The sequence below is a fragment of the Leptonotus elevatus genome, chromosome 21, assembly GCF_054856555.1.
Source record: "Leptonotus elevatus isolate MCC_2025b chromosome 21, RoL_Lele_1.0, whole genome shotgun sequence".
NCBI lineage: Eukaryota > Metazoa > Chordata > Actinopteri > Syngnathiformes > Syngnathidae > Leptonotus > Leptonotus elevatus.
Genome location: NC_141259.1, coordinates 3,574,596 through 3,862,953, shown reverse-complemented (window position 1 = coordinate 3,862,953; position 288,358 = coordinate 3,574,596). Strand labels below are relative to the sequence as shown.

At 40.0% G+C, this 288,358-nt stretch overlaps 3 protein-coding genes across 6 annotated transcripts in view; 2 read left to right on the top strand and 1 right to left on the bottom strand.

Annotated features, from left to right (window-relative positions):
* The window catches only part of zfhx4 (zinc finger homeobox 4), a 93,857-nt gene extending 4,422 nt beyond the window's left edge, over positions 1 to 89,435 (top strand). For both annotated transcript variants that reach the window (XM_086065734.1, XM_086065733.1), the window contains exons 2-12: positions 19,131 to 21,660; positions 21,811 to 22,023; positions 22,458 to 22,749; positions 24,853 to 25,394; positions 44,582 to 44,816; positions 69,484 to 69,582; positions 77,332 to 77,465; positions 78,522 to 78,722; positions 78,954 to 79,071; positions 79,211 to 84,598; positions 85,068 to 89,435. In XM_086065734.1, the coding sequence (XP_085921860.1) occupies positions 19,177 to 21,660; positions 21,811 to 22,023; positions 22,458 to 22,749; positions 24,853 to 25,394; positions 44,582 to 44,816; positions 69,484 to 69,582; positions 77,332 to 77,465; positions 78,522 to 78,722; positions 78,954 to 79,071; positions 79,211 to 84,598; positions 85,068 to 86,620 (11,259 nt within the window). In that variant the 5' untranslated portion in view covers positions 19,131 to 19,176 and the 3' untranslated portion in view covers positions 86,621 to 89,435. The remainder of the gene's footprint in view (positions 1 to 19,130; positions 21,661 to 21,810; positions 22,024 to 22,457; positions 22,750 to 24,852; positions 25,395 to 44,581; positions 44,817 to 69,483; positions 69,583 to 77,331; positions 77,466 to 78,521; positions 78,723 to 78,953; positions 79,072 to 79,210; positions 84,599 to 85,067) is intronic.
* A 27,094-nt stretch (positions 89,436 to 116,529) lies between these two features.
* pex2 (peroxisomal biogenesis factor 2) lies at positions 116,530 to 127,072 on the bottom strand. 2 transcript variants are annotated; one of them, XM_086066192.1, is made up of 2 exons: positions 126,971 to 127,072; positions 116,530 to 118,637 (listed from the first exon to the last, which is right to left on the bottom strand). In XM_086066192.1, exons 1-2 carry the CDS (start codon positions 126,972 to 126,974, stop codon positions 117,682 to 117,684), a joined length of 960 nt encoding a protein of 319 aa, XP_085922318.1. In that variant the 5' UTR covers positions 126,975 to 127,072; the 3' UTR covers positions 116,530 to 117,681. The 2 variants fall into 2 exon arrangements, with proteins under 2 accessions (XP_085922318.1, XP_085922317.1); XM_086066191.1 differs by lacking the exon at positions 126,971 to 127,072 and adding an exon at positions 121,526 to 121,743.
* Positions 127,073 to 127,232: 160 nt separating this feature from the next.
* On the top strand, positions 127,233 to 271,404 carry LOC147155590 (uncharacterized). Of its 2 annotated transcripts, XM_086066231.1 has the most exons (24): positions 127,233 to 127,654; positions 155,675 to 155,733; positions 159,411 to 159,531; positions 163,031 to 163,151; positions 165,857 to 166,036; positions 192,292 to 192,375; positions 213,730 to 213,897; positions 216,416 to 216,595; positions 221,952 to 222,023; positions 223,386 to 223,541; positions 223,627 to 223,710; positions 226,430 to 226,660; positions 226,738 to 226,968; positions 228,849 to 228,950; positions 229,127 to 229,203; positions 229,535 to 229,679; positions 232,377 to 232,614; positions 240,039 to 240,123; positions 242,617 to 242,707; positions 257,504 to 257,613; positions 259,956 to 260,049; positions 260,119 to 260,159; positions 267,124 to 267,226; positions 270,548 to 271,404. In XM_086066231.1, exons 3-24 carry the CDS (start codon positions 159,482 to 159,484, stop codon positions 270,710 to 270,712), a joined length of 2,808 nt encoding a protein of 935 aa, XP_085922357.1. In that variant the 5' UTR covers positions 127,233 to 127,654; positions 155,675 to 155,733; positions 159,411 to 159,481; the 3' UTR covers positions 270,713 to 271,404. The 2 variants fall into 2 exon arrangements, 1 of the variants encoding a protein (XP_085922357.1); XR_015092119.1 differs by lacking the exon at positions 260,119 to 260,159 and having other exon boundaries at positions 270,548 to 270,589.
* The last annotated feature ends 16,954 nt before the right edge of the window (positions 271,405 to 288,358 follow it).

The following is a 288,358-nucleotide window of genomic DNA, read 5'->3' as shown; positions in this document are numbered from 1 at the left end:
AATTAATATATTTCAACACATTTTTAATTTGATGTATCATTTTGCAAATCTATTCTATCAAAAAAAAACTGTAATGACTCTCTAATTGCATTGAATTTCATCAGTTCATGATTCTATTGTCTCACTCTCATTTTCTCCTCTTGCAAATTAGTTCTTTTTTTAAAGGTTTGTTTGCAAAAGCGAGTCCCTTGTTTTTGTTTTTCCTTTGCATGATTTCTTAGCTCTATCAAAGGGCTGATCGTGTATCTCTGCATGTTAGTTAAGCAGCTCGCTGTATTCATTTAACTCATAGCAGTGGAAGGGAGCGATGAGGAGGGGGTCGAATAAAAAAAAACAACGTGAGAGATGGGCTGAGGACAATAGCTGTTGGCTTGAAAATGCTTCTTGATTATTAAAAGCTAATGCATTTGCAGTATTGCAGCCTTCATTAAGGGTGCACACGACAGGGAGGAGGGGTGGAGGGGGATGAGAGGTTACAGGGAGGAGGAGATGATGGGAGATGGAGAGAGAGAGCGAGAGGGGGAGGCAAGGGGGGGTGGGGGGTGGATTCTGTCCTATAACTCCTGGGCCCGAGACACATGCAGCAAGAAGATTGGCTCGAGCCTCTCCTAGGGGTCGACAATGTGTCATTTCCACCCAGCTAGATTGCCCTCTGCCTATCTGATATTAATGTGCAAATCAATATTTCAGGGATTAAATTTCCCTTCTTCATTTTTTATGGTTTCTACCTCAATAAGTCTCCCGTCTAATAGAGGAGGCTGGATGATTTAGAAGCCTTTGCTGCCGCTGAGAGAGAGACAGAGAGGAAAAAGCGAGTAAGCTTTGCAACAAGGCTATCGCTGCATTTTAATGTTCATCTCAGTGAATCCCCATAGGCCTTCAGTAAGGAGGACTATATCGCTGCTTTACACTGTAAAGACACCCACTTTGCCTAAAAACGCAGAAAGAGAAAATATGAGTCCGGTTGAATACATAAGACGCTGTGTAATCCAAGTCGCAGGTATTAGTAAAAGCGACCCCCCCTCCCCCCCACACACACACACACTTCCCTACACACACCTCCCCCTTCTCCATCCAAACTGTCACGGCTGAGCGAACACTATAGCTTACCACACGGCGGCCTGCTCGCTCTAACCATATTTCTCCATCGTCTCACTCATCCTCTTTTGATATTTGCATAGAATAGCGTGTCAAGATCAAGCAACATCTGGCGTACGTGTGCACGCTGCCACACAATGACCACAGTGGTGATTAGTGAATGGAGGAGCATATTATGACGAGAGTCATAACGCCGCATCTCATTGCGAGTCCACTAAATGAGCCTTTTGACTCCCTACAGACGTTCATTAAGGAGCGTGTGCGCCTATAGGTGTGTGTTTATTTAATCCTTCTTCCTGTGCCATCTGCTGGGTGCCTGCATACATATGTGTCCAGTGCAGGGGGGAAAGCCCCCTAAATATTTTCTCCCTGCTTATTCAGGCTTTTTTAGATGCACGTTTGATAGGGAGTGAGAAAACAAGTGAGGAAAGGGAGAAAGCAACAGAGGAAGAAGCACAAAGGAGCTCTAATTGTAGCACGACCGCTTGGCTTCCTCCAGATTCACGGACATTACAATGTGAAAAGCACGACCGCCTTGTCCCGGGCACACAAACACACACACTTTCATCCACTTTTGTTTTTGGACACTGTCTCGTAGATCCCGATGTCAGCATTTTTATGACATAAATAAACAGAAGCGGAATGTCAATGATTATGTTAACATGTTACTTATGTGTATATGGCCGTTGTGCTCAATTGGAATACCCCGTTCGAAAATGTGACGCACAAACAATAATTTCATAAATAGACGTAATTTCCGCTTTGAACTTTCTACGGTCAATGAATGACATTATATTCATGTCACTCACCACACTAATAAAGTAGTCGGTTTCCTCTTCGCTCCAAAAGTGTACTTCTGTGCTGCGTCGCCATGTTTGTTTACCTCTCTTTTGTCTTCACAGTGGGTTGCGAGCTGGACGCATGGAATTATATACACACATGTTGTGTGTATATTTACACTCTGTGGCATTTTTGCCATAGAGACAGAAATAATGTGAAAATGCCGCAGAGAAATCAGTGTATTCAAGTTAGGCTCGCTTAGCGAGTGGCAACGTAAGATGGCCGCCATGCATAAGATTCTTTATCAAATAGAACATGCGCAGAACACAAACCAGAGATACCCCAATTGCATTTGACCAAATATTTGGGTTAGAAAAAATTGTAACCCAGGGGGTCTCCTTATTCGGGGTTTTATTTTTTACATTTATCATATCGCAAAACTTCGACCTCCAAAATCATCACTTCTCAGGAGACCCCAAGATGGCATGTTTGTGCTTTGCATTAACAAAGTGAGCAAGCTATTTTCAACACTTTACATTGGTCAATCATTTTAAAAAATGGCACCCACATGTGTATTGACCAAAATATAGATGTTTGAAAACAAATTGAAATTTGTCAAATTGTGATGAAGGTTTCGGCCCCGATGCCAGCAATATGTTTTAAGGCTGTAAACCCCCTCACCACACATTTTACACACTTTTCTCAGACAGAAATGAAAATTTGTACACATTTCTCTCTTGTTTGAACATTCTCAATGTTCAAACCTTCCTAGATAAAAAAAAAATAGACACAATACTGTAAAATAAAAAGTATGCAAAAGCCCACAAAAAAAAATACAGCGACGCCTCAAAAGGTTATAATATTATAGTGAGGGGACACTGTATTCGGGTTCTGCGCGTAAACGTACGAAATGTATGAGGTTAATTGTGAATGGGCAATTTCAGTTGGGCTCTATCAGGTGTGTTTATGTTGCTGTGTGTGTTATGTTTCCTTGTTGTGAGGGGCAAAGGAAGCTAAGAAGTGTGCTGCAGCTCAGCGTTACGCCTCAAGGAGGGGAGGGCTGGCGGCGCTGGTGGTGATTGGGTGGGTGTGGGGGGTTCCTGTGTCAGGCCTGGGGCACCACCAAGCGAACACACACACACATGCACGGCCTTGCTATCACAGAGGAGGGTTAAAGACTTGGAATAAGATCAAGCCTCTCTGTAGCTCCTGGGGAGGTTGCTTGTGAATATGCGAGTTTTAGTGTAATTAGCACTTAATTATATTAACATATGCAAATTGTCAGGCGCGAGGAGGGCTTGTAGCGCCGGTGGGTATGTGGGCTGTGATACAAGTGGTTCTATTGTAGCGCCACGGCAGGGAGAAAGAATAATGGCGAGCACATAACCAGCTCGCTTATGTAAATCTCTGGCTGGCCGCTTTGCCAAATTTCATTAGTCGCCATGACAACCTGCTTAATTGTGCTGACTAATGTCCCATGATCTGCTGCCCGTCAGGATGGATGTCACCCTCACCCCCCGCACCCAGACACACAAACATGAGAAGGTTAGAGTGCGAGAGGCCCAACTGTCCAGATTAAAGCGGCTCCTATTTGCACACACGCTCCTCTTGTACCAACATTTGCATATTCAAAAAAAAATCCCCCACCATGTCTGCTTGTCTGCTGCGTGTGCGTCGCATGTGGTGTCAATGTGCGGCGGGTGGGGTTCGGGGGCGGGGGGCTTTGGTTGGACGACAGCGGTTCAGTGGTGTGTCACATGTGTAACGTCTGCTCAGACTGGCACTGAGACATCGCGGAGTTTGTTTTTGATTATGAGACACGATTGGGATTCTGTCAAGTCAAACAAACTAGCATTAAAACAACATATGGCGTTCTGCCTTTTAAAACTTGGATTCCTTACAAATATGTCATTGTGACACGTTTTTTAAGTACCCCAACTCTCATCTGGTGGACAAATATAGTAGCCAAAGGTGGCTAAAGATTGGGCCTTGCTAGTAGTTGCATGCTAATCCTGTTTTTTGACAGCAACGTAAACTGATATAATTGCTTTTCAGAGGCAGGATCGGCAGTTTATACAAGTGTGAAAGCACGGGAAAGGGGATTAGCATTATTTTGCATAATGCTGGCCGGGCGCTGAATGGGGCATTGAATGCTTGACTGGGTGACAGAGATGAAAGGGAGATGAAATGCTCTACCCAGACCCCCCCTACCCCTTGCCTCAGTCCTGCTGTCTCGAGACGCCGTTGTCGGTCGTGAACCGGCAGCACGGAAATACCGGGCCTGTGTTTTCTGGCAGACGTGAACTGTCATCTAAGGCAACTCTTCAGTTAAAAGCTCTTGTGTAATTATGTTTGTGGCTTAGATAGGTTCTACAATCAATCAGACTGTTGCCACACTGAGGTGGATTTGTTGGGATATTGTCTTGTTACTGTGGACGAGAGAAGCAGGTGTGTTTTATGTGAATACCATGTGGGTGAGCTCTTGTGGTACAAGGGGGGTGACACAGCTTCAAATTGCCACCGTGACTTCCATGTGACCCGACTTGACTTTTGTGACTAATTTATGATCAACCGTCATCATCGGCCATTGCGTCTGCTGTATGGAAATGATCCCGGGATGAGTGGGGGTGAGATAATATGGTGGAGGGGGAACATGCAACGCCACAAAGGCCGACGCGGCCTGTTTTTGTTGCCTGTTATTGGACAGGATCCTCTTTCTTTGACCTTTTGCACGCCTTTGCTCGCCTTTCATATGCAAATGGTGGCCAGGCCAGAGGAGGAAACACGCTGGAGCAGAGTGGAAGAGGACAAAGACTTCCTCTTTCTCTCTCTCCTCTGCATCTCCACTTTTTCCTGCCTTTTCCCATTCTCAAGCAACTTGACAGAGTTTGGCGTGAAAGGAAGCGCTGACTGCGTAAGAGAGGTGGCGATAGCAATCTGGCTGTGACTCTTAGCACTTGCTAGGATCAAGTAGGCTGTGGGAGTGTTTGGGTGGAGTGGGCCCTTGTTGTGTGTCATGCACATGGGTGACCGCTTAAACCGTGTCACAGGTAGCGAGCGGTATGGTTATGCAGAGGAGCCATGGCAGATGGATCTGAGCAATCACACAGGCTGATAGTTTTCTCTCAGTAGCCCATAATGATGCAGGAATCATGTTTCACCCGACCGTACTAGAATCATGTGGTTTTTCATTTGAATCAGAAGTTATAATTTTATATGATGACAGAAAGTGTCATTATTTGTTGCTGTAATGCGGATCGGATAATGGATGGATGGATAATGTAATGTAAAGTAAATGACGCCTCGGGAATGTGATGGTCATTTACATACACATGCAGATATTGTGTGCTTAAAACATGTGTATTTTGCTTTTATTTTCACTTTATGTTTTAGGTTACTAAGACATACGCTAAAATATTCTTGATGGTTGAAACGCATGTTATCCCCTTAAATAAGTCACGTTTAAAGTTACATTAATTAATTTCCCATTAGCATTAGCATTCTAGCGTTGGATCTCCGTTCACCTCAATTCCCCATTGTTGCTTATACAGTCTTCAAAATTGCCTTGTTTGGTTTTCTAGCACCACCTGTGGCCTAAGACTTCTTGTTTTAAAACATCATTGCTGTGGAAAGAATAAAAATAAAAACGTATTATGTGTGGACATAGCTTAAATCACATTCTCTTGTGGGGTAAAAAGATACTAATGCAGTTAAAACAACGCCGCGCTAGCTAGCTTCATACGCCAGTACAACGCTGTTTAGCGTGACACAGTTTCAGGACTCTTTTTCAAGGCTGTGTTATGGGAAGGGGGCATGTTATCTGTAGGAAATGTAATTTTTGTCCTCATTGAAATCGTACATTATTGAGCCCGGTTATCTAAATGTTTTTGTTGCTGTTGGTCTTGCGCCAGTCGGGATTGTGTTACCCCCTCTCTCTCTCTCTCATCTCGCTGGGCCTTCATCAATCTCTTTAGGGAAAACAGAAAGGGGATTTTTTTCCCCCTCCTCTCCTTCGCTCTCACTATGTTCTCAGTCCTTTTTCTCAGGCTCTCCTGCCTGCTCAGCATCTACTCCAGGATATTAGCTATGGGCCTGGCTATTTAATGCAGAATAATGTGCTGATTCTTTGCGTTTCAAAGTGGAAGTGGGGAGATTTCATGGACCAACTGCGCCGTGGTTCTCAGTTTTAGGTCAAACAAAATGGAGTGCTGGAAGGCAAAAAAGTGGCTTCCCCTTTTGTGTTATATTGTCTATTTGCTGGTGTCGGTGGCATGTTCTTTGTCATCTTTCATTCCGTCCCCTGCATGTTTTTCTCTTTGTTGTCAGCCATGTCATGTCACGTTGGCAGCGGTTGATAATCGCAAACACTCATCCACTTCTCCAAACGTTTTCTTTCATGCCGCACATTTGGCCCACTGCACTTCTTGTGTTTTCTTTAGCACAACAGACTACTTTTAAAAAAAATGTTAATGTCAAATCTCCAGCTGTTGGTTAAAGGTCAAGCCAACAGAGCTCGGAAAGATGCCCTAAATTAGAATGGGAAAGAAAAGCTGCTGAATGAATGACTAAGTTTGCAGAAGGTTGGATGTCACAATAGCACAAGATGTCTCATGACAAACGATACATTCTCCTCCTTGTTTGCCAAAGACAAAGGTGCAGATTGAAGAGCGCAGTCACAGGACGTTCACACATTAGTGAGGAGAAGATTGCGTTGTGAATCAAATTAATAAAAAACCCGCAAATTTGTATACGCCATCCGCGTGAAATCAGTTATCCTCTCCGCGCGTCACTCCATGCTTGTTCTCCAGTGTTAATGTAAGTGGCCGCCGTGATGATTGGCATTTGCTATTCCTGCAGGCGATCGCACAGGAATACCAGGGCCATTGGCGGGGCTCGTCAGGGAATAAGTGGCTAATTAATTATGCATGACTGGTGGGTTTAAACAACAGTGTAATGAAAAATGAGACAAGTTTACCAACAAATTTAGCCTGAGTCATGAAGACATTACTACTAATAATGATAAGAGAGAAATAATTAAAATAAATATTTCCTTTAACAAGTTAGAATTGAACTACGGTATATGGAAAGAAGAGTTACTGTTTTGTAAAAAAGGCCTGAAGATCTCTTTTTTCTTTTTTCTAGTGGAATGATCTAAAACAGGCAAGCATGTGTCTCCACATCTCCCCTGGGGAGACTCCAGCCAACACTATCCCTCTCAAACCCGGACTTTTCCTGCCTGGCACCAGCCATGGAATAATCTTTAATTATTTGCTTTTTAAAAGGGAGGGAAAAAATTAGGCTTTTTGTGTGACAGTGGAGAAAAAGAAGAAGAGCAGAGCGGGCGCAGGAATGTTCCTGTGTATGAAATTGTAGGTATTAACAGGGGCGGATTTGTCAGTGGTTTTGGCTGATGAATCAGCTCTCTGCCCCTAGACTAAATAAAAGAGGGGGAGCTTTGTCTTGTTTCATCCCCGTTTGGATGAGCAGATAGAAGAAGGCTGTGCTGGAATTGTTAAAAAAGCAAAGCATGCCTCTTTTGCCTTGCACGTGAAACCAAACAAGTGTCAGGAAGTGCTGATGGAGTTTTTATAGTGTTATTATAAATGTAACAGAAGAAACTATTACAAATTAACCATTTATACCATACACCGCTTGTCTAAGATGTTAGTAATAAACATATTTGAAAATGTAAGGCAGAAACCTGACTCTATGGCTGTATTTTCTTGCATCCTATATATTATTGACATATAAGAAACAAAAAGCTAGGACTTGCTTAGTGTTTTTATAAACATTTATTATACAGTGGGTAAACTTTTTTTTGTTTGTTAAATGTCAATATTTTGCACGTCAAGTGTCATTTCTTAGCGAGCAGAAAAGTAATGGGTCCATTTCGTCTTGGTTCTCCTTTCAGCAGGCTGGTCCTGAATTTTGCGTGACATGGCCTTCTTCTTTTTCTTCTTTTCCTTTCGGCTTTTCCCTTCAGGGGTCGCCACAGCAAAATCAGTTGCCTCCATCTAACCCTGTCCTCTGCATCCTCTGCTCTCACACCAACTACCTTCATGTCCTCTTTAACTACATCCATAAACCTCCTCTTTGGTCTTATTCACATGGTGTTTATTTGATAAAGGGATATTTCGGCGCTAATCTAAAAAAACACACTTACTGCATCTGACAGTTGTTTGTTTGTAGTGAAATCAAATTAAAACATACTTTTTTTTCCATCTCAACCATCACCAATTCACCCCCCCCCCCCCTCTTCATTCTCTTCATTCTCTCTCATGGTAACCACAAAAAGTAACCATGATGGCCTAAATAATGCTTTCCTTGTTTTTTGTGTGTGAGAAGAAGGCAAACTAACAACAGCTGTCAGAAAGGGGGAAAGAAGGGGGCATCGAGTTGTTTAAAAAGCAAATGGCTTTGGTCTAAAGTTCATTTGGAGACCTCTCTAATTAAATATAGAGCCAAAAGCTTAAGTTAATTAGTAATTCCCTGGGTCCAGAAATTAGACCTGTCACGAGTATTCAAGGCAAAAGGTTTGTGTTGTTTTGTTGTCTGCACTAGTATCCAGCAACATACTGTATTCATGCTTGTTGTTTTAGTTTTCTTTTCTTTATTCTTCTGACGGCTAAGTGAGATGCGCTTAGCTTTTGGCGTCTGTCAAGGTACCATTCCCTATGATTATTTTTATGAAGAAAATAGCGAGACCTGAAGAAGGCGGAGGTGTTGTTGAACCAACATTCATGATAACCTGAGAAATAAAAGTAGGATTGATCGCTATGTATGACAGTTAGCTCTAGAAGTATGACAATGACAGAGTTTTGGGTATTTAATTGTGTATTGGATTTAACATACTAAAATAATGACTACATGAATGCCTACTTTAATTTAAGAGATTTACCACTGGATTAGGTTGACCAAACATCCTCTTTTACCCAAACACTTTTACATCCTGCCCATGCGTTTGTTTAAAATAAAAAAATTAAGTCATGGCACAGCAAATGTAAGACGGAGTGCACCGTGTTACCGCAACTGTTAGACCGCGGACTGCTACCACGTAGATTGTGAGGGGTGTAGGGGAAAAAAATGAAAGGTGGATTTTGTGCGTGTGTGTTATTACTGCTATACGTACATGAAAAAAGTATTTTACTCTTTTGAAAGAAAAACTAGGTCAGCGTTGTACGTGCCGTACTTCTTAAGTGTTCAAATAAGGTTTAGCTATATGCGGCCCAAACTTAAGCTCACTGGTAACGCTCTGCACTGCCAAACAGGAGGGAGTTTGATCAATCCCGGCTCGCCCCATAAAAAAAAGAAAAGACGAAAAAAAAAGGTTGATCGTGGAGCAAAATAACATATGAGCATTAGAACATTCTATCATTATTCATTAATTTGTCAAGTAAGACTTCAAAAGAGTTATGACCCCCCCCCCCCCCCCCGACCCATGCAGAAGAGGCATACAGTAAAATAATTATGATGTATGGCATCTTTAAATAAACTTCGAGTTTTATTTAAGTATTTCAAGGCCGGCCCGAAAGTCCTCTTTTATAGAAATGAAAATATGGTCACCCTAAACTGGATGGAAAATAGTAGCTACATTTTCAGCATTTGAAAAGCATTTACACAATTCAATCACATGAACTTAATTTGCTATGGTATGATTCTTCAGTACAAAATAAAATCATTGAACCACTATTGAAATCAACGAAACCTGTCATTGTCAAATAAATATAGGATTTACAAAATCCTGTAAACCACTGGTAACATTCAAGAGAAGGGAAGCCAAAGTAGACCTTGCAGGAAAAAATCTAAAAAGGCTCCTGAAATCTGCACAAAATGTCTGTAATTTCCTAAATGGTAAATATATATATATATATATATATATATATATATATATAAAAAAAAATTCAAATCCTTTTTAAGAGTGTAAAAAGCCATTGTCCAAAAACATTTGGACTCACGTATCTACACTTTTACCTCTTTTATCTTCCCAGAATTTTTCCATTCTTTCCAAAAAAATGCTTTTTATCTTTTTTTTCTTCACAAATCAATGAGTCAGAAATACGAGTTGCTTCACAAGTGGGCCAGTTGTGATAGCACAAAACAAGCAAAGAATTTGGGGCTCTGGCTAGTTGATACAGTATAACCGGCCTTTTATATTTGCCAGGTGGATGTGAAATGCCTGCGTCAGAGACTGCGCTCTGTGTCTGTCTGTGAGTGTGTGCTATCCTTGACTGACGTGGACACTGTTTGCTTAACCTCTTCTGCGCTGCGCTGCCATGGCCTTGTCAACTTAAGTGTGTGTGCGGGTATGCGCGTGTATTTGTGAGTGAGAAGGAGCAAAGGTAGTTTTCTTTTTTTTTAATATTCCCAGCAGTTTTTTCGCTAAACAAACCTGCTGAGAGGCTGAGTGAGAGTGTGAGAGGGGTCTGAATCAACACAAATGAGTGATATGTGTTGTTTTTTGCTCCCCCTCGCGCTGGCACGTAATTGTGTGCATCCGCACACTCCGAGAGAAAACATTTTTAGAGATTTTTTCAGGGCGCTGTATTTAGCAGGATTAATAATTTCACTTGGCAAATAATCCCAGTATGGAGTGTGTATGTGTGTGTGTTGCCCCATGCTTTAGCTTCATCCAAAAGATAAGGCCATGATTTATGTAACAGCTAAGCTCTTTCATATTGTGTATGTTGTACCTTACAAGAGCATGATGAGCATGCTAGATTAATATTTATTTAGTACGGGCAAATCAAGGATTAAGCAGTCATCGTTTTAGCGCTAATCCACGTCTCTGGTGAGATACAGAGACAAAGCTAGGCAGATTACCATAGACAACGCGCCACCAAGTCACAATTAGTTGTCAGCTAGGACCAGAAATGGACAGAAGATGTGCTAACATGCTCGGAAGCAGTTCGGCTTTTGTTTTTGTTCTGGATCTCCCTCATTAAGAAACTCACATTGGCATCAGCAGTCTTTTGCCTGACACTAAGGTGTCTCATGATCTTTCCGCTGTTCATGCATAGGCACTCACACACTCAGGCCTACACACATGCATGAGCAATGAATACTTCTTTCTTAGCTGCAAGCACGTGGGAGCAGACGGATAGCTGGCTCGTACCGTGTGAGAGTGCAGGCGTGTTGCGAAGTTTCATGTTGAGTCGGCAAATCAAATTACATTCTTTGCTAATTGAGTTAAACCGCTGTGGTGGAGAAGTGGCGAAAAGATGAAAGTAATGTGGGCATGTGTTTTGTTTCTGTATTTTTTTTTCTTTTCTTTCCAGGCGCTAATCTTTTTAGCGCTTAGCACTCTCAGGTGGGTTTTCTTTTTAGGGCCTAACTAAAATAGTGCCATTTTGGGTCCTTGTTTGCATAATAACAGCTCAATTAGTGTCACAAATCCGGACAGTCCCGTTTGAGCCTTGTGTCTCGAGTTCCATAGATTTCGGTAGCTATGTTATTTCGTCGCATTTTACGCAGGTCCTGTCCCAGTGTCTCACTTTTTATTAGTCCAGTCAGCAAGCCAATTGTTTGGGCCATGTGTACGAATGTGTCAATCACAGTTGTCATGGTAACTTATACGATAAACCAATTAAAAAGGAATATAACTGTTAAATACCTTCCTATTTATTCTCACATTCACGTTTGTGTTCTCATTCTCATTCACATCGAATGGCTTACTCTACTACTTTCTGCTTCTTTGACTAAGAATCCTGGGAAATGTAGTCCTAACAGCCAAATGTTAGAGTTACTTACAAACTTACAAACATTTCAATAAAGGTTCGGAAATTCAGAGAACACAAAAACAGTGTGCCAGTGCGCTCCGATTTAGGACAGTGCGCCAGAGCTTGGGGCAGTAGGAGATGGAAACGGTACTAGCAAGATGCAAGTGTTGTGGTCTGACAGGGGATATATTACAAACGTCATTCCCCACTAACATTCGTGTACCATGGATAATTCTCAAGTTGGTAAATTATTAACTTTTTTTGGAGGTTTTTGGTTTTGTGGCGCTAGGTTTGGGGCGTTCCTTAAGGTGGTGGTTGTTAGGCTGGTTTACGTTGTAGTTAGCTAGCTGTGGGGGCTAGCAAGTTGATTACTACTGAACCGAGTTGTCAACAAAACACACTGGTGCGTTTGGAAATTAATAGGAGCGGACCACACTTTTCCTCACTGAACATACACACTCTCTGTTTAGTGCACAGACTTCAGAGCATATTGTCTAACGTGCCCAAAATGTGGGACTCCGAGGCAAACAATGCAATCAGCTTCCTAAATACTGAGCAAAAAAGGTTGAATAATGTTGAGTGCATTAATTGTTTAGTGCTGTTGAAATGTCAGCCAAGATAGCATTTAGCATTAGCTAACCTAATATTTCAACCACCGGTCACCAGATTGACTAGTGATTAAATATGTTATAACTTTGTAGTTCCTCTTGAGAATTTATTTTTCAGTGAAATTGTAATGTCCTGGTTCTTAGTTTTTAAAATCTGGTCACCCCCCCTTAAAAAACTGATTATAACAGCATACCTGCCCTAGTGGGGGCACTGTTCACATACAAGTGTATACGACATAACACTAACAGGGTTACTCCAACGAACAGCAAAAGGGCAAAAGCAGGATCACCGCAGGGCTGAAGCTGTGCACTAGGGAGGGGGCGCAGGATTTAGGATGGAAGGAGGGGGTTCCAAAGCAGATGTGAGCCTTAAGAAGAGAAATACATAAAAAAAAAGGATGCACAGACGAGTCTTGCTGCGATTGGAGAAAAGCCAGGGAGAGCAAAAAGAGAGAGAGAATGCCATCCTTACTTCCCCTTTGCCCTCTTTCCTCTCGCTCACCCGGCCGCTGAATGTTAATGGATTTTCTGCCCCCTCATCCAAACACATACACACACTCTCCAATCCCTCCCCATGGACACTGCTGCATTGTTTGTGGTAGTGCCTCTATTCTTTCAAACTTAATTACCTTCTTGCCTTTTGTGGCATTGGGGTGGAAGTTTCTCTCTCTCTCTCTCTCTCTCTCTCTCTCTCTCTCTCTCTCTCTCTCTCTCTCTCTCTCTCTCTCTCTCTCTCTCTCTCTCTCTCTCTCTCTGTGGCAGTGGAGGTCGTCACACATTCTTTTGGCTGTGCATTCCCTTAATCTGGGGTGGGTGGGCAGTACGAGTGTGTGTGTCTATTGGGGAGGGGGGGGGGGGGTTATCAGGGTGAGGGTCCAAAGAGGGGAGCTTCTTTTCTGCTCCCGAGGTGGCTAAAGCCCCCACCCTCATGCACGCGTGCATGCATGTGCGCAAGTCATAATATTCAGGGCATAGGCTGCCCTTTGTTTGTGCGGTTCATTTCCAATCAACCTTAATTAACTGGAGAGTGTTTCCAGATTGCCAGCAAAAGAAAAATCCCCGCTTCCACCCCCAACACCCCCCCACCCGCTTCATTCCACCTCCCTTTTACCCTCAGCCTCTGCTGTTTTGAGTTGGAGGACGGAAAGAGGAAAAATTGGAAGCATTAGCTATGTAGATTGGCTTCTCCTTTGATGCTGAAAAAAAAATCTTTAGCAAGGGCCGTAATTGCAGACTGTGACCCAGCAGTGTCTGACTATTTATTTTAATGTTTCAGCTTGGGTTCATTTGGAAATATTGCTGAGTTTTTACACATATTTAGACTGGACTGTTTAAGCCCATTTGGATACAAAATGAACTCTCGTCAAAGTTGTCTTGTATCTGTTCAAGTATTACCTTTGATAAGGCTCGGATTGAATCACAATAGTTTTGTTTTGTTTTATCAGTCTTAAGCAACAACTGGTGGACCAAGGAGGTATTTTCCCACCATCTTGGTTAACTTTAGGCCTACAAATGAGCTTGTGAAATCTGACCCCAGCAGCTTTTCTGACCCATCCTATCTCTTAACGTATCCACACAGCCGGTAGTCAGCAAGTTTAATTTTGAATCTGACTTTTTGGGGCAGAGGGGCTTGTTTTTTTTTTCCGACATCAGCCTGGTATTGTCTTTCACTAACAATGACTTATCAGGTGTGGAGCTGAGGGCAGTTTAGTGTAATGTTACCTGAGCATGCAGTCAGGCCAATTTAGCTGTCATCAAGCTGAGTGATAGGTGCTGCATACCTGTTCCTGCTCCAGCGTGAAAATAAGGAGCCCCTCATCTTCTTTTTTCCCCTACATAATTCTCAAAAATACTTAAAATTTTCCCCTGCGTGGACTTGACTATTGACACTTTTCCAGTGGCGGAAGCAGATAGCGAGGGTTCAAACTCAAACCTGCAGAGCGGTATTTTTGACATGGTTGCTGATTGGTTGAGCATATTTATTTGTAACCTTTGATTGACAGTATTGTTTTACTTCAGTCTTCTGATTTCTACCTGACTTCTCTCTTCACTCCAGTAAACTTGGGCTCCTTACTGGGGATTAGGGGTGTGCTCAAAAAAGCGATACGGGAATATATCGTTGTCTATGCAATACATTTATCGATACGGAGGCGTCAGGCGTTTTGGCCAGGTACGGTGTTGCCGGTAAACCAGAAGTGCTGGTAACATTAGAAGAACACATTTTTGCCATCCAGCATAATAAAAATGTCATATGGGTATACATAAGTCTTTGTTCATAAAAATGTATGTTAAGTTATGTAAAATAGCGGGATTTGTATCGCTTGAAGGCCATGTACCGAAATACATGTGTATTGCGATACACATCGTATCAAGACCCCTGTAACGTGGTATTTGTTGTATGATGAAATGGATAACAATACTCAGCCCTACTAGGGATAGACTGATTATTGACCTGGCTGATTATCAGTGCCAGTATTTGGCATTTTAACAGAATATCGGCATTGGCCTTTTTTCAGATCTTCCGGCCGATAAGAGATCATATTAATTCTTTTTTATTTATTTATTTATTTTTATGTTCGAAGAGATTCTGCTGAGCCCTGCACTTTTTGTTTTTGTTTAAACTTTAAACAAATCTAAGACAACTAATATTGACATTTGAGTTATACTGAAATTTTGGAAACTTTATTTATCGGAAATTATAAAGAACTATATTTATTTGTGGAGGTGATCATTAAATTTTCAGACATGCTGCTGCACTTTTACCTTAGAATTGGAGAACAAAGACATCTATTGCCCAAGATAGACACTAAAACTGTTAACATGTTGTAAATTTGAAAAGCTAAAAAAGCAAATAAACATGTTTAAAGGCATTTTAGGTAACAAAGTGTTGGTGCTTGTATAAAACAAAACTTTGCCATAAATATTTTCCTTTTTACTGTGAATGATATCCGCCTCCTTAACTGCTAATAATCAGTATGGGCCCTAAAAAAACAAAAGATATTGGTCGGTGAGTAAACAAAAAGTCATACTCTTGTTCACCGCGATTGTTTTTATTTTGTTTGTGTGTCTTGTAACTAATAATATGGAATTAGTGAAAGAACAAAGAAAGAAAGAAAGAAAGAAAGTTCAATGCTGTATGGTTTTCTCAGCATCTCGGGACAATATTTTGAAGTGGACAATCTGAGCTGTACAGATATGATACAGTATTATTAGCCCCAGACTGTACCTTTCGGAACAGAAATGAAAACCTTTTTACTATGACCTCACTGTTTCTTTAGTCAATATCTGTACATATGTGGTATTGTTTCATAATATTGATAGGGATCTTTTTTTAATATGAAGAAGGCCTGTGTTTGCAATAAAAACAGAAAAGAATGAGATGCTTGGCTAGTAAAAGATTTGTGATGCATCTAACTAGGTTAGGTCTAGTAACTGGTCTTCTGCCTTCAGGCAACAATTTGGTCACAACAATGTCATTCCCATTTCTAATTTGCTCCTGTTTTCTCTTTGATACATAAGAACGAGACTTTGTTCTGTGATCGAATGCATATGTGTCCATTTAGCCAAAGGAAGATCATTCTCCTCCTCCTCTATCCACTTTTGTATTTTGTCGCTTGTGCTTATGCATGGCAGCAAATAAACAGGCCTAATTAGACCAGAGTTGGCCTATTCATGCCAATGTCAGTGGGAGATGGATGCACAGGCTTTCACAGCAACCTCGGCCTTTGTCTTTGGCTAACGCTTGCTGACATTTTGATAGAGGATTTGGTGCTGGCCTGAGGGGCCACATGGTGAGAAAGGATGACCTTCTGGGAAACCTCAAAGATTGTGTAAATGGCCACTCTTTTGACTTCTCAACATTAGGATACAGTTGCAAATGGACAATTGGGAGTTAAAACGGATTCCCACATATGTAGAGGTGACAGTGTGGCGTCACCATAATTACAGGTTTTGCAGGTAGCAGGCTAAGACTGCAATTTATGCATGATAGTGCGACAGGAGAACAAAAGCCGGAGGAGACTGTGACATCAACAGGAGCTCAGTTTCTCAAGTCTGAAATTCCACTTGAGTCTTTTGTCTTGTTTTTTTGGTTCATGTGATTTATGACAGGCCTAAAAACAAACACAGACTACTTGCAAACTTTATGAAACACGTTTGCTACGTTTGTTTTTGAATAATATTTGATCACCAATATAGAAGCACTGTCAAAAATGTTGACTTCTCTTATGATTAAAGAACAAAAGTGAAAGAAGAGAAAAGCTGGACAAACTGGGGAATACTGTACTGGTAATTAAAAAGAAAATCTTCCTGCGTTAGACTGACTGTCTATGTCTTAGTAAGGTACTGAAAGGTAGATGGATGGAAAGGGCTTGAGCGATGAGTGGGAGAGAGGAAAAACAATAGGGCCAGAAGTCTCTGAGCCCCTCTCTCCTATTAAAATACGCAGTGTCCAAGGCCGAAATTCCTGGCCTATTATTTGCCTCTCACTGGATCCGATCTGCCACTTTAATTATCAGAGTCTGTACCGCATGTGTGTGCATGTGAGAGCATGGGGACATGCTTAATTAAAAAAAAGCAGAGGTTGATTGGTTCTTTTGCTATTTAGCAATGTGTACGTACAGTATGTATGTGTGTGTGTGGGGGGTGTGGGGGGGGGTGCGTGTGTGGGTGTGTGTGCGTGTGTGCAGTATACTGCATGTTTAACTAGCTATAGACAACTAATACATTCAGAACTGTCAATGTATAGTAAACATTTTTGAACTTATTTGCGAGTACGTTCGAGCATATTTAAATATGTTCCAAGTCTTCCAACGTACTCGTGAATACGTTCAAACATACTCACCAGTCAAAATGTTTTATTGCACATTGGCAGTTCCACGCTTCCGTAAATACAATACAAGACATGCAGATGTTTTATAATTGTTGCTTTGGGAGCATGCCTATAAGCAGCTATTAGCAATGGAGGCTGCCAAATGATCAAAAATGCATTGGCTTATCCATAAAACATACTTTAAGCCCACATTGAAGTGAAACATGCATTTTATGTCTGGGCTACAGCTTAAGTGGTTGAAATGACAAAGTGGTAAATACCGATGTGTATGTTTTGCTGTCAAGCTTGTGAAGAGAGGAGACATTTCAAAAAAATTATTTTTCATTACAGCAATTTCTGACTGCATTATTATTATTATTGCTCACTTTCATAGTCAAATACAGGCAGTCGAAACCAGTGTCCTCTCGAGGAACAGAACCGTTGAAAAAAACGGATTGTTACATCGTGTGATAACGTCATGCATTCCAGTGACAGAACACATATTTATGATGTGTTTTAACTTGTGGCTTGTTTAGAAGGTAAAGCTTGTTGTTACTAATTTTTCCACAATTACAAGGGTGCCTTCATAGGTAGACGTGTGTGAGCTTGTTTTTCTTTCTTTCTTTTGTTGTTTTTGATTTGCAGGCCTATGAGGGTCAGTGCGAGAAGTGTTGTTTCTCGTAAATCCAAAACACAATTTGAAGTTTAATGAATACATTTTATATATTCAATAGGCTTGAACTTTCACCATGGCTCAAAAAAGCTAAAATAATTCATACTCAATTTATTCATTTCCTCTTGCCCCCTTTAATCTTACTGTATAAAACGACAGAACCTGAGTGAGACACAGAGAACGAAAACATAATTTCTTTCTTTTAATCTATCACTAGTCCCCATGGAATCATCTCTTGGATATGTCAGATTAGACCTGATTATAGCGCGTGCACATACACACACGCTCCCCCACAAACATACACACGCGTTTGATTTCATTCCTCACGCTTTCACTGTCCCTCCCACTGGCTTTGTTTGGCCTTGGATTGGTACGGATTAATCCTCTAATTGCTTTGTAGCTTTGTTGTGCGGCATGGGAGAGAGTAGCAAAAGCCAGTCAGATTTAAGCAGCAGGTGGATGGGGGTGAAGGTCAACATAGCTCTTTAAAGATTTCTTTTAAAGTCAGCTCATTTACACGCAAGCTACCTGAGAGGAGTGGGACTGTATCAAGTAAAACAACGCACTGTTTCTCATTTGTAGCTTTTGACTGATCAAGACAAGCGATTTTCGTTAGGTTAGCAGTCATGTCTTTTTGTCTATTCTTATTTGTTTTTTATGTCATTGCGATTACAAAATTAAATAGGTCAACTGGGTGTGTTATTTTAATCTGCGGTAACACAAATTGACTTGGAGTGAAATCTGGTTTTATTTCATTGAACAGAAAGCTGACATATTAGCAGCAAGCATGACTTATTATTTTGTACAAATGGCAACGGGTTAAAAACACAAGTTAAATGTACTTTTCTAATAGCATCTAATTTAGTTTTCCTGCCTGTCACTATACGCTGCTGGTATAGATAGATAGACAATTATGTATTTGTAGTAAATAAACTCTTTAATTAAAATAATTTTCAGACTTAGTGGAACTGCATGATTTATCGTTTCACCCCTGCTCTTGTCTCATGGCACATGAGTGAGCCATGGCATCCTGGTTGTGAATCACATCCTTTCAAACATCGTTTTTGTGGTATCTCTCATTCTTTCTTGTTTTGCCCTTTGTGCCTTTCTGCTTCAATGATGAAAACACATTTTAGAAATATTATCATCATGATCAAACAAGATACTTTAATGTTAGGAACTATCAGTATTTCTAATTTTCTTCCCTTGTCCACGTAGGCTCAAATTTATGCCTCAAGGGACTTAATGGGCTAAATATGTGCTGTCTAATTAACAACCCTTGACTGTTAAGAACATGCTGTGACTGAGGTAGCAAGTCACTGAAGGCTCCTTTCAATCTAATCCAGTTCTGGTCTCCAGTCTGGGTGCAAGCCTTAAATGTTCTATAACATTTTCTGATTATTTATCAATTATCATTATGTTTTCCTCTCTTTTCTCCAACTCAGGTCCCTGCTAAGCTGGATGCGATGAGATCCCTACGTAGTGGACGCCATGGCAACTTGTGACTCTCCCCCTATGGTCTCGTCACGGCAGCAGGAACATGGTGGCCAGAGGCTCAGTGCTGCTGAGGACAACTCCGTTGTGGCCATGGAGACTGGTGTCGCCAACAGCAACAATGCCAATAACAACCAAATGTCACCTGTAGCCAGAGAGATGGAGAATGGCCTTGGAGAGCCCACTGTCAGTCCACTGAGGTCCACAGCTAACCTCACCTCTGTCAGTGCAACCATTGACTCTATTACAGAACAGAGTCGAAGAGAAAGCTTTACAACCGGTAACAAAGGGAGTGTTACTGGGACTTTACCAGGAGTAGGAGGAGGAGCAGCTTTGGGTTCAGACTGTTCTGCCCCTGCCACATCTCCTGTGGCACAGGCAAAGGAGATCCCCTGCAACGAATGTTCCGGCTCCTTCTCCAGTTTACAAAAATACATGGAGCACCACTGCCCCAACGGCCGACTGCCTACCACCAAAGGTCATGAAGATGTTGATGAGATCGAAGGTATGGTAGGGGAGGAGAGTGAAGACGATGGCGAGCGTGCGGAGTGTGGGGCTGATGGAGGGGGAATAAACAGTGAGATGGAAGAGGAGAGCGATGTGGAGAACCTGTGCGGTGAGATCATCTACCAGCCGGATGGCTCCGCTTTCATCGTGGAGGACTCCAAAGAGCAGCGTTGCAACCAGGAAGGGCTCACTGGGGCTCTCCATTTCAGGGGCCTGCTATCCTCCCAGACCTTCCCCAATGCCCAGGCTACCACTGGCCAAAGTGGTCTGGGCCAAGGGGGGGAGCGGTTGGAGCAGCCTGCTGCACCCATGTCCTTCTATCCCCAGATCATTAACTCCTTCCACATCGCATCATCCTTGGAAAGTAAATCGTTGGTGGTCGACCCACCCTCCATATCAAATACCTCAACTGGAGGGCGGGCTGGCGTTAGTCCTGTGTTGCACAGTTTTCGTGTTTATGACCTCCGCTACAAGAATGACAAAGACTATTTGACGGGGGATGGTGCAGCCAAAAATTCTTGTGTGTCCAAAGATGTCCCCAACAATGTGGACTTATCCAAATTTGAGGGCTGTGTGGCTGACGGGCGGCGAAAGCCAGTGCTTATGTGTTTCCTGTGCAAGCTCTCGTTTGGCTATAGCCGGTCATTTGTGACACATGCTGTCCATGACCATCGTATGACTCTGAATGAGCAGGAGCAGAAGCTGCTGAGCAACAAGCGTGTTTCTGCTATAATACAGGGCATCGGCAAGGACAAAGAACCTCTTATAAGCTTTCTGGAACCAAAAAAAACCCCTGTATCTGTGCTATCCCACTTTCCCACACCTGCCAACTTCCTAGGACCAGACACTAGGCTCCGCGGCTTGTGGAACGCGTTCCACAGTAGTGGGGAGAATGCCGAGTCTCTTCAGGCAGGCTTTGCTTTCCTGAAAGGCAGCGCCAGCAGCTCCTCCAATGACCAAAATCCCAGATCCCAAACCATGCCAAAGGCTGAGACCAACCCAAACCTCGGGGGTGGGGCTGGTGCCCATAGAACCTCCAGTGGAAGTTCTGCTGCTGCTGCCATTGGTGGCAACTTGGATGGCCGGAACTCTGATCTTGAAAGTAAGGGCCACATTAGGGACACATGCACTTTGCAACCCAATGGGCCGGACCTGAGCCACTACCCGCCCATCAAGCGGGAGCCCGGTGCAGTGGGAGAACAAAGTCCGGAGCAGGATGAGGACAGTTACTCCAATGGTGGCACAGAAGAAATTGAGGCAGAGGACGAAGCGGAGCAGGCAATGAGTGTAGTTATCAAAGACCAGAGGGCCAACAGCACCAGTAGCAAAGATTTCCCTCTCTTAAACCAAAGTATTTCCCCTCTTTCTAACAGTGTGCTAATGTTTAACAGTGACAGCAAAGGTCCTGCATCCACCTCCTCTTCCTCCCTGCCTATATGTGAGAAGCTGGAGATGGAAAAGACTCGTCTGTCTGTTGCCCTGGTTGCTGCCAGAGAGCGGGAGAGCAGTAATGACTCCACCAGTGAAGTTTTCATGGGGCGGGACGGGTCATCGCCATCTTCCCATCCCCTTGACTTGATATTGATGCGGAGGGATGATGAAAGTCCCGGACCTCCTCATCCACACACTGGAAATCCCAGTACCCCTGGGACCCCAGGCACACCTGGTACCCCAGGTCCAGGTGAAGGGTCACCAGGAAGTGGTGTGGAGTGCCCAAAGTGTGACACAGTCTTGGGATCCTCACGTTCTCTTGGGGGCCACATGACTATGATGCATTCGCGGAACTCCTGCAAGACGCTCAAGTGTCCCAAGTGTAACTGGCACTACAAGTACCAGCAGACACTGGATGCTCATATGAAGGAGAAACATCCAGAGTCCGGAGGATCGTGTGTTTACTGCCGTACAGGACAGCCTCACCCTCGTTTAGCCAGAGGGGAAAGCTATACCTGTGGATACAAGCCTTTCCGCTGTGAGGTCTGTCTAATTTTACATAATTGTTTTTTTGTGTATCTGACAAGGACATGATTACAGGGGTGAATCCTTATAAACTGCAAAGTGTGTGGATTGCGTCACTTTTAGTTTTTATACCCAATATTGTATATAATAACAAATCTTCCATTTTAGGTATGCAACTACTCAACTACCACCAAAGGCAACCTTAGCATCCATATGCAGTCGGACAAGCATCTGAACAATGTCCAAACACTCCAGAATGGTGGAAGTGAGGCGCAATTCAACCACAACCATGCCAACCCAGTAGCTAGTGCGGGCCTTGGTGGCGGCTGTGGGGCACCCTCGCCATCGAAGCCCAAACAAAAGCCGACATGGCGATGTGAGGTAACTGAAAAAACGAAAAGATTAGAGCAGTATTGAAGTACAGTGGTAACAACATACACATTTGCAACACAATGAGGCCTTTTTTCACCTGTGTCACTATTAGATTTTTTCCTCCACAAAACTCATGTGATCTTGAATAAATAAAAAAAATATTTTACATACAGTCTCCCATTACCTCAGTGTTAAGGGAAACTTTTTTTGCCCCAAGAGTTCGGGAGCGCAGCGCAGTGCAGTACAGTGAGCTGACATCTTTTTTTTTAAATGTCATGCAATGTTATGCGATCTACCAATACTACCTTTGCGATTGATTGGTCGACATATTGAGCACCCCTGGTATAAATCATCTTCAATTCTCATGGTGTAGTCATTCATGGTTGCATGTTCATTAAATAGATGCAATCAAATATAAAGAATTTAATGCTTTCTTCCTACAGGTTTGTGACTATGAGACCAATGTGGCCCGAAACCTGCGAATTCATATGACGAGTGAGAAACACATGCACAACATGATGCTGCTGCAGCAGAACATGAAACAGATCCAGCACAGCCTTCATTTAGGGCTGGCACCAGCTGAGGCTGAGCTTTACCAGTATTATCTGGCTCAAAACATCGGCCTGGCGGGTGTCAAACTGGAGAACCCCGGCGGCGGTGGCCCAGATACCCAGATGATGATCAATCCCTTCCAGCTCGATGCTGCGACAGCAAGTGCTCTTGGATCCGGTCTTGGTAAGTGACGTGTAAATCCAAATAAAACACTGGGGTTTAACTTTGTTTTATACATAATCTGTGATTGGTTAAATGGCACTTCATTTATATAGCGCTTTTCCACCTTGCAAGGCCCTCAAAGCGCTTTACATTCGACTCCTCATTCACCTTTTGATGATGCAGCATCAGGAGCAACTGGGGGTTCAGTGCCTTGCTCTAGGATACTTTGACGTAGTTACAATGGCATGGGATCAAACCCACAACCTATGGGTTGTGAGACGACCAAGTTAGTGTGGAAAAGAAAGAAAGAAAATTGCAAATTTCAATTCGAGTCAAGTCATTACTTGGTTCAAACAAGTCGTATCACATACTCTTGCTCAGTCACAATGTATATTGTAGTGATAATAAAATATATTTTATATAAATAAATAAATATATTAACACAAAAAGGCACATTTGTAGCTCTACCATAATATTAAAAAAAGAACAAAAAGGCCATTAAAAAATCTCTAAAAATCAAAAATTTTAGAGCATGAAATTATATATACTTTAGAGAAGAATGCATTTTTTCTTTTCTTTTCTTTTTTTTTTTTTACTAACACTTGAATGATTATCTACAATTACCATCCTACACTGTTACTGTGATGATAAATACTGATGTGTTCGTCAGTGTGTATGGGACTTTTAACGTGTACCATAATCATCATTTAAAAACCTTACGTTGTTTTTGGTGCCAATCTGTTTTCAGAATCTGTTAGTGAGTGTAAATGGTTGGCAGTCAATTTGTGCACTTTGTAGTTGTCGCTTAATGAAGTCCAGTCATGTTGACGTGTGTTAGTTTATGTGCCCTGCCACTTATGGTGGACACACTCACAACCAGTAAAGCAACTCAATCTCTATCATGCCTATGCTTAAATCGGAAGTATTGGTTATCTCTTTTTAATGTCTCTGTTATCATCTCTGTATCTATTTTTGTTCCTTTCCATTTTTATCTAAATTCTTTTTAACCCATCTTTTACCACTCCCATTCTTTTTCTCTTTTTTTTTTTTACTGTCCCCCCTTGGCTCCAGCTCTTTTTCCTTCCCTTATCTCTTCTCTCATATTGTCTCTTTGTCAATATCTCCTTGCTCTGACCCCACACTGATTAAAAAGATGATTATGAGACGCCACACGAGAATTATTCTTAATCTTTCATTTGTAATTTTCTTAAATCAGCTTAATCCTCGCCACCGTACACACTACCCCACCTTTCCACACTCCAGAGAGAACACACATACGCACTCACACACTGGCACGCAGCAGGAAGTGGATTCCCGTAGGAGTGAGGGAGATTTAACAATGACCCTGCAGTGTTACACACACTCCCTGCGCCAGTGTTGAGGTCACAGCCCAGCCAGCAGATGTACTCACAGTGATTTACACCGATATCACCCAGCTCCCTATAGTGAGCGCAGCTGTACATTGGTTTAGAAGATGGTGCAAGCGTAATTGTTTTATATTCAAATACTGAAGAGGCTCATTGGGAATATACACCCCGTGATTAATATAATCTATTTCCTTAATCTATTTCAGTCAGTCGTTTTGTGCTCCAAACAGTGTTAAATTATGTAAAAACAGACGTTGCGTGCTTTGATAGCATAAATGGGGTCAATGAATGGATCAAACAAAATATTTAGTTACATTTCTGTGGTTGGCTTCTTTTTTTTTTCATTTTCAGGTCGAGGTGGGCAAGTTAATTCTTTTCACATCTTCGTGTGTGTGTGGATGAGAGAAAATCCCGCGCTTTAAAAGCGTTGTCCCACCGCTGCTGAGAGGAGTAATTAAAGCTACCTGATGAGCGAGTTAGCAAGTTGAAAAGGATGATTGTAATTGATCCTGATTCAATCCTATTAGGGCTTTTTTATAGACGAGACTTTGCAAGGAGCCCTAGACGTCTGCACTGCTTTATTTTATCAAATCCTTTTGTGTAAAAGAGGCCTCCATTCTCCCTCCCTGTCTTTTTCTCAATGCTTTCTTCAAATTAATTTTCATGCCCGTTTGATATTTTTGTTGTTACACACTATTCTCCCAGTTTCATATTTATCTTATTGTTAATATCACCTTCCCTTTCACTGTCTTTGTAGTGAACAGTGACCTATCTTCGGAATTGCGTCTCGCCAGTGGTCAGCTGATGGCTGACGACCTCTCGCTGGTGCCCTCAGGTGGAATGGGGGGCATGTCCTCAGTGGAGCCTTCCCTCTCCTCCCTGTCGCCGCCTATTAGTGACCCCTCGGTGCGCCTCTACCAGTGCGCCGTGTGCAACTGCTACTCCACCGACAGCCTGGAGGCTCTTAATGCCCACGTCAACACGGAACGCTCGCTGCCGGAGGAGGAGTGGCGCTGCGTGGTCGGCGATGTCTACCAGTGCAAGCTGTGCAGCTACAACACGCAGCTCAAGGCCAACTTTCAGCTGCACTGCAAGACGGACAAGCACATGCAGAAGCACCAGCTGGTGGCCCACATCAAGGAGGGAGGCAAGGCCAACCAGTGGAGATTAAAGTGTGTGGCCATTGGCAACCCCGTGCACCTCAAGTGCAACGCTTGTGACTACTACAGCAACAGCGTGGATAAACTGAGGCTACACACCACCAATCAGAGGCATGAGGCCGCCATACGACTTTACAAGGTAAAAATGCTCTTATCTAATTACAGTGTTTTTGCACATCATATCACTTCGCAATCGGTCCGCTTCCTATGCACTATAGGGGGAACTTGATGCAATCCAAGTTTAGATTCGGTGTGTTTTTGTTTATAAAGAGTTTGTATCTTTAACTGAGGATAAAAAGTTCCCATGAGAATGCAATGACAAAGATGAAAAAAGGTCACTGTGTGGTTACGGAATGATTCCAATCAGATAAGGGCATATTTCCTGCCTGGTATCGGCGGGCATTACTGTTGCTGTTAATTAGCTACGTAGTTCAAATTCTTCAGCTCAACCTTTCAGATAAGGAAACAATTTTGATATAATTGAAGACATTGTTTTTGTGCTCATAGTCATATTAGTAGTATAAAAGAGTTCAAAAGGGATCTGAGGTAAAATTGCATTTAATTTTAAAATGCAAAAAATATATATTTTAAATATACATTTTTAACATTTGTAAAAATGTGCACACATAATTTAGTTTGCCCGTGCATTTTCACTGGTGGTTCGAGGAGGGTGTCCGAGTAGTGTATCTCTATGTCCGTCCCTGTCCCCAGAGGGTGGATACTAAGCAATACCTTCGTAAGGTTTCCATTACATTGCATCATTGCCATGAGTGTATCACATACTGACTTGATATACTGTGACGACATAGAGTGGCATTAGATTAAGACAAACAATAAAGTTAATAAATATCATGAATAAATAATTACAGTGAAGCCATTTAGACAATGGGTTTGTGTGTGTTTTAGTGTGGGTGTTACCCCAGGTCCTAGACCCCATTCATTTAAAACTGTCTGTTTTACTGAATTTTATGTATGTCATGGTGAATTTGTTTTGGTAGTACCATATGATAAAGTGAATTTGGTGCATGTCTTCTCGTCAATTAGTTTAAGGCGGTAACATTTACCAGATGTCTCCCTTTTAACAGGAAGATGCTGCAATTTCCAAGCCTTTAACCTCTATAACATTACATTGACTTTTTGTTTTTTGCCACAGTACAAAATTGAAATCCAAAACCAGACGACATAAGACTTAAAAGTTTAAAACTTTAAATCGTTAACCTTTAATAAATATAGTTATAATTCCTCTTGTGAAACACTGAGATGATAATGAATGCATAGCACAATAATCTTCTCGGAATTGACTTTCTTTGGAAATGTGGGACTGATTCAAACTTACTGTGCTCAGGATCAAAATGGTTATGTCTGTTGCTATTCTTAGGAAAAAATGTCTACACTGACAATTATTGAGTTGAATATGATGTGAACTAGGTTGAATATTAGATTCACTTTTTATACACAATGTATTAAATGATTAGTATTTTTATATAATTTGTTTTTACATAAATATATTTGTTGGCATCCTAAACCATAGACCAGCTGCATTAGACAATTTACTATTAAAACTTGAAATGAGAATTTAGTTGGATTTAGTGCAAAAAGGAGGACACTGTAATTAGCTGAAAATTAGCTAATCGTCCTAATTAGATTTTCATTGAGTTGGACAAAACACATTGTAACTCTTTCAAATGCATTTTTGTGGCAACATTTAGCATTGTCTGTCCACCATGTCAGCCATGTTGTGAGAGTGCCACCACACTTAATACTTGTGATGGTTGTCATCTGATTGGGACAAAATAATTATTGTTTTTTTTAATGAAAAACTAAACAAAACAGGCAGGGCAAACATTGGCCACGAGAAGAGCTTTTTTGTAAAAGCACTTCTATTTCCGTCCTTTTTTCTCCCTCAAGATATTCCACTCAAGCCAGGCAGTCTTTTAAGCATGGCAAGTGAGGGCCAGCCCAATGCCCGCTCTGTGCACCCTGAGCACCGCAATACCTCATCTACCCACCCACCGACCCCTACAGGCCTCAACAAATGTGTTCCACAGATGAGGCTTTTAATGCCTCTGGCACAAGTCCCAATATTTTACCCTTGGACATGTGGTACATGTGCTAGTAAAGCCAAGCAAGTGGGAGAGAAGGCAACGAGTGGTAGAACTGGAGTAGAGGAAAAAATCATTTATTTTATTTGATCAGAAAAAAACACCTCCTCTTTCATGTATTGGCAGAGGTGAAAAGCACATGGGAATGTAGGTAGCTTGGCCCCTGCGCATAAAAGATCCGAGTGTTGATGACTTTGCCATCTGTTTTTTTGGAAACACAGAAAATCTTTATGGCACGGGAAACCATTTGAAGACACAAAACAAAAAGCATATTCAGGAGATTTTATGACCGCTTTGTAGCAGGGATGGAGCACTTCTAAGGGGAATTTGAAAGTGTCTTATTTTCCAGACTTTGTAAAAGAGAGAGACAAATGACATTTGCAGCACATAGACATGAAGTAAACGGGTATCCCGGGACCGGCAAGTGTCGAAAGTCATGGGCCTCATTCAAAAAAAAAATCCTCTCAGCTGGTGCTTAGGAGAGAAAATGCTCTAACTACCGTATAATTTCTCAAATATGATATGCTCTCGTGTATAATACACTCCCCCATAATAGCCCCTTGAAAATTGTATTTTCCATCTTCCTATATTCTATACGCCATATCATCAGCATAATAATTTGACAGACTATTAGATATTTTTGTGTAAAGAAAAGTTCTCTTACCTTGCTACGATTTTGGCTGTCATCACTCGAGACATCCTCGAAAGTGCTCAGTTCCACTTCCTGGTGTGACATGAAGCACTCGTGTGCTCATGCGACAAAAAAAGTCCCGGATATGTGCCAAGTGTTGCAGAAACTAACGCGAGGATGTTGTAAAAATGGCGATGTGGCGAAAAAGACTTGCTTTGGAAAATTCTTCTTGCCGTCTGAGGAACCTTCTTTTTTGCAAAACACGACTTTGGTTAAGACGTTTTGTTCCTCGGCACAACAAATCCACTCAACATGCCACAGACCAGTTAAAATTAGGTTTCTATATCCAGTATAACTTTGTAACATTTGTTATCACTGGCATCCGTGTGCACCAATCACAATTTTCTGGCCGATCACTTTTCTTTAAAAAGCCTGACCTGATACAGATTTTTTCATAACCACCACCCTCCACCTTCAATGTTCCAAATATTTTTATTATAAAACATTGAACAATACCTGTGGAAAAAATACAATCAGGTTGTTTTAACTGCACAAGAGATACTTCTCTCAATTAAAAATGAATAATAGTCATCTCACAAAATTGTTTTTATTTTAGGGGCTTGGCCAATCACCCATCCCCCAAAATTAAGTAAATCAGCCCCAATACTGATTCTAACCGATCGATCGTACACCTTTGCAAAAGCGCCAAAGTAGTCAACTTTTTAGGAGACCTGAAAAACAGCATATTTGTTCAACCATTTGCATCTTTACCACTTTTGATTGGTCAATAATAAACAAATAAAAAATACACCCATATGTGTGGACGGACTAAAAGGATAGATAAAATGAAATTTGCCAAATTGTGACAATGGTTTCGGCCGATGAAGGCAAAAATTACATAATAATATTGAAATGAAAGTACACATTTTACCATGTGACAAATTTTCGTACGCATTTAATATATGCATGTAAATTTGTGTTGTTTTTCTCTCTCAGCAAAATAAATAAATATATTAGATAAATAAAGGTACGAATACACATAATATATGTAATTAACTGTCGATCAATTGGGCCTTGAGGTAATTTCATAGAACAAACGTAGTGTTGTTTGATGGGCTTAGTACTTTATACTTTATAAATCAGAATGTGACACCAGTTTTGGGAAATTGAGCTACATAAAGTACATACTGAGGCTCATCCAGGCACAACAATTCTGGGCATTAATCCCATTAAATATGTTTTATTATTTATCACTTTTTCCCATTGTTGTGCAAGGACATTTTGTCAAATTCATATCCCTGGTTCAAACCGATTTATTTCTTACATTTCTTAGAAAGTTGTATTAGTTATTATAAATTACACCTATGATTAAATACAGTATTAGCACAGCTGTTGTGTGCAAGTCTTTGTGCACATGTTGTGCCAGTAGCCTGTGTGGTTAGCTGAACATTAAACACTGTCATAGCGTAGCATGTCTGTCGCTGGCCAGAGTTTGTGTTTAGCTTAGCATTGAATATGATGATGTATGGTTTCGTTTATGATTTGTAATAACAAACAGTGGCCTTTAATACGCACAGGAGACGGGAGTAAATCTGTCAGTGCCATTCACAAGTGTAGCAGGGCTAAGTAGGGGGGTCAGTTTGTAGCCAGTGTGTGTGTGTGTCCGCTGGGCTTTGAGGTTGCGATCAGGGCTGTGCCCTTGGGTCATTAGGAGTGGAGAATGTTCATGGTCAATGTTGCATGGTCAGGGACCACACACACACACATATACAACACACAGACACACTGTCTCATAGGCCATAGCACCTGTTTCTCAGATGGCTGTCTGAATAAATCTTCAACTGTCCTCCGTCGCCATTACCCCTCCCCCGTCCGTCCCACTGTCTGCCTGTCTGTCTGTCTGTCCAGTTTTCCATCATTATTCAAGCAGAAATGGACATCCGGGATCAACTGTGCATTTCCATATTTCTTTATTTTCCCACTCGTCTTTCTGTCCCCTGTGTCCTTCTTTGAACTCTGCTTTATATGAAAAGCTCAACATTTTTATGGGCCAAATGGAAAGAGAGAGCAGAAGACATCCCGCTCCGATATATAAATGTCTCCACATACGTTTGCGTCTAACACTCATTTTCCCTTTTTCCTCACTTTGACATAGTGTGCCTTCTCATTACCCATAATTCCCCTGGCAAGCAACAGGTGCCAATTAAACAAGAGAATACATTTGGTGAAGCATCTTAAGATTTTTCATTATCATCAAATCTTCCTATTTTATTGATATTTTTTGCCTTTCTTGCATACATATTGGACTCAGCCCATCTGTTTAGAATGCAGATAGCTTGGTTTATGCATTTGTGCTATTAAGTCAAGCGCTGTGCCTTGGCTATTAGTGAGGGTCAACCCTTCCCACTCTCATTTGAAAATCAAATATCTCTATATATATGCAGCTCAAATTATCAGACTGTCATTTAGACCAGTGTGATGGGGTAAGAGACAGGAGATTGACTTCTGTTGATTTGCATAAAAACCCATTGTGTTAGTCCTCAGGAATAGTAAAGAGTCATATCTATTTCAAACGGATGACACCGTTTATGACACAGTCCCTCGTATATGCTCGTTCATATATCGTTGCATATATTCATGGAGGCGTATTATATCTACAGTTAAGTTTCGTGGTCTCCATTGTGAAGTCTTCCCACTTGAGCCGCTGTCTGCTTGATCGGCGCATCCTTGTCTGCCATTAACTCAAATAGTTGTTATTCTTCTCTAAACGCGATTGAGCATCGCGACCTGTCATGATGCGGCCCCCGTCAGCCGACCTGCCTCACCTTCTGTCCCCTCATTTTTCACCTCCTCATATCCTCGCCTTTCACCTGTCGCCATTACAATGGATATCTATGAGAGCTTTGGGTGAAGTGGGGGAGGGTGACGGGTGATGGCTAATTAAAGCGTAAATGCAGGTGCTTGTGTGTATGTGTGTGTACACTGCGGCTTTGTGTGCTTGAGTGGACAGCTTTTATCCCTCAATAATCCTCCTCTATATTAATAAGAGTTTCTTCTTTCCAGGTTTCAACCAGATGGTTAGCAGAGCTTTAGTGTGTATGAGTTTATATGTGTATAATGTGTGCAATCTAGAGTTTGCCAGCCAGTAAATGGTGAGTCACTGGTCAGTAAATGGTGTGACAAAATAAAAAACACCCTTACCTAGTTGATACTCCAAATAAAAGGCCCCCTTAACTGCTTGAGATAATTGAACCTGTGTTGTGATACTGTTAGGGTGAGCAGACAGCTTTTATGCAGTTTTCTAAGTCCAGTCAGCAAGCCAATTGTTTGGGCCATGTATATGTCAATCACACACTAATCCATCTCCATCTAATCGCTAACAGTTTTCGTCATAACAGAACTAGAACCACTTCCAGTTTCCGTATCTAATAATCATGGAAAATGTAGTCATATTTAGTTTAATGCTGTGGTTGCCGGTCAGACTCAATGCAAGCTAAGCTTTCTGGCAGCTTATTTCTAATGTTACAATGCTGCACCAGCGCGAGGTAAACGGCACAGCTTCCAATAGCTGCCGGGACCGAGCAAAAAAGGTTGGATAATGTTGAATGCATTGCCTTGTTTAGCGATGTTGAACTGCCAACCAAGTTAGCATTTAGCATTAGCTAAAGTAATAACACAACCGGTCAGCAAATTGACTAGCGATTACAATTGTTATAAGTAGTTCCTGGTGAGAATTTATTGTACTTTGGATTTTCAGCGAAATTGAAGTCTCCCAGTTACCCTAGATAGTGTACCAAGGTTGAACCCAATTTATTGATTTACCAATCTTTCAGTTGTGCTTTCTAGTACAGCCCTAGAATTCCTTAGGCAGCATGTGTTTTCCCGAAAATGTCAAGCTTAGTGTTGTCACATTCCTAAATTTCGGAAAGCTGGTTGGGCGGTTTTGTGTTTCACAAAATAATATGATTATCAGAGAGGAATCCAGACTCCTTATTGTAGTCAAATATGTGTTTATTAGTGATGTTAAAGTAGGCATCCTATTTTACAACATAGATATTTAGATCCTCACTCTCTCACGCTTTTCTCCTCTTGTGAAACCATAAGATATTGATGTGAAGTTGAGCTGAAATACTCCTCAACGCCCCTACCAAATCAATAATCAATCGATTTGGAGGTAATTGTGCCTCCCTTGGACTGGTCCCAAGTCTCTTTCTCGCTCTCACACGCGCTCTCTGTCATTATCAGCATGTGGCCCAGTATTCGGCATTTCAGCATTCCAGCTCTAATTGATTTTAACCATTAGGTGCTCAGTGAATAGATATGTAGTGGGAGATATTCGATTATATGGTGGAAGAGAGAGGCAGGAATGAAAAGAGAGCTAGAAGGCTTGAGAAATGGTGTTGGTGGCCCAGTGGAAGGAGGGGGAAGAGGAACCGGCTTGTCCTGTGGTCCATCCACCTTTACCCACTGCAGCCCCCGATGCTCCCAACAGCAGCACAATGCTCCTGACCTCCAGTGAGTTCAAGCAGCTTAGGTTCTGTGAGGTAATCCCTAATGCTTTGAAATAGACCTGATAGAAAGCCCACTTACTTGTTCGGGATTAATGTGGGTCGAATGACGGGGAGGATGCTGGGGGGTGTCGATTTGTTGGTTTTCTGCACATTTCGGAATAATCACATTCACAATTAATTATGATTCAATGGTGGATTTTTTTTAAAATTAAGCAGTAAAAAAGATAAGAGCTTTTAGTTTAGCGTCGTTCTGACCCATGCTTAATAGGATTTGGTGCAAAAAATGCTGCAATTACTAATTTTTTTCAGGATTGCTTGATTGAGGTACATTTGCATTTATGAAGGGAATATTGTGTGTTGGCTTGCTTGTGCAACTTTTAAACAATGGCTTAAAATAATAATAATAATAATAATGATAATAATAATAATAATAATAATCTTTCAATAGTCGGATTTTGACTACCTGTAGGCTGTTACTAACAGTTGGTATGGTAGAATATAGCACAATAGCTTCCCGAGTACAGAACACACAAAGGCAGATCAATAAGGTTTGAACTTTGTGCCCTGTGGTCATGTAGGCCTACTAGTGTGTGAAAGGAATAGCTCAAATGCTAACATGCTTACAGTTGTGCCAAATCTTTAGCAAGATAACCACCCAAGTGGAGAAAGCTCCTCATATAAGGTTTTTACATTTTCCCTTTTCTTTTATGCTATTTGTAGTCATAATTAATGCCATGTTAGCATAACCATGCTAATATTTTAACATGTGTTATACAATTATACAGTAGAGTAGGAACTTGATTACGGAAAGTGCCAAGGCAGAGCAAGGATTTTACATTGTTCCCTTGTGGTCAGGTACTTTGTGATGAGCTGAAATACTAAAATGTTAATAGCTTGTATGCTAACATATAGCAAGATGGCAACCTCAGAAGAGAAAGTGTGAAGGCAGGATTTTACATTGTGCCCTTGTTGTCCTGTACTCTTACAGGAGATTAGCTCAAATGCTAACAACAGCAACAGTATATAGCGATACGGGTGGAGGCACATCGATGAGCATTTTCCACTCTGCCCTCTGGTTAGATACTTTTTAAAAAGAAGAGCTCAAATGCTAACAGTTGGTAGGCCTATGCTAACATATAGTAAAATGGCATGCTAATAGTGCTAGGGCACAGCGTAATTACATATCTTGACACATTTTGATGTCTCATTTCTTGGGGTATGTTCAGTGGTGAGTGACACAATTTGTCTGTGGAATTTTTTTTTACCATTCGAATAATAAACAATGAGATGAGGAATAGTAATAGGGGCTGCTTAGCTGCCCATAATTATCACCACAACATGTCTTCCATATTTGTGGAGTTAGTGTGGCGTGCTCAACTTTGTGCACATTTGTGCTGATTGATGTTATCTTGCTTTGCTGTTGTTTAGTTTTCTGATGGACAATTTTATTGATTCATGGATGTGTATCCTGAGCAGAGGCCATATGATGATGCTTTTTTTGTACATTTTCTTGATCCGTCCGCCTCTTCAGTCAAGTAGGAGTCTAGGTTAAGGCTAGCGGACTGGGCGGTTGGGGGTTGGTGGGGGAACAAAGGCAAACATTTGAGTAATCTTCAAAGAGTCCATTGGTATGTTGAGTGGACGCTGGTATGTGGACTACGGCTAAGGCTTTTTCAAGGGAAAACAATATCCTTCTTTTACACGCCGGGGCCTGGGCAAACACCACCAGCCAGGCAACTCTACCCTATGATGCCGCCGCTATCATCTTACTGCTCCCTGATCATCCCGCCGCATTAGACTCCTCTATACTTTGGAAAGAAGCATTAACTTTATGGTGTTAGACTAAATAAATCAGGTTGTTGAAAATGCAGTTGGTTGAGTTTGTGGCATGCCAGTAATTGTTACAGGAATTATCTATGTGCGCTTACAGACACAGTCTTTTTAGTCTCGGCCTAGTACCGGTAATACTGTAAGTATTCATACTAAGGTGGTTGGCCTTCTATAATAGTGTGCTGACTCTGTAATCACGAAACAACAACAGCTCATCTTAAATAAAGATTGAAAGGTGTGATTCAAGTATGTCATGTGCAAAGTGTTGCTGCATGATGAGAGCCTCATTTAATTACTGCGCTTCTTAGAGGAAAGAGACAGACAGTCTGACATTTGTGACAGTTTCAAAATGAACTTCCTTTGTCCTGTAATCACCACCCGATTTCTCACGAGGATCCACCCCAGGGATAATTTCTCTCATTTCTCTTTCATTAGCAGGACTCTCGGTATTAGACGTGTTTTGTTCCCTGTACCTTTTGTTTTGCGCTAAGTGAAACCATGTGACAGGGTAGGGGCTAACTGGAAAACAATACTCCCTTCACAGGCTCAGGAATGTGTAATTAGTGATTTGAACCCGACTCTGCTTGTCTAGATTCTTCCCTATCATTCTCTCTCCTTTCTGTCTGATGTTCTTTTGTTCTCACCACTTATAATTTCTTACTGTCTTTGTCTCTCAAACCAATCGGTTGCTGTAGTTTTCCTTGCCATGCATTTTTAGCATTCCTTCTGTCTATCTATCATTAATGGATATTTTTTTGCAAGCATGCATCATGAAGAGAGCAAAGAAAACCAAACTTGGCAAAAATAAAAATAAAAAATGCAGCCCCTCCCGGCGCCAAAATTATTTTCCCTTCTCTTTCGGTTTTAGTTAAATATAACAACATCAGTGTAGTACAAACCTCTTTGATGGTACCAAGCAATTAGCTGAAGCCCCAGATTTCCATTCCTTTTATTTTTGTTTTTCTTGACGTCGCTCACAGATCCTGTCAATTAGGCCTTGCCTTGATTTTCACCCAAAGCATCTTTGCATGTTAGGAAAACTGGAAAATGATTAACACTGCCCAAGAGCGTGTTAGCATTTGCGCAGAATCCCTCCCCTTGCACAGCATTTGGAAAAACAAAAAAACATTATCCTGTGAGCATGTTAGCATTTCAACCATCTTGATCTTGGCGATTTATGATCTCTGTCCAATTGTGAGATGACGAAGAAGATGGTTTAGGGACATGGGGAGGTCTGGTCAGAGTCACCTGGCAGCAATGGAGACAAGCGGGAGCTTTTAGACCCTAATGGGTTAAGGTCAGGATAGCTAATAGGGAATAAGTGGCTGAGCCTTGCTGTCTAAATCTAATGCTAATGTAAATACTCATCCATTTTGGTGGGGGTGGAGGTGAACTGGCTTTTAAGACACCTAACACACACATACACACACTCAACATGCACACACACACATGCACTGATGAGTAAGTAACCCCTCTTCTGGCGTCTGCGTTTCTTTTAGTCTGTTATTCCCAATTGCTGGCTCAGTACAACGTAAAAAATGTGTGACTAGGCCTCATTGACTAAAACCAGAAGAAATGGATCATGTAAATCCTTAGCAAGGCTGTTTGTCTCCTCCTTTTGTGAGGGGGTGGCTGCGCGCGCGCGTGTGTGTGTGTGTGGGGGGGGGGGGGGGGGGGGGGTGGAGGGTGCTTGTGTAAAAGGGAGAGAGAGAAAAAACGAGAGCTCGGGAGACTGAAGTGATTTTTCCAAGAAAGGGGGCCAGGAAGGTCAGGAAGCTGTGAACTTCAGATTGACCTTTGGCCCATATGTCAGCTATACTTACATCACTACTGCAAGAGTGTAAAATGTATGCATGTGTGAGGAAGGGAGAGAAAAGGAAATCCGGTTGGTGGGCCTGGGGAGTTATATTATTTTTCCCAAAGCTTTATCGCCTTTACGTCCTCATTGTCTCTGCTGACAAGTAGCAAAGAGTAAAGAGAAAGAGGGAGGGAGAGTGCATACTAGCAGACGGATGGCAGGAGGCTTTATACGAAAGACTCAGTGTGATAATTCATTTATTTGCCTTGGCAGCCATTATGCAAGGGATGCTTATTATTATTGGGTGACCTAAGCTAAGCTCGCCCACGGGCCCTCATGCACCTCATGGAGAGGCCTCAGAGCTGTGATTACACGGGACGGCCATCAGCCAGGACTGAGACACAGGAGAAGCAATTTAGCTTGAGGAAATATTTTTCTTAGCTTTTATGATAGTGGAAGCTTTGCAAGCAAAACAAGGAAAGAAGATCAGCAAGAAGGAAAAAAAAAGTTGTTTTTTTATTATTACTATTTAGGTTTTTTATATTCTTAAACATAGCAGTTATACAAAAGGACAAAGTTGCCTTGAGGGAGTGAAAAATAAGGCAAAAGATTTGCATAGTGTGTAGAGGTACAATACAGATCTGATGACAAGCATGATTTAAAGTGAGGTATTTCATGTAAAGATGCCACTGTTGCAAGGCAAATGTAAATTTATATTGTCATAGCCTTCCATGTGAATGTGTAAGCATACTTGTCCAGAAAGTTCAGGTCTGAAAAGGGACTTGTGAATAAGTGTATAACGTTTTCATCTTTCTCTCACTGTATAATGTTTAGGGATGTAACGATGTCCAAACGTCACGATACAATATTATCATTATATAAACCTGACAATACGAGATAATTATCACAAGATTTTGAAGAAGTCGCCGATTTAAAAAAGCTCACTATACTGTATAAAAACTCACAATGTTCTAAGTAAACGTCATAATGTAAAAAAAAAAAGAAAAAAAGACACATAATTGTGATTTTGTGCATAACAACAGTGACAATGAAAGAGCCTTGGCCAGTCCTTTTGTTGTCATGTGTTCTTATTGACTGAGTGGCACAAACCATCATGGTCTATGTCAGGGGTGTCAAACATATGCCCCACGGGCCGGATTAGGCCCGCAAAGGGGTTTAATGATGAGCAATGCAACTTGTACACGATATTGCTTTGGATGTAGTTATTTTACATGCAATTTAAAGTTAACTTGTTTAAAAAACTAAAAAACAAAGACCAACATAAATCAAACACAAACGTGCCGAATAAGAGACACATTCAACTACACATATGAAAAGGATTAATGTCCTTATAACTAATAACTAATAATGTTTTTCTCAATTTCAGTTTTAGTTACAGTATTTCATATTTTTGTTAACTAAAATTACCTTGGTCCAAAGCAGCAAAAGCTAGTAGTTAAAAAGCTGGCCGCATTATTGGCTATCAAATTTTTAAAGCAAATTTTGTGAAAATTACCAAAACGAACATATGGCTTATACCCGTTTACGTGTATTTTGCGAATATTGAGATTGCGCCATGGGATGACACCATATGAGAGCATCTCACTGCCACAAGACACTCGGCTGACTGTAGACAAAAGATTAATGTTTGCTTCTTTTATTAATTCCAGAAATATTTCAATTTCTTACTTCTTACTATTTATAATACCTTACTTTATCGTCCACCGTCATTTTTCGTGACTACAATATGTAATATGTATGTGTCACGTACTATGTAGTCAAAACGTGCAACGTAATATCCGCTCCTATCATTATTTATTCATAAAACTTATTTCCATAGCCAAAATTTGCATTGTTCTTTTATCGAGACGCTGAAAAATTCAGTGTAAAAAGCTTTCCGTAAAGAAAAAAATTCCTTTGTTCGAATTTCTAGCATTTAAATTCAGGCTTATTTTCGCAATTCTTGAAAATTTGAATAGAAATAGGTCGGTGGAAACCTACCTATTGTTTGTTTAGTTACTCTGTTTTAACAATGCACACAAGATAGCACTGATAATCTTGTTAGCCAACTGCACATTTTTATCTAAGTCGATTCAGTCACAATTTTTGTATGTGGTTTCAAAATAGTTTTTCTACTCCTTACTTACTTTCGCTACTCTTGCTAACGTTTAAAGTAAGGTGGCACGTACCTGGCGCCCTCAGCTTCTTTTTTTAGCACCGCGGATTCATCAGCAGTGATCTCGCTACTCACTCGCCTTTGTCCCGCGGGCTGAGTGGTGGTTGGCAGTAACGCTTTTGGGAGATAGTAGCGCAGGTTGGAATTCTACACTTGGCAGCCTTCCAGGCAGCGCTGGTATGTGTTTAAAATAGTTTGAAGGAACAAAACACGCTTTTGTTGTTTGCCGGGCCAAGTGGGGCTGTTTTTTTTCTCAGTGGCTCCCAGGGGGGGCCCATGGGATAGCACCGGAAGCTGGTGACGCTCTACAAGGAGTAGCTAACTACTTGCTCCGTGCTTCCACAAAAAAACTCTGAAAATAAGATAAAGAGATCTTTCTTGTCGCAGTGAGACGGGGGCAAGTTAGCATGTGTGCAACCCACTCCTCAGCGGACACAATAACGTACGTACATGTAAAACATGTATGCACATGCTCTTACACACACGTAGCGGTTATTAAGACATAGCTGCGGTGGCTGTATGTGTTCATTAATGGCCTGCTTCCGCACTTAATGATAGGAAGGAGTCATGTTTGTGAATACCCTAATTTGTCATACGGTTTATGGAGGAAATAGCCGTTACAAGTTTGCGCACACAATCAGAGGCAAAGACAAAAAAGGGAGGTACACAGTTGAAATTATATAGGCAGACACAAAAACACACGCAAAATGAAAAAAAACGTGCTGTGGAAATGACTGATGCATAAACACACGCGCACACAACAGAGAAGAAGAAAGATAAAATAAGTTTTTGCGGGGCTGTATTTTGCCTTGCCTTATTAAGAATTCAGTTAATGAGACAGCTTTGCCACCACAGACAGAACAAATGAATGTGATGCAGCGCGGCCGCTTCCCTTCCCCACGAACCAAGTGCGCGCTGGGGTGTGTGCACTTGTGTTTGTGTGTGCCAGAAAGGTGTTTTGTAAACATCTCATTCAGAATAATGAATGTAGTCCTCTGTCAGCATCTCGCACACACAAGCAAAAACACCGCACGGGAGCTTCCCACACCTGTCAAATTAACTCTCCTCCAACCTCTCCCAATTTGTGTGTGTGTGTGTGTGTGCGTGTGTGTTTTATGGACAAGACTGACAATGTTGTGTTTCTGACAAATAAACAGTAAATCCCTCGTGTGGTAATTTGCATTCCACGTGAAGGGCTGGGGGGATGTGAGCATGCACATCCGCCACCATCCAGAGAGGTGTGTGCGCTACAATATGCTCTGCCCATGACAGGGGGCTGTTTATGAGCTTGATTGGCCCACCGGGAATGTTAGCTTATTTGGTTGTTTGCCAAACACTAATTCCCAACAATTAACCACCACCAGGAGCTGTGATGAGGTGCCATAAACTACAAGGACGTGTGAGTGTTTTTGTAATTCTGTGGAACAACACAGGCAATAATGTGGCACTAATGCTTATACGTGTTAATTTAAAGTGCTCCCCTGAGAATTTGGTAGAAAATTTTATATAACCAGGTATTACATTGCCTATTATTTGACTTCCTTCAGCATGCAAGATGCTGTGACCCTTTCATTTTAAATCAAGAGCCACTTTCACCCAAATATGATCTCAAGTGAGCCGGACCAGAATGTTCATGGCCCAATCTATAAGAACAGGTCAAAATTTTCCTCTTTTTTTTGGGTGCAAATAATGACAAATACATTCTGAAAATATTCCCATTATTATCTTACTACAGATTAATCTTGACATTTAGTAACAAAAATGAGCACAATTTGTTTGTATCAAATCATGAGTAACAGCCAAATTTCAGAATACCATTTAAGTGGTCATCAGTGCGCTCAGCATTGGACAACATTACCAACAACAGTTAATTTTCGTGAAAAACTGCAGTTTCTGTTCTGTCCTCATGGCCAAATTGGGCCCCCTGACAGACCGGATCTGGCCCACAGGCCATATCTTTGACACCCTTGGTTTATAGGTAAACAACTTTTATGGTACACTCACTGTTTATACTGTATACCAAATCACAAATGGGCTGGGCGATTATGGAAAACAATAACAATCAAAGTTATTTTTGATTCATGATATTAAAATCATAATTAATAAAAACTATTTTTCATTGGTTTCAAAACTTTGTTTTAATTAAAATGCTCAACTCAACTTTAAATATAACTTAAAACTACAATCAGAAAATAAATTTGTAACAAGTACAATAATAAGAATTAAAGTAAGAGCAATAAAAAAGAATATTTTTCACAGATTAGGAAGACTATATATCATTATGTTACTTGTCTGTATTTGTTACTTCAGCATTTGTGTGTGAATATTCATTATTTGAAGAAATAATATTCCCAGATCTCAATGCTAATTTTCTGTGAGCCAATCAAAAGGCTTTCCCATTGAATGCTAGCATGAGCATTGGGGAAGTTTGTAAAAGAAGAAAGTGTTGTGTTTAAATACAATGTGTATAATTATTTTTGTTGTGTGTTTAGTTTTTAATTAAATTGTAACTCGGTTGTCATTAAACAGCTGAAAACATTCTCAGAGAATTCAGAAAAACATACGTCACACGCTTGTTACAAGCAACACAGTGTATATAGGGTGCGGAATTTGCATGCACACATGGCACTGTTCGGCATCGTAATCGTTTTTGTTTGATTATGTTTATAAGATCGTGAGAAGAAAAAATCAAAATCATGATTATAATTAAATTAAATAGCCAGCCTTATGAGAAGCAGACACCGTGATCATCTAAAGCCACACATTTGTAGGCTAAGGATTAGATTTTATTGTTTTCATTACGTAATTAATCTGCCATGGTCATCTTCTTTCTCACATCACCCCAAAAATTTCAGTTTCTTACTAATTCCAAACAACTAAATCCCGCTGATGTCTCCAGAGAGCAGGTTCATCCATTATATCCACATTTAAATGGAATACAGACACAAGCGCAAACCCAGGAGCAGGAACAGTCTGTTTGTGTGTTTGAATATGCATTACACAGCCCACGCCTGGCAGGAGTCAAAGTGCTCCTTTAAACATTCATAAATCATGGATATTCTGGCCTGCGATCTCCAGAGCGCCTGCCGAGTGCCAGAGCGACAGACAGACAGCCCTCTAGTTTAGGTCTTAAACAAACTCTCTGGAATGTGCTGATGGCGGGAGAATTAATATTAGGTCTAAACCTAGCTGGCAGCCCGCTTCAACCCCAAGTGTATCATTCAACTCTGTCTGACTGACGCTTCATATCCCTAAAAGCAAATAAGTCAAAACGTTGAACCACGTGAAGCATTTTTGGACCGCTGCTGATTTGTATGAGCGTTTTAATTTCCAACAAGTTCAATTACCTGAATGGCTTTGCCAGTAGAAACATTTAAAAACCAGTCAAGGATGACTCCAGTTGAAACCTCACTCTTTTTCACAGACTTATCAGTGGCTCAAGGCTGAAGAAAAATAACACAGGCTTTGTTGTCACTGGACAAAATCAAGGCCTTTGCTATTGCTATTCAATGCTAACGACTTGCATTCATTGTCGCTAGTTTCCATTTATGTACAGAATAAGTAACTGGAGTGAAATCTCAAGTGAATCAAGAAAGGACAAAAACGAAGGCACGGTGAAAGGCGCCATTGTTTTTACACTGGAGTACTAATGATTGATGACAGAATGAAAGACATGGCGGATCTATAGGGGCTCTTGTGTATGCTGCATAGAATATGGTGTGATGATGTAAATCCATTATGACAGGCCAGAACATGATGGTTGGTATCAGTAAAAAAAAAAAGGTATTGGGAGAAATGTTTCAGTGGGAAAGACAACAGACGTTCAACTCTTACATGTGACATATGCTTGTGAGTGTCCACCAACACACGTATGTGCAATGACTGCAGCTCAGTTGTCTCCTTCCAGGGAGGGCAGGAAAGAAAAGAAAAGAAAAGGAGTGCAGGGGAAAAAAAGAGAGGGGGGCAAGGGAGGCCTCCTTTCACAGAGAAACAAAGATAGCTGTAATTAATGGCCCTGAGCTCTGGTCTAGGGGAGCTTTCTTCTGACAACTTGGACTTAATTAAAACTTAAGACTTCTGAAAGGGCCTCTGACTGCGCAGGGACGTCCCACCGCCTCATGAGAAAAACCTGGTCAGATTTCCGACAAAAGAAAGAAAGAACAAATGAAGAAAAGATGTGTTAGCAGCTGTAGCTAAGTTGCTAATCCCTGTTTGTCAAAGACGGAAGGGGGGGGGGGGGGAGTAGTTAAAGCTCACATACCTGCAGCCCACCGCACACAAACACACACGCCCACACCTTTGTCCCCACCTGTTCAACAATGTTGTCATTATGATTATGCAACTATGTTTGGATGTAGCAGGAAAGAACACTCTAAAAACAGGTGGGTCAAAAATAACCCAATTTGGAGAAAACTTTAGACACATTGACCAAAGTAGTGGATCAGTCCATTATTGAGCTAAATTGGGTTATTTTTGATCCCACGATTTTTGTGTTGGGTCAAAAATAACCAAATTTGGGTAAAAAATGTATCAAATCACTACCTGGGTCAATGTGACCTAACTTTATGGGTTGCTGCACACTAAACAGGTTATGTTTGAAACAACCCAACAAATTGGGTCGTTTTGTCCATAAAAAAACAATAAACAACAAAAATGGGTCGTTTTGTATCAAAAAATTAAAAAAAAACTTGGAGAAAACTTTAGATATATTGACTCAAGTAATGTTTCAGTTCATTATTGCCCTAAATTGGGTTATTTTTTATCCAACGGTTTTTAGTGTTGGGTAAATAAATAAACAAAATGGACCCAAATTAGTTTTTTTTTTTGCCCAACTGTTGTAGGCTAAAAAATAACCCAATTTGGGTAATAAAAAAACCCCCGATTCACTACGTAGGTCAATTTGACCCAACTTTCAAAATTGCTTCACATTAAACAGGTCATGTTTTTTTTTATAACCTAAGCAAATGGCTCATTTTGCCCATAAAGAAAAATATTCTAAATTGAGTTTTGTCAGAAATAACTTCTCAAAGTTTTTTGGGGGTCAATTTGACTTTAATGTCTAAGTTGCATCACATAAAACAACCCCACAAGATGGGTTATTTTGTACAGAAAAAAAGTTTGTTTTATACTTTAAAAAAACTGGGAGAAAACTTTGGACATCAGTACATTATTGGTTCAAATGGGGTTATTTGTGACCCAACTGTTTTAAGAGTTGGGCCAAAAAATAACACAATTGACCGAAAATGGATTATTTGTGACCCAACTGTTTTTAGAGTGAATGAAATGAAATGCAACATTTGCCCTGTGTCTTTGCAGCCCCCACTTGTGCCTCCCTCCTCCCTCCACAGAGGATCAGATAATAAAAGCTTGGCCTGCTCTTTTGTTTTTGTGCATTGTTCATTAGCCCGGCAGCAACAACAGAAGCACACTCGATATGCTTGGTTTGACCGGGTGTATGGGAGCGGGACAAGGTGGGTTGCTATAGACCAGGGGGTCAGTGGGGGTCGGAGATGGGAGGCTCGCTGTGTTGTGCGTGCATGTTTGCAAGTTTGTGCACATGCAGGCGCTGAGGGCAGGGCAAGAGGTAGGGGGCGGCTTTGCATGGCTGCAGTGCCATTAAATAGGCAACTGGAGATGCGGGCCTTGCAAATGACAGCACACGTTGAATGCGAAACCCCTGCAGCTGGCAACAATGAAAAGAGCTGGACAATGTGAATGTTCAGAGGAAAACAGCTTTCCCCTCCCAGGCCCTTATTTTGACTTTTTCTACGTGCTGAGTCTGCACCTCACCTCAGACTTAGCCAATTAATACATACAGGCGTTTTTCTTCTCCTTTTCTTTGTTATCATAGAATATTTTATTGGAGATAAATATAATGATTTAACTGCTACACGATGCTGTCATAAAATGCAAAATTAAGCGCAAAACCCAATGTGGGTTTCAGAATATATATTTTTTGCTTTATTAGGGCCGCTTCAGCTCACATACTGTAGTGTGTAATTAACATGTATAGCTGGAAATAATAGACAAAGTGGCAGGGACGTTATCCATTGACGTCTCTGGCTCGTATGAAGCCAGGGAAGTGGGATTTCTGGGCTTTGGATCCTTGGAACTGAACTGCAACCAGAGCAGAACGAAAAGCTTTAATAGCAATAAAGTGGTAAATGATATAGGCATGATTCAGGCAACTTGCTTCACTGATGTTCCCCCAAATGTTCTTTGGTATGATTGAGGTTGCTTCTAAAAAAGCTTCCTGTCTTTTCCCTTCTCTCTAACAGCACTTGCACAAGCTGGACAGCGCCTACAGCCCAGAGTCGTGCGTCTATTACTGCACGTTGTGCGACTACTCCACCAAGGCTCGCCTCAACCTGGTCCAGCACTCCCGCTCAGCCCGGCACCAGCAGAACGAAGGCCTGAGGAAGTTGCAGCTGCACCAGCAAGGCCTGAGAGCGGACGATGATGGATTCAGCCTCCATGAGCTGTTCCACGTTAAGGAGTGTCCCTCAAGTCAAGGTCTGTGACTTGGTCTTTTAAATTTTTTTTTTTTTTACCTCAGGTCAAGGAGATAGTATAGCACAGTAATTCTTAACTCATTTGCTTCCAAAAATTTATATATACGTTCTATTTTAAATATTACCATGCTCCCAAAGACATATTTATATGTTTTCATGTTGTTGTTTTTTATACTAAAGCATAAAGAAGACTTTGATGCAGCCTCTGAACTGAAGGGAATGCTTGAAGCAATGGCAGTTATTACAAAAATGGCCAGCAGGTGGCAGCAGAGTATAAGAGATCAAGCAGGACCATGTTGCAAAAAACTCTTTCCCCACTGTTTTAAACAGATTTGTGAATAATGATGACATTTTGCTATATTCTAATGATAATTGCTGCAAAACGGAAACAGATAGAAATGTACTTCGTGATGAAAGAGACTCTAATCTTTCTTTTGGTAGGTTCCATGTTTTTATAGCAATAGAACACAATATTCTGTGGGCCTTGCAAAATCAGTCAAAATCCAATAAAACAGCCGGGAGTAAAGGGGGTTGCTTCAGTGAAAATGGCTGGAAATGAATGAGTTAAGATGGAATACAATGAAAACAGGAGAGGTCCCAAAATTGAACCCTGCGGTACACCATATTTTGCGTTATACATGTGAATTCATATTGCACGAATTCGTCCAAACACATAATTTTTTTGCTCAACCAAGTAGGAAGTGATTACTATAATAAAGAATTCACACGTTGTACCATCACAACAGCCACAAGTCAACTACTGAGTGCACCAAATTCCCTGCAGCAGACAGGCCAAGCAATGTAGCTTGATAACCTGCGGCCAATGACGGCCAAATTATCACGAATCATTTGAGTTGGGTGTGTATCTTGACCGCCGGCTAACCCAAGACTGACTCGCCGAATCCCCGGGGTTCGATTGAACCCAGATTAAGAACCACTGACATAGCAGAAATACAAAGAGCTAGATCGCAATTCATTTTGGTCCACTTTTTGACAATAATTGGATAATCTTTACATCAAAATTCTGGCATATACCTTGGAGTGCCGAATTTTTACTTCTGCAACCTTAACAAAATCTTGCTTATTTTTCCACTTATGTTATTTTTTTTCCACTGTGATTGCCCTTGGCTATAATTACATCCACCTTACTTTCCTCCCTAACAGTCCCGCTATCTCGTCTTTCTCGCACCACTCCCTCTACATGCTGTCAAATCTTTCTCCCTCCCTCTCGCCTTTGGCCTTCCTATCCACATCACGTCTCCCGATACAGAGCCGTCCTTCCCTCCTAATCTCTCCAAAATGAGCATACTGTTCCTATTAGGCTGCCGCGCTTATATCTCCCACAAACACACATACACACACATACACACAAGCTGCGTGCACAGGGACATCCCAGGCAGGCGGGCAGCTTATGAAATTTCACCTTGGGAGGATCTCGCAGCTTGTGCACACTTACAATCAACACACACACGCACACACACATACACACACACAACACACACACATATGCAGCCTCTCCCTGGAGTGAGCTTTCATTTCCTTTCTCATGACCAAAGCAATTTGGCTTTCATTTAAGGGTCTCCGTCCTGCCAGCAGCTAATAAGTGTAACAGAACTGTAAAACATTCAGAGAGCAAAAAAAAAGGAGAAAGATTAATCGTTTTCTTTGAATGGGGGGTTTGAAGGTTGGTGAGGGTGTAAGGGGAGGGGTGGAGGAGGAGAGCGGGGTCTCGTGGTGTAATTTAAACCAGAAGAGTCAGGGTCCATTATTTAGTCATCCTTATGTTAATGCTGTAGGGAGAAAATGAGCGCTTAACTTGTTTTTGCTTTGCTTGACCTGACGGAGCGGGTGGAGGGAGGGGAGGGGCTGGGGGGAAGGAAGGTAACATGCTTTGGATAGCATTCCAGCATAGCATTTGGCATGACATCCATGTGTGTGTATGTGTGTGTGCGTTCCAAAGTGTCCTTTCTTGACCACACACTCCCCACCCTGACATGGACGCTCATTACTGGTGTAACTTTGGTTTTAATTACACACAGATCACATTTCTGCAAGTTTTGGAGCTGCAGCACCAAATTCCGCTCCTTTTTTTGTCCTACTCATTAGATGCCGCAATCCCAGATAAAAGGAAAAAAAGAAGCAACATTCGACCGCTGCACCTAATTCAAAAGTCCTCCTCATCAAATGCACCATATTTGTCACCGCGCCGTTCTTTGATAGGCGGATTTGACTCCCGATGGGGAATTTCCAAGGGAAACTACGGCAATACTTAAAAGAAAGCACACAGCATTTAAACCACTTTTTGGGCTTATTTGTTTCCCCTTTTGCCCTCTTTTTGGCCAGGCTATATATTTAAAGTGATTAGGGTGAATGTCAAGGGTATTTTTTTTTTACAGTGTACACATCGGTACAGCTCCTTTTTTGTCAGCCAAAGTTCAAACCTAGTCAGTGATCAAAACAGGGAATAGCAGCCTAGTCATATGGTTAGATAAGCAGTTGTTTATGGACAAAACTATGAACATGGAGTTACTCAAATTATTTTTTACTTTTTTTCAATACAGCTGATTGCAATGGTTGTTGAGATTAGGACTCGCAAGTGGTTCCACACCAAACTCCTCCATGTCTTTTTGGGCTTTGCTTTGTGTTTAATCCTAAAAAAAACAATCTCTTCCCAAATGATTTCACCAAAGTTAGAAACAAAGAATTGCCCACAAAGTCTTGGAAAGATGAAGAGTTAAGATTCGGGGGAACTAAGGGGCCAACGACTCCAGTGTAGGAAACATTTCCAGCCAGCGGTCCCTTTAAAGAGCCTGTATTCGTCTGTATGTGTGCGCATGCTATTATTTTTCTGAGGCTACAACTCCTGACTCGAGCACTTTCGGTTCATTAGAGAGCGGTATGAAAAAGATTAATTTAAGTGCTGACCGGTATCTTTCTCTTAAAGCCGGGACCTGGCGCTGAGCCAGATAATTACAGGCCCATTTGGGAATAAGGGTTCTAATGCTCCAGACTTTATGTACATGTGAATGGCTTTCATTAAACAATTTGGGTGCTGATTTTATGGCCTAATTAAGGGTACAGCACTGTGGAGCCGCAACATAGGGGAGGAGGTGTTTTGACAGGCGTACGCAAGCAACACTTCTCTTGCTTTGTTACTGCATCTCGTTGCCCCACTGCGCTGGTTTATTTTATTGGTTTAACGCTAACTATTATAACTATTATAGTAGTGTTTTGTGCTATTCGATATATTCGGCGAAAAACATTGAAACATCACACGATACATCAAAATATGAGAATCAACAATCACATCCTGGTAAATTGGGGGCACTGTTGATTCAGTGACTATGTTTACATGCAGTCAATATTCGGGTTAAGGTCAAAATTCTGATAGGTGAAGTATTCAGGATAGCCTGTGATGGAGTTACTCCCGTGTAAATCATCATTACACAAATACACATCATTTCCACTTTTAACTAAGTTTCCCCCTCGCCTCAAAATTGTGCTGCGTCGGCATATTTGTTCACCTCTGCTTGTGTATTTTTGGTGGGTTGCGTGTCAGACGCACGGACGTATATACCAGCATATATGTGCGTATATATACACACTGTGGCATTTTCACCATAGCCACAGAAGACAACGTGAAAACGGCACAGAGAAATCAATGTATTCAAGTTAGGCTCGCTTAGGAAAGGCAATGTAAGATGGCCGCCGCGCATACAAGTAGTTCCTGACTGTAAAGACTAAGATTCCTTGTGAATAGAGCATGCACAGAACACAAAGCAATGTTCGGCAAAGGAGGTATATGACCAAATGATTCGGGCTAGAAAAGGGGTAACCCAGGCGTCATATTTCCGTGTTTTGAATATTCAAGTTTTTGTGTGTGTTTACATGGCACAATGTAAATATGCGGGTTTTGTAAGGGCTGCATGTAAGCATTGTCATTTTCAACGAGTTTGGTGTCTACATCAACTATTGAAGCTGACCTCCAAGCCTCAACTATGGTGGTGTTATTTTGCTCAATAAAACAAAAGCATGGGACCATAAGTTCAGAACTTTCAGAGATACATTCTTACATACTATAAAAAATTCCAAACCACAATTATTCATGCCATTAATTGATCATTTGTCCCATAATTCATCAAGGACAAATTCTTATGATCCTTTAGTGGTTTCCCTCAAAGACAAAAAGCTCACTGTGTTGGTATCCCTGTGATAAATTGTGCTTCTGTGTGCATAATTACAAGTGTTCCAGTTGATTCAAAAAAAAAAAGAAGCCCATCACAAGAATTAGCTAAAATGAATTGCCTCTCAGCTTGGAGGCCATTTTGCTTTGAGGGTCATCCAAAAGTTGTTGGGAAAAATGTGTGTGTGTGCTTCTCCACTCTGTAATAAAATTATGCCCTGAATGGAGCTGTTTAAACAAGTCCATGCGGAAGAAGGGAAATATGACAGCTTGCACGACATTTTTCATTTTACTTTTAGCCAAACTTGTGGAGACTCTCTGAAGTTAAGGGATTTAGCTCTGACTTGCTGCTCTGTCTCAACTGTACTGTAAGGATGTGTGTGCGCATGTGAGTGTGTGTCGTCGCCCATTAGCCGGCCGTGTGACCGTCATGTGCAAAGCTCCTCATAAGTCAGATCAAGCAGAAACACAAGGGCACACTTTTTTCCCCCCTGCATACTTGTTTCTTCTTTTCTTCACTTGTCCTCCGTAAAAAAAAGGATGGTAGATGGGATCTCATGGAGGTAATTACTTGTGAGAGCCGGGACTGTCATCCGTAGCCGCGACCTCCCCCACCTCCCACTACATGCCCCCACCACACAACATGCATTAAACAGAGAGGGAGAGGACCTTCTTTGTCTGAGTCCCCCTTTTAAACAAAAGACCTCTTCGAAATTGGAGACCAAAAATACTTTGCGTGTGTCCTTTTGTTTTCTGTTAAGTGATAAGGCTCTGGGACATGTTGGGTTCGAGTCAAATTATTGTCGCCATGCTAACCACTTTCCTAGCGGCTGTAGGCTAAAATGAGCCTAATGGACACTTATTATCCCTGGATGTGCTTGTAAATGAATGGAGATGTGGACTTGCATGAGGAGCTGGTCCTTGATGAATCCTCACTTCACCAACTGTGTGTGCGTGTGCATTTGTAAGCATGTGATCGCTTGATTTTCAGCATGGAAAATAGATCATTTTGTATGTGTGCGTGATGACATCAAGATGTCTTTGAGGCATTTTTGGTTTGTCTCGCTCACTTTCCCTCCTTTATCTTTTTTTTCTACTCGCTGGGGATGGTTTTGCCATTCCAGTGGTTCTCTTTTATTTTCAGGAAGGTCTCTCTTCAGACAGAAGTCTATTTCCAGGGTTTGTCTCCGTAATTTGTGGCCATCACATAAACATTCGCGGATGGCCGGAGGAGCGGGAGAATGGATGCAACGCAACACCCCCCCCCCCCCCCCCCCCCCCCCACACACACACACACACACCCGTCCGTCTCCGTTGGTTTGCACAGTAGGCCACATTACAACTAGTTAGACTAACTGATTGACTTACTATCTTATATACTCACCGGCCACAACATTTGATACAGCTGCACAATGTCAAAGTTAAAGCGTTAAATAATTAATTAATCACAAAAAATTATCGCATTAATCATGTATTAACGCAGATTAATCACACTATTAATTTTGACCGCAGATGATCCTTTAGCTTGACAGCGGATGGTTACGTTAAAGGTAGCACAGGTTGCGTTTGAGCAATAAACATAACTACATGCATTCAAGTAAAGCATTTAATAAATGTTTGCGTATGACATTCAGAATATTTTTTCATGTCAAAATATTGGCGTCATTTTTTTTATTTTAAATTATGCAAGTTAATTAACTGATTAGAGAAAGAGGAAGATGAGAGCGTGCAATGGATAAAAAATGTGGAAGACGTCCTCATAACATTAAATGTTGAAAGAATTAACAGATAACAGGTACTTGTCAAATTTGGCGGGGGGAAAAGTTGCTAAAATAGCCTTTTTTATTATTTAATTAATCGTGATTAATCAGAATTCTAAAATGTGATTAATCTGATTAAAAACAATAATCTTTTGACAGCTCTAATATATATATATGACAAAACCTGGTTTGAACCGAAAAGAAAAATCATGTAAAAGAGAACCGAACCAAATCACAGTGTTCCGCTTTGAAATATATCGCGACACGTATCAAATCGTCTTTTATTGGTAAGTTATATCTTAGAACAAAATGGCACATTTTACAGGATTCATTCAAATGTATGTAAAATGACAACAAACAAGTCGTTGCATCATACCCTCTCGAATAGAGCCATATCATATCGAATCAAATCGTAATCCCACTGATTCGAACCACCACAAGTATTGAAAACCGTACAAATATACATGGGTAGCTGAAAGTAATACAATTATTGTGAGACAGTTCTGCCCTATAACTAGAACATAGATTAACAAGTGAAATGATGAATTAGCCAAAAGAGAATAAGACCCTGCACGCAAATGATGAATATATGTATTATTAATATATTTTGGGCAAGCAGTAATTTACTCCAAAATTCCCCAAAACCAAGCTCTCTAAGGCAGTGTGGTCATTTCTTGAATAATTCCAAGCAAGCAAATGATAATTACTGTGTGGTTTGTGTGTGCACATACTGTAGAGAGCCTGACTGAAGAAATGAGCCTCGTTCACCATAAACTATTTTTGAAATGGTGTGTCGGGGGGGCGGTCAGAGCGCGGCCCGATTGTTTTTCTTTGAGTGGAGGCAGCTCTTTGGTGGAGGGGGTATTACCCATGCTAAATTGTTCCCTCATGTTTTCCGCCAAGGATTCTGCGCCCTGCCACACTGACAGTTATAATTTACAAAAATTGCGCTGATTATCTGAATTAGCATAGCTGACCAATGCCACATTAGCCTTATTTACAATACAAAGCCGTAGGGCTCTGAGGACGCATACTAAATATGACTTAAGTCTTTTGAAGAGAACGTCTATGATGTCACAAAAGGCCTCTCTTCAGGTCCATATGGACCCGGGAGCCTATGGTTCAGGACGTGTTGAATATAAAGTCCGTTTTGATGAACAATGCTTATTACAGCCGATGTTTTCCCTCACTTGGAGTCTCCTTCGTTTCATTTTGTTTCAGCTTTTTTTCCCCTCCTACCCCCCTCCTTTTTTTTTTTAGCCCCTGCTCTTCTTTATTTCATCCTCCTTCACCTCCATTCTTCTCTCTCCCTGAGCCCCTCATACACCCTCTGTCCATTGACTCTTAACCACAGATGGACAAAACAATGGGCTGTGTCACACAGCATTAAGACAAACAATCAGGTGATGGGAGGGGGCCCGTGCGGGGCCGGAGCCACGGTAACCAGGCAATGCTGGGGCTTGGTCCAAGCAGCCGCTAATCTGAGACGGCGATGATACAATTCGCAGATGGACATCGGAGGCGGCTGACACACACACACACACATGCAGATCCACATGATAAGTTGGTATTGTCAGGAAGAATTTCTGTCATCCCTCCCTCCTTGCTCACTCTTCTCTCTATCCTTTACTTCATCCATCAGCGGGAGGTATGGAATTGATAGAGGCTATTGATTACCTATAGCTCAGGCTAATCGTCGCTAACTGGAGGAAGCTTTGCGGCAATAGCCCCTGTCAATGGCTTGTTGTATGTGTGTGTGTGATGTGTGTGTGTGTCAGTCTTCAACGTTCGCTTTCTGAACTGTAGTGTAAAAAATATATATTTTTGGCCAAGCAAGTGTCTAGAATAAGGAAAATGCAAGTTTTGTCTGCCAAATAGTGATTCCTGCCAAGTTTCACCTCCCACCTTCAGTATGTGAAGACAACGCCCCCCTTCTCGCTCTCTCTCACTTCTTCATCTCCCTAATAGGAAATTTGAGCGCCCGATGTGAGATTAAAGCTCAGAATCAATGCCTTGTGAGCAATCATTTCCAGACAAAATCTCTTTCATCTTTGCCGCTCCCCTTTGCACCCTCCCCACCCTCTCCTTCATTCTCTTTCGTTTTCTCACCCACCTCCTAAAGCTTACCGGGGGTCTTGTGTCATGACATCCCTTTTTGCTTTTATCATGTACTAATAACACTGTGAAAATAGAGACAGACAGAATAAAATGTGACACTGAATCAGAAAAGGATGCTGGGAGAGAAAGGGAAGAAAAAGAAGAAAAATCCACAGAATGATCCCGGGGTCTCGACTTTGATGTAGGATGTCTTTGTGTAAATTAAACAAATATGCCTCCTTGGATTCATCTCCAAGCTCTTCATAAGATGACATCTCCTCGTTTGCTCTTTTATAACAAGGGACATAAGGGAGGAACAAAAAAGAGGAAACATTTCATTTAGAAACATGCATACAGATCTGAAAAATGAATAGGAGTGACGTAATAAAGAATGGAGAAGGTTTGGGACAAAATGGCATGATATGTTAATATTTCCCGCAGTACTGTATTGATACACCAGTATCAGATACAGTATATCCAGTGTTCAAATGTACACATTTGCGCACCTACGCACTAACTGCAACATAGTGTTACCATAGTGCACACTGTAAAAAAAAAAAAAAGTCAGTAAAAATACAATACCGTCATTGTAAAGGACCGTCAAAACCAAACATTTTGTTTTACTGTATTAAATACACCAAATACCCGTTAGCGTTAAAATGATAATTTACAGAATGTGTGACATTAAAAATGTCAGAAAATCATATATTTTATGGTAGAATTTGGGCAAAACTATTGTCATTCTGTTCCAAGAGTGCATTGTTATAAGGACATTAATCCTTGTCATATATGTGTGTTTGTGTTGCTATTAGTTGAATGTGTGTCATATTTAACGCTCACAGGCTGTGTGTAAAATTGTAACATCCAGGTAAATTGCTTAATCTTCAATTTGGTGAGCATTGCTGGTGAAAGATAAGTTAAGATAAAAAAAACACCCTTATTTTTCTATTAAAATTTTTTTCTACAGAAATGTAAGATTTAGGGTTACCAAACCAGTGTACAGTTTATTATTATTATTATTATTATTATTATTTATTAATATTATTATTATTATTTGTTTATTTGTTTATTTATTATTTATTTTACCCCCAAATTTAAAAACATTTTTTTTTAACTGTGTGGATAAATCATTGTCATGTTTTCAATCAACTAATTTCTTCGAGCTGAGTCTAATTGATGACGTCTTTTGGTATTTTCCTTGACGAGCGCAGGTAGAAGTTTTTGTTTGCACTGTCCTTGACGAGCGCAGGTAGAAGTTTTTGTTTGCGCTGTTGTGGGAGGGAACACAGCCAACTCTGATTTACATATATATCTTGATACAATTGTTGACAAAATATCGACATCATACCGCATCGTGAGGTACTCTGCAATTCTCAGCTCTAGACAGGAGGAAGCTGCAGTTAAATTCAGTGCTAACACACAACCGCACAAACACACAACTTGGCTAGTTCTTTGTTTCCAAACACAGGTTAATGGGGAGTGAGGAAGAGGAGCATTGCAATTTTCTGCTCTTTAGGCACCAGAGAATTCTCTCCAGTGTAAGAGGGACCGCACTCTCAACGTAATAGGCATTTTGCACCCTCATCACCCCTTTATACACACACACACACGCAGCTGAATCTTGTGGGAGTCAAAGAGGCCAGTCCCGAGAGTGCCAGTGAGTGTTACATGCATGGAGTCGGCAATGAGACAATCAGCATTTTGAAATTGAAACCCTGTTTGAGTCGCATGGGAAGGGAAGAAGAACAGCCAAGTGGGAGAGGAGGAGAAAAAGAAAGAGAGGAAATAGGAAGTGATGTTTTGTTTAATTTCCTCATAAGTGATGACAGGGACGGTTATGGCCAAAGAGAAGATGTTGTTCATAGACAGAGCCATTAAGCATCTGTGTGTCCATTGTCCCCCCCGGCCACATCAACCATGAAAGTATTACGGTTTGTGCCATTCCACATCTTTCAGTTTAATTAGCAGGAGGACACACGACTCTCATCATTTATAATCAAAATAATTACTCTGTAGCTCTGTTTAATAATATCTATGCTTCACATACCTGAGGACATGAAGACGAGCGTGTTCACCTATTTTTTTTTACTCTTCTCGTCTCTAATTGTCTTTTTTTTAATGACGATATTCCACTAATGTAACAATGAGTCAGGTTGTGTCAAAGTGCGTACCACGGAGCTGTCCGCTTGAGTTAAGCTCTTCCCGTCTACTGCAGGAGCCTCCAGCGTACACACACACACACACGTGCGTGCACACACATATGTGGCACACACACTCGATGAGACAATATCAATGTGGGAGTTCCTGTATCTGACACGAGATTAAGAAGGCCAATTGGAAGAATGTCGGGGAACTGCCGTGTTGCATTTGCAAGGAGAAAGGGGGCCATCTTGTCACACACACACACACACACACACACACACACACACACACACACACACACACACACACACACACACACACACACACACACACACACACACACACACACACACACACACACACACACACACTCGCACGGCCGCTAGAGTCCTGTGCTGTAAGTGAGCAAGTAGCCTCCCTTGCATTATTCACAGCGGCCAAGTGATCGAAGCTTGGTTCAATAGCACTAAAGCGACGCGCGCTGGAGAGATTTGTCTTACAAAACCTTGACACACACGCACACGCTACCTCACGTAGTCTGCTCTCACAAACATTGATTTTCGGTGGTGGGATTCTCCCAGGCTTTGGATAAAACGAGGGGCTTCCCCCGTTAAATAAGACCAAACACACACGCACACACAGATACAAGACAATGTATATGGTCTCATTGAAAAGTCTTTAAAGTTGTGATTTGATGATGATGATGATTATGATGATGATGATGGACTCCAGTGACGAAGGCTGACAAATATGTGCTATTGATTGAACAGTGTTTTACAATGCTGTTGATACCACCATTTTTCAGACCAGTGTTGAGTACTCAAGTCTTGGGTAGTCACCAAGACCAATAACAAGTAGGCTTCCAGTACCACTAGTATTTTTGATAAATACAATTCCCACAAAAAACAATGACAGATGATTTTAAAAAAGAGACCCAATATAGCTTTTTTCCTTAAAATTGCATGAAATGAATAGCAATCTTCTATTCTGGTAATTTCTCGTACCTGATTGCAAAATGGCCACAAAAGGATAGCCGATACTGGTATAAGCCGCCGCCTTGAGTACGTTGAAATATGGCCTGTTATCAGACCGATATCGATACCAACAAAAAATGATTATTTTTTTTAAAAAGAAAGACGTATACATCACAAAATTGTTCCTTAAAATTGCATGAAATTTATGTAATTTTCTATTTTTCTAATTTCTACTTTCTAGCTCACAAGAGAGCAGCCGATACTAGTGTTTTATTATGTAACTGTTACTTCAACAAAACTGATAAGTTTCTGCTGACTATAGAGTATTAAAAGGTTACATTTGATTGGGGATGGGCGAGAACCCAATAACGGGTATCAGGCCGATACCTGCCATATTTCAAGGTATGAGTATGCGCGACGGCAGCCGATACCATTATCTGCCAGCCTCTTCTGGCCGTTTTAATATCAGAAACTAGAAATTAGAAGAATAGAAAATTGCAATTAAATTGTATGTCTTTCATTAAATATATCAGGGTTTTTTTTACTTGATACTTGGTATCGGTAAAGTTGAGTACGTACTGTTATCAGTCTGAAAAAAATGCTTTCAAACATCCCTAAAGTCACTCATCTACCGTAGTTTTTATTTTGCATTGTAAGAAAAGAAATGGCTTTACAAATATGTCATATTGCAAGTACGTGTGTTTCCCATTTCTTGTATTGACAAGTCTGCACTCACATCCGTGAACACAAATGCACTAATACACAGATGGACACACCGCTGACCCCCGAAGACATGTGATCTACCCGTCCAAATCCCTCGTAATTATCTGCCGGACCCCCATCTAACTCACACACACACACACACGTTTTGCCTTCAATCCCAGGTAATGGTTTGGGGCAGAAGGCTTGAAGCGGCGGGCCTCTCTCCCAGTGCCCCAGTGTCTTAAGCTGCCATTGATTAAATGTTAACTGATATACTCGGCCCTGGCAATCTTGTTAGAGCCGGAGCAGGCAGGCTGCTAGACAGACAGTTTAGGACCCGTGCACCCTTCCCTGATCAATAGCGCAGATAAAGATTTCATCCATCAATGAGCTCCCAAAACAAAAGGTATCAGATACCTGATTAGCCCCGTGGGGACATACACTGCCATGTGGCGAGATGCCGCCAAAAGACGCCACAAGCATCTGAGCCAATAATATATATGGGTCCTCACACATGCACACACGCACGCACACACACGCACACACGCACACACAAATCACAACCTATTTATTTTCCCCCTCCTGCAGCCCCACCTGAAGTCAATCAGCTCCTCACCTAATAATGTAATTACACCTGATGGGCACACACACACAGTTTAGTTTGCAGATAAGCCAGCTCTGACTTTTCCCCAATGAAGGTTAATTATCCTGTGTAGTTCACTTAGTTGTGTGTGTTTGTGCATGCAGGTGCACACCCTTGGCTGTGTGTGTGTGTGTGTGTGTGTGTGTGTGTGTGTGTGTGTGTGTGTGTGTGTGTGTGTGTGTGTGTGTGTGTGTGTGTGTGTGTGTGTGTGTGTGTGTGTGTGTGCCTCAATTGCCTGTTCATTTAAATCCTCCAAGCATGCCAAAGGCACCGCAAAATGTCTGAATCAATGTCTGGGCGACCACCGCTGTTAAAGTGTATCAATAATGCTCTCCTATCTCCTTTCCCGCTATTGTGACGGCGCAGTTTGAATGTCCATGCCCAGTTGTAATTAAGACTTAATTATAAATCAATAGAAAGAGTCATTTGAATATAGATTTTTGTTTCTTTGAACATACACCCCACCACTACAGTTTTCCCATGTTTTTTGTTCAAACTTCAAGGGGAGTCGATAATTCCATGTCCTGTCATCAAAAGTGCTAATTGGAGAGAAAAGAACAACAGCGCGTGTTGACGCTTCTCAAATTGTGATTAAAATTATTTTTAAGCACAAGGATGCTGGTTTAGCTGGGAATACAGGATCTAATGTGAAGTATATTTAAAGTGACATTTGTTGGCGCAATGCTTAATTATTTATTATTATGGAATTGTGCAAAAAGTTAAGCTCTGTATATGTGGGCATATTTGTACCTGTGAAAATAAGTGTGTAATAATAATAAAGAGTAAAGACCAAAAACCAGTGGTGGCCATTAGTGGGCCGCAGTCCACTTTTAAGCAGTCCATGCCATACAGGTATACAAAAAATTACAGTGGCCCTTGAATTATTCGAGTTTTCTGTATATGGCCCTCAAAGAAAAACATTTAGACACCTCTGCCAATATTTTACCGTTAAAATGTTTTGTTTGGTTTTGCTTTGAAAGCAGTTATAGTTAGATCAGGTGCATGTTATTCTCAGAGCATGTGATTAATTGATACACAAAAATGGAACAATAACAACAGTAATAATTCGGGCTGTCACTGTCGAATATTTTTAGATAAATCAAATAATTGGATAATATTTTATTTTGCATTAAAATTTAAAAACATTTCCCTAATTGCTGCTTATTAACCAATTATTGTTGTTTACTTGGTATTGTTTAATGATTAAAAAAGGGGGATTACTGATGTTTTCACCAATTTTTTAAAAATGGATTCAGTTACTCGTTCAGTCAATTAAAAGCAGATGTTTGCATTAAATACAAAAGAAAATCAGTCTGCTATCATGAAGGACTACAGAAATCCAATAATAATTAATGTTGAGATGCTGAAATCAGAGGATTTTGATAATTTTTTGATAATAGATTTTTGGGGATAATTATTCAATTACTAAAATAGTTATTAATTTGATAATGGATTAACAATCAATGATTTTTAAACCAATAATAATTTTATTATTATTAATAATAATAATAATAATTTTCCTAAAAAAATATGATCCCAGACCAATCCAGAAAAAGTCATATCAAATGCAAGCCGCTAACCTGCCTTTCGTTTGATTAAATCATCTCGTTGCACTTTTGCTCGTCCATTTTGAGGGGCTATGGGGATTTTCAAGTGGCGTGTCAGGAACTGGGAGTCTAATGCATGGAAACACGGAGCTTTCTGTTTTCTGACGGCTAGCAGAGATAAGGGAGAGATATGGCTGAAGCTCTGGCTCAAATCTAAAACAGATCCCGCTGAAGAAGGCAGGGGTGGGGAGGGAGGCATGACGGGAGGGAGGTGTAGGAAAGGAAAGTGAGGGTTGCGGGGAGGGGGGAGAGGTAGCAAAAAAACAGGAATATTGTCAATCCTCTAAGTGTCTGGCGGTGTCTCCCTTTCTTTCCCTCTTTCGCTCCCTCGTTCCCTTCCCCGTCTCACCCCCGCTCCCTGGGTAATCTGATTTATTCGAAGCATATGTGTGCTGCTCCGTCTTTGTCTGCCTCTATTAGGGCTGGTGGGGGCCCATATGACATTGTTTAGCTAGTAATGAAATGGACATTTTTTGCATGTTTTTGAGAAGGTCTAAGGAAAGCCAACACTCGACTTTATAACCATTTGGGAATGCTTTCTCTGGGGCATTTGCCCCAGGTCTGTGCCTGCGTATTGCAGGTTCCATGTGGTCATTTCGGAGCTGATTCTTAGCAACCTAATGAATATTTCTGCCTAGAGATATTCTTCTTATGTTGAGAAGTCATGCCGCACTCCAGAAGACATAATAACACAAGGCATTTTTTTGCCCTCCTCTCTAAAGGGAAGTAACATGTCACATGACTAGTTAAATGGTAGCGCCCATCATTCAGGAATGTTGCCTTGACATGAATGCATTCCCTTGTAATGTGAATCCAACACAAGTATAGTAGATAAGGCCACAATTAAAGCGAACAAATCATTTTTCATTTTTACAATATTCAGCGGTTATCAGCAAAACAAAACTATTAACTACTAAAAAGTTTTTCTTAACAGCGGAGACTGTCCTAAATGTTTTGCTGATCTGTACGTACGCATGATAACATACCCGCCACCTACGCACACACGCTCAATGCTACTTCCGCCACAACCATCTAGCTAGCAACAAGCTTTACTGGCTACTACTGCGGCTAAACACGTTACTGACCCGCTCTTGAGTCAGTAGTCATCACCTCCATAGCGGTGAATAAGCTACACATCTGGCAAGTATTGTTCTCACGAAGGGATTGCGAGAAAAGATGGAAAAGCCATGCTAATTGCTAAACTAGCCTAAAACTGACACAGGTAGCGCATCAAAGTGCTTAGGGTGGTTGACTCCACTTCACAAATTATGTAATATAATAATAATAATATTACCAGTAATTCAAGAAATAAAAACTATGGATTATATGAAAAATAAAAGCAATTAATTTGTTATATTGTCATATTATTCATCAAACCCTTGGTTGAGGAATGGGGGAAAAAAGTTTCCACAAAATTAGAAAGTTGCTCCTTAAATTAAGTTGTTGATTCGCAAAAAAATATTATTTCAAGCTTTGAATCACATCCTTTTTTTCTGACTGTCACACATCGTTACATTGTTGTGTCTGAGGGCTCTGAAAGCAGTCAGTTTCCATGTTGCTAAAACAATACAGCGGCCTAATAGGATTAAGATCTTTTTAAACAACATCTATTCGTCTCCTTGCCTTCACAGGCCCATTTGCACAGCATAGATACACACACATTGGCAACAGAGGGCAGATGCTCTTAAAACCGCTGCTTTTTTTTAAATTTGATTTCCCCCTCTTGGCCTGGTATTAGTTCAGAGAAGAAGAAATAAACCCTGACTACATGACAAGAGCCACTCTGGGCAATTACAAACGATATCTGCCTCGCCGGTATGGCTGTTAACCAGTGTAGCGATGGATGTTCAGATAGGAGGAATAAATGGAGGGACAAATAGGATATATGTGGACGGCTAGCTGTGTGAAAAGATTAAAAAGTAGATGGATAGATAGCTAAATGGATGGATGGAAAGAAGGACAAACGTGGCGGCGAGATCTGATAGAGTCGGGCAGGTATGCCGAGAAACAGCTGCTTTCTTCATTAGGATCATCTATCGATCTGAGACCCTCGCTGTGCATGATTGTGTGTGTGTGTGCGTGTTTGGGTGTGTATTTGAGGAGCAGAGCGGCGACACAAGGCAGTGTCTATAGATAAGTGCTGGTAATAGAAGAGAATGAATTCTTATCACAGAGATGGGAACGCCATTAACCCTCAGTTCCCTGTTGTGTGTTTTTGTGGCAGTTTCTCCCTCTTTTCCTCCCTCCATCCCTCCATCCACTGGACCTGACAGGGTCAACCTCGTGAGCATGTGTGGTATTTCCGCTGTGTGTGCCACCTCGCTGTGTGCGTGCGTGGACTGCCTCGTCCACCAGATGTTTATAATCGGGGGCTGAATAAAGCTATCATAAAAGAGCAAAAAGTAAAAGAAAATAGAGTCGGAATGAAAGAGGGGAAAGGAATTCTCTTTGCAGATGATTCCTAAATCTCCCTGCGAGCTTGTCGTGCCGCCTCAACACTCTTGCCCTTCTGCCTCAGGTGATCCAGGCTGGCGAAATGCAATATGGTTGTTGTGTAAGACGCAGATGTTAATGTGTGCAAGCGCTGTTGGATAAGGTCAGGTGTTGCACCACAGAACCTTTTGAAGCCATATTGTTATCATGTCTTTGTATTTGGCATTAAAGGGGAAGTTAACCCAATAAGTTTCTTTACAGTATGTCGTATGCAGCCCCATTAGTCTAAATATTAGCCTTTCGATCAGGGGTGGCCAAGTTCGGTCCTCCAGAGCCACTATCCAGCCTGTTTTTCATGTTTCTCTCCACTAACACACCTGCCTCATGATCAGGATCGTTATCATGCTGATCATTAGATTCAGCTGCGCTGAAGGATGGAGACATAGAAAACAGGCTGGATAGTGGCTCTCGAGGACCGAACTTGGCTACCCCTGATCTAAAGGCTAATATTTAGACTAATGGGGCTGTATACGACATACTGTAAAGAAACTTAGATGATCATGATTTTTCGGCCAATCACGATCAGCGATTCAGTTAAAAAAAGAAAAAGGAAAGAATATCAATCACAGATTTGATAAGACGATGGAGCACTATATTTTTAAAACTTTCACTTTGCATATTTACTCTACAGTTGACTGCCACCATTCACGGTAGATAGGGACCAGCCCGACCCACAAATAGCGAAAACCAATGTATAATTAGACAAAGTGCAATTTCTAAAGAAATTGCGTGGGAATGCTGAAAAGCTGAATGATATTAGCTGAATGCTAAGACTTGAATCCATGTGCTTATGAAGTAAATAGAAAGATAGATTATGTAAAAATAGATATTTTTTAATTGTAGTTAAATGACTGATACAAAGAAAACTTGAACTGCAATCTGTCTAAAGTGCGATTTAATCATTTCAGAGAAATTATAATCCATTTCCTGATATGATAGTCAGTTGGTATCAAACCATCGAATGTACTAAAATGTGATCCAAGCCGGGTTTTGAACCCAGGTTCTTCGTGGTGGAAATCAAATACTCTAAGCACTGAGCTAACTTGAATTGTTCAAATTCATGGCTAATAGCGTATTCATTTTTTTAAAGCTGTCACCTGATGCTGAAAGCTTTAATAATTTCAGTGAAATTATAATGCATTTCCGGATATGATAGTCAGATGATATACATGTATATCACTTAGCATAATTGCCATAGATATATTTGCAATTTACAGTCATAGGTGAGATTCGACCCCGTGGCTTACTGGTTACTGGACAATGCACTTTACCAACTGCCCCACTGAGCAGTATGATGATCAGCAGTATGTATGGAAGTGGGTGTGGAAAGTGGGACTGAAAAAGTTCAATGTCAGTCCCATTGAAAATGAATGGAGAACATTTTATTTTAAACGTTAAATTGTGTGAAAACCGTAAGCAATGTGGAATCAGGTGATATAATTCCCGGCAGGTGTGAATTTTTGTAGCAAGTTGAAATTTGAACGATGCAAATCGGATGGATGTATTATTTGGGAGTTTTGGCACATCGAAGAAGTGTGGAAAATAAACAGTACCTGAAATTATAATAAGTATAATAAAGAATCAGAATAACATATGTGGGAATGCTGAAAAGCTTGTCATTTTCAGTCGACAGCAAGTGGCAAAATGGCCAGCCCCTGAGATGGATAAAAAACAGGTGGATTTTGTTGCTTATTTCATATTCCACAAACTAAATATTAATCAGTATGCTGTGTTTAGACTAGCAGGGGTGGATACAACATATTATTGTGAAGATTTTTTGTTGGGTTGACTTCCTCCTTAAAGAATCATAAACATTACCTCTCATCCATGCAGAACTGAAAATGAACCTCCCCCCTCTGTTAACGAGCAACAACAGCTTATTTCTGTATAAGCAAGCCTTTAATCTAGGTTATGTTTATTCAAATTCCTTTCTTTTTTCCCCCTGAACGTTAATACGTGTTTTGTTAGTTGCCCGCAAGACTGCGAAGCGGGCAATTTGAGGGAAAATGAAATACAATATGGTGTCTCAGGAAGTCGTAATTGACAACAACAAAGCAAATTTGAAGCTGCTGATACGAGCGTTTTTTCCCCCCTCTCCACACAAAAGTAATTTTTCAGCGTATTCCGGCATTGACAGTCACACCAGGAGTGTGTTAAATGTGACAATGCTTTTGTTTGACACTCCAGTTTGAGCTGAAGCTAAACCCTTTTTTTTTTTTTGCTGGCGTAATATGTTCTGCTGTGTTTTTTCGCAATAAATAGTCGGGTGTGGGTGGATTTGAGCGTGTGGATGGAAACACGTGTGTTTACATGTTAGCATGTGTGCTCTGGAACACGGCGTTAAATACATGGAGCTGTACGTGGGCGTAAATGTGTGTGTGAGTTATTCCCAGGCCCTGTTGTGCAGGAGCTGCAGCCCCTCTCCGCTGGGTTGATGTTTAGTATTTTAGACATGCTACATTAACAACATCTGGTTAAGATCTAAATGCTTGTTAAATGCGCTGAAATTCGGGGGGAAAGGTGCAGGGAGAGTGGGCCGGCGGGGGTGTAAAGAGGGGAGAGTTGGGTAAATAAAGATTTGAGGGTGAGAGAACATGAGGGAAGGAGATCAGTAAGTCTATAAGGTTATTACTCTGGCAGTAGTACCGCTGGCCCTTGACTCGGTGTGTGCGTGTACGTGCGTGTGCGTCTGTGTGGGTCAGTGTAGTGTTTCAAAGTGTTCCCCTTTAGAAACAAGAGGCCGAACTGGAGCCACGTGCGCAAAACAGAAATGTGACATCACAGGGCTCCCTTTGCATTTGTGCACGCTCAAATGCAGATGGTCACACATGACATGATTGTAAGAAGAAATCAAGATCAACATCAGCGTTAAGTGCAGGAAACATACTGGCCATGAGAGCTACAGTATTTCCACATAATGCACATACGTAAACTATCTACTGTTTTTTATTACTTTACAATTGGTATTAATGTCGAAGCAATGATTATACCTATTATTATATATCATTGCTATATGTATATACTGTATATATATATATATATATATATATATATATATGTATATATATATATATAATATTAAAGCTTTTTCTACATCATGCATGTTCCACCAATGCCTAGATGTGTACGAAGAGCCCTGACTGTTTTACTGTGACTGCACCTATCAGCTTTTATCTTCCTTTTATAGTAGAGTGTGCGGACCCTCACACTCCACAGTTTCCTTGGGAAGGGGAGGGGCGGAGTTTTTCTTACCTCATTTGAAGTCATCTCTTCGTTTGTCAACTGTGACTGTTGCTTTAAGATCGTGCACGTGTATTCGCACGCACACCATGAATGAGCCTGACACAGATGCTGCAGTTACGCTTTGGGCCAGAGGTGGCAGTCGTGAGTAAAAAAAAGTGACAAACTGCACAAAGATCCTTTAAAGTTCCTTTAACGCCACCATTTTTTTAAATTGTGCGATTAATGACCGCCCCTTACTTGGAAAGCCTGTACTAGGGGAATTCCAGTCGTAACACAGAAGACACGTCTACGTCAAAATTTAGCAGCAATACATTTAATAATAATGCATATATTTGTGGAGACTGGGTTCAAGTTGTATTTTACAATTTTTAAAATGTGCAGAATTTCACAAGTTACTTCAAGATAAAGATTAGATAATATGAAAAGAAAAATGCACTGAGCTGTCACCAATGTCTTATTAATGCAATTATACCATCTAGTGGCAGAAATATGACCTCAACACAAATCAATATCACACTAATTTTTTATAGTACATCTTTTTAATTTTAAGTAAATTTTAAGAATTATTATGAAGTTACTCCATCAATGACGAAAAGATGCAGCCATATTTCTATTAGTTTAACTTTTTTTTCATTTTTATGTTAACAAGAGTATGAAAACTAAAAATATTTTATTGTACATTATAAATTTAGAACAGATATACAATTTGGGATTAATCGTAAATTAATTATTGAAGTCATGCGATTACTTACAATAAAAAAAAATTGCTCCCTAATATATATACACATACACACACACGCACATGTATATATTTTCCTGGTTTTCCCCTTTAAAGAGCACAATCCAAGACCCTAAAGAAGCAAATTAGTGGCAGCTTGGCCCCCCCGCTAATGAATTCAGCCATTTTGGAGTCTCCGAGTTCAGTTTGTTGGCGTGTTATTGCTCTGTGGTTGTTGTGCTGTGCGACCGAGTCCTCCACCGGGCAAATAATGACCCGGCATGGTGGTTATGGGCCCTTAGGGGGAGACTGAAGGGGGAGCGAGTGGTCTCAGAGCAGGTCATTATACAGCCAGAGGAGACACACACACACACACACACACACACACACACACACACACACACACACACACACACACACACACACACACACACAATACAACCTCCATTGTATCCATCTCCCATATGTCTATTCTTCTATTTTCTTTCTAAACATCTCTTTCTTGCTTTCCGTCTTCATGCGTCATTTTTACTCGTCATGGTACTGTACTATCAATCTCAAAATAATACTAACTAAATGTTGCTTTTGTAGATTATTTCAGCCATAGGTATGTATGTATTAGGGAAAAAAACTTTTAAAAACGTATGTAGTAATAAAATAAATAAATGCGATCACATTTTTTCTGGAAAAACTGTCTATAAAAGGATTTTATATATCTTTTTAAACTTGTGGACAAAAGGCAGAACATTTTAGTTTTTAAAGATGCTCGTCATTGCCCTTGCGGATTTCTTATTTATTCATGGCCACGGCCAGTGCTTCCAATTAATAACTAAACGTAAAACCACGTCCACTTGGGTGTGTAGCTGATCAAGCGTCACTTAATTCTTCTTCCTCTCCTAACAGTTAAATATAGGCCGGCATTGGTCGCGCGGGGTAATCGGACCCGGGCCGTGTGGTTAGAATCGAGCTCACCGGCCGGCTTTAATGTTCCGGCCGAGCCACATCAAAGGAGGATCTCGCCAGGCTGCCAAAATCCAAACTCACACCCACTGCCTGACCCACTGCGAGTGTGTGCTTATGTGTGCGTGTGCATGTGTGAGTGTGTGTCCACAAGGCGGTGGAAGGTGGCTGTGAAAGTTTTGCTCTGGTTGTGATTAAGTTGATAGTCGTTGCTCTTTCACACACACACACACACACACACACGCGCATAAACACACACACGCTTGCACATGACAGCTCACATGCAAACACATGCAGTCACTGTCTCACTCACTTGATCAATGGCGCACATCCGCACACACACGCACGCACACGCACGCAGAGTCGTACGCATCTACACCATCATGTGGTGTGTAACTGTCAGGGTCAGTCAGAGGGCAGACACTGTGCTGATGTATTGAGAGAGCTCGTCTGGGAATGTCCTCAGCGTGGAAACGCATTCCCGTATGCACACACACACACTTGCCACTGATCTAACCGATGCGAGGGGGGTGTTAAAGGAGTGAAAGAAAAAAAAACACTGATGAGGCCCAGATGATGGCCCTTCTCCTCTTTCCTTTCCACTCTTATATTTTCCCGCTTCTTCCTGTTTCTTCTCTGTTCACTGTCTCTCATTCTCTTGTGTCCCATTCTGCTTACAGGTAGAGTGTCCCCTAGAGGTTTTTGTTGTGACCCCTATTGGGGAATGTAATGATCCAGGACTGCTTGAGAAGTATATTCCATCTTGCATGGAATAACTAACATTTATTTATATTAATAACATACATTTGTTTGTTTTTCCCCCCTCTGTGACTATTTTGGCAACACTTTCTCTTGCCTAAATGAAGGTGTGGAGAAATTAAAATACGAAATGGACGCACCAGAAGTCAGTCAGGCCTCTCTTGGCTGTCACTCACATATTAATAAAACATCAGCAGTTCTATAGTCTTTCTTTACACACACACAAACACACACACACGTGCATGCATTGACATACATTTGACTGTTCATATTTGTCTGTTTTTGCATAGATTGTTGTATTTGAAAGGGTTAATAGTCTCCTGTTTCCAAAGAGGAGGTGCATGTAGACACACCTGTGCTCATCATTCAATTGCCAAAATGATTTGCAGGCAAATTGCAAGATGACCCCAGTGCACCATCTACTTTATTTCTATGACTATGACCCTGGGTTTGAGTGTGTGTATATGTGGGTGTGTTTATAAAATGTGGTTTCATTTTTTATTTTTTGTAATGCTTTTGAATGAACATGAGTGCACATTTTACAAGCAAAAACATGATTCACACTAATATTCTCACTTGAAACAACTCTGGATAAAAACTGCATGAATGGTGGCCACATGTTAAAACTGCATACTGTATTTTATAGAAAATGTAAGATGTTGTTTTAGATTCTCCAGGTTTTGATGTCATTTAGTTCTTATTTGAAGGATATATTATGAGCCAAAGCAGGCGCAGAAGATGCGCAGCGCCATTTCAATTATCCATTCCGCTAAAATCTAACTCCACTAGTTTTTTTAACGCGCGATTAATAGCTGTTCCTTACTTGGAAGGCCTGTACTGGGGCAATTCCATTCACAATGCGGCAGACACGTCCACGTCAAAATTTTTGCAGTAATAAATGTATTAATAACGCATATATTTGGGGAAAATGGGGTCAAGTTGTATTTTACAATTTTTAAAATGTGCAGAATTTCGCAAGTTACTTCATGTTAAAAATTTGATTGCTCTTAATATGAAAATAAAAATGCACTGAGCTGTCAACAACATCTTACAAATGCAATAATGCCATCTAGTGGCAGAAAAATGACCTCAATCATCACACTAGTGTTTTTACGGTACAGTACCTTTTTTTTTTTACCCAATTTTATGAATTATTATGAATGACTGAAAGATCCAGCCATATTTCTATTATTTTAACTTTTTTTTTTAAATCATTGTACATTTTATTTTACATTTAGACAGATACAAAATTTGCGATTAATCGTGAGTTAACTATTGAAGTCATGCGATTAATTATGATTAAAAACTCTAATTGCCTGACACCCCTAATATATATTTATATATGTAAGAAGTCATCTTACCATACTTGCCTTGCCCCCTCAAACACACATTAAGAAGACATGACAGTCTTAACGCTTTTGCTTTTTTATTTGCATTTGGTTTTCATGTGTAAGAGTGCGTGCGCATTTGAGTTTGTGTGATTTGACGCCTGGCTGCAAGTGTTTCACTTTGGGATTTTTATTCATTTGCTAGGTCTGAAATGGAGGAGGGCTCTGGATGGGGAGATGCACACGCGCATATGTGCGTGCATGTGTTTGTGTGTGTGTGCGCGAGCGCGCCCGCACGCCTGGTTATCTGGCCTCTCTCAGACTACTCAAAATTCATTACAAAGTGACATCAGCCCAGCCGGAGACAAATGATGGCTGGATGAAAGGGAGCGCTGGAGCTCGGCTAGGATTAGTGTTAGCTTGTGCTGGCGACACATATACACACTTACACACAAATGCACGCACACACGCACGCACACACACTGGCTTTAATCCACTGGCAGAACACTGCAGATACACAGAATTATCAAACAAGGGGCTGAACTCTCAGAGATGGCTAGGCTAATCTGCTAATAGTTGTGAGCGTATGTGTGTATCTATGTGTGTACGCACGCACATGTATGAGCATTCCCCTCACACGTGTGCATGCAGAAATTGTTAGAAAGGTATACTGGATAAACAGACTAGTTTGGAACATTTTAACTTTTACCAGGTATCGGTATTTGGCCAATATCCGGGCTTATTTCAAGGTATTGAAACCAGTGTAAACAGAATGCAGTGGTAATGTAAATAATGTATGTTGTATGTATTTTAATAAAAATAATGTAATTTCATGTCAAATACAGCTTACATGTGAGGCCTATTTTCATGTTTAAAGTAATATTTCTCTTCAGTTAATGTATACTGTACATTGAGTCAACTTGACTTATGTTGCCTTAGACGATAATTGTTTGTAACGCATGTAAATGCATCATTCAATGTGTCAGCTTCCCGTCAGTTTTAGTGTCGTATCTTCCCTCTTCAGAGCATCATGGGTAATTTAGTCTGTTACATTTTCAGAGGAGACCGCTGAGGATGGTGAAAGACCTCCTGGCTCTTCTTCCAGGCCCGCGTCCAACCTCACTGACCGAGACTTGACTGACAGTAGAAGAACTGACCGTGAGTACACCCCCCCCCCCACACACACACACACACCTCTTAGCTTAAAGCATCCCATCTTTCCCAAATGATCATTCCCTCGCTTTCTCTCAGGAGTAAGTTTTAAACATGTGTGTGTAACATGTGAACGCTGCTGACTAGCCTCCATGTGACCTGCTTTAATCGTTTCCATCTGTCAGAAAGCGAGAGTGAGAGAGAGAGAGAGAGAGAGAGAGAGAGAGAGAGAGAGAGAGAGAGAGAGAGAGAGAGAGAGAGAGAGAGAGAGAGAGAGAGAGAGAGAGAGAGAGAGAGAGAGAGAGAGAAAGAGGAAAACAGAGAGAAAAGGAGAGGGACAAGTTGTGGTTATTACAAGGCAATGTCCAGGCCCCAGATTATTTTTTAATCAAATCAGTTTGCGTGCTTGTAATTTATAAGCGCCTTGCATTAATCTTTTCCCGTTCTTGTGCCCTCTCCGATGACATATTAATTTTTCATAAGCTTGAGATTAGATGGGGGGCTGGGTGAGGTGGCTGCTGTGTATATGTTTTTCTAATATTGCATCGTTGCAACCCCTAAATTAGTTTTTTTTTTTCCTCTGGCTCAACCCATCCTTTAATTGTTGGCCAATATGTAACACTCACCAGGTGTTAATTTAAGATGTAAAATAGCAGAGAAATAGTCTTTGGTTTCTAAGAATAAATTCTGGTTGGTGGTGGCATTTTAGCCATGCCCTTGTTAGATGTGATTCACCCAAATACAAATTCATATGCTCGTTTATGTATGAGATGGAAATCCAATGCCGGGGATGAATATCACATGGCACCTGGCGCCTCCATTTCATCGCATGGAATTCTCCCTTCCTCGTTCCCTCCACTAATGTCTTCCTCTTCCTCTTCCTCTTCCACCTTAACCATGCAGACACCTTCCAACTCCTACCCTCCATCCATCTCTTAAGTAACCTCCCCCCTTCCCATGCCCGCCTCCTGCATCCGAGCATGCCATACCTTGCTCCATAATGTGAGGCTCAATGAGGCAGAAGGCGAGCCGAGCAAGGCTGGGGCCTATTAGTTTGGCTCGTCATCTATCTTTCAGCTCTATCTCTCTGACAGTCCTATCTGAGCGACTGGCGGGCGGAACCACCATCCATGCGTTCACCACCGTATATTACTGCTAATGTCATTTAACACCACTGCACACATGCAAAAAAAAATCTATCTATCTATCTATCTATCTATCTATCTATCTATCTATCTATCTATCTATCTATCTATCTATCTATCTATCTATCTATCTATCTATCTATCTATCTATCTATCTATCTATCTATCTATCTATCTATCTATCTATCTATCTATCTATCCATCCATCCATCCATCCATCCATCCATCCATCCATCCATCCATCCATCCATCCATCCATCCATCCATCCATCCATCCATCTATCTATCTATCTATCTATCTATCTATCTATCTATCTATCTATCTATCTATCTATCTATCTATCTATCTATCTATCTATCTATCCTGTTTTTTCCTCTTTTCCCAACTTTGAAGTAGCACAATTTAGTGACTCCTTCCTCAGCCTCCAGTCTGTGGCGCGCTTCAGATGTGTGTATGTGTGATTCCCTACGGAGGGGAGGGATTACAGTGTGGCCAAGTGAGCAGTCTGCTGCTCGCACACTTCATCTCCGAGACGCTTTAAACAAAGAGGGAGCATATAGATGCAGAGAGGAAGCGAGAGATGGCGAAAAAAAGCAGAGATATGAGGAGGGGGGAGGAGCAAGGAAAGGCAGAGTGGGCTTTTCCCTAGCTTCATTTACATTGTTTTTTTAAATCCCATGTCACTTTAGATTAATTATAATCCATGTTACATTCTCCATGCAAATATCTCTGATGTGGATTACTTCCAGATAGCTTTGTGCTGTGTGTGTAGACAGCGCATGTCACCATGGCTCAGGGGCCTACTTCTTATAAATAACCAACTAAACAAAAGGCCCCAACATGGAAATGAGCCCGTCATGCGGTCCAAGGAAATTTGCAGATATCTACCTGCTTCAAATTAGCAGAGCTATTACTCATGGCTCCCGCAGTCAAATTTATTAAAAGCATACAAGTTTGGATTGTGGAGATAAGAGGGGAAAACAAAATGGAACTGCACACAAACCATATTAGATTTTATGTATTCCATGTTTTCTCTTTTAAAAATTTGCATCCATCTAACAAATTTGAGATGAGGGCTCCACTTGTTCTTCAGTCTCTCCGAGATGAGATTAAAATATATTAAAGATATTAGCATGTTTAATTACAGGCCTGCAGCTATTCTTGTATGCATGTGTGTTTTTTCATAAGAGCAGCTTGTTGTGCGTCATAGCCGATTTGTCAAATTTGACAAGGCCTTGTTCATATTCATCTCCTTTATCAGATGCAACTGCAACAGAAAGGAAGGCAAGTCATTAAAAAAACACACATAAATGGCAAGACAGTTGCTTTTTAACATTCTCTCTCTCTCCTTTTGTCGCCCGCTGAGTGCTTCGGTGGGGAGTTTGGGGTTCAGAGTGTGTTGTTGTAATGTTATCAAGTGACCAGGGGTCAGCCTAATGCGTAACCTCGGAGCAAGAGACAAGTAAATCATGTCAACCGACCCTCCCCGGTCCATTTTGGCTGGCTCCCCCTCGTAGATTTACTGCTTCATAACCTTAGCCAGTCTGCCAGGACTCAGCAGTGCTAAATTGAATACTAAATCCAGGCTGCCGCCACCCAGCCTGCTTCCGCTTAAGTTGTGGATCCTTTCGTATTTTCATGAAATCGTCTGGAATGGACTCTAATTGCTAAGTCACTTGCGCAAGGTCAAAGTAGGTAAATTTCCACCAAAGAAAAACTTGCCACGAACATTCTAATTTCAACTTTGATGCCTCTGACAGAGAGTAATTCATTTACCAAAAACATATTTTTGCTTGTAGTTGTAGTAGTGTCAAAATGCACCATATTGGACTGAGAGGTCTATCTAATATATTGTATTTAACTGCATGAAAGAAATAAAAAAATAGAAAAATATCTCAGCATGTTACAGCACATTTGTACAGCTTTGCAGACCACAACAATGAACATATTGTGACATTAATATCCTTGATGTCAGTAATTATCAATATTTATCATGCAACCCTTTTATTGTCTGCCATAACATAATTTATCTGCATTGCTAGGTCCCGACCAATTAATCAGCTGACCAACTAAATTGCCATTTGCCGATTATTTTTGCCTTTATATACTCTAAACCTTTAACAGCAGTTGTACAAAAGTGAAATTTGTCTCATTATTTCTTACACAGAAATCTATACCCTAACTTTGTATCACTAAATACTGACTAGATTTGTTGATCAGGTCTTTTTTTTTCTCTTAGTGTGACCTGGATGTCATTATTTTACACACGACAAAAAGTATAAATAAATAAACAAATAACTAAACAAATAAATAAACAAATAAATAAACAAACAAATAAATAAACAAATAAATAAATATTAGTAACACAAACACACATACGAGAAGGATTAATGTCAGGGATGTCCCGATCGCTTTTTTATTTTTGCACCCAAGTCCAAGTCACTTGGTTTTGAGGATACGCCAATTCCAAGTCTTGATCTGATACCCTGCACGTCCTCTGCCTAACACATTAAAACATTTCTAGACTCCGTTATCATTGTTAAAAGACGCTAGCATCATGTTAGCTTCCCACAACAACTACCACAACGTTCCCCACTGGTTGTTTATTTCTGCTGTTTATGTCTGTGTTCTGATGTTGAGTAGAATAAAATGCATAAATATTTTATATTTTGGGGGAATTTTGGTGTACCTCTGGATTATTTATAGCCCTTAATAACATTTTTTAAATCACATATTTAAAAAAAAATCAAAACCCCCATCTCATTCCCTCAATTCTGATCAGCTGAAAATGATATGATTGGACCCAATTTTCGAACAGGTGATCGGGATCGGGACATCCCTAATTAATGTCTTTATAACTTGATTAATTGAATGCATTACAACACACAATGCATTCTGTGAACCGAAAAGTTTTTTTTATTATTTATAATATGTTTACATTTGACCCGAAGGGAATAGAAGGGTTTCCCTCGAAAACTTGCCTGGTGGTCAGGGATGGACTGGGAACAAAATTCAAAACTGAGATTGACGAAAAACATGCACCAAAATCATATTTGTAGATGGGGGGAGGGAGTGCGCATGCTGTCAGGCGATTGCTATTCAGAGAAAAGCTTGGCGGTCTGCCTGGCCTATAAAGCACTTGGGGAAACCCTGGTATAGTGAAAATCTGCATATAATTGAAATGCATATTTTGTATTGGGTATTTTATGCATTATATACAGTATATTTTTCAATTTAATTTAATTGGCTAATTAATCTGTGATCTGATTTTTTTATTTTTTTGCCAAAAATCAACATCAGCCTAAAAATAAAAAATCAATATCAATCCCTACCAAAAGAAGATTTATGTTGAATTGGAATCCAAAAGTTAAGATTTTTGGGAACCCCTGCATTAGATGGCACAAATGTACCTAATGTTGTAGTAAAGACAAGCTTCTTTATCCTCCGCTTCTTTTTCTTTCATCTCCCTATACTGCTTCTCTCCATCTGAGATCACTTGCTTGTAAGTGCGCGTCTGCGACACCCTAAACACCACTGACAGTTGCAAATAAAGATGGGTTGCGAGTGCGCTGTGCTCTCCCCACTGAAATGCAAAAGTGGGGTGAGTGTCATAAATCTCCTTTTGATTTATCTAATCAAGCCAGGTCCAGCTGCATGCGGACATTTGTCATCGGCGGAGGTGGGAGGGGCGGCTTGCAGTGGTTACGGGGCGTCAGGTTTATTCGACCCCGCCGCTTCGCTAGGCTGCAGCTGGCGGACTCCACATGAGGATGGAGGGAAGGTGAAGAAGAGGGAGGGAAAAAGGGCAGAGTCATTAAGGGTAGGATGCAGACTCACCCAGACAAAGGAAAAAAAGGGGGGGGGGGCATCTTCTTCTGGATCCTGCTCACTCCCATTATTATTTTTGAATGATTCTTGCTATCCATGCAGACTTTGAGAGCAAAAACCAGCAAATGGATATTTTATTTTCTCTCATGAAACTGTAGATGGTATTTGAATTGTGCTTTTACCCCATTGTGCACAATTGGGCTTCAGGTATGTTTGAAGGACACTAGACTTTAGAAGGCATTTCTCCAAACAGCTTCATTATGCACTAGCAGCGCTCGCCATTTAAATCTCCTAAGTGGCCCCAGAGAGAATGGCTCTCTGGACATTCAAGGTTAGCCCAACTGTTTTTCTTAATGAAAGCACCAAGACAAATCCACATCAGACAGACACACATTACACAAACATACATCGCCGTTCACTATGACAGTAATCAATGGTGATGTGTGGGCTCGTTCCCATTCGCCATGTAAATGCGTTTGCAGCCTCTTGCCCGACAATCGCCTCATCTCCCCTCGCAAGGATGCAATTTAGTTGCAAATTGAGTGAGGCAAAAATTGAAAGTTGAAATTAGAATTGGTCATAATGAATAGGGGAGGTGGAGAACAGAAAGGTCAGCTTATATGATGGCGGCAATAAAGTGTCAGAGGCCTGTCATGGAAGGCATAATGTGCGCACATACATGCACGGCAACACGCATGGAAGCCCTGCAGGGGCCGCGTGGCAAGCGGCGTAAAACAAGATTACCTCGCTATTCTCAGCTGCGGTCCAATTTTCAGATGTTCTTGGAAATTCACATTGTGCCCTTGTGTTTTCCCCCTTTTCACCCTCCCTCCTTCTCTCTTGTCACTTCCGTTGACAGGCCAATATTTCAGGCTCCAGATATAGGGGATTACAAATAAAATAAGTGGAACGCCTACTTAATGCAACAGAATTAAAATGCATGAACGGGCCAGAGGAATTGATATGCAAAAAATAAAAACATGAGCCACGGAATAATATGAAATACAAAATGTTTTTTTTCCTCTCTCTTCTAACCCTCTCACCATGTATCAGTGCTTTGATTTCCCCCTTTTTTTCCTTTGTGCATCTAGCGTGAAGCGTTGATTCGCAAGAGTGAGGCTCGCATATTGCCTTGAGTGACCAGGCGAGGGAGGGGTTTGTGGATGATGATATGGGGAGTACGGGTGGCTGGGAGACTTTTTCTATGCCGGGTCTTTGTTTTGCGTTGAGCAGCGGCGGCCATATGTGAGGATGAAGCTAATGAAAGATTTATCACTAAATGCAACCAGAGGCTGATCTCCCCACACCGGGCGCTGTTTGTTAACGTCACACACACTTGCACATGCACGTAGAAATCGACACACACACTACTGTACCGTGACGACAAGCACCCCCCACCCCCGAAAATGTTGCATCTCGTACAGACAGAGCTATAGTTGAGGCAACTGGGGAAATGTATATGATCTAATGAAGTGTATAATATTACCATAACATTTAATGTATGTCGTGCTGTGATAATGAGCCTGCCTGAGTTTTCTCCATTTCACATGGCCCGAGGGCAGGAAGTGTGTGTTAGCGGATGTGCATGAGTGATACAGCCCGTGCCTGCGCACGTATGTTGTGGCGGTGTCAAAGTCTTTAAATGATCACCTATTTGTCCCCTTGTAAAGTGATCGTATGCAGTACATGAACACAGCACGGTGAAAATAGCATTGTTTTCTGTAAAAAGAAAAACAATCTGTTTAAAATATTTAAGAATAATATTCTTTTTTTTTTTTTAAATACACAATTTTTATTATTTAATCATGGAATGAATTATTTACCGTAATAATCCCGTGTTATCATACGCCCACCCAAAATCAGCCTTAAAAGGTTTTTTTTTTTTCCTCTGTGCGTTTGTATAATACAGTCCTCTGATTTGCTGGCATCCCTTTTTTGATTATACTGGCCAACATTTTTTTTCCAGAGTGCTGAAGATATGTTATTTGCGTTATTCTGGGCTGCTGAGTCCGAAAATTATATCAATTTATTTGAACTGGCTCTAGTTTTAGACATTGGGATATTTTTGATAATTAATTAAAAAAAAAATGCTTGTCATTTATTTTGTAATAAAAGTGAAACAAACTTGTTTTTTTTACAGCTAATATTGCATAATTTTCTGAATTTTTACTTTATTTTCACATTAAACAGGATTTGCATATATAACAATTGCCATTTTTCATTATTGCATTAAAAAATGAAAGAATACTGTATAGACATGCTTGAAGCGACAACATTTGCATGTATTTAGCTTAGCAACACACTATTTTCCTCTCTACAAATAGTGAGATTTTATACAAATCTCTCCCCATAGATTTTGGTTTATGGGACCAACTTATTTAGCGATTTTACCCGCTTAAACAGCAAATTTGAGTAAGGTTTGTTAAAAAGTGAGCAGTAGGAACGGCAGCTGTGTCAGGCCGCAAGCATCAAGGTGTGCAGTCATTTTTACCTATTCTACTGCATTTGAAAAGTAATCCGACATCGCTCACCTTCTTGCTTGCTTAGCGGCTAAAAGCTAGCCGCTAATGCTGGAGCGCTATATTTGCTATATGTATATGGAACAAAATGCATCTTATTCACGGAATTTTATTAATTTTAGGATACATTGGTTTTAAAATAAAAGCTTAGGCTTCATGACTTGCATTTCTTGGGAGATCACTATAACTATTATTATACAATTTATAAAGCATGCTCTTTTTTATTTTTTTCTTATGAATTGTCTTCTCTCCCCCACTTAAGGAGTGAATGCCACATCCAAAGAATCGACTGGACAGAACACAGCGGTGAAACATTCACTCCAGACCGATCACCAGATTGAAAGCCCACCCAAAAGACCCAAATCTGTTGAAGCAAGGCACTCTGCCGTTGAACAGGTCTGCAGAATCTTTCAGTTGTGCAACACAAAGCTAAACGATGCTGTAGAAATTCCCAGTCAGTGTGAAGGTTTGATCTAACTGATCCTCAAAGTGTTTCAGGCGCACTGAGGGATTTGTTACTGTTTTGTCCCTTTAACACAAATGCAGGTTTATTTAGCTATTTGTGAAATGATTTAAAATGTCTGACTGTGTGACTAAAAGGCACTATTTCATGTATATGAATATACAGTATATCCAACCTTTCAACTTGTGAACTCTAGGAGGCAAAGTTCCCTGAACTTAGTAATTGCCAGCGCTGGTTTCAAGGCCATTAGTTCTTTAGTAATTCACTAAGCTGACCGTTCACGCAGCTCAAGTGAGATCAATTCCCACTCCATTGCAACCCTTGTTATTATTGAGTATTGTCTGTTTTTCACCCCAAGTCAGTTGGGACAAACAGTACAAAAATGGGAAGATAGGACGCTCCAATATTCCTTGGAAAGGGTTAAACACAGCCCTCCATTCCCTCCTTGGTAGAGCTTTTTACTATCAAGAACACTCATCGTGCTCTTAAATAGAATACCTGCTCTCATCTTGTGACTCCCTCCCTGATGCTCCCCATTTTGCATCTCTTTAAATTATATGTGTTTTTAAATTAGATTATGAAGTATTAGCCTGTCTGGATCCTATAAGAATGGAAGACTTTGTCATTTCAGAAATGGATTCTATTAAGACAGGTGGTACAGAGGCAGCTATGTCGTGCATACTCCATGTAATGAGCACCTGGGAACAAAGCTTGGAAAAGTACCCAACTTCGTCATTTGTAATCTCCTGATTAAAAATGTTGGCCATTTATGTTTTCAGTGAAATAAAGTGGAATGAGTTGACTGAAATAAATTACATGAAAAATTGTAATCCTAGAGTTATGTTAGAGAGAGATTATGTATGGAGATTCCATGTCCCAGATGCATGGACATTTTTACCCGTAGCAGTTCAAAAGATATAGATCTTGAAAAAAATATCTGATTGGATTACAAGCAAATGTAACTCAACCCACCTACATTCTTGTTCTAGGTTCAGCAGTGTCCTTATTGCAACTTCAGCAGTAAAGATGCCAACCGTATGCAGCTTCATGTGATGTCCCAGCATTCCATGCAGCCAGTGATCCGCTGCCCACTATGTCAGGATGTCCTCAGCAACAAGATTCACCTGCAACTGCATCTCACCCACCTTCACAGTGTGGCACCTGACTGTGTAGAAAAGCTCATTATGACGGTATGTAAAGACTGTGTGCATGTGTGCGTGTAATTGCCTGTAATTGCATGGCATAATTTCATCACGACAACAGAGTGACCTCGCTGTCCTCATTGCCAATTACAAAAGTTTCACGGAACATTTGCCTTTGAAACTATTGTCCTCACTGTCAGAAATTAGAGCTGACCCACCCTGTCATATAACTGAATTTGAAGCTGTCGTAATGAAAGAAAAACTATTTGGTCTTGATAGGTTGTTGGACCTGATACGGGAGCCTCAAATAGTACTATTCATCCCCAGACTGGACAAGACAAAGGGTTGCCTTCAATAGATCCATCAGCCTCTGCTGAGGAGTCTGGAAAATCACAAGGTAATCATCACTCTCCGCAACATTTAGTTCAAATACTGTATGTTGATATCCCTACATTTGTAATAATTTCATCTACGCATAGGTATTCTGTTTTATTGATGGTGAGTTAACAAATTTAATTTGTTTCGTCTGCTTTTAGGAAACTCCTCAAAAGATGAATTGGCAAGTCAAGATAAGAATGAATTAGACCTCCAAAGCGAGGAAATGAAGCCCCCAAAGGAGGCATCAGAGGCTCCAGACTGGAGGAGAGCAAGCGGGTTAGGACATGACAGAAAGTCCCCTGATACGCTTCAGGATCATCTCAGCGAACTCCAGAGGCTCCAACAGCAGCAGCAGCAGCTGTCAGTGTCTGATCGCCACGTCTACAAATATCGTTGTAATCACTGCAGCCTGGCTTTCAAGACAATGCAGAAGCTCCAGATACATTCCCAGTACCATGCCATCAGAGCAGCCACCATGTGCAGCCTTTGCCAGCGGAGCTTCAGGACATTCCTGGCCCTCAGGAAGCATTTGGAGAACGGACATCCTGAACTAACAGAGGCTGAAGTGCAGCAACTGATTGGAAATCTCCCTCTGAATGGCGATATCACCGAAAGCGAAGCCAGGGCTTTGGAGGAAGCTCACACATTTGAGCATGACTTGGACAAGGATGATGAAATGGATCAGGAAGAGAAACCTAGTCCTACCGGAAGTGACAGCAGCTCTTTGTTAGATGACATGGGAGCAGAACCAAAACGGACCTTACCTTTTAGGAAAGGGCCAAACTTTACTATGGAGAAATTTTTAGATCCTTCTAGACCTTACAAGTGCACAGTATGTAAAGAGTCTTTCACTCAGAAGAATATTTTACTAGTCCACTATAATTCTGTTTCCCATCTGCACAAGTTGAAGAAAGTCCTTCAAGAGGCATCAAGCCCAGTTCCCCAAGAAACAGGCAACAACATTGACAACAAACCATTCAAATGCAATATTTGCAATGTTGCATATAGCCAAAGTTCAACACTTGAGATTCACATGAGGTCAGTACTCCACCAGACTAAAGCTCGAACAGCCAAATCTGAAATGAGCGGTAATAGCCCTGGCACTAGTGGTCCAGTGCCGGCAAAAAGTCCTGCTCCAAGCCCACAAGGAAACAACAGTAACACAGACTCTGCTCAAAGTGGAACACTGTCAGTTAACAAAGAAAATACTGTGGAACCCAAAGATGCTAATAGAAAAAACAACACAAAACAAACTATTGACCATGTGTCAGCACAGTCTAGCAGCCACCAGTCAGCTCAGTCCTCAGCGCAACTGCAAATGCAACTCCAACATGAACTCCAGCAACAGGCTGCTTTCTTCCAGCCTCAATTTCTTAATCCAGCTTTCTTCCCTCATTTCCCAATGACCCCAGAAGCATTGCTGCAATTTCAACAACCACAGTTCTTATTCCCCTTCTACATCCCGGGCGCAGAGTTCAATCTAAGTCCGGAGCTTGCTCTGCATTCAGCAGCAGCTTTTGGTATGCCAGGTCTTACAGGATCTTTCCTAGAAGATTTTAAGCAGCAGTTGCAACAGCAGCACCAACTGCAACAGGCTCAACAGCAACAACAGCAACAACAGCAGCAACAGCAGCAGCAACAGCAAATCTCTCAGACACAGTCACAGATTCAGCAGCAGAAGAATCAGCAAATCCTAAACCAAAAGCCTAAAATAGAGTCCAGCAATGCATCAGTCTCTGACATTCAAATGCCAAAAGAGGCAGAAGACCTTGAAAAACAAGACACAAGAGCAAAGTTGGAGAATGGATGTGATGTTTTAATGGATGGAGCAAAAGACAACAAAGACAGTAAAAAGTCAAAATTCTCAGAGCCATTGGTTCCTCCTCCACGCATTGTGTCAGGAGCTAGGGGTAATGCAGCCAAAGCACTGTTGGAGAATTTTGGATTTGAACTTGTCATCCAGTACAATGAAAATAGACAGAAGAACCAAAAGAAAAATAAAGATGGAGGTGAAAAAATGGATATGAACACTGATAAGCTTGAGTGTGGAATATGTGGAAAGCTTTTCTCCAATATGCTTATCCTCAAAAGCCATCAAGAGCATGTGCACAGTCAGTTTTTCCCATATGTAGAGCTTGAAAAGTTTGCCCAGCAGTACAGAGAGGCCTATGACAAACTCTACCCAATCAACCCTGCTTCACCTGAGACACCGCCGCCACCACCACCACCACCTCCACCTCCTCCACCTGCTTCTGTGACAGCCTCAGTGACAACACCGCAACCAACTTCAACATCAATGACCAAGCCCCAAACACCAACACCGTCACCAGTTCCTGTCCCTCATCAGACCTCACACCAAACTACTCACCAGACACCGCCACCGCAGCCACCACATCCGCCCCCAACACCTACTGCTCCTCCTGCACCTCCTCAAGTGCAACTTCCTGTTCCTTTGGATCTGCCCCTTTTCCCACCACTCATGATGCAATCCGTGCAGCACCCAGGATTGCCCCCTCAATTGGCCCTCCAGCTGCCTACTATGGATTCTCTCTCCACCGACCTTGCACAACTCTGCCAGCAGCAATTGGGGCTCGATCCGAACTTCCTCCGCCAGTCCCAGTTTAAGCGACCACGAACTCGTATAACTGATGACCAGCTTAAAATCCTTCGTGCCAACTTTGACATCAACAATTCCCCCAATGAAGAGCAAATTCAGGAGATGTCAGAAAAGTCTGGTCTGCCTCAAAAGGTCATAAAGCACTGGTTCCGTAACACCCTCTTCAAAGAGAGACAGCGTAGTAAAGACTCCCCCTACAATTTTAGTATTCCTCCCATTACTACTTTGGATGACATCCGAATAGAGACTCAGCTAAGCACCAATGAATACTATAGGACCGACTCAGCCATCAACAAGAGGTCTTCCAGAACCAGATTCACAGATTACCAATTGAGGGTTCTTCAAGATTTCTTTGACACCAATGCCTATCCCAAGGATGATGAAATTGAGCAACTTTCTACTGTCCTTAATTTACCAACACGAGTCATTGTTGTGTGGTTCCAGAATGCACGCCAGAAAGCTCGTAAAAGCTATGAGAACCAAGCCGATTCTAAAGACAGTGAGAAAAAAGAGCTGACTAATGAACGTTACATCAGAACTAGCAACATGCAGTACCAGTGCAAAAAGTGCAGCATTGTTTTCCCACGTATCTTTGACCTCATCACTCACCAAAAGAGGCTCTGTTACAAGGATGAAGATGAGGAAGGTAATGAGGAATTCCAATGTGAAGAATACACAGATGATCAACCTCCGGTTAGAATGACCCTACAATCGTTGGAGCCACCCAAATATTCCCAGGGAACTGCTACCAGCTCTGGCTCGAGCTCCCCTGTGATGGCCTCCCCTCGTGCCAGCATTGGTAAAGCCTCTCCTAAGCCAGACTTTGAAGCTCGCTCTGAAAGTGACCCAAATAAAACTGAGACTGCACCCTCACCTGTGGTCAAATCACTACCAGAACCAAGGCCATCTAAAGCTTGCACACCTCAGCCGCCTCCTCAGAAAGTTGCCCAGCCCCCTATATCAAGACCCCATTCCCAGCCACAGGCAGCCACAGTGCCCTCCAGTCCTCTCTCACTGGCCCTTTCCTCCCTCACAAACAGCCTCCCGCATCAGATGCTTCAATACCAGTGTGACCAGTGTAAGATTGCATTCCCGACAGTGGAGCTATGGCAGGAACATCAACACATGCATTTCTTGGCAGCCCAGAACCAATTTCTGCACTCACAATTCCTTGAAAGACCCATTGATATGCCCTATATGATATTTGACCCAAACAACCCACTAATGACTAGCCAGCTATTATCTGGAGGCCTCTCCCAAATCTCTTCACAAGGCAGTTCTGGTTTGACCACTGCTGCAGGGTCAGGGTCAATGAAAAGAAAATTGGATGATAAGGATGAAAGTGTCAATGATAAAGATGGTGGAAACAGTAGTGAAGAACAGCACAGAGATAAGCGCCTGAGAACCACGATCACACCTGAACAACTTGAGGTCCTTTATGACAAATACCTAATTGATTCTAACCCAACAAGAAAAATGTTGGATCACATTGCAAGAGAGGTGGGCTTAAAAAAGAGAGTGGTACAAGTTTGGTTCCAAAACACTCGTGCTCGAGAGAGAAAGGGGCAGTTTCGAGCAATTGGACCCTCCCAGTCCCACAAAAAATGCCCCTTTTGCAGGGCACTGTTCAAAGCTAAGTCAGCTCTTGATAGTCACATACGATCTAGACACTGGCACGAGGCGAAGCAAGCAGGCTTTAGTTTGCCACCAAGCCCAATGATGAATCAAGACGACAGAGGTGATAGCCCAAAGTATAATTTTTTTGACTTCTCACAGCTGCCTACCAAGACAGAGCCAAACGACTACGAGTTGCCTACTGCATCATCAACCCCAGTAAAACCAACTGAAGCGCAACTAAAAAACTTCTTAAGCCCTTCATCATTAAAAGCTGAAAACTGTGATGAAACTGATGGGCCTAATGTTAACTCAGCAGAGCTATCATCTTATGATCTTAGCAAGATGGACTTTGATGAGACATCATCAATTAATACAGCCATTAGTGATGCTACGACTGGAGATGAGGGCAACAACAATGAGGTTGAAAGCTTCACAGCTAATGGAGGGGACAAGTTGACTGACAACACGGGTGGCATGGTGTCAAATTTTGATGGTGGCAATGATCGATTCCAATTCAGTATGGTGAGCCCTGCCCTCAGTTTCTCTGGGAAAGACTGTGACTCTTACTATAGCTCCCGAGATGATGACCTAGATGATACATACGACAGAAGTGAATCGTCAAGCCTAGCTGATCCCAGTTCTCCAAGTCCATTTGGGGCAGGCAACCCTTTCAAGTCTGGTAAAGGCACAAATGCTGGGGACAGGCCAGGCCACAAACGATTCAGAACACAGATGAGTAACCTGCAACTCAAAGTCCTCAAAGCCTGTTTTAGCGATTACCGCACTCCTACGATGCAAGAGTGTGAGATGCTGGGCAATGAAATTGGACTTCCCAAGCGTGTCGTTCAAGTGTGGTTCCAGAATGCCAGAGCTAAAGAAAAGAAATTCAAGATAAACATTGGAAAGCCATTCATGATAAGTCAAGGCTCCCCAGATGGACCAAGGCCAGAGTGTACTTTGTGCGACATAAAGTACACTCCACGGATGTCTATCCGAGACCACATCTTCTCCAAACAGCACATCACCAAAGTGCAAGAAACCCTGGGAAACCAGGTGGATAGGGAAAAGGACTACCTAGCGCCAACCACTGTCCGACAGCTTATGGTCCAGCAAGAGCTTGATCGCATGAAGAAAGCTGGTGAGGGATTCAGCCTGCCTGACCAGCAGCAACAGACGGCAGTTGACAACAGTAATGCACTTCATGGCCTTAGCCTGCCCTCAGGCTACCCAGGGATCTCTGGCCTTCCGCCAGTGCTACTTCCTGGAGTCAACGGGCCATCATCACTTCCTGTTTTCCCACCCAACACACCTGGTGAGTTAGTATGACAAAATAGACTACAAGCTTTATGAACTGATTTTGATCATGCACTGTTTTATTCTCCAATACTGCTGTTTACTCTGTATCACAGTGGGGTTAGTCAGAAAGTCCTATTTTTAAATACAATTTTGAAATTACAAATGGTTGGTATAATGCATGCATGATTTTCATCACCAGTCGAACTGGTAATGAGATTTTTGTACAACAAATGTATATTTATCATGACTTTTATTTTTTTTCCATTTCCTAATTATTAGTTCAGCATATTTATAGCATTATATGAAGACTGAATAACGTTGTCTTAAAGCACATGTGACAGTTTTGATCCATAACAAAATCTGAATAAAAAGGTTTAAAGAAACATGACAAGATAAATGAAATAACTTTACAACAAATTCCCCCAATTTGTGGTTGAATGTCTAAATATTGAATATTTCCATATCTATATACTACTGTATTTCAGCTTTAGCATCTCCTGGTGCTGGCATGCTTGGGTTCCCTACACCAGCCACCCCATCTCCTGCCATGTCTCTCAGCACTATCCCAACCAAGACTATTCTGCAGACTCTTCCTCCTCCTCCTCCACCTCCTCCTCCTGTTCCCACCACACCTTTGGCAGCAGTAAATAATACAGAGCAGCAAGGCAAAGAGTCAGAGAGAGACAACAGTAAAACGACAGGAGACAAGCCACCACAGATGAAGCCGAAGGGCAGCGAGAAAGAGAGCGGCTCACGGCCCGAGACCCCCAGCATGGCCAAGAAGAGAGAGAAACTAGCTGCGGGAAAACCAGGAAGCGAGCCTCCACTGGACACAGCGAAGCTGCAGGCCCTTCAGAGTGCTCTGGCCACAGGTGATCCCAGCTCTTTCTTGGGAGGGCAATTCCTGCCTTACTTTCTTCCTGGATTCCCGAACTGTTTCTCACCCCAGCTACCAAGAGGGGTCCAACCAGGGGGCTACTTCCCACCGCTTTGTGGGATGGAGAATCTGTTCCCATACAGCCCTGCAGCAGTCCCACAAGCTGCCATGACTGCTGGTCTCTCCCCGACCGCTATTCTGCAGCAGTATCAGCAGTACCAGCAGTCCCTCCAAGATTCTCTACAGAAGCAACAACAGCAGCAGCAGAAACAACTGGAGAAACAGCAGAAGCAGCAACAGAAACCAACCCATGTGAAGACACCCCAGAGCATGAAGGGCACCGCAACCAACTCTTTCAAACCAAAAGAAGCTAATGATACTAAGGATGACACCAACACAGGCTCTTCAACAGAAAGCACAAAAGAAGAACCGAAAATAGATACCAAAAGTACCAAGGATTTTCCAGATGCTTTTATCGTACCGTCCATCAAGCATGAGTTTATATGCAGGAAGTGCCAGATGATTTTTGCTGACGAGGATTCTGTGGTGCGTCATCAAAAATCCCTCTGTTACTTTGGACACACTTTTAGTGAGGCGCAAGAGACAGTGCTTCGAAAGGCAGTGAGCAACTACACGTGCGTTGCCTGCAATGTGGTCGTCAATGGGAACGAAGCACTTGGCCAACACCTTCAGTCGAGCTTGCACAAAGAGAAAACAATCAAACAAGCAATGAGAAATGCCAAAGAGCATACTAGATTATTACCTCATTCTGTCTGCTCCCCTACTCCTAACACCACATCTACCTCGCAGTCTGCAGCTTCTTCTAATAACACCTTTCCTCATCTGTCTCGCTTGTCCATGAAGTCCTGGCCTAATGTCCTGTTCCAGGCCACCACCACAGCCCAGAAAGCTGCTTCCTCCTCCTCCCCGTCAGCCTCTCCTCCCCCACCCCTGTCCTCGCCGTCAACGGTTACCTCAACTTCCTGCAGCACCTCAGGGGTTCCAACTTCACTACCCACCGAGAGTTGTTCAGATGAGTCTGACAATGAGCTAAGCCAGAAGCTGGACGACTTAGATAACGCGTTGGAAGTCAAAGCAAAGCCGGCCTCTGGCCTAGACGCGAGCTTCAGTAGTATCAGAATGGATATGTTCAGTGTGTAGGAGTGACAAAAGGATCCCTTGCGTAAAGAAAAAAAATAAGACTTTTTAAACTGCAGTTCCAAAGTTTCTCTTAACCCAAAAAAATTCAGTACCAAATGATTGACTCAGGATTGTTTTTCCCATATTGATATGCTGGCAAGATATTGATTGATGTTTTTTTTTTTTTTTTTGTTATGGACAGAACTGTTGCAGATGCTTGACTGAGCTTATATTGTATACAAAAAACACGGAGTAGGAAAAACAATTCACAGGCTCCCTCAATGGGGGGGCTTGTTTCAAGCCAAAAACTCTCATGATAGCAAATTGCACCTCAGCTGGATTGTTTTCCAAATGCTAGCATGTACTGTATGGGATGACGATCCAGAACCCTCAAAGAGAATCTCTCTTAGTTTTTAGATAGGTGTAATTCAGTAGCTTTAAATTCTCAGGTCAGATAACATAACATTTCTCATTTGTTAAAGCAGCAAGCCTGGGTACACTTGGCTTATAACCAAAACATGTCAAGCTTTATCGGACGCATTTCCTTGGTGTGTATAGAGTACCAAGAGACAATATAACTGTTACAATGGACGATGTGCATATTCTTTTAATTGTGCCCTACAAAGACAGTGTGGTTTTGCCATTGAGGGACTTTAGGATGGTGAAGTAAATGTGTATGACGACCCCGTGTTTGCCAGTTTTTAATACAAGCTGTAACTATTTCCTTGCCCCCTTTTTGTTCTTGTACTCTATACTAATCTGTGCCAACCTTCTCACTTGTACCTCTGCTCACACCCTTTTCTGAAGAGGTAATAACTCTAGTTTTGATAGACTCTCCGATCATGTGAATAGAACATTTTTTTCTTTGGTGAATTGCTGTACTGTTACGGTACCTGCTTGTGTCTGGACTATAGTGCACTTATTTTGTTTTTATTTGTCTTTTTATCATATAAGTAGGCCATTTGTTAATTTAATAGAGATTTTTTTGTTTGTTCGTTTTGTATGTTTGTACGTATGTGTTTTAATTATTATTTGTGTCGATTGCAGCAGCATATTGGTCCATATGTGTTACATGATTGATGCCTAACAATCTATTTAACAATTGGTGCATCCATGAAAGCAGTACTGTATACTTGAAACTGTTAAGGTACAAGTTGGTCACGATGTTTTAAAAAAGAAAAAGAAAGAAAAAAAGGTATGATCATTTGTTTGCAATTATGCTGCTTTAAAAAACACAGCATTTGTGTTGTATACTCAACCATTTCATGTACTTGTAGGACTGAAAACAGTGTTACACCTACAGTATGTACCGCTAGTGAGTACATAGATGGACATCCCATCAATTCTCCGGGCACTTGTGATCATCTGCATTTAATGAAAGAATTTCAACATTGCAAAGTATTACCTTACAAAAGTTTTGCTGCTACTGTGTAATTGTATTTTGCCTGCCATTATTTCTCCCAAAACTTCTACCAGACAAAATACTGATCCATGAATTAATTTGCTTCTATTTTTTTTATGTTATGTTGTTCATTTTGCTGTGGAACTAAGAATGTGAAAACTGTCAAAGGGTGTTCAGTAAAACAATTTTTTGATTTGTTTTGTTGTTTTAAGAATCACTTTCTAGTTTGGTCATTGAAACTATGTGATTCATTCCAAAGTAACAGAAGGCTATTTGTATGAAAGAAAAAGGCTTGTGAACAAAAAGAGCAAAGCTGTTGTACATATTCATAGTTGGCTGTGCATGGTACAAATTTATTAATATGAAGAAATGCAAAAATGTATTGCTTTTTTGGTATTTCCTATTCTGAGATGAGCAAGTAGCATGTAATGCAACTGTTTGACAGGTTAAATCAAATCATGCTTAGTTATTGTTTCAAACAATTAAATCAAGTAACATTTCCTCTTATGTTTTACTATAAAGGTGTTCTTTCCCAAAGTTTTAAAGCAAATGTCCATTTTTGATTTTCTGTGTGAGCTTTTTGTCCATTTGGATTTCTAGTATTTTATCAGTTACTTTAATCCTGAAGACACTTTTCGATTGTGTTTCCTAAGAGACATTCTGGCCTCCCAAGGTGCAATTCTGCCATTGTACAAACATGAGCGACTGTCCTGATTCCAAAGGCTTTCACAACTTGGCTTTTTGCCTTTCCCCACTCGGTGGCTCAGCATTTTAAGACTGAACTTGTCGCTTGCTAGCATCGCGTGCTAAGATGCTAGCATCACAGACAGGACGCTTTCCACACCAAGGACTGGTAAAAGCTAACAAACCAACAAAACGGATGGTCCAACAGCAACTGTACATAGTTATTGCAACTGCACAGCAGCCAAAAAAAAAAAAAAAAAAAAAAGAACTTTGGAAAAAAAAAAGTGGACGGATTGTGTCATGTTTATGAGGACAGCCTTCAAAAGGTTGAAAATTGGAATTGTTCTTCTGGATGTCAAAGGGATTTTCATGGCGCAATCATATCCTACTCAATATGTACTCTTCAACATCTGGGTAACATAGGAAATGCACCCTGAGGTTTTATTAAGAAGAAGCCCCTATGGCTAAAACTTTAAATAAACTAAACCAAAAATGTTATTGATGTTTTATATATAGAGAGTAGTCGCATTAGTTTTTGTTACTGTACTGTTTGAGGTCTCAACTGTACCGTATCACGGTAATAACATGGTTTTGGAACCTTTTATTTTATTTTTTAATTTGTCACAGACCTGTTGTCATAGTTGAAATGACGTTTATTGTAGATGGTATTTGAACAACTTCTGGAAATAGTTCATCAAGTATGTTTGTTGCTCATTGTTGTGATACATTAAAAACTGTATCTGCAAACCACTATTGTCTCTTTGGTTATTATGTGTGTTTTTTAGCGTTATTTTAAGTTTACACATTTTTAAATGTCCAATTACTATTTAGGTAGGCGATGGATGGATGGATGGATGGATGGATGGATAGATGGTAGATAGATAGATAGATGGATGGATGGATGGATGGATGGATGGATGGATGGATGGATAGATAAATAGATAGATAGATAGATAGATAGATAGATAGATAGATAGATAGATAGATAGATAGATAGATAGATAGATAGATAGATAGATAGATAGATAGATAGATAGATAGATAGATAGATAGATAGATAGATAGATAGATAGATAGATAGATAGATAGATAGAGATTTTTTTTTACTTGTTACGTTTTATTTATATACCCTCTCTAAAGTATTTTCTTGTTTGAGTTGTACCAGTAATAGGTATAGGACAAGTTTATTTTAATTAACAAAATATTAATGAAAAAAAGAAAAAATCTCTAGCAAAATAAAATAACAAAAATGCTTCTTAAAAAACGTAAAACTAACTTAAAATAACTATAATTATGGTGAAAATGTCCTTTGTTTTAGTCTTTGGCAATTAATACACGAGCCTTTGGGGTTTATTTTAAAGACGTTTGAAAGTGGGCAGAAGTAATGTAATCTAGCAGCAGCCAATAGAAAAGCACCTTCAGATTATGTCGCTCATAGGCGACAGATTTGCCTGCTTGACTTTTATAGGCTCCAATGGCTCGGTTAACTAAATTTAAAAAACACAACAAAATTAAAAATAACTAAAATGAAAATGAAAATTCACAAACTATAATAACCCTGGTATAGGTATAGGAATAAAAATATATTTGTTGAAAGGTCGTCTAATCTTGATCTAAATTTTCACTACTATGATTCATTTAATGTCACAGACCTTTAAGCAAAAGGGATACCAGTGTGTGGGGAAGAATGCAGCTTTCCGTTGGAAGGTCATCTGATGCTGTCACATTGAGAATTGGTCCTGTGAAACACCTCAATCACTACAGTAGATCACATCCTAGCCTGCCAAATGTGTACGGCACCCCTGTCAGGGTCACATAGAGAGCCGACATTCACAAGTCGTTACATCCAGCCTAATGAAATTTCACAAGGGCAGCAAAAATGAAGTGAATCTTTTCACTCTAGCAAGAATGACTTGTGCCCTTTAATGTTCAGTGCCAACACTTTTGGTTTTGTGGAGAAGCAGCCATGACGTGTTAAAGCCTCAAAAACAGCTCCCCCCCCCCCTCCTTTTTTTTGCCCCCTTCCGACTTTACTCGTCGCCCTTGACAAATGTGCTCGGCTCACAGCGGGCAAGCGATTTGCTGAATGGTCCTTTGCCGTTGCCCACCCTTCAAGTGCAAGCAGTTGCCAAGGTAGGGCTCCCCCCTGCTATATTATGGGATTGAATTGCATTTGACCTTTGTGGAGAACAATGGCTCAAGGCCTTTCAATGTTTCTGGCCTTCTCAGACACCTTAAAGAAGGACCCCTGTACACTGTGTGTTCACTGAGGTTTGCCATTAAATCACTGTGTGATCCAGTGAAGTACACCATATACACACACATAATATATGTGGAAATTATATAGAATTATAAGTCCTACGGTGCTTTTCTGCTGCACAGTATCACCTCGGTTTGTGGAAGTTGGCTTTTCATTTCAAAACACTATTACTACTGCTCCTATTAGCAAGAAACAAACTGTAGAAAGCCACATTGCATTAATTGTATCATTCAGAAGGAGACATGTTAATAAACAAATCTTTGCCATTGGATGCGTAGATAACAAAGTAGGTACAGTGACTAAGTTTAAATGCAGTCAATATTCGGGTTGAGGTCAAAATTCTGGCTGAAACATTTATATGCATGTTACTTCCGTATACATATCCTGATCCAAAACACGATGCATGGACATCATTACGACTTTCTACCTTAAAAAAAAAATACATTATATGTCACTCACCACTCTAATAAAGTATTCCGTTTCTTCCTTGCTCCAAAAGTGTGGTTCTATGCTTGCGTCGCCATGTTTAGCCAAGTTTGTTTACCTCTGCTTGTTTTGTCTTATATACACACATACAGTACAGGCCAAAAGTTTGGACACGCCTTCTCATTCAATACATTTGTTTTATTTTCATGACTATGTGCATTGTAGATTCTCACTGAACGCATCAAAACTATGACGACTATCACAACGAACACATTTGGAGTTATGTACGTAACAAAAAAAGTGGACTAAAATAAATGCATAAACAAATAGCCACCCTTTTCTCTGATTACTTTTTAGCAATTGTTTTTGGCATTCTCTGGATGAGCTTCAAAAGGTAGTCACCTGAAACAGTTTTCCAACAGTCTTAAGGAGTTCCCAGAGGTAAGAATGACAAGAGTATGCAAAACAGTAATTATTGCAAAGGATGGCTATTTTGAAGAATCTATCATATAAAACACGCCACATCAGTTTATACATAGTTTTGATCCCTTCAGTGAGAATTTACAAAGTAACCAGTCATGAGAATAAAGCAAATGCATTGAATAAGAAAGCGTGTCCAAACTTTTGGCCTGTAGCCTACTACATATGTGTGTATATATTGTATACACACGTTGACATTTTTGCCATGGCGACAGAAAATAATGTAAAAATGCTGCAGAGAAATCAATGTATTCAAGTTAGGCTTGCTTAGCAAATGGCAATGTAAGATGGCCGCCAATCATACAAGTCCTTCCTGTTTTCAAAGACCAAGATTCCTTGCGACTAGAGCATGCGTGCAACAAAAATCAATGTTCCGTTCAAAGGAGGTACCACGGCCTCGTTTTTCTGTCCAAATATTCAGGTTAGAAATGGGGTAACCCACGGGTCTTATGTGGGTTTTTATTGACTGCGGGTAAACATAGTTGGTGACGTGCAAAAAAACAAATATGCTTTGTTTGTAAAAACGCAAAGAAGACAATTGGGTTACCCCTGTTTTAACCTGAATATTATCTCAATTGAATGGAGCATTGGTCTGTGTTCTGCACCTTTTGAGTACAGGAACTATTTGTATGTGTGGCGGCCAGCTTAACATTGTCACTCGCTCGGAGTGAAGAAAACGACTACTTTATTAGCGTGGTGAGTGACATTAAGTCTTTTATTGACAGAAAAAAGTTAAAAGCGGAAATTACATCTATTTGCGTAATGACGTTGTCCATGCGTGGCGATTTCAAGGTCATGTGTATGGGAGTAACGGCTGTCCGCTCACACGTAAATGGGTTATCCCAAATATTTCAGAAAACGGAATTTAGACCTACCCGAATATTGACAGCATGTAGTCACTGTAATGGAAAAGAGGCATTAGGCACCATTAGCTGCGTTGTTTAAGAAATGCTATGAAGACCATATGTCAGTGTTCTTATCAGTCAAAATGCATGTGTTTGCTTCCACTGCGTGATAAAGGGTTTATTGTAAATTCAAAATGGCATTTTCTGCAAGCCATACATCACTCATGACCATTAGGTTCCACCCTCACTGCATGGTGCGCCCTTCTCGGCTCTCTCCATGATACAGTGCAGAGGCTGATCTGGCTTTGAATAGCCTGCAGCCAATGGATTTTCTCTGGATAATACAATGTTTGGGACAGAGAGGCAGGGATTAGTCCAGACGGATACATCCAGCACCCCCCACATGGCCAATCTAATTAGACTGGAATCAGTTTAAGATGAAAGCAAGCCCTAGCATCACCACACTAAATACTGGAATTAGTATTCCCCGCATGGGAATTTAATGACAAAGACTGAAAATCCAATCACATTTACTCTCAGTTTAGCCCATCGTGCATCAGGCCTGGACAATGACAGAACCAAAGAACAACAACGCTGATTTGCCTGTCAATAGATATTGACTAGCATCACATCTGATGCCACTTGTGTATTGGCATTGCTATGTTGTCAGGATTTAACAAGGATAAACAGCTCATCATCACATATTTAGTCTGTTTCACATACACACCTTGTCTGAGTATTAGGGGACCAGAGTAGAGAAAGGATGAACAGTGAAAGGAGAGGATACCTTTAAGTCATTATTGGTAGCTTGATTTAATGCTGCTTTTTGTACAGTATGTCACCGAGGCAAAAACACAGGCATTGGAGATGTTCGGTGAAGCCATGGAAAACAACTTCCAGACAGTTTTGAAGAAATTCTGGTCCACCATCCCGTAGTTCAGGAGGGGGAAGCATTGTGCCATTCACACTGTATACAGTAGAGATGGGGTGCTGCTGAATTCGAATTTGGACGTTGTGAATCGGTGTGGAAAATACTTCAAAGACCTCCTTAACTCCACTAAGCCGTCTTCCTTTTAGGAAGGAGGTAGCCTCTCCTTTCATTGGGGCTGAAGTCACTGATGCTGGAGAGGAGGAAATCAAATCTCAGATTCAGGAGGAGCAGTGTGGTTTCCATCCTTGCTGTGGACCCATTGGAAGGGTCCTCGAGGGTGCATGGGAATTCGCCAACCAGTCTACATGTGTTTTGTGAATGTGGAGAAAGCGTTCGACCGTGTACCCCAGGGAGTTCTGTTAGTGGTGCTTTGGGACTATAGGGTGCCGAACCCCCTTGTACGGGTTGATCTGTCCATCTACAACTGATGTCAGAGTTTGGTCCGCATTACCAACAGTAATTTGGATTTGTTTCCAATGAGGGTTGGAATCTGGTTTGGTGGCCTCAGTATTACATCTCTACTTTTTGGAGATGATGTGATACTGTTGGTTTCATCAAGCCGCGATCTCAAACTCTCACTGGAGCGGTCCGCAGCTGAGTGTGAAGCTGTTGGGATGAAAGTCAGTCTCTCCAAATCTGAAACCATGGTACTCTGTCTGAAAATGGTGGAATTTCCCTTTCCAGGTCAGGGATGAGATCCTGCGCCAAGTAGAGGAGTTAAATTATTGTGGGGTCTTTGTTCATGAGTAAGATAAGAGTGGTGCAGGAGATCAACAGGTGGATCGGATTCCATATCGGTCTGGTGTGATGAAGGAGGAGCTGTGCCAAAAGGCAAAGCTCTCGATTTACTGGTCGATCTACACTGTTAACCCGAATAAATTAGCAGAACTAAAAAAAAAGTGAGGTAATCGGTTGCCTCACTTTTTTTGAGTTGTTGCCTCGCTTTTTTTGAGTTGATCAACTCAAAAGTTAAAGTTTTGCAGAACTTGAATGGTTTGATTACATTAGACTTTTTTTTTTATTAATTAAAAAATACTTGTAAACAGCCAATGAGTACATCAAAAACGAAGCATAGAAGAAAACAAAGAGGATAAATACAAAATCTTAAAAAGCTTCACGTGTCTTTTTTTAGCAACTTTTTTTTCCCACTCACTTTTACCCCACACACATATACAAACATGGTCTCTCCCCGGTGGGGAAGCGAATCCGTGCCACCTTTTCTTTCTTCTTTTTTAACAACTTGAGGTATGTGATTGAGAGTGATGTGTGTAGAGGATGACGTAAAACTTTGTTAACTGACGGCACACGTGACCGCGGAGCCAAAGAAATACGCAAATCTTCACTTTGGCCGGAGTTTTTAGAAATCTTCGTTTTTAACGAAAAAAATCCCCACGGACGTGCGGAAGACAGGACAAGCCGCAGAAAAATATCGCCCGTTTGCAAAAAACCCGGCTACTTGTATACATGGCCTTAGAGATAGGGTGAGAAGCTCAGTCATACGGGTGGGGTTTCACACAATCTGACTCCTCTCAATGCGGAGGAGCCGCTACTCCTCTGAATAGAAAGGAGTCGGATTGTTAGAATGCCTCCCAGATGTCTTCCTGGTGAGGTGTTCCAGGCACGTCCCACCAAGCCTGGAAAGACCATGTCTCCTGCCTGGCCTGAGAAAGCATTGGATATTCCCTCCGAAGATCTGGACAAAGTGGCTGGGGAGAGGGAAGTCTGGTCTTCTCTGCTAAAGCTGCTGCCCCAGCAAACAGACCCTGGATAAGCGGAAGAAAATGGGCGGATGGATGACTTAACATTTGCATTACGTTGTGTGTTCTCACTCATTCCTATGACAACGGTGTACAAAATCAAGTTATATTGGTGTCAAAGGAAGGAGACCTTATTTCTTACTTAAACTGATGACCCCCTGCAGTTCAGCAGTTCAGCAGTTCATTCATTAATCAGACCATATCAATAGTCAGGTGAAAATCCATTGATGTTTTATGTCTTCTTTTAGTTTTCCTATTTCTTTCATAAAATACTTTTTCCTTGCTTCATGTGCACAAAATACTGCTAACGCTGAAGTATTGCTAATTACCTCCCTGCCTCAAAGCCTTGATTTCTACACAAGAATTGGATCAGTCAAATCAGCGTTAGAAGCACCTAGCATCTGATATATTTGAGTTTTCATTATCTTGCAGAAGACAAAACAGAAGCTCTTTGCAGGCCATGTTCTTTTGAAACATTTCTAGTCTCTCTGCCCTTATTATTATCATCATCATTATTTCCTCTACCCAAGTCTATGTAGTCTAGGGGAGCTCTATTTAAAACCTACTAAAACGTGAGCCCTATTTCGGCATCAGGATGGTGATTAACAGAAGATGCCATTAATAACTCCACCAGCACCACCTGGGTTCTGTTCAGCATACATTTCCTCCACCTGCAATCCATCCACCATTTTACACATGAGGAATCTGGAAACCCCCTGTGCTCACATGCACGACACAGAATCTTTGTATTATTTATTGCTTCTTTGTTTGGAGGTGAGCGCCAACATGCAATCTGTAGAGGTTGCATCTAAAAAGTTCATTGTCACTTGACTTCAGTGTTTTTTGTTTTGCTTTTTGTTTAACAAGTATTCCTGTATCTAGCATATCACAAAAGTCAGCACACCCCTCACATTTTAGTTTAAAAAAAACCAACATCTTTATTATGGGACAACACTGAAAAAAAATGACACTTTACTATGGTGTATAGTAGTTTGTGCTCTAGGGATTGCATAACTTTAGAGTTCACACAAGCCAAAAAACAAGTGATTAGCAACCAGGTGACATCACAAATATACGATCTATTAATATAACTCATCACACAGTCATTAAGGTCTAAGCTACAGGCAAAAAAAAGTATATGCAAACTCCTAAGTAAGTAAAAGAAAAGATGTCCAAATTGTGGGCAAAGTGGCCACATTTACTGTGTTTTGGGTTGGGTCATGGGGGCAGTGAATTGTTATGGTCTAGTATTATGTTGTCCCTTATGATGATGAGGTATTTATCAATCTTACTTTGTCTAGTCATTTTTATTTAGTAGTTTAGATACAGTTGCTATGTCCCTTGTGATGATGAAGTTGTCAGGGTTCTCATGTGATTGTCGCTCTTAGGTCCTGTATTTCTGACTCCTATTTTGTCATATAGGCCTTCATTCTGTCATATACAAATGTGCATTGCCCTAGCGAGAGTTACTGAATAACACTTTTGTCAGTGCGTCAAGATTTTGTCATGTCTCTGCTCTCAGGCTTGTTTGTTTTCAGTTTAGCTTGATTGACAGTGGGCGGATCCTCCAGTGACACAACTGCTTGCTTGTTTGCAATCAGGCTGCTTTAAAAGGCAGCTTGTTAGTTGTCAGACTATTGCTCACCTCTGTGTACCAATTGTTAGTTTAGACTCCCTGGTCTTCATTTCCTTGCTTTGCCTCAACCTTGTCTTATTACCTCACCTTGATAATGGATATTTGTAAGTACTTTGTTAATTACTTACCTTGCACTTTTTCTGCAAGCGATTTTTGGTAGTTATTTACTTCGGCATTTTTAAGTGTGCTTTCTCTTTTCATTTTTTCCACTTGCCCTTTTGGTAAGGATGGCAGAAATGAAACATTGAAACGATCAAATCATTTGAAACGATTGATTCACAAAAAGAATCAATCTTTTGGAACGTTCAAAACATCTCCCCACAGCGACATCTAGTGGCCAAGTGTAAAATATTACAATCAAACAGTAGATCAGTGTTGCCAGCTCCCCAGTAAGGAAAGTAACTTTTGGCTGTCTGTCATCACCTAATTTACACAACTGGCAATCGGGCTATAATTGTAATGGACGCCATAAGAGAGAGAAATAATATCATGGGGAAACAAAAACTGAATAACCCCCACCCCGTCAAAATAAGTATAGAAGTACAAATGAGCTTTTTATTGCTGATACTTGGCTTATTTTTAATTTTGTCTCGTAACATGACTTAAATGCTTTGATGAAACCCCCAGTGTTATCACATTTAATCAAAAACTACATTTCAACAGGCTACATTTCAAAGGCTTTTTTTGTGACAGGGCATCAATTTTTGAGAGAAATGATTAGAGAGGAAAAAGAATGACCTGCAAACACATGCCACCCGTAGCGGGAATTTAACCTGGGTTACCTGGATAACGGATCTTTTTCTCAGCCCATTGTGCGGGTGCGTTACCATAACAATAATAATGCATTAGATTCATATAGCGCTTTTTTTGGACACTCAAAGACGCTTCACAGTGGTTGCATTATTTGTGTGCTCACACATTCACACTGTAGTGGCAGTAAGCTACTTAAGTAGCCACAGCTGCCCTGGGGCAGGCTGACGGAAGCGTGGCTGCCAGTGTGCGCCTTCGGCCCCTCCGACCACCACCAAACAATCGCACTTTCCATACACCAGTGTGAGTAGCACTAGAGGAAATGTGTGTGAAGTGCCTTGCCCAAGGACACAACGACACATGACTTGGGGAGAGCGGGGATCGAACAGCCGACCTTCTGGTTACTGAACGACCGTCTCTGCACCCTGAGCCACGGACGCCACAAATTTTGACATTTTATTATGTAGGGCGATGAATCAGCAGGGCAATTTTACATACAAAGTATACGTAGGTTGGATTTATTTTAGATTTAAGACATTTTAATATAGTGCAATGGTCGGCTTTTATTTCATTTTGAGAAAATTACTGAAACAATGTGACGTATGGAGGCGTAATAGAACGTGAAAGGCAACTGTCACGTGACATCCTGATTCTGAGACAGCTTTAGCAATGCAATTCGAATCACAAGTTCCTCCTGGGTTCCGGTACGTACCAAAACGCAGTTTCGATTTTGCCATCACTGCCATTTGGTAAGCATTTTCTATTTATACTTTTTCATTGTGTGCAGTTTTAGATTTGTTTTTCTTTTTTTTTTTGTAAATATTTTATCTGTGTCTGCGTTTCTGGGATCCACTCACTTCAATCATAACAGTTAGTTTTTTTTAAATAGCAGAGGATCTCTCTGCGTTCAGCCAACCCATTTACTATTATTATTATTAGCATTATTATTATTATTACTATTATTAAGTGTTTTCTTCGAGGCCATCTGAATCCAGCCCTTTTAATAATACTTTGTATTTTTGTGTATAAAGAATCTCCATTTACCACCTCCTGTGTCTTTTCTGCACTTGGGTCCTAACGCCGCACCTCACATCACACATATTTTGTATTGCACCAGTATTTTTCAACCCTGTCATAACCCTCTTGAGCACAGACTTCACCAAAGCTTCACAATTTGTCACTGGAACTGTTGTCAACTCATCTATGACTCCTCAGCCTTCCATTTGGGGATGTCATATAAATGCTCAATAGGGTTTAGGTCTGTAGACATGGTTGGCAAGTCCATCACATTTAACCTCTTAACAAGGCAGTGGTCAGGTGTGTTTGGGCTCATTATGTCCCCCCTTTCCTTCCTCATGTGTTTTTTTCCATTTAAGAAACTTGAGGTACTGATTAGTGAACCACGAGGCTTCTCGTTCTCGCTCCCTCACAATAAATCAGATTCTGATTATGAAATTCACCAGTGCTAGCAGCATTCATCTTCAGACCACCACCATGCCTGACTGTAGGCAAGACTCACTTGTCTTTGCACTCCTCACCTGCTGGTTGGTACGGTACCATTCGTTGATAACTTGCTTTAGTTCAGTTTACTTATTCTCATTCATGTAGCACAAAGAGACCAAGTTAAAAAAAAAAAGGCAGGTGAGAAAAATGACATTTCAGACGTGCACAGCTTCATTCTTGTGCATTACAAGATGCAATCACTGTTGGTGTTTTTCTACGAAGACAGCGAGTAAGTATTTTGAAGTGAAAGAGAAGGAGGAGGTGTGAGAAGAGGCCCGTGAGGAGTAAACGGAGACAGACAGGCCAACAGACGGAATGACAGAGAGAAAGAAAGAATGAAGGCGCTACAGACAGCAAAATGAGCAGGTGATAGAAGTGAAGTGAGAGAGAGAAAGAAGAGGTTCGACCTGAGAGGAATCAAACAGGGGCTCCGCGCAGCAGAGCTATGTCGACAAATGAGCGTGTTATGGCTGCCCGCTGGGACTTCCCCGCCAGATCGTTTGTGCAGTTTCCCAACGTGTTGTGAGGAGCACCACAGACCCACATGGGGAACACGTGAAGGCGTCAAGATGGGATTGCTTAAGACACATGAAACAAGGTGTTTTTTTGATGCCATCTCCAGCGGACAAAAGCCTGATTTCCTGTTTTTGCTTGTGACACAAAGGGTGCTGTGTAGTTTGCAGTTTGTTGTTGTTGTTTTTGATTGTCAGGGCTGTAAATAACTAAACACACAAGACGACAAGAATTTGTGGAGGGGCTGGAGATAGGAAATGTGAAAAATATCTGACACATTTTCTCTTTCTACACCTGTTACAAAGAAGCTGTTAGCTCACCTTTGTTTCTCTTTATTTAGCCTCTCATTTACTGCCCAACTGTAGTGTGGAGTCACCTGAAAATCAGATGTGATCATCTAAAAAAAGAAAAAGAATGTGAATGACCTGGGGAATGTATAGTGTCTCTTTATATTTAGGATGGCTTTCACGTCTGTTGTGTTCCTATATTATACATTTTTTAGAAGTCCATCTTACTGATGCTGTACGCACAGTATAGACCTGCAGTATGTGGTGTCTTGGATATTCTAATGTGACCTGAAGTCATTTTAGGGCCCAAATGATTAATCAGCCAGTCAATTAAATCACCCGATTATGGACTTTCAAACATCGGACAAATGGCCGATATTTGATGATAATTTTTTAGCAAATTGAGCAAGAAATTTACCTGAATGCCATTATTTTACACACAACCTGAAGTCACAGGTTGTTTAAAAAACAAAACAAAAAAAACTGCACAATATAAATTTAACGTGAATGTGGCAAATGTGACACATATTTAATTACTGGTAATACAAACACACATATGACAAGGATTAACGGCCCTGTTAGCCTCGCAATGCATTCGAATGTATTCATTTATAGGTATTTTCATTTTATTTAGTCAATCAATAAACATTACAACACTGAAACATTCAACAATTATTTCTATAGTTAACAATATTCTGCCAAAAAAGGACAATAATTAGAAATTTTATATATATATATATATATATATAGGCGAATAGCAAGAATCAGTGTATAATTGATGCTTTATGATAATAATTATGCATTATATGTTTTTTTAATTAATCTGCCAATTATTAGGTATTCTGCATTTTTTTTCTGCTAAAAATCGGCATAATCTTATATACTTCAGTCCGATTTTCAGACAGGTTTCAGTCCGTGGAAAAATTAAGAAACAATGGACAAGATTGTGCAGGAATGTTAAAGGGTGATGGAACATGTAGTCTTTGCACATACCCAAATGCGCACGCACACACACACACACCTCACAAACTGAAATTATGCCATGCGCAACAAAGGAGCAGCCGGTGAAGAAATAGAAACTAAATATAAAGAGACACTATACATTCCCCAGGTCATTCACAGAGCCTGCACCCAATCACAATGTTCCATAGCTGGTCATTTATCACTCACACACAACCACACACAAAAAAAAACAAGTACCTGTCGTAGCCAAATACATGTCTTATAATTTATCGAATCTGTGATGAAGGCCCGAATAGATGTATTAACACTAAAGCAGATGCCGTCCATTCTTACAGTTTTATCTGCATATCAACTCAGCATCTTGGCAAGAACATTTGTACCAAAAAGCTTTTTTAATGCTTAAATGAAAATTTTAATGAGGCCGTGTCTTGCCGTTCTCGTCGAGCCTTTAAGAGCCCTCTAAATCATTAAAACTTACTCTTTCTTTGATTTCAAGGTCATTTGAAGAAATAAGGCAGCCTTAAGTGGCCCTCAGACCAGAAGTGGCCTATATGCCCACCACCGCAAATGAATGTAGCCTAATGCTTTTTAATTTGCATTCGTCTTGACAAAAAAGAAAAAGAACACTTTCCAAATTCTAGCAGGCTGAGATGGCACTTGAGAGGCCCGGCGGTCATTAGCAGCAATGCAAATGCTGGGGGGGGGGGGGTCAAAAAAGACACAATGCCATTCTTGTCTTGTTTTATGTTAAGCCCATTAACCTGCTAGCTTGCTGCTCTTTGTATGCATACAATTATATTTCTGTCTGATTTTGAGTGTGCCTCCTCAGGCCAAAACACACGCAAGAATGCCGTTCAAAGCACCCAAAACAAGTGAATGTGTGGTGCGTTTAATCACATGTGCCAAGACGGGAGGTTGTGATAATGTTACACGACAATGCCAAGTACAAAACCCAACAGGAAATATGTTTTTCTCCCCTTTTATCACCGTTGTTCTCTTCTGTTTTTCATTCCAAACGGTCGCCTCAATATGAGCAGTCACATAGAGCCGACACGCAAGGCCACAGACGAACATTTTAGGCTAGCACATTGAACTGATGAGACAGCCAATAACAGCGCATCCTATTAAACACAGCAAGGCGAGTCATCCGTGTTCTCCTTTTCCCGACTATCTTTCTTTTTCAATTCACCATCATGTGTCCCTCTTCTTTCACTTTCATTTCCTTCTCTCCGTGTGTGTGGGGGTGTGTGTGGGGGTGTGTGGGTGTGTGTGTGTGTGTGTGTGTGTGTGTGTGTGAAAAACTGAACATCTCCAGTGAAATTGGTTTTCCGTGAAGAAGCTGATGGATCACTCGGCGCTACTGACTGGAGAAGAAGATTGTTTATGCCATACGGCCAAATGCATGTATGCACGCACACACAAACACACGCATACAAACATCCACGCGTACACGCAGGGGTGAGAGGACAAGGAGAATGTTTATGCTGAAGCAGAGCGAATTTTTATGAGCTGTAGACTGCTGTTTATAGGAAACTACACTTTTAAGTCGCAGAGATGTAATCTAGATTGTAACGCTCCCAACAATGAATTATGGTTTTGAGGCAAAAGCTGCGCCAGTGCTCTTTCTTGTCCTCCATTTTCTCAGTATACACAAGTTGCATGCAGATTACTGGAAAAACGGTTATTGTGTTTATAAGAAAGTGACTTCATATGTTGTGTGTTCACTGTGCACAAGGGTGATTGGTTACAGTTTAGTTATTTTTGAAAGCTAACACAACGTCACTCAGTCGACACTAGTACTGGGCAATATGACAATATTTATCATGAAGCCGATAAAAAATTGTGTCATTTTCTTCCTATCGTGTCTATCGTCATTTGTCACTTACAGCTAAAAGCAAACAAAATAAGTGACACAGAACGTTTGTTTGACGTACAAAAGCCGTCGTACATTGCAAGCTTTCAGTGCCAAAGTAAACCTAACATCCATCCATTATCTGAACTGCTTGTAATCAATAAAAATTAATAGTAAACAAGGTAGGTAAATCCCTTTGAAAAACTTAACTAAAACAACAAACTCGTAATTATTAATTAATTTTATTATTATTATTCTTCAACGCCCACCTCAAAGCATGTTGGGTACTCCTTTCGGCTCATTGAAATAACCTAGTGACACCTGTGAGAAACAAACATAGCAGTTTGCACTTTGCGGGTCTAAATGTGCAGTTTTAGCATCATTATAACACGGATTTTTATGTTTTTCTGAAAATTGAACGGCGGTGAAAGCCCCCAAAAGCTTCGCTGCTATGCTTACGTTAGCTACAAACGGGGTTACTCAATTCGAGATGAGATTGGTTCTACCACTTACGTCGCAGCATAGCAAGGAGCTTCGGCTGGCTAATACTGCACATGTTTCGCTCCTAAGTTAGTAATCACAGCCTCCGTAGCGGCGTATAAGAAGCACTTTCAAGTATTGAAGTTCTCACGAAGAGATTACGAGGCATGAAAAAAAGACGTAGAAGCCTTGCTATGCTAAGCGCTTTGCTAACCGGCTAACGTTATCGCGAAACTGACATTAATTTAAGTGGATGAGTGATCGATTACACTTTTTCGCTGGTACCGCATTAAAGCGGAGCGTGTCAAACTTTTAATAGCAAAACTGCTGCCCTTTTAATGAGTCTCTGTGGGAAAAAAGTAATGCTACACATGAGCTAAACAGGAAGTGATGTGATTGTTACGGCGTCCCATATACGTCAACCTAAAGGAGGAACATTAAACAAACGGCTTGATAATACCTTTCATATCACTAAATATTATTTGTTTTCACACTGCAGTCCTGAGTTTGATTCTGACTTGAAATCTGCACAATAAATGTTTTCAAAACAACATTGCAGTAGATGTCTTTTATTTTTAAACAATTTCTGCCTGAAACATTTTGTATCCCCTATTTAGATTCATAAATACATTTGTAAAAAAAATATGTCAGCGGTTACTGTGCCTCTTTTTTGATAATTTTATGTAGCAGCCCTACTGGATGCATTTTTCTCTTTTGATACAGACCTGTTTGTCACTTCAAAATAAAATGAGAAAATAAACAGTCATATAGTGTGTTGTATAATTTTTTTTTTTAATAGAAGAACTGAAAATATATCTTATCGTCTTATAGCATTATCGTGATATAAAATAGCCTATATCGTGATCAACGTTTTTTTCCATATCGCCCATCACTAATAGACACAATATTCGATACACATTCACAATTTAACAACATCCAATGTACGGTATCAATAATTCTAGCCGGGTACTATCGGCAGCTAGTGCACCTTTTGGATGACCTAGTTAGCCTCTTGCTAACACTTCTGAGGATTATCATCAGGTGATGGGGTACTCAACAACACCCCCAACTAGCATGCAAATATAGCACCAAATCTGAGTGGTAGAAGTAGTAGCTGTTAGCTGACGTAGTGAGTTTGGCAATGGAAAGAGGTGAGCTACATGCTAAGCTTGGGTGACCAAACACCTTCTTTTGTTCGGATATGACCACTCTTATACGACCAGTCCGGCGGTCCGTCTTTTTTGTTTTTGTTTTAAATAATAATAAAATATATATAATAATACATAATAAATAAATAAATTCATTAAAATGTCCAGTTTCATTGTTTTTCACGGGACCAATTAGCTAGTGTTGAAGCAGACTGACTCTGCGCGACAAATGGGAGGCACAGTGCACGGTGTTGTTACCACGACTGGTAGACCACAGACTACTCTGAGGTCGATTGTAAGTGGTGTAGGAGGGTTTTGTGCGTCTGTGTTCTTATTGTTATGTATTTTAAAAAAAGAGTAAAAGTAGATGAGCTATTACCTCTTCTGAGCGTTCAAATAAGATGATGAGTGGCCCAGAATTGTAGCTCAATGGTAGCGTTCATCACTCCCAAACCGTAGATGTGGTCGTGGCATGTGTTCGACCCCCAATCCCCATATGTCTTGGTAAAGTCGTTTGAATGTATTGATAAAATGTAGGCCAAAGGCTAAAAAATTAGCACATTTTCCCATAATACCACAGGGTTTTTTTCCATATAATTCCACGGGTAATGCAACAATTCTACAGGTGCAAGGCATCATAAGATTTTTTTTTTAATGTATGTACACGGACTAATGGACCAACAGTTAGTCCCTCATGGCTGAAGTCAGAGGGCAGCCATCTTAGGTTGCCATTGTTACTGATCATTTCTGTTCCGTTATCAGTACATGTTTTACACCAGGATCCCTGCATAGAATAATGAGAACCTCTAAAAGAACAAATTTCACAGTTTGCATCCCCCATCCAGAGTATATTATTTCAGTATCGTGAATTCTCTCACAAAAAGTTAGGTTTGTAGTATTATCCCATAATATTATGGGGAAATACCCCGTTGCATTAAGGATTTTTTTAAAATGTTTTTGGCCTACATTATCAATACGTTCAAACGACTTTATCAATACGTTCAAATAACTTTACCAATATGTTTGAATGACTTCACCAATACATTCGAACAACTCTGTAGACCGTTCTAACTACTTTATCAAGACGTTTGAACAACTTTGAAATACATTTGAATGACGCAGAGGTGTTTTTGCTATGGGCAATGTGGGAGAGTGCCCAGGGCGCAGGGATTGTTTGCCCAGAGCGCAAATAGCCAGGACCGCCTCTGGAATTACCCAATGTTTGTTGTAGTGTGAGACTTTAACCACAGTAACCTCAGAACTGTTTTCCAAAGTACATACACACTATAGATAGTATTGTATATTATTTTCTGCCACTTGCAAATGAGCGAGTTTTTACGTGAGGAATGGAAAAAAAAAAAAAAAGGTAAAATAGGTGAATTTGAGAACGCTGAACCGTGAATATCTGGGTGTCAACTTTACAGGCATTCACTACACAAGACCTCAAAAATCAGATGAAAAAATATTTATTTTACAATAATGTTCTAAGCGTCCTGACAGACTACTTCGGAGCTTTGCAGCGTTGGCCATAAATGTTTATGTGATGCTGCGAGTGTTGCCCTCCTCGATCGCCCCTCAGCATGGATGCATGAGTCAAATGCACCGAATTATTGATCTTCTACAAATGTCACATAAATGTCTTTATCAATGACATGCAAGAAATAAACACTTTGAGGTGATTTAATAAATGTCATTCTCCCTTCTCCAACTCTTCAGATATAAATCCCAATTAAAATACACTCTCAATGACTATTCAATGAGCAATATTATTAATACATAACACTTACACACAGGCAGTTTTTATGGAATAACATTGAACTTAAACCCATTCTGTGTATCTTTGGTTTCCTCTTCCATTTTCTTTCCTTTTATCAACACCGAGGCAATAATCGAAGCAGCATTGGCGCAAATGTATTCCAGCAGCATGTATGAATGAATATGATTAACAAGTCTTTAACCTTCTCAAGGACAAAGTGCTGCATGTGCTGTTGTGAACAAATGGGTTCACAACATGTAGTGCTTGTATATTCCTTTCAATATTTCAGATACTGTCGCTATCCATTTTTTTTCCTGTTTTGAATTAAAATTATTGAGAAATAATTTTCCTTATTTGTGTTTGTTGTGAACTTCATTTGTTAAAAATATTTATTTGGAGTTGTCTATGCAAGTAATGTTTATATTTTTTCACTGTGTTGTGCAGTTAGCAGTTAGCATGCCACATCGGTAAAGGCTGTCTTTTAATTGTCACTCGGTGTTATTGGGGCGTAGCTGCTGATTTTGCCACCGACCACTCACCAGCATCCCCGACTGAAGTGGGGGTGGGTAAGTCGGGCTGGGGGCGGCTACCATTCAAATGTAAAATCACCACTGCGGTACAGTGCGGCAGCCTGTTTGGCTCCCCTACGCTTGTCTCCAAGGCAGCCATCTTAAAATGGAACCACTGTGTGTTTGATGGTGTGTAAATGTGCATCTGTGTGTGTTTGATAGAGTGTTGGCTGAGCTGCGGCGAGGAATGGTGAGATGGCGTGAGGTTGGCACGTGTGTGTGTTTGTGCGTGTGCGTGCGTGCGTGCGTGTGCGTGTGTGTGTGAGGCGGGGGTTGATAAATCAGAGCTAGGTAAAGGCTTTTTAATGCAGCGGACCCCCTCTCCCAGCCTCCATCTTCTGTCAGGGCTCAGTAAAAGATGAGAGCCCCCTGGGGAAGTGCACTAGCCCGCAGCATAGTACAGTTACACCGCAGGTCAACACACACACACACACACACATAGAACCATAAAGACACACATGGGGGCTTACGCATGGGCCTTGTGAATGAGTGAATAAATGAATAACTGAATCTATTGAATGCATGAATATATAAACTTGGTATGAGCCACCTTCATTGATGAGCACTCCCCCGCAAATAAATGTGTTTCCTCAAATGAATTCCTAAATGATTTATAGCCTGTGATATTGCATTTATATTGGTAAAACTATTTGGGGAGAAAACCGAATGGATATTTGGAGCATTTCTGCTCCAGAGGTCAAGCAGCATTTTTGTTGATGATGTGCTTTGAGTCTTGAAGCGGTGGCCCCCACGTTTCAAGGAGCCGGATATGAAATATATGTGGAATTTGCCAACATCTGACAATACTTAGTCAGCAATATATCTTCTTCTGTCTGATAGAAAAACGTGTTCTGAATTGCAGATACGCTCCCTTTTGTAGCATGCCTTTTTTTTTTTATTCGATTGAGGTAAAGCGCTGTGAACGTGCCCAGATGCTGTGTGGCTCTTCAGTGGATGTAGATGACTCCTGCAGCTTGGTACCAGGAAGCAAACACTTGAAAGTATAATACTTGACAATGTGTACACAGTGTCAGTTTGGGGTGGTGACATAAAAACATTGGCTTGTTTGTAATCAACAATAAAAACAGTGGACGACTCTTTATACAGTATGCTATCTTATTTAGTTGTTTTTTTGACAAGTAGGGCTGAAAATGCATTTTATTGACCCTTAGATTGTTTTGAAACTACACCATTGGTTAACTGCATTCAGTTTAAAAAGTCTGTTACATGTACATGTCTTTAATTTACTGTAGTTAATAAGTAAGTTATTATATATTGTTATGTATTCTGTATTAACATTACATCATCTAAGAGCGCAAGCCATTTTCAACACTTTAGATTGGTAGGTAATTTGTAATAAATAACACCAGCACAATTTTTTTTTAAAGAACATGAAATTTACCAAATTGTGATGTATGAGGGTTTTGGCCAAATGCCAGCAATATGGATATACATAATTATTTACAGTAAACTGTGTGTGTATGGTGGGACTATTTTCCCGAGTAACTTGATTTTTTTTTCTGTCATAACAAAAAATATTCTGAAAAAAACATCTGAAAAATGGTGGGGAAATATTCAGAAAAACCAAGCAAAAAAATCATTCTATAAACACAAGGGGAAAAAATCCATAAAACAAGAAAACAATATTCCAAAACACAAGAAAAAAAATCTATAAAAATGAAAAAAAATGAAAAAAAAATTCTGAAAAACAGAATAAGAAGAATCTTAAAACAGAAACTAATAATAAAAAATAAATAAAACAAAGCCCCCCCCCCCCAAAAAAAACTCTGTAAAAACAAGCATATTTTTTTTCAAGTGAATGCGATACACTTCCATAATTTATATAGAAAACAACAACAAAGTTTATATTGATGCAGTCACTTGGTAAGCTAAGTAATAAAATAATGTAGCCAAGATATTAGAAACATATATCATCTTTTGGCTCTCACTATCATGTGCAGGTGGGCTACAGAATCTTTAATCTATATAAATAATGAATTTAATAAGTACATTGCTATACAGTAGTTTATGACAAATGCATGCAAGTTGAGGTGAAAATAAGGTTAATGTACATGTTTTAGTGCACGTGTTTGGTGATGCAGGTGCAAGCAGGTTGACACAGATCTCCTGTATGGTGTGATATTCACACACATATCCATGGCAACCACAAATGGTATATTGCTTCCTTTCCTGGAAACCCAGATTTTAGTGTCCATGTGGTTTAACATGAGGAAAAATGCCATTTAGTTTACTGCAGGCATCTGTGTTTAAAGTTCTAACCCTAAAGTTCTAACATTTGTCCATCATTCTACACTCATTGATATACTACTGGATTCATATAATACAATATGTGCCATTTTGTATTTGCAGATTTACAGCTGCCATGTGATGTGTAATCCTTTTGGACATTGGAATGAAATTAATTAATGGCATTTCAATTTATTGATTTAACATACAAGTAAAGATACAGTAATTACAAACTTTATTTTACAAATATAACCAATCATGCGCCTATATGAAGGTTAAATCAGGTAGGTTGGCGCTGGAGCCAAACACATGCCATCATTTATACGTCTTTGAGGGCAAAAAGGAATTTTGAGCCTTGCACCACATTCCTGAACAAATAGAGGTTCAATCACATTTGCAGAAGTTATCAGGAGTTTCAAAGAGCTCAGTTGGTGCCTTAAGTCACAGGAAATTCACTGGGACATCTGGAAGTATGTGTGCAGATTATTGCTCATTTAGTTGCTGCAAGACACCTGCAGGCAAAGCATTCAGATGGCCTAAACCAGTCATTCCCAACCAGGGTTCTGTGGCACACTTGTGTGCTGTGAGGGATTGTTAGGGAAGCAATTACACAACTTCACGTGATTTGTCCCAAACATATTGTCTATTTATGCCAGCAACATGCTGAGCTTTGTGTTCAAATAAGCACTAAGTAAGTAAAGTTGTGAGTACAGAAAGACTATTATTTCACTATTCATATTTTTCATGCCATTTTTGATTGGTGGTGTGCCGTGAGATTTTTGTAATGTTTAAAAGGATGTCTTGACACAAAGGTTAGAAAACATGGGCCTAAAACACAAACAGATGCGGCCTTAGACGGACTGCAGTGCACCTGTGTATAATCCCCACCATGCCCCCTGGTTGTTCAATGTTCATCCTATCCACACGCTACTTGTGTCCCAATTCATCCGACAACAGGAACGGGTCAGGCAAAGTTTGTTTCAATCTTTTTTATGCCTGCTTTAAGAGATCACAAAAACAGTAGTAGTTTTTAGTTTTATGTTTTAAACGCCTCATACACATTGTGCCAAATCCAAATAAGACCAAATAAAATCTACAATCTTTTAGTCATTATTTCAAATGTGTTAAGGTGTTTCAAAATAATATATTTTAAAAAATCAATGTTGTACTAGTTATAATGAGGAGTTGGGGTTACTTTTAAAAAACATTCCTATAAAGTTGCCTGTAATTAGCAACATAAACAAAGTAATGTAACTTGATTACTCTTAAGTACTTTTAGAATGCTCCAATACCAAATACAGAAAGCAAATAATACAAGTATGTCATAAAGTCTTTTAAAATAATGGCTGAAGTCATATTTTGACAAAAAATATTTTTAATTAATTTTGGACTACTCCAATACCAAATACAGAAAGACAGACAAAATAAAAATAAATATCACATGAATATCATAAATACTCTTAAAATAATGGCTGAAGTCATATTTTGACACAAATATCTTTAATTAAAACAATATATATATATATATATTTTTTTTTTTATATATACCTCAGGATGCTTGGCTCCCTCTGCTAAAATTGGCTACATCCTTTGTTAAAATAATAATTCAGCTATACCTTAGACATGAAATTATTAATACATATATGGTCAAAATGTGGCATTTTTTTGTATTTTCTGAAGAAAAAAAAAAGACTTGCAATTATTCCAGAAGTCTGGCAATATTTGTATATCACTAATTGCAAGGGATAGGGAGAAGGCCGGTCCGCAAATAGCAAAAATCTGACTGATGCCCACTGAAATGCTGAATAATTATTTATAGATAGGTTGAGCAACCTGGAGAGAGCTGGATGTTTGGGCCCAGATGTATGTATGTATGTATGGATGAATAGATGGATGGATGCTTTATCCATACCAGAAAGAAGAGGGAAAGAAGATTTGTTTGCTCCATAACAAAGGTGTTGTTGTTGTAACAATTTTATGAGAAAATAAGGACAAATAAGCTTATGAAGGCAACATTTGAAGCAGTAGCTTAACACACCACCCACCTCTTTCTCGCTCACCCACTCGTGCGCCGTAATTATGATACGACGATGATGATGATGACAATGGAACACATGTTAGCAGTGTAGCAGGCTAGCAACTAGCTTTGCCATGGCAGGACGTCGCAGGTCTCTGACAGCTCAAACTTCTCTTTGTAAATGTTACTCAAGATAAATCAGTCCTTCCGTGAGTAAGTTCCAATTAGTGAATAGTGGTCACTACTTCCTTCTTTCCTCTGTTATGCCTTCAAACTGGTCACATTTGGAGGACACCTGTCACAAGTGGAATTAGGCGGCCCACTGAGTTACACAATTGTGACAATTTATTCACTGGGTGTGCTGAGGGCTCAAATAAACAAGGAGTCTTTCTGTCCGCGTGGAAATTGTAATTCAGTGAAATAATGAATTTTTTTACTAAATTATATAATAAAAATATTAAATGTAATCTAATTATGTGTTTAGTATGGTTACAAAAAAATGGCGGTAAATGTATTCCATTACTCCCTAAGACTCGTTAACACATTATTTTTTTGTACAATTCTCTACAAACTAGATTGCAAATTCCAAATTTAAAATGGATTTACAGGATAGGCGTCATGCATAAAAAATGTGCAATGAGTCTTTTTGGAACAAAAATATAATTATTTGTTGAAGAGCTCTCTCTAAACAATTATTGCCAGTATGCCATTTAAAATATTTTGACAAAAGGGAGCATTTATTTTGGTTGCTTTTTGTTTAAAAAATGAAAATCATAACAAAACAATCCATAAGTAATGTCAGTAGTGTCTCAATTTCTTCCAAAGCCGCACCTAAATCTTTACTTGAACTCATCTTTAAAGTTAACTCGTGTCTTAATGTTTCAAGTTGCCAGATTCTAACTCCGGTGTTAACACATGATCAAACATTACTCTTCACCTGAGGTTGTCAGACTTTTAGAAGGCACATTATTTGACATATCTGCTGCACCTAGTGGGTCCCTAAAGGAAACATCAGACGGTTGTATCACAATACACCACAGCATTTGGTTTCATGTTGTGGATGTCCCATACAGCTGGCTGTATACAAATCTAATTGACACCATTAGAAAATGAAGCTAATTGCAGTTTACTCCAAATTCCATAAGTACATGCCAATAATGATGCTTCTTCCTCAAGGTCAGAGATGCAAGCACAGCATGGAAGCTGAGGAAATGACTTCCTTATTTTGGGTGTGATTGATTGTCCCCCTGACCTGTTAGACAGAAGAGGTGCTTAAGAGGGTGAGGAAGACGAGGATAATTGGGCCCGGTGGTATCCAAAGCCCGGCAGGTGTGCAGAGAACTCTCCAAGCTCTGAACTCTCGAGCACACCTAGGATTTAACTACCTTGGAGGAATGTTTTTCTGTTTTATTTCGGGCTTGGCTTTTATTGAGCAGATGAAACGTGAGCGAGACAGTACTATTGACATTTTAGACAAGCCACAACAGAAGAAAAACTAAACAGGTGTCAAAAACTATAAAATAATGACTTGAATGTGAGGTTTTTCATTGTTATTGTAATAATTGGTGTGCTTGTGACACATTTTAAATCAGTGGTTCTAACCTGGGTTCGATCGAATCTCGGATTCGGAGGTCAAGGCACACACCTGACTCATGATGATACCTGCTTGGCCATCATTGGCTGCAGGTAATCATGATACATTGTTTGGCCTATCCGTGCTGCAGAGAATTTGGTACGCTCAGTAGTCAATTTGTAGATGTTGAAATGGTACGTCGTGTGATATTACTTTATTATTGTAATCCCTTTATACCAGTGGTTCTCAAATAGGGGTACGTGAGATTTTAAAATATATTTAAAAGGTACAGTATATGTAAATTTCAGAAAAATATAAATGAATTTTATGTTCAGTGGGCTATTCTATTTCAGTGTCCTAAAACACACAAAAACACACAAAAATAATAAATAAAATACAGTATAGAAGTGCCCGTTATAAAAGAACGAGATTCTTTTCTGTCTTTAAAAATGATCTAATCAGGAAAATCAGTGACTCACATGAAAGAAATGGAGATGAGGTACAGGCGAATAAAGAGGCTCATCAAAGAAGGAGATCTAGTTAGGGATTCAATGCCCTATAATTCCCTTTCTCTTAAAACCTTCGTCAGTGGGGGCACACGGCCAATTTGCTCCCTAAATGGCTACGTGTGAATGTGCAGATTGCTTTGCATAGCCGCTGGGAACGGGGGCTTCTTCCTCCTTTGCTTCTCCACACGGAGCCTGTGAATTGGAAAAGATCCAAAGACAGATAGGCTTAACGCGGCCTTCACTGCCTACCTAAGTCCAGAGCCTTTTTTCCGACACGTGGCTAATTCAATCCATGCTCTCACTCAATTAATAGACTTTAATATACTCATTTGGCTTTATCTTTCCTGGGAACTGGGGGACCTCTATTAAGAGTTGTAGAATAATATCTGCAAAAAAGGTTTATGGTGTAAGTCTCATGGAATGTTAAGACAATGACATGTCCCAGTGGCATTAACGGTGATCATATATGCATCCCTCATCTCTCTTTCCGGGACTTGAAGTACATGAATGTAATGTAGTGCATAAAATATTGACAACCAGGTGCTCCTGGCTCGGGCTTTATGCGCATTACTACAGGCTTCATTAGTCAAAATGTCCCTGATGGGGAGCTGGGTGTGGGGAGCGGGGGATTTCCAAGTGTCCGCCGAATTATGGTTTTACATAACAGTTATATCAGAAAGGTTTCCAGGACTGGTGTCACAAGTGATATATTTCAAACCAGTACGTCCACAAAGAGATCCTGCGGGCTTTGCTTTGTTGAGTGCGTATGAAGAGGATGACAATGTGCCTGCTCTCAATGCCTTGAGCATCTGACAGTGCCTGATGGTATGCTGGAGCAAGCAGCCAACGTGGCTCAGTGATTTATTTATTATTATTATAATTATTTTTTGCCATTTCCCAAACCAAAAGATGACAGCTGTACAGAATCCCGGAAGAACATTTCCAGGAATGTATGAAGGCGTGGCAGAGAAGGCTGGGAAACTGTGTTAGAGTTCACCTAGATCTCTTGAAAGGGGTACAACTTGTAGTTTGGATTTGAAATGTATCTATTGCCTCATACAAACTAATCATCATCAATTGGAAGAATAACAATTTTGAATAGTTCCATTGATATGAAACAATGGAAACAGAAATAACCAGTTCCATATTGTCATCACTATGAAGACTTTATTAACCGTAAAACTGAATAACATGTTAACATTGTTCACAATTATACAATTGTAAAGTTAACCCCAGTAGGTAAGAACAAGAAATTGGGACCAGTAAATGTACTCACCCCAAATGTTGACGTATGACGAGCATCGACTGTCTGGAAAAATACTGTAGCGGGTGAGTCATCTTGATCTATCATGATTGTCACAAAAAAGTCAGAAAAAAAGTGTGAAAAAAGGTTAGCCCCAGTACATAAAAACAATAAATGATGTACTCTATGTTGCTGCGTATATGGGGAAGTCACACCGGTGTCACCTTCATACATGATACTTTTCTGCATACACAAACAGATAAAATAAGTTAATTGATGTATAATAATCATAATAATAAAACAGCCGACCTGCTGGTTACTGAACGACTGTGTCTACACCCTGAGCCATGGCCTTCACGATGTATAACTGTATTTTTGTGTTCTCACCCTCAACTTTGAAGAAGCGCGACTGTTCATTGCTTTCCTGTGCAACATCAACTTACACTGTCAGTTGTATGGTCATTATAATATTATATTAGTTTCCTATTAGTCATCGGGTATCCTTCAATAGTGGCATCATGAAAAAAAGTACAATAAAAAAAAAAACAAAGGTATAGGAAAAACTGAGTCAAGTTTCATGAGCAGAGTTAACAACTGTGTAATGCACATTAAGTAACACTATTATGGAAGAGTGGAACTGCCAAAATGGAGTAAACATTTTTGAATGGCAAACACTACAAACTTAGCATGTTTTCTGTGATACTTGTCTTATGAGCCATTTTCAGCAGTAAAAAGCTAGTATTTTGTCCAGAATTAATTTGATAACTTCATTATTTTTCATGTAGAATTAATACCTTTAAAAACTATTTTTTACACTTACTGTCGACTGAAGATGACATCGCCTGTGCTGAGGAAGTAACGGCCAATCATGGCTCACCTGTTTTCTTGGTTTGGTCAGCAAAAAGGTATTAATTGAATACAAAAATAATGTAGTTATCAAATTAATTCTGGACAAAATACTAACTTTTCACAGCTGAAAATGGCTCAATGAGTCAAGTATCCCTTTAATGCCACAGGATATTGACACACAAATGCCCCCTGGCATTGCAAACATAATAATAAGTGATACTAATTATAAATAAACAATGTTTACTTAGCCAACTTAATTTTCGAATATATTGGTAGAAAGTAGGCCAAATGCTTAAAAAAAAAATCCAGTCAAAAACCCTTGGCATTATGGGGGAAAAATGCTGTCTTATTTTTTTTTTTAAATGTATTTGCAGGTATGTATAACAAATACGTAAATTTTAACTTATTTAAATACATTGAAATGTATTTACCAGTCAAAAATGTTAACTCCACATTGGCAGTTCCACACGTATTTTGTACTACTTACATCTCTAGTTTAGTTCTAAAAGAAACATTTTTCAAAATTTTTACATTACCCTACTTCATTCTCAATAGATAATTTTGATATAATTTTCTATGGTAGGCTTCTGATTGTTGCAGCCAAGATTGACGGTTTTAGCAATCGGCAATTAAACCCCAGTGATCAGAGTGTAAAATGGGAGGAAGGGGGTGAGGGAGGGAGAGGTGGGAGGTAGCAGCCCACCTCCCCCCTCCCTTCCCAACCAAAACCCTCCTCCTCTCGTCAGCCAGGAAAGGCTTCACTCAGCTGGGGTGCGTTTCGCCCGGGGCTGGGCTCACTGGTGGAGGTTAACTCCAGCATAAATAAGCATCTTTGGACTCATTACAGGGATTAGAGAGTAATTCGCCTGCGAGGAAGAAGACGACTGCCAGGGTTTTGGTACAGTTTACGACAGTCTTATGGGGGCAAGGGCCCTGGAGATTACGAGTGGGGAAGAGATGGAAAGGCAAGCAAAAAAGAGGAGGACCAAGGGAGAAGAGAGGCTCGCTGTCAAATGTGTGAGTCAATCCAAGCCCCCGGCTGCCCCCTTGATCTCGAGGATGTTGGGGTGCTGTGAAAATGGATAATGGGAGTTAGAACGACCAGGCCTGTCTAGAGAGAAGTGTGATGATTGTTATAACTTTCCCTCATCTCCCTCCTCCACTTAACTGAATAAACACCCAAGAGGAGCCCCTAAATCAATTTTAATGATGTTGAAATACAATTTAGGCACAAAATACACAACAAATGCTAATTTGGCCATGATGAGAGGCATCAGAAATTCCTCCCATTATTTATTCAGCTGACTTTCTGCATTTTTCATCAGAACAAATATTCCCATTTCAACAAACACACACTCCAAGAGAATTCAAAGCATAAATCAACACATTCTTTAATTAAATATATGCTCTGTGGGGTTCTCGGTAGTCTGTCCAGTACGTCAAAGACAAATAGTTCGGTCTGAAGTCCAGCCAGAGAAACTGAGGACTGTCAATATACGTGCACACACATTAAACAGACGGTTAATGTGTGTTCAGAAGAAACACAGACATCATAAAAATGGGTTGTGAATCAAAAGGAGGGCTACAAACTATTTACATTCTGCTTACTCAAGGAAAATGAATCAATTCTTAATATAATAGTAGTCAACGCTAATCAAATACATCAATAATTATTTTTGATCATCAATTTATTGTGGCCAGCATGGCTCAGGTGGGAGATTGGTTGTCTCCCAAACCAGGGTGTTGTCAGTTCAATCCCTGACCCTTGTGGCCATGTCAAAGTGTCCTTGAGCAAGAGCCCCCGATTGCTCCTGATGCTGCGTATCTGAATGAGGAGTCATTATGAAGCGCTTTGTGTGTCTTGTCGGCGGAAAAGCACCCTACAAGTGAAAGCCCATTTTGTCCAATCGTTCAGAGACCTAAAATGGTTCAGATAATCTGAAATTCAGTCAGCCTCTCAACAGTTAATATTCTCAGATGTTCTTGCAGTCCTTGCAGGGTGTGCTGGAGAGCGCTTCCTCTGGGAACTTCCTCGTTCTGCTGCTGTGCTCTGACAGTGAGACCTGGAGGGGCGTGATTGGGAGGAAGAGGAACCCGATCAGAACCCGAGTGGTGTTTTGTTGGACTTCTGTGCTCGTCACGGATTGTCCATAACTAACACCATGTTCAAACATAAGGGTGTCCATATGTGCACTTTGTACCAGGACACCCTGGGCCGCAGTTTGATGATCATCTTTGTGGTTATGTCATCGGATTTGAGGCCGCAGGTGTTGAACACTTGGGTGAAGAGAGGGGTGGAGCTGTCAACTGATCCAAATCTTATTCATCCATTGATCTGTCAATTAATCAATTGTTAAAATAATCGTTAGTTTAAGCCTACAGTACAGTACAATGCAGTATATCTAATGCCTGAAAAACATCTCTATTTTGGCAGGTTCCACTTGTGATGCCTCTGTCCCACATTTTGGACAGGTGCAATTGTTTGCAATGCTCTGAATTTTGATACAATAGTAGCAGAAAACATGTGGACAACCAACTGTATGAGGCATGGTTGGCCACTCGCCACACAGCGCACACTCTTGCCACGCCCCCCCTTTATCTGGTCCACCAACCACGCCACTTCTGTCCCCTCCGAGCACAATGGAATATATAGTAGCTTTCAGTTTGCTTGTGTTGATGAGTGGCAACAGGAAAATTAGAAACTCTGCAAATCCGTGCCACAGAAGCTCACGATTCATGTATTGGTATGCAATGTCCCGGGTCACGTTAGGCTTGCTAAAAACTGCTTGAGCGCCAATGATCCTTTCAGCTAGGACTGGGTGGTGACCTTTCCTGAGGAACACAAGAAAGTTGACGAGGCTTGCAATACGGGCAACACCTGAAATTATAGTCAGGGAATTGCGGAGGGCCTTGTGGAATCCTTCAGAAACAGGACCGCCTGAAGTCAAACCGAGGCACAGTCTGAGGTTGTGGGATCGCTCTTTAAGCCAATGAGGACCTACTGTAAGCAGAAACAGAGCCAACTTCTGCCTGTGGGACAGAGGCTTATATAGGTTCGATGAGGACAAGGTGTTGTGGTAGCGTAGACTCAGTAAAGACTGGCCAACTGTGGTCCCGTCAGGATAGAGAGTGAACCTCCACACGAGCAGCTGGAGCAAAGCCTTCAGTTCGGGCTCCAGAGGGGTGAGAAGGCCTGGGCGGAAATTCTGGAAGCAATGGGAGAATTGGGTCCATAGCAGATGCTCAAGGGCTGAGTCTAGCTCAAGAGCATCTAGTTGGCTGATGCGTAGGACGTGGATCAGTGGGTCAGAAGTGATTTCTGGGAGAGATTCTACCTGGATGCCCTCCTTTTCCAAACCTGTTAAAAAACACACACAAATGTATCAGAGAGGCTTTAGGTTAATTTTGGATTTGCAACAAGCCCAAATGATGAAGTAATTGAAAACTTTGCAGGACTTGACATAATTATCATCAGAGGTGGGCAATTTACAAAACTTTGCAGGTCTGTCATTCGTCAGTGCTCTGGTCCGTCATGTTATTTTAACTGTCATCACTTTGTCACCGCTCTTTTAGGACCAAAAGACAGAGGTGGGCATTCCGTCAGTAATGATGGACGTCATATCTCAGCAAAATGTCAAAGACTGAGAGATCCGTCTGTACTTCACCTGGTTAGTGACAATTACACTGACTGAAGAAAACCCACTTCCGTCAAGGCTTAGTCCATTATTTTTTTTTCTCGTTATTTGTCAGCAAAACGGCTGTCCGTCAGCGCCGTACAGACTGGTGAAATGCCCACCTTTGATTATCATACCAGCAGCACCATAGTGGATCTATTTAAGATGCAACACTTGGGGAAAGTACCCACAGAGTCAAACAAGTACAAAACAACTTGGTTGTTTGGAGGATCAGGGCCCCTTGAGGTGAAGGCCATCTTGTTTGAAGGGTTATTTTCTCCTCATACATACGGAGGGAAATCACTTTTCACATTTAAAACCCATTCTTAATGCAACCTTTGAGCTGTGCAATGCAAAGGAACGGCTAGGGAGGGGTCTTCGTCTCCCTCCAGTGTATAAACACACACAATCCAAGAAACACACATGGCGAAGCCCAGGGCTCCTGGTGCCTGCACCCTCTGGAGATAGAAGTGTGTATACAAATCACATCACGAGGGATTAGGCTAACGGCACAGTCTCTGGTACACCGTAAACATCTGCCAAATGTGGAACAATCTCCCACTCCCCGGAGTCAACTCCATATGGGATTGCGCTATTGTGACGTCCGGGCTATTTTGTGCCGCAAAGGGCTCACAGTTCCCCAGTTTTTATCTGGCCTTTCCTCAACTGAAACGCTTAGGAAGTGGGCGACTAACTAACACAAGGCGAAACAGAGCAATAGAGTGACAGAGTGAACGAGAGAGAGGCCCTTTTTGACAGTGGCTTTTGTGTCTCGCTGAACAGGATTTGTCATGAGGCTTTTGAGATTTCAGCAGGGTAAATATGGCAGTTTTGACAGAAAGAGAGGGAGAGATGGTCATTTTAGAAGGCTTAGAGGTGGTAAAAAATATTTAATGTGATGTGTGGCAGTAGTTGGCTCCTGTCTGTGTATTCATGATGTTTCAATGGATGGAGGACGAAGTCAGAATTAGCAAATCAATGGGGGGGAAAAAATAGAGTGAATTTGTGTTGAAGTAAGCAGGTGTGACAAATTCATTGAGTTGAATTTGAAAGGCTGCCATGTTTAGTGACTAGAACCGCGCCTGTGACGGAAGAGGAGTTTGGATAAAAAAAAAAAAAAAAAGTAGCCTCCAAGTCTGTACTAACCAATAAACAGGCTCCATTTGTTTAGCTTAATCTTAAAGTTTTTCCTTGATGTGAGAAAAGGTGCAGATTATGAGCAGTGCATGCATGCAGAATCTATACTATATGTATGTTATGTGTAGCCTTGATCTATATGGAGCGCTAATACGGCACTAAATGAATCTATCAGTCCGTAGATGCACAAACACACACACAGCCAGGTGCTGAAAATCCCTATCACAGAAGCAACAACAGCACTCCCGGGAGGAGTAAAACCCAGCCGGGCCCAATATTCTTCTCAAAGCTTTTTATCGAGCAGTTTACAAGTTATGAATGAATATGTTTTATTTGGGGAAACACTGTATTGACAGCCACCTATCAATAGTAATGTGACTATTGTCAAGGGTCTGTCAATATTAATGTAATTATGATGTAGTGGGATCCGAGGGATAGCACAGAGTCGGGGGGCCAAGTTACATCTCCGGCCCACTGCCATATCAATAGCTGGGATTGCTATTGACAGTTTCCTTTCAGACTTGCAGCACTTGCCAGATATATAACAAGCAGACACTTCAGTCAATGCTGGGGTGCCTATAAAAATTAAGCATTTAAATTTACAAGGCTTATACTGTGGACAGCTAGAAATCCATGGTTCTTGTGTAGTCAAAAGTCACACATCGTGTCAGAGTACACGGGCTTAGGGCGCGCAAGCCACACTGTGTAGCAGTTGTACGCAAAAAAAAAAAGGAAGCTCGCTAGTACAAAACCCACACATGCATGTAGTCAATTTACTTAATAATTCTCTTGCGTGTCAGCCAGGCGACCAATCAATCCAGAGACAAAACACCATCCCTTGCAGAGTCACAAGGCCAGGTGGAAAAGTTCAGGGATGCTAAACAGGACAAAATAATAAAATAAATCAGAGGTCTTTCTTTTGTAGCAGGGATGTGATAAATCCGTTTTTAAAAGCATTCAGGTTATTTTGATTCAGGTCAGATGAGAGTTGTCCCCCTTGTGTGCATGCTGTTCAGACAAAAGATGAGCGCAGAGACTCAAAGCTGAATGGCGTGGCTTACTGACAACAGCAACAACAATATCCAATCTAGCAGGGAACACAGTGCAACATTGCTGCAAGCTAAATGGGGCTATGACCAGCGTGACGAAGGCAGACACCAGGCAACAGAAGCACAGATGCCTCCCAGTCTCGCCAGTCCTCTAAAAAGTCTGCTTCAGTCACCCGCAAGAAAAATTGAGCATCAAAAGGACAGATTAAAAAGACAGATATGTCAGACAAGGCATCATGAAACCTCCAGCTGTGGTGGGGCGCTACTGTTTACTGATACAGTGAGAGAAGAAAAACTGGGGGCAAAGATAGCCAAGGAAGGGAAAAAATGTGTGTGTGTGGGGGGGCAGATAAGCATAAAGGGCACAAATGTCCATAGCAGCTGACCTTGAGACTGACGGTCACAATAAACGAGGAGGAGACATTCCTGAAGCATATCTGCCATAGTGAGGTGCAAGGCATCCAGGGAGTACCCTATAGACAGAGAAAAACACCACTTTCTCCTTGACCTTGGCTTTGGCGTCTAGGGAGAGGATGATGGTGTTAAGATCAGAGGGTTAAAGAAAGGGGGATGCTAAAAAGACAACTGCATTTTGCTTTACTACAGTACACAAATGCAGTAAAGCTTGAGGATAATTGTGCCCCACCATCACACACTGAATATCTGACTCCACTCGCTATTGATGCTTTTCTATTACCAAAACCAGGGACTACTACGTTTTCTCGTAGGTCTTATGTTTGGGTGACCAGATTTTCAAAATTAAAAACTGAGACACTACAATTTCGCTGATGTTATGTGTTTCTTTAAAACACTTTCCAACAGCTGTAGCTGTCACATAGCGCTATAATAAAGATGGCTTGACTTGAAAATCAAATATACAATAAATTCTCACCAGGAACTATTTCTAACAAATTTAATCGCTAGTCAATCTGGTTGTGTTATTATACTAAATCTATCTTGGTTAACAGTTCAACAGCTGTAAACAAGTGGACTCACCACGATTAATCAACTTTTTTTTGCTAGGTCCCAGCAGCTATTGGAAGCTGGCTGTGCTATTTATATCGCACCGTTGTAACATTGGAAATATGCCACCAGAAAAACTTGATTTTCCTTTTTGAGCCTGATATCGAAAATACGCCTGGTAGCGATTAGATGTTGATGAGAATGAGAACGCAAAAATGTGGCTCACCTGTGGCGCAGTACTCGGCAGCGCTCTTTTTTGACATAGTTTACCAAGCGACTCTTCTCCTTTTCCGGTATGGACAATGAAGCTGCCGGTACTCATAAAACGCCAGCGAACAGCAAGGCGGACACTCACTCCCGTGTTTGGTGTACAGACACTTGCTTGCAGCTGAGTTTTTTATGCTTGCGTCACCACAACATCCTCTTTCGGACATATTCTTTCGGCTTGAATTTTATTTTCGGTGGCCAAATATTCGGTGCATCACTAATTATTGTTATTATTATTACTACAAAAGCAGTAAGTAGTTCTAGTTCATTCAAAAACACACCTGCTAGCGACTACATGCGGATGAATCGCTATCACAACAGTGTGACTGACATACAAAACAGGACGTCGGGATGGGACATGCATCGGAACAAAACAATGGGATTGGTGAAATCTGCCGAGACTTGGGACCCAAGGCTCAAAAACTTGACTGTCCGAGTTCATCCGGGACAAGGTCTATTTACCCTAGCTATCGCAAATGTGTGATTGCCATGCACATGGCCCAAACAATTGGCTTGCTGACTGGACTTAAAAAACAACAATGTGATGCTGGGTCGGGACCTGCGTAGTAGTGGGACAAAACATTGGGGCTGGTGAAACAAGACACAAGGCTCAAAACAAGGAGTGTCCTGTTTAACCCAAGACGTCTGGTCACCCTACCTTACCTGTTTAGCATGCCAAGCTATAAACCTACCACTTTTGTGATGTAAATACTAGTTAGCCATTAGTCAAGCAGATTTGTCACCATTCATGTTGCGCAATTTTTTTTAAAAACACACACACGTTAACATTAGCTTGTTGCTGTCTTATCTCTCAACCCTTTAGTTCTGTACCTCACAAGTTGCGTTTTCATTAGTTTTTCGCAAAAATAAATGCGATATTGTACTACAGTATTTCGATAAAGTACAATTTCAACTTGTCGGTGTTACCATTGAAGAGCGTTTTGCTTCTGAGGCGCAATCCTCGTAATGTGCCGTGTTACGAGATCTCGCACTTCTGTAGGAGGTGCTCATGATGTTTACGGAAAACGGACGCCCGGAGTTGTTAAGATTACTTCAAAACCATCTCTCTCCCCTCATCGGGCAGGTTCGGGCATTTGGTGTTGGTGTTGTATGTGCCCTCGCTTATAACTCGTGTTATGGTGCGGACGGATGGATTTCAACAACGACGTGCGCCGTATGTCGCTCGATTGCTCGTTGCCCGGGGGAACGGCCATTTCTCATGCAACGTGCAGTGAAAGGTGGCATTGGCTCTATAGCTAAATCACTTTGTGCTTAAAAAGACTTATCCTCTCAGGCAGCTCCGACACGAAAGCGAGTGGCCCCGTATACTTCCTACTTCCTTTCCTCCGTGACCGAGCGGGTGTCACATGACTATAGGGAATGCGCAAAGTGTTTCCTTTACACTTTTGCGAAATACTAGCTTATATTTCGACATGTCACAAAAAACACCTCATGAGAGCGTAAAAACCTTTCTGCGATATTTTAGTTTTTTTTTTTTTTTTAATCATGTGTTTCCATTACCAGCTTGCTTTTGCGCAACTTGCCTTTTGAGCAAAACTGAGGGTAATGGAAACGCACCTACAGTCTCCACTTTGCTGCGGCCAATTTTCTTGCCACCCTCTGTTTCTTCATCTTGGCCACAAAATGAGAAGTGAATACTGTACACAAGACCCTTCTCCATTGTTGTTTATTGTTAGTGTGCCACTGTGCTGTCCTCTACTAGATGACATGTTTTTTTAAGTTTCCTCCAACTACTGACAAGGCAGTAATTCAAAGTGGAAATCAGACAAACCAAAACAGAAACTGCAATAGAAAAGGGGACATTGGCTACGGTTCCTTGACTGCTAAAAATGGATGAAAGGCAAAAGTGTGCTGGTTTCCAATTTTCCATCTTGTATTTCTCTTGCGCATGTAAATTAATTTGTGTGAAAGCTCGAGTGAATCAAACTTATTTCCCTGAGCACTTCGGACCATCATCGCCCTCCCCTGCCTACTTTATTGCCCTTCTTTGGCCAGGAAGGCTCATGGCCCTATTAGTCAAGAGCTGATAATGTTTCTCACTATGAAAACAAATGAGGACGTTAAACTTAGAACTTTTAAAAGAGTGATGTCATACGGCAGACCAAATGCACTGTGCAAACGCTAAGATTACTCTGGCAGTAACCAGACTAATTGTTATGAGTCTGTTTCATAAAAAATGAATGTGTGCAAATGCACAGAGGGGTCTTTGGGACATGTGTGAGTATTCACACACTAATGCTCTATTAAGGCTCCTCCCTTCCTCTAATCACCCATGGCTCCTTCAAGCCATGGGGTAAGGCCAACACTCTCTGCACACCAAGAGAATACACATTCGTTACAACATAACAATTGACGCGCCAAAAAAAAGAAGAAGAAAAGTTTTATACTTTACTTAATCTGGTATGCTCAGAAGGTAAATTACTAAAGATAATTAATTGATTTCATGAGCATGAAGGAGTTGAGTTATGCTAAGGGGTGTAAATGTAATAAGTACATGGGTTTGCGAAGAAAAAAAACTAAATGTCATGAAACAGAGAGGGTAAAATGCACAATGAATGTAGAAGAAAATGTGGAGTGGATAATAAATGAATACACAAGTTTGTAAGATCACACTTGACAAAAAGCGTTCTCTCAGGGATACGATTTTTGATGTGTAAATACAAAATCATGTATGGAGCGGCACCTTCAAATGAAAGGTCACACTGGGGTAACATGTTTAGGATTGGTACACATTTGGAGGGTTGCTAATGGTTTATTGTACAACTAGGCCTGTCACGATACAATTTTTGGGATGACACATTTTCTCAGAAAAGATCACGATAAATGATAATGCCATTGATATACAATAAATTCATCTGTCCTGAACCCAAAACATTCTCCGTATTGCCATGGCATTGCTTTGGACCCAATTCCATCTATGCTGCTCAACTTTATGCGGTTGTAGAAAAAAAACCCTCTCTGCTTCAACCCTGTTCAGCAAGCAAGGTGACTGACAGGAAGGGGAAAGATGCAAGCAGCACTAAAAATGTTGATGACGTATGTATGTAAACAAACACACATGTGAATGTCAGTTGTTGAGTATGAAAAAAATATATTATGTCCATGTTATTTATCAAACGGTAGTCGATATAGTAATTATCGTGGCAGGTCTATGTTCACCACATAAATACTGGTGTTCTTAATCTGTTTCATTTGGTACCACATAAGTTATTCAGAGTGAGAGTCAGAGTTGTGATTCAGAATCACACAGGACACCTACAATGTACCAACAAAAATATCTAAAATACTTATGGGTCAATAAAGTTTAACAAATATTTATGGCTTAAAACTAGTGCTTAAAAACAACAACTAAAAATGTATTAAAAGTAGCATCACGCTTTAAAGTACTGCATTCATATAAAACCACATTAAAAACATTTAGCACAATATCTATACTATTACAATTAGTTTAGAATAGTGACGTTCTTCTGTTGTGGGTAAGAGGTTAGTTGTGTAAAAATGTTGCTGCATCTAAATTATGCGCTCACCTAGCGATGTACACAGTACAATTTTGCAGTGTACAAAAAAAAAAGTCATATGTTACATTATATTCACATTAAAGGTTAATGTAGTCTATTGAGTAGTCCAAATCTATGTAAACTCGACATGTACAAATGTAATTGTTTGAGTGAATAAAATTACCATAACTTTTTATGTTATGATACAAAATATGCAATTTAAGATCATTTATTTTACCTACATAACATATGCTCCAAGGCAGATTTTCATTTCTGGTAAAAACTGTATTGAGCCCAAATTAAGATGGACAACATAATCAAACTTAAATGACACATCGTTACGCATAAACAACAACAAAAATGCATTAACTTATTTAAATGTTAAACTCTTGAGGCATTGTTTTCATGTTTTTCCACACTACATGTACTCCTTAAAATTGCATTGTCCACTGTTACTTTGTTGTTGTTGTTGTTTGTTTTGGCACCTATCAGTTTTAAAACAAATCCAAAATCTTACCCATTTTGACAGTAAGAAAAGAGCATTATTAGATAATCACAGAGGCGATTAGTCTATGTGAGAGCAGCAGATTCAAACATGGAGGGGGAGGGGGCAGATTCAACCGTAGAACAGATAAGAGTAGAGTGATGATTGGGATGAGAAAGATGGAGTGAATAGTCTAAGGAAATCAATAAGATCAACTTAGACTTAAATCTAGATGTCGGAGACCTTGATCCCAGGCATTGATTATTTAGTACAATAACAAGAGTCATATGGGAGGAGTGTGACATTCTGACAGCCAGTGCTGCAGTTTGATCTTGGTGCATCTTGGTATAAATTACATCGAATGCTAGGATTCTCGTTGTGGTCTCATCTATCTTGCAGGCAACATATAACAAAACCATACAATAGTAAATTTGACAAAAGGCTACTTTCAAAAGATCGACGTTGTGGAGACATGCGACATTCGATATACCGTGACATAAACAACAAACATTTATGCTATTTGAAACAAACGGGAGCGGGGTTACATATGTGATCGAATAATGATCATGGCAGAAGGAAGGCAAACGGAGAATATTTACCCATTTTGAGGTATGAAAGACAAATTCAATATATACGAAGCATTCTTGAACACTGTGATCCATATATTTCCGGGATGCAAGCGGAGATCCCGCCTCAAAAAAGGAACAGATCAATAGCGTGATAATACGTCACAAAAATACGTCACGTTGGAGAAACGTAGCCAATCAGGTCACGAAACGTCATTGCAGCGGTAAACTGTATTGAGAGTGTGTCATTAAAACTAAAATTTATTGTACAGTTAGTGTTGTGGTAACCGCACGTGGAGACCATTTTGTGAACGAATACAATGGACAAAAAAGACATCCGTTTAAAACGCACAGTAACTGTAAGATATTGTATTTCCTTGGTGAAATGCCACTATTGTATTCCACTGTCGTTTAGTAAACTGCACGCCACTATTTGTATTTGCGCCTTCAGCTTCACGTGAACATTATTATTTTATTTTATTTTAAAGAAGAAAAGAAAAACAACAACAAACAACTGTACGTTTTTGATCATTAAAAAGAAGACAGAACAACGCCTAATGCGAATAAGGAAAGTGCTGCTTTGCTGTCTACGGTCATACCCTCACCCCCACCGACAAACCCATTTAAACAACTTTTGAAGGAATTCAAAACACTGCATGAGCAAGGTTGCAATGCCAGCAATGGGACATTACCTCAAGCCCACAAGTGATGCTGCAGGTGAGAAGACCACATTTCTCATTGGACGCTATTTGGTATAGTGATTGCAATGCTGAATTTTGACATTTAAAAGTAAATGAATGATAATTATTATAGTTTGTTTTTACTAATGCATGTAAAGTCAAACTTGAATATTTCCCTTCACCTTGTATTCAAATTTGGAGATGCTGTTGCAATTGGAAGGAAAAGACCAGAACACAAGTGTTTTTGCTACTTTTTCTTCCTTCTTGTTTGCTTCTATCTTCAAGAGGTATATTGTGGGGTTTCATTTGTTTTTACTTGCCTTGGATGATATTAAGTATCCTACATTTAGCAAATCTAAATTCTACCCAGAAATAGTGATATTTACTTCTAGTTTACAAAGTAGACCTACAAAATGTGTTCCAAGAAGTAGATGAGTTCATTCCAGGTAGGCTACAGTATTTGTCTATTAATTCAGATGTCTAGAGGGTTCTGAAGTCTGTGTTAAAATGCATTTCCTTGTATTATAATTTGCATTGTGAAGAAGTAGGAACATGTTGTAGTGAAGAAAGATAAATTACTGGTAAAAGAAAGTGGCATATGAATTGCTGACTGATAAGTCGGCATGTACATAATTAGACATTTCTCAGAAGCTTTTAGAGTTTCCATTACAATATTTACAACAAAGCTTTTCCACATCCTTAAGTATCAATATTATTTTAGGACAAATTTGCAGTGTACACTCTGCTGTATATTTTGTGTTGCATGACAACATCGAAAATCAGAACACACAAATGTAGACATGTAATGAGATGAGGAGAAATACCAGAGTAAAGGTGCCTATAAAACAGTACTGCACCTGGGTGACCGTACCTTTTAAAGGCTATTACAAAAGTAGTCAGAAAGCAGACTAGCATCTTCTCTCCAACAACCACTGTAGTTGCCATTTATACCATCAATGTATGAAATATTGATACACTGTACCATCCTTCAGAGAGAAAAAGAAAACAAGGCAATTTACTACCATCACCTATTGTTATTGGGTTACTATACATACAATACAAATAAAAGAACATCCACTTCCCCATGACATGGTCATAAGGAGATGGCCTCTATTCTGTCAGACAAATAGCAGGAGGATTTACAGGGGCCACTTTCATAAAGCTGTGGCAATTGCAACAGGTGGCAAATTAAATTATGTTTCAATCTGAGGGACACAGATGAGCAACACTGATCGAAACTCATATATATATATATATATATATATATATATATATATATTTTTTTTTTTAAAGCGAGCTTTCTAATCATCAGGATTGTCATGTGACATAATTTAGGGACAGAATGTAGTCTGTATGAGCCGGGCTGTGCATCAACGTAAGTGTAACAAGGTTTTAGAAATGGCTTTTGGTCAAAGGCCTTTGTAATGAGGTTATGTGTTCAGAAACCAGCAGCTTGCTTGTCCTAAAGGCTGAGAAAAACACTTTATCATAAAGTTTGTCTACTGAAAAAGATGCAACAATTCAAACTACTGTTGGTTTGTGTTCTGTATCACACCTACAGCTTTTCTAACCTGGCAATAGCCGGATTGGTAATTGTGATTCACTCAAGGGCAGGACATGCCGTACAATACTTCGAGCTGATTGGATGATGCAGCAACTTGTGCACGTCTATGTACCTTTTGTTTTGACCAATCATTGCAACAGTTGAAAATGGCGTCTTCGTTCTTGTCGTAGGTAAATTCACCATTCAACAAGGAAACTGTCAGTAATTCTGCTAGAACAGAATTAATTGCAGCATCCATTCGTCCATGTTAGATATGTTTGTTTTCCACGATCACTGCACTTACTGGTTTCCTCACAGCCACATATCCCGCCCTCAAACACAATATTGCTTTATAATTTGTCCATGCCACCTGTGGTTTGCATCATGTTTTTGAAAATCAGCGGGCTCGGTACAAGATGGATTCTCGGGAGTTTGTGAACTCACAAATACCGCAAGAATTCAGCTTGCAGAGTGAGGTTACAGCTTATCCATGTGTCATATAGAAGTTATGCACATTTGCGAAAGATTGAGAAGATTGTTTGCATTTTCAAGTTCATACCTTGTCATGAACTCATATTTGACATGGGAACATGGACCATCATTATGAAGCTAGTCTTCATGAAGACATGATGCATTTCTTTCCACAATTTAAAACGAGCAGTTCGCTGCTTGCTACTAGTAGTGGAAGCAGAGCCCAAGAAAACAAGCGAATGCCCTTAGCTTAAACAAAATGAAAGCATTTTAATTTGCTGAGACATCAATTCTCTCTGTGTATGTAGCGCATGGACACATCGCCAAGCACAAACACACCCTCTTCAGCCCCTCGGACTTCTTCACCAAGCCTTCAAAAGAATGTGGTTTATTAGAAGCTGACACTGATATACTGTAAGTCTAATTGATGTTCATCAACACACAATGTACTGTAGCTCTGTTTTCATGCCTTAGCACCACTGGATTTTTAAATATATCATTTTCGCCACAAGCACTGCATTTTATAAATAAGCCACCAAATTACACTTGTTAATTTGTGTAGTAGTGTGGCTCTTGCCAAAAAATATGCCACCCCCCCAGTTCACAAGTTAGCCAAACATTATGCGGAGCTAGTACAGGTAACACTATTAGCTAATTTTAATCTTAGCTAACACTGCGGCTGTCTTCATATTTTGGCTTATGAGTTCTGACAGTGCTTCAACAGCGGCACTTTCACTCTGGAAGTTTGTACACACTGCCTGTCAAGTTATTGACTGAGAAAATCAGTGTGTGTGTGTGTGTGTGTGTGCGTGTGTGTGGGGGGGGGGGGGGGGTATTTATCCCCACGGTTTTATAACAGTGGGGCAGAAGTTTCAAATGGCTAGCTCATCGACATACTGTATTTACAAAAATAGGCAGATGACTTTGGTTGTGTAATTTTATACTTGATGGGTGGGCAGACACTCCAGAGACCCGCCAGTATTTCTTTTATAGAACCATGTGATATGTACGATAAAAGTCATTTTTCATACAGTACATTCCCTTTTAAGAGGTTTCCCAAAACTTTGTAGAGGATTGGGGTGCGTACCAAACAAATCCTTAACATTAACAGAAATTATATTGTATGTAATTTGACTTTTTCAGTGATGTTGGCATATGCAGGAAGTGCTTGTTGCTCATTAGCTCATAATTGTTGTTTCTAGTAATGTCAAATTATGTTCTAATCTACCATAATGACAGTTGTTTCTAATAGGTAGTAGCTAAATAAGGTTGTAACAATATTAGAAATATTGAAACATTGCTTCTCGTATATTGTACATATGTACTTAGGTGACCACATTTAAGAAGAAAGAAAACCAATCAAATGATTAAATCAATGGAAACTGACTTTACAGTATGAACTTGGTATTTTTGTTGATCTTTTGTAGTAAGTATTTAGGATCTTGAACAAATTGGAAATACTTGGTGGGATACAATGTGGTCTTTACACTTCTCATCTTATTAAAGGCATGATTTTTAAAATGTTTTTCTTTAAATACAGATCTTATTTTATTGGATCTCATTATCTGGCACCCCTGTCATGCAAAGGCTGTTTGTTTATCTTATCTTGAGGCTTTTGTTTTGGTTGGTAGCAAACATTTGAAACATTAATGCCAATTCAATACCCCCTCTTGCACACGATAAAAGTAGGGCAGTCATTATGTCAAGAAACCAGCAAAGTCCTTCTAACAACAAGCCTGTGGTTATTATGATGCATTATTCAATAATACAGAGGAGGCACGAGTGGCATCGGCTTTGCACTCGTAGATCTTGATATTGCGGGGTTTTTTTCACTTTCCCTCAAATGCTACATTTAAAGGATGTTTCTGGTGGCCACGTACCTTTGGCCATTTTTTGCTCTATAATCAAGTTTTGTAGTGAAGCCTGCAAAACTTAAATATGGCATACTGTACTTTGGTCAAACATCACTGCTGTGGTTAAGTGGTATCCTATAAACCCCTTCTAAACTGTCAGTTTATTATGGGCCTGCTAAGCGGAGCAAGCAGCAGCGAAGCTGCTGCTTGCGGAGCAAGCAGGCACATATTACTATCCACCCTAGAAAAGGGTTTATTATGGGCCTGCTAAGCGGAGCAAGCAGCAGCGAAGCTGCTGCTTGCGGAGCAAGCAGGCACATATTACTATCCACCCTAGAAAAGGGTTTATTATGGGCCTGCTAAGCGGAGCAAGCAGCAGCGAAGCTGCTGCTTGCGGAGCAAGCAGGCACATATTACTATCCACCCTAGAAAAGGGTTTATTATTTTTTTTTTTATATTATCTTCCACCGACTTTTCCGCAAAAATGCGGCCCGAACCGTAGATCGCACCGGGACAAAAGAGGTATCAAACGATGCGGCTCGATCTGACTCGCTGCGCTATTATTTTTATAAGAATTCCCAGTTACCATGGCGACACAATTCCCCAAAATGTCCCCCAAAAAGTCCCATAGGAATGAATGGGAATCCGAAAATGATCACATCAAATCAAGCACCTTTTTCCAAGACACGCTGCGCGCGCATACGTTAACCGACCGATATGAATTTTAGCTCATTTTGTTGGAATTTTTGTCATCTTTAGCTCAGTGTCAAAAAAAAAATTAAGGAATGAAAGCTCTCCCCCCTGTGCGGGTTCAAAGACAGTGAGCAAAGGGGTGAAAGTCGCCTTTCTTGCATCAGTTAGAGCGTGACTAATTAAGGTCTGAGTGCTGGGAACCAAAAAATATATTTCCAAAAGTTTCACTTCAACTCGTCACCATGGCCACAATCTTTGCTCACTAGACATCAAATTCGCACATTTTGTAGCCACAAGCCTCTGCTTTCTGAAGAACTAAGTTTTATTTGGCTAAGGTGTCATTTAGTACCTTTATTTTCACTTTAAGCGAGGAGAAGTCGCACATTTTTGATCTCTTTTCAATGTAATTTTCGCCGTTTTTCCCTCTTCATTTTCGATCAATCATAAGTTTTCAACCTGCTCTCATTTGGTCATTTTTCATCCGATTAAAAAACTGAGAACATGCTCGCGTTCCCCAAACCCTTGCCGTTCTAACGAGCCATTTCTGGAATCTGCATCTTCAACCGTTAAGTCGCGAGAGGCTTTTGTTTGAGGTGAGCGTAATCCTATACAAATCAATGGAGTGTTGGTGCGTGACGTCTCCTCACAACTTAAAATCAAATGTGTGTGCGTGAATGTGCATGTTTTGTAAAGGGGCAGTGAGATACTGTTAATTATGGTAGATTCCACATTTCTTGACCGATTTCAATGGTTTGAATTTTAAACTGTTCAGCTCATTGAAATGTTACTTAAAATCAAATGTGTGTGCGTGAATGTGCATGTTTCTTAAAGGGGCAGTAAGATACTTTATTTGATCTTGATTATGGTTAACTTGCACATTTCTTGAGCGATTTCAACGGTTTAAATTTTAAACTGTTCAGCTCATTGAAATGTTAGTTAAAATCTAATGTGTGTGCGTGAATGTGCATATTTCTTAAAGGGACAGTAAGATACTTTATTTGATCTTGATTATGGTTAACTTTTACATTTCTTGAGCGATTTCAATGGTTGAAATTTTAAACTGTTCAGCTCATTGAAATGTTAGTTAAAATCAAATGTATGTGCGTGAATGTGCATGTTTCTTAAAGGGCCAGTAATACTTTTAGTTGATTATAACTTCCACATTTCTTGAGCGATTTCAATGGTTGAAAGTTTAAACTGTTCAGCTCATTGAAAAGAGTTAGCAGGCCCATTCAAAATTTCCGCGGGAATTTTTCTAGTTATTTTTTATTATTCCACGACTTTTCCGCTAAAATGCGGCCCGAACCGTAGATCGCACCGGGACAAATGAGGTATCAAACGATGCGGCTCGCTCTGACTCGCTGCGCTATTATTTTTATAAGAATTCCCAGTTACCATGGCGACGCTATTCCCAAAAAACTCCCAAATAAAAGTCCCATAGGAATGAATGGGAAAAGGAAAGACAAAATCACACATCAAGCACCTTTTTCAAAGAGACGCTGCGCGTGCATACGTTAACCGATTGATATGAATTTTAGCTCATTTTGTTGGAATTTTTCCCATCTTTAGCTCAGTGTCAAAAAAAATATTAAGGAATGAAAGCTCTTCCCCCTGTGCGGGTTCAAAGACAGTGAGTGTAATCGCCACTCTGATATGCAATTAAGGCTTCAGTGACGGGAACCAAAAAATCTTATTTCCAAAAGTTTCACTTCAACTCGTCACCATGGCCACAATCTTTGCTCACTAGACCTCAAATTCGCACATTTTGTAGCCACAAGCCTCTGCTTTCTGAAAAACTAAGTTTTATTTGGCTAAGGTGTCATTTAGTACCTTTATTTTCACTTTAAGCGAGGAGAAGTCGGACTTTGGCGCCTATCTCCTCCATGTTAATTTCGCCGTTTTTTCCCTCTTCATTTTCGATCAATCATAAGTTTTCAACCTGCTCTCATTTGGTCATTTTTCATCCGATTAAAAAACTGAGAACATGCTCGCGTTCCCCAAACCCTTGCCGTTCTAACGAGCCATTTCTGGAATCTGCATCTTAAACCGTTAAGTCGCGAGAGGCTTTTGTTTGAGGTGAGCGTAATCCTATACAAATCAATGGAGTGTTGGTGCGTGACGTCTCCTCACAACTTAAAATCAAATGTGTGTGCGTGAATGTGCATGTTTTGTAAAGGGGCAGTGAGATACTGTTGATTTTGGTTAACTTGCACATTTCTTGACCGATTTCAATGGTTTGAATTTTAAACTGTTCAGCTCATTGAAATGTTACTTAAAATCAAATGTGTGTGCGTGAATGTGCATGTTTCTTAAAGGGGCAGTAACATACTGTTGATTTTGGTTAACTTGCACATTTCTTGAGCGATTTCAATGGTTTAAATTTTAAACTGTTCAGCTCATTGAAATGTTGGTTAAAATCAAATGTGTGTGCGTGAATGTGCATATTTCTTAAAGGGACAGTAAGATACTTTATTTGATCTTGATTGTGTTGAACTTCCACATTTCTTGACCGATTTCAATGGTTTAAATTTTAAACTGTTCAGCTCATTGAAATGTTACTTAAAATCAAATGTGTGTGCGTGAATGTGCATGTTTCTTAAAGGGGCAGTAACATACTGTTGATTATGGTTAACTTTTACATTTCTTGAGCGATTTCAATGGTTGAAATTTTAAACTGTTCAGCTCATTGAAATGTTGGTTAAAATCAAATGTGTGTGCGTGAATGTGCATATTTCTTAAAGGGGCAGTAATACTTTTAGTAGATTATGGTTAACTTGCACATTTCTTGACCGATTTCAATGGTTGAAAGTTTAAACTGTTCAGCTCATTGAAAAGAGTTAGCAGGCCCATTCAAAATTTCCGCGGGAATTTTTCTAGTTATTTTTCTTTTTCTTTTTTATTCTTCCACCGACTTTTCCGCAAAAATGCGGCCCGAACCGTAGATCGCACCGGGACAAATGAGGTATCAAACGATGCGGCTCGCTCTGACTCGCTGCGCTATTATTTTTATAAGAATTCCCAGTTACCATGGCGACGCTATTCCCAAAAAACCACCCAAAATTCAAGGAAGGAAAAACCCATAGGAATGAATGGGATATCAACTCCAAACGAGCACCTTTTTCCAAGACACGCTGCGCGCGCATACGTTCACCGATTGATATGAATTTTAGCTCATTTTGTTGGAATTTTTCCCATCTTTAGCTCAGTGTCAAAAAAAATATTAAGGAATGAAAGCTCTTCCCCCTGTGCGGGTTCAAAGACAGTGAGTGTAATCGCCACTCTGATATGCAATTAAGGCTTCAGTGACGGGAACCAAAAAATCTATTTCCAAAAGTTTCACTTCAACTCGTCACCATGGCCACAATCTTTGCTCACTAGACATCAAATTCACACATTTTGTAGCCACAAGCCTCTGCTTTCTGAAAAACTAAGTTTTATTTGGCTAAGGTGTCATTTAGTACCTTTATTTTCACTTTAAGCGAGGAGAAGTCGGACTTTCTCGCCTATCTCCTCCATGTTAATTTCGCCGTTTTTTCCCTCTTCATTTTCGATCAATCATAAGTTTTCAACCTGCTCTCATTTGGTCATTTTTCATCCGATTAAAAATCTGAGAACATGCTCGCGTTCCCCAAACCCTTGCCGTTCTAACAAGCCATTTCTGGAATCTGCATCTTCAACCGTTAAGTCGCGAGAGGCTTTTGTTTGAGGTGAGCGTAATCCTATACAAATCAATGGAGTGTTGGTGCGTGACGTCTCCTCACAACTTAAAATCAAATGTGTGTGCGTGAATGTGCATGTTTTGTAAAGGGGCAGTAAGATACTTGATTGTGTTGAACTTCCACATTTCTTGACCGATTTCAATGGTTTAAATTTTAAACTGTTCAGCTCATTGAAATGTTACTTAAAATCAAATGTGTGTGCGTGAATGTGCATGTTTCTTAAAGGGGCAGTAACATACTGTTGATTTTGGTTAACTTCCACATTTCTTGACCGATTTCAATGGTTGAAATTTTAAACTGTTCAGCTCATTGAAATGTTGGTTAAAATCAAATGTGTGTGCGTGAATGTGCATGTTTCTTAAAGGGGCAGTAAGATACTTTATTTGATCTTGATTATGGTTAACTTTTACATTTCTTGAGCGATTTCAATGGTTGAAATTTTAAACTGTTCATCTCATTGAAATGTTAGTTAAAATCAAATGTGTGTGCGTGAATGTGCATGTTTCTTAAAGGGGCAGTAATACTTTTAGTAGATTATGGTTAACTTCCACATTTCTTGAGCGATTTCAACGGTTGAAATTTTCAACTGTTCAGCTCATTGAAAAGAGTTGCAAGAGTTAGCAGGCCCATTCAAAATTTCCGCGGGAATTTTTCTAGTTATTTTTCTTTTTCTTTTTTATTCTTCCACCGACTTTTCCGCAAAAATGCGGCCCGAACCGTAGATCGCACCGGGACAAATGAGGTATCAAACGATGCGGCTCGCTCTGACTCGCTGCGCTATTATTTTTATAAGAATTCCCAGTTACCATGGCGACGCTATTCCCAAAAAACCACCCAAAATTCAAGGAAGGAAAAACCCATAGGAATGAATGGGATATCAACTCCAAACGAGCACCTTTTTCCAAGACACGCTGCGCGCGCATACGTTCACCGATTGATATGAATTTTAGCTCATTTTGTTGGAATTTTTCCCATCTTTAGCTCAGTGTCAAAAAAAATATTAAGGAATGAAAGCTCTTCCCCCTGTGCGGGTTCAAAGACAGTGAGTGTAATCGCCACTCTGATATGCAATTAAGGCTTCAGTGACGGGAACCAAAAAATCTATTTCCAAAAGTTTCACTTCAACTCGTCACCATGGCCACAATCTTTGCTCACTAGACATCAAATTCACACATTTTGTAGCCACAAGCCTCTGCTTTCTGAAAAACTAAGTTTTATTTGGCTAAGGTGTCATTTAGTACCTTTATTTTCACTTTAAGCGAGGAGAAGTCGGACTTTCTCGCCTATCTCCTCCATGTTAATTTCGCCGTTTTTTCCCTCTTCATTTTCGATCAATCATAAGTTTTCAACCTGCTCTCATTTGGTCATTTTTCATCCGATTAAAAATCTGAGAACATGCTCGCGTTCCCCAAACCCTTGCCGTTCTAACAAGCCATTTCTGGAATCTGCATCTTCAACCGTTAAGTCGCGAGAGGCTTTTGTTTGAGGTGAGCGTAATCCTATACAAATCAATGGAGTGTTGGTGCGTGACGTCTCCTCACAACTTAAAATCAAATGTGTGTGCGTGAATGTGCATGTTTTGTAAAGGGGCAGTAAGATACTTGATTGTGTTGAACTTCCACATTTCTTGACCGATTTCAATGGTTTAAATTTTAAACTGTTCAGCTCATTGAAATGTTACTTAAAATCAAATGTGTGTGCGTGAATGTGCATGTTTCTTAAAGGGGCAGTAACATACTGTTGATTTTGGTTAACTTCCACATTTCTTGACCGATTTCAATGGTTGAAATTTTAAACTGTTCAGCTCATTGAAATGTTGGTTAAAATCAAATGTGTGTGCGTGAATGTGCATGTTTCTTAAAGGGGCAGTAAGATACTTTATTTGATCTTGATTATGGTTAACTTTTACATTTCTTGAGCGATTTCAATGGTTGAAATTTTAAACTGTTCATCTCATTGAAATGTTAGTTAAAATCAAATGTGTGTGCGTGAATGTGCATGTTTCTTAAAGGGGCAGTAATACTTTTAGTAGATTATGGTTAACTTCCACATTTCTTGAGCGATTTCAACGGTTGAAATTTTCAACTGTTCAGCTCATTGAAAAGAGTTGCAAGAGTTAGCAGGCCCATTCAAAATTTCCGCGGGAATTTTTCTAGTTTTAGTTTGTTTTTCACATTTTGTTGTTAATTATTTTGAACACACCAACCTTACAATTTAAGATAAACACAAAAAATAACCCATTTATTGATGTAGATTTTCCGCGCTTCTCTGTGGTCAAAGATGTGTGGATTGGTCATTTAATGGTCTGCACATTTTAGTATAGTACATGTAGTTTTAATTACCACCCTATATGTAACAGCTTGGGTTTATGCACCCTCTGTAGGCATGGCCAATCGGACGGTGGCAGCTGACTTGTGCTGACAGTGCAGGACATACCTGACCCATAATGCTCAGCTACACTAACCGACTGCCCAATGGTTATAATCCGTCCCTACCACATTGCGCTGATGGCCAAACATAGACATATTTTTTTCATGCTTATTGGCAAAAAAATATTGGCGCCAGTGAACTTTTTTCACCACTGCAATTGCAGAGGATTCCTCCTCATGACATATTTTTAGTGGATCATCAAATACTTAAGTATGACTCACAATATGTGGGGCAAACTGATTTTCAGGTACCGCTATTATAGAACGGTAGGCACACCCACTTTTCTATTGATGGACTTCCAAACATGCGTTAAGTCATAAGAACAGTATTCCGATTAAATTCCCTGCAGACTAAAAAAGCAACGCATGCTCTCGGTCTCAGACTTATTATTGAATTATTGTTTTGAATTGTGAGCCTCTTTGTCTTTGGCTCTGGCTCAATTTATCAACATACAGTATACAAGGTTTTATTATTTAATAAAACACTTAAATAAATAAATTAAATTATTGTAAAGACACTGGAAATAACATAATTTTTTTTTATCCCGCTGTGTTATTTTTTTCGTAAGAGGAAAGTAGATTTTCTCAGTTATTACCTGGATGACCTTGCAAAGTAGAAGCAGGTGTTTAGTCCAGACTGTGGACAATTTACAAAAGACAACCACACTGTTCCCTTTTTGGCAATGAAGCTACAGTTGTCTGAGCCTATTTTATTTGGTGTCGGCCCTATGTTTGTTTCAGTTGTTGTTTTTTTAAATTTAAAATGTTCTTATAGACTTTTTAAAATAAAAAAATCATAGGTGAATCTTCATATCAGTCATTAGAGGTGGGCACTTCCATCAATCGTCAATTCCCGTCAATGACAATAGCCACCTTTCGTCAAGTGCTTCTGCATTTTCGACCAACGCTTTATGACGCAAAGCCTTGCAAGAATACCAGAAAAGGAAAGCCTGTGTTCATCCCGATCAACAGACGTAAACCTGCTTCACTTGGTGCTCAGTCCGTGTGTTTTACGAGGCTTTGCGTCATTAAGCACACGCCAAAAGGTGGGCATCGTCATTGACGGGAATTGACAACTGACAGAAGTGCTCAACCCTGTCAGTCATTTCTGTAAGTTCCCTCGTTTATTCGACACAATTCTGGGTCAACTTTGAAATACATGGATTATTGTGTGATGAAGAGGACTGCAAAAGCTTGTCAGCAAATTACCACTGTGTAACTAGCTGTGCTCGGCATTGTTTGAAAAAAAACAAAAAAAAACATTTTTTCGGGGTCGTAAACAGTTAAAAAAATTAATTGAAAAATTCAGTGTGACCGCTTTCCTTGCAAATATTCCATATTATAACGTGACCTGAGACCCACAGCTAAATATGTACATGCCTGTATTTTTTTTCACGGCTAAATTTAGCTGTTGCGGCTTTTGATCAGCTTTTGATCAGCCTTGTAGTCTGGAAGTTACATTAAACTATTTTAATGACAATGGGATTTGTGTTTTCTTGTGTGTCATTTTATATTTTTCTCTCAGTTATAGTCAGTTCCTTTCAATAGAAATAGAATATAATTGATGCACATCTAAACATTTACATCAACTACAATGAGATAAGCAAGGATATTTATGAAATTTATTTATTTTCACGTGTGAAAATAAATTGGCAGTAATGTATTTTCAAAATGAAAGACTGCATGACATCAAAACTAGAAAGATGTCATGATCACTTGGTGTGAGCTTAATATATTGTTCGGGTTCGGTAATGGACAGTCTTTTTGGATGAGCTTGTCTGATTTTGCACGTCGAAATGTAGTTACGGCCTAATAATATAGCACATGCAAGTACTTACCTGCTTTTGTGGTGGAGGTCAGAAGGTCAGTGTTGCATCCTCGCCGTAGAGTTTGCAAAGGTCACTGTAATACAATGCACTGCATTTCTTTGCATTCAACAGTGTTCCTCTTTCACCTCTATAGGGTTTTCTTTGGTGTGTTTCCTGAATAGGCTGCATAATAAACATGTTTATATTGCAAAATACATACCTACTTAAAGTGATAATGACCAAGCGCTTCTTCTTTCTGCCGTGGGGTAGACGAAGACAAAATTGCAGAACGGACTAAATGACAGTTTCTTTGTTCAAAATAAAAATCCTACTGCCTATTTGTTTAGGTGGTAGAACAGTTTTGGTGTTGATCGTGACAAAACGAGATTCTTCGGGCCGCTGAAGAAAATGGTGTGAAAGATTATAAGCATCTCCATTGTGTTTTTAAATCTCAATTTTCATCCAATTTAAATGATGCTCTTGCTGTCTATTCATGTAACTTTGGATGTTTTCACCCTTTCAATTGATAAACAAATACAAACAAATTGAGTCACTCACGCAACAGTCTATTATAGTCATCAGGGGACAATCGTGTGTTTCTGCTCTGATGTTTATAATGTGAAATCTAATTAAATGAAGAGCATTTAGAGCTACTTATGGACCTTTCCAGCATGTAAACAATGCAATGAAGTCTGTAATAGGAGCTTGGCAAGCATCTGATTGAATTGTCCTGTAAGGTCTTGTTGATGTACAAAACTGTAATTGACAATATATTGTACATAGTTTTTGTAGTCAGAATTTTAAGACATTTAGTTCTTTGTATTCTGTGCATTAGATGGCGGTGAAGGCTCTATTGTCTTTCTGTTCGACATAGGCATGCGAATGTATGTCATCTTCCTCACTGACATAACACTGGCTTGCATCAGACACTACAGTACTTTGAAAGTACCGGTAATGACATTTATTGTAACGGTGATGACCTTTAGATTGTTGTAAATTTTAAAGGTTACATGCTATACTTTAGGAAACTTTTTACTTATAATAACCAATCTGACATGGAAAACCTAATTGAAGGTTGAAGTTACAATACAAATACTGTGAAAATGTGTCTACTTGGAAGAGCATTGAACTGTTAGAGAGAAAAAAAAGTTTTAAAGTCTTAAAGGCAGTAAATGTGTTTTTAATGAAGAAATATTCACGGGATATCGGCTGGCAACCAGTTCAGGGTGTACCCCGCCTACTGCCCAAAGCCAGATAGGATAGGCTCCAGCGCCCCCCGCGACCCTTGTGAGGACTTAAGCGGTTAAGAAAATGGATGGATGGATATTCACGAGATGGAGATGTTTCATTTTCTGGTGCCCGTGACAGTTCTTGCAGCCAACTATATATTCATAAGTCAAGTCAAGTCATAGCGTAAAGCATAGCCATAAATTACTAATTCTAAATAAGTCGTTTTGGACAAGACAACATATTTTATCAGTTGAAGGGTGAAGTCAAACATAATTTCATCTACCTGTTCATTCGATAAGACAATGCTGTAAAACTTTACTGAATGTTTTTTTTTGTCTGTTGAGACCCATATAAAGACTTTATATTTTCTTTTTGAGATTGCGTGCTCTTTTGATAGAACATTTTGTTCTTCTGTCATCTGCAATATGATGTATAGCTGTAATTATTTGTGTCTTACCTTTAAAATACAACTGCAGTATTTATAGTCAGTAAATCGTTCATTTACCAGAAAGACTCTGTCCCCTCCGTGAGTCATCACCTTATGGTGGTGGAGGGGTTTGTGTGTCCCAATGAGCCTAGGAGCTATGTTGTCTGGGGCTTCATGCCCCTGGTAGGGTCACCCATGGCAAACAGGTCCGAGGTGAGGGACCAGACAAAGCATGGCTCAAAAGACCCCAATGATGAACACAAACTTTGGATCTTCGTTTCCCTTGCCCGGACACGGTGGACACCAGCGGTAAGGGATGCCGTCAAGCTGAAGAAGGAGACCTATTGGGCCTTTTTGGCCTGTGGGACTCCGGAGGCTGCTGACAGGTACCGGCTGGCCAAGCGGAATGCGGCTTCAGCGGTCGCTGAGGCAAAAACTCGGGACAGGGGAGGAGTTTCGGTGAGGCCATGGAAAACGACTTCCGGACGGCTTCAAAGAAATTCTGGTCCACCATCCGGCGTCTCAGGAGAGGAAAAAAAAAGGAGAGGAAAGCAGTGCGCCATTAACACTGTGTATAGTGGAGATGGGGTGCTGCTGACCTCGACTCGGGACGTCGTGAATCGGTGGGGAGAATACTTCGAAGACCTCCTCAATTCTACCGACACGCCTTCCTTTGAGGAAGCAGGGTCTGGGGACTCTGAGGTGGGCTTCCCTATCTCTGGGGTCGAAGTCACTGAGGTGGTTGGAAAGCTCCTCTGTGGCAGGGCCCCGGGGGTGGATGAGATCCGCCCGGAGTTCCTAAAGGCTCTGGATGTTGTGGGGCTTTCGTGGTTGACACGCCTCTACAACATCACATGGACATCGGGGACAGTGCCTCTGGATTGGCAGACCAGGGTGGTGGTCCCCCTTTTTAAGAAGGGGGGACCGGATGGTGTGTTCCAACTATAGAGGGATTACACCCCTCAGCCTCCTAGGTAGGTCTATTCAGGGGTGCTGGAGAGGAGGGTCCGTCGAGAAGTCAAATCTCGGATTCAGGAGGAGCAGTGTGGTTTTCGTCCCGGCCGTGGAACAGTGGACCAGCTCTACACCCTCGGCGGGGTCCTCGAGGGTGCGTGGGAGTTCGCCCAACCAGTCCACATGTGCTATGTGGACTTGGAGAAGGCGTTTGACCGTGTCCCTCGGGGAGTCCTGTGGGGGGTGCTTCGGGAGTATGGGGTACAGAGTTTGGTCCGCATTGTAAGTCAAATTCGTTTCCAGCGAGGGTTGGACTCTGCCAAGGTTGCCCTTTGTCACCCATTCTGTTTATAAGTTTTATGGACAGAATTTTTAGGCGCAGCCGAGGCGTTGCATCTCTGCTTTTTGCAGATGATGCTCTGCTGTTGGATTCTTCAAGCCGTGATCGCCAACTCTCACTGGAGCGGTTCGCAGCCGAGTGTGAAGCGGTTGGGATGAAAATCAGCACCTCCAAATCCGAGACCATGGTCCTCAGTCGGAAAAGGGTGGAGTGCCCTCTCCGGGTCGGGGATGCGATCCTGCCCCAAGTGGAGGAGTTCAAGTATCTTGGGGTCTTGTTCACGAGTGAGGGTAGGTTGGAGCGGGAGATCGACAGGCGGATCGGTGCAGCGTCTGCAGTGATGCGGACTCTGTATTGGTCCGTTGTGGTAATGAAGGAGCTGAGCCGAAAGGCAAAGCTCTCGATTTACCGGTCGATCTACATTCCTGCCCTCACCTATGGTCACGAGCTGTGGGTCGTGACCGAAAGAACAAGATCCCGGATACAAGCGGCCAAAATGAGTTTCCTCCTCAGGGTAGCCGGGCTCTCCCTTAGAGATAGGGTGAGAAGCTCGGTCATCCGGGTTGGACTCAGTGTCGAGCTGCTACTCCTCCGCGTTGAGAGGAACCAGTTGAGGTGGCTCGGGCATCTGGTTCGGTTGCCTCCTGGACGCCTCCCTGAGGAGGTGTTCCGGGCATGACCCACCAGCGGGAGGCCCCGGGGATGGCCCAGGACACGCTGGAGAGACTACGTCTCTCGGCTGGCCTGGGAACGCCTTGGGATCCTGTCGGAGGAGCTGGTTGAAGTGGCTGGGGAGAGGGAAGTCTGGCTTCCCTGCTAAAGCTGCTGCCCCCGCGACCCGACCCCGGATAAGCGGTAGATGATGGATGGAAATCTCTCTCCACATTCTTCTTGAGAATGACAATTTTTTTGCTTTACGAAAAAAAAGAAAAGAAAAAAAAGAAAGAAAAAGAAGGTATACTTTCGTTCCAATGATGTGATATTTAATGTTTCATATTACTCTCTCAATATAATTTTTGCTTCTAAACATGGATCACAGAGCATCATGGGCGCAATCATATTATATGTTGTCATATCTTCCAAGGATCATGTTGAGTCATTCCACTCTGTTTATTGACAGTAAAACACATCTGCTGTTGAACTCTCAAATGAGCAATGGGTCCCTTTCAGTGGTGGCCCTCTGCACTCCCTCTGGCCCCGTGGTCAAATGGCCAGGCGTTAGTTTCTTTGGTTCATACCTTATGCTACAAAATTGTTGGTACGCATGTGCAATTTGATGCTCTTTGTAGTGCTTACACTAGCCTTTCATCCTGCCGGCGGCCCTTTCTCCCTGGGCCGGCGTCAGAGGTGTCTGCTGTCCCAGCCGCGCCGTTGTCCGTTCATAATGACAACAGTCTTTCTTTAAACCAGGAAAGTAAGCAGATTGAGATTGACCAAAGCATTGAATTAAAGAGTGACTTAAAGCCACCATGTCTTATTGTATAGTGAGACTGTGTTAGAGGGTGCATTCAAAACATTCAGTCACGCAAGTGTGAACAAGTGAAATTTCTATTCACACATGCTGAAAAAAATGGCAGCATATGCATAACATTTTTTTGAGCATGTGTACCAGCAAATCAGGACATGAGTAGAGATAAAACTGCTTGTGAACAGTGATTTGGGGGAGATGTAACATACAAGGGTGTGTGTTATTCTTGAGAAGTTACGGCATATAGAGTCAGGGGTCTAAGATATTGTGTTGATTTTACAAAACTTGACGTAAACTTGAAACAATAACTCATCCTTGAACACAATTGTTCAATTAATGTTGCAGGGTATTTTCAGCTTTGGATGACAAGTGAAGAGAACTGTTTTTTCTTGCTCTCTGCTCACCATAAAAAATACCCATTGATACTATTATTCTCTTACTTTTTGTTTGATTCCGCTTTTTTAGTGATGTCATTTCATTTTTTTCTGCACCTGCGCTTGCACAAGTGATCAAAAGGGCACTTAATCCAATTCTAGCATATAGAATTGTAACACTCCAAATGCCATACAAAGCAATCTCCGAAACAGATGATCGATCGAATACTAGAATTTTTTTGAGTATTTCTTCAATGTAAAGGGATGACTTCAAATAGGCATTCATAATTGTGCACACCATCGTTGACGGTGATCAATAGAAGCAGTTTACATGTGATTAAAGTTCATGTAGTCCTATTGTGCAAGCCTGAGCATGGGGAGCGTATTTAGACTTCAGGCAAGACAATGTAATATTAATATGTACAAAAATAATACTGTTATATTGTTGAAGTCAACATGATAAGATGTGAATTCAGTTATACGCTCAGCATTAAAAACTCCCTTGTGCAACTCTTACACAAATTCACACATATGTGCTGAAGGAGCAGCTGCTTGGACAGAAAACGAAACAGATGTGCGAGAGATCACGGGAGGTCAAGGGGTTGTGGTGGTTGACTATGTTAATGTTGTTGTTAATGACTTTTCTGTGAGTGATAATTTATCGTCTTCATTACCATATTAACTCCACTGTCCCGCCATGACCAAAAGAGACCCTCCCTCACTACCGCACCGCACACACACATGCATACACACAATTCCCATCACTGTGAAGTAATGGATGCCCCCAGTTGATCCTGAAATAATTAACTAATTAACCTAATTAAAATCAATAGAGGTGCCGATACCAGCGTAGACATTTCAGGGACGCTGTCTCTATCTGCAGTCGAAGGAATTTTCAAAGTGAATGGAGTAGGGGGTGTAATAGGTGTACAACATAAACAACTGGTAGAATGAAACATTTACAAGAGCATCTTTTTCAAGTAAAGCAGAGTTCAGACATTCCAGTTGTGTAGTATTTAACTATTAGGGGGGAAATCAAAAGTGAGTTAATCAGGCAAAAAGATAGAATGAAAGACAAGAAAATGTGGAGATTTAAATGAGAGTGCAAGGCTGAGAGAGGTTCCTAATGCTGATTTATGAGTGCTTGGCGGTCTTTAGCTGAAATAAATGGCTTGTGGGAGTGGCTGCAGCATTACTCCCTGTACAGGATACTAAGTGCATTGTAAGGTCAGTCATAAGGCCAAACTTACATATGTACTGCTCTGCCCTCGTAAACCTTTGTTAATATATCAGCCTCGGAATGGAACTGTAAGTACTAGTGCATCTGAAACACTGCAACGGTAGAGGCTGTCCTATTAGCGGAATTATTGTTTTATAATGCATATAAAATCAAATTATTTAGTGGACACATTTTTAAGGTAAAATTTGGTAACGACTGTAAGTAAAAATTGTACGTTATGACTTTCTTAATAAAAGTTAGTAATGGTTCTCCGACTTTAGAGTTTTTCGAGATACAAGGCTGGCTTAGCTGATTTTTTTGGTTATTTTTCGCAGTGATTTGCAAACCAATTTATGCACTCTTTTATCATGTTTTTAATATTTATATTTTACAATTAAGTCTGCCACTAAAGGTCAAACTCACACCCAAAATCTCCATTGGTCATTTGTGTTATTTGCAGCGACCCAACCTAAATAAAAGTTTTCCTTGTAGTGGAACTCCCAGTGGAATTCCCAAAATTGAACAGTACATTCAGAGATCCTGGCTGATCTCAGTTTTAAAACTAAAGTGTACACACCCATGTTCAACGTTTTTTGTGAACAAAACAACCAATCAAAAACAGGTGAGCCGTGATTGGTCGAACCCTGAGCAATTGTGATGTAATGTTCAGTCGACAGCAAGTGGCAAAATGGCTGCTCTATCAGAATGATTGATTCCACAAACACAATATTGTCGTAATCAGAACCTAGTGTTTAGACTAGTGGGGCTGCATAAAACATATTACTGTACTTTTAGAAACATTTTAGGTTGACTTTCACTTTAAAATGCCACTTTTGTCATCATGGTCTTATGTGGCCCCCAGTACACAGTAAATTCGTTAGAGTAAATTTGACTATTTAATGTAAATTTGACTCTATTTAGAGTGGGAACAAATAGACTCAGTTTTGAGTAAGCTAATATTCACACTTGGAAGATAGTATAATAAAGAATTGGAAAACAAATAAAAGTCAGGGTTGAGGAATTAACTCACGACCTTCAACTTGGGAGCCTGCCACACTGCCACCTGAGCTATGTCCCTCCTACTGTTTGCTTATCTCCAAGAGGAGACCAAAATGATGTTAGGAAGATTCCAGTTAATGAGCGATATACAGTGTTCCCTTGTTTTTCGCTGGAGTAGGTTCCAAAAAATACCCACAATAAATGAAATCCGCAAAGTAGTCAGCGTTACGTTTTACATTTATTATGAATGTTTTAAGGCTCTAAAACCCCTTACCACACAGTTTATCCACTTTTCTCATCGAGGCATTTACATTTTCTCACATTTATCTCGTTTAAACATTCTCAATGTTCAAACTTTCATAAATTTTATAAAATAGGTACATTACTGTAAAAAAAAAAAGCATGCAAATTTGCACCCAAAAAAAAATCAGCGAAACGAGGCCGTAAAAAGTGAACTGCGTTATAGCGAGGGAACACTGCTAGCACACATCAGGAGCTGTGTGGCTCAGGGAGTAGATCGGCTGTCTCCCAAACTGAAGTGAGTTTGATCCTCAACCCTTGATTAGGGATGGGAATTGATAAGATTTTTACAATTCCAAATCCGTTTTCGATTCAGTTTAACGATTCGATTCATTATCGATTCTCTTATTGATTCTTTTTTTAAAGGTGAATAAACATAGATTAGCATCCACTTTTTTATGTCGTAGTTGTATTTGTAAACAAGAGACATGTTTAAAAGTAACATGGCCTTACAAATCCAACAGTGAAGTTTTAAGAGGTCCGCATTCGAGGACTCCTCAATGGGGTCCCCAGAAAAAAAAGTAAAGAAAGAAAGAAAGAAAAAATATTTGAAAATAAACATAACTACATTTAAAAAATGACCCCAATGATGAACACAAACTTTGGATTTTCGTTTCCCTTGCCCGGACGCGGGTCACCCCTCTGGAGCTAGGCCTGGAGGTGGGGCTCGAAGGCGAGCGTCTGGTGGCCAGGCCTACACCCATGGGGCCCGGCCGGGCACAGCCCGAAAAGGCAACGTGGGTCCCCCTTCCCATGGGCTCACCATCGGTGGAAGGGGCCAAAGGGGTCAGGTGCGCAGTGAGTTGGGTGGCAGCCAAAGGCGGGGGCCTTGGCGGTCCGACCCTCGGCTACTGAAGCTTGTTCTGGGGACATGGAATGTCACCTCTCTGACAGGGAAGGAGCCCAAGCTGATGTGCGAGGCTGAGAAGTTCCGACTAGATATAGTCGGACTCACCTCCACACACGGCTTGGGTTCTGGTACCAATCCTCTCGAGAGGGGCTGGACCCTCTTCCACTCTGGAGTTGCCCACGATGAGAGGCGCAGAGCAGGTGTGGGCATACTCATTGCCCCCCGGCTAGGCGCCTGTGCGTTGGGGTTTACCCCGGTGAACGAGAGGGTAGCCTCCCTCCGCCTACGGGTCCTGACTGTTGTTCGTGCTTATGCACCGAACAACAGCTCAGAGTACCCACCCTTTCTGGAGTCCTTGGAGGGTGTGCTGGAGAGCGCTCCCCCCGGGGACTCCCTCGTTCTGCTGGGGGACTTCAACGCTCACGTGGGTAATGACAGTGAGACCTGGAGGGCCGTGATTGGGAGGAACGGCCCCCCCGATCAAAACCCGAGCGGTGTTTTGTTGTTGGACTTCTGTGCTCGTCACGGACTGTCCATAACGAACACCATGTTCAAGCACAAGGGTGTCCATATGTGCACTTGGCACCAGGACACCCTAGGCCGCAGTTCGATGATCGACTTTGTAGTCGTGTCATCGGATTTGCGGCCGTATGTGTTGGACACTCGGGTTAAGAGAGGGGCGGAGCTGTCAACTGATCACCACCTGGTGGTGTGTTGGCTCCGATGGCGGGGTAAGATGCTGGTCCGACCAGGCGGGCCCAAACGTATTGTGAGGGTCTGCTGGGAACGTCTGGCAGAATCCCCTGTCAGAAAGAGTTTCAACGCCCACCTCCGGCAGAGCTTCTCCATTGTCCCGGGGCAGGCGGGGGACGTTGAGTCCGAATGGACCATGTTCCGTGCTTCCATTGTTGAAGCGGCCGATCAGAGCTGTGGCCGTAAGGTGGTTGGTGCCTGTCGGGGCGGCAATCCTAAGGGATGGCGTCAAGCTGAAGAAGGAGTCCTATTGAGCCTTTTTGGCCTGTGGGACTCCGGAGGCTGCTGACAGGTACCGGCTGGCCAAGCGGAATGCGGCTTCGGTGGTCGCTGAGGCAAAAACTCGGACATGGGAGGAGTTCGGTGAGGCCATGGAGAACGACTTCCGGACGGCTTCGAGGAAATTCTGGTCCACCATCCGGCGTCTCAGGAGAGGAAAGCAGTGCGCCATTAACACTGTGTATAGTGGAGATGGGGTGCTGTTGACCTCGACTTGGGACGTCGTGAATCGGTGGGGAGAATACTTCGAAGACCTCCTCAATTCCACCAACACACCTTCCTTTGAGGAAGCAGGGTCTGGGGACTCTGAGGTGGGCCCCCCTATCTCTGGGGTCGAAGTCACTGAAGTGGTTGGAAAGCTTCTCGGTGGCAGGGCCTCGGGGGTGGATGAGGTTCGCCCGGAGTTCCTAAAGGCTCTGGATGTAGTGGGGCTGTCGTGGTTGACACGTCTCTACAACATCGCGTGGACATCAGGGACAGTGCCTCTGGATTGGCAGACCGGGGTGGTGGTTCCTCTTTTTAAGAAGGGGGACCGGAGGATATGTTGCAACTTTAGAGGGATCAGACTCCTCAGCCTCCCAGGTAAGGTCTATTCAGGGGTGCTGCAGAGGAGGATCCGTCGGGAAGTTGAATCTCGGATTCAGGAGGATCAGTGTGGTTTTCGTCCCGGCCGTGGAACAGTGGACCAGCTCTACACCCTCAGCAGGATCCTTGAGGGTGCGTGTTCGCCCAACCAGTCCACATGTGCTTTGTGGACTTGGAGAAGGCGTTTGACCGTGTCCCTCGGGGAGTCCTGTGGGGGGTGCTTCGGGAGTATGGGGTACCGGGCCCCCTGATACGGGCTATTCGGTCCCTGTACGACCGATGTCAGAGTTTGGTCCGCATTGCCGGCAGTAAGTCGAATTTGTTTCCTGTGAGGGTCGGACTCCGCCAAGGTTGCCCTTTGTCACCGATTCTGTTCGTAACTTTTATGGACAGAATTTCTAGGCGCAGCCGGAGTGTCGAGGGGGTCCGGTTTGGTGGCCTCAACATTGCATCTCTGCTTTTTGCAGATGATGTGGTGCTGTTGGCTTCTTCAAGCCGTGATCTCCAGCTCTCGCTGGAGCGGTTCGCAGCCGAGTGTGAAGCGGTTGGGATGAGGATCAGCACCTCCAAATCCGAGACCATGGTCCTCAGTTGGAAAAGGGTGGAGTGCCCTCTGCGGGTCGGGGATGAGGTCCTGCCCCAAGTGGAGGAGTTCAAGTATCTTGGGGTCTTGTTCACGAGTGAGGGTAGGTTAGAGCGGGAGATCGACAGACGGATCGGTGCAGCGTCTGCAGTGATGCGGACGCTGTATCGGTCCGTTGTGGTGAAGAAGGAGCTGAGCCGAAAGGCAAAGCTCTCGATTTACCGGTCGATCTACGTTCCTGCCCTCACCTATGGTCACGAGCTGTGGGTCGTGACCGAAAGAACAAGATCCCGGATACAAGCGGCCGAAATGAGTTTCCTCCGCAGGGTAGCCGGGCTCTCCCTTAGAGATAGGGTGAGAAGCTCGGTCATTCGGGAGGGACTCAGCGTCGAGCCGCTACTCCTCCACGTTGAGAGGAACCAGTTGAGGTGGCTCGGGCATCTGGTTCGGATGCCTCCTGGGCGCCTCCCTGGGGAGGTGTTCCGGGCATGTCCTACCGGCAGGAGGCCCCGGGGACGACCCAGGACACGCTGGAGAGACTACGTCTCACGGCTGGCTTGGGAACGCCTTGGGATCCCATCGGAGGAGCTGGCTGAAGTGGCTGGGGAGAGGGAAGTCTGGGCTTCCCTGCTAAAGCTGCTGCCCCTGCGACCCGACCCCGGATAAGCGGAATTGAAGACGGAACGGAATGGAACGGAACAGAACATTTAATTTTTTTTTATCTTCGGTAGAAATTTACAAAATACAATCTAGATTATTTTGTGACAATAATGTCCAACTCCAGTAACATTTCAACACTCATATGAAATGAGCACTCAAAAACTCCTCTTCTCTTCCTCAGTCAAAACAGACGCAGCCAGTAGACTGGTATGTGACTCCTGTGAGTTGCCCATGAGCAGAATCAGAATGTTTGGAATTCATGGTTCGTTTTGTACGTCTTTGCACATTTTGCACGTTTTGCAACCTTGAATGGACCCTGATGAAAAAACAACAACACAACACTCGCAGGCATTTACCCTCTCAAGCCGGCGCCATTTAGTGAGACACGGGCTTTAACATTAGCAGTTAGTAACTAACTGCACGTTTCACATAAAGGCAAACTGGTGCTAATATAGTTACTACCAGTACCGGAACGCTTGCATTGCTGGCGGCCGTTGCTGCTGTGTTGATCCCTCCGGACTCCGGAGCGCTCACAAACACAACAGACAGTTATCGCATGCTGTGTGTGCAAATGCTCTTGCATCGTAGTAGTATTTCCTCCCTTATAAGAAATATCCAATTTGCAAATATTGCAAGTTGCTCTGTTGTTAGCTTTTCTTGGAAATGTCAACAAACTTGGCGCCATGTTTGTTGCTCATGGCGCACGGAAATGTCGCGCGTGTGGTGACGTCATCGGAACTGATTTTAATTAGAGTCAAATTTATTCTACAGAATTTTACTGTGTAGCACTGATGAAATACTCTACCCCCCAACCCCCCACTTCCATCATTTAAGTTGCCCATCCCATGTCTATTCTATCATCCTTGTTGCATTTCACATGCCTCTAGCTAAATAATGAACAAAACTATCCTCTTAATTTTTGTAAACACTCGCTTTAAACGTGCAGGCCTTGACATTTTCCAAAAGGCAGCTTCTGACACAAACACATGCACATTTCTGCTTTTGTTTTTTTTTCCTCCATTGGTTGTTTTCAGTTGACCTAGCTCCAGACAAAAGGCATGGAGAAGAGTGGAAAAATGAAATGATTGCATTAATGGATAGCTATTTTCAGTTAGAGAAATAAACAAGAAGAAGATGAGAGGGTGAGGGGCAAGTGGATGAGAAAGGACAAGACGGGAATGTTACACGGTTGGACGCTGCTAAGAAAGGAATAAAAATGAGGGCAAAGTGGAAGAAAATATGAACAGTGACAGCAGAAGAAAGTAAACTATTTCCATGAATGATTTCTTGGATTTGTTATTTATCACAATGCCATCAGTGTCAGTTCATCTACACATAGAACCCTTTTATAGACGCAAATTTATTACCTGACTTCAACAATTAATTTTTCTGCAGATCCTAATAGTCAAATGCTGCTGCTGCTGTTGATTAAGCAAATGTACCCTTCTGCTTTTTCTTCAATTATTTATTTAATTATTTAATTGAATATTTTAATACAATGCAAACCGTATGAACATCTCATGCAGTATGCATTTTACTTAGCTTTGGTAGCAGAGTCAATTTTGTTTGTCTTAATATAGTGTCAACATTGTTTATTGATTGCCAAGGACGTTATTATATTTATTTTTGTGTGTGTTTATGTTCCTTTCAAAACTACAATACTGTATAGTATTAGGTATATATGGGATGCAACTTATATTCAATTGTCCATGCATTTTTTCCCCAATACTGATGATTTTGAATGTAACTATAATCTTATATTTTCTAATTTTTTATTATATCATTTTATAAGACAGGAAACAAACATAATCTCATAAATCCTGCCACAAAGAAATGGGTTTACCACAGCTATAACCTTCGTGGGGATCATTTCCATAGGTTGCAGGACTTTTCATGAGACTGCGACCACTGGTGAAGGATTACTAACAGAATGCACATGCGCACGATGATCCGTAAGGAGACCTTATTCCGGACACCCGGCCTAGCTGCCTGTAAATTATGTCTGTCTCTCTGCACGTACATACTTAATCAGCTAATGTTGTTTTATTCCTTATTATTAATTTTCTCCCTTTTCTGATTTATCTAAAGTGCTCTGCATCACACCGATATTTTGTCTCCTTTACAGTTGAGAGCAGCCGAGCATTAGAGGAGGCCGTGCGCTTATTCATGTACTTAAGGGATTGCATCTGTAATGAATTGACTAGCTGTTTAGGCCACCCTACATAGCCTACTACTCACCTTAATAATGTAAGCAGGTCATAACTCCTTCTAACCCAAGGGTATAAGGTATGCTTATAAAGACATGCACATATTCATTCAGTGCTTCTATATTAGCCACTGACCTCTACGTGTGCCAGGTCCTCTCAGTGGAATATAAATTTTTATGTTTGGGGGGTGAAATATTGTGTGGCAAGAAGCACATGTGTCTCTGTTAAGATTTATTTCAATTCTTGAATTCATTATAGGAGTTTTTTTTTCTCATGTTATGCTGTTGTAGCAAAAAGCAAGATTGAATACAAATATGAGGCTGCATTTAGTTTGTCACATTCATATATTCTAATAATACACATCCATTATAAAAAAAAAAAATCACACACAAACACAGACATGCACGCACACACACGTTAACCAATGAGTCATTGCTGTCAGTATTGATTTCCTTTTCTCCGAATGACCCCTCACACCTCAACGATAGAGTACCAGATATTTCACCAGTAGAGTACCGGATCTCGATCTCGCTCTCGCTCTCGCTCTCGCTCTCGCTCTCGCTCTCGCTCTCGCTCTCGCTCTCGCTCTCGCTCTCGCTCTCGCTCTCGCTCTCGCTCTCGCTCTCGCTCTCTCGTTTTTTTCATACACTCCATTTCATGCAATTTTTTTAATTTTGTTAATAACTATATTTTGAAAATGCTTTGACTCTACCTGTGTTTGCTCACTTGTGGGCTTCTATGACTACCACAGCCTTTGGCACCCCTGTGCTTCTGTCATACAATATATGCACCACTTCTCCTAAAAAAATTATTAATTACAAATTCTTAGGTATTTATTTATTTATTTAGCATTGGGAACCCCCCCCCCCCCCCAAAAAAAAAACAACAACATCACAAAGCCAAATCTGATCATTCCACACAGAATATCAAATATATGCTTGACAAAATTGTTTGCATCTTATCAAAATTGTAAGAAATAATTGTAGTGCACGCATCCCATGCATGCTCCTTTAATTTGTAGTTAAACTAATCAATGACAAGTAACAGGCGCTAGCAATTTAGAAATCACACTTGCAGCCAGTTAAAAAGAGCAGAATGTGTGTCTGTGTGTACCACACTGATTTGGAGAAAAGTAAGAAAAGCAAAGAATTGTCAAATGATTTGAAACCCCAAATTGTAGCAAAGCATGGACAATCTCAAGGCTACAAGTCCATCGGCAACGATCTGAATGTTCCTGTGTCTACTGAAATTTGCAGCCCATGGCACTGTAGCCATCCTCACCTCCATGTTCAGAAGAGAATGATGAACTGATGAAAGATTGCAACAACAAAAATTTCACTCCTCACTCCACTACCAAATAAATTCAAGATCACCTACACACTACACAGGGTACAATGTGGGATTGCACTCTCCATCACCATTTAAAAGGGACACAATGGTAGGAGACCCATCAAGTCCCCACTGCTGACACAGACACCAAAATCAAAGTAGAGATTTTTGGTCAAGCACATCATTGACTGTTTACCGAAATGAAATGAGACCTTCAGAGAAACACAATCCCTTTGGCCAAACATAGTGGAGGTTTACTCAGTGTTGTGGTCACCTTTCTGCTTCTACTGGATGCCTTGATGGTGCAATATGAAATCTAAAGACTACCAAAAAAGTTTGGGGGCATTGTAGGGGCCAGTGTTAGAAAGCTGGTCTCTGTCAGAGGTCATGGGTCTTACAGTCGGACAGGTACCCAAAACACACAACCCTTCCAAAATGGCTTAAGACTGAGAATGAAGAATTTGTCCAGATGTGGTAAGATTTCAAAACACCAGTTGGGAAGAGGCACTCTTCAAATCTGATAGCTGAGAAGAATGGGGCAAAATTCCCACTGAGATGTGTACAATTTCATTTCTTTCTTTTTAATTGGTGTTCTACCAAATATTGTGTTGAGGGTGCCATTAAATTTGTCTAGTCCGTTTTGGGGGTTCTATAACCTGTGTGGAGCCTATCATGGTCAGAGAAAATCAGAAGTCTTCTTCTTGATCACTTTTTGAGTGATGCAAAACATTGTAATTTGTATCTGAATTTCATGTCCTTCTCTAACTCGCATCCTTTTGCCGCTGTGATCAAGATGCTAAATTTGAGAAATAAGACAGGGGGAGTGCCGTTTACACCTCAGTCCCTGTGTGTGCTGTCAAGCTTGATTGCACTTTACGGCACCAGAAAAAAAACATTCATTACCCTAAAATGAGCAAAATTACCTCTCTGTCAATATGTCAGAGCAGCTAATTTAAAATGTGAATTGTTTTTGTTTTTGCACAGATGGCCGAGATTGAGTTGACGACTTTGTTACTGGATCAATTTGTTGGACCGTCCCAAAAGTATGTATTCTTTTCATGTTTCAAAAAACACTCTAGCATTAACTTCATGAGAGACTACATCACTACATGCACACAAACACAAATCTCCCCATGCGGTGACAGAGGGGGACAGTAAAGTTGGCCTTAGGGACTGGCTCCTCCTCCTCAGGGAGGCTGAGCTCCACAGCAGATAAGCGCATCAGTACGCTCCCCATGGCAATATGTAAATCCCTAAATGATGTTTCCCACCATCACGCAGTGCTGCAAAAACCCTAAAGACTTGCTAGGCCTCTGTTTTAGGCCTCCCTTTGAGAGGGTGATTTTTTTATTAAGTTTCACACTAAACAAGACAATAAAACAACAATAACTTTTTGGGATTGAATTCTTAATACTCATGTACTTGAGATTCCCACAACTTTAAGGATTCATCTTTTTTATTTATTTGCTTGTAATCCATTAGAGAGAACATTTGAGACTCTTTTGTGATTGAGGGCTGTATATAAATAAACATGACTTGACTTGACTTAACAGTTAAATTCAATGGTTTTTAACTATGTTGGAGATACTGAACTCCACCAGTTTCCAATACACATTCACTGAACCCTTTTGTATCGAAAATTTAAATGTGATTGTTTTTTTCCCCCACAATCACCACTGTTTTTGTAAGTTGAAACTCAGGTTCCAGCAGTTAGAATGAAAACAGCAGAAACCCCAGAATTGAACCTTGTGGTACACCATACCTTTTGCTATACATGTGAATTCATAATGCACATATTCGTCTGACCCCTTTCTTTTTTTGATTAACATAGTATGAAGGGATTATTTACAATAATAAATAAATCACACGACGTACCATCACAACAGTCACAAGTCGACTATTGAGTACACCAAATTCTCTGCAGCACAGATAGGCTAAGCAATGTAGTGTGATCTCCTGCAGCCAATGATGGCTAAGCGGGCATATCATCACAAATCATTTGAGTCGGGTGTGCGTCTAGACCTCCGCCAAACCCCTGAACCAGTGGTTCATCAAACCCCAGGGTTTGATGAACCACTGGTTCAGTTATATAGGGGCCTAATTTATAGTTGATTTTTCTACTTGATGCAACGTTGCAGTCTGATCATTTGCACTACCATGCGTTTGTTTTTATGAGCTTATTAAGCCAAAGTCAAAAGTTTGTGTGGAGTTTATGAGAAAATCCCAAATGTTTAGCTGTCATTATATAGAAATTAACACAGCATCCATTATCTTGTGCCATCAGCTGATGTCATATGAAAAATTAAGAACATATCCCATTATAGAGGGAGAGTGACCAGAGGGGGTAGCTTGGCAGTATACAGCGTAGCCAATTAAAGCTCCCAGCCAAATCAGGGTTGTGGCACACATCAAGTTGTTGGCATTTATGCCATATTTGAACTGAGGGGCATAATGGATGCCAAATACATGGGAGGATTTACATTAGCACCTTGAGCGCTTTAAATGGCTGCACATATAGTAATAATAAAATAAATGAAATGAGTAAATCAGATCTCATGAAATGAAATGACAGACAGGTTGAAACAGCGGGTGAGTTGTGTGTGTGTGTGTGTGTGTTTCTTGCCACCAGCGTCAACATTAAACACATCAGATTGAAGCCACCCTCTAGGGTGGCATCACTCAGCCAGGTGTGTGTACTTACGTGCACAACTTTGTGGTGAAATCCTCAGTCTTTTATCTACTCTTCCACTCCCTCAGTTTTTTGTTTATCTACAGATTTTATTTTTATATTTATACATTCCGTTCAAATGGTGTACAGGGCACACACACATGCACACACTGATCTATCAATGTATTGATGTATGAGTGAGTGTCATTTTATTCTTCTTTCTGCCTCCATCATATTTTTTATTTATTTGTTTAATTTCCTTTAGTAAAATATCCCGGAGAGTTTTCTCGGGTGCTGTTTTCCTTATCCAGAAAGTGTTGGAAAAGTTAGTCAGAGGGGAAAAAAAAACTTTGATTGAATTCATAATCTCACTTGATAAAGGTAGATACATGCATAACTTGTTTTACCCCCTGACAAGTCCCCCTGTGTGACTTTTATAATTTAAAGAAACACATGATTGTAAAATTCATTTTCCTTTGTTCTGTTAGGCAGTTTTCATGAACATTAAAAGTGCAAATATCAATGGCATCTGATTATCTGCAAAAAGTTTAAGCCAAATAAGTATCAATCACTATGACATGGATTTTCACCAAAATATATTTGTACATGTGTAGACATTTGATAATCGTAGTCTGAAAATAATTGAAAGGAACTCACAATATTTTTTTATACTTTTCACGTCGTAAGGATCGCTCTCCAAGTTGTCTCGTACACAAAAAAATACTACGTCACAAAATTTCCCAAAAATGTGTACCCATTGTCGCCAAAATATATTTACCAAAAAACATGCACATGTGTCACGTTGACAGCACGAGTAGTTGGGGTCTGTTCTAAAAAGAGCTTACCATTGATGGGGCACTGTGACTTACTACGAAAATTTTAAACAGAAGAAGATTGGAAACATTTATTTACACTTAACATTGGACATGTTTGTTAACGTACCAAATACAGTATTCTATATTTAGTTTGAAAAAATAAATATATTGTGAAAAATGCTAATTTTGTTTACCCACATATTTCAAAAAAAGGAAATTGTGGAGGTGTAATTTTAATACATGATACCGTGACACAGTGATATTTTTGCTCACAGTTTTCATACCGTCAGAATGTAATATTGACAAATGCCTAGTGGCAACTTAGAATCATATGAAAACACAATACATTTTTTGTATTCTGCTACATAAACATATAATGAACATTATGCGACAAATATGCAAATTCCCACAACAATTTTTTTTTTTAAAAAGGAGGCAACTGTCAAACATGGCAACATAGCGTGCTGCCGTCGGTGTTTTTGTTTGGGTCTGGTGATTTGGTGTTTTTTTTTCTCTTTGGGCAACCTTAGGACGTGAATAAAATAAAACAAATATTGTGGGTTATATAATTAGCACGTCTGAACATGTCCACATACATTTTGGTGAAAATCCATCACTGATTTCATACTTAATGGACTGGTTGCACACCTCTGAACATTACATGGGTTGGTCAGTCACTTCTGCAATATATGTTTTTTTTTTCTTTGTCAAAGGAAGAATATGAAACCTGAGATGGTTAGGAGTGCAATCTAAATTATGGCAATACTTGATGATCCCATATGGCCTTTTTTTTTAAATTACATAATAGACAAGGAAACAAGTCCAAACTGAACACGTCATTTGCAAGGACTCAAATTTTACCCTCTCCCCCATTCTCAGTCACTGCCATGCACGTCTCTCTCAGAACAGGATGCGGATGTGTCTCATTTTCTCTATATTGACTTTCCCAGGTCAGGCTCCTCTTCCCCTATTAGCTCGAGCTAACTGATCAATACCCGGCCCTGTGGTAGGCCGCTCGCGCGGGGACCCTCGCAGGATATAACCACTCTCCCCGTCGCACGATCTCATAACTAATAATCAGATCATATCCATAATGTTACAGCTGACCTAGCTTGTGCTACAGCAGCTCTAATGACTACATCAATCAATCACGACCGCTTTCGTGCATACTTCTCAAGAGATGCCTCCTCTCTACGTGATTCAACTCGTCTCTTTTGCTTCCCTGCTGTTTCCCCAGCTGCCTGCCTGTGACGTGCCGTGATGAGTCATGGATAAACAGCTGCCAGGCTGACAAGTTCATGGAGAAAGATGGAGAGCCATGAAAGACAAACGGAGCTCTGGGGATCAGCAACAGTTAGGTGTGTCAGGGTGAGATGTCCGTGTGGTTGTATGTGTGTGTGTCGGGCAATGTGCCAGGCGGTGCCATCTGGCTGCTTGACAGAGCTTCTCTCATTAACAAGGGGGTTAATTGCTGTGGCAGCACCCAAGCTGTGTCAAATATCACCCTAGGGAGACGGAGGCAACAGACCAGCTACTTGTTTGTGCGCGTGTGTGTCAATAAAATGTGCAGGAGAGAACTCGCACACATAAAAGAAAAACCTGCTGTGCATTAACCTTAACATGTGAAGGGAATAGTGAAGGGTACAATTTTCATGTGTATTTGTGTGCGTTCTTGTGCGTATATGTCAGTTAATTTCAATGTTTCTGTTCTTATGAATTATGCCCTATTGCTGTAATGGTGTAGAAAGAATTAGGTTTACAAAGCCAATGTCTATTGGCCTGAGGGCAAATGCGCATACAGGCCAACACACGCATACACACACATGCACAAGGGGCAAGGGCAGTAAAGAGCAATTTGCATGTTATTACTGCATATTCATGACAAATTTTGTTAGCGTTTGCCTAATTGGGCCGAGTGACAGGTTGAGAAATCGAGAGCCTGCTTTAATAAAACACACACACAATCACACACACACTCTTCTTTGTCACACAATAATCATCATGACACTAATGACTCCAAATAGGAATCCACCTTTCAACTGCTTTTTATGCACAGCTACTTAATAATATATAACAATCAATAGTCATATAGCCTCATTTGTTGTATGCATTAGGAACATAAAGATATGACAGCGCACACTCTTATAATCACAGCAGCTGTGGCATCAGTCAACATGATGACCTTCTGGCATTCCAGTAATGACATGCAGTATGCATAGCTAATAAACAAGAGTTTCAAAACTCAAATTTTCAGGTCAACGCTTCAATTTCATTCAGTGTGTATAACCGAAAGTTTCAAAATTGCGTATTGCAGAGTTGTAATAGAAACTATAAATATCGAGTATCTCTGGTCGCCTCTAGTAGTCACACTCGCATGTTGTGGTAATTGCTGTTTTTATAATAGGATACTCATGACAAAAGAATACATTTTGTTCGTCCTGATGAGAGCTATTTCTTTTTTTGCTCCCATGTCACTTTTGGGGCTCCGTAGATATCTAAACGATTAATCGAGGATAAAAAATGATTATAGATGACTTTGATAATTGATTAGTTGTCGTTTATTCGATTCATCATTACACCTGTAGTTGTTGTTTTTTTTATTACATAAAGCTGTGGAAAAAAAATCTAATGAATGCATTGTTCATTTTTTTTCATATTCTTAACTGGTTAGGTTTGTAATGTTTATCGGCCGGTTGCAAGTTTTACAATGCCATCAAGGACAAAGGGAATCCATTTCTTTGTCCTGGGCCCACCAAGTTGGAGGGTCGGGGGACCAACAGACTCCCCTCCACAGACACCCCCACCCAGCTTGGATTCAGGAAACTGACTGACACGAAAAAAAAAAAAAAACCTTTTTTCAGAAACCTGACTAAGTGTCTTATTTTGCAACAGAACAATGAATTATGAAATGTTATGTGTTTGCCATTTTTGAAATGTTGAATCATTTTGAAGGTGTTTCATTTGGGTGGCATATTCTCCACTTAACTTTCATTTGTGTGCACATTTTAACAGTAAAATAAGTAACATTTATTTTGGTATGTCCAACTACGTGTTTGCATTGATTTAAATTTGACCTTAGAATCTCGGTTAACATGGGATCCAAATTCAATCTAATGATTCTTCACAAAAGTCCAAATTCAACCTGGTAATTTTCCAACTCGCCTCTGTGTAACCCGAGACCGGACCGCTGGTGAGGACACTAGCGGTAGCCCACTATGAAAAGGCAGCACACGGCACGCGTGACCAATACACGCGACGGCCTCCCGGAAGCCATCGAGTCTCTCTCTCTCTCTCTCTCTCTCTCTCTCTCTCTCTCTCTCTCTCTCTCTCTCTCTCTCTCTCTCTCTCTTGGGTTAAGCAATTAGGTTAAATGTTGGATCCCATGTTGGCTTGATTAGGAAGTCCCATCAACTCGTTAAACACCGTTTCCTCTTTTCTTGTTTGTTTTTCTTTGATTATTTTATCATTTTAGTTTTTGTTTCTATTTCCTATCACAGTATCACAGTTTTGCTTCTTTTAAGTTCCAAGTAGATTTTCCAAACTAGATTAGAAAATAAACATGCACAAAATCAAAACCTTATTGTGTACTGTGTGTGTGTTTTATCAATTAATACCAACCGCTACGCTGAACAAAGAACTCGCAAAATTGTTAAAGGGCACAACCTTCATTTTAATGACTGATTCAACGGGGTTCTCATCTGTTATCCTGATAAACTTATCAAAAATAGATATAGTGCTCCGCAGGCTCGCTCATAATTTAAATATTAAGTTTGAGTCTCTTTCAATTAATGAGTCAATTGATTATTAATTTAATAATTAACAATTATTGATTTAATAATTAATTGAACCGATTTCCCTTAAAGGTTCAAGTACAAAAATTTTTTTTTATTGCAACATTTTTCCCCTGCACAATACATACATCATCTTGTTGTTGACAGTGTTTGTGTTTGTCTTGTTGTTTTGTTTGTTTTTATTATCTTGAATACAATGCTCTGCAAAGTGATCACTCAAAACGGGGGCACCTTGTTGTGATAGTCTGATAGAAAATGATAGCGAGACACATTCTTTTGCTTGAAACAGAAGCAGACTGTAATCTAAAGTCATCTTTGGCTTTCACAACATTTGACGGAAAAGTTTGTTTTGCCGAAGTGAACGATTTAACTCTCAATGCTCTCTATTCACACTCTTGTCACTTTTGTCAAACGCCGCCTTCCCCTCGCTGCTTGGCACCAACGTGCAGACGCGCTTGATCAAATGTGAGTTTTAACATTTTTAATCTGTGCAAGGTTTCATCTAAGCAGGCTAGTAAATATCGAATTGTGTGTGTGTGTGTGTGTGTGTGTGTGTGTGTATATAAGAGAGAGAGAGTGAGGGAGAGTGCACATGGGATTGTGCATACCTCTTTATGCCTGTGTGTTTGTGAACTGTGTGATGTGTTTTTTTCCCTCTCCTTTGCCATCTCGGGTGTGTGACAGCTGTCACTGGTGACTTAAGGAGTTTTCTGGGCAGAGTTAGCATATTTTTACAGTTGGGGCGCACACACACAGAAATCAGTTTTGGTTGCCATCATTTGAGACATCTTTTTGCGCCTTGTGAATCAAATTGGAACTACATAGAAGATTTCTGTTGAATTTAACGAAAACAAGACCATTCTTGTTAGTGGTGGAATACTTTTTACCTTTCCCCCTGAAAATTGAGCCTTATTGTCTTTTTGTTTAGTGTAAATTTAGTGTAGTTTTTGTGTTGGTTCTCATTTTTTCTACTGATTAAACAAAAAAATTATGCAATTGAATTGGACTCAAAGATGCATAACTGAGCTTTAAAAAGTGAACAACTGGCATGTTTATTTTCTTCCAGCTCTTGTTCTCTTGTCCAGACCACTTGTGATACGGAGGATCCAACAACCTGCCTGCAAACTGAGCATATAACATCTGATGTGGCCTGCAAATCGAGGGAGAGAACTTTACAGAATGAAGCGGTAACTCCTCACCCTAACTGCATTGTTGCAAATAAGATGTCTGAGTCCACCTCTAAAACTATCAATATTTTAGCTTTCCTCAAAGGTCATTTGAATTCCGCATTAAAAATAGAGGTGCAACAATTAATCAATTAATCAAAAACTAATCAATTACTTTTGCAACAATTATTATTATTAACTCATTCACTCACAGCCATTTTCACGGAAGCAACCCCCTTCACTCTCGGCTGTTTTACTGGATTTTGACAGATTTTGCAAGGCCCACAGAATATTGTGTTCTATTGCTATAAAAAACATGGAACCTACCAAAACAAAGATCAGAGTCTCTTCTTTTATCAGGAAAAAAACATATATTTATATCTGTTTCCGTTTTGCAGCAGTTAGCATAAGAACATAGTTAAGTTCAATTTTTATTCACAAATCTCTTTAAAACAGTGGAGAAAGAGCTTTTTGAAACAAGCCCTGGTTGATCTCTTATACTCTGCTGCTACTTGCTGGCCCTTTTTTGTAATAACTACCATTGCTTTAAGCGAGCTCTTCAGGTCAGAGGCTGCATCAAAGCCTTCTGTATGCTCTTGCATTAAAAAAACATAAAACATGTATAAATATGTTTCTGGAACCATGGTAATATTTAAAATAGAACATATTTATGCATTTTTGGGAGAGAATGAGTTAATACATTTTTGATAATTGATGAATCGTTTAAAAAAATATATTTAAAAATTGTACCTATTTTCGTGATGCTACAGACCAAACCAATAACTTAATCATAATTATTTTATGCTTGTGCACTATCAATTTGAAATAATGTACTGTTTGTTTGTTTGTTTGTTTTTTAAAGAAAACATGTACATTTACACTTTAAAAAAAATCTGATTCATCAATTAATTGGAAAAATAATCGACAGATTAAACCATTACTGAAATAGTCATAAATTGCAGCACAACGACCATGTTATCATTTTGACGGATTATGAATTTAACTCAAAGATGAAACAAGACTAAATGACTTTTTTCTTTCTTATTTCAGTGTGCATGTTATTGTTTAGACTGCTGACTTGGAGGCGGCAAAGTCTTTTCTTAGTTTTATTTTTTATTGAATTTTTTACTATATTGGTTTGGCAGCTATGCTCGAAGCGCTCCATGTGCAGCCAGGTTTAACAAGAGACTAAGGCACGTGTGCTGAATTACCGGCATATCTCCCGAGCTCCTGGTAACAAACATGGACGTGCCGAGCTGGGTGTTGCTAAATTATACCTACTGCTGTTTTTATTGTCTATGTTTAGGGCACATGTAAACACTCACTCATTATAAAGGTACTGTGTTTGTCCTGCAAATCATTCCAAATCCACAATAAAATAAAATAAAATAAGACACGGTGTAAGTGCAAATAAGCCATGTCTGCCATCTAGTGGTGAATGGTGATGTTACAATTTAAAACTACAGTCAATGCATATTTGAATTTGCATATTCAAGATATATTTTTTTCAATGTCAATATTTGTTCAGCTTTTATCAGTGTTTTCTACAGGATCTTTTGGGGTTTGTAAAAAAAAACCCATCTTGATTTATTTTATTTTTTTAAATTAATCAAGGAGCCGTATGCGGCCCTTGTGCCACCAGTTGCCTATCACTCAATATTACATTGTCAATGCATGCATGTAAAAATGTACTTTTCCCTTCCATTTTGGCTAAGTTCCATCAATCATTCCAACAATCATTTAATCAATTATTATGCTTTTTAAAAAAAAAAAATTTTTTATACTAATAAAATACTTCTCTTAGTGACAAAAAGTTACTTTAAGCAGCTTTCACCAACTAATTTACCATCACAGTTCATGCAGACCATGGAAACATCATAACCTTGAACATGTTTTCATAAGAATTTTTCCAAGAAATTGTGTACCCATGTTTGCACTGGATTCTTTTCCAGCAAAATGAGGGCCACTAGTCTTGTGCGAGCTTCATGCTGCAACCCTTGTTATGTTATTTTATTTTTTTTTACAGATTTTAAATTCAAGCAATGAAAAAACAACATACTTACTCAACAACTCAGTAAGAGCCTCCCATGAGATGAGACTCCCTTCAAAACCATCACCTTTAGTCTGCCCTTTGAGCATGTCTCAAAAATGTGAACATTTACCAACCAATGTTTTTCTTTGCATGCAGCTACAGTACTCTGGAACCTTTTAGCCCCAATTAAAACAACTTTATATCCTTAACAATGCAACCAATGCAACTTGAATTCCTAGTGATACAAAATGTTTTCATCCGCAATGACATGAGCAGCTATCATCTGCGCAGTGTTTTCATTCTTTCGCCCACACTATTATCCACTTGTGTAAGCATGCATGTTTATTTGTTGAGGCATCGCATTCCGCAGCATGACCTCGTGTCGCCCGTGTCAGTCTGACAGAAAATCACAATAACATTCGCAAATGTGCTTTACTATATATTTTTTTACATCTGTAGCAAATAGGCAATATGCATCATGAATGTGAAGCTGTTTTAAAATGTTTATTGTTTTCTGTCTGTTGGCAGCTTATTTATTTTGTGTGCAGCATAACATCTAAATGCTGCTTCACTCCTGTTTACTTTGAATTCTGGGTTCCACTAATTGACCCAAGTCTGCAGATCTCAGAGCCCTACAGTGTTTACATATTAAAATTAAATATTCTTTTTGTGCTTCTGGGTTTCCTTATTTTAGATCGCAAGTCACAAAGTTGAAGACGACGCGAAGTTAGCACACTTGCAGAGTGAGATATCCTGTCTGCAAAGCCTTCAAGGAGACAACATGAAGGAAATAGCTGAGAAAGACCTCAGCATCACTAAACTCCAAGCAAGCATTTTGCTGCTGCAACAGGAGGTTGTCAACACTCATGCTCAGGTGGGTAGAAAGTAGAAATGTGCTCAAAAAAATCAATACGGGAATATATAGTTGCGGGATCGACCTGGCACGGCACGAGCGGTAAACCGGACGCGCTGCTTAAGTTAAAAGAAGAGAGCATTTTTGTCATCCAGCATAATAAAAATATACACATGATTGTTTTCATAAAAAAATGTGTGTAATGTAATGTAAATTATCAAGATATGTATCGACTTGAAGGCCATGTGTATTGGGATACACGTACTGTATCGCGATAGGTATCGTATCGTGACTCCTGTATCGTGATACATGTTGTATCATGAGGTTGTTGGCAATACCCAGCCCGAATAGAGCCACTTTAAATGTATTCGCCTAAGGTATCAGGTATTGGTATCGAGTCAATAGTTAGTTCAAGGTATCGGTACTCGCAACGGGGTTGATACAAGTATCGGGCGCCCTCTTGTGCCTGTTTTATAATCAGGAAGTAGAAATTAGAAGAATATAATTTTGCCATTTACTGTATTTCATGCAGTTAAAGCCCGTTTTCCACTGAGGGGCTGAACGTTTGCGTAGGTAGCGAATGTTGATTTTGCGTCAGAGTTCATTAGGGTTCGCTCAAGGTCGTATCGTTCGATGCTAATTAACCTAACATCCTTGCAACAAGAAAAAAAATTAAAACACGAGGCAAACGTCTGGCAAACATTTAGCGAATGTTGCGATCATCAATGAACCCTGACGAACAATAAGAAACACACATTTGCAACTAGAATAGTCTAAATTAATCAATTAATCAATTACTAATCGATTAGCAAATGAATCGACTATTTTAAAAATCGATTAATCAACACGCAATCAACTATCAAATTAATCAACAGCTGTCTTAATTGCGTAATCGTCCACTGTTAGATTAAAAATGTCCAAATTATATCAGCCTCTCAACAGTAATTATTAGCAGACTGATTTTTTGTTTTTAATCAAAAGAGGAGTTTCGAAAACTTTTTTGGGGGAAAACAATGACCTGAATTAGTTTAAAAAAGGTTGGTAAGTATAACATCAATCCCTCTCGCGTGAGATTGCTACATTTTTGTTTAGTTGTTGTTTTCATCACTAAACAATACCAATTAAAATAAGCAATTGGTTAATTAGCATTAATGGGAAAATTTGTTTTGTAATACAATTTAATGGAAAATAAAATTGTACCCAATTATTCGATTAATCAATGTAATAATCAATAACACTTGCAAACGTTTGCCCCCCTCGTGGGATTTGGGCTTAAGGAAAAAATGCTATCTTGGGATATACTGTATAGGTCTTTTTTGTGGAAATTTTATGTATCAAAATTAATAATTGTGTCGGTATCAGTGACTACTCGTACTGATATTGGTCTGAAAAAAAGTGGTACCGAACATCCCTATTTTTTCCTTACTGAACACTCCCTGCAACTGGTGTTTTGATGTTTTATATTAGTTGCAAATTACCACTCCATAATCCATTTTCTGTCTGTAATCATAAGAGAGATTAAACAAGAAAAGTGTGTTGACCTAAAATGAATTTATGAAAGCAGACGAGAGAAGAACAAGTGGATGAGGAGGACAGACGTGCCAAATGTTAAAAAGTGGGCTGAGAAAGCTGCTATTTAGAGTGTAGAGGTGAACATATTTATACAGTAAATAGATCCAGAGCCTTTCGCCAAAATGGATGACAATGTGTAAATAAGGCTGCGAATAAGAACATTAATTCTCCTCAGCGTTCCTTCATTTTAATCGACTTCCAGGGTGAAAATGAGTAACTCCATCACAAACCCAGGGAAAATCATTTTAACTAATTAAAGACTAACATGCTTTTCCAATTACAAATTGATTAAAGTAGTTAAATTTGCATCCGTGCTGCATCTCCTCTCTGCTGTTATCTTTTTACTTATATCGTCACCGAAGTACATTTGATACATAAAATTTCAGATAGATAATTTTAAACAAAGAACTATATATCCCAATATAGAATTTTTCCTAAAAATTGCATAAAATTAATGGCATTTTTTTAAATGATCTTTTTCTATTTCAATACATACTTTTAATTATCTTTTTTTCTATTTCTATACGTATACTTATACTTAGCATTCAGCTTTCAGCATTCCCACACAATTTCTCCAGAAATTGCCATTAGTCTAGTTTAGTTTATTTTTGGTTATGGAAGTAACATGTGTTATAATCACTTATACAAACATGACATCAGCAAGGAGGAGATGAAAATTCATAGTTGTAATTCGATAAGTATAAATATAAATTAAAACAATTCGGAGTGCAATAAATCAGTTATTTTGTAAAAGTTATTGCTATGGGGAAAATACATTCAAATAATTGATTTATGGCTTTATGAATTGATATCTGATATGGATAGGAACATAATTTTGATATTGAATAATAGATTTTTTGTTTTATTATTATTCCAAAAGTCTCCAACCTGCCTTATGTTGGCTTACTCATAATGTGATTTTGTGTGTTGCATTGCATTGCAAAAAACACCAACTTATTTACATTGCTAGCATACACACTTGAGTAGTGAAACAAACAAAAAACATAAATTAAAAAACAAAAAAAAAAAAACAAAAAAAAAACACTTCACCTTAATTCAGACCTCAGAACCCCCCTTTCCCTTCCATCCGCCATCTCGCCACAACCGCTTCAAATTAATCTGCAAAATATTGATTTGAGAAGCACGGTAGCGGGGGGAGGGAAGCAGGGGCGCTCGATTGCGGCCGCATATTAATAAGAACGGGCCGCTCTTCATCTCTCCTCTATACTTTAAGATCCTCATATCTTCATAATTGATTAATGTTCCTTTGTGAAGTGGGAATGAATAATACATTAGCGGGCCTGCTGCACCCTCAGGCTGATGAGAAAATGTTTAATTTCAGTAAATGTAATGCTCGCTCTCCTTCTCTTTCCCTTGCTTTCATTTTGCCTCTCTGCTTATTTGGGAGTGCTGAAGTTTGTTTGTGAGCTCAACACTGGAGCAATGTTGTGGATTTGCTTACCCCCTCCCCTCCACTGTTGCCTTGAAGGGTATGTTAAGCATCAGAAACAAAAGACAGCAAGTTGTCTTAAAAAAAAACGAAAATAAATCACCCCACGGATGTTTTTTGCACATCAGAATGCATCATTAATTTTTGCTGGATCAGGCTGCAATCAGTGGGAACATGCAAGAAACCTGGCGCTAACCCCTTAAACGCACGATGTTGTGACTGTGGCGTCGCTGCTCATATGGCTGACAGCGCTAATTATGCTAAACAGACGGCTAATGATGATGATGATGGGGGATTTGAGAGCTTCGGCAGCGAGAGCCAAATGCTCGCATGCGTGCGTGTGCGTTGGCTTTGGCGAGCCCAGCGGGGCATCTGGCACCTGATGGCGAGCATCTGCGTATGTTGAATAGATCAACTATGAAGCCAACGCACAGACACCCACAGGTCCCACTTCATGCCTACTTAGCGCACGCAAGTGATGAAGGAGCTCGGCACAAATTGAATAAACAATACTTATCTTTTAACAAGGATCCTAATTAGTTATGCTAATGAGCCTAGATAAGCCAATTAACCTCATGGAGTGGTTTTATGTGGCTGTTCCTGAGAGCACATCAGACACTTAAGAAAACACATTTGCCTAATTAGTGTTCATCGACAGACATTCTTTTTTTTGCGTCTTTATTGTTGTTCTCAAATGCATCTTAACAGGTTTAAGTACGGAAGCATGCAACTGCCGATGTGGAGTAATGTGGCAAGTGCAGTATGTATGTTTGAACGTATTTAAATGCGGCGAGCATCTGTTATATGTTATTCAAATACATTCGAACATACTCACAAATATGTTTGAACATACTCGCGAGTACGTTTGCATTTGCAGGTATGTTCAAACATATTTAAATGCGGCAAGCATCCATTATGTTATTTAAAGAGGTCTGAACATACTGCCAAATATGTTCAAACATACTCACAAATATGTTTGAACGTACTTGTAGGCTAAATGCTACAAAGATAGCATATTTTCCCATAATGTGGGCCAAATGTTTAATAACAAAAAAAATAAAAAAATAATTCACGCGCAATACCCCATGTCATTATGGAAAAATATGCTACGTTTGTAGCATTTTGCCTGCAAGTACACGTTTGACCATATTTACGAGTATGTTTGAACGTATTTGCGAATACATTCGAGCATATTTAAATACGTTTAAAAGTACTTGCAAATAGAGCTGTCAAAATTAATCGATTAATCGACAAGTAATTGATTATCAAAATAATCGACAACTATTTTAATAATCAAGTAATCATTTGGAGCCATTTTTTTATTTAAAATTGTCCAAATCCTCTGATTTCAGCATATCAACAGTAGTTGTTCACTGATTTATGTAGTCCTTCATGAAAGAAGACTGACTATCTTCTGTGTTTAATCAAAATAAGACATTTGCAAACATCTGTTTCTACTTTGGAAAACAATTACCAAATAGGTAACATAGTACAACATCAATCCCCTTTTTTATTGATCACTATACGAATATGAATTACGAAATAAACACCAATCACAGTTTAATAAACAACAATCAGGGAAAAAATTTAATGCACTTTACTACAAAATTAAAATGAATCCGATTACAGATAGTCGATTAATCGATTGAATAATCGATATATTAAACAATTCTAAAAATATTTGATAGTGACAGCACTACTTGCAAATACGTACCCAGCAATAAAAAAATGTTATTCCACATTGGCAGTTCCACGCTTCCGTACTTAACAAATAATGAATGGACGATATAAGCACATGTCTGCCCTGCTGCCAGTCTTTGCTGTTGAATCCACATGGACGTGTATATTTTTACAAGTTTTATGGTAGATTAAACAGAGTGTGTATTTTTTCAGCGCGTGTCTGCCTGTTCCATTAGTTTAGGTCTTTGGAAGTCCTCTCTGTTTATTTAAAACCTTCAGTCCGCGCTCGCCTCCTAATAGTGAGCCATGTTTCCTCTCGTTTAGCTTCGCCACTCATTATGCGGGCCATGTGGAAGAGACAGTGTTTAGAGAAGTCTCGGAGAGGGACAAAGTTGGGTAGAAAATGAATACGAGCGAAAGCCAAGGGGAGAGAAAACGACTGGTAAATGACTGGGTGGCTGAAGGGGAGAGAATGTAAATTGTCTTTGAACCTGACCACAGCTTCTTGTGCGTCTGTAATGAATAGTGAGGAGGGAGGGGGGACATTGGACAAGACTGTCTTTGTTATGTCGATGAAAGGCAGCGAGAGCAGGAAGTAGCCTGGTTGTGTGGGGCCTTAAATCACCCAATTTGCTCCAACCTGCACCCACAGGCAGCTGAGATCTTTTACAATAATTGAATGTATTGCTCCTTTATATGTGCAAAACATAAAACCTTTTTTTCTTCCAGTCATTCTAGACGATTATGATTTTTTTTTATCAATTTTAAGTAAGTAATAACCCCAACAAGCATTACATTTTATTTTGAACATGTATATAAAGAAAAAACAGACTGGTTATAAAAGTACACGTGTAAAGACAAAATATAAAAAACATATAAAACAACAAACACAACATTAAAGCAACAAAAACAACATAAGAAAGTTTCACAGTGTTTCACAGCTACACATTTACACGAAAAGGAGTAGGAAGAAGTATAAACTTATCAGGCCCTACCCCTTTTAACATCCGTTACACAATAAACAGTAGGTATGTATAGTATACCAAAAAAAACCTGCTAGTATACAGCTAATATATCTTGATTATTAATAACAAAGGTTATTATAGTAATTATTAATAGTGAACACATTGAACAGTGTGCCTTATGCATATATTGTCATACTTTTACATATACATATATATTTTTTCCTTATGAATAGCAACAATACTAATAATAATAACATCAACTAATGTTACTTTTCATTGAAAAGCACTTCTTCCCTAAAACAGTTGATTATATATTTCCTTTTGATTTGGTCTATGTTTGGACGCTGTTGTTAATCAGTAATCAGCCAAATTTTCACTCCACATACAGATGTACAGAAACTCTTCAATGTTGTTCTTAAATACTTTGTCTTTAAGTTATGAATTCCCCTCAAACCATAACCTCCCTGTCTTTCTGAAAACATATTTTCAATATTGCCCGGCAGTAAATTATGTCCAGCTTTATACAACAATTGTAAATTATTGAATTCCACAAGATCAAAGAATTTTACAGTTTTAGATTGTAAAAACTGTTTATTGGTGTGATGGAGATATCCTACATTATGGACTGCTCTTATAGCTCTTTTTTGCAACAGAAACAGAGGTTGTAATGATGTCTTGTAAGTGTTTCTCCAGACTTCTGAACAATAATTTAAATATGGTAATACTAGAGAGAAGTACAGAATGTGTAATGATTTCTGGTTGAGAAAATGTTTGACTTTTGTCAGAATGGAGATGCCTTTAGAAAGTTTGGATCCAATATATTTGTGTAGTTTTCATCAGATTTTATTATGAAGAATTACCCCCAGGAATTTAATCTAATTTACTCTTTTTATATCTACAGCTTCAATTTGCAATCTTGCGCAGTTCCCTATTTTAACCTTACCAACCACAACTAATTTCGTCTTGTTTAAATTTATTGATAGCTTGTTTTTATCAAGCCATGTTTTTACTTTCTTAAATTCAGACGTAATTGTATCCAAAATAAACTGCATTTTCTCACCAGAAACTAAAATAGTTGTGTCATCTGCAAGTAACTTACTTTGATCACTAATAAAATAAATGACAACTATAATGTACTGATTTTAAATCAGTTGTAATGAAAACTTAGCTTGCGCAAAAAAAATTGCTTAAGTTCCATAATTAAGGAGTTAGTTATATTGTAGATCCTTCTTGTAAACCACTTACAATAACATTTGTACATAATATGTTATGTATATTAGGTGTCTGACCTGTTTTTCAGCTTTGTTTTGACGAAATAACAATCATGTAATATAATATAATTATGTTATACTTGAAAACTGTCAAATTACAAAAAAAAACACACACACAACCAAAAAACAGGGGTATAGAAAAACTGAGATATTTGGATTCTATATCTGAAAGTGTGCTAGAAAATATTACACCGTTGATTGTATTTGTCCTGAATTTCTTTTAATGCAACCAGTGTTATTTTTTTATTTAAACTAATTTTATGCATCGAAATTACTAGTGGTATAAGTTCTTGGTATCGGTATTGGTGACTACTCAAGAGTTGACCTAGAAACTTTACTAATATTAATATTAGTAAGTAAGTAAGTAAGTAAGTAAGTAAGTAAGTAAGTAAGTAAGTAAGTAAGTAAGTAAGTAAGTAAGTAAGTAAGTAAGTAAGTAAATTTTATTTATATAGCTTTATAAGTGCTTCACAGGTAAAATTTATCACACAGATAAAAAAATAAATAATCAAATACAAAATAAAGGTAAAAAAGGTAGCCCATAATCAGCAGAAATCAGAAAGCTTGGCAAAACAAATATGTCTTTAAATTGGCTCTTAGAAGCATCAACAGAATCGAGCAAACGTAGAGACAGGGTGCTTGACCATGCAACACTCTAAACGTCAATAATTTTAAAAATTATTCCGAAAGAAACTGGGAGCCAATGAATAGCTTTAAGAATGGGAGTAATATGAGCCCATCTATTGGCACCAGTCAGTAATCTCACTGCAGAATTTTGGACCTACTGCAAACGGGACAACTCTTTTTTGTTTAGACAAGAAAATAAACCATTACAGTAATTTAAACGAGATGACGCAAAGGCATGTATAATCAACTCGAGGTTCTTTTTGGATACAATTGTTCAGACTTTAGAAATGTTTCTGAAATGGTAAAAACAATTTCTTGTCAACTGTTTGGAGTGATGCCCCAGAGACATTTTCTTGTCCAAGAAAATACCAAGAGTACAGATTCCACAGAGGCAGGAAGCACACTGTTATATTTATTTTCATATTGAAACAACCTAAATGGATAACTCAGGTATTGCTTTTAAACGGTTTTATCTGCACCTAGGGAACACGAAAATACTGTTTTGGTCACGGAGAAGGTACACACATTTATATTTGCCCATAGGGTAAGATTAGTGCAGATTGCACCTAAAGAGTTTGAAATATACACTGTACTGCTATTTCTTCAGCAGTCTAACGTCAAATCAAGTGAAATAGCAAATTAAGAAAAGAAGGTTGAAATTTGAACGCATATTGATGACCGCATTCGTACTTCTTAAGGTTATTTTACCTGGCTTGACTGAACCACTTACATGTAGCCTGCTTGGCATCAAACCCATTTTATAGTTGCCTTAATAAGTATTCAAATCAGGTAATCCAAAATGACAGAAACCATACATCAAAGCCCCTTTTGATAAGATTTTATGACTCATTAAATCCCTCAGTATTTTGCTGTGTTTTGGGCTTTCACCTTTGGGCAGTAAATGTGTTGCCAGCCGCTAATAACCCAACAGCCACACCTGCTGTCTTTAGAGGACAGCAGATAGGAATAGACTGGCTTGAATACAGTCGTCTTTCTTTTACCCCCACGCCGATTGTTTTATTCTGAGTACCATCTTTGGTTTAGGAGCATTTGAAGCAACACAATGAAGAAGCCTCAAGAGTGAATTTAGGGTTGACTAACTGCTGAAAGATAGTTTCTTTTGTGACTCAGAATAGAAACTTATACTTTGGAAAAACAACAAGAGGGTATTTTGTAAGCTACACTTGTTCTACTTGTTTGAAAGTATAACAGCTTTGTCTCAATGTCAGAAAATTATACCATTCGCCATTATTACTGTATGTACAGCATGTTGTGCAGTGTTGTGGGATGCATATCCCAACTCTAACTGGGCTTGAGGTGGTACATACTGAAGAATGTGCAGACACAGCAGTCTAGTTCGTTGTGAATTCAACCTGGCCTTTGATGTTATATAACTAGATGTCTGGCTCATTTCCAAAGCAGCTTGCCTAGTGACAATGTGCATCCGTATAAAACTTTACAAAAATAAAAGCATACAATTTAGCAGTAATAGATATATACAATAATAATGCATATGTGGGAACTGGGGTCAAGTTGTTTACATTTTTTTATCTTTTTAAGAGAAAGCTCAGTATTGTTCATTCGGTAATCTTACCGATTTGACATGTCGTCATCATTGCTCTCTCTCTCTTTTTTTTCTTTTTGTTTCTCTTTTTCTTTTTTGTATGTGCGTGAGTATGTGCATGTGCGGGTGTGTATGTGTGCGTGCGTGTGAGTGTGTACTCATTAATTCACCCAAAACCTATTAAAAATCCCAAACCGTTCACCTAAACCGAATACTTCAAAATCCAGCTAGAGTCGTGAGGTTGTCAGGAGACCCGAGGAAGGATCAAAGAAAATAAAGGAAAGTGAAATCCAGCACCGACCAGACATCACCTACTACCCACCAGGTTACCAACCAGAATCTTTCACCAATCCCAGAAACATCTAAATTCCAACAAATTAGGGAGACCAAAGGAAAGACTGAGGAAAGGAAGGAAGGATAGATGAAGCAAAGTGAGATCCACAGACATCAGCCTCCACCGATTCAACAACCAGAGGAAGAAGCAGATTGTGTTTGAATTTCGGTAGATGCTGGTGTGGTGGATCTGGCATGCATGAAAACCTCCACCAGAGAGGGGAGCCGTCGACCCCGGCCAGGACAGAGCAAGCACAACCCCCCAGGGCCCCCCAGGCTACGGCAGCGCCAAGGCACAACCCCCGGCCGGAGAGCAAACCCAGGAGCCAGGAGCGCCCCCCACCCCAACACGGCACGCGCCCCAAGCCCAATGCAGCAGAACGGGGAACGGCAGGCCCGCCAGGCACCCCACCGGCCCATAATACTGCGGTCTGCCCCAACCGATGCCCCCCCCCCCCCCGCCCCAGTTAACAAGAATATTTTTTTTTGCGATAGTAAGTGCTACAAGTGTAGATTGAAATTGTTTACGTGTTTGTTTTTTGTTTGTTTTGGAAACGGGTGGAGGAAAGCCTTGGCAAGCTGTGCTGAAAGTATCAAGCAGGTCGAGTTAGTATAATGACTATTTTTGGGCACTAGATGGCAGCGATGACTCTCTTTGGACAAGATCGGGTAGGCGTCAGTAGAAGACGTGAGGCAGAGCTAGAGTGTTGAGGGGAGAATGGCTGAGGAAGCAAAAATGGCGACCGGTTGCAAGCAGCTCACGCTTGAGCATTTTTTTCAAAGACGAAAAGCATCGACCAATGCTAAAGAGCACATTGATGATGATGATGGTGACTCCGAGGTTGACGGCGAAGTTGGAAGCGTTGACGCGGCGGCTCCGATCACGTCGTAAAGCCTCACCGGCTAGCGATGCTAACGGCGGAAAACGAGCACTTCTGCACAGGCGGACGTTCAATCGGACGATGAAAAGTACCCCGAGTCCAATGCATATTCATCGGAGGAGTGGGTACAGTCTGATCACGAAGAAGACACTGGTTCTGGACTACGATGCCACCATGAATGGAGTGGATAAGATGGATCAGAACATCTCTTACCACCCGGTATAGGAACTGAAGGACATGAGGAAGCCAGACGTAACACCAGGTCACCGTATCATGATCCTGAGAGTAGACTTGATGACAACATGGCCAAACACACACTGCAGTATATACCTGCTTCTCCCCGGAAAAAAAGGCCGGCAAGAAAGTGCACGCGAAGGGGCAATCGCAGTGAAACTAATCTGTGGTGCAAATCCTGCTGCGTCCCCTTGCACGCAGGGGAGTTTTAAACAATATACCTCACAAAAAGAAAAACTGTGTCGTTGAAACATCCACACAATTGTAAATAGTACCACAGTTGCACACATTTGTAAATAGTTTGCCAAATTGTTTTGTCAAATTGTTACACTGTTGAATGTAAATAAACGTATTTTGCTATCAAAAAACACTTTTTCATTGTTGGTGGTAGTGTTTTACAGAAGTAAAGCACTGTGTAGGTGTTTGTGGCATCATTCATGGAAAAAAAAGGTGTCAAATTCACTCGAGTGCATGAAATAATATAGTTTCACAAAAAGCTTGATTTCTCCGTATTTTGGTCCAAAACATCGCATTTGGGGTGAAACTAACCTAACTAATGCCATCTCGCAGCAGAGAAATGACCTCAACACAAATGTTTCACACTCCTTTTTATAGTACAGTATATAATTTTATGAATTACTCTGAAATTAACTAAAATATACCGACATGTTTATATTTGGATAACATCCTTTTCCACTTTTATGTTAACAAAAGTATGAGCATTAGCATTTGCTAAACTTTGTATGCTCAATATCAGCTGCTAGCTCTGCTTAGTGCCTATGTCTGATTGCATTGAGTTAATTACTGAAATCATGCAATTAATTACGCTTGCAAATTTTAATGGACTGACAGCACTACTTTTTACATACATAGCCAATTATATACTTAGCCAAACTTAGCCAAGCTGATTCTGATTAGGTCACATCAGTTATCAAAACTTATCAGTGGTGAGATCTAGTGGCCAAAGCTTGCATTGTATAGTGAGGAGACTTTAATACTCGATGCAGGCCTTAAATGGGTGCAGGAGGCTAATATCAGCTCTTGCTCACATCAGCTGAGTCATCTCCTCTGTGTCCTTGTCTTATTAACCGATTTAAGGCTGATTAGATCAGTCTTGCGCAGACATGAACTGGCACACGCACACGCATAAGGCACCAAATTTGAATATCAAAATGGAATTGCTCCACCAGTGAAAACTAGATTAATTCAAAATGTTTGCATCAAGGTGTAGCTAAAACAGATGACCGTGCATATTTTTTTAATGCACCTTGCAGCGTTTTAAGCCATTTATGACATTAACTAATGCTCATGTTATGCAAACACACTTTTGCAAGTCAAAGCCACTTACGGCAAGCATACGTGATGCTCCCTTTCTCCTCCTTTGCCTTGATTTGACTTCATGAGATGATCAGCGAGCTATTGATTTTGCACTCTATATGATGAGCTGAAATGCGTATGGCATCTCCATAATAACATGCCACAATTCTGAAATGATGATGTTGCTGTGCCAGAGTGCTGTGCATGCCTGATTCTTTTAATTCTAAAGGACATGCCTCAAGAGTATTGGAGTTTAGCAGAATTTATGGGCATTGTTCACCTTGATACCACATTCCTACTGGTTGGTCAGTGCTTCACTAATGTACAGAAAATTTTAAACTAGCAAAATAAGTGGCACTGGTGACTAAAGTAACTGACCCGTGGTGTACATCATGCATGCTTGAGTTTTTACATCTTTTATATTTACCATAGAGTTGTAGTCAAGAATCAGTTTGAACCAGTTCAAAGCCAATACTGAGATCCAGTTAAGAACATAACCAAGGCATTTTAAAACTAAGACCAGGTTAGGGCTACAATAATTGAGGTAAAGGTGGGAATTCATTAACAGTATTCTGTATTCTCAGTAGCTGAAAATCAGCTAAATAGCTTTTATAAAGCCAATTACAAAATATTTTGTTGAGACAATGTCATGGAAAATTACATGTATTTTGTTTTTTTTATAGACCTAAACAAAAAAACAATCGATAATATATTTGACAGATATGGCATAAGAGGTTTAGCATATAAATGGATGAAAAATTATTCGGATAACGTGTATCAGTATTTGCAGTTCAACGACATACAAATCAAAACAATTGAAGATTATTCATGGGGTTCCCCAAGTGTCTGTTCTATATATATATGATATTTGCCGTGTCTCAAAACTACTTAAACATTTCTTAGGCTACGTTCACACTGCAGGTCTTAATGCTCAATTTCGATTTTTTGGGTGAAATCAGATTTTTTGGAGTAAGCGTTCACATTACCTATTAATTGCGACCTCAGTCTGTCTGCAGTGTGGACGTAGCAGAAGTAGATACAACGTCACTCACAACGCTGTGTTTGCGGAAGTAAATACGTATGATCCAGCCTGTCAGGGCCACGGACTTTTATAAGTCCGTCGCCGGGGCCCATATTTTTTCCATCTCATATCTACAGAGGAGTGATGCAGGAGGAGGTAGAAATTATATTTTGTGAAAATGAGGCAAGCCTGTTCGAGTGCCTCATCTCACGGAGACCTCTCCTTTTTTTCCTCCCTAACGATGACGTCACGTCATTGCCGCGCGTAACAAATGAGCCGTCTGCGTGGCTAAATTACTAATATCACCACCACAAATGTCATCTTTATACTTCATGTTTCAAGTGGGATTAAATTAAAGTCAAATGCCGATTCACGTACGTCTCCCAAGCCGTGCGGACCTAAATCAAACATAAATCAAGCTTAACGCCCCCGCCTGCGCGGAGCGCATATTGGACTTTTTTTTATGATGTCGAGGTCGGATATATGCGACCTGGCCGTTCAGACTGCGGTCGCGTTGCAAAAATTTGGATATGAATCCGATCTCGGACCCAGGTTCGATATGAAAAACGGAATTGAGCCGTTCAGACTGACATAAAAAAAGTCAGATACGGCCCAAAAATCCAATCTGGGTCGCATTTGCCTGCAGTGTGAACGTAGCCTTATTTGCCGATGTCACAACTTTCCACTGCTCTGGAGAAACTCTGAAACAGCTTCTGACTACTGTGGAAAATGAATTGAACACATAAAAAAATGATTTGACACTAACAAATTATCACTTAACTTAAACACAACAAAGGTTATAGGATTTGGCACTGGACAAATCAAACACCAGGTCAAAATTATGGTAAATTCAATTGAAAAAATTTATGAAAATACATTTCTTGGAGTAGTTAATGATAAAAACAAAATTATGCTGGAAATCATCTACAGATAATTCCAAAAGGAACATGTCAAACATTGTTGTGATCCTCTACACAACCAAAGATGTGCTGAATAAGAAGTCATTATACACATTATATTGCTCATTATTATTACCACACCTGACTTATTGTGTGGAAATATGGGGAAACACCTGCAAAACAAATACTCACCCTGTTTTCAAACTACAAAAAAAAGAGCAGTAATAATTAATAATTGGTCAAAATATAGAGCCATGGGCCTAACTGTATACAGAACCAACACATTCACTATTTATCAAATTAAATCACATTTTATGACCTATAAAATAGCACTAATAATGTACAAAGTACACAACAATCTACTCTGCCACAGTACTCAGAAGCCGTTTGAAATTAGAGAGTTGCTATGACTTAAGGGTTACAAGTGTCTACAAAACAAGAACAAATATTAAGCAAATGTGTGTTTCTGTAAGAGGTGTTCATTTGTGGAACAATTTTGGAACTGACCTAAAAAAGATGTCAATCACTTGCTGTGCTTAAAAACATGTTCAAAAGCAAAGTACAAAAAAATTACTTAAATCAGGCATGAGTCTGTAAAATTGCAGAAATATTGTTATTTTTTAGATGTAATAGTTTAAGTATAATGACAATTATATGGCGTGAGTATAAGTATATCATTTGTGTGTGGAGTAGAGAAACATGACCTGCCTTCGTCTCCTTGTCTCGTCATCTAACTAAACTAAATGTATTTGATAATATAAACAGGTAAATCACTGCAGTCGCCGTAGTTTTGGTCTTGACTGGTGTTGAGTATTGATTCTGTTTGCAGTCTGAGTCTAACACCAATTTCCAGACAAATACTGACCTGAGTACAACAACGCTATTGTCTGGAACAGAATCCTCTCACCATGTTAACTTCTCCCTTCTGTTGTCATGTCTTCCACCAGCAGAGTCTGCACTGGGGAGATGAAGATGCATCGGTGTTAATGAAAAGCCCTCCTAAACTCTCCTCCCTGCATGAATGTTTAAACATGCTTGTCATAACATTCATTCGCTCACACATGACAGCCAGCATCTGCAGCTGCCTTGCTCGCCCCTCAATATTTTATCACACCAGCCCTCCGAGCCCCCACACTGGCACAATGGCTGTGTGTTGAATTATTACAACTAAAAACAGATTGTGTTTGAGACCAACTGTCAGCACACATATTAATGGATTGAGCATGACACAACTCATAATAGCACAACTAGTCAGTTTTAAATATAAACAAGGGCGAGGTAGGCCAAATAAAGAAAATGTGTTTGCACATAGGGGGGAAGTAAATCTGTAATGGTGTGACACAATCAACAAGCAATTTGGAACACCTCAAAATTCTAATGTTATTTTAGGGGAAAATCGGCCTCTAAGGTCTTCAAAACATTTTTTACAACACCAAAATATGAGCTACTATTATGCATGCGGTTTTATGTGTCAGAGGTCAAATCATGTTATTAAAAAAATGACCTGTGCAGTTTGTTTTTGTTTTGGGGGGTTTCCTATGGTAACAGTGGATCGTGGAATGAACCGTTCTTATGCATGACTTGTGACTTTGATTTGTCATTAAAGTCACTGTCTGTTATCTTTCAAATAAATACCATAGCACACAACCATACATTTTTATGGGCCCATCCTCGAAATTAGTTGAATGAGTTGAAGTTGGATCTTTATCGTCAGGTGCAAGTACAGAGCAACAAAACTGACTTAACAGGCTCACCCCGTTCAAAAAACATGAACAACAATGACCAACGGAGGGAGACGGGACAGAAAGGCCTGTCAATACTCACTTTGCAGCACCCAGAGATCTTGGATAAGAAGGGAAGACATGAGGGACAGGGAGGGAAAAAAAAGTCAAGGCTCGAGCCATGTACCCAAAGGGGAGCATAGTTGGAACCTGGAAAAACACACACACACACATATTCCACACATAGACATTACAACATTTGATTCTTCTTCTCCTTCTTCTCCTCCTTCTTCTTTTTCTTCTGTGAGGAGTGGGAGGGATAGAGAGAGAGAGAGAAGTGCGGAATTTTGAGCGTTTTTTGGTGCTTTTTCTGGTACTTTTTTCATCTTTTTTTGATATTATGTGTAATAGTTTTTTTTCTTTATCTTGTAGTTATTTTTTGTAAAACTTAGTGGTTAGTGTTGGTGGGGTTTTTTTTCGGTGGTGGACCGGCATCGCCGGTAGGCAACATGCCGGTGGCGGAAACGCCCGCTGCCGAGTTCGAGCGTCTCACTCGCCGGCACGCAGTTAAGCTGTTGCCGGCAGTGGGCTGCTCGGTGGAGGAGGCAGGACTGGCCGTGGGGAAGGTGGTGGGATACAGTAGTATTAAATCTGCGTCCCGAATGAATGGAGCGATCGTTATCTTCCTTGATGACACTAACAAGGTGGGCCAGGTGGTTGAGAGCGGTGTTGTGATTAGTGACACCTTTACTCCCGTTCTCCCCCTCGTAAGCCCTGCAAGAAAGGTAACGATCTCGAATGCTCCGCCGTTTATTAAAAACGAGGTGCTCGCTAAAGAACTGTCGAGATTTGGTCAACTCGTTTCACCGATAAAAATGGTGTCTTTGGGCTGCAAGTCACCGCAGCTTAAGCATGTTGTGTGTCACCGGAGACAGGTGCACATGGTGCTTAAAGACACGACGGGCGAGCTGAAACTGACATGCACTTTTAAAGTTGATAATTTTCCGTATATGGTGTTTGTTTCTACTGAACACATGAAGTGTTTTGGGTGCGGTGCGGAGGGGCACCTAGTTCGCTCCTGTCCGGAGTGGAGGGCGTCCGCTCCTGCCTCGGGCGGGAGCGCCCCCGCACCCGGGGATGCGGCGGTGGCCGAAGGGGCGCCGCAGCCCACGGAGCCGGGGGATGCGGCGGTGGCCGAAGGGGCGCCGCAGCCCACGGAGCCGGTGGATTCGGCGGCACCGGAGGCTCCGGTGTTGGCCGGTCCGTCGGCTCCGGTCGCCCCGGTGACGGCGGGGTTGGCGGATTCGGTTGATACGGTGCCGGTGGTGGGCGGTGCCGCGGAGGGGTTGACAGGAGCCGGCGGTGGCCCGCCACTGCCACAAACCGATAACGTAATACAGGAATCGATAAAAGAATAAAGGGGAGCAAACGCCGTCATTCTACGACCGTGTGAAAATGTCTTTGTGAATGAAAACATGGCTGATGTGGGCGATGAGGCAATGTCTGATGATGACACACTGAAAGTGTCGCAAAAGAGAAAACTTACTGTTCTTGTGAAAGGTATTGTTAAAAATATAAAAACGACTGAAAATGAATGTGATTTTACACAGGATGACAACGTATGTACCCTACTCTGTCGAAATGATTAAGAGGTTTCTTGAAGATACAAAAGGGGTACGGCAAACCGCCGTATCCGAGCATTTTCCCGATCTCAGGCTTTTTATTAAGTCCGCAAAGCCTCTTTCACGAAGGCTTGGGGAAGTGCTCACCGACCAAGAAATTTATCGGCTCAGAAAGAGCATAGCGAAAGCCAAAGATGAATTGCACAATGATGAAATTGGTGATTAATCTCCTTTTATTGTTTTTTTTGTCATTGCTGTGTTGTCCTAATGGGTCGCTATTTATTTTCCCATTTATGTGTGATTTTAATATGGGAACTCTGAACGTGAATGGTGCCCGGGCTGATTTCAAAAGAGCTGCTCTTTTTAAGATGATGGAATTGAATGGACTGAATGTGTTGTTTCTTCAAGAAACGCACAGCACTGACAACAATGTGTGTGAATGGAAAATAGATTTTAAGGGGGAGGTAATTCTGAGCCATGGTTCCAGTGCCAGTGGTGGAGTTGGTATTTTATTAGCTCAGAATTTTTTGCCGGCTTCCTTTAGTGTAGAGGAATTTATTCCAGGTTTTTTACTAAAAGTTATAGCTTTCTATGAAAATGTTAAGTTAGTATTTTTAAACGCCTATGCTCCAACCAGAGGGTTGGAGAGGATCACGCTTTTGGATAAGTTAGGTGATGCTCTTAAAGCGTGTCGTGGTGATTTCGTGTTTTTAGGCGGTGATTTTAATTGCACTGAAAATCCCGCTCTGGACAGGAATCATCCTGAGCCACACCCTGGGTCGTCTCACAGACTCAGACAGCTCATTAAAGACCACGAGCTGTCTGACCTATGGAGAGTTTTTCATCATGACACACGACAGTACACATGGAGCCATAAGTATGAGAATTATTTATCCCTCGCCAGACTTGATCGCTTTTACTGTTTTAGTCACCTTTTGAATATTTTTAAAAGGTGCTCGATTCGGCCTGTTGGTTTTAGCGATCATTTTCTTGTGTCTTGTTCCGTTTTTATTCAGAACATTCGCTTATTGGCATTTTAACACAGCTCTTTTGAATAATCAGGTTTTTAAAACAGCTTTTAAGTTTTTTGGGTTATCCCACAGAGAGAGCAGACCCAATTTTCCCACCATCCAGCAATGGTGGGATTACGGAAAAACTCAGACCAGACAACTGTGCCAGAATTTCACTCGCTTTGCCACGGGTGAGTTGACCCGGACTGTAAGGGGTCTGGAGAGACAGGTAGAGGAGTTACAGTCTTTAGCTGCTTCTACTGGAAATCGAGGGCTTTTAGACTCCCTCAAATCCAAACAGTCGGCGCTGGCCAGCTTGCTCGGGGTTTCTGCACAGGGGGCGCTGGTCAGGTCGCGTTTTATGAACATCTCGCAGATGGATGCCCCCTCTCAGTTTTTCTTTGGGCTTGAGAAGAAAAATGGACAAAGGAAGATCATTCATTGCTTACGCACGGGTAGCCGTTCTGAAGTCTCAGATTCTTCTGGGATTAGGAAATATGCTGCCGGTTTCTACAGAGACCTTTATAGGAATGAGTGGTCAAGTAATCCAGAGACACACAGCAAATTTTTAAGCGGTCTCCCTCAGGTGAGCCAGGAGCAAACCCCCCAGTTGGCGGCACCGGTGAGGCTCGAGGAGCTGGAAGCTGCCCTGGGGAGCCTGCAGTGTGGCAAGGCTCCTGGCATTGACGGCCTTTCGGTGGATTTTTACAAGTCCTTCTGGCCGATTGTCGGACCAGACTTGCTTGCCGTGATGAACGACAGCATCAAAAATGGGAAACTCCCGTTGAGCTGCAGGAGGGCCATCATCACCCTGCTACCAAAGAAGGGAGACCTGCAGGACATTAAGAACTGGTGGCCTGTGTCCTTGCTGTGCTCCGATTACAAGATCTTGTCCAAAGCGCCGGCCCTTAGGCTGCGAGGGGTGATGTCGTCCATCATCCACCCTGATCAGACCTATTGCGTGCCGGGCAGGCTCATTAATGATAATGTCAATCTAATTCGGGATTATTTGGAACTCTGCAATTCCTTGGCTATTGGGACTGGTCTCATTTCCATAGACCAGGAAAAGGCTTTTGACAGGGTTGAACACCAGTACCTGTGGCAAACCATGGGTGCCTTTGGTTTCGGCCCTGACTTCATAGCCATGATCCGGGTGTTTTATTGTGATATTGAGAGTGTTCTTAAAATAAATGGTGGTCTGAGTGGCCCCTTCGACGTCCGGAGAGGGGTGAGGCAGGGCTGCTCTCTCTCTGGGATGCTTTATTCTCTGTCCATAGAGCCTCTGCTCCACAAGTTAAGGGAAACTTTAAACGGTGTGTACATCCCACAGTGTTGTATGTCTTTCAAACTGTCTGCCTATGCCGACGATGTAGTGGTTTTAACTAAGTCACAAGAGGACATTGATACGTTAAGAAAAGTTGTGACAGAGTTTGGTTTTATTTCATCTTCGCGAGTGAACTGGGGGTAGAGCGAGGCTCTCATGGTGGGAGAGGGGCTGAAGGACAAGCTCAAATTGCCGGGCGAACTGGAATGGAAAATTGGGGGTTTTAAATATCTGGGCATTTTTTTGGGGGATGAGACCTACAAAAAGAAAAACTGGGATAATGTGTTGGTTTTAACGGTGGAAATGGTTGCTGCCAAAAATGTCCCTCATCGTCAACAATTTAGTTTCGTCTTCCTTGTGGCACAAACTAATGGTCTTGGACCCTCCAGCCTCTCTCCTGGAAGAGTTGCAGCGCATTTTAATTTATTTATTTTGGGGGGGCAGGAGGCACTGGGTTCCACAGAGCATCCTTTTCCTCCCTAAAGAAGAGAGTGGGCAGGGCTTGGTGCATTTGGCCAGCAGGGGCGCTGCTTTTAGACTCCAGTTTATACAAAGGCTCCTGACTGGCCCCAAGGATGTTTTGTGGAGACCATTAGCCCGATGCACCCTGCAGCGTTTAGGTTTATGTGGGCTGGATTTTAGTTTGTTTTTAATGGACTTGTCTCGCATGAGCACAGCTTCTCTGCCTTGTTTTTATCGGAGTGCTTTCAAAGTCTGGAACTTCCTGAAAAAACAGCGGGCGGAGCAGGCCGACTCACTGTACTGGCTCATGCAAGAACCTGTCCTACAGGGAACCCTACTGGACTACCCTAGCTGGGGGGGAGCGACTCTGTCCAAAACCCTTCAAGCTGCAGGGGTCGCAACGCTTGGCAGAGTGGTGGAGCTGACCGGTCCCAGTCTCGAAGACCCCGCTCCGCTGGCCTCCATTCTGGGGCTACATTCCTTGAGGGTCGTCAACCAGCTGCTGAACCACTGGAAAAGAAGACTGGCTGGACATGAGCGCTCCCTCCTCAGTCTGTATGGCAGTGGTTCCCTAACTCCAAACCCGGAGGACGGCTTCCCCCACATCGGCCTGATCCCAGACTTGGGTGACTGTGGCAGTCCCCTGCTGGAGAACATTCCAGCAGTTCCGTTGGGAGCCGCGTCCGGAATTTTTTTTTACCGAACAATGGTCAAGACCTTACACAAAAACAAACTTAACGGACGCTTGGACACTCCATGGAGGAGAGTTATAGACGATAAACTGAAGCCAGCTTGGGGCACCTTATGCAAGGCCCCAGTGGTCAAGAAACACGGCGATGTTCAGTGGCGGATCCTCCACGGCATCGTGGCCGTGAACTCCTATATATCCGCGATAAATCCAGCCGTTGCGGATACCTGCCCCTTCTGTGGACACAGGGAAACAGTATTTCACTGTTTCTATCAGTGCGAGCGTTTGCAATCTGTTTTTGATTTAGTTGATAGGGTTTTTAATCAATGTAATGTAGTTTTTCACAAGCACTCTTTTATTTATGGTTTTAACCACAATGGCCAGATCAAGAAGGAAAGCCGGGTTTTAAACTTTGTTTTGAGCCAGGCTAAGATGGGTGTGTGGTTGTCCCGAAAAAGGAAAGTTGAAGATGGGGCAGAAGTTGATCCCACGGTTCTGTGTAAAAAGTTGATAAAGTCCAGACTCTTTATTGATTTTAGTTTTTACAAGAGAGCAGGAGATTTGGATAGGTTTTGTGACATGTGGACTGTTAACGGGGCACTGTGCGACGTGAATGAACAGGCGCTATGTTTTAGTGATGTTTTGATGTAAAAGCTTTTGTATTTTTTTATCTATTTATTTAATTGCTCTTGCCGAGCTGTATGTTAGGAAAAGAATGTCAATAAGAGCGGCAAATAAATGTATTTTTTCAAAATCAAAAAAAAATCTTCTTCTTCTTCTTCTTCTTCTTCTTCTTCTTATTATTATTATTATTATTATTATCATTATCATTATTATTATTACTGTTAGGAGTAGTAGGAGTATGAAAAACAATAGGCTAACTTGACTAAGTCGACCACCAAATTTACTGCCTGGAAACGGGTGCAGAGCGATTACTCGAGTATACGGTGGAATAATTGAAAGGATAATCAATTCTAAAAAGATTTGTTAGTGACAGCTCTGGTTATTATTAATGATATTGACGTATGTAAAGACACTGATCATGTTAAAAAATCCCAGATAAATACCAATATGCAGCACTTTAAATATTGACCATTGTTCAAGTGATCATGAGTACAACATTCTTAGAAGATGCCCCATCACTGGTGAACTATTTTCAAAACTGGCATGCAGGGTCTCATATGGTCCTCGGAGGCTATCTGGTGCCCACGGGCATCATGTTGGTGACCCTGCTTGTACAAAATATGCTGTTCAGAAGTTTTATAAAATGTCGGTTTAGCAGTTGTGACCTTGGTGTCTGACAGCATGGAATTCACCATGGTAACGGTTGGTTGGCAACCCTCCCAACATCCCTGCACCACCTTTCATCACTCCCCTCTACTTCTTACTGACTCACTGCCAATTTGATTGGATGCACAATTGAAATGTCATGCCTCAGTAACACACACACGCACACTCACCAAACTAACCAGACGGAAACATTGGGGTGAAAGAACAGGGCACATCAAACGATCCAAAATGGGAGAAACCTGAGACAAAAGTAATGCCGGAAAATGGTTACGGGTCTCTTCTAGCCATGGGTTTGACTGTTTTCTAGCAAGAAATGGGTCCAATCTGAATATGTTTGAATCACAGTTAGCAGGTTAACATGTTGTGGCGGAGCTATGCTCAGAGCGTCAATGTCGAGAGGCCTCTCATAGATGCTGAAAGCAGAATCAAATGAATATCAATGTAGAACCAATTACCTCAGGGAAATGCTGTCTGTAGGTTAGCTTTGCAAGTGCACATGGCTCACCTTTAGCAAAGTGGAAGCAGACAGCACAGATGTATATTCGTTTTTATCCCCACTAACAAGCCTGTCTTCCCAGCTAAAATAGAAATGTCCAGGAGACATGTCTTCCCCCCTCCTCACCTCATTTCACCTAGATACACACTGCTTAAAAAATATGAATTATGGAGGGAACGTCTGATGCAATTTTTAAGAATTCAAATACAAAAGTGGGTTTAAAATTTGAGGCATATCTGAGAGGTGAAAATGATGAATATGCTACAAATGCACATTAGAAATATTCAAACCAGCCCTGCGATTGACTGGCAACCTGCACAAAAGTCAAATTGATAGACTCAAGCTTAATCCTTAAACAGTACGGAAGTGTGGAATTGCCGTCGTCGAGTAAACATTGTTGACTGGCAAATAAGTTTGAATGTATTTGCAAATACGTACTTTAAACATATTTGCTAGTATCTTGAACGTACTGGTAGGCTAAATGCAAAAAAAATACCTTTTTCCCCCATTAAAGCCACGGGGTATTGACTTGCGAATTTGCGTACCCCGTGGCATTATGGGAAAAACCATTGAACGGAAATCATGCACTGCAGACATAGTAATAAATCATAAAAATGACCAATTAGCAGTATCTACTTACCTAATTTCCGAATATATTGGTATAATGTAGGCCAAATGCGGAAAAACATACTTTTTGTTGTTGTTGAAATGTATTTGCAAATACGTCTAAACATATTTTCAAGTACATTCAAACGTATTTGCAAGTACATTTAAGAGTACATGTAGATACGTTTGAATGTATTCGCCAGTCACAAATATTTACTCTACATTGCCAGTTCCACTCTTCCGTAAAACAGGATAGGCTTTGGAAAGTGAGTGAGTGAATACTTGTCTATAATATAATTTATTAGAAACAGCAGCAGGTCTGTAATGCTTCAAGACCAAAAGGTTGTAGGATTTCAGTTGTTTCATGATGTAGACTAAGATAAATACATTTGGACTAATAATTGTCTGGGAGATACTAGTCTGCTCCTCTCTGATTTATGACTTGTAGGCCATGCCTGTAAAATATATATATATTTTATGTGTGTGCGCAAAATGTAATGTTTAGAAAAAAATCATTATTTTTTTTTTTGCTTTAATTGAGGTTGTAAAAGCTGTTGTTCTATACTGATGTTTAACCAGCTTAGCTGGTCTCCTCCACTGCTGATCTGCATAAGTGACCGGGCCTCTTTCAAAGCCACTAGCTCCTTAAAGCTCCTTCTAAATCAGTGTTAAAGCCATGATAATAGACCCCTCTGACCAATTGATTGGCCTTCATATGTTTACAGCTCACTTTAATTGCTTCAAAAATACCGTTTATCAGGCACGCGCATCTGCGCACACATGACTGCGAGTGTGCAAATGTGTCTGTCCATCGACAAAAAGGCCCATTGATTTATCAGCTTCGGGATTTGTCCCGTTCACTGTACATAAAAATCCCCGCGTACGTGCCGCTCAAAATGGGAAATGGCCCCATCGATTCCCTTAAGTTGGAGCCCAAATGCTAAAGATTTTTGGATAAGCTTTCTCATTACTTAAGCTGAAATCAATAAGGGGAGCATGGGTCTAATGAATGAACGGGCCACAGATCAGATGGGGTGTGCTCATCCCTGGCCTGTCCTGGTCGATCTGTGTGCATGCATGTGTGTCTGTGTGCATACGTGCAAGCTTGAGGGGAACCTGCTTTTCTGATCACCAATCAGAAAAATCCACATCCACCTGCCTCTTTATGTCTTATTTAGTTTTTGCTCAATTAACCCCATAAAGTGTGGTGAGCCTCACGTCACTCTAACTTGGGTGAAACACAGCCCGATGATAAACTGCATTTTGCTTTAAATCTAGATCAGGGGTCACCAATTTTTTTGAAACCGAGATTGGGAACTGATTAATGCGAAGGCGACCAGTTTGATGCACACTTCTGAAATAAGAAATGTGTTCAAATGATTTTTTATAAGGGTATTATTATAGCCTGACCTATTTGATCTATTAAAGTAGTCAAAAATCAGTCCAAAAAAAGGCTGATTTGTATTTATTAATTTATTGGTGTAAATATTATATCTGATGTTGTTCACCCTCCCTCCCCAAATAAAAAAAAAATATGCGTGAATTCAAGCTTTTTGGCAACTTTTCTCTCTTTTGTAAAGTAAAAAAAAACTAAAGGACATAGTATTGTAAAACAATCAACTGTTCTGCCTCTACTTCACATCTTTATTGATGTAAACGATAAATGTTAATTTATTTGTTAGATTTTTTTATTTTATTTTATTTTTGTCGGAATTTTGTGCTGCCGAATGTCAGAATTTGCACATCCGGCAAAAATAAATAAAAATCTATGATGGTCGGGCTGTAGATATTATATGTTATAATATAATCAGAGGTGGGGAATTTGTAAATTTTGCTTGGTCCGTCATTCGTCATTCGTCATCGCCTTGGGCACTCTTCCGTCATCGTCATGCCATAATTTTTTTCAGGCTGAACGCAACTGTATAATCGTCAGTCCGGCATTTTATTTTAACAAAACTTCCATCATCACTTTGTCACTGCTATTTTAGGACCGACAGACAGAGGTGGGCTTTCTGTTAGTACACTGACGGACTGTCTGTCAGTCGGTCATTCACCAATTCTCAACAAAACGTGCATCCGGCGGCAGTGACGTACTGAAAGGTCCGTCTGTACTTTACTGTCTTTTTTTTTTTTTTTTTAAGTGGAAGTCAAACTCAAACGTTTCTTGACAATAATATGTTATACGTGACTTCACTAGTCTAAATATGGCATTCTGATTAATAATACATTTGTGGAATATGAGTTATACAGCAAAATCCAGACGTTTTTATTCATCTCGGGGGGCAGCCATTTTGCCACTTGCTGTCGACTGAAGATGACATCACAGTTGCTCAGGGCTCAAGCAACGACCAATCACAGCTCATCTGTTTTCTAAAGCTGAGCTGTGATTGGTTGTTATCTGAGACCTCAGCAACTGTGATGTAATTTTCACTCGACAGCAAGTGGCAAAATGGCCACCTTCTGATATTGATAAAAATTGCTAGATGTTGCTGCTTATCTCATATTCCATTAACACAATATTATCTAGAATACCATAGTTAGACTAGTGGAGCTGCATAGAACACATTACTATATTGTAAAATAATATGTAATATGTTTTGTGATTCATAAGCAAAACGGGCGCCCATCAGTGATTGACTGATGGACCTTCCACTAGTAATCTGGTTGTCGTTAGCAATTAATGGTATTCATTTATGTGAAGACACTGATCATGTTAATAATTTCTCATAATTAGAAAACAGACAAATCTATATGCAACATATGTGTCAGTGTTCACATTTTTCAAATGATCACTGGAATACTTCAGCATTCCTGGGAAATCACAATTGTCCCATCACTTGTGAGTTACTACTTATGTGGCACTTGGGGGCCCACAGGTACCACATTGGTGACACCTGATCTAGATTGACACATTTATTACGTTTTCCCGCTTTCTTTAGCATTGGGAAGTGGACTTTTTATTTTTCAATATTATCACAGAACATATCATGGAGACCTTCCTATTAGAAAAAAGTCATATCATTAGTGCTTTTTGAAATATTCCATGATATAAATACATTCGATTTTTCATGCTCTATATTATTTTTTTGTAGTTCAATTATTTGATGTTTTTTGACATTTAAATGAGTTTTTGCCGGAAGCAGTATTTAGACCTTAATGAAAAACTGATATCTTTGTAGAAGATTTCGTGCAGGGGGTTTACTTTCCTGCTCTCAAAGTGCAATATGTTGGTTTTGCATGCAGTTGGAGCTCAGCAGAAGGCAGACGGAGCAACAAAGTTTCGAGCTGTCATTGTATCAACAGAAAGAAGAGATTCTTCTTTACAAGGTAAAAACTAAATAAGAAATCTACTGCGTTGATGTGCAGCACTGTTTTCTTGACACTCAATAAGCTGCTGTCCAACAACACTTGTTGGCCAGAAAGTGTAAAATGAAAATTCATCATCAGGCCTCATCTAGCATCACACGCACCCATTTCCCCATTGGGGTCAATCAATTGTGATCTTATCTTTCCACTCTTTTTCTGGGAGAGGGTTTAAAATTAGCTTGGAGTGAAGATAAGACACAAAATAAAATGACTCCACACTGCCAGCATCTACACATTGGGTAAATTAATCCCCTGAAAGGAGACACGGCACACACACTAAAGACTTTGCCCCACATTTCATCTATTCAACATAATAATAAACCCTAAGTCATCGCGAGGAAATCTCTGAAGTCTCTGGCCAACTTCATTCACTCAACATATTTTTGTGGTTTGGCCACCGTATGAAATTCCCTTTATTAATTGATTTAAAGTTGACAGCTGCGCTACTTGATTAATGATATAGCTGACATCGGTTGCCAGCTGTTGAAAAGCTTCACGGATAAATTAGCCATACTTTAATACATTAAATTAGCAAGAAGGAGAATTATTTTTCTTTTTGACTCTCCCTTGTTAGGTATGAAAGCACACATTATACCAGCTAGTAAGATAGTCAAGATGATGTAATAAACACACCTATAAGTGCACTCACTGGACAACTCCGAATAGTATCATTAGCGCTGGTGTTAAACCTTACACAATTAGTTCTTCTTTACATGCAAGTGTGCTAGCAGCATGATTGAAAAGTTGACGGTACAACTACATCCCAAAACTTATTCATGACCCCTGCATGTTGTCCAAATATCTCAAATCATCGCAATTTTCAAACAGTAAACTCTGTGTCCTGTCTTTTAAGCTCATAAATATGGAAAGCAAAAGATGATGAGATTCATGGACAAGAAAGGAATCAAAATCTATTGTTGCGTGTCCTTTTCCCCGTGTAAAGTTTGGATTAAATGTCACACATTAGCATGTGAACTTTTAAATGAGCTTGTTTGCTCTCAGTGGGGTGGAGCATGTAAATACCTTGAGTATGGAATATGGGGTTGCTGAGCAGGGACTGGGGCGGGTGACTGGAAATGGGAAGAACTGCGTTACACTACCAATTAGGACATGTCATTCTGATGGCTGATAATTGATAGGGACTGTCAAAAGGGGTCTTGTCTGGAGGGGACTAAACAGTTTTTGTCCCCCCCTTCACGGCACTTAGTATACATGTATTTAGTTCCCTGGTTTTGTTCAGTCTTTGTTGGATCATTGTCGCTGTCACCACTGGTGTTTTGTTGTTACTTTGATTTTTGGTCTTTTCAGATCTTTGTTGGTTTTTTTTGTGTTAGTTTGGTGCAACATCTACATAGGTGAATAGAGGCTCATTTCCAGGTACAAGTTGTTTTCTCCATGCATCAGAAGGCTAATAGATACTAGAGAAAACCCTTGTGCAATAATGTTCGCAAAGGCTATATCATGTGAGAAATTGCCAAGAAACATCTAATTGCCTGGGTGACCCCAAATAAATAGCATTACTGTTTATGTTAATGTAACACTCTATTACGATTCCAAATATGTCATGCTACCAACTTATCAGCCGTGGATAACGTTGGCTTGTTTACAATGCTAATGCTAGGTTAATATTGCTAGTGTGGCCATTTTGTTGAAGGTATAGTTGTTCTCTGTAAATATTTATCATGACTATGCACATTCATAATCGCATGCCATTTATAAATGGCCATGTTCGAGAATCATGCATGTGCACATAAATGTGGGTGAAGGTGGCGGTAGGGGCGTGGCTTTTGTAAGATACTCATTTACGTATAACACGTTCTTTAAGCCATGGTTGTTTTCTAAAGTGCTTTATCAGTAAAGTAACTTTCACTTAATCCACTTGACATTCTGTGGTGCATTGAAGCGACAGTGATACGGAGTATTTCCTGTTATGGCTCGTCATATATGTATTCCTTTTACATAGTGCCCCCTAGTGTTCAGACTGCAAGACACAACGTAACTGAAAAGCCTTTTGTTGCAGGCTTCATTTAAGTGAAATTTGTGACAAGCCTGTTAGGAAAACATTCATTTGGATGTGAAAATGTCAGCAATGACAAGTTGTTACTATATTAAAAAAGAAAAGAAAAATAACATATAAACTATTGTAGACAATTTAAATTTTTAAGCAAAACCTATAATGTGCATGTTTTGGGATTGTTGTAGAAAACCCGGATTAAGTTCATAGTAATGAGCGCAGTAATAATATGCATAATTGTTTCTCTGAATACATTTTTGCTTCAAAACAATTCCAACAGAACATAACTGAGCTCACATATCCCAACTCTACATGAGCATGCATCAATATCTGAGCAAAATATTTGATTATAACAACCATTATACTCTACCTGCACATTTTATTTTCCTTCATCGACTGCGATTCCCTTTGTTTTAAAATGCGGGGCCACGTATTTATTGTCACAATTTCCTCCCAGTGAAGGGCTTATGTCTGTAAAACACATTAAAATCATAATGCAATCTCGGCTAACCCGGAAGCAACGTTATTGTTCCATTAAACCTGGAGAACAAGCCAGCAGCCCGGCCTGTTTATCAATCCAATATCTCATAATGTGCTCTCTGCCTGGTCATTTTGAATATAGAAATATCTTCCGCTGTTATTGAACCATATTTCCTATATTTAGTATTAATCTCATGTTCTGACAAGAATCAGACACATCCAATATGATATTTGATTATTTGGGCCTTTTTTTTTTCTTTTTCTTTTTCCCCTCCATAGTCTCTTGGCGATATTGGATACCTTATATGTGCAGAGCTGTTTTATCTGGGTATAAAAATGATTTAGTGTGTACTCAGCGCACAGTGTCATTGACTAGCTTTAATTTCACTGCAGAGGTGGACTTTATTACTCTGCTACTCCTCGGACAAGTGTGTGCGTGTATGTGTGTGTACAATGCCTGCGAGCACATGCTATATCTCCCATATGCTGCTATGTGCATGTAAGTGCCTTTCAATGGAGGATCTAACTAAACAAAAACAAAAACCTCTCAGATGGTCCAACTCGAGCTGTATGAGAAGTGATCCCAGTTTTTGTTCCCAATTTTTTGCTGTGACAAACCTTCCATCTGATCAAAAGCTACAGAGCCATAATCATGTTTGTGCCGCTGAATTCTTTAACCTTTCAATGACCCCGCCGAATGCCAGTGGCCCAATCACAGAACCTAATTGAATCTGCTCGGCGGTAACCCCCAAACGTAGCCCCCGCCCCCCCAACACCGCCACAACAAACCCCCACTCCCTGCTGTCCGACTGATGAAAAAATAAAATTGCAGGTGAAAAATGAATACTGCGGCGGGAGAGTGAGAGAGTGAGACTGAGGTGAGGCAAGGAGGGTTTCATTACACATTTATAAATACTCACATGGCAAACGCACCGTTTTTTTGTTGAAAATTTCAATCCTGCAGTAGGATGGAGTAAAGCGTGAAGTAGCAGCAAGGGGTTCGGTTTCTCATTACCGCATCCGTCCGTTTGGAGTTTATTCCTATGAAATAATCTGATTTATTTGCAGTTTTCCTTTAAGCGGCTCACCGTTTACCCCCAAGATTAACATTGCCCTCTGTTACTAACATCAGACTGTAATTGGGAGTGATGCATCCCACGCTGTACCACCAGACTGTTTGCTGCAAGACGTTTTTAAAAGGAAGGCAAATGCTGCATAGTTTGTATAAGAATACAAACATGTTTGTCTACAGGTGAGTTGGTGGGGGCATATTTCTTTGGTTTGTATTTGTGTGTGCATGTGCCTGTGGTGACAGTGTGATGGTCCTTCTGATTGATAAGGTGTCTGTGCAGGCTGCAGATTGCTCTGGCTGATTGCTTCTGAGAGCTCCAACTGATTTATAATCAGAGCAGGATGAAGGATTGAGCTGTGGATTGCTTATCTGTTTAGCCCCCATTGCAACATAAACGGACAAATTATCATGTGGGACACACACTCACACATATACACACACGTACATACCACCTTCTCATAGAAATGGCATCTGGCTACTCAGCGCATGATCAGTGTTACTAATCAGTGCAGTAATTTTTCCATGATGGCCCCGAAAAGTGCAATCAGTCCCACTTGTTTGCTTGTGAAAATTGAAAGAGGGCGGTGATGGATAGAGATGCTCAAAAAATTTGTGAAGACATGAAAACAGAGCAAGAAGACAATAGACAAACAATAGACAACTACATCATCCAGAATGCATTGTGACCCTTCCTGTCTGATGTCATACATATTCTTATGATCGCCATTATTTTAAGATCATAGGACTGAAAAAATCCACAGATATCCAAATTATCCAACAATAAAATATATATATATTTTTTTTTGAGTGGTGAGCAAAATAAACACGGAGAGTAGACTTTTCAATCTGGTTATCTTCACCTTGAATTCAGAAAGTGTTGTGTTCTTGTATTCTCCATGTCCATGCAGCTTAAAGGGGAAGTCAAGTCCCCCCAAAATTCTTGACAATAATATGTTATATGCAACCCCAATAGTATAAACATGACATTCTGATTAATATCACATTTGTGGAATATGAGTTAAGCAGCTAAATCCAGCAGTTTTTATCAACATGCAAAGGCCGCTTGCTGTCAAGAGAAAATTAGATCAAAGTTGCTCAGGTCTTGGGTTATAACCAATCACAGCTCAGCTTCAGAAAACAGGTGAGCTGTGATTGGTTGTTGGCTGAGACCTGAGCAACTGTGATGTAATCTTCGGTCGACAGCAAATGGCAAAAATTGCTGCATAGCTCATATTCCACAGTAATATAATATAATATAAGTAATATTAATCAGAATGTCGCGTTTAGACTGGTGAGGTCTCATGTAACACATTATTGTCAAGAAATGTTTAAAGTTGACTTCCCCTTTAAGGAAGTGTACCTTTCGATTTGCTAGATAGCTAGTTGTGCTATAATAGACTTGCTCAACTTGGCATTGCAAATCATGCAGTTAGGACACTGACTCCCATCAATCAACTCGCATACGATACAAAATAAACTCAGATTTAATCAGTGTTAATTGTTTGTTGGTCTCCACACTATATTACATGGTATACATGTATCAGCATGTTTTGTCAGCTGCAAGGTTTGGTTTCTTCCAAATGGTTATTCTACTTCTTTTCATATACAAGTTGTTGCTATGTAAAATATAAAAAATAGTATGTAGTGTAAAATATAAAAATGTTGCAGTAGTTTGGCAAATCCACGCACGAAAACACAAAGTAAAATTACAAGCACTTGGAATACTGACACACACACAACACACATACAGACGAATGGCATCAATTAGATGGGGAAGCCAAGCATGTGAGGACAGAGGAGCGCTGAGGGGGCTGCGACTGCACAGTGGAACGTGTGTATGCGTGTGTTGTATTTGTTTGAGAGGTATTCATCCCTCTAATGCTCCATCCATTTGTCGAAATATCAACACCGTCTTATATGTCACCGGACAGTGGCTGTTGGAAGGGGCGTTAACATTTTCAATCTGGAGCCGAATAAGGGAAAAAAGGCAATTACAACATTATCACTTGAGTTGACAAAAATGAATTGCTCCTCAGACCAAAAGCTGGGATGAAAATCATTGTTCTTGCTTTAGTGATTAAGAAAATGGGACAGACTGAAAAGGTTGGAATTGGTGTTTTCATAACCGCTGGTTCCATGTCTGTTTAGCTTGTTCTCACAATAATTTAATACGATTTTATGTGAATAGAAAACTCATATTTGTAACATTAACATTTGAATGTTTTGAAAACTGGTGGCACAGTCGAACATGTGGCTACCCCAACTGCTGCACAGCCAGATATTCTCATTTTAAATATCAGCTCTTCTCGCTGACTTTTCTTTAAAAAATTTGGGTTTACAGTGTCTATAAAAAGTCTACAAACCCCTGTTCAAATGCCAGGTGGGATATAAAAAAAATATACCAATATAAATCATTTGAGAACTTTTTCCACCATCAATTTGAAAAAATGAAAAACAAACTAAAATAAAATAACTGAGAAAATGTCCTCTCAGAAATAAAGATGTTGTCACGTGAGGTGCAGAGTTAGGACCTATATGCAGACAAAGCACGGAAATAGAGGAAATAGAGAATCTTTATATACAAAAATACAAAGTAATAACAAAGAGTAGGGCTAGAGCCAGATGGCTTTGAAGAAAACCTTGACCAATAACCTTGAGAGAGCATGGCTAGATGCATGGAAGCAACCTCGAACACAGCTTGCATGGAAGAAAGCTCACATGGAATAGTAGGGATAGGAAACCTCAACTTGTTGAGAGGAAACCTTGACTGAGGAACCTCAACGTACTGACAAAAGTGTCATTAAAAAACTCCAGCTAGGGCAAGGCACAATTCTAAAGGACAGAATAAAGGCCTGTATGACATAATACGAGTGACATATTGCAGGCCCATAGTAATGGCATAGCAACTGACAACATCATAAGGAACATATCAACTACGTAGTAACTGACAACGTCATCATAAGGGACATAGCAACTGTGCATAGCATTTACATGATAAGAGTGACTCGACAAAATAGTGACTTTTACAGGACCATAGTAACTGCACAGAAAATACAACTTTATCGTCATGAGGGACATGCCAACTGCATAACAACTGACAACTCCATCGCAATGAACATAGGAAATGCATAGCAAATGACAACTTCATCAACACAATGAACATAGCAACTGCATACCAACTGACAACTTAATCATCATATGGGACATAGCATCTGCATAGTGGCTACATAACAAGAGTGACTAGACAAAATAAGACTGACAAACACCTCATTACAAGGGACATAATACAAGACCATAACAACACAATGACCCAACCCAACCCTACTCTGGCTTCCAAAAACATTCATGTTAGGTTAAATTTGGACTCTGAACTGCCCGTAGATGTGAATGTGAGTGCAAAGGGTTGTTTATATCTGTCTTGTGATTGACTGATGCCCAGTCTACTAGTCCAGGGTCAGCTGAGATAGGTTCTAATTCACCCTTGACCCCAAGCATGAAAATTCTGATAGATGGCTGAATGGTTAACTGTGATAAATGTGACTGTTTCAACAGTACTAATACACTATGATAAGGGTTTCTTTTCGGAAGACGCCATTGAACCAAATTTAGCTGGAAATAGGTCAAGTTTTGTATGGCTTTGTCCTAAATTCTTGTGAGAAGATTCCTGGACTATAAAATTATCCGACCCATTTGCGTTGATTAAATTTAGCTGATGTCACCAAACAAGCGAGTAGCAACACACTGACTACGTTCACATGCAGGCAATAACCCTTTTAAAACCCAAATATTGCCAATATTCAGGTTTTGAAAGGCCATGTAAACACACTTATTCGGATTTCTAAAAACCCGAATAAGCCCCTTGGCTTACCCCTTTCATAACCGGAATACTGGTTCATATAAACGCAATCGGAATACCTGGAATCAACGGGGCATTGCTTTTCGTTGTGCGCATGCTCACAACCTCTTTTTCGTCTCCTTTTCCTCTTCTTCGCTTATTTGCACTCGCAAAGAATCTTGGTCTTTGTAGTAACGACTTGTATGCGCAGCGCTATCCTACAGGGGCCTCGCTTAAATGCATTAATTTGTCTGCGGCGTTTTCTTGTTATATTGTGCCTCTATGGCGAAAATGCCACAGTTTGTGACACGTTAACTATTCATGAGAGACAGACGAGACATCACTCGCAATGCTTAAACAATGTTTATCTCCAGCTTGCAGTGTTTAACAATACACGTCCGTGTAGGAACATTAGATGACACACACATAGTTCCGCTTTATCCAAACGAAGTAAGTCCGTGCTTCCGTGACAAGAACCGCACTTCTGAAGCGAGTAGGAAACCGACTACTTTATTTAGCGTGGTGAGTGACATGAATATAATGTATTTTATTGACCGTTTAAAGTTAGAAGCGGAAATGACGTCTATTTCTGCCATGATGGTGTCCGTCTTTCACCCCCTTACATCGGGTTATTCCAAAGGCCATGTATACAGGGGTAACTCTGTCAACTTGCGCATTTAAACGTGTTATTCCGATTGCTCCAGAAACCCGAATTTTGACCATAAGCCGAATATTGCCTGCATGTAAACATAGTCACTCTCAGAATAAACAAAAACTCACATCGGTGGGCCTGTAGGGAAGAGATACAGTGGCCTGTCATTGGTTGATATTATTTTGACCTTAGCTCATCTTGGAAACATGAATGAACTTTTTTGCGTGCTGGAGAAGGAAATAAAAAATGAATACAATAATTAGCATCGTAGGTCTCTTTTGTGTTTGTACCTTGATGGACAGACATTGAGGAAAACAAATTTTTTGACAATGTATATGTATTTATTTAATAACAGGTATAAATGTACTGTGTTGGATGCAGAAACATTTTAATACAGTTATTTAGTTTTACTGTATTTATATATGATGTGAAATGGATGATCTACTCCAATGCAGACTACTTATGCTGCTTATTAATTTCATTGTGAAGCTTTTGCAAGTCGCATGAACTGTGTATTATATGCAGCCACTGATGGATTGCTTCACTTCCGATTGCTTACATCACAGATCATGTGATTATATCACTTCTCATGCAAATCCATGTGCGTTTATATGCACACGTATGTGTTTCCAGGGAGAGGAAGAGGCAACTGATTGTACAATGCAAGCTGTTGTTTGAATACTAAGTGCTCATGGCCAGTTCTTACAAGTGTATGTGTGGCATCCACACCAGTTATGAATGCGTGTGTGTTTGCATTAAGTGTATCGCTGGTGAGCTCATTTCTCTCAGAAATCAAAGTTAAATGGGTCATCTATCATGAGAATTATGTGACTGGGACACTTGTCTCTGCCACGCTCGGTGTATGTGAGAGAGTTCAAATGTGCACACAAAAGCAAGGTATAAGGCCAGTGTGTGTGTGTGTGGGTGTGTGTGTGTGTGTGTGTGTGCGTGCCCCCCTGTGCATGTGTTGTCGCTTGTCTTTGCCTGCGCTATGATTAATGGTTTACATCGGGCTGTTCAGTCATGCATGTTTCTTGGTTTATCGTTTTATGCTGTCTCCAATTAAAGGTCCATAAGTTGAGTGATGGCTTAAGGCCAGTGTCCATCAATAGGGGCCATCAACGGCCCGCATGCACCCTGGATACGGAAGCCACACATTACTAACATCCTCTTGTTTCAGCACCATCACGCCATCCATGCGTGTGAATACTTGCTTGCAGATGTGTGTGTGCGTGTGCAGGCAAGTGCAGTGGACATTATTGATTAAACTAATCTAATGCTTATTTAAATCTGGATCTAAGTCTTAAAAGCAAAGCGGGACCGGGATGAAATACTTTTTTTTTTTTAACATGCTGATAATTATCTTTTTAAATGGGAACCTTGCAATGAGAACTAATCACTCTGAAACATGCATATGTAAAATTCAGTTGCTTTTCCTTATAGCCATGTGCATTATTTTGCATATTGGTGTCATTCTGAGTCATTTAATCAACTTTCGGAAAATCTTCCCATCTGACCATCACATAATTTCTTGAAATAAAATCTAGAATGAAGACTTACTTGTTGATAGGAGAAATCCAAAAATATTAGGTCTCTACTGTCAATATTTTTCTCATCAAATGAAAGGGAGTATAGATGGTTTTTGGCATCATACATCATACTACATCATACCAAACAGCAATATCTGGAAAACTGTTTTACCTTCCACCACCTTGCCTTCATATTTTCTACAGTGTATATATGTTACTAATAGCCTCAAGACATGGAATGTCAGGAGTGTAGCTCAAGTATAACCTAGTATGATAGGTATTTCCCCCAAATTTGGCTTGTTGGAATTAAAGCAATTCTGCCTCTTTATGGTGTCAGTTTAAACATTCTCCAAAATCGGACTAAAAATAAAACTCACAACAGATATAAGGTTAAACCATACTTTTTTGAAAGATCAAATTCCTTTTAAAATCACATTTAAAAAATGGGAGGGTGTTTTGACACAGTGTTTTTTTTTAATCCTGATATTGGTGACGTTTTCGTGGCAGTTTTTGGCACTGCATATCCAAGCCTATGCGAGTAAACATCACAGCAGGGCATTTTGAAAAAGACTCCCAAGACTTATATTTATATATATATTGAAGCATGACAATAAGAAGCCTTTCATTGCATCATCTGTAGAGAAATAATTTGCTTCCAGCTGATGATACATGTTAATGCTTTTGTAAGGTTACATTTATTAGCATATAGTCAGTCACATGTAAGTATTTGGTAAATGGTAAAAAAAAAAACACAATTAAATTGCCAAGCTGTTATATTTACCAATAGACTAATATGTCATGCAGTCCCAAAAATGACCACACAACTTTACCAATATTAGGATTCCAAACAAATCACTGTGTCAAAATGAGGCACCCTCCAAATGTTTTAACTATGATTTAAAAACTAATTTTATCTTTTAAGGCGGCAGCAAAAAGTGTTTTGGGCACCATATGGTGTAGATAAAGCAATACATAAAAAGCAGTCCATTTACTTCCTTTTTGAGCCTTAACTCTTTGACTGCCAAGCATTTTCAGAAAAGAGGATGTGTGGGTGCCAGCTGATTTAAGCATTTTGACTGATCTTGTGTTTGGACTATGGAAACACAAATGAAAGATTGAACTCTCATCTTTCATCAGAAAAAAAAGTTTGTTTCTACCTTATTCCGTTCTTCAGTAATCAACAATAGAAAATAGGTTAGTTTCACCCAAATGCTCTGTTTTGGACCAAAATACGGAGGAATCAAGCTTTTAGTGAAACGATATTATTTCATGCACTCTAGTGAATTTGACACTTTTTTTCCATGAATGATGCCACAAACATCTAAACAGTGCTTTACTTCCGTAAAACACTACCACCAACAATGAAAAAGTGTTTTTTGATAGCAAAATACGTTTATTTACATTCAACAGTGTAACAATTTGATAAAACAATTTGGCAAACTATTTACAATTGTGTGGATGTTTCAACTACACAGTTTTTCTTTTTGTGAGGTATATTGTGTAAAACTCCCCTGCGTGCAAGGGGACGCAGCAGGATTTGCACCTCAGATTAGTTTCACTGCGATTGCCCCTTCGCGTGCACTTTCTTGCCGGCCTTTTTTTCCGGGGAGTAGGTATATACTGCAGTGTGTGTTTGGCCATGTTGTCATCAAGTCTACTCTCAGGATCATGATACGGTGACCTGGTGTTACGTCTGGCTTCCTCATGTCCTTCGGTTCCTATACCGGGTGGTAAGAGATGTTCTGATCCATCTTATCCACTCCATTCATGGTGGCATCGTAGTCCAGAACCAGTGTCTTCTCCGTGATCAGACTGTAACCACTCCGCCGATGAATATGCATTGGACTCGGGGTACTCTTCATCGTCCGATTGAACGTCCGCCTGTGCAGAAGTGCTCGTTTTCCGCCGTTAGCATCGCTAGCCGGTGAGGCTTTACGACGCGATCGAAGCCGCCGCGTCAACGCTTCCAACTTCGGCGTCAACGGTTCCAACTTCTGCGTCAACCTCGGAGTCACCATTATCATCATCAATGTGCTCTTTAGCATTGGTCGATGCTTTTCGTCTTAAGCGTGAGCTGCTTGCAACCGGTCGCCATTTTCGCTTCTTCAGCCATTCTCCCCTCAACACTCTAGCTCCGCCTCACGTCTTCTACTGACGCCTACCCGATCTTCTCCAAAGAGAGTCATCGCTGCCATCTAGTGCCCAAAAATAGGCATTATACTAACTCGACCTGCTTGATACTTTCAGCACAGCTTGCCAAGGCTTTCCTCCACCCGTTTAAAACAAAACAAAAAACAAAAAACATAGTGAACGTCTTTTAACGTCTTTGGCGGCACTCATTTGGATTTTACTAAACGTTATTAAACGTTTTTGGCGGTCAAAGAGTTAATATCTGTAAAAGTGATCAACTAAGTGAGACCATATTTTGGGAATTGTTTATCCTCCCACCAGTGATAGAGGCAAGGTAATAGAAGTCTTCATTCTGCGAAACTTGGGGCTCAATAGCTCTTCAAATTTGCTATATCATTTTGACAAGCCAAATTTTGGGAGAAGTTTTAAATACCTACCATACTAGATTATAATTTAGCTCCACACCTGACACCTGACCACAGTTTGAGACTATTAGTAGTAACAGATATTGAGTGTAGACATTTTTAAGGCTACAGGTGAGAGAGTTTTCCAGATATTGCTGTTTAAAAATTTATTTTTAGAGTATGATTATCTGAACTACCCTACATTCAATGATTTTTCATAAGAAAAATATTGACAATAAAGAGCTAATATTTTGGATTTTATTATTAACAAGCGTGCCATTTTACTAAAATTTTTACAGGACATTCTGAGATGGTCAGGTGGGAGGCATTTGATTTGATGACACAAAATGACCCATAGCTCTAATGCCATTAGATCGACAAGTTTGGAAAACAACAGTGAGCTGATTGGGTTAGCCTTTTACCATTGTGTTTTCCTCCCATTGGCCTCATTTATTCTTAATTCTTAATTTATTCTTTATTCTTTATTATTTATTCATTCTGCCTCTCCATCTTCTTAGATTTGATGTAGTTATTGTCTGCCGGAGAAGGACGCTATGCAAAACTTAACACCAGCTGTTATTGTTTCATGCCTAGACACAGGTAGAAGTCATTTGATTGAGTAGGAAAAAGTGAACTTGGGTGCATATAATGTGATTACTTATTATCATATTTAATTTATAAGAAATAAGAGGGGTTGTGTCTCTGTGTAGTGTTTAGTTGTCACTATTGGTCAATGATAGAGTCATTCCTTTGTCTTTGTTGTTGCATGGTAAGAATACGTTTAAAAGAATGCCTTTATTTTACTATGCTTTTACTCTTGTTATGTTGACAGACCACAGCATGAACGCCACAAGCAAATCTTTCTCTAAAACACAGCAACATAAGAATTTTTTTCTATTGTGTTCAATCCCACGTGTGGTGATAATGACCTAGACTTGTATACTATCCAGTCGGACACACAAAATAAAATAAAAAATAAAAATATGACAGTAACAATAAGTCAGATCATTTTTCCTTTACATGTAGGCTGCTCTACTCTGTCATGGCTGTGAGAAAAATGGAACCATGGCTATCTAGAAATTAAAAACAGGAACCAATTTAATATGCAGCAGTAGCTGAAGGCACACAGTCGAAGAGCAACTTTATGGACAGGGGGCAGGTGTGAGGGTGATAAATATGAGGAAATTAATCAGCGCTATCATCTCCATGGGAGTTTAGCTAACCACTGACCTCAGTGCTTTAGTCAGCCAGGCGAGGGACCTGCTCCTGTAACAGCTGCCATAACAAAGCAAACTCAACACACACATATACTCACATAATCTTATGTGTGAAAGGTGTGTTACCAAGCAATATCACAAATTTGTTTTCCGTAGTGTACTGTTGTTTTGGTTCTTACTAATAATACAGCAAAGATGACTTTATTTAGCAAGGCCTAGAAATAAGCTATTTTACATCATAGTTTGCCAGGCAAAATTTACTGAGAATCAAGGATTTTTAAGATTTTCCAATCCACAAAGACAATCCCAACCCAGGCTCATGTAATTTAATGCAGGTATTCTGAGGTCGAGGGAAACTCTATTTACCTCACAACAGCTTGCTAGAAACACGCTTTAGATGGCTACTAGTGTGCCTAAACATGTTGCAGAGTTGCTCCTAAGTCAGCAATCATCACTTCTGCGGTGGCAAATAAGCTGCACTTCTGACAACGTTTCATGAAGGGATGGTGCTAACCTAACCTAAGATTGACCCGGCTAGCTCGTTTAATTTAACACTGGAATTACCGTAAGTGCTTGTGTGATGGAGTCTACTTTTCACAAACATCTGGCTAGAATGGCACCGAAGTGAGTACATCCAACTTGAACAGGAAAATAGTAGGAAAATTAATAACTGGAACCAGAAATGAATTAGCTTCTGTTACGATGTATGCCAGCCACAGGGGGAAGTGTTCTATGCACATAAAATTAGAAAGTTGCTCTTCAAATGGAGCAGTTTTGTGAATCAAACGGAAATAAATATTTAGAGCTTTGTTTTGTATGACATGGTAATCATTATATGGACATGGAAGCATGATGCAATATGAATTAAAAAAAGAAAGAAAAAATAATAGAAATGAAAACACTCACTCATTGCACAGTATATTTCTAAAACAATAATTTCAGATGTGCATTCACTTGTTATCCATACATCCATTTTCCATACTGGTGATCCTTATTAAGGTCATAAGTGAGCTGGAGCCAGATCCAACTAACTTGGGGTAAGAGGTGTCTACCCACAGCCCAGACAGGTTACCAACCAATCACAATTGTTTGTCATGCAACAGATAATACTAAAATAGACTGTTTTTTGAAAGACAAAGTAAGCTTCATGTCATACATTATTTTAGGGTTTACATTTATAATATAATGGCCAGCATGGAGGAGAAGTGATTACCATGTCGTCCTCAGTCTAATCAGGAGGTTCTGGGATTGAATCTGGTTTTCTTATTTCAACTGTGTGCTAGCTTTATTGAAAACTAAATTGTCTAAAAGTGTGAATGTGAGTGTGCATGGTTGTTTGTCCATATGTGATCTGCAATTGACTGGCAACACGTCCATGATGTACTTCTTCAGTCTCCCAGTGTTCCAGCTCACCCACGACCTTAACTCTTTTGCTCCCTAAAACATATAAATATGTTCTATTTTAAATGTTTTAAGTGTCCCAAAGATGTATTTATACTTTTTTTTTTAAACATGTTTTTATGCTAGAGCATACAGAAGGCTTTGATGCAGTCTCTTAACTGCACAGAACGGTTGAAGAAATGGTAGTTATTGCAAAAACGGCCAGCAGGTAGCAGCAGAGCAAAAGTGATCAACCAGGGCCAATTTGAAACAAAGCTGTTTTCCCTACAAATTAAAATATAATTGTGAAAAATTCTAATGTTAATTGCTGCAAAATGGAAACAGATAGAAATACATATCATTGCAGTTACTGCTCCTGGGTTCTATCTTGCTCCCAAAAACGAATCTTTACATTTTTTACTGTTTTTTTTTTTATGATAGAGCATACAAAAGACTTTGATGCAGCCTCTGAACTGAAGAGAACTCTTAAAGCAATAGTAGTTACTACCAAAACGGCAGGCAGGTAGCAGTAGAGTATACGAGATCAACCAGGGCCATGTTGCAAAAATACTATTTTCCCCAATGTTTTAAACAGATTTGTGAATAATCATGAAATTTAGCTATATTCTAATGCTAATTGCTGCGAAACGGAAACAGATAGAAATATACTTTTTTTCCTGATGAAAGAAGAGACTCTAAACTTTTTTTTGGTAGGTTCCATGTTTTTATCGCAATAGAACACAATATTCTGTGGGCCTTGCAAAATCTGTCAAAATACAGTAAAACAGCCGGGAGTGAAGGGGGTTGCTTCCGTGTAAATGGCTGGGAGTGAGGACAAACTCTATAGAAAATTGATAGATAGACGACTACTATATTATACAGTATATAAGGCAAGACAACGTAAAAATGAACTGTAAAGCTATGAATTATATTAATGTTTGAACTAATGAATATTTCACAGCGTTTTCCTTTAATGCTTGTGAACCCTTTTGAGCTGTACTTTATATTCCAAGGTGCTTATGCCCATTGATGCACTCACACGAATACACACTCCACAAACAAAAGCGCCACCACTTGATCTGCACATCATTACGTTTTGGGTCAAATGAGGAGGATTTCCCGCGATAGACATCAGAGTCAAATGAAAGCCTGAAACACCTGTAGGATTGTTCTCTTTTTGTGTAGGACGCAGCTGTGAAATCTGCACCTGCTTAATTGAATTAGCCTTGTTAATGTATTCACACAGGCTGCCAAAAAAAGAGTCATTAAACGAGCTTGTTAGCGCAATTAGTTAATTAATTGACTGAACAGCAGCCGCCCCTCAAAGAGCTGCTTCCTCATTATCTGATGAATGTGATCCTTGAATGAGTGCTGATAAGGCCCTGCTGCCAGACACGTTGTCGGTGTGTGTCTCCTCAAATGTCACATATTCTCTTATAAATTATGTGTGTATTCAGTTAAAGGTACAGTACAGGCTTGCTCGGTAGGCGTTACACCAGTGGTGCTTAATACGTCGGTCAAAATCGCAAGATCGCATTATATTAAAAAAAATAATAATAATGTCAGCCTATCATCCAATAAGCGTTCAAATAAGGTGCTCACTGGTAGCGCTTTTTGCTCCCAAACCAATGGGCACAGGTTCAATCCTTGAGCGGATGTCAGTGTACGTACTGCACTGAGAGGTTATGTGGGTGCCATTGCTCCCACAGGTAGATGGAGCAGTCCACCCTGCCACTTTCTAATCTGTCTTTTATTAGAAGTTAATATCTCGCCTGCTCTTTCTCACTTCGCACTCCCACCTGCTTAGAAATGGCCCCGCTCCATCTTTTTAATTCAATTATATTAACCACCCTCTCTCTCTCACTTTGCACACATAACTGTCTTTCCTTCTCTCAGCCCTTTCCCACCGACCCCTCGTTCCTTTGTCCTCAAATGTTCCATTTCTATTTGTAATCCTAGATGGAAGATAGACTTTGGCCAATCAAGGATTTGCTCAAGCCGCTCCCTCCTTTGCGAAAAAAGAAAAAGAAAAAAAACATGATCGAGGAGGAGAGAATAAAAAGAGGAAACTGAGGGAAGCACTAAAGATGGCTGTGGTTTGAGGAGGGGGGCAGATCCAGGGGGAGGGGGAACTTTGATTGCTAAAGTAATGAGACTTGATCAGATTGGGCTTTCTCTCTCAAAGGGGGGTTCTTGCTAATAGGAAAGTCCAAAGCTTAAGTACTCATATAAAATAAAATCACAAATCTGGTATTCTTTCTTCCAGACTTCCTGTTAAGGTCCACAAGTCCTCCAATGGAGAATTAAGATTTCCCAAAACCCACATGGGATCAAATTATTTCCTATGGAGACTTTTGAGATGTATTAATTATGTAACCATTTTACAGAGTTGTCAAAGTCAGTGCTGTTATAGACTTTGTATTTTGACCAGTGTTGCCAGTTTTTTTTTTTTTAAGTAACTTAGTTACTTTGCTAATTACTTGCTTTTAAAAGTAACTTAGTTAGACTACTAGTCAGGGTTATTATAGTTTTGGAATTGTTCATTTTAGTTAGTTTTTATTTCATTTTGAGCTTTGTTTTTTAAATTTAGTTTTAATTAGTTTTCAGGGTGATTCTGTTAATTTTTTTTATCAGTTTTAGTTATTTCATAAATACTTAGTTTTAGTTAGTTTCAGTTTCAGTATTAGTTTTAGATTTTTTTTTTAAAGTGTGTATTACTTGTGCGCAATATTTAAAAAACACCATTGGAGCAACGTCATCTGATGGTGCTTTTCTACTGGCTGCTGCTAGATGACGTCACTTTTGTGTGACACACTTTGAAATGTCCTTATTCCGGTTAATATCAAAATAAATCATCTCCAAAGGCTCATGCATTAAATTGATTACCAAAGACTAAAACGAAGGACATTTTTACTATAATTATAGTTAGTTTTGTAAACATAAAATGTAGTTTCAGTTACTTTTCGTTTTTTAATAAGCATTTCCATTTTTATTTGATTTTGTTAACAAAATTGTTTTTTTAAATTTTAGTTTTAGTTTTTTCGTTAGTTTTAGTTAACTAAAATAACCTTGCTACTAGCAGATATCGACAACCCTGCTTGACATAAATATGACAACCGGTTTCACCTCTTAATTGGTAGTCTGTTTTTAATAGTAATGTTTAAAAACAACTGCTTTTATTAAAAATAAAATAATGACAGCAAACTTTTTGACTTATATATCTATTTAAAAAAAAATTTAAATGATGATACACAGTCCCCCCGCGACCCTTGTGTGGACAAGCTGTTAAGAAAATGGATGGATGGATGATACACAGTAAATTTTGTAGAGTAAATTGTACTCTGAAAAAGACTATATTTGGTCCCAGTCTAGACGAGTGCTGTCTCTATTGAATATTTTTAGAATCAATTAATCGACTAATCTGATTCATTTTAATTTTGCATTAAAGTGTAGTAAAAAATAATAATAATAATTCCCTGATTACTGTTTATTAACCAGTGATTGGTGTTTATTTCGTACATCGTATTTGTATAATGATTTAAAAATAAAAGCGGAATTGATGTTGTACTATGTTAGCGGTTCGGTCATTGTTTTCCAAAGTAAAAACAGATGCTTGGAAATGTCTCATTTTGATTAAACGCAGAAGATAATCAGTCTTCTTTCTTGAAGGACTACAGAAATCAGTGAACAATTACTGTTTATATGCTGAAATCAGATGATTTGGACAATTTTAAATTAAAAAAATGGCTCCAAATGATTACTCAATTATTAATATAGTTGTTGATTAATTTGATAATTGATTACTTTTGACAACTATAGTCTAAACAGAGTAAACTTTATACTCTGAAGAGAGTCAAATATATATATATATATATATATATATATATATATATAAAATAAAATAAAACACTCAACAGTTGAGGAACGATCACAGAACCTCCAGGTTGGGAGACAGCCAATCTAACCACTGACCCATTCCACTCGTGCTCGGTGTCACTATATCACAGGTGTCAGGTGGAATCCTTGTACCGCCAATTTTGTTCTCCTTTTGGACACACCAGCAATATGTTAACTAACAACAAGTCTTGCATAGCTCAAGTGGGGAGTGGCTGTCTTCCATGCTAAAGGTTGTGGGATCGTTCCTCAATCCTTGAGTGTTTTTTTTGTGTGTTTTTTTAGTATTTTACTCTCTTCCAAGTGTAAAGTTTACTCTGTTTAGAGTGGGACAGAATATGAAATTTACTTGCAATGAATCTTCAGGATTCCATTTAGCACTTCCTAATTCAATTTATTTATTTATTTTTTGTAATTTCTGCTACTGTTTTTTTTTTTGTTATCAAGGTACAATACTGATTTTGAATAGTGTCAGACCAAAGATTGCTGAGTAATCTTACTAGTCATATAATCGTCATTCAGATTACAATATTATAATCTATAATATGTAAATTTATTTTAAATTTGAGTTGAATTAATACGCAATTAATATATACAGTATGTACTGTATGATCTAATTTTCTTTTCCTGATGTAGAAAATAATGACTTTAGTGTATCATCATATTCCAAAGTCGTTAACTCACACTAATTTTCTTGTTCTATTCATTGCACATAGGATACATTGAGATACATGCAGGGTACATAAAGAATTACAAATTAGGATCCCTATAGACAATTTTTATCGACTTTATTAAAATGACACTGCAATGAAATTCAAACTTTACTGTCCCACTTCCATACAGCACATTTTATTTCCCAATAGTCACACTAAAATTAGTTGGAGTATGCTGACGAGTCCGTTTAATTCAGCCTTGTATCATCTACTGCCTCATTTCTAATAATGTTACCAGCCATTAGCCACGCAGTAAATGAGTTAACTGCCTAAAAGTCCATTAGCTTGAAGTTACAGCATGTTGGATGATGATGTACTGTATATATACGTTCTCGAACCACAATCTAACAAAAAAGTTGCGTGACGCACATAGTTAAAAAGGATGCAGCAACCTAAGGTAGCCATGTTTTTGTGTTGCCATAGCTCAATGTGTTCTTTCATTTTATTTGGCCATGTGCATGCACATATTAGTGTGTGTGTAATGTACATGTTGTGCATATGTAAATATGTTTCTATGTGTGTCTTGGCTGTCTGTGGTGGCTCCCCGCTAATCTAACACAGAGCCCATTTAACACAGAACTAATGAATAGGGGCTTTGGTTTTGGCAGGAGGTTCTGAACCACAGACCCACACATGCGAATGCACGGGGTGAGGAGTTCAGCCTCTGTCTGCTTCCTTGCCATAGTTAGTCTCTTTCCGACAATAATGCCTTGATAATGACAGACAGTACATGCCATATCATTTGGTGATGTTTTTATTGTTGCTTTTGGGATTCAAGCATTGGAGGTTTTATTTTTTAATAGTCTTTGCCAGATAAGACTTCTGGCTTCTCACACTCTTTCTTTGATGCCTTCGTGAATAGCATTGTTCACAAAATATCGCTAAAACTCATCACTTTTCAAGAAACATTATAAGCAACTGCAGATAACATAATTTGTCCTTTTTCCCCTTTTTTTTATTAATATGCGAAGGAAGACATATGCATTCCAATATAGTTTTTTCCCTTAAATTGCATGAAATGAATGGCAATTTTCTATTCTTGTAACTTCTAATATCTAGTTCCTGATCGTAAAACGGCCAACAAAAGGGTGGCTGATACCGGTATCTGTACTCGCTCATTTTCTAATTCTAATGTAATATTTTGTTTTATTAATTTTTGCTTTTCAGACACATTATTACAGGTTACAACGATCACATCATATAATTTGCAACATTGACATCTGAAAGAAGGGCTGACGGGTAGAAGCCATGGCTTATTAGTAACCCGTCCCCATCCATTCTTACTAAACACATCAGTCATATGCATTGATTATTATAGTCATTGATTCATATCGTTATCATACCTTTTTTAGTGTTGTATTATGTCTAGTTATGTTCTCTGCTCACGAAGAGTCATGAGGAACAAGTAAATGGCACATCTTGGCAAGAAGTGTTTTTCAAAGCTAGTCTTTTTCGCCACATCGCCATCACTTACTAATCTTCTAATTTTGATTTGGCTTTAATTTCAAGAATATGAGGAGACCTCAAATAGACATTTCTTATTTTATTTTATATTATTTTTAGATGGTATATATTTCATATATTTACTATTTTAAAAGTGTTTTTGCTCATGTTTTCTGTGGCAGCTCATTGATTTCTATATTCAGGTTTTAAAAAATCAAAAAAGAGTATGCAGAGGCTTCTGAGTGAAGCACTTTGGCACACAAACACACAAAACTAATATAATATACATATTGAAGTAATATAAAGCACTGAAATATGTTTTCATGAGAGCTTTTCAATTGTGAGAGCATTTCAGTAGTGTGTGTGAAAGTTAGTACTGCAAAAAACCTTTCAGTAGTATTTTAGAGTAACAGTGTAAATAAAAGTGTTTGAATACAGTGTGTAAGAGTGTTTCAGTAGCGTGTAAGAGAGCCTTTAGTTACGTATAAGAGAGTGGTAATCCTGAATTATGTCTCTGACGGCCCCTCACCCACTGCTCTGTCTTTGCTTTAGCTTAAAATGAGCGATGCAAATGTAGAGCAGCTGGAAGAGACCACGGTGTCTTTACGGGCCACACAGGATTCGCTGAGGAGAACCATGGTACTGAATGAGAAAAACACACAACAGCTGCTTGAAGACAAAGCACACCTTAAAGCCAGCCTGTCTGCACTGCAGAGACAAGTGGGTAACAAACACACAAAGAGAAGGAACGTTGCGCATAAGTAAGGAACAGATTCAGACGACATTATCTAAATCAAATCCAGTCAGGTGCATCTGGGAATTCTCCTAATTTTTTACTTCCTTCACAGTTAATCATCCCTTCTCCCACCTCTCCTCTTCCTCCTCCTCCTCCTCCTCCTCCTCCAGCTTCCCCTTGTCCCTTTCTCACCATATTTAATAACTCTTTGCCGCCATCTTACCTTCACAGAGGCTATGCTAGTTGTACTATTAGAAATCAGGCTCCTGTCACTGAGGCATAAAGTAGATTTGTTTCTTTCTTTTGTATTTTTCTTCTCCCCAAAATTAGTGTGCCTCATACTTACCTTTTTGTTTTGGTCCACTGTGGCCCTCATCCCAGAGAGAACCAAAAGTAATGAATGGGAACATTAAAGAGTCATACGCATGATAAATGGAATAGCCTTTACAATTTTAGCTCTCTCCTTTTTTCCTTCTGCCTTACCCAAAAATATTTCTTCTACCTACTTTGGTCCCTCCAGGTATTTTTTAGACTCAAATAAAACCATTTACTGGAAGCTGTCGTTGATCAATCCTTCGTTACCAATGTTTACAGCAAATTTGTGCATGCCATGCTACTTGAAGGGGGAATTTACAATTCATTAAATAATCACTTTTTCTAATATTAGTTAAAACTGTCAGTGGTACATTAATAATATAATCTATGAAAAAAAGCAACCATCTTGTCCCTCTCGTATGACTAACAAACAAACAACATACACACACAAAAAACACGGCACCTGAGGGAAAACAACCAATCAGAGACAAATTGTGTGCCCGACGAGTCATTTGTCATCCACTCACATAGTGGGAACATCCCCACTTCGTCACGCTGAACCTGTTAGCTTGGGTTTCAGTAGCTTTGCTGAAAGTATGGGGGGAAATCAGTGGTGTGTGAAGGAAATATTAGGAAAGAACCAACTATCCGTTCTCTGAACATCTTATCCTATCCTATCACACATACGGACAATTTAAAGGGTTGAGGTAGAAAAAAGGCAGAATAATTAACATAATAAGCAACATAAAATAACATAATCAAAGATAAGATAACATATTCTAAAGTTCTACTTTTCAGTAAAAGTATAATTTTGAATTATGTTAGCAAGATGTATTATTTGTGCCATTTACATTACATTCGTCTATAAAACAAATTGTTGTGATACATTTAAATTATAAATTTGATAGTTGACATAATCACAATTGCGTTAAATGATAATACATTATGTGTTTTGTTAGCACTGTTTAGTTGCAGTGCTGTCACTACTTTAGTTCAAGACAATGATATTGCAATGGTAATAACAAGCATGATTAGCCAAAGATTTTAGAATTAAGTATTCATAAATTATGTATTGATTGAAACCATCAAGGAGGTTAATCAAAGAAGGTAACAATTATTAATAGTAAAACATAAACCTATGTTATGTCTTCATGACTCTATTTTTAGAGATTTTATATATAGAGAGATGTTTTATATATATATATATATATATATATATATATATATATATATATATATATATATATATATATATATATATATATATATATATATATATATTGTTCAGGCTATAAACCTCCAGTAGATCTCATGCACCGCAGATACTATTTATGTTTATTATTAATGTCAGTGACTAAAAATAGGAGCTTAATCATCTGTTTAATATTGGAGAATAGTTTTGTTATAAATGTGATAAAACGTTTTTTCATTCACTTAATTGGAAATAATGCAATTGGATACCGTGTGATCTTTTCAGTGGCAGGACTGATGACTGACTATTCTGTATGATGGCAGATGTCAGTGTAAATCCAGAAATGAACCTTTCTGTTTATGTAGTCAACAGTATAATGGTTATTCATCTTTCAAATTGTTACTCCAAATAGAATTATGATGCTGATTTCAATTTCTAGAAACACCAATAATGTGTGGCATGCACATAAACTTAAACACGCAAGCTTATGTTGATTGGGTGACATTACATGAAAGACCTGCGGTTTTCCATAGACCAGAGTTAATTAAATTCAATTGTTTCTGATGCTTAAAGGCAATCCAAGTGAAGAAAAAAATTACCACCACAAATCTTGTCCCAAAGTTTCAGAAGCACACTTAAGATAGGGCCCTACAACTTTATGATTTGTTGACTTGCGCTTTCATTGGTCCACAGTCAAAGCAGAAACTGTCGGGTTCCTCGGCCTGACACAATGCTTTTATGATCTTCCTTTTCACTGCTATGGAGACAGAGCAGACAGAGCTGTGGCAAGCATGCCTAAATTCTACTTTCATCTCTGTCCTCTTGTAGCTGTAACGGTTCCGTACTTCATTGTGTGCCTCTCCTTGTTTGGATCACCCTCTCTGCGGCTGGCTGCCGGCTGCACCCTAAGCTTTTTAGAAACGCTTCAAAAGCATACAACTTAACAGAGTGAACATATTCTCCGGCTGCCTGTCTTTATCTGTTGCTGCCCTCAGTTACAGACAAGCGAGCGTGCAGTAAACGACATTTGTGCAACCCTGGATTGGGCCCATGTCAGTCTGGATGCAGAGAGGCAGATGAGGCAGCAGATCCAGGAACAGTCGGAGCACGTCAGTAAAGAGGTGGCGTGTCTGCAGCAGGAACCGACTAATGTGCACTGCAACACTGAAAAGAAGGTAATTATTCAAATTCAAATGCTGTATAACTTTATTGTGTCACCTTGTCATCTGACTAGAACAGTTAGCCAAGACAAGGGTTGATTCCCTTTGTTGGCCATGTATTGTTGACAATGATATGTATTTGTTCACAAGGTTTTAGGCCAGTGGCGCTTAACCTGGGGTCAATCAAATCCCATGAGTTTGGTGAGTTAGTCTCAAGGGTTTGGCAGCAGTCAAGACACACACCCGACTTTGTATGATTTGTGATGATATGCCCCGCTTGGCAATCATTGGCTGCAGGTGATTTCACTCCATTGCTTGGCCTATCTGTGCTGCAGGGAATTTGGCGCACTCATTAGTGGCTGTTGTGATGATATGTTGTGTGCAATCATTTCATACTATGTCGAGCCAAAAGAAAAGGTGACCGGACGAATAGGTGCAATATGAATTGACATGTATAACAGTACGTTTGGTGCTCCACAGGGTTTAATTCTTGGGCCTCTGCTGTTTTCATTTCAGCTACTGCCCCTGGGTTCTATCTTAACTCATTTACTCCCAAAAACGTATCTTTGCGTTTTTTATGTTTTTTATGCTAAAGCATACAGAAGACTTTGGTGCAGCCTCTGAACTGAAGAGAACTCTTAAAGCAATAGTAGTTATTACCAAAATGGCCAGCAGGTGCCAGTAGAGTATAATAGATCAACCGGGGCCATGTTGCAAAAGACTATTTTACCCAGTGTTTTAAATAGATTTGTGAATAATTATGAAACTTAGCTATATTCTAATGATAATTGCTGCAAAACGGAAACAGATAGAAATATACTTTTTTTCCTGATGCAAGAAGAGAATCTTTCTTTTGGTAGGTTCCATGTTTTTATAGCAATAGACCACAATATTCTGTGGGCCTTGCAAAAGCAGCCAAAATCCACTAAAACAGCCAAGAGTGAAGGAGGTTGCTTCCGTGAAAATGGCAGGGAGTGAATGACTTGTGAAAGAAAGAGTTGAGGTGATTTGAGCAATGGGAGTCAGCATCCTAACTGCATGATTTTCAATGCCAAGTTGAGCATTTCTAGTCCAACACAACCAGCTATCGAGCAAAACTAAAGGAATACTTCCTTAAACTGCATTGAGATGGGGAACAGACGAACACAATGCTTTCTCAATTCAAGGTGAAGAGAGACAGATTCGCTCCCGGTAAATAAATACAAATCGTATTTAAAAAAAAAAAGAAGGGTTTCTGTGAATGTGCATAGGAAACTAGTAGGGTTGAGTACCTCCAACGAGGTTACGAACCACTGTTTTACGTATTCAATGTAGAATGGACAATGGAGTAGACAATGTCATAGTACAAAGACTTAAGCAGCAAATACAAAAATGTGAAAGTTGTGCAGGATTCACATGAAACATAATATTCACTTTAATGTAATCAACTGTCTTTTGTCACAGCAGGACTGATAAGAGGGTCACACAGGTGCAGCAATTCAGTTAAATATTTAATTTCCCAATGTAATACTGACAGACATTGTCTATTTCTAAAGTGGAGTTGATAATAAGGTTTTAGATAATGGCTAATGGAATGTACTGATATTTAGAGCCTTACTGGAAAAAATGACACAAAATTAGATTTTTCTACCTGACAAATTTTTATGCTGCAGCACTTTTTTGACCTTTTCACTCTGTACTCTTTTTGCTAAAGAACAAAAGTAAATGTTCTTGCTTGTGATTTATATTGTGTTAGAATTCCATTTGGGCAGATACTTGGTGTTTTCACATTATTTCTCCTTTTTTGAATACACACACAAGCAGTGTGCATGCACAGTAAGATATGTCCATCATGTTTAGATTGTTAACCCAATGGATGGACCATTACCTTCAGTCCAGGGATCCAGTTTCTGCTTCACATCTGGCCCTGCTTAATGCACAAAACTGCTGTTTCTATGATCTCACTATAACATGTCACACATTCACACACGCCATGCCTTCTTCATTCCATTTTTGTACAGACAGTCGTCAGGATGGGGTAACTGTTGAGACTACATGTTAAAAAGCTTATACTTCACAATTCTAATCAACACTCAAGACTGGAGTGTACTCAACTGATTCACTCCTTTAAAAATATTTGTATAATGAAATCATTTTCATGCACTACATTGTTATAATCATGATTCATCCTGTTATGGTTCACCATGTCTATTAGTAGCTCTCTCAATCTTACTATGGCAATCATCTTCAAGTACACTGTCTTGTTGTGTAGTTACTTCATTTCAAGAGATTTTTTTTTCAATTTTATTGCTTGCATTATCATTAAAAATGTATTTAGAGAAATGTGGTCAATGTTGATTTCTGTGGCTATTGCAATGTGCCTGTATGAGGGTCTATGGTCTCCAAGTGATCCCATCCATTCATCTTCTACTACCACTTATCCTCACTAGGGCCATGTGTTTGCTGGAGCCTATCCCAGCTGTCTTTGGGACAGAACCAGGGTAGACCCTGAACTATTCGCCAGCCAATCATACGACACATAAAGACAAACAGCCATTCATGCTCACATTCACACCTACGGACCATTAAAAGTCTTCAGTTATTCTAAGAAACCTCTTTTTTGTTGTTTGGGATAGAGAAAACTGTAGTACCTGGAGAAAACCCACTCAAGGACGAGGAGAACATGCAAGCTTCACATAGGTCCCTGATTCAAACCCCAACCCTCACAACTGTGAGGTGAAAAGCTAGCCAGTGGCTAATTCGGTATTGGGCAAAATGGCAATGCGGAGATCAATGACCCCCACATTTTTTGAGGAAATGTGTATTAAAATTGGTAGCCCTTTACATTTATAAATTCGTGAAAATGTCCTCTTTACATTGTGGACAAATGTGAGGCGGAATGCACTGTGTAGTTACCGTTACACCACAGACTGCTCCCAAGTCAATTGTGAGGGATGTAGAAAAAGAAAAAAAAACATTTGTGTGTGTATTATTATTGTTGTTGTATATAAAAAAAAAAAGTATATATATTTTTTTTAAATAATCAACAACAAAAAAAGCTCAGATTTTTACATACCTAACTTCCTGAGTATTCAAATAAGGGCTGATTAGATTTTTCCAGCAACATATGAAAAAGTTACATTGGTTCGTGTGATATCTTTGACTTATCAACCTTAACATTAATCCATTCCTATGTGTCTGCAGTCTTCAATGAGCCTTCCGTTTAGAGGCATGCACATGTAGTACTTCCTCCACAAAGCAGAGTGAAGAAAAGAGCCAAATTGTGCATTATGTGACACAGACTAAAGTGGCGGGGAGACTAAAAGGCGTCAGAAGGAGCATTGTGATGGCACATACGCGCCATTGTTGAAGTTTTGTTCAGATCTTCAAGTCTGGACTTGGTCCTGCTCACAATGATGATATTTATCAGAATCGCTTAACTATTTTTTCCTTTCCTTACCTCTCGTGCCATCATTTTTGTTGCTCATTTCTTTCCTTGCCTTGACACTTTTCCCTTTTATCCCCGTCACCACCCGCACCCCCAACTGTACAAATATTGTTACACCCCCTCCTGTCGTCCTCTACCCCACCTTTTTTTCAACTTCCTTCTCTTTATCTTGTCATTGCCTGTCAGTAGGGATTCTGTCTGCGCTGAGTGTTGTGTGCGTGTATACGTGCAAACACACTGAGACCGAGATACACTTAAGTGCTCATTGATTTAAAAATACCTTCGATATCGGCGGTCCCCTCCCGCCGATTCGTTCAGGAGCTTATCATGCGCGTAGACATCCGCACGCAGAGATATGCATAAAGCAAAGCTCTTACTCCAAAGTTTCTCCTTAAACTTTGTGATTGACCTAGTTAGCGTGTCATTTTGACAAGGTGTCTGTTTTGACACGACATTCTCTGGTGTTTATCAACATTCATTCTGCCTATCACGCGCTCACATTGGGAATTGAGGCACATACACTACTCAAAGATAAATGAAGCTGAGATTTAAGATTTATCAGGGATAGTGCACGTTTACGGTATGTAGTTCTAACGCCACATACGATATACTGTAAATACCCTGGTCATCGTTTCATTTGCCTATTGCGCTGTCATTATACACAATGTTAACAAAGACTCAACCTTCCGTAAAGTTATGATTAAAATTAGAGATGGGTGATTACGGGCTGATACCAGACTCGTATTGGTAAGTGTCGGTACTTGCGATGGGCTGGCAGGAACACAACACTTTCTGAAATCAAGATGAAAAGTGATTAGATGAAAAGGCTACTTTCCCTGTTCATTTTATTCACCAGTAAACCCTGTACCTGTCTTGAGTTTGAAAAAAAAAAATCCTATTTTATTTTTCATTAAAAAAATAATGTTCATAGGAAACTGGTGGGGTACGTCTCACAGGGCTAAGAATCACTGTACCTGAGGTACTGGTCCTCAATATCTGTGTTTTGAACATTCCTAGTTCAAATTATGCATACACTGCTGAATGTGTGTTCTCATTCCCTCCCCTGAAGTTGCTGTGGTTTAGTGTATCACAAAAAAAGCCTGGTTGCTGACTTCTAAAGGTGAGAGTTCAAAGAGCCAAGTTAACTCCATCAATCCCCTCGGACAGTTATAAATGAGCCCTCAACACTAGTCAAAACAATCCCTGGATCACTCCGAACCAGCAGGAGATGGAAAGTGCAAGGCAGCAGTTGGCTCAATTTATCACAATGAATGGTTTTGAAAGTTTGCACTAAATGCATTGACTAATAATGTACACATTTCACCTAAGCTTACTTTATTTATTCACTTTGGATTTAGTTGTGGTCAATTTAAAATTAATGCTACTGTATTTTACAATATATACGTGAAGTAAATTCCCACTTTCTCAAAGCTTGAAGATCTTTTGAAAAATGTGTGAGATTAAAAATCAATTTAAAAATCCATTAATGGAAAAAAAAAAATGCAATACATGGCTGCAGATATGACGACTGCCCCCGAACACAGAAATATCTTGATAACATGCAGACTAGTGAACTCGGTTAGATGAAATAAAGAAATCAATAACATTCCCCAGCAAAGTCAAGGGTACGCAGCCGTGCGCAGAGGCACGCTTGCTCGGCACACACGCGGCGTCCTTCGGTAAAAGTGGGTAATCAGGGGAGCTTACCAAGGAAACAGACATAATGAAAGCAGTTGTCAGACGCACTGTATTTCAAGAGAAGCATAAACACCAGTTTTGCTGCATAGATTGTCTTCCGCACACCACTGCGCTTATCTTAAAACACAAGTCCAATAACATGAATATTTGATCTCACATTGTGCACACAGCTGTTTTCCCCTTTACTTTGACAATGGAGAACCATGGGAAATTGAGAAGCTATTTATTTATTTTTTATTTTTAAAGGAGCTAAAGATTTTCACTCTTGTTGAGGAGCTCCATGAGACTCAGAAGAGGTTGACTGACTATCAGGAAAAGGTAAATACTGAGCAGGCTTTATATTATTCTTCTAATAAATGACTGGGAAATCAATGGAATGATAAAAACATTCAATGGACACTATATTAGTAAGGCTGGACAATCTATAGAGATCAGGAGAGTGGCTTTTTTTTTTTTTTTTTTTTTTTTTACTAGCCTCTCCAACTTGTAAAACCATTCTCATAATACAAGACACAGCAATCACTGCAACCTGCAACCACAATAACCACAACAATTGTGAAATAAATACTGCAAAGTTGTGCATTGATATTGTAGTAGATTAATAGTAGTGGTCAAGCTGCACATTTTATGCTAATAACTAGTGATGGGTGATTGGTTTCAAGGTATCGTAATGGTGGTGGTTTATGATCAGGAACTAGTAATTGTGGGAATGCAGAAGTTATTGTGATTTTTATTCTCCACACTTTTTTGCAGTGAAACAACTCCCACATAATACTTCTGATTTACACCGTTCAAATTTCAACTTGCTTTAAAAATCCACGCCTCCCAGGGTATATATCGTCTGATTCCAAATTACTTACAGTATTTGCACAATTTAACGTTAACTATCAACTTTTCCTTATTCATTTTCAATGGGACTGACATTGAAGTAGCACTTTCCACGCCCACTCCCATACATACAACTAATCATCATTGGCAGGTGTCTGATACTGCTCGGTGGCACAGTTGGTAAAGTGGATTGTCCAGTAAGCAGGAGGTTGCAGGTTTGAATTCCACCTCCAATTGTACATTGCAAATATATCCATGGTGGAGAACCTGGGTTCAAATCCCGCTTGGACCATATTTGATGGTTCGATACCAACTGACTATCATATCAGGAAATGAATTGTGATTTCTCCGAAATGATTAAATCCCACCTTAGGCAGTTTGTTTTCTTTTTATTAATTTGTCATTTAACTACAAGTACAATTTTCATATAATTTATCTTTCAATTGACTTCATAAGCACATGCATTCAAATCTTAGCATTCAGCTAATAGCATTCAGCTTTCAGCATTCCCACGCAATTTCTGCAGAAATTGCACTTTGTCTAGTTAGAATAGAAAATTTACATTACAGTGCATCAAATGAAAAATGGAACAATGCTAGATTGGGATATGTAGGTCTTTCTTTAAAATGATCTGTCACTGTTTTTAATGGGAAAGTTTATATATCAAATGTACCAAAAGTATTGATGATTGATATTGTATCGGTGAGTCCCTCAAGAGTTGAGTACTCGTACTGTTATTGGTCTGAAAATAAGTGGTATTAACCATCCCTATTAGATTTAGATTGATGTGATGTGCAGATGAGTATATTTTAGTGGCTTAACAATTTGGTTGTTTTTCTATTGGTTACCCAGGAGAAAGATTTGGAGATCCTTGGTAAGGAGAGGGATGATCTAAGAGCCAAGATGGAGGATGTGAACAGCCAGCATGGTCAACTTATTCACACCAAAGATACACTGGAGGCCGACTTTGCAGTGTGCCGAGAAAAACTGCACGCTTGTCACTTGGAGGTACATATCTCACTTGGTTTATGTGTACATGTCCCTTTTTATTTTTGTTTCCCCACAGAGTGTCTTTTACTTCTTGTCTTATCAGGTCAGCAGCAGAGATGAGTTGATTCATCAATTGAGATTGGAAATAAAGTCAGCTGATAAGATGCATCAAACAACACAGCAGCAGGTAAGGAGGACTGTGTATGCCATCCATTGTATTTGGATATCAATAATACACTATTGGGGGAATCTGTGTTTTATATGCAAAATGCATTTAACAAAATGACATTCTAATGAGCCATTGTATTAAATAATGCCTGAAATAAAACAGACTCAGTAAAATATGTTATATGCAATACTTAACTTTTGTACAATTTCAAGCTTAAAATGTATGGGTAGACTTTGAACAGTAACTTCTGATTTTCTTTCTGTTGAACAAAGCACAACGTACTTTGCTTTTTTTTTCAGTGTGCAATGCAATTGTGAATAATATTCAAATATGCTCCATGAAAAAGCTTTCTTTCTCTACTTTCAACTTTATGGATTAAACCGAATCGTAAGAGTGCTTTAAAAAGGCAGAGTGATTTTTCTTTATTTCAGTCACCATTTTAAGGCTACGCTAATACCTTTGTGGGTTTGTTAGCTTTTTCTATCTGACATCAACCTGCTTTACACCCACATCGACCTAAGGGAGGTATCTTTTTCTGAGCTGTTGCATTACAGCAGTGGGATGTTCTCCTCAATAGTTGCGAGCTAAAGCAAGGGGAATTATGAGTCACTCGTGTTTGCCGTGTCCACATTTTCCAATGTGGTGGTGGGACTAAACTGGGAAAAATATCTGACTCAAGCTTGAGTCATTGACTTTTAAGTTTTCTTGCAGCTCCCCTCGCTGTGTTTTCTGTGTGTGTGTGCTTATTACTCAAAAACTGCATTCCTAGTTCCATCATTTGGCATTCTCTTTACTTCTCAGATGACAACACTGGGGGGAAGTAGGAAAATGTAACTAAAATGTCAAAGGTCATGAAGAGGAGGGTTGTTGGTGAAGTAAAACAGTCAGAGAGACTGAGCACTAGGGATGGGCGAGTATCAATATCAGATATCGGTATCAGACCGATACCACTCATCATACTGCAACAGCAGCCGATACCAGTATTTAAAAATTAGAAGAATAGAAAATTGCCATTAATTTTATGCAATTTTAAGGAAAAATGTTATATTCTGTAGAGATAGACAGATGTGTTGTTGTTTTCAATACCAATTATTAGTAGTCAAAGAAGCTGATAACCGATATTTGGTGCCCAAATTCATTTTCACTATATTGGTGTAAAACAAAACAAAAAACACACACACACACAAACTCCAACAATGTTGATTGTTAAAGCCTGTGTTTATCGAACTTGTAAGATTTGCAAAATATAAAAAAAAATATATATTTATTATTATTATTTTTTTAAATATAAATCTTAGTCAAATGTTTTGTTTTAATTCTAAGAAAGAGTTCAGGGACCTCCCAGGATCATTAGCATGTCTTAAAAAGTTAAACAAGTAAATACTTCCCTATTCTTTTCTACAGTACATTTAAAAAAAAAAAAAAAAAATTTAAGTTTTCCAAAATTTCAAAATTGCTGAAATGTTAATTTTTTTTATTAATTTTAATTATAAGCAAAAACAGTAGGTGCAGAGAGTTCCCAGGATCAGTGAAGTGAAGTTAACACAGTTTTAAAATAATCTATTATCCGTATAATTCTTCTAAAAAGCTGTTGCCGAAACTCGTCAAAATGCCGATAATCGGTCTATCCCTAATATTGGGATATATAGGTCTTCCTTTAAAAGTGGTATGTATCAAATGTATTTGGTGACTGGTGACTACTCATGAGTGCCGTACTTGTACTGGAATCAGTCTGAAAAAAGTGGTAATGAACATTGCTAATCAGAATATAAAGATGAATCAAAATTATCCCATGCAATCAAGCAAACTGAGCATTTGTGATGAAAGGAAATTAACTTAAATCATCTTTTTTTGTCATGTACACCAAATGAGACCTCTGCAGTTGACCCATCACAACGAACACACACTAAGTGGCACCCAGAGAATGATGAATATCAGGCTTTTCCGTCTTGTTTAATGAGGCTTGTTTGTTTCCTGAAGCTTTCTGATTATGATCACAAGACATAGTTTTCCCATTAAGCCTCGTTTCAAAGGCCTTTTATTCAGCAACGAGAGAGATACTTAACCAACCACTAGCAAAGCACATGGTTGGATGTTACAAGAGTCATGTGACAACACAACAAGTTAGTATATGTGTGCACTAAATCACTTTACATGAACTGACACAATAAATCCAAAAGCCACACACAAAAAAGTTTTCTTCCTTTTTTCTTTCAGAGATTTAATGTTAGTGGTGCACTTTGTCTTTCTTCCTCGCTTCTATTTCATGTGCAGGTTTTCTGCTAAAATACGCTGAGCGTTGATTTGAAATAGGACCGAGCAAATCCTTGGTTAAACCAAGCCGCGACGGACCTTTGCAATCTAACTAGTTGGCTGTCATTAGCTGTAAACCGGGAGGTTCTCATCCAGATTACAGCGGGATTAACATGGATGAACTCAAGATGAGTGTTCTAGAGCCGGTTTAACTTTCTCAACCTCTCCCCTCGAGAGGTGAGCTGTGGTGGGATTCTCGGTGTAACACCAGGATTAAGCCCGGTTTCACCTCATGGGTTTCCGTCTGTCATTGTGACAGGGGTGACTTTAAAGTAGGAGTTTGTGTAGTGTTTTAATTGGGTTTTAAAACAACTGTCTAATATCTGTTGAGCGCAGTAGTCCACTGTGCCGACGTTTTGTTTTTCTACTTAATTACTGAACCAAGATTTGTTCTCATCTGCATGCATGTCCCATTTGCTTTCAGTTGGCAACATCAGAGAAGGAGTTACAAAAGCAGCAGGTGGATCTGGATCTCCTCCTTCGGCAGCTGAAAGAAGCTCGGGAGGAATTAGAAGTGGCCCACTTGCAAGCAGAGGAGCAAAAGGAAATGGCTGTGATTTTTAAACACAAATACACCGCTGCAATGGAGAAGGTGCACAAGGTGCAAGGGCAGGTGAAACATTTGGCTGAGGAGCTGCAATACTCCCAACAACAGGTGGGAGACGCTTGATTGGATTGTGTAATTTTTATAAAAGTGTTTTTAGTGAACAATTCACGTCATCTAATTGGCAGCTAAGAGAGTCCCAACAAGCGAGCCATTTAATGCACGAAGAACTATCGGAGCTGAAGCGACGCCACCATGACAAGGTGGGCCAATGGGAGAGCTCGCAAGAGGCCCTCCAACAATTGACGGACGAGCTCCACGTCAGTCAAAATATGCTGACTGAGAGCCAGCAAAAGGTGGACCACTTGAGAAGCCTTGTGCAAGACCAGCAAGGGCAAGTGGACACACTCGAGCAGCAGGTCAGCTCATGACAGCCTCATTTATGTTTGAACATGTTACTATTTGTCCATCCATCCATCTGAGATTAGAACCAGGAACCTCAGAACTGTCAAGCAGACATGCTAACCAGTTATCCACTGTATTGCCCTTTTGATTTTTTGCTCAGTGATTAGCTAGTTTGTTCCCCCTTAATCTGAATTATTAATTCTATTTTGGACAACAGTTTATGGATGGTCCATAAACATGTGAGCCTTTGTCCGTGTGAATGCCAACACGTGCCACATAATCTTTTACCCACTCTTTTTTTTTTCTTTTTTTTTTTATATAACTACGTCAAGCAACAGATGAATCATCTTTATTACGGAGAAATTTAATTTGGATGAACTTAACTGCTGCTGCCAAGGTCAGACGGGAAGAATGTCATTTTAATCCAATCAACTTTAATCTGTTGGTTATAAAAGAGTTAGGCTGCTGAAGAATGGCTGTATCGCCGGCCCTTTATTACGCCGGCTAATGACTTTGATTGTGAGGCGCCTATCAAGAGGTTAGGAGTTCTTATGGAGCTTCGGGACGTCTCTGCACTGTGCTTGATGCAGCTTGCCCTGTTGTCAGTATTTACAGGCACCAAAAATATTAGAAAAGTGAAATACAGTTGATATTTTAACAAACAGATAAAAAAAAAAAAAACTCCTACATAGGCAAGACAGGCAGTATAGAAAATGGATGGAAAGAAACTCAGCATCCAGCTGTTATTCTTATTTTTTTATAATGAATGTTAAGATGCTGTAGCTTTAAAATCAGGGATGTCATAATGCGTTGGAATCGTCCATGTCGTGTACCGTTACTGGTGTTGAATTTACTAATTTCCCACCCCACAACAAATCTTATCTATACATGCAAATGAGTGCAACATATACAGTCATCGCACATAAGATGCAGTAAAGTTCAAATCCAATCCGCGGTTATGTGTATGGGCATTTTAGATGGTACAGGTACTGCTATCTCAAGGCATTGGTACTTGCGACGGCGGCCGATACCAGTATTGGCTCCTCTCTTGTGGCCATTCAGGAACTGGAAATTAGAAGAATAGAAAATTGCCATTAATTTCATGTAATTTTAAGGAAATATGATATATTGGGACTGTTGGGACATACAAAATAGGTCTTTCTTTAAAATGGTCTATTTCTTTTTTATTATTATTATATGTATCAAAAGTACTAGTGGTATCGGTACTTAGGTATCAGTGACTACCGTACTCTGTCTACTACATACCAGGGAAAAAAGTGGTATCAAGTATCTTTAGTGACAAGCCATTTTTACACACTAAACTAATATGTTTTAACTCTAATCAAATCATCTCAAAATTCAAGTGAACTCAATGGAGTGCTAACCTCTGCCATTGTCAAACACTCCTAAAAAAAATCGGCACTTTTATTTGGAAATTACAATTACAAAATGTAAAACATTTCCTTAGAATGTATTTGAGTAGCCATGGGTTACGTTGGTTGCAACATGATTACAATGTGGTAAACTTGTTTGTTTTTTTATCCCCCTTTCTCCTGAAATGACATCAATTTAGCACATTTGTATCATGCGCAACCTATCCAGTTCAAATTAAGTGAATTCAAATGACTTTATTCCCAGTGTACAGTTTGCATAATCCTACTAAAAACAAACCAATACAAATGGTCTTTGATGGCTCTTAAACAGAGATCTTTTCTTTCCCTCTTCAATTTCTCCAGTGATACATACACCATGCTCCAACGTGAGTGCAATCCAACAAAACACATTTCCAAGGGCAACAAAACACTGCTTTTCAGTGTAGCGATAAGCAACTCTTTGACATATACTCGCGACGACTTTTCCTCCCGTCTTTATCTCTGCTCTCCTCTGCATGTAGAAAGTCGTGTTGGAGTGTGACCTGCGACTTTATCAGCAGAGCCACTCTCACGCGGACGAGGACTACCTGAGCCTGCAAAGGCACGAGCAGAAGCTGCAAAAGGTAAGGCCGCCGATTCCCAACACACTCATATCATCTCATTGAAATAATACAATTGTTGTGGTTTTGAGGGATTCCAAAATAGAGAAATGCACACATCTCTGTAGGTTGCAGCTGAATTTGACAGTGACAAATATAGTGATGTACTCACCTTTTGTGTCCGTGTGTGTGGGTTTTAGCGCTGCAGTGAGCAGGTGGAGCGCCTTGTGGAGTGTGAAAAGGTTATTCTACAGATGAAATCAGAGCTGGAGAGACAGTAATAATGGCGTCTATTTGAAAACTCTTTGCTGATCCCAGTTCTGTCCTTGTCCTTCTTCTCATGCCCTTCCCATCCCCCTCTGCTGCTAGCCCCCACCCTCTCCCTTTCTGCTTCTGCTTCTTTATAGTCTACTTACCAAATGGCACACTATAGTGGACTTTATGAAGCATGCTAAATTTAACATCATCTCTTTAAATCTTTTAATTTTGAGACGCTGTTATATAGTTTAATCTCTCATTTCATGTGTTGATTGGGACTCAGTGCTGTTTTGCAATAACTGCTTTTGAGACCTGTGAGACTCACGGTGTGTTTGCTCTGCTCTCCTCAGAAACCAAGAAGAGGCCAGTGTAAAGCACAGTCTTGTCACATCCCACCGGGCACACCTAAAACAGCTTGGACAAATGGAACAGGAAGTGGCAAAGCTAAAAGAGAAAGTTGCACACTTAGAGCATGAGCTTGCAGACAGTCAAAAGGTATTTCTGCTCATGGACAGGGAATCATATGAAGTAGAGCCTTTGTCCACAGGTGAATTTTTAGGAATTTCTATCTCTCTGTAAACACTAACTAGAAATTAATTTGCAAGTAGGTTCAAACGTACTTGTAAGCTAAATGCTAAAAAGTTTTTTCCCATAGGGGCACGGGGTATTGACTTGGCATTGGGGAAAAAATGGAAATCATGCACTTCAAACATAATAACAATTAAGAAAAATATATGAATAAACAATCTTTATTTAATAATAAAATAATAAATAATCGCCTAGGTAATTTTTTTTCAGATTTTTCAGGAAACACAAAAAATTTAACCATCTGCATCATGAGGAAATGATTTAAGGGAAACAAATGCAAACAAAATGACAGGCAATTATTTTAAAAGGGTGATGATGTCTCCGTACTCTGATGAACACATTTATATAATGTAGGCCAAATGCTAATTTTTTTTCTTGTGCATGCCGAAGTCAATATACTGTGCGTTTATGCATTAACATATTTGCAAGTATATTCAAGCCTAAAGTTCGAAATACATTAAATGTTCTTGCAAATATGTTCCAAACTTTACTGATTTGCCGGTCCAATCTTTGTTGATTGCTAATTTTTGCAAAGACTTCAATCTTGGTGATTTCTGAAAAGTAGGTTTTTACCAACCAACAACAAGAGTGAATTGAATATGTTTTAAAATGTAGTAGTAAGGCCAAACGTTCATAAAGGGGAAACGCTAATAAAACACTAATAGGCACCCACTGTACACACATCCACACACTTGCACACACAACTCAGTAATCATGTGATTGTCCCATGCTTGCCTGCCAGAAGCAAATTGTCTTGTTATTAATTAAAGCACCAAACAGTGCCAAAGCTGATGAAATTGACTCCAATTACGAGCTCAATGGGACACTTAATATTTAAATTACTCAACTTGGCGCCTGTAGCCTGGCAAAGTGCCAACTTCCCTGGCAGTCACAAGCATCACACATGCCAGTGTGTGTCCGAGTGTATGCTTGTATTGATTGCAGTGGCATATTGGTAAAAACTTTTATTGGTGTGTCCTCTGGCTCAGCACAAGTGCTACAAATACATCATATGTTCACGTAAATACACACATTCATCCTCACAAACATGGTGCCCGTATGAGATCATGGTTGTTCTCTCGTTGTCAGCACAAAAGCATTTATTCAGCCTGTGGAGTTCCCCGTAATGAATTTCCGCCATGTAAGGGTATGCATTAGGGCCATGCATTATGTATATACTCCTGATCATTCTTTATCATTACTAACATGTACGTAATTACACACAAGCAGAGCTCTTTGCATGAATGGTCCATCATGCACATTTCCACTCAGCTCAGAGCTACTCATGGACGAGTTATATAAATATAATTTTTTTAAAGAAAAAAAAAAGATTAAATTCCAAAAGCATTTGCATACAACAGCATATTAGATGAATTAACTACAAGTAGGCGGTTCAACTGAACAAGCAACACACTTGAGGACCTGATCTCTATCAGGAGTGAGTAATCTCAAGATGTTCTCAAGTGGTCAGGAATTTTGTCTGCACTAAATTATCCATAATCTTGCCATGAGCATTTACATACACGTTTAACTTAAAAAGTTTAGTCCTGAATAGCATATATAGCAACATTATGGATGTCTATTTTTTCCTGACAAAATTTTAGTTTGTCGGGTTAGCTTTCACTAAGAACGCTGGTGTGACGACCGGGGCCTTTCCCCGCTGGGCCTGGGGTTCGGGGGTGCCGCCCTTTCCCCGGTGCTCCCATCTCCCTGCTTGGTGAGGGGGGGGGGGGCTCGGCTGGGGTGGGGGGGGGGGTGGATGGGGGGGAGGGAGGGGGGCTGTGGACCGGTGGGGTGCCTGTCCTGCTGCGTTGGGGGCGCAGGCCGTGTTGGGGTAGGGGGCGCTTCTGCTCCTGGGTTTGCTCTCCGGCCGGTGACCCCTGCGGTGCCCGGGGGTTGTCCCTTGGCGCTGCCGTGGCCTGGGGGGCCCTAAGGTGTTGCACTTGCTCTGTCCTGGCAGGGGTCGACGGCTCCCCTCTTTGGTGGAGATTTTCATGCATGCCAGATCCACCACACCAGCATCTATCGAAACTCAGGCACAATCTGCTTCTTCCTCCGGTCATTGAATCGGTGGAGGCTGGTGTCTGTGGATCTCACTCTGCTTCGTCTGTCCTTCCTTCCTTTCCTCAGTCTCTCCTTTGACTGATGTTTCAGGGGTTGGTGAAGGACTCTGGTTGGTGGCCCGGTGGGTGGTGGGTGGTGTCTGGTCGGTGCTGGATTTCACTTTGCTTTATTTTCTTTGCTTTATTTTCTTTGGTCTCACGACCGAGAAAAAAAGCTTGCAAATTTGCCACTTCATAAACTCGCAAATTTGCCACTTTTAAACTCACAAATTCACGATTTCTTCTCTCTCAAATTTTGGAGTGGCAAATTTGCACGTTTTTTTCTCTGAATATTGCCCCCGCCCTCTAAGAAATATATATTTATATGAGGCCCTAATACGCCGTCGTACAAAAGGGATATAAATCTTTTCCTTTTTTTTTATCCGATTTGACAAAATAATTGACCCATTAGTTGACTATTAAATTAATCATTAGTTGCAGCTTTAGCTGTCCAAACCAGTGCAACAACGTTATTGTTAATCGCCCAAATCTTGTAATCCAGGGGTGCCTGAATCTCCTTCGGCAGTCAGAGGAGGCTCTGCAGGAAGGCAGGCAGGAGGCCGCGAGGAGTCGCAGAGAGGTGGACATTCTAAGGGAGGAGGTACGAAGATTAGAGGATGTGAGACACAAAGAGGAGGAGAAGCTGAAGAGCGCTGACAGAGAGAAACAGAGTCTGAGCACTCAAGTCAGGCAGCTGAGTCAAGAGCTTGCGGAGCTGCACTGCAAACATCAGACAACAGGTAGCAATCTCACAATGTGACACTTGCTGTAATGTATTATCTGTTTTTCTACATAGTGTGTGTGCACTTGTACTATTCAATAGTCACTCCATAAGACTACTGTACCCTTAACATTGTGTTGACCAACACAATGGTTTCCAGTGGCTGTTTGTTCCCTGACAGGATCAATCCAATCCAACGTTGTCCAACTATTTACTGTACACAGCAGTTAGGCTAAAACACACATAAGAAATAATAAATTGGATACAAGTGGGTGAAATTAACACTTAAAAAAAAAAAAACATCTAAAAATAACAGTTGTAACAATAAAAAAAAAAAATATATAAAGCAATAATAAGCAGTAAGAGTCAGAATTTATAACTTAGTGTTAAAGGCCAAAGAAAAAAAGGTGTGTTTTAACATACTTAAATACAGGAAATGGCAAAGCCTGTCTTAGGTACAGAGACCTCATTCCACAATTTTGGAGCAGCGACTGAGAAGGTGTAGTCCCCCTCTGAGTTTTCTCTATGTCTTCAGAACAACCACGGAGTCATTTAAATACAAAGTCATTTAAATACAAATTAAATAATTCTAAAAACAACATTGAAATGAACTGGGAGCCAGTGCAGTGACTTTAAAATCAGTCATCTAAGCTAATTGTGATAAAAGTATTAATTAAAATAGCGATGAAAAAGGTTTTCCTTTGTTCAGTTGACTGAAAAAAGCTCCATTTGATCACTGATCTAATTTGGGTATCAAGTTCCAGCTAAATATCAAATTTCACACCCATCTTTGGGAGAGTGAATAATAAAAATTGTCTTAAGGGAGCAGGTTCGCCTAAAGTCTACCAGCTTCATTTGGCCTTAACCTCTAACTTTTTATCTTTGAAGGAAGTTTAGTGATGTCGTCAGTTCATCTTATGAGAGATTTCACAAGTGTTTTCAAGCTTTGGTTGTTAGCATGACATTGAAATGAATAGGTTTATGAAGATGGCCCCAAATCAAAGTAGATGAAAGGTGAAGAGGAGAGGCCTCGAGAATGACACTTGAGTACTCCACATTTAAGGTAGAAGTGGCCGTAATACTTTGAAAATGTTTGTCATCTAAAATTTTCAGTTGGCCTTAAACAGTCTTCTGTAACACTTTAGACAGGGAATGAATTTGAGATGTATTTATTTATTTATTTTTGGTCTAGATCCAACTTCCTGATCAGGGATGCATAAAGCGAGCAGGGACAATCCCATTGGCCAAGATACCATTGTTGATATCAATAGCATCGGGTCTATAGGAGTTTTTTCACAATCAGGATTTGAAGGATGTGTCAAATTACATGCTTATCCAACTATAATTTTTCCGCCTTGATGGAGGTCTCCACACAACTTAATGCTAGTTAACTCTTGATCAGTAAAGGGAATTTGCTTGCATTTGCTTTTCTTCCCTTTTCTCTTCCAACTCCTGCTGAAATGTGGAGCCTTGTCACCAATCACAACCCCACTGCACGTAAAAGAAACCATGCGGTGTTCTTCTGCCTTATGCTGCAGAACCTCACTGCTGCTCGCTCCCTCCATTGCTTATCTCAAATTAGCCGGCAGTGCTACAACCGTGAGATTTGGTTGCAAGCTGTCTGCACGTAAAGTCACTAACACACAGGCACACACATGCACACTGTGACTGGAGGTTTTATTTAATGGCTTCTTTAGCGCATGGTAATGATGTGTGCGTGTGTGCATGCATTGCAATGGCCTTTGTGTCATTGCAGGAATGGCGATGTATGCCTTTTCTTTGGGCACAGAAATGTCTCATTAAGAATTATCGTAGACATGTTTGGTCATGCCAGGGAAAGCACCTCTCTCGTACATACGCATGTACGCGCACGCACGAAAAATAACAGCCATTTTTCCCCACTCCCACTGCTTTAATTAGCACATGCACGCTTTCTCTCGGAGGTGCAAACACACACATCCACACAATCACCTATTGTCCGCCGAGAGATGAATCTGAGGTCTCTGTCTGTGGCAGCAGGCTCGCTAGCTGAACACTGCTCATTAACAAGATCGAGACAGAAAGACAACGCTGTGTGGCTTGGCCTTTGTCTGTGATCAAAACGCATGGCCCCGACTCTTCGCTCAACACAAAACCGCATATTATTCTTCTTTTATCCTCTGCGCACACAATCTAGCAATATAGGGCCCCTCGGTAATGACTCTAGAAGAATATATATGTATTATTGTTACAAAATACATGGCATTGTTTACCTGGATATAGCTCTGGTTTGAATAGACTGGGTTGAAGAGTCAGCTGGAAAAATTACTGTTGTGAACAAAATACCTTTTTATGAACATGAGGCCCTTGCCGAACCGGCTTCATTGAACTGTTATGGGAACTTAGTTTTCTTGCTTGATTATTCTGTCAGGTCAGAACTCACGTGAGCTAATCAGAGCTTGTCTTCAGATGGTTTATTTTACTGGCGTATCAATTGTGCCCTGCACTTGGTTATCATTTTAAATTGGAAGTCAACCTTAAACATTTCTTGACAATAATATGTAATATGTGACCTCACTAGTCTAAACGTGACATTTTATACTACATACTATTTTTATGAAAAGAAGTAGAATTACCATTCGGAAGAAACCAAACCTTGCAGCTGACAAAACATACTGATGCATGTGTACCATGTAATATAGTGTGGAGTCCAACACATAACTAACACTAATAAAATCTTGATGGGAGTCAGTGTCCTAACTGCATGATTTGCAATGCCAAGTTGAGCATGTCTATTCTAGCACAACTAGCTATCTAGCAAATCGAAAGGTACACTATCATTAAAGGGGAAGTCAACTTTAAACATTTCTTGACAATAATATGTTATTTGTGACCTCACTAGTTTAAACATGACATTCTGATTAATATTACTTTGTGGAATATGAGCTATGAAGCAAAATCCAGCCATTTTTATCTATCTCAGTGGGCCAATCGCAGCACACCTGTTTTCTGAAGCTGAACTGTGATTGGTCGTTGCCTGAGCCCTGAGCAACTGTAATGTCATCTTCAGTCGACAGCAAATGGCAAAATGGCCGCCCCCTGAGACGGATAAAAACGGCTGGATTTTGCTGCTTAACTCATATTCCACTAACACCAGAATATCATATTTAGACTAGTGGGATTGCATAGGACATATTATTGTAAAAAAAAAAAGTTTTTGGGTTGACTTCTTCTTTAACCAAAAAAAGGCTCCCGCCTGCAACATTATTGAATTAGATATTGAAATGCCCTTTTTTCATATCTTAAGTAAGTTTTGCTGTGTGGGTGGCTCTAATGTGAAACAAATGTTTGACAGCATCAAATGCAATAACAGCATAAACAAAAATTCAATATCCATATTTTCACACTTTCACTAAAACAGAAATGTGATATTACCCCCCCTCTGTGCAGGCTGCTGATGCACATCTGCCTAAAGATGATGAAATCATTATGGAGTGCATATGTGTGAATGCGCCCGTGTGACAGTATACATGTGTATATGTGTGTTCTTCCTTCTGATCCTGATTCCCGGGTGCACTTGTGTACAAGCCTCTCTCCTTCAATTCACCTCTATTACTAGCTATAATCCCATTTCACACTCTATCGATCCCCAAAACCGTTGTTCACCGGAACCGGCAGCAAACACTGGAATTTCTCCCCATCATTTCACCGCCATTGTTCTTTATTACACAAAGAGGCCACCCCTTTTTGTGCCGGAGCCTTGCAGAAATATGAATTATAAATGTATAGCTAATAAAATGGAGAAAGAAGAAGGGAGAGTCATAGAGAGATGGGAAAAGAGTGAGATATAGAGAGAAGTGGTTGGTAGAAACATCAGAGAAAATGACTCCTTTACAAGAGTCTATTGATCAGTTTCTATCAAAGGGGGATGTCAGACATGAGATTACCTGGCAGTTTGAGCATTAGGTGCCGTGTGTTATAGCCCCGGGCCCTTGTACCGCTGCCAGAGGATTGTAAATAAAGCGGAGAGGAGAGAGCAAGAGGGGAGTTTGTTGGGGCGGATGCTTGTGTGAGTTTTAGATCCTATATGTGTGTGTTAGTTTGTCTTTAAGAGCGTTGTGTGCTCTCTACCTTGTGGTGTATTTGTGTGCATAACAGACACCTATTGGCTTATACCCAAAAGCAGTGTTGCAACTCTGTGAAACTTCTGAAAAATAGCGAAAGAGTCTTGGGAGGCTTTGGGCCGTCTCACGGGAGCACCTTAGCCCACTACGAATCCCGCAACAAAGCCAAAGGAAGCTCCTATGAAGCCTTTTGAATCTTTGATGAATGCCCGGCCCTGCCCAAACACCGACTCTGGGTCAGATGGGTTTTCATCCCTCTCATGTTAAAGGTTAGCTCAGAGTGTTTGCTAATCTGACCGTGGATCAGCTATGCCACAAGACGGGCTTTGAAGCACACACGGAAGGAGTGATGGTGAGAGCAGTATCTTCTGGACTAATGTCATACTTTAAAAATGTGAAGCCAGTGTAAAAGGGTCAAGAAAGTGAGCGTGTAAGGAGAGCCGAGATCTTAGATTGGGGTTTTTATGTTATAACGCAGCACGGATACACTAAAAGCAGCTCATAAAAGATTGTAAATCTTAGATTATGGACTATTGTTGCAGCATGTTGTGGAGTCCACGATATTCTGTGAATTCTTAGTTAATGTGGTTATATTACAGTTGAGAGAATATTTATATTCTTCTTCTTCTTCTTCTTCTTCTTCTTCTTATTATTATTATTATTATTATTATTATTATTATTATTATTATTATTATTATTATTATTATTATTATTATTATTATTATTATTATTATAATAATAATAATAATAATAATAATAATAATAATACAGAGTGAGGATAAGCGGTTTGGATAATGGATGGATTGATTTTTATCAGGGGTGCTCGTTACCCCTTTTTTCAGATCGATACCAGGACAAGTATACTTTTGATACATGAGATTTCTATTAAACCAATGACAGACAATTTGAAAGAAAGGCCGATAAATCCCAATAAAGCATTTTCCATTAAAATTTTATGAAATAAGTGGCAATTTTATATGATATTTTTTTTCCATTTAAACAATAAAATGGATTTGAATAAATAAAACAAAGCAATCCACTGGTCAGAAAAACTTCCAAAAGATGTAGTTATACAAAAATTTATATTGTATTTTATATTTAATTTTCAATTTAAAAATTCTAACTTCAGATATGCCGTTGAGTTATTAATTTTACCTATTTTTGTGTGCGTGTGTTTGTTCACTCGCAGGCAGCGTGGTTCGGTTCCCACTCCGTCACAGTTTGATTGTGAGTGTGAATGGTTGTCTGTCTCTATAATGTGGCTACCCTTTGAATGACTGGCAACCAGTTCATGGTGTAGTCTGACGCTTGCCCAATGTCAGATGGGTTACCTTCCTGCTCTCAAGTATAGGAAGGATGACATCACTAAAGTAGCACACAAATGCAGAAATGAAGTAATTATATCTCCATGTCTGTTTAACTTTTGGTTTGATGTTCCTGTATGGGTGTGAGGACCATCATTAACTTTGTGAATATAAGTTTTTGTGACATAGCAGTCTTTTTTTTTTTCTTTTGTCAAAAGAACACTCTGACCATGGCTGCCCAGTTCTATACGGCTAAATTGACAAGAATATTAAAAGAACAGAATGTGCCACATAAAATGAGCTGAGTTTAGTCTATGTGAAATAGCTCACCTCGCAGACACGTTCTATAGTGTCCTCCCTCTTCACATTTGTTGCCTTGTCATTCATTCCTCATCAAAGTAAAAACTTGGCGGTTAAAATTTCACTTCAAGTATTGCCTTTTTGATGGCATGAGTTTTTACTTGGGAATTGTTTAATCTATTTTCCATTATTTGTCATAGCAACATTTTTATTCCAAATCTGCACAGAACAGGAACTGGAACAGGTTGTGTTTGACCTTTAAGATTCTACAGCATGTGTCAAACTTATGGCCCGGGGGAGATATCCGGCCCGCCACATAATTTATGAGGCCTGCAAAAGCAAATCATGTTTCAACTACCATGACCCTTGCTAAAAAATCTGTATCAAAATTTTACATTTTCATGTGTAATAAATAACATTGAGATTTTGCAAGGTTTGTTTTCTTACCTGTTTTACAGTAACATGAACAATAATTGTACAAACTACTAACTTTGAGTTCTGATTTCAAAACTAGTAATCTATCAATTTGCTGTGTATTTTGTAATAACATGAGATGGATAAACATTTATTTGAAAGCCGTAACTACAAAGAGGATCGTGACAAAAATGAGTTTAACAGTTCGACAGTATTTCCTCAAATTCAGTTCTAGTGCAGTGTTTTTGTGATGGACCAATCTTTGTTACTAATTGCTCTTTCCACGGCCCCCCAACCCGATCTCAAGCTTTCACTTCTCTGCTGTATTGATCATTGAGACTCAAGGCAAACATTCACCTTGAGCTGAAATAGCCGGTGAAGCACACATGCACACATTATAAGATGTATTTGTGAAACATTAAATATTAAATATTTATTAGCAATGCTTCAATTTCTCCAAGAATCCTATTTTGCTGGTTAAAAATATCCAAAACCATAAATTAAACATATTTTATTAAATGTAGATTTTCGCATTCCTTGCTATGTGGTTGGAGCTCTTAAATCAAGTCTGTTTGCCCATCACAACATAGCGGCCGGCACTAAAAGCATCACAGCAACGGCTCTATTCCACATACTCTAATACACATTCATTTTCACAAAGTCAAGGTCCAGCCTGTAAATATTCGGCACTCTCTTGCACACACACACACACCTCTGCATATAAAGTGTTCACTCCTCTTCAATATTCAGCAGCCTTGGCCACTGACGGCTGACAGTTTATGTTGTGTTCAGTGAATACTGAATTTAGTGAAAAGGTTTTAAAGACCAATGAGGGAACATTGACTCACAAAACAGCATATACCACACACCAAAATGAGAGGTGTAAGGAAGGAAATTTCAGAAAAGGCCTCGCAAAAGCAAAGGCAAGCAAAGCAAGGAAGCTGACCGGTGGTTTATTATGCAGCCACTCAGTGTGCTGCACCACTAAGTGTGGGACAATGGGGTTTTATTGCATGTAGACGGAGGATGGAGCCCGAAAAGGAAAATGATTGAAGGGCTGCAGTAGGAGTGTGAGCGCTAATAGTGTGCTCAGGGTAAAGAGTGCCATCTATTGACAAAGCAGGAGATTGCTTCTTTTGTCTAGTTCAAATAGGCTTGAAGTTATTTGATCAAATAGGGAAAGGATGTACAGTTACAGGCATAGTTTGTATGTTTGTTTTTTCATGCTGCATTTGATATGTAATTTTTTTTTAGTTTTGTAGTCAAGCTGAAATGTACCTTATCACAATTTTGATGCCTCTTCTTGCTCTCTGCTTGCTCAGTGGAGCTGCTGGCAGCCCGTTCAGAGGAAGCAAAGCGCATGGTGGCGTGTGTGAAAGAGGAAGAGCAAGCACATGACAAAACACGGTAAGGACCGAGAAGCTTCCTCTCCTTCCCAATCTTCCCCTTGTGCATGATTGATAATCCAAAACTTGAATTATGTTATGTACAGCACACAATAGACACTTCAATTGAATACAGTACAAATTCTTAACTAAACAACACTGTCAAACATCAGAATTACTCAATATCAAGCAATGAGTGGATTTGAATGGATTTGAATGCTTGATGGGACACGCTGGCTGCACACATGTGAGTGCACATAGTTCAAAGTTCAGAGGTGAGGCCTCTAGTTGACCCAGACACGCTGCTAAGAGCTGTGGCGATGACATCAGCAAAATATGAATCATGTGTGTGTGCATGTTGTGGTTGCGGCTTTGGCTTCGACATGACCTCACTGCAACAAGAGTGCAAGAGAAGCTCGTGGAACTTTTTTTCCTGCATTTTTTATAGTCAACCGACAATTTAAAAGTCGACATGGAACCTTTCTAGGTTTTAATTGTGAATTATTACACTTTATTAAGTTCCAAGCAATTTTAGGTGCCGCATGGTGAAACAATCGCTGCGTCTGCATATTACATTTGGAGAATGGCGCTGTGTTTACCGTTAACTCTGTATTATCTAATAACTGCAAATACATGAAAGGTTTTTTTTTCTTTTTAAAGCAGCAACACCATCCTAATGGCTTCCATGTGTGCAGTGGGAAATCCCCTCCTTTCTCCACGGGATGCCTCCGTCTCCTTTCCCTTCTAGCTTTGACTCTCTCCTTCCTGTCATATGTTTTCTCCATGGACCAATCTATCAGCAGTACGCTTTCCCTTTTATTTTGGCTGCTCTACTGCTGCTTTTACCACTGCATTATGCTGCTAATCACTCACAAACATTTGTTGTGTAGAAACATACTGTGATTCATTTACATGAAATATCATTTTAGTGATTTTTATATATTTATTCGTGAGTGGTAAAAACAGCTCACAATTTGTGCTCTTTTCTTTGAAAATTCGATTTTTTTTGTAAATTTAAATCGATACATTTGAAATCATCTTGTTTTCAGTTTGAATACAAATTTAAAGAATTATTCAATTCAATACTTTTAAGACAATGTCAATCAAGCATTGGGAGGATTTTTGATGGGCTAATAGGTTTGTGTTAAGTTTGACAAACGTACCTAAAAAGTTTCCAGTAAGCATTTTCATTGTATTGTTTATTTGAAGGGGACAATGCACATTGATGAACATTGGTTCAAAACCTGCGTAACTGCGCCAAAGTTAACATTCAGCTAATTTTCATTTGAAGACAAGACATATCAACAAGTAATAAAAATCCTAAAGTAGTGCGAGTATCGATACCAGGTATAAGTTAAGGCCGTTACCAGACCTTATTTCAAGGTATCACAACTCATGACGTCCCCAATATCAGTATCAGCCGCCCTCTTATGGCTGTTTTATGATCAGGAACTACAAATTACAAGAAAATTACAATAGAAAATTGCTATTAATTTCATGCAATTTTAGGGGAAAATGCTTGGTCACTACTCAGGGGTTGAGAGTACTCATACTGTTATGTTGTGTATATAGTCAGTTTTCCACTTCACCACTGTTTACATTTTCAAGTTCAAGTGTAAAAATAAAACAAACAACAAAAACAAGGTAACAGGCATGTAAACAAAGTCCTACAGGTTTCTATAGTTGATTCTGTCTGGAACACAAATAATAATAAATATATAAATACTCGGCCTCTACTTTTGATGTGTTATTTTAACAGAAAATTCTATAATAAAGTAACTTTGCTGTTCCAAAGCTGTTTATGCTCAGATACAAATAGTTCCTTACAGCCTTATTGTTTAATGCTTTGGCTGATGATTGTGTGTGGTTTGTTTTGGCGCGTATGCGTTTGTGTTGGGTTGGAGCGGGGTGTTGAGGCTCACTGATCGGCTGGAGCCAGGCTGCGGAGAGAGGTTAGTGGAAATGGTAATCATTTGTTGTATTGATCCTGCTGTAGCCGGGGCAGCTGACGAACACACACACACACACACACACACACACACACACACACCCCCACCCACACATATACACACACACTAACTGACTCGCATACAGACAGTGGGCGCACAGTACTGTGGCAGGAATGGACCCCTTTGTATCGATCCCCTTCACATTCTCTTAGCTGGACTGCCACACACACACACACACAAACAAACAAACACAGACATTCACATTGTGCCCAAGCAAGTGTTCACTCAAACTTGATAACGTCATTAGTATGTACTTTATATTCTTTAAAAGTTATTTTTTGTGCATTTTGAAGAAAACAAATACTAGAGGTCTTTGAATATCACCTGCCACAATATAAAGTACACCAATTAGAGCTACTACTTAATTTCAGTTTTGTTGTTATGGCTGTAATTTTCTGTGTTGTACAACTACATCTCATTGTCCCATGAGTGTATAGTGACATGTCATTTGTAAAATTTCACCCTATGATGTTTATGACCATGCACATTGTTTGGCCTGTGTGTAGTGTCAAGACTCGGAGACTGGAATTGGAGGTTGCAGAACTCAAGAGGAACCTTCAGCAGACTGACAAGGAGAAAAAGCATGCACAAGCCCAGGTAAATAAAAACGACGAAGGTGTCAAACTAAATATAATATAATGTAATTGCAAGGATGTCTATTTTTTCACTTATTTTGTATTTGAATCATTCCTAGCCATGGAATCAAGGTCTCCCTCACCTCACCTTCATTCCTTCCCCTCTCCTCTTCTACCTTTTTGATGATTAGTGGCATATATCCAGTGCTAGAGCCCGGATTATCTTGTCTAAAAGAGAGAGAGGTGCGCGCAAGGTGATTTGGAGAGTTAATTCTGGGTGTAATATTCCCTAATGTTCTGAATGGAAGCGGGAACAATCTCAGAGGGAGAGCAGTTGTCAAATCTGAGCTGGTGTTGTACAAAGGCAGAATGGATAATTAAGGGCAAAGCCTGGACGGGCGAAGCGATGTTCATTTAGTTTTGACAAACTTCAAATTCTGTCTTAAGCCGCCGTGAACCCTGCTGCTGTCTTGGATTTTGATTTTACATTTGGTTCCATATCTTTGCTTTTTTTGTGGGTCATTTTTCCCCTTCTCTTGCTTTCACCTTTTTGTAACTCTACCCTTGTGATTAATGCAATAATGATGTATATTTATGTTGTCTTACAATGTAGACTTACATTAAAGCAGTAGTTCTTAACCCCAGGGGTTTGGTGAAGGTCAAGACACACACCCGAGTCAAATGATTTGTGATGATACACCCTACTTGGCCATCATTGGTTGCAGGTGATCACACTACATTGCTTGTCCTATTTGTGTTGCAGGGAATTTGGTGCACTGAGTAGTCGACTTGTGTCTGTTGTTATGGTATATCGTGTGGTTTCTTTATTATTGTAATACTTTCATATGTCGAGCCAAAAGAGAAAGTGTACCGACGTCCGGGGTCGGACTGGGACTCATTTTCAGCCTTGGAGTTTCAGGGCTCAGACCAGCCTACTTTAGTTCACATTTGAATGAACATACACAATTTGACAGTTTGTGTATCAATGTAATATAGATGAGCATTCCCACCAACGATATTCATATTGCATTTGATCAAAAATGTAAATTACAATTGAATGTTCTTGCAAGAGCACGGCCTTTGTTTATTTGAACAAGTAGCCTATGTGAACATAAAATGGGCAACATAAAAAGGACAAAAAGAAACCAATAAGCAAATGTATATTAAATGGGATACGCCATTTTTCACTTCACAAGACACACTTAAACCAGCAAGATTAAGGCAGCTAACACTGTACTTCCTGTTAATACTCTTATTGTTAAAGGTGTTCTCACCACTTCTGGTGCACACTACTGACGCTAACTTGAAGAGAGCAACGGTAATTGTAGGAGGCTTTCCCATCATGCTTTGTTTCTGTTACTAGTAACACTTGTGATTGTGTTTTGTTTTGCCTCTTTTGTGTTATTTTTTGTACATACAAGGTTCATATAGTTTATTGTTTCTATTCATGGATTAAGGTTTTGCTACTTTTGATATGAAATTATTGTAACTCGGTGACACCCTGAGTAACAGAGGCAGGCTGTGAGTGCTATTTATAATATAATGGGCAAATTTAGTTGATCGACAATGACACAGTCAACATTAGATGACATGGATACTCTTTATTTATGGGCTGATTTAAAAACAAATATGCGGGCTGCTGCCTATGCGATTTTGAAACAAATGTGTGGGCTTTTGCTTTCCGGCCCGAAATATAGGACGGCCCACCGGGAATTATCCCGTAGCTCCAGATGGCTCAGTCCGGGCCTGCCGATGTCGGAAAGAAAGTAAAACCTGTAATAGTTGCCCTTAATCAACACAAAATGAATGACAGCTACAGTGAAGACACACTTACCATCCTAACAAAATTACACACACAAAAAAAAATCAATGTCATAAATTCTACATCAATATCATAAATATTTTTTAGGAATTGTGCTTTAATACATTCCTTAAAAATACAAGTGGACACATAATCTAAATAGAAAGATTTTTCTAAAATCTCAGGGGAATAAAACACCTAAAAATAGGCATTATTAGCAGTAAACAACACACTTGGTCCACTTTTATTAGCGATTAAATGACAAGCCTTTTAAATATCTCCAAATTAATTATCAATCAATTAATTGTCAAGCGGTCAATCTCTCTAAAATTAGAGCCAATTCAAAGAAATTGATCTCATTTTCAAACTCAGCAGCCCAGAATTACTCAAATCATTAAAACGTCCTTCTCATTTGGAAAAAAATAAAATAAAATAAAATTGTTGGCCAGTATAATAAATGATACCAGCAAATTAGGGGAGGGTATTCTACACGGGTGCAGAGAACGCCCCCCAGCTTTTTAAGGGTGATTTTGGGGGGCATTTTATACACGTGTACATATTATACACAAGGTTTTACTGTAATCAGAATACCGTGTTTAGACTCGTAGGGCTGCAAAGAACACATTATTGTAAAGAATATTTTGGGTTGAATTCCCCTTAAATTAGTCTCATAATTCCTGATTTTCAAGGCATATACTTAAAGCTCAATTACTCGCTTGCGTGTGTGTGTGTTTCTTTGTCTTTGCTACATTGTGGGGCCCATACACGTGGGTGTTTCCAGGTTTAACTACCATTGTGGGGACCGACTTGAAATTGTGGGGTCTTTTTGAGGGTCAAGACTTAGTTTTAGAGTTTAGGTTTGAATTGGGTTATGGTAAGGAATGGGGGTAGGCAATCATTTTTGATGGTTGGGGTTAAGGAAAGAGGCTAGGAAATGCATTGTCAATGAGATGTCCCCACGATGATACAAAGACAAGTGTGTGTGTGCGTGTGTGTGTATGTGCGTTTGTGTGTATGCGTCAGAGAGTAAGAGATAGTATATTGTTTTTTTTTCTATGTATTTCTGTGTTTGATGGCCGCACCTGCACTCAAACCCCGTCTCCTTTATCGCCCCTTATGCATCCACTCTGCCTTTCATCATCTCAGCGGCAGGTGAGCTTTTTGCCGAATGCGCATTTGGAAAAACAGTGTTTAAACACCATCATGATGGCTGTTGTGAATATGACTCCTTCATTAGACTCCCAATCTTTTTTATTGACTTTGAGAAGATGAATTGTCCGCCGGTGGAAAAAAATATAAAATCAAAGGGTTTGAAATAGTAAATGGTACACTACAGTGGCTTATAGAGGAAATCTATATTACAAATTGCCTCGGTGCACAGTAGCTGAACTTCAGATAGCTCTGTCCATGTGTGTGTACTTGTGTGTGTGCGTGTGAGTAACACACATGGACAACATTGTTTGTACTATTGTGATATATCTACAAAGAAAAACACAAAATGGTCGCTGAAATAACTTGAAACTGAGATGGAAAAATTGACAAAATTCAGGCTTTGCTTTTTTTTGTGGTCCAACATAATTACTGTATAGGAAAAAACAACAACAATTAATGATCACATAGCTTAAATATGCCTCAGTTATATACGGAACATAAATATATTTTAGATGTGCCACTGACTCTAAATGAGCTGTACAGTGCTCTAGATAGTATGCCTAATGGCAGAGCATCTGGCCCGGATGGTTTTCCAGCCATATTTTTTGAGCACTTTTGGTTAATGCTTGCTCCATTATTCTTAAGCGTAGTAACAGAAATTAAAACCAATAGTTACATACGTGCACACATGAACACAGCAGCAATTAAATTTTTATTAAAACCAGAAAAAGACCCTACTCTTCCATCAAGTTACCGTCCGATATCACTAAACACTGACATTAAAACTATCGCTAAAGCCTTTGCCTCTAGACTAAAAACAGTAATCTTGACAATCATTCATAGCGACCTATTAAAGGTTGTTACTCTACTTATAATATTAGGAGGCTCTTTCACAGCGGCATGATAAAAAGGCAGTTATATCGTACCATATTTGACAACTGGTCCTTCCTCTTTGTTTTAAATAAACTTGGCTTTGGGAAGTCATTTATTTACTGGGTGCTTATATGATTCTCCTAAAGATACTGTTACTACTAATGGGATTATATATTTTACTCTACAGAAAGGCACAAGACAGGGATGTCCATTGTCCCCTTTATTATTTGAGAGGGGTGGAGACACCGTCTTCGCCCTGCAACTCCCCTCCAATTTTAATGCACCCCACAACTGGGATGGGCGGGTGAGTCGGGGTGGGGAGTCATCGGTTATGGCAGACCGCAGTTTTTTGTTTGTTTTTTTCCCCTCAGTATTGTTCATTCGGTAATCTTCGTGAATTTAAACCCAGGTACATGCCCATTTGTGATTGTTGGTGTAGCCTACCATTGCACACCAGGTGGCTAGTGGCATCACCATTTTAACCGACATAACTACAATGTGGCTCGTGATGAAAAAGTTGATCTAGACCCTTTCCTACTTTTTTGTGGTAGCATTAGAAAAAACCACAAAAAGCCAAATAAAATGCGAAACACACTTGTGGCCTTCGTATGGATGCTCCCGAAATTTGCTGACGTCTCATGTAACGTCACATGGAGATGCTTTGTTTGACTTTTGTGGCATATTTGTATAGAACAGTTTTGGTTTAATGTCCCAATTGAATAATTTCTAGGGCTTTTAACGTTCAAGGTTACACTGTAATTAATTTAAGGAGCCATTTTAATTGGGTTGCTTATAAAAGCCACATTATATCACTTTCAGTGGGTGACTGCTTTTTGCAATAATGAAAAGGCTTTTCTTTTAATGTGATGTTTGCAGTCGAAATGGAATGAATAATAGCTAACCTTGAATCATAGTTTCCTTATTCACATTTTTTTCATTAAACATTCAGTAATTTTCAAAACCTCTCATCACAAAAACACACCATTTTCACAAACTTAAGCCACTTAACATCAATTTACTGTATTACTCTTTTTCTCTTGTCCTCTTTATGCGCTCTCCGAGCACCTCTCAGCAAATGTATTAAGCAAGTTATTTATGTATTTTTAGTTAGTTGTATCAAATTCTCCACAAAATAATTTGAATGGCAAGCTGCAATAGTTTACAGTGTAGTGGGAAAATATTAACATCAAGTGCATAAACACACAAATACTGTAACTTTATTTACACAAAGCTAGAAGGAAAAATCTTCAGAGGAAATAAGGCTTCCCAGCGCCACTTTTCAGACTTTAATAAAAGTTGGAATAATATTAGAAATTAACAATGAAACAAAAATATTACTTCAGTTGAATGAAAATGATTTCCTATTGTGTGGTGGTACTCTCACACATGCATGCAGAAATCAAAGCACACAATGACCAACACTAAATCAATCACAGTAAGACATTTTTTCCCCCGTATTTGTCATATTTGTCAATTTTCACACAGTGTGTGCGTGCGTGTTCATGTGCCGGTATGTTTTTAAAATGCCGCTGTGTGATGTGGATCATTTCTAAATAATTAGGCAAGACTTGACGTCTTGAAGTCCTCAGAGTTGTAGTAAAGTCCACCTTCATCAAGACTAAGTCAAGTTCCAGTGATATAGGTCCGAGTCCAAGTCAACTCTGAGTCACAAAGGTCCAAGTCAAAATCAAGTTTGAGCCACAAAGATCCAAGTACAAATGAGATCAAGAGTAAACCTTAAAACAGAAAAATGCAATTTTCACGACCACAAAATTAGGGAAATGTCACTACAACCTCAAAAACTTTATTTTTGTTACGGTGTGGTCACTGGGCGGCGTGGTGTCTGTCGGCGTGTGAAGTGGAGGACCCAAAACGCAGGGAGGCAGGAGAACCACAGCAGGAGTGCGGGCGAGACTGCTGTGCTTTATTTTACAGAAAACACTAACCAGGGTACTGGTTAATGCTAACTAAACAACAAACTGAAAAGATACAAAATCAAAATGACAGCCAGAACTTCAGTGGTGACCGTGACAAGCGGCAATGATCCCACGCCAACTGATCACCACCCGGGAACTAAATACACCCACACTAATTGGGTAACTAGCCACACCTGGGGCCAGGCACAAGTGGCTGAGGGCCTGGATTGGTCAACCCGCGGAAGGGCTGGAACCCACTCAGGGCCAATCGGGACCCTCAACCAAAACCAGATCTTCCCAGACATGACAATTTTAGGGAATCACTGCTCCAAGCAGGCTTCTGACATTAAAGAAAAAAAGTAAAAATAAATATGATAAATCCACTGGCCAAAATGGGCTTCTGACACAATTTATTTATTTTTTTAATAAAAAAAATATATATTGATTTTATTATTTTTGCTGTCGGGAATGGGTTCACACAAATATCAGCCAAAAAATATTAAATCAAATAAAAATTACCATAAATTGGTGGAGGTATATCTAAGAATAAAGGATAACTAAGAATAAAGGTTATTGTAGTCATTACATAGTCCTTTTCAGTGGCCTAAATGTCTATCCATCCATTTTCAAAAGCATTTGTCCCCATTAGTATAGCTGAATTTGGACAAGAGATGGGGTACACCCTGTACTAGGAGCCAGTCAATCACTATAGTCACATATAGATAAATAACCATTCAAATGCCCATTGACACGTATGGACAATTTAGAGTTGTGAATGAACCAAACATGCATCATTTTGGAACATGGGCCAAGTAAGCAAACTCAATGCAGGAAGGCCAAAGCAGGGAGAATGTATTCAGGCCAAATGAACCAAGAGTAAAAAAAAAAAGCCTTTTATATTTAGTCAGCATACTTCTTTCAAAGGTTGTTGTATTATTGACCCATATCTCAGTACAAAACAAACAGTGTTATTGAGTTAAATGGCACCCGAACCTGCAAAAAGATCATGTTAGAATGTGACTTTGCAGCTGTTTTCCAATTAAATGTTGGTTGTGGGACAAACTTCTCCTGAACCCTGGCGAAGTTCCAACTCAGCAGGCGGGACTCAAGTCGACAGGGAGTCTCAGTAATGGCGACCGCCTGATAAACAAGTCGAAAACGCACATAGGGGAGTGTGTGATGAAAGGACTGGGAAAAGGAGTGGGGCCATGCAAGCGGCAGCAGACGACGATAATTAAAGAAGCCATCATCAGCATCATTAATATGCTAGATCTGCTGTGGTCCACTGACTAGTCTAATGGAGAACATGTCATCATCGTCGCCATTAGTGAGAGTAAGACACACACAAATACACGCACTCGCAGACTTAATGTTGGGTCATGCCATGATTATCGCCATTAAGCCTAGAGTGGGAAGACCTGCTTTGGAAGCCTCATTCTCTGCTCGCCGTCCTATGCACATATAAAGTGTGCAAACGGACACACATACACACACAAGCACGCGTCTGTAGATCTTTAATTCAGACCCTGTGAGTGATAAGTATGCATATCTAAGTGATGTCAGGCCTGTTGGGTCTTTTAATTAGACAGAATGAATTAATGTTTTATAAAAATGTGTTTAACAATAAATGTGTTCATTAATGTGCTCTGATGAGCAATGAGTTGAAAAGACTAATGGCTCGTGTTCGTCTCTGATGATTGCAACAACCGGTATCATATCACTTTTTACGTGTCCTCAATTCCACGTGAAGTTATTTTGTTTGGTCGGTTTGTTTTAGCAGCCTCTAAGGATGGCTAACCTTTGATTAGCTTATATCATACATGTTTTGCTTGGAAAGTTAGAGTTTGTCCCTACTCAGTTTACGATGGTCCCGAGATATAATATTAAGATTGATTGCATAAGATTGTCGTCAAACCGCAGAAGAAGACACGCTCAGTTACCAATTACTGGTTTCATTTGATTGTTTAACATTTATTTATATATTTGATATTTATTTATACTTATTTTCAGACAAATATTCAGTGTACTGACAAAACAGTAAATCAATAAATCAATATCAATAAATGTAATGCATGTTAAGCTTTATGGTTGCTTTGTCAGTATGTACTGCAACGTTATTGGTTGTGAAATACTCTACGGGGTTTTAAGTGTCTGTGGTCATTACATTAGCATTTGTTTAAAAAAAAACTGGTATGAAATTAATATTTCAGCAATTAAATTGCTCTCAGTTTACTGATATATATATATATATATATATATATATATATATATATATATATATATATATATATATATATATATATATATATATATATATATATATATATATATATATATATACGTATAAGGCGGCACGGTGACTGACTGGTTAGCACGTCCACCTCCCAGTGCAGAGGACGTGAGATTGAGTCCGGGCTTCGGCCTTCCTGGGTGGAGTTTGCATGTTCTCCCCGTGCTAGCGTGGGTTTTCTCCGGGTGCTCCGGTTTCCTCCCACATTCCAAAGACATGCATGTCAGGTTAATTGAACACTCTAAATTGTCCCTGTGATTGTGAGTGTGGATGGTTGTTTGTCTCTCTGTGCCCTGGATTGGCTGGCAACCAGTTCAGGGTGTACCCCGCCTACTGCGCGAAGCCAGCTGGGATAGGCTCCAGCGCCCCCGTGACCCTTGTGAGGACTAAGCGGTTAAGAAAATGGATGGATATATATATTTTTTTCTTTATTTTTTCAAATTCATGACATAGGCATAGGCATAGACATTTATTGGTGAACAAAATGAACAGGGAGCGTAGCCTTTTCATTTAATCTGGTTCTCTTCACCTTGAATTTAGAAAGCGTTGTGTTCTTTTACTCCCGATTTCCATGCAGCTTAAGGAAGTGAACCTTTAGTTTTACTAGATAGCTAGTTGTGCTCAACTTGCCATTGTTAGAACGCTGACTCAATCACTCAATTCCACTCTATATTTATAGAGCATTAACAACCACTACTGTTTTCTTAAGATGGAACCCAGGGGTAGCAGATACTATGAAAACAGCAGAGGCCCGAGAATTTAACACTGTGGAACACCATACATGTTGTACATTTAAATTTATATTGCACATATATACTCACAAGTCGACTACTGAGCGCACCAAAATTCCTGCAGCACTGATCGGCCAAGCAATGTAGCGTGGTCACCTGCAACCAATGAAGACCAAGTGGTACCTATCACCACAAATCACTTGAGTCAGGCGTGTGTCTTGACTTCCGCCGAACCGCTGAGACTGACTCACCGAACCGCTGGGGTTCCATCCAAACCAGGTTAAGAACCACTGTGTTAAGCTATTGACCCTTTGCACCGACGTCACGTGATCACGTGACTGCCCTATGACAGACGGCGGAAGGAAATGATTGTTGAATGGAAGTGGACGTGACCCGGAGCGACTTAGTGACTTAGTGACTGTTATTTTACAAATGAAAAGTTATTATTGCCCATAGAGCCGTGGAATCTACTACTTCAACCAAAGTTCGCCTGTCAGTCGAAGTTGCACATTTAGTCGGGAGTCATAGAGCGCGATATTTACTTAAGTTGGAGATCGCTAGTTTGAAAACATCCCTTACCTTCTGTTGCATGCTGTTTTTACCAAGTTAATCAAATTGACGACTTTGCCGAAATTCACAGCGCACGACCTATATCAATGTGTAGTCAATGCCGTCTCTTTCTCCTTACACCGGGGCTGATTCAAAAGCTTGTCACTGGCTGAGTCTCTGGGACGAGATGCTACGCTCACACCCGTGGACAATATACCTCGTAATGCAAAGGTAAAACTTGTTGATCATGCTTACTGACTTATTTTAACACATTCCGTTCTGTATTCAAATGCTGTGATAATGTTATGTTGACCAGCATGGGGGGAAAAAAGATCGTAGTGGCAAGCTATGCAGTCAATTCATGAATATGATTCCGGCCGGCTCCAGAGTGAAAAACTCCATTCACAAAGACGAAATCCCCCATTATTAAACAGTCAAATGCACTTAATAGTTTTGAAGAAGGTACATTTTAAAACTAAGTTGTGTGTTTGTGCAGTTGGAGTGGACGCTAACTATCTGGCTCGTTAATGTGATTTGAAACGCGCACTCCGACACCTCTGTTACAATCTTTGTTATAGTGTATGTTTACTAGTAAAATGTATGAACATTTATCGACTAACCTCGCAAAAAATGATCGCTGCAAATCCCTGAATACTTTGTGGGCTGCCAGTCCTTTCTGTTGATTGCTGCTATCAATCTTTTGTCTCCATTAGTGGGTATGCGTTAAAAAGCAACATTTGGTTTACTTCTTTGTCTGTCTGTACAACCGATCGCACAGCAAGATATGACCATTTTATAAGATAATCGATTAGATAAAGGACTTTACGCTGTATAAGATTCAATGGTTACAATACAGGCAAGTGGCTCTTTTGCCGTACAGTGTCCCCGAGGGGGCGTTCCCATGAGGGCTGTGACGTCACGTGCAAAAGGTCAATACTCATATGCTGATACATGATGCGCACAGGTCGCCCAATGCTTCGGACGAACTGCCATTTTTCTTCCAACCAGGACTGGACTGGCACTATAAACAGGCCATGACATTTTTACCGTTATACTTAAATTTACTATTTATTACTAATCATTACTTATTACTTATACTAAATATACTTATTTCCAACACTGCTGTGATGCTCGACTTTTAGGTTTCCACTCGAATCATGGTATGTCAAGTAAAAGATTGTTTGAGCCAACTAAAAGAAATCCATCTATTTTCAGTAAAAGGTTTGCCCTATACACAGTCGTATTCAAAAATCATAAATACTCTAGCTGTCTCCAAATCCTCCACCAGTCAACTCGTATTTTCAAGCATGAAACCCCCCCCCCAGAAAGAAGCAGTGGCATCACCAGACTTGCTTGTAAAAGTGTCCCAAATGCATTTCGGTGCCCCTTTTAGCCCCTATCATCTGCTAAAATATTTGTGCAACAAAACCAATCTAAATGTTAAGCAGATTTGCGTCCTTCCACCCACCCCCGCCTGCAATCGCACCTCCTTTTGCCCCTTTTTGCCACTCCCTCCCTCCTTCTGCGCACACACACACTTGCGCATCACCCCACCGCCTCCCTTGACAATGGTGAAAACAGAGTGATGGTGTGTAATTTAGTCCTAATCACAACATCAAACTGGCGCGGTGATTTACATCCCAGCATCGGCCCGACTTAGTCAGACAGTCAGGAGGGAGGTCTTAATGTGAGACCGTAGTAATTACAGTCATTACAGCACGTTACAGCGTTATGCCTGCCTGTGCAACGTGAACGTGTGTGTGCGTGTTTGTATGTTGGTGTGAGTGTCGCTATTGCTGTTTTATTGTTATTTTTTTCTTTCTTTAACATCTCCGAAGCATACATCATAATTACCTAGTTTGAAATGTCATCAGTAAAGGTACAGCAGGGTTTTTTTTAGCTAACACAAAATTATATATATATATTTCACAATTAAAGGCTCAGATAAAATTATGAAACAAAACAGGCAAACATCGCTGAATTAAATTTGAATATTTAAGTGGTCTAGTTCTGATGACCCCAATGTTTGCTAAGATATGTTAGCTTGGTGATCAGTCTGGACCACGAGCCTGGTCTATCAAAAATTATTACACCCTTGTCAACATGTCCATTACATTGTTTGAAACTCATTTATCTGTGGTTACTTTTGTAATCTGCTTCAGGTAATTGTCCATATGCACTGTGAAGCACCACCCAATGTGTTCTGGAACATTTGGCTAAATATGAGCAGATTATATTTCTCGAAACGCTTCCAAATTATTCTCACTGCTTCTGTCAGCAGTCACATCACCACAAGATACAAGAGAAGCAGTTCCATTGGCACCTTTAATGCCCACTCGGCTATGAAACAGTTGAGCAGCCAATTGTGAATTGTCCCATTACTTTTGGTCCCTTAAAAGCTTGAAGGCACTTACATAAACTGCCATAATTCCTGATTTGGATGTAAATACCCTCCAATTAAAGTGGAAAGACTGTGATTAAAGCACATTTCCAATTTGATGAAATGCTGGTGTTAAGAACTAAAAAGATGAGAATTGCGTATGTGTTCCAATATTTATGGGCCTGACTGTTTTTTAGCACCAAAACTGCTCTTAGTTCTTCCACATTGGTTGTCAGGTTAATGACAAAACACTATGGGGAGATCAACTGAAATCTCAAATTCTGTCTCAAATTTACTCACACAAATATATTTGTGATTTTGAGGTGTTTTTGAGATTCGGAAAAATAGGCACAATTGTCTCGGAACAACATTCACAAGTTTCATGTATTTTTCAGATCCACAAAGATATTTGCCATTTTAAGGTTTTTCAGCTCAAACATATTCCCGACTTTCATGTGTTTTTCAGATCCACAAACACATTCACAATTTTTCGCGTTTTTTTTTAGCTTAGCAAACATATTTGTGATTTTCACGTTTTTCAAATCAACAAACGTTAACAATTTTCACGTGTTTCTCAGATACACAAACATATTCGTGATGTTTTAGTTTTTCAGATCACCAAGCATATTCACAATTTTTACGTTTTAAGGTCGTATTTTGTTTACAGACTTGTTCTTCTGTGTCTACTTTCCATTTGCTCTGGATTTTGTTTTGATCAGGTTTTTAGATTGTTCCAGCCTTCCCTGTCTGCTCGTTTGTGTCTTTGGCTATGTTCACACTGCAGGGCGTGATGCCTAATTCGGATTTTTTGTTAAATCTGATCTTTTTATGCGACATCTACTGTGAACGCAACGTGCCCGTGATGCGACTCGCATGCGCAAAGAGCACACGTCGAGTGACGTACACCCAAAACAACGTCACGTTGCAGTGTTCACGGAAGTAACCCGACTCGCAACTTTTCACCGCCAGCCAAGCCGCCAAGGCAAGCGATTTTTATCAGTATCATATGCAAATTTTGCTGTGCCAAAGCACGCTACAGATTGGTGGACTGATGGACTCCTTTCGCGGACGTTTTAGGAGTTCGATTCATGTGTCTTGTCTGCTACATTATGCAAATTCAGCTGTGCGAACGCCCGCGCTCCTGGTTGGTGGACTGTTTTCACGCTCATTCCTGGTTGGTTGCTGTCCTTGGCTTCCTCATGCGTCAGTTTTGAACGTGCTGTTTACAAACAGCAACAGAAATCCGTCTGACTTATTTTTTTCAACTCAGGTCGCCAGAGTAACAAGGTTGAAAGAGGTAATATAAATATTTGGGGAAAATGAGGGGACATTCCTCGACCTCATTACATTGCGAAGTCTACTGAAGATGACGTCGCGTCATCGCCATTCGTGATGATCCGTCTGCAGGGCTGAATTTCTACTATTGCCACACATGTCAACTTTATGCTTCATGTTTCAAGTGTGATTAAATTAAAGATAAATAAAAATGTAGCACTGTTACTCAAAACAGCTTTGTATTTATTCACAGACATGTCAGTAGTCTCCCTTACACGCATACTCTCCCGCCCGCACAGAGCGCATATCAGGCTTTTGATGACGAATGAATCTGATGCGTGCGGATGAGCGTTCACAGTGCAGATGCATCGCATACATATCCGATTTATATCCACATACGAAAAAGGCCCAGGTCGGGTGTGAAAAAATCGGAATTGTATTGTTCACACTACATGAAAAAGTCAGATACTTGTGAAAAAAATTGGAATTGAGCTGCAGTGTGAACGCAGCCTTTGTCTCAGCCTGGTCTGGTCAGTTCTGCTCCCTGTGTATGGGGTATATGCCACGGAGGAGGCGGAACTTCCGACTTCCTGGTTTTCACATCTCAGCTTTGTTTCTGTTTCCTGTTTTGACGTATGGGCTGCGTCCCAGTTATTGCGCTTCCGCCTTTGTGCTCCTTGGTTGCGTGGTCTTGTCGTTAGGCGTGAGTGTATTGTGTGTCTGTCTCAGTTGTCCAAAGCATTTTAGAGATTTGAGACACCTTGCGGACTCCCGCCGCTGGGCGGGTGAGCGGGTTCGAGGGGCGCAGGGGTGGGGGTGCGAGTGTTGGAACGCGGCAATCCGTGGCCGGAAACGACGCTGATGTGCAAAACTCCGTGGCATCTACCCCATTCACCTAATCAGCTCTCTCCCCATCTGCTGCAGGGTTCACCAATTCCGGTCCTCGAGGTCCGGAGTCCTGCAGGTTTTAGATGGTTCCGCCCGCTAGCACACCTAATTCATATAATCAGCTCATCAGCATGCCTGATAACGATCTCGATCTATCAGGCGATTTGCTAGTGTCTTCCACAGGTGTGCCCCATTGACTCATTAGCATGTTTGTGTTCATGTCCCGAATTCTGTTAATTCTGGCTTTGACTGGTTTGGATTGTCCTATGCCACGATTCTTGTCACCTCTTAAATATTTTAACAAGATGTTTACTTGCAAAGAGTCCTTACTGCAAATTACTTTTTAATTTAATTTTACATTTAAGTATTCAGCAGTCATTTTATGCAATACCAAAAATACATATGCATTGACTTTAGTTTATGGGCATGATGTTTTTTTTTGAGGGGGTGCTGTTCTCAAAGGCTGTTCAAATCATGTTCTTTTCATGTTTGCACATCTTTGTGGGTAAAACGTGTGGCATATCAAGGTGTTTTTGGGGCGATAATAGCAATGTGTCACTGGAGTTTAGGCACCTAAAAGGTCCTGAGTGATAAGAATGAGAAAGTCAGCAGTTTTGCCATCCCATCTCTGTTAACCCCACACACCATTCACCGTCTTTCCTCCTTAAGCACCGCCTAATACCTTATCCCGCTGTTTATATGTGTCAGCAAATGCCACATGTGTTATTTGTCACTATTACCCAATCTCCAAATCTTTTTTCTGTATTGCCTTGTTTTGGACATTAACTTCTATCATCATGTTCTGCCTTTTTTTTTTTTACTTTATTTCCATGCATTTTATGTTGTTGACATTTAAACAACAGTATAACGGGCTCCCATACAATCTGTAACATTAAGCTCTTAGGGGGGTAAAAATCCCCTGCAGGCACAATAAAGTGTTGTTCTTCTTCCTCTTTATTGCAGGTGGACACGCTGCAGTCCAAGCTGGCGGCATCATGTTCCGACAAGGACAACCTTCGCCATGAGAGCCAGCTCGTCGTGACTAATCTCAAACGATGGATCACTGAGCAAAAGTATGAAAATACAATGCAATTACTCCATATATTTAACTCATTCACTCCCAGCCATCTTCACTGAAGCAAAAAGAAAGATTAAAGACTCTTCTTTCATCAGGAAAAAAAAAGTATATTTTTATCTGTTTCCGCTTTTCAGCAATTAGCATTATAATATTGCTAAGTTTCATCATTGTTCACACATCTGTTTAAAACACTGGGGAAAAAAACTTTTTTGCAACATTGCCCTGGTTGATCTCTTATGCTCTGCTGCCACATGCTGGCCGTTTTTTCTAATAACTACCATTGCTTTAAGCGACCTCTTCTTGTCTGGAACTGTATCAAAGCCTTCTGTATACTCAAGCATAAAAAAAAACGTAGAACGTAACGTAAAGACGTATAAAAAAGTTTTTGGGACCATGGCAATATTTAAAACAGAGAGTTTTTATACATTTTTGGGAGCAAATTAGGTAATTGTGGAGTTTTAAAGTTGTTTTGCGAATTTATTTACCGAAGTGCAGTGTCTTAAGGTGTCTGAGTAGATGCAAAGAATTTGACGTTCTTCTTTCAGAATATCTAGTAAGAACCTTGCACAGCAGATGAAATCCCAAAACCGAGTTCTGCTCAACATCGCAGAAGAAAAAGTAGACTTGTATACGAAATGCAAATTTGCATATTCATTTACGATTTAACCCCTGTATCCCAAATCCATTCTAATGGGTTCCTAATCCCCCCCCCCCCCAACAAAAAACAATAAAAAACATGACATAGTTCAAAACTTGACCAATTTATCCGTAATTGTAAAAGGAGTGCACTTTTTCACTTTTTTTTCTAGCACTTTTTCTACACCATGTTTTCCAAACAGCTTTACAAAGCATCACTTTTTTGAAAACATGTTGGAGTGTACCGTGTGTTGTACTGTGGCCACAGCTGTGTCAACCCACAGAAAGGTTTTCATTTTTAGTTTAAAATAACTTCAGGATCCCTCACTGTACACTGGCCTACGACAAAAGCCGGGGTGTTTTTTCACTTTTACTCAACTTTTAAATCTATCTGTGTCGTGTCTGTCATAGTAGCTAGCTAGTGCTAAGCTATCCCCTGTGAGCGTTTTTCTGCATCCAACGTCCAAGTTTGCAAACTTCCTTGTTATGTTAGGATGGCGCCAAAGGCCAACAGCGAAGTAATGACAACGGCTGTTGATACACTGCCAAGATGGGTTTTATTAACTGATTGCTTAACAGTTTATCGCTCATTAGCCAGCTCAACATTCTTTTTTTTTCTGCCTATATTTGAACTTTGAGATAAATCAGCATAATGGACAGTACAGTCAAACAGGTCTGGGTGCAGTTGCCTTTCTGTATAGCGTTTCTCTACATACTTTTGTGGGTTTTACACACATATCCAACCTTCCTCTCACATTCACAGTTGAATACATTTTGTAGAAACTTTATTTGGACGTACGCCGTCATTGTTATTTACGTCGCAATGCATTCAGTGCATAGTGACGTAGAATGGCGGCTGGCTCTCTGCCGAGCAATGTGAAACGCTAATAAAGAAAGCAAGGTAAGCCTCATAGCGTTCCTAAAGAAACAATATGCGTTTGGTAGTCACCCTCCCCGACACCGTGCTCTCGTCATTCACCAGACGCATTCAAGAGTTTTGATCATCCCTTTAGGAACGTAATGGAGACTTACCTTGCTTTCTTTATTGGCGTTTCACATTGCTCGGCAGAGAGCCAGCCGCCATTCTACGCCACAACGCACAGAATGCGTTGTGACGTAAATAACAATGACGGCGTACGTCCAAATAAAGTTTCTACAAAATGTATTAAACTGGAAATTATTTTTGAAAAATGAATCTCATAGTTATGTTAGTACCAACCAAATATATAGTAATAATAATATAGAGCAAACTTGTCATTACAGTCGGGGTTCCTTTTAAGAATAAAAGTGGTCTAGTCAGACTCTGTCATGGTGCTGTCATGCCCCGCCCATGCTCCCACTGTACTATAAGCATCCTAACACAACGCTGTGTGTTGTTCCGTTACAGCATACAAAAGACGTGTGTGTGTTTCGGTCCTGATAAAACAAAATAATATAATTAAAATGAAATATAAAACAGGTAGATTGGTGCCACTTTTCTATTTCACAATAGTAAAATTCACATGAATAGCCAAATGGTTGAGTAATACATGACAATGCAAACCTAACATTTTACTGTCACAGACTATGTTGTGTTTGTGTATCTATGTGCTGTGTCTCTGCCACGTATAACAAGAGTCTTTTGATGATAATAGTGTCTGTCAGCCTGAGTGTATATCGTCTGCTTGAACTGAGGGTCTGCATTTCCCTTTGGTTTGTCAGACATCTTCAGGAATCTAATGACACGCTGAAGGCGGAGGTGAAGCGACTGAAAGAAATGGCGGCAGGGCAGGAGAAAGAGTTGGGAAGCGTCAAGGTGACATGGCAGGGCAGAAAAGATGATATACATTTTTTTTTTTTTAAATAATTTTGCATTATTTTGAAGGCCCAACTGAATGATGTCTGTGCACTTCAAGAAGAGAAAATGTAAGTCAACGTGTCAATTCATTCTTACACTGATTGGTACACTTCAATACACATAATTTACGGTTTGGTGGATTATTGGAGTTTCATGGCTCAGACCAGCCTAGTTTAGATTTTAATTAAGTTATATCATCCACCCGTCCATCCATTTTCCGAACCGCTTATTCCTTACAAGGGTCGCGGGGGTGCTGGAGCCTAATCCAGCTGTTACCAGGTGAGGTACACCATTTTGCCCCTGTTATTTTATCAATCTAAAACAACATTGATTTTCAAGAAGCAGTGTTTATTTGACCTATGAGAACATAAATAGTTATAATGGACAAAAAGGGACCATCATAGAATGACACACTTCATACTTATCAAGGCAGATTTATCAAATGCTGTTAAGTCAGCAAAATTTAGGCAGCAAAATTTGGGACTTCCTTTTTGTGCTCTTATTTGAAACCAATTGACACCACTTCTGCTGCACTAATTAGCGGACTGACACTAGCCTCACGCTTTATTTATGTATTCATTTTAAATTGACGCGACTGGCCAATGTCACACAGCGCCAAACTAATTCACAGCAATGTTTGCACAGCTACAAGTACACTGCCAGGTATCGGGATCGGGACGATACCTGGCCTTATTTCAAGGTATCGGTATTTACAAAAGCAGCGGATACCAGTTTTGACCGCCCTCTCATGGCCGTTTTATGATCAGGAACTAGAATTAGAAGAATAGAAAATCGCCATTAATTTCTTGCAATTTTTAGGAATAATGCTATTTTGTGATAAGGCTTTCTTTTCATCGTTTATTTTATTTTTTTGTTGGGGGGGGGGGTAATGTTACATATTAAAAGTACTAGTGGTATATATACTTGGTACTGCCAAGGTGTGATATAGCTGCAGGCAGTGCTGTTTCTAGTTGTGTATTATTCAATTATTGCTGCTTTTAGTGTTAAAGGGATATTTGACTCATTGAGCTATTTTCAGCAGTAAAAAGTTAATACTTCGTCCAGAATTAAGTTGATAGCTTCATTATTTTTGATGTACAATTAATACCTTTAAAAAACAAAATTTCCACTGAGAAAATAGGTAACGACCAATCATGGCTCTCAGCACAGGTGATGTCATCTTCAGTCGACAAGTGGCAAATTTGTTTTTTAAAGGTATAAATTCTGAAGTTACCATATTGATTGTAGACAAACTATTATCTTCTTACTGTTGGAAATGGCTCAATGAGTCAAGTATCCCTTTAAATTATTGTGACTATATAATTAAATGGCCTGCTTAGAAGAGGACAATCAGTTTTAGCACTGGCGCTTTCTTTGATAATTTTTAAACAAATTTCCCCCAAAACAAATTCTGTCAGAGATGCACTCTTTAGCTTTGTCTGTATCAAATTCCATTCTTGCTGCTAATTGCAAATGATGATTCCCTGTTTGTTGCAGTTGCTGCCCAAAAAAAGTGTATACAGATCCTTTATTTTGCTAATGAACTGTTCCAAACTTTGCTGCTTCTACCAACAAGCCCTTTGACACAAATTTGCGCCAGCCACCCACTTTGAGCGTGCACATTTCCCACCATGCCTGGTGGTTGTAACACAGCATCCTGGCCCGACAATGCCGCTGATGACAATAACAGCAGGAGTGCCAGGCTGTGAATGAAACACCCCGTGGGCTTTGCCACCTGTGTGTGCGCGTGGTGCCGCTTCTCCAATCTGAATACGTGATTCATGCTGGGCCTTTAACAGTGATTACACTCCAATCAAGGGCCCATCCTTGTCTACTTGCCACCCCAGTTGGCTGTCAAATAGCATTCATCAATAGCTGGGAGATATATTTATTATGTTCATTAAGGCAATGAGAATGAATGTGGCATAGATGGGAGCAAGATGGAAGTGAGTGTGTGTGTGCGTGCTCTGGTGTTCCTGGGGGCACCTGCCTGCAGCACAACTCCTCGTACCCCTACTACGACCCCTCATTAACAAAAATTGCCCCCACCCTACCATCGCATCCACACCCTGCCATACACCCCCACCCTCACCCCTTCCCCTTAATGAACCACCAGGCTGTGTTTCCAAAACGGATCAGATTTGTTTTGACTGGCGTAAGTTCTCGGCACTATTCAAAGCTGTCAGTCATTTTAATGATATCATTAAGAGGCCACGACAGGAAGATGAATCGCTTTTCTTTGTCTTTGGCTCATAATTGCCAACGAGCGAGAGAGAAAAGCAAAAGAGGAGGCAGTTCATATAGATGTAGGCATGAGAGGGGTTTGATTGAACGAATATAATAACATGGAAAGAGATTTTTTTTTAAATCAGTGAATGAAAATCCTCTATAGTGTCTCCTTTGTTCTGATGAATCCTAATTTATTTTATCTTATTATCATAAGCCCCAGTCCCTCCCCACCCCAAATACCATATGTATGAAAATGGTACATCTATATAGGAACAGATATGTCATGTTTTTTGCATGGCAGCCATATGCATCTCTTGTATAAATCTTATTACTGTAAACAAAGGGGGACGTCGCAGAGATATCACTGACAGCATTCAGCAAAATATGACTTTTTTTTTCATCAGAAGTGCCTTTAATAAAGCAATGTGTGATGATTACATGGCTTGCGCTTTGGAGCGGCTGTGCCACCGTCCGTGGCTTCTATCACCTGTGGCATTTGCCACCAACACTCACGGGTGAGGAAGTCATTAAGGTTTTTTTGAACAAAATTTGAATGGTGGTCGGAGTTACTATTCAACCCTTAGGTTACATAACACTGAGGAACGATTTAAAAAATAAAATAAAATTCTGTTGACTTTGACTCATTTTTATGCTGTTTAAAACTAAAATTGGCATGCTGGTTCCAAAATTGCAGTCAGTTTTTTTCCTAGCACATAATTTTTTTTCTCCACAGCTTACCCTTCAGATAAGTAAAATTCTACTGATGAGCTGTAGTAAAAGTAAGAAGAGCAGATTACGATTAGATTCATCTACAGCTACGCTGTAAACTCTTTTTTTTTTAATAGTATTATTGTTTAGTGTTTTATTTACATACGTACATATTTATTAAAAAAAAAATAGGGAGATCCTGTAGCTCAAAAATGTGACGCGAAACCAGATTTGGACTCCGCACCCAATATTTTTTTTAAATAGCTGTCAGATATAACTGAACCAATATTGTGTTTATTAGTGTTATTAGTGTAGGTTACTGATCAATTACACAAGTACGTTGCCACTGTAGGAACAGACCTCGATAAACTGTGAACACCTGTATTATTTCAAAAATCCACTACCCTACCCAGGAACAATGCTAGTGCAGTGCAGTGGTTATCAGTGTTGAGGACAGAACAGCTCTAAATCGTTTTTGAGAAAAGTTTACAATCTTGCAACTGTTGCGTTAAAAGTAACCCAATTTGGGTGAAGTGTCTAACCCGGTGCTGAGTGCAAAAGGGGCCAAGACAATGCTGGGTTATTTATACCTGCATACGCATGGGGTTGAGGATTTGACCCAGAACTTTGGGTCAATATTTGATGCTGCAAGGGGTACCTTACTCCAAACTCAGCAGTGTTCCCAACTGAGCTGTCCAGTTGCCGCTATCATTTTCTCAGAATGTTACATTAGATTTACTTTACTTCAGATCACAACACAAAAAATGTGCCCAAAATGGCGACCGTCTTCATCCTGCTTGAATTCAATCTGGGTCTAAATAATCATCCAAACCTTAGGTAAAAGTAACCCAGCATGCTCAAAATCCACAGCCACCCAGCGAATGGGTTAGGCAAAAAACACATTGATTGTTTTAGGGTACGCAATTCCGAAATTTTCCATTAGAAAAAAAATAGATTTACTAAGTTTTAAGTTCTTTACTGTTATTTATTCTATTGTGTTGGCACTCATTCAGTATTTGTCTTCAAATCTATTAATGTGTTGTTTTTTTGCTCTAAAGTAAGTTCCTGGTTTAAGTTGCATCAATTATGTAGCTTTTAATTACATTATTAAATCATTGGGCATGTTTGGCATTTTCTCATGTCACCTCAAAGCAAAAAAAGGAAAGGGACCGTTGCAAATTGATATGCAGGCGATGATGGAAGGCGAGGCTGTTGATTATTTGCTGCTGGGACCACTGGCTCAGTGGCTGTGACACAACCCATCAGGGGGAAGCACTCATCATGCGCGCCCTGCTAACGATGTGCTTCCAATTAAGAGCACTCTGTGATCACAGAGGATTTGTGTAAACAGAGAAGCGATGTGGCAGACGAACAGAGCGGGAGATAAGGGAGAGTCAAGCCTTGCATGAAATATACAGCCGTGTGAGCGCAGTAAATAACAAAGATGCAAGGGAGATTGAGGAGGGGGGAGCTGTTGGAGAGTTTATTGCTTAGTTTAGAGAATATGGTGGCGTTGATACTAATGACTGTAATTATATACACACTGATTGGGTTAAGCAGCTAATTACACACATCCATGTTTACGTTTAAACGCAGCAGCAGATGTTTACACAGGCATTTGGCCAACATCCTCACATAAATCTCACACAGTTGTCTGCTCTGGCAACGTCTCATCATATGCTCAGCGCCACATTAGCAACTGGGAAGGCCTTTAGATCACATGTTTAGTTTGTGTTTGCACATCTGCTAAGATGGAAACCAATGGAAGATATTTTGGAGAGGCAATTTAACAGATCAAAGTCAATGTGTGCAATTCTGCTCAGGGCTGTTGGATGTACGATAATTATGGTGTGAAATTAAAAGATCTACAAGGGTCAGTTGCAATTATTTTCCATTTTATGAATGTCATTTGCTGAAAAATTGGTTTCGTCCTGCAAAAGTATTTGCGAGGCTAAATTAGTTTGTTGCTTAATGGAGAGTGATTCAAATTACATTCTGTCAAATAGTGGAGATAGAATTGTATTTATTTATTTTCCGATGACATAGTCCATTTTCTTTTTGTCCAACCAAAGACAAGCTTAGATTTACAAAATATTAGAGCTGCAAATAATGATTATTTTAATAATTGATCAATCTGCCGATTATTTTGTTGAGTAATCAATGAAGTAGATACAAAAAAAACATGTTTTAATTCCCATTACTTTATTCAAAAACAGGACATTATGAAATTGAAAGTGTGAAAAATGCACAAACATAAATTAATTATGATTCAGTTACTGGTTTGGTCTGTAACATGTTGGGAAATAAGCTTTACAAAAGTTTTATTTTGAGACAACACAAAGTTCATCAGTCAGAAAAAAAGAAACTGGGGGATATTTAGATTTTAACAACTTTACATTAAATAAGGATATCTAAGCAATTAATCGATTATCAAAAATGATTAATACAATTTATTTGATAATCAATTACTTGTGAATTAATCAATTAGTCTTTGCACCAGGTAAGGAAACTGAGAAGACATTATCATTCACAATGTCAACTGCAGTGTAAGGCAAAAATAAGATGACAAATTAACAAGTAAAATAAATTATAAAAGATATATATAAAACAAAACATAAAACACATACATACATTAAGTTTTATTTTTAGTACAGTACAAGCCAAAAGTTTGGACACACCTGCTCATTCAATACATTAGCTTTATTTTCATGACAATGTACATTGTCGATTCTCACTGAAGGCATCAAAACTATGACAACAGCTATGACAAAAAAAAGGTGAAAATAATAAAATAATTACATAAATAAAAACCCACTCTTTTCTCTGATTACCCTTTTGCATATTCTTGGCATTGAGCTTCAAAAGGTAGTCACCTGGACGTCACCAGAGGTGAGAATGCCAAGAGTATGCAAAAAAGTAACCAGAGTAAAGGATGGCTATTTTGAAGAATATATAATATAAAACATGTTTTAAATTATTTGTAAAAAAAAAAATGTTTTACCTTTTTTGAATCCCGAAATAACAACATTTTATTAAGTTACAGCTAATTTGTGTTTTTTAGCAATCCCTACCAAAAAACTAGTATAGGTCAATTTGATTAAAAAAAATTGTATTAGTGCAAATTACTCATAAAACTATACAAGTTAGTAGTAGTTAGTAGTACTTTTTTTACAGTGCATTATAAAATTGTTAAATTAGTCCATCGGTCAATAAATGTACAATAATATTATAACAAACCTTTGAAGTCTCTTTTAACTTTAAATGTTTCAAGTTTGCTCTGGTTTGTGATTGTGAACTTGATGGAACAACAACATCCTTTATTAGCATTTCCATGAGCTTATCAAGTGAAGCAAAAATAGGCCGTTTTTGCATCCTTGCCTCACAGAATTTCTCATCTTGCTCCTTTACCAGTACATTAACATAGGGGAGGTACAGTGGTACATTAATGGCCTAAGAAGTCTTCAATAAAGTATTTAGTGGTCCCCCCCCCCCCCCCCATTCAGTGCTAACTGGACAGGTTCACTGAGGCATGAAAGAAGGAGCGCAAAGCGGAGGCAGCGCACTCTTCAACCCGTACAGAGCGCCATTATCCACTGTCGTTAATTTAATAGGCATTTCTTAGTCGGGGCCCAGCTCTGAAAATAGCAGACTCTCACATTTGTTTGTCCTCTCCCCCAAAAACATTTTTAATAAACAGTTAGAATCTTAAATGGCTTCTTGTACCGTTAATGTTCCCCTGCATGTCTGCGGTTGCGCTCATTTTGCTGTCGGTAACGCTGTAGTACGATTTAATGATTTCTGGAAACCATTTGCTCACTCATCTTTGGGTTCGGTAATAAGGTCTTATGAACGTGCTTGTAATGACGATCAAACGCAGCTATTTATTTTCTTGCCCCAGATTTGGAGGATGTTTGATTGAACGTGCTCTGCAAATGCACACGCTTTAAAAGTTTGTCTTGATTGCACAAAATGTGAAATTTACAATTAGATTATGTTTATAAAAGATGTATGAACCAGTTATAAATAGGTTGATAATGTAGTTTTAAAGGCTATTTGTGAACAATCACAAATTATCTGAATCACATGTACTTTCAGCCTGGATAAGGAGACATGCATGGCCCTGAATCTGGGCAGACTAGCCAACATGCAGACCAAACTGCAGCGCAACATGGACGCCATCAGTTTGCTAAATCAACAGGTAAGAGTTCATATACTCACACACATACACACACATTCTCTACAAAAACATTTTAGCCCTCCTGCTGTTGCGCTCGCAAAGAAAAAAAGACTTCATAGGTCCAACTTGGAAAAAAAAAAAAAGACAGCCATTTCCTCTTCCGATGATGAAAGGTGATGTTAAGGGGTGTGGTATGAGCTGTGCAAGGAGGTGGAGGAAGAATGAGAGCAAATGGTATCGGGGAAAAAGCCATGACGTCTCTTTACGCCGGTAAATGATTTCCCTTTGATGAACGTGAGATAGAGGTGTATATCAATACTTCTGTGCTGATCTCCCCATGACAGCGCAGGGAGATGGCCCGCTGTGATAAAACATTGTAGGGGGATGAGGGGAACACATAGGAATATTCTGAGGAAAGAGCTGGCATTTTTTTTTACTCTGTTGAACTTCACAAGAATCAACAAATCACCAAAGGAGGACAAATCAAAAGTACTCGTCAGCCCACTCAGTTCTTCGAAAAGAAACTTAAGGGCCTGGGGAAGCGCGCTACTGATTTTGGTGCAGCTTGGCGGGCCGGTCTGCTGACTGACGGCTGTTAAAGCACATGTTGAACTTCTATTGTTTTGCGCTTTCACTGACATGCAAATAAATGTGTGTGCACATAAGGGAGGAGGTGTTGAACAGCCTGTCTGTTGTATTGGTTTCTCTTGAACATGCTATGCTGCGTGAGGGACACCCTTAAAAAATCTACACATTTTAACAGATTTGATTTTAATGAAACTTGGTGTACTTGTTGATAGTGATGGGACATTACTAAATCTCAAATTGTAGATCAATTAAAGCAGGGGTTTGGGAGGTACGGCCTGCCGAATGTTGACTTTTTTGCAAAAAGGGGCGTGGCCGCCTTCCTTTGGTCCTTTATAGCTCAGAAAATACTGGGTCATTTTTCACTAAACAGATATTAGTCAGGTTTCCATCCAATTGTTTCAATTTTTTTAAGTGAATTGACTGAGAATGCACAAAACGGACATGTGAAGTCGTATGAGATTGCTTTTGTATTCAGGCCATCATTGCAAGAAGAGAAAATGTATTTTCTTTCAGCCAGGTAGCTGCCAATCCACGAGTAGATAAACTCATCGTGACAGTATTGGTATTTAAATTAGGCCGACTGTGATGCTACAATACCAAAATCTGTTTAAAGACACATTTTCTGACATAGGCTGATCCAAAAATTATTTGCTTGTGTAATTTCACAATTGATAGGGAGGCACTCCAGAGACCCAACTATTTGTAGACAAGCCAGTTTTACATAATGTTCCCCTTTAAGTATCTGCTGAAGAAATTTTTTATTTTAGTTTCACCATATGAGGATGGTAAAAGTGATACTTTTGACAAATGTTACAAAGCACACACTACAAATGAGTGCCACACAAAACAATTTCACAGTGACTTTTCTTTTAGGCAGCTGGCGGTTATTTTCCATGTTTTCTAATCTGTATTTAAACATTCAAACGCACATATACACACACGCACACACACACACCAACAAACCCTTTCATCCCGACACAAGCATGTGAGTTCACACAGATTCGTGTGAGGTGACAAGCAGTGATTTTTTGAATTTTACCACCTCAGCAATACTTGTAATTAAGCATATTCAAAGTTGAGGAAAATTAAAATACACTGCTAATTAGAAGTGTCACACTCATTTTTTTTTATCCCCAAATTTGATTGGATGTTTTCCTGTCAGAGCGACTAAATACTTCTTAAGCGCCTTTGGCTGGTTTTGACACTTGGTGTCATTGGCTCCTCAAGGGTTAAGCCTAAAACCCGAGTTATTTGTAGTCATCAGATTAGTGTGTGTGTATGTGTGTGGGTGTGTGCGTGTGTGTGGGGGGGGGGCGTGGGGGTGTGCGCGTGTGTGCGTGTGCGCGCTAGGGTAATATTAGTGGAACCTCACATAAATGTATTTCCCGTCTACATGTACACACACACACACAGACACAAATGTGTATGTATGCAGCTGTCATTACCAGGCTCGTCTCTTTGTCTCTACTCTCCTTTAATTTCTTATTTTACTTTCCCTCCGTGCTAAAAATACATGGTTTCAAATTGCTCTCTCCCTTTTATCTGCCACATTGCAACTTTTCCATTGCCACTTTAGCAATGTAATTACTCCGCTCTTATAACAAATGCAAATGTTTGCACTTTTTAAACTCCCCCTCATGAACGGTCAAATGTTTCAGAAATCCTAAATTTAGCCGTTCTCGTCTTATTTTTCGGGGCTGACAATCTGTTTTGACACAAAAGCATTTATCGTTTGTTTGTTTGTTTTTTAATGGATATTTTAAGTTAAATTGTCCTCTCATGATTGCTCAAAAGGGTTATTTTTATGTTGAAATTTACATCACAGTGTGCGGAGGTGTGGAACTTCCAATGTACAGAAAACATTTTTGACTGGCGACTTCGTTTGATTGTATTTGTGATTATGTTTGAGCATATTAAAATCTACTCACAGATACTGTACGTTCGAATGTACTTGCAGGCTAAATGCTACAAACATTTAACTTCAAACACTACAAACATGCGCAAGTCAATACTCTGTGGCATTATGGGAAAAATGCCGAACCTAACCTTGGAAAAAGGCCAAATCTAAATCTTGCACTGCAGACATCATAATTCATAAGTTACGAACATTTGTTTTTTACTAACGTATTAATAGTATGCAGGGGGCGACATGGGTCGGTGGTAGAGTGGTCATCTCACAAACGTTTTTTTTCAATCGCGCATTTGCAAGTACTACCTCGGGTCATTATGGGAAAATATGCTATGTTTGTAGCATTTAGTCTAAAAGTACGTTCGAACGTACTCGCGAGTATGTCCGAACGTATTTGCAAGTATGTTTCAATGTATTTGCGAGTACGTATTTTAGTCCGTTTGAACATACTTATAACTAGGGTTGAACATACTTGCCATTCAAAAATTGACAGTTCCACACTTCCAGTATAGTGTGACTCCCGCAAGCATCCATATCACGCCGTGAGTGTGCACACACACCGCCATGCAATTTTCCATATCTTTTTCCACATGCATGAAGGCAAGTGTGAAGCAGCAATTAAGCACATAATGGGATGCCAGCGAGTTCATCACCATTCTGTTGCTGACTTCTGATGATTGATTTATTCGGTACTTTGAATTAGAATTCCAATTTAGTTGATTGGATTTAATTGTAAGGATGAAGCGTCCCTGAAGTTGTTCCTTCAAAATTATTGTGGTGGACCTTGCTGAGGTCTTTCTTTTCTTTTCTTTTCTTTTGAGTCTCTCTTGTCTTCCCCTCTCCAGTTAAAGGCTCTGAGCGAGGAGAACAAGCACTTGCGTAGGCAGCTGGTGGAGTGCCATCATCCTCCCACCTCCCACCTCCCACCTCCGTCCACCTCTCCTCTCCATCTCCCGCCCTTCATCCCTTCCACCTCCCCCCAACCTGAAACAAGCGACAACGGGCATTGAGGGGATCTAAAACCCAAGGTGAGCCCAGTGGAGCGAAGCTAGCAAGACCAGGTGAATCCCAGGATTTGGTTGAAGCCGTACGGGCAAGGGCCCCCCTTCCCTCTGCTCCCCAGGAGAATGCAGACCGGGGAGGGAGCCGACCAAATAAAGCCTGCAGAACACTTTGACCTGTCACGACTTTTTGACCTCCAGCTGCTCACCGGGGAGCATGCTCAGTATAAGGTTAATGTCCTGCAGGTCAAAGTCAAGTCCCAGGGTGCTTATCGCCTGAAGGAAGGAAAGAAAGCGGGATTCTCCAGAAACGGCGCATGGTGGGATTCCCTTCAATCTTAAAAAGATTACCTTGAACTATATACTTCCTGTATTTGAACATTTTCCGTTAAGTATGCATGTATTAAATCTCCATCCTGATTTACCTGACCTTAGAAATCCTAATTTGGAACAGTATCAAAAATATTTATGCTTGAATATCATCCGGTTAAAAGAAAAATAATAAGTTTAGCAATGAAAATAAAATCAAGAAGATAGATAATATTCCTAGATCTTCACCTTCATCCAGAATGCATCAAAATGTATCTTGTAACGTTTTGTAATCCCGTTAACAAATTAACTCATATGAATCAACCACCAGAGCAGAATAATACTGATCTGGTTTTGCACCAAACTGTGCACCTCGTCTAATCACCGGAAAGACCAACGCTAAAATCATCATGTCACCATTGTATTATTGCAAGAATAAAATTATATTTTACTCTAAGCCTTTTGAGGGTAAAATCATAATTTTTTCAAAAAATCCTAAAATATCCAAAAAATATCATATAAAAACAACACACGAAAAAAGTTTTAATTTATGCACTTTCATTATGTTTATGAGTATTGGTTTACATTAGGCGTGTTGAAACTTTTTCTTCCAAGGGCTGCACACAGAAAAATGACCAGGGATTCAGTGTTTCACTGAACTCCGGGTGGGATCGACACCGATGACGGCACGATTCACAATAAATCAGACGGTGCATATTCCAAAGTGCATCTTAAGTTGTGACTGAGCAGGAGTAGATGTGTTGGTAATTTTCTTTTTTTGGGGAGAGAGCTTAGTATTGTTCATTTGGTAATTTTCGAAATGTCATCATCATTGCTCTCTCTCTTTTTATTTTTTTATTTTGTATTTGCGTGAGTATGTGCATGTGTGTGTGTGTGGGTGTGTGTGCATGTGTGCGTGCGTGTGAGTGTGTTAATTCACCTAAAACCTATAAAAATCCCATACCGTTCACCGAATACTTCAGAATCCAGCTAGAGTCGTGAGGTTGTCAGGAGACCCGAGGAAGGATCAAAGAAAAGAAAGGAAAGTGAAATACAGCACCGACCAAACATCACCTACTACCCACCGGGTTACCAACCAGAGTCTTTCACCAACCCCAGAAACATCTAAATTCCAACAAATTAGGGAGACCTCAAGAGACCAAAGGAGAAACTGAGGAAAGGAAGGAAGGATAGATGAAGCAGAGTGAGATCCACAGACATCAGCTTCCACCGATTCAACGACCAGAGGAAGAAGCAGATTATGTTTGAATTTCGATAGATGCTGGTGTGGTGGATCTGGCATGCATGAAAACCTCCACCAAAAGGGGAGCCGTCGACCCCGGCCCAGACAGAGCAAACACAACCCCCCAGGGCCCCGCAGCGGCCACCGGCTGGAGAGCCCCCCACCCCAACACGGCCCGCGCCCCCAGCCCAACGCAGCAGAACGGGGCATGGCAGGCCCGCCAGGCACCCCACCGGTCACAGTTAGTTGGTCATTTTCTATGGCTCTCTTGAATGCAGCAGTGTACGCACCACCAGTGTGCTGACGTCACCCGCTCGCGCTGGTTTTCATTCACGCTACATTTCCGGGTTTGTGTGGAAGCAAGCGAGATTTGACCACCTACAAGCCAAACGAGAGTGAAGCTTTGCGGTTCGTGGCATGCTTTGATTGAGCGTGGTGGCCCACCTGGTGCGTGGACTTCTTGGTGCTGAGGCCGAGCAGTGGCTGGGATGATCCCGCCATCGGCTCGCCATTTGCGGGAAGCTCCGCCGCGTCACCCGCCTCTCTCTCCAGCGCGGACACAGCAGCTGTCGTGTCTTTACCCACCGATTCGAATCATGTTGTAAGGTGTGTGGCTTTACCATCGTTACAATATATTATAGAGTTTTAGAACAATACTTACGACGTACTTATACCATATTCATAATTTCATGGCTAACGATAAAATTGCAAAATCTAATTGTGGCCAACATGTAGCACTAGCAAGCATTACATACTGCGGCGGATACATTAAAATGAGTTTGCTCTCGAGTCCCAATTATTCTCTTAATTGTCATTCACGTCCTCTTCCAACTGTTATTTTTTGCGAGATTTAGAGTTTAATTTGAGTTTAGTTTATTAAAAGGACAGTGTGCAGTAACATTGTTAAGAAGATGGCTGCACCAGATTTAGCATAATGATTTTACTCCCAAATTGGGTTCAAATTCATTGTGCAATGTGCAGCAGGCACGTTCTTGAAAATGTGTTTAAACAACTGCACAAGGAACCAAAATAACAAATACAATTATTTATATTTTGTTCTTGTATTACTACTTACCGTTGTTCTTTGTTGTTCATTGTAAACAACTTTGCGTCTCACTTTGTAATTAATTTGGTATTATTTACATATTATTAATGTAATATCTTGATTTTTTTTTTTACTCCGAGTCCATCCTTTCTGGCTCATTCATGTCTTTTAAATTCATGATGTTTTATTATTTGTCAGATTTTATTTAATGAAAAATAACTGTTAAAGTGAATATTCTTTTTAAAAAAAGATTATTTTATTGTTAAAAAAATGTACATTTATTATCACAAACAACAGAACAAAAGTACTGAAAATTGGTACTGTTCAGTACCGGTATCAATACCCCGGTACTGACAATTGGACTCGAACCGGCTCAAATGTGAAAGGTACCCATTCCTTCTTGAAGGCAGTGCATGCTGTTTTTTCAACATCCATTCATAGTCCAATAAATGTAGCAAAGATGTTTTTCTTGACACCATAACATTTTGATCATTTAAATTCGCCATCCCTTCGTCCACTGCATCCCTCCCAACCCGTTAGCTGTAAATGTATTTGTCTTTGCATTTGTCTTTGCATATCTAGAAAAGCTTTATTAATAGTAGTAGAGATAGTCCCCTACACTCACATTACAACAGCCACACTTCTAATACTGCCCGTGACCCCCCCCCCCTTTTTTTTTTAAATGGCATTGGAGGCCATGTCAAATATTATTTTTAGTATATCCCGCGGGCCACTAAAAGCGGTGGGCGGGCCGGAAATTGCCCTCAGGCCATAGTTTGTATACGGATGGTCAACATGGAAAGAAAAGCAACAGTTACATTACAGAAATAAAGTATTAATATAGTTAAACCAGAGTTGTAATGTTACAAAGATAAAATTATAATTTCCTCCCAAAAAAGTAAAGTATTGTTAGTAAAAAAATATATTTTGTAGAAAAAATATTCATAGTCAGAATTGTTCTACCAACAACAATCTGTCGTTTTCTTCACTGATTGTACAAACCCAATAAAAGAGATCATTTTGTTGCATGAGGTTGATTCTGAGGAACAGAAGCAATCATAGTTGTGCATGTGCAACACCAAAACTGAGAAGTTTATATACAGATCATCAACTAAAGTGTAAAATGCCAACAGTCTTTTTCCTAATGCAACCATGCATCTTTATTATTAATTAATTTATGCAAAGGTTTTTTTTAAATCCAGGTTCATACTGTGCACCATTTTAAAAGAGCAGAGTTTCTGCCTTGCTCCCCTCCGTCCTTCCTTATGTCTCCTTTTTTTCTATTTAAGAAACTCGGGGCCCTAATGAGCAAACCGCCAGGCTTCATGTTCAGTCCCTCTTTGTGGGTCATTATTATTTTCCGTGTGAGTGTGAGGACAAATTCTCTGTGTGTTTTTACATACTTGGTCAATAAATCAGATTGTGATTCTGAACATGTAGCACATGTGGACTAGCAACACGCTTGCCGACGATGCTCCAGCCGAGCGACATGTGTCCTGCATCTACTGCGGTCACTGCGGCTGTGTGCCCTGTAATCACGACATTGTGCTAGCTCATTCTGCTGCCTCCTTGTAAGCGCTTTGTGGCCATGAGAGTGCGATTGAGTGCTTGTTTTCTTTAGATTTACTTTCATATTGTGAATAGAAATGTCAGGGGTTGGAATAGCTGAAAAAAAATTCAAGCAGATGTAATTGAAAGTCATCTTGTACTTCTCTCAACTACTTTGAAAAAAATTTAACATTTAAATGATTTAGAGTAACCTTTTGAAATAGGATTATTGGCACGTGTCTCTCTTTTTGAATGTGTGTGTGGATGTGTGCGTGGATGTGTGCTTGTATGATGTGTGTAATGTGTCCGCTAGTCAAAGCAAGCCAAGCCATGACAAGGAAAAGAAACATGCACAAACCTGAACTTTTGCTTGGCAAAAAAACATCACCATTATACTGTGATAATGAGCTAGTGTAGGTGAAAGCAAGTCCCAGACCACAAACGGCGTCCTCATCTCACTAGCCCCCCTCCCTACACACACATGCACGCACACACCTGTCTCCCCCCCCCCCCCAAAATGTTATCCTTCATTGGGTCTGTACAACTTGTATAGCCAGTTATCATTTCCAGCATTTTAATGATTTCAAGCAGAACTTTGTCCTTTTAGCTGGTTTTTCCTCATTTGCCATGTCACACTTAAAGAAAAGAAGAACATAGCCTTCTTTTTAAGTGCAAACACAGTTATAGTTTTGCACACACATACACACACACCCCCACACACACTACCAAACGAGAACAGAAATGGCAATGTCATTAAAAATAAAACCACTGGCTTAAAAAAAATAAAAAAAACTCCCAGGACCGTTTCAGCGGCGCGGCGGTGAAAAGAGTCCCCCTGGAAACAATGAAGAGAATGATCATTTGTTGTTCTTGAAAACCCGGTGAGGTTTCACAGAGGTTAAGCTTCCCTTTGATGTGATTTTAACTCGTTTCAGCTCTGCAGAGGGATTAGTCAGCCTCTCTCTCTCCCTCTTTCTCACACAAAACACATGAAATGCACACTCTGCTCACACACTCTTAATTTCCTCACCGTGTGCTCTTATCGCTGAAATACGCAAGCACAGAACAGGATCCTTCTTAACCTAATTTCATCAAATGAGCATGTGTGTTACTATTAGCACTGAATGTGTGGTCCTTCAGTGGTTAAATAAAAAAATCACTGCAGTCAGTATTTTTGGGGGGATACTGAGTTAGAGTTGTAGCAAAATTACATATCATGAAAATTCTTTGGTGGGGTCCAGAATGGAAATGATTGGAGTTTTTTTTTATTTATTTTTTTATTTTTTTATTTATTTTTTTTATTTTTTTTACACAAGGTCCCTGTGGGGCGAGAGCACAAACATTTGAGCCATAAGTTCCTCGCAATGTTCACCTGAAAGCAGTTTTCTTTTCATTGTTTTGCTTTAAAACTCAGAGGCTTGTATTTTGAATCTGTCACATCCGAACTCTTCATTTCTTCGTAGTTTGCTGTTACCAAGGTTATTTAGGGTGAATTGGGTAAACATCCACTGATTAACATAGTTATAGTGCTTAAAATGTTGGTTGTCCTAGCTGTTTACTTTATGTATCTAGAAAAATAGAAGGGATGCATGTGAAGTCACAGTATAGTTTAATATTTGATCATTAACTTCTATTTCAGGTGATTTTCTGCCGGACTGGAAATTACGTCGTCTGTAATGTAGCTCAGTTATAACGGTATTGGCTGTGTGCGGTAAAATTCAGACCCGTACGGGGTGTTGCACGAGGTACTCCCAAGGCTGTGTGCTGAGCCCCTTGCTGTATTCCATCTCCACCCATGAAAGCAAGGTCATTTCAGACTCTAATATCATGTATACTGATGACACACTTGTGGCATGTCTACACTTTAAAAACATTTGGGTTAAAAATAACCCAAATTGGGTCAAAACGTGGCCGACCCAACATTTTGGTTTCTTCATTTAAAGCAAAAAGTTGGTTCAATTGAATAGCCCACCAAACAACCCATTTTTTAAATGTATTTATTTATTTATTTAACAAAACAATTGTATTGGGGGGTTGATGGTAAAAAATTAACCCAAATTGGGTCAAAAAGGATTATAGTAAAAAAAACAAATTCGGTCAAACAGGGACTGATCCAATATTTTGGTTTACTTATTCAAACCAAAAACTTGGGTCAAATGAATAACATTCCAAACAACCCATTGGGGGGGATCGACCCAATGTTTTGGGTTATTTATTTATTTTGTTTTTTTTAAGTTGGTCGATGAATAACCCACTAAATAATCTCTTTTTTTTCTTCTTCTTTTTTTTAGACCAACCCAACTCTTTGGGTTATGCATGTAAGCCAAAAACGTGGGTCAAAATAATAACCCAAAACTTATTTTTGGGGGTTGTGTAGTGTGTTATTCATTCAACCCAAGTTTTTGGTTTAAATAAGTAAACCAAAATATTGGATCAACTCTTTGGTTTAAATGATTAACCCAAGCATTTGGGTCGGTCCTTTTTTTAACTTAAATTGGGTTATTTTTTACCCAACTGTTTCTAGACTGTACTATTCAGTTTTCAATGTTTGAATGAATGTTTGCATTTTGTAGTTAATGCAGCAAATTCCAACATTAGACTCAGTATGTACAATGAACGGAATGAGTTGGCCACAGGTAGAACCAAGGAATTAGATTAGACTAAAACATCCTTCCATCCATTTTCTTAACCGCTTGTCCTCACAAGGGTCGTGGGGGGTGCTGGAGCCTATCCCAGCTGGCTTCGGGCAGTAGGCGGGGTACACCCTGAACTGGTTGCCAGCCAATCGCAGTAGACTAAAACAAAAACAGAATGACGGAATATACATGACACAAACCTAAGAAAAGGAAGTTAAGGCAGTATAGGGGTTGTAATTTGACTTTATGAGAAATATGTTGAGAAATAAAAGTGATAGGTGAGGCAAGCACGGGGATGAGAGCGTCGGATGCTTAGCGAGAGAAAGCTGAGAAATGAGCTGAACGAGCTAAGGAAAGGGTCGTAGAAGATTTGGGGTGTATGTGGAAGAGGAGCATATTGTCCTTATCGGCCTGCTCCAGAAAGCCAGCTCCCTAATGGGGCCCGTGTGAAGGGGAAATGAGGGCTAGGCCTGATGCTAGCTGATTAGCCATCGACTCCCAACACCCATAAAAGGCTAGACGGGAGGGGGAGGGCGCAGCGCAATGTATAATAAGGTGAGTCACCGTCATCTCCTGAATTGACTCTCACTTTCTGAACACAGGCATTGGCCATTTACTTTAACCTTGAGAGGGAAGGCCGCTCAGAACCAGGAAGCAGATGCAGGAAGAGGGGGAGCAATAATGAGGAGTGCGTAGACCAAAAAAAAAAAAAAGGCTGCAGGAGGTGTTGGGAGGAGGAGACATCAAAAAGAGTCTTCATGCTCCTTATTAGAGGAATAATGAAATTTGCCTTTTAGCTAATGACATTTCGGGACAGCTCAGTTACTTTGCGCATAATAGATTACAACAGAGTCCCACCTGCTACTTGGGCTGCCGCTCAAAGTCACACACACATACACACGCACACACACCTGGGCACCTGGACACAAGGACAACATATCCAAAAGAGGCAAGGTTGTCCCCGTTTGAAATTCAACTAGTCTCAATGTCCTCTTTTTTCCTTTTGTGCACCTTGAATTCATTACTGTCTGTCTCTCATGCACACACAAACATATTCATCATTTTCCAGCTGCCTCATTTACCTTTCACCCTAAAAATGTATTATAGAGAGCCCTAAAATGGTAGCAAGTAACCTTCATTAGTCTGCTTTTGTTCCTTTTCAGCTCCATCCTCACTGTATTTGTTTTTATTCTCTCCACGTGTGACACATTTGCCCTCCCAGTTTTTTGTTTCCCTTTTAAAGTCTTTCAACAACTCCATCACACACGTAACGTTCCTTTATGGTCCTTTTTTTCTCCATTTCCTGCCTTGTCCCTTTTTTCGCCCTTATTTTTTCCCCGACATTTCTTTTATCTGCCACTCATTTCTCATTACGTCTCTCTCTTTTTTCATTAGCATACAGAGTAAGAAGATGGCGCCCGAGGTAATCTGCTCGAGCCGTCGCTTGACAAAATGGAGGGCGTCATCGGAGGTCGCGACGCTGTCACCAGCTGTCCAACCTCCGTTGATGACTCGCCTGTCTCGATGCACGCGTAGAAGCGAAAGACGCTAACGCGTAACCATAATCAGGTGTGACACATCGCAGCTTAAATGCTCCCATCTCACCTGACAGTTCGCACACGTGAACACGCCTGCAACGCTCATGCTGTCGACCTCTGCGAAGAAAACACACATTGACAGGTAGCTCACTACAATGAAACAGAAACATGAATATGGCTTTAATAACAATAAATACATTTTCTAATTCAAACACAAACAAGCAAACGGAATAGTTTTAGAATAGACAAAGTACAATTGTGTCTTTGGTAAATATGATTATGATATCAGAGTCTGAGATGACCTTGCAATTATAGGTGGTGATTAGTGATGCACCGAATATTCGGCCAACAAAAGTTTTCGTCCGAAAATGGCAAAAATGTGCATTGTTGGCATTCGGCTGAAATAAAATTCAAGCCGAAAGAGGACGTTGTGGTAACGCAAAAAATAAAAAATAAAAATACTGCAAGCAAGTGTCTGTTTGAATTAAACACCAAACACGGCAGTGAGTGTCCGCCTTGCTGGCGTTTGTGAGTACCAGCAGCTTCATTGTGCCCACTGGAGAAGGAGAGGGTCGCTTGGTAAACTATGTCGAAAAAGAGAGCGCTGCCGAGTATTGCACTACAGGTGAACCACTCTTTCTCCTGCAGCGCCTTCTTTGATGAGAGCCCCTCGAGCGCTTCCACTTTTTCACTTGCATTCTAAATACTAGCTAATGTTAGCACTATTGCTATCAACAGTTTTAAACAAGTAAACACTTACACTATCTCCGGGTGAATACAGATCTGTGCAGGATGCCGTGTCTGACTTTGCCGTCCGTTCCTAAAGCCGAGAGGCTAATGCAGAGAAACGTATAAATTTTTAAACATTGGTGAATATGTCAATGGGCCAATTTTAAGTGTGCCGCACCATGTCCCGCTCCGAATAGCCTACAAATACGTCATCCGCACCGCACGCTTCCGTGCCCGCCGGTGGGAAGTACTGTACATTGACTATAAAGTGCAATTGCAACGCCAGAGAATGCTTACCCCACGTTTGTTGTTGAATGTATCATTCGCCAACATGTCTCATGATGTCTGTGGTGTGGTCGCATGCTTTGTTAAAATGCCCGTGCTAAATAGGTCTATATATGTTATAATAATATTATACATTAAAAGTAATTATAATAAATGCAATGATAATACAAAATTGGCATAATATTTATTCGGTGTTTCGTTTTTCGATTTTGGCCCAAAAAAATCATTTTGGTGCATCCCTAGTGGTGATGGAATACAGCAAGGGGCTAAGCACACAGCCCACAGATCTTGTATTGTGTACCGTTGTGCTCTAAATTCCACCGCACCCAGCCAGTAAGTAACGTTCAAACTGAGGTACACTGTAAAAAAATTAATTAAAAAAAAACGTAAAAAAACTAATTTTCCGGCAGCTGGGGCACTAGAAAAATACTGTGAAATAACAGAAAATGTATGTATGACATTAGATGACCTTTTAAAATAAATGTTAAAACAATGAATACTATTGTCTATAGGACATTACAGAAATTATAGTTATTTTCACTTTTAAAAATTGTCAATTCACAAAGAAATTATGGTAAAATCATGAATTTTTACTGTTAATTTCTATAAATTGCAAATATAAATATTTTGTTCATTTTTTTGTGTGTTTTAAAGTTTTTTTTACATTTTGTTCCATTAAGTAACAGACAAATATTTGTGAAATTACGATACATTTGTAAACATATTTTAACAATCAATATATTTATTGCTCCGCGACCCTTGTGAGGACAAGCGGTACAGAAAATGGATGGATGGATATTTATTGCTAATGGAGTTTTTCTTGGTAAAATAATACAAATATTGTGGGTTTTTACAGTTACAGTGATTTCATGTTATTTTACATTTGACACGCAAAATCAGAGTTTATTTTTGTAAATTAAATGATATTTTTAAAATACAGAAAAAACTCAAATGTGAAGGTCTGGATTGGTCAATCTAAAATCGGATTGGTTAAAAAAAGAAAGCGACATTTTAATGGTGTGTCAGGTTGATGCCAGCAATTGGGCCTCCGAAGCTGAAATCTGATTGGACAAAAAAAGCAGGGCAATCGTATATGTTAAACATGTCAGTATTTCCTCTCACATATCCTAATGTGTGTTTTCAAAACCAAGTTTGGCTGATCCATCAACTCTCCTTTTACGTTGGTCACAAAGACTAGAGGAAGGATTCAACTGCAAACAGGGTGTGAATGCCATATGGAAAATGTTAAGAGAAAGTAAAAGGATGGTAGAAAAAAAGAGGATAAGCAGAGAGTGTAGGATGATTCCCATGTGGCAATGTTAAGTTGAAGTAAGTTGTGTGTGAGCTTGTCACTATTAGTGTCCCCGCCATGCTTATAAGAGCTGCAAATACTTTGGTGCTAATAGACAGATTATGGCAAGAAACCAAGCATGTCCCCAAATCCTCTTAGCATGACTTCACCCTTTTTACTTATTTATTTCCTGCCATATTCCTTTCTCCCCCACCACCCCACCCCACTACCTCGGTGGCCTTGGCTTGGTCTCGTGTTTCATGTTTTGTCTGACGCTCGGCGGGTACTGTTGTCTCTGGCGCACTCGCTTGCTCCCCCCATCCTCGCCTGTCTCACACGTTTTCAAAAGGCACTTTATTTATTGTCCCGGGGGAGCTCTACATTATGCATTAACCTGTTCAATTATGCATTCATTTATGCAGCCGTTGCCTTATGTAAATGCACTTTATGATTAAACAAATTGTTTCGCTGTTTGCCGGTGTGTTCCCCACATTGAGTGTTTGCCATTGACATCATGCTGTAGTAGCAAGAGACTCCAAGCCTCTAGAGTCTATGTGTCTTATTTTTTGCCCCACTAAACAGGCTCGGAGGTAGAGATGGAACATTTTTACACGTGGGCTTTACTAAACAGGAGAAAAGTATTCCTCTTGTGAAAACATACGGCGTTTAAGGTTGACGCTGACCAGGCAAATTGACATATTCAAAGAACTGTTACAATGCAAAACAATGTATAAAAGCAGCTAAAAACACATCAAATCTAGAGTGTCCCTTTGAAAGATGACCACTGCCAAGTTTGAACTGAGCTAGAAAGTGATTAAAGCACAAAGTCTACACAGTTGCTCAAGTGTCCAGACAGACCACAATAACGTTCCATTTTTGTGAAGTTTTTGTGTTTGCGGGTGGTCAAGTTGCAATAGCAGGTTCAACAATGAGGTTATTATTCTTGTCAGAACAAGATGCCTTATAATCAGACACATTTTCTTCTATGGCACATTCTTTGTCAAAAAAGAGGTAACAGAACTTTGATAGAAAACCTTTTCCTTAGCAGTCATTTTCAGTTGAGCGAGGGCAGAAAGAGAAATAAATGGTTTGGAATTGTTCATGCAATGAGTGGTTTGCACATTACTGCAATTATTGGTTATAGCGTTTGCAACACTAGCGAATTTTGATTTCAGGGTTCACTCAGGTTTAAAACAGGTTTAATGGTTCTCTAAACATTGTTAGTGCATGAACATGTTCAAAATTTCCATGTGACAAAAAAAACATTCAAACTCTAGGTGAACTTTTAGCAAATGTTTGAGAACCTTATACGAACCCGAACGGGGGTGCGCATTAGCTGCCTTTGGCAACACTCGCAAACATTCACCCCTCAGTGGGATATGGGCTTTAGGCAAATGCTTGCGAATGTCTGTGACGCTAGTTATGTGTTTTCACGTCAGGGTTTGTTCAGGGTTGGCAAATGTTTGACATAAGTTTGTCGAGTTAAATGGCTTTCTTGCTGCAATTAAATTTTGAACATCTGAAAAATTTCCTTGTTGGCCATAAAAACACTAAAACTCTTTAGGGAACGTTTAGGAAACTTTGCGACCTTCAGCCACAATGGACAGTTTTTATGTTATAATGACCTCAGTATTATCTAAAACAACCAGAATTTGTTTTAAAAAAAAAAACATTATACAGCTAAAGCAGCCAACCAGTCAACTTTACAACACAAACAAAAACAAAAAAAACAATGGAGATCTTATAGCTCCAAAACTTGACGTGATAGAGCAAAAGTGAGGTCAGGTTGTGTTTCTGTACCCCAAAATTTGTTAAGAACAGCTGTCTGACCTAACTCAACAAAAATGGTGTTCCCCACTGTAATACATTCTCGTCTATTTGCATCAAAATGTTCTTCTTTGGCTCATGTGCTCATTACTAGGTTGTTGTTGTTGTTTTAGCTAGCTAAGGTTCAAAGCAATACTTCCTCAGGCTCTCAGCAGATCTCCATCAAGGCCAACACATCAGTTGGAGTTCAAGCTTAATCTTGCTCATTATCCAACACAATCTAGATAGTCTTAACCTCCACAAAGGCCGAACATTACCAATTGTATTTTCAAAGACCCTGGTCCACCAGTAGATGGGAATGTGATTGTCTTTTGTGCCCTGTGATTGGCTGTGTACCTCTCACCCAAACTCAGCCGGGATAGACTGGCTAGATGAATGCAACAAAAATCCTGTTCTGACTGCTTTGTTAAAATACTGAACGGAGTAAATTGTAGCTTTTGCATAAGTCTTCTAACTAAATAAAGCAATAAATTAAAATATAACATAATGTCTATGCCTTAACAGTACATTTTGCTCTTTGTTAAATCAAAGATTCCTCAAGCTCCTGCTGCTCCTCTGAAGAAAAACAATATTAAGCAACTAATCTGGGGTTGAGATTAAAAGGACTCAACTTGGCATAATGTGTAATGTCACAGATGGGAGAATTTTCCACAAAGAGGAGGGAAGTCCCCTAAAAAGCTACTAATTTAAAACAAAGACCCATATAGGGCCATTCAAAGTGTCTCTCCATAAAATGTAATCATCAGCTCTAAATATCACCTTTTCTTTGACAAGAGAAATGAGCCACCATTGGAGACGGATGAACTGGATCGCGATTGGGGGTCGACTTATCTAAACTGCAGCCACACCTTTTGATCTACTGTGCAATCTTCCATTGGCTTCCGTCAGATACATGCTATCTGGTGTGGTGAGGAATAGTGGAAGACAGGAGATGAATGCAATATGCATTAAGACACCTTGACTAACAGCCTCTCTATTTTTCGGTCTTCCCACCCCCTCCTCATCGCTGTTGCTCAATCATGTGGCGCTAACGTTGCAAATGTATTTCCCTCCACCGCCTTCTTTTCTTTCACCCTTTCTCGTCACCTCCATCTACCTATTCCAACTCCATCTCCAGTGTGTGATGGAGTTTTATTGGAGGCTGTGAGGAGGAGACCTCTGTTTTTCTTTCTTGGAGAGCGGAGCACCACTTTAGTGGTAGAGCATTAACCAAGCCAACATCTGCTGCAATCTCAATACACTCAATGATGCTCATACATGCATTGACTTTTAAACTTCTTTACCCTTACATGTCCACTTTATCCACCTTGTTTGTTTGTGCGTGGGTGGGGAAAAAAAGTCCCGCGAGACTTGTCGCAGTTATGTGACATCAGATAACGTTTGAGAGGGAGGGAAGTTGAATGAAGACGTGGACAAGATTCACAACATGCTGCGGCAAGTTTAATGTCTAAAGTATGGAGGAGATGTTTATTTTATATGAACAATGCAATACCGGATAAAAGTGTCGCCATGTACATAGACTGTCAACCGCGAGTGCGGCAGATGTACAGTACGTACGCGCTTGATTAGATGGCATGAAAGAAAGAGCACTTCTTCCAACTGAAACACCCACAACTCGACTAGAGGAAAGGTAATAACGACCTTAATAACCCGGTTTATTGTTAAAGACTTAAACCATACTGCGTTGTGGAGAATGAGAGCTTTCAGGACATGATAAATACATTAGTGCCCCCGATATGATGTGCAACGAGATTCCTGTCGTGACAATCACGCCGTAGTGAGTTGTTTTTAGAAGTCACAGCAATAAAGTGCCAGCCCTCATTACTGATAATGGAATATGATAGGTGACATCATTGTGATGATCAAGTTCAGCTATTATTGCACAAGAACACTGATAAGCATTAAGTATACATCAACTTATTCACTGCATGTATGATCAATATACAGGAACAATCACAAGAGTAAACATAATAGAAAGTAACTGAGATGTAACTGTTTTAAGTTAATTAGTTTACATTTAGTAAGATGACACTTGGGAAAAATATTCATTAGTAGTTACAACTTAGGAGTGTAGTATTTTTTTAGGCAGATGCATGTTAAAACAGCATTTTAGAAGACTGATAGTAATTTGATCTGTAACATGTCGGAACATTACATATGCAAAAATGTTGCTGTTTTCCAAAATAAAAGCAAATGTTTGTTATTAAATTACAAGATTTAGATCATTTTAAATTAAACAAGATGGAGTAACAAAATAATTGTAAATTAATTTGACTAATTGTTGAGTGATCAAATAATCGTTGCACCGCTACACCGAGTCAAACCGAACCAAATCGTTCCATTTTAAAATCGAACTGTCCTTGTATCGGATCGCACCCCACGTATAGAGATGCGTATCGATTTACACCCCTAATATATATATATATATATATATATATATATATATATATATATATATATATATATATATATATATATATATATATATATAGATAGCCTACTCTAGCATTGTCAACTAGTCAAGAAGGTCGACCTCTGCATTAATTATTCATAATGCAAACCTAAAAAAGTAAAACTATGAATCAAAGAGTGTAAATGTAAGTCAAAGTTTTAAACCATAAATATTAATGTAATCTAAGGACATATAAGTGATGCATTTTTGACATTTCTTCTGACATCAGATATTCTGTATGTTGGACGTATATTTAACAAATCTGTTCCATTACAGATGCTCTGTTTTTGTTGTTGTTGTTTTTTGTCCCAAAATATATTTGTGTTAACATCCTTTAGCTTAAATGACTTTCTGATATAAGAGGGGCGGTGTCACTAATCACCATTGTAGACATTATACATATAGCCTCAGGCTGTGCCACGCAGCATCCACACTCCCTCTCTTTGTGATGTGTGAATCCGCAGATGTACAGTACATACATATATGAATGCAAAAACATGCCCAAAGCTTGAATTTTAATTATGCTGCTTTATTAAATAGTAATCACTGAAATGTTACATGGGCATAATTTATTACATTTCTAATGACGGACAAGAGAAAAATATTCACAGTCCACATCATTCCGAAGCATTACATTTGGCTTCTACATCTGTCGCAACAGAATAATTTATCAAAACAAATCCTCCATTTTATGCTGGTCCCCAATTTAATGTGGCTGGCACTAAAAGATGCAATACTTTCACATGTAATGTGCATGAAATTATGCTAATGAACAACACATATAAATCAACATATGGGCAACATACAGTACATTTTATTACTTAATATTGATGATGACTTGCGAGATAACTTAAAAGTTTCAAAAGCTTCAAATGAACACTTTTGATTGGCAGTGCCAGAGTGGTATTGTGTTACGTTCAAATGTGCTCATTATTGTGGTTGTAGTTTGCAAATGTACCTCTCCTGTAACTTAAGTGACATTTACATTGGGTAGATTTTGGATCGATTGGCTGGCAACCAGTCCGGGATGTACCCCGCCTACTACCCGTAGCCAGCTGGGATAGGCTCCAGCACCCCCCTTGTGAGGACTAAGCTGTTAAGAAAATGGATGGATGGATGGATAAATGGATGGGTGGATGATTTTGCATCCCCAATCTGCACTCAAAAGAGTCTGTAAGTGTTCATGATTTACTATCACAAATACTAAAGGTTTACTCAACTCTAAATCAACTTTTTTTTTGCTGATAAACTGGTGTCTACAAATGCTGCCTACATGTCCTGGTCATTATTTTGAAATGTTAGTGCATGTTTGTTGAAAGCTTGAATTTGGGGCAAAAACTGTGTGTTTGATGCCATCTTAAGGTTAAACACTGGGATAAACACAATTTGGCTGTTTGTCCTCTCATTACATGAGAAGTTTCAGGGTGGATCGTGACGTAGTCGCCCCCGCCACCAACAAGCTTAGTCACATGCCTCCTTAGCGAGTTGCCGCTGTCAATCACAGCCAGACCACGCCCAACCGTCTCCCCATTCGCAACCCAATGGTCCTCCAGGGAACACCTCCTTTGAGCGCCGATTTCAAATCTTAGTGAGGGGTGGAGCAAGAGTCTCACTTCCTGTTACCCATTAAGTGTGTGTTGTCAACACTGAGTTTGGCCGAGCCATGGAATCCGTCCGTGATTGGGGCGTGAAATTGAATGATAACTTCTTGGAAAGTGGCCTGAAATGTGTGCTGTTTAGAAAACTGGTTGTGTTGGGGATTTTTCATGTCTGTGAAAATGGCAAGGAGAACAATTTGCAACCACAATCAAATTGCCCAATAAACAGTTATCAGAGCTTCTTTTATTTTCTTTCTTCTACTACTCTTTCTTCATCTTTGTGTTTTCAGACACACTGGATGCTCTGTAGCGATAAGTTGCAGCTCATAGGTCAGTCTTGATACTATAACATGCACACATTTGTCGATTTTATTCCTTGTCATGACTGGCGTGCAGCATTACATGGTTTTCAGTTGCAGGGGTCTCTCAGATTAAAAATAAATGGTGTGGGTATCTCTCTTCGAAAGAGTTACCTGCTGTTGGCTGCAAGAGACGTTTTTGTTAGGACTTGGGTTGCCTCGCAATTTTTGTAGGCCTAGGTGAAACATACAGCAAAGGAAAGTTGCACTCTAAATCTCAACAATCTTGAATTTTGTGCCAGTTTTGCCTTGTGTGTGCGAGGTTTCATGAGTTTTTGTGCATGTTCAAACTATCAAAAAGCTCAGTTATTACTTACTATAAACATGGCTAATTTGTTGTTGATATCAACACCTACTCTTTCCCACAGTAGTCACAAAGGATTTGCACACATTTTTAAAGGTCAAAACTGAAAATATTGCTTACAGGCACTTCAAAAACTTTTTTTTAGGAATACACATAATGTTAAAATATGACAATTCTAATTACAAAGCTCACCTCTCCGGGTCTTTTTTAACCCACTTGTGAATCTAAGGCACTGCTTCTTAATTATTTTGAGACAGACCTCCAATTAATGCAACCATATAGGTCGTTTTGAAACATGCCGAATTACGACCAAGTGTTACATATTGTAGTTTAGTGACCCACCCCTTATCGGCCATGTAAATAGCAAACAAAATAGTAAACTGAACCATAACGGAAGTTCCTGGGACTCGAACCCGTGTCATCTGATCGGAAGACTAGCATCTATCTGACTGAGCCAGTAATTATTAGATTGTTGACTACATGTTTTGTAA

What these genes read in the sequence shown, in the direction of transcription:
- LOC147155590 (XM_086066231.1), top strand. Translation starts at nt 159,482, where the DNA reads ATGGAGAGCCATGAAAGACAAACGGAGCTCTGGGGATCAGCAACAGTT. An exon ending in TGCAATACTCCCAACAACAG is followed by an intron (nt 226,661 to 226,737) that starts GTGGGAGACGCT and finishes TCTAATTGGCAG; the next exon opens with CTAAGAGAGTCCCAACAAGC. An exon ending in AAATCAGAGCTGGAGAGACA is followed by an intron (nt 229,204 to 229,534) that starts GTAATAATGGCG and finishes TGCTCTCCTCAG; the next exon opens with AAACCAAGAAGAGGCCAGTG.
- pex2 (XM_086066191.1), bottom strand. Translation starts at nt 121,583, where the DNA reads ATGGCAGATATGCTTCAGGAATGTCTCCTCCTCGTTTATTGTGACCGT. An exon ending in TTGTGACCGTCAGTCTCAAG is followed by an intron (nt 118,638 to 121,525) that starts GTCAGCTGCTAT and finishes GTTTTTTAACAG; the next exon opens with GTTTGGAAAAGGAGGGCATC.